General features: G+C 46.2%; 4 protein-coding genes across 7 annotated transcripts; 2 read left to right on the top strand and 2 right to left on the bottom strand.

The window, feature by feature from the left end:
- Positions 1–15377: 15377 nt before the first annotated feature.
- On the top strand, positions 15378–19429 carry LOC104030096 (serine/threonine-protein kinase PDIK1L). Its single transcript, XM_009481689.2, has 3 exons — positions 15378–15923; positions 17026–17242; positions 19194–19429. The coding sequence occupies exons 1-3, from the start codon at positions 15378–15380 to the stop codon at positions 19427–19429; spliced, it is 999 nt and encodes a 332-aa protein (XP_009479964.1).
- Positions 19430–39286: 19857 nt separating this feature from the next.
- On the bottom strand, positions 39287–138317 carry ELP3 (elongator acetyltransferase complex subunit 3). Of its 3 annotated transcripts, none has more exons than XM_075707443.1 (15): positions 138292–138317; positions 135542–135641; positions 134446–134584; positions 131373–131443; positions 128480–128543; positions 126539–126607; positions 124437–124591; positions 101465–101626; positions 97996–98122; positions 81376–81569; positions 75568–75658; positions 72099–72164; positions 66267–66494; positions 63460–63541; positions 39287–39459 (listed from the first exon to the last, which is right to left on the bottom strand). In XM_075707443.1, the coding sequence occupies exons 1-15, from the start codon at positions 138308–138310 to the stop codon at positions 39383–39385; spliced, it is 1644 nt and encodes a 547-aa protein (XP_075563558.1). In that variant the 5' UTR covers positions 138311–138317; the 3' UTR covers positions 39287–39382. The 3 variants fall into 3 exon arrangements, with proteins under 3 accessions (XP_075563558.1, XP_075563559.1, XP_075563560.1); XM_075707444.1 differs by having other exon boundaries at positions 138286–138310; XM_075707445.1 differs by having other exon boundaries at positions 135542–135638; positions 138292–138310.
- A 6904-nt stretch (positions 138318–145221) lies between these two features.
- Positions 145222–177619, bottom strand: FBXO16 (F-box protein 16). The gene is made up of 8 exons (XM_075708226.1): positions 177524–177619; positions 172097–172132; positions 163344–163550; positions 161829–161993; positions 160734–160939; positions 152395–152500; positions 147567–147792; positions 145222–145289 (listed from the first exon to the last, which is right to left on the bottom strand). The coding sequence occupies exons 1-8, from the start codon at positions 177617–177619 to the stop codon at positions 145222–145224; spliced, it is 1110 nt and encodes a 369-aa protein (XP_075564341.1).
- Positions 177620–190960: 13341 nt separating this feature from the next.
- FZD3 (frizzled class receptor 3) lies at positions 190961–245160 on the top strand. 2 transcript variants are annotated; one of them, XM_075707070.1, is made up of 6 exons: positions 190961–191149; positions 215455–215587; positions 218027–218277; positions 241243–241391; positions 244020–244253; positions 244947–245160. In XM_075707070.1, exons 1-6 carry the CDS (start codon positions 190961–190963, stop codon positions 245158–245160), a joined length of 1170 nt encoding a protein of 389 aa, XP_075563185.1. The 2 variants fall into 2 exon arrangements, with proteins under 2 accessions (XP_075563185.1, XP_009481545.2); XM_009483270.2 differs by having other exon boundaries at positions 215455–215651; positions 217260–218277.
- Positions 245161–277271: the final 32111 nt, after the last annotated feature.

The following is a 277271-nucleotide window of genomic DNA, read 5'->3' as shown; positions in this document are numbered from 1 at the left end:
GCTGCCCTCCCAACCCCAAAACAGATCCGGCATGTCCCGGCTTAATTTTTTCCGGGCTATCTCATGGCATGAGTCCCAGCTGGGGCTTATTTTAGCAGGTGGACGTGGCGGGGCAGCACGTCCCTGGCTGTCCCCTGAGCAGGACGCTCCTTATCCGAGCATCACCAGAGCTGGGAGAGGATGTCCTACTCTGGTTTCCCCTCCTGGCCATTTTTGGGGTGCTGCTACCCCTGTCCCTATCTTAGGAGTGTTCAGCCATCACTGCCGACAGGGATTGCCGGGATCTGAGCCCGCACGGTGTGGAGCAGCAAAGCCAATTCCCAAAGAACGCCCCGTTGTCCCATCCGGCTTTGCCGACATGGGTGACAGGCGGCGATGAAGTGACATGACCAAGGCCGTGCGCTTCCCTCCCAATTCCTGGAGATTTAGTCTGATGCATCCCCATGGCCATCAGCAAACAGGAGGCTTGGTCCTCCTGACCCCGCCTTGCCCTCATCCTGCCAGGAAAAGGGATCCGACATCGCCGTGGTCCTTGGGAGCGGGTCCCGGTGCTGCATGGCATCGGGTGAGGGGACAAGCTGGAAGCAACGGAGAGGAGCAGGGTTGGGGCGTGAAGGTTGGTGCTACCCTTGGTGGCACCGAGGTCCCTCCACGCTGGAGCAGCATCCAGAAACCCCCGCACCGGGATGCTCGGAGGCGAGGAAGACCTCGGTGACGGTGGCTTTGCAACTCGTGTGCTGCTCTAGCAGCATTTCAAGCCACTTTTGGGGAGGTTGAGCACCCGGGCATGGGATCCCCGCTTATTTCCCACCCCACCAAGGTGGGGGGACACCCCTGCTCCTTGCAACGGAGGCAGAGCATCCGCAGGGGTCCCCAGCCGGCGTCACGGTCACCTTTCGTCCCCACCAGCTGGGCGGTGACACGGAGCCTGGCAGCTCCCAGTTGTCATTTGCTGGAGGGTAGGAGGGGAAGCTGATAAGGAGCAGGAATTAAGGCTTAATCTTCGTCGAGTCTCATTAAAACTGGCTGGCGGCGTGAGTCACAGGCTTGGCGGAAAGCTCCAGGGAGAGGGCAACCCCCCCCCCCCCCCCCCCCCGAAAAAATCACTCAGCCCCAAAATGGGGTTCGGCGGAGCCGGGGAGGGGGCTGCAACCCACCCCCCAGCCCTGTCCCCATGTCCCCAAGAGACATCAATTCCAACATCCTGGGAAAAGCAGGTCACATCTGGCTGCGGAGGGGGCTCCGAGATTACGGCTCGGCTTTTCTTCCCGGTTAATTGAAAGATGCTATCGGGCGGGCGGGATGCGGTACCCTGCCAGCGTCACCAGCCGGGGCAGGGCTGGGAAAGAGGGAAACAACCCCCCTCTTTGCGCATCAGTGCCCCCCAAAACGTGAAATCAGTTAAAAGGGAAGGACCGAGGGCGGTGGATTTTTGTCTTGCTTCTGCCCTTGGGTGTTTGGGGCGAGGGGGGTGGCAGGGTTGTGGGGTGGTGATGGCACGAAGCCCCTTTCTGAGTTCTGCAGCCACAGACCCATGAGAAAAAGAGGGATGCCTTTTTTCCCTTTTTTTTTCCCCATTTTTTCCTATTTTTCCCATTTTTTTCCTATTTTTCCCATTTTCCCCATTTTTTTTGCTTTTTTCACCATTTCCTTCCCATTTTTTCCATTTTCCCCATTTTTTTCAATAGGAAAATTTTCCCTTTTCTTTTTTTTTCCTTGGTATTTTTCCCCATTTTTTCCTCTGGGAAAACCGAACCTGGGCCCTATTTCCCAATGGATGCACCTCCCGGCCCCGTTGCCCTCGCACCCGGGGATGCCATCGACCCCTGCAAAGGATGTGACAGCTCCAGCGTCGCACCGCAGCCGCCCCCGCGGCTCCTCGGACACCGGGGCTGCTCCTGGGCACAAACCTTCCTCTTCCTTCCCAAAAACTAAACCTATCCATCGCAGCGGGGTGGCAGGATACGGCCACCCCATCCCGCAAAACAGCTTCGGAACCCCTCCCTCCGCTGCTCCGGGCTGCCCCAAGGGCGCATCCTCAGGAGTTTTCAATCCAGTTGAATTACCCTCATTAATATTTGGGTGGGGGGAAAAAAAAAGAGGTTTTTCTAGAAATCCAGCCTGCGGTTCAGATAACGGCGGGATCCGGTTATCCGTCAGGGCAAGCAGCTTTTATTTATTGCTCCGGGTGGGATGATGGGGGAGATGCAGCCGTATAAAAGGGCTGATTCGAGGGGCAGCGGGAAGGATGGAGCTGGGATGTGGGATGTGAATAACCGGAGGAGAAGAGGTGGAAGGGGAAGCAGGTGCTTGCTTAGATGGGTTTTGTTCGCTTGACTTGATGCGATTTGGGTTGGGAGCTCGCGGGCAGCGCTGGGGAGATGCTCCCTGCCTCTCCCCAGGGATGCTCCGTCCCCTCTTCCCCCTGGAGATGCTAAGGGCAGGGATTATCCCGGCAGCGGGATCGCCGGTTTTCCCCAAACACCTTCGCAGGGGTTTAAACGCAGCGATGCTCTCGCTTTCCCGGGTCAGGATCAGCCCCACCACGTGGGGAGCACATTTAGGAGCTCCTCGCTTCCCACACCCGGAGCTCAGCCAGCCCCAATTAATTTTTTTCCCTGCTAATTCCCACACTGCCCAAAGCCGAGGCCTGATCCAGAGGGCAAGAGAGATGCGACCGGGCAGGATCCGGCCCCGCTGGGAGCCAGCATTGAAGGAGTCAAAGCTTTTTCCAGTCGAAAAAGCACAATATTGTCCAACAGTGTCCCCCACTGGCACCGGCTAAAACATTTCCCCGGCTCCCCCAAACCCGGGCGATGCCGCACGGCTTTGTGCCAGCGGCTTTTGGGGAGATTTTAGGGAGAATCAGAGGGATTTGGGGAACGGGGGGGGGGGGGAGGCGGCGGGCTACAGATGCCCGGCGCTCGCCAGAAAAATAAGCGTTTCCTTTTGTCGATCCCCCTCAATCAGGTAATTGGCCATAATTGGCCAAAATTAGACTCCGCGGCGCGACTATAAACACAGATGTGGGCTCGAGAGGCTGAGAAAGGCTGTTCAGAGGTAAAAAAGCTCGGGAGGAACATTTCTCCCCACGTCCCCAGGTCTCAGCCATTCATTCCTGCTTTTTGGGGGCGACTGAAAAAAATCAAAGCAACAAATCCCACGGCCCCCCCCCTCCCCCCCCAACATTTTCCTTCTTTTTGTGCTTTTTCGGAGGAAAAAAAGGGATTGCTCGCAAGCCGGGCATCTCCCGGAGCATCCCACGGTGACCCCGGTGAAGTCCTGGCTAGAAGAAAAAAGGGCAGAAATACTGAATGGGGAAAGTCGTGGCGCGGCGGCTCCCAGAAGAATCTCCTAAAAATTCCTACCCTTCCTGGAGGAACCCACCATCACCCCGTGGGCTTCCCCCTGGCTTCGGGCAGGCGGCCCGCGCTGACTCCTGTTGCATCCCTCTGATTCCACTCCGGTTGATTTTGGGGCTGGATGGTGAAGCTGAAACTTTTCCTCTCTTGGGATAGAGGGGATGGATTTCTCCCCCTGGGAAGATATTTCGTTTAACCCTTAGCAGGGAGGGGAATATCTCTCCGTGAATCAAAGCCGGACAGACCATCCTCGGACTAAAAAACCACCAACCAAACACCCCCCAGGATGGAAAATTAAAGCGGATTTCCTACCTGCGGGTGTGCTGTCGGCTGCCGGCTCCTCTGATCTGTGACTCCTCCGGCGCCTGTGCCACGGTGGTATATATAGACGGTGTACACACGCATCCCCACACCTCCCTCCCCGAACACGTGCGTCGCTGAGCCCACCCCCGGGGGCTGCCGGCGGAGGGATGCGCCAGCCGGCAGCTGGGGACCGGGGCTCTGCATCCTTCCCCGCTCCCGCATCCCTCATCCGTTCCTCCTCCTCTTTCCCTAAATCCGGGGGGGCAGCCCCGAAAGAGGTGAGGGATGCCGGCCTCGTGGTTTGCCAAAGGCGCGGTGTCTCCGAGCGTCCCAGGGTTGGGACGCAGCCCCCGGGGTGTGAAGCCGCTGCTTGGTGGCCCCTGCTCCAAACCTGGGGGGGATGCAAGGACCCAAAGGCACCAGCAGCCCGGTGAGCCCCGAAATCATCCCCACACCCCCGGGGCAGCCCCCAGCCCTTCCCGGGGGGGTCTCCCCCCCGCCTCAGACCCCAGGAGGAGGCGAAGGGGGGGGGACCCCGTTACCAACCCTCTCCGGCACGGCTGCGGCAAAGCCACGCGGCTACCGAGCGCATCGCACATCAATGGCAAGCGTGCGGGTGGGAATAATTGATTTCGGGCTCAGCGGATGTGGCGGGGTGGGGGAGCAGACAATTCCAACTTTACATTTCACGCATGATGGAAAAGCCCGGCGAGCCAGACGCAGCCGCGTGCCGGCACCTGGCGAAGCGGGGAGCCGGATTTGGCCGCTCCGGCATCGGGATAGATGCTGCCTTTGATTTGGAAAGGCCAAATCGGTCTCAGCCTTCAATGGTTTCTCCTGCAAACCAACACCACCTCATTTTTCTCCCCATTTAGGTGACCCGCAACCGTAACACTCATCCGCGCCAGCGCGGAGCCAGGACCCCCCCCAGGCATCCCTCCCTGCCCCACCTCGGCGATTAAATAATAAAATCTGCTGCGGCGCTGCAATCCTAGCTTGGTAATTTCTTGTAGCGACTCCCTAGGAAGGGCCGGAGATCGGAGCGAAACGCCTCGGCACGCTTTTTGGTTTAGCTACGGATGTTAAACAGTTGCCTTTAATGCCCCTGGGCGAGACCTCGGATGCACCGGCGCGTGGACGGGCGTAAAAACCAATCTAGAAATCCATCAAAATGCCAAAAAGTGGTGAAACGGCATCGTAGGAGTGGTTGGAAGGGACCTGCCTGGTGCTGGGGGCAAGATGCGAGCCTGGATTTGGGGTTTTTTTAGGGGAAAATAGGGCTGGTGAGCACCGCTGTGCAGGACCCATGGCAGCCTGGGGTGAAGCGGTTCCCCATCGTGCTCCCAGGCAAGTGCTGGAGATAGAGAAGGCAATTTAAAAAAAAAAAAATTAAAAATTTTGTTTATTATTTAATTTTTTTTAATATTTTTTTTACATACATGTATAGCTTCAGTCTTTCTTTAACCACCTGGTTTTTCATCAAGGACATATTCCCTGGCTCTTAAGCAAAGCCGAGCAGCAGCCGAGCCGGAGCGGGAAGGCTTCGCGCTTCTTTTGTCCTCTCCTGGGGTAATTTTACAAGCTCTGGGGGCTGCCATTCGCCTCACAGCCCCCCAGAATATTCATTTCTCAGCATTTATTGAAGTGCCGGAGCCTTTTCTCCCCTAACCTGGCCAAAGGGGATTGCCTCTGCGGCCCCTTGTTTGAGCCGGTGATGATGATGCTGTTGAGCTGGCAGGAGCAGGAGGCAGCAGATGACATCGGGGTGACGTCGTTTACGGTCTCGCTAATTAACGGAGGGGTGGGGGGGGGGGTTGATTGACAGCTGAGGTGCCCAAAGCCAGCACGCTAGGCAGGAGAAGCACCCATTTTTGCAGCATTTCCAGGTTTTTCCAGGTCTGTGTGGGTACCAGCAGCTAAACCCAGCAGTACTGGGAAGGGAATGGGTTTGGGATCTGGGGGCGATTCACCCCTTTGTAAAATTAGGATAGAAAATGCATATGCTTTTTTTTTTTAAGGTTTTTCGCGCATTTCTGTTTCAAAGTTGGGTCCGACTGAGCGCTCTCGTCCACGGCTCGGGGGGCGGGGGGGGGGGGGAAGAGCATCCCTGGCGAGGTGGAGCAGGAGGCTTCGAAGTGACAGGCAATTAGCAGCAAAAAGCAACGATCCTTTTCAGAAAGAGGACATAAAGCAGACGGGATCTGGCGCGAGGGAAGCATGGAGAGGATTCGAAAGCTGCCTGGAGGACGCAGGAGCTGGAAAACTCGGGAGCTGGGAAGTTGCGCTGTTCCTCTGGTCTCCTGGATCCCTTAAACTCCGCAGTCGGAAGGGGATGAGGACGCACCCAAGCCTGTGCGACGCACCCCGTGTTCGCTTTCCGATGCTGCCTGATTATTTTCCTCGTTAACTCCGGGCACGTATAGGGCAGCCGTCCCCTCCATCAAGAAAAACGTCGCCTCCTCTCCCGGCCCCTGCTCGGGTGCCACCACCCAGGAGGTTTTTCCAGGAACGTTTCAAGAATCAGGCGCTCGATGCCGGGGCCGCATCCTGCTCACGGGTGGCGTCGGTGAGATGCTTTGGTAGGATGAAGCGGCAGTTTAAAGGGCTTCATCGCCCCCAATTTGGGGTTGATAAATGCCAACGGTGGGGTACAGACCCGTGCTGCTGATTTACTCCCATCGGCAATGATGGATGGCTTTGAGCTCTGCCCCAGCGGGGTGAGGATGAGCGTGATGAAGGCCTTTTTGCGTCCCCACAAGCAGCTCGGGGCCGGGCAGGCGAGCGGGGCCGGCACGCTACGTTTCCTCGCCAAGATGGGGCTTGCGTGGCCACTGAACACCGCAGCCGGCCGGGTCCTGCTGGGCAGCAGGCGAGGACTTGCCGGGCACGACGGGAACATTTTTGCATCCTTCACCGTCGATAAACCTTAACCGAGGCGCCTGGCTCCGGGCCACACGTGGCGACCGCCGGAAGCCCTGCCGAGGATGCCGACGGCTGCCTGGAGACTGAGCAGGAGGCAGATGCTCTGAGCAGGGGTGCGGGCAGGCGGCGAACCCCAAATTTAAATGCAAGGGAGGGGAAGCAGCTCTTGGCCAGGCCATGGGGATGAGGCGCAGGGGGTACCCTCCGGCTCCGTCACCGTCGAGGTGATGGGTGTTGGGGGTCATACTGCAACCACACTGGAGCTGATTCAATTCACCGGGTGGGAGAATAAACAGCTTTTCACTCAGGTTAGTTTTCCACCACTTCAGCGAGTTGGGTGAGCTCGGGAAGGGGTCTGATGGGCAGCAGAAGGATGTGGTGGGGCAGAAACCATCCTCCCATGTGGATGTAGCTCTTCACGGGCAAGGCAGCACGTAATCATCTGCCTGGTCTCCACCGTAACGTGGGCAATAATGGCTTCACTGCTGGGTCTCCAGCAGGTCCTGGCTGAAATGAGTCCGAGGTCAAGAATGGACAAGTTGAGGGATTTGGGAGAAATGTTAAGAAAAAAAAACCATGAAAGGGAGGGGAGAGAAATCCCTTCCTGCACTTTCCATCAAGCAGGAAAGAAGAAAAGATGATATTCCTACAAGGGAGGATAGACTAGAGCAATTCAGCTTGAGGCAACATCTGAGAAGATCATAATTTCTCCTTGGTGCCCTTCATCCCTGCTGCCAGGAAGGGCAAATTTGGACATGGAAACTCCATTTTGTGTTGCGAAAGGGAGATTTTTACCTCAAGGCCCAAGGGATGTGGCTGCTCCTCTCTGCACAACCTCAAGGTTTCATCCTTGGAGATGCTGGAACCACGTCTGGATATGCGCTGAGCAGCATGCCCTGCTTTGAGCAGGGTTGGGACCAGAGCCCTCTGGAGATCCCATCCCACCTTCCTGGGACTTTCTGACCCAAGGGGGATGAAAGGTAGCAGGGACCCAAAATGGGCCAGGAGGACCTTTATTAAAAATAATAAGGGAGGGGGGTATTTCACACCCCTGCCTGGAGTGACCCCAGGAGTCACAGGACGTGGCCATCTCCATCCATCACCATCTCCATCTCCATCTCCATCCCTGAGCTGGTCCTGGTGGGGTTGGGGCAGCTCTCAGAGAGCAGCGGTAGCTGGGGAGCATCTCTGGCCCACAGCAAGGTGATGGAGAGCATCCATCTGGGTGTTTTTTAAATTAGTTTGTGGGACCAAACTGCCCTAACCAGATTAGAAACCCTCCACCAGCACTTGCTTTGCTTGCAGATGGACCTGGAGCCCCAACCCTTCCTCCGGTGTTGGTTTTGGGGGTCCTGTCACATCAACCCTATATAAAGAAAGAAGATGAGTGATATCTTTTCTTCAAACATCTCCAAATTTGCCATTCAAGGCAATTTTTGCTCCAAAAGCTCTTTGTGCCATCATGTCAGACCATCCTCCTGGTTACCCCATACTGGGACACACCATCCCCAAATGTCCCCATGGCTCTGCTGTCCTCAGCTCTGTTCTCCCATGGGACACATGGATGTTAGCTGCCACCGCCATCACCACGTACCCACCTCGGTGTGAATCCACGAAGCAGAGCACAGCCGGACAACAGTCTGTGGCCTTCTCCAAGCAGAACCATGAATAGGTTCCTCAAGAAATAAAACCAGCGGGAGATATTGCCAGCGACACAAGAGCTCTGCCGCTTGGTGCTCAGCCTCAGCGAGCGGTGGGGGCTCGACGGGGCCCCGCCAAGTATTTGTGTCATCTCGTTAGAAATTGCAGTTTTATTGAAAGCCCGATTGCGCTCATTTAGCTGTCACTCAAACCCTTCTGCAGCCGCTTATTAGCGCTGGAGCGGGGAGCAATAAGACTTCGCTGAAGATTACCCATCCTTTCACAAATTACCTCTCACTGATGAATTAAGGCCGTCAAGACGATGGCGCTTGAAAAGCTGGAGGGATATCTGAATTTCAGAAGGAGTGCCTGAAGCCATTACCCCTCTCTATTCATCACCCATGGAGCCACATCTGGAGCGTTGCATGGGATGCTCGGCTCCGAGGAGCAGCGCAGGGACTGGGAGGCCACGGGGATGGGCGGAGGCTGGAGGATGGAATGTTGGAGGAGCTGTTAAAAAAGGCTGTGGAGCAGTTTTTTGTTCAAATAGAGGGAGACAATGGTAGAACTGCCCCCAAATATGCTCCAACGTATGGGGCACCACCACTTGTACGTCCCCTCCACGCCAAGGGCGGGTGGTCCAGCAGGAGACGGGCTTGAGCCCAATGTGGACTGGGAAAATCACCTTATTAGCATCATAGGCAGATTTTTGGGGGGAAAAAGTTTGAGTTTAGGCAAATCCCTAAAAATACTTCAGGGCAGAGAAAGAGTTTTGTAGGGGAAAGATTTTAACCCATGGTGTGGGGAGCATGGGCACATCCATATACGAGCATGTGGGTTTGGGGGTCTGAACAGCAGCCAAAAAATTGCTGGCTGAGGCTCTCTGCCCCCCAAAGCATCCGGGAGCGATGATGCCGTGCGCCCATGGTTGTTATATTTATGTACAACCCCTGGGGCCAGCACTTGAAAGATGGGAAGGATGATGTTCAAACCATCTACTCGCTTCTTGCTTTGGGGCCACGGCACCCCCCGTCTCCTCCTTCCCGCGAAAAAAATCTTCCCTGGGGAAAAAAATCTGCTCGGCTCAGCCCCGTCTGATGGATAGCGGCGGGGACGGGCTGGCGAGAAACCAGATTGAAACCGGTGACTCATTTCCCACCGGCGGCTATTTCGGGGGAGAAAAGTGGCCGCCCCCCCCCCCACCCCCCCCCCAAACATCCATCAGGTGGTCGGAAAGTCCCCGCAGCCACCTCTGACACCAGCTGCGCTGCCGCGGGGTGGACAAATGAGTTTTCACCCTAATTGGATCTTTTTCTCTCTTTTCTTGCATCCTCACCCCGTGCCATCCTCTGCCGGACACGGGATGAGGATGCAGCTTTGTGCCCGCCGGTGCCGGGACCCCCCGCGTGTCCCCCCCAGCTGTTGATGGGTGACATTTGGCTGCGACGGAGCAGCTTTCCCTGGGAGGGGAGATAATTAGCAATTAACTTCCCTAGGAGATTGCCGTCGCTTATAGCCATTGCGATGTCTATAGATGCTGAGATGGAGCCGATACCAGCCTGGAATTACCAGTCAGCACAGATGCTCCGGGGGGTGGGTTTGGGGCAGGATTTGCGTTTTGAGGTGCCGACGGTCCCATCCGAGAGCGGAGGATGGCTCTGAGCCCAACGCACCGGCACGCATCCATCCTTGCACAGCCCCAAGCGCTCGTGCTGCCTCCGGCCGGGCTCACACCGGGAAAAAAAAGATCTTGAAGTTTAATGAAACAGGTTCAGCAATCAATAATAAAAAAAAAAAAAAAAAAAAAAGGGATTTCTTTGCTCAGCAGCAACTAAATCTCTCCTGCTGCTCGTCAGTGCTGCCCAGCCGACCAGCCTCGCACCCTCCACTCGCCCCATCGTTCCCAGTGTGGGTCCTGTCATCCTCCCAGCAAGGAGCCTGGGCTGGTACCCGCTAAACCGCGATGCACCAAAAAATAACCCCCAAACCCCCAGCATTTAGTGCTTTGTGAAAGAAAAACTGCTACATCACTGTTGTCTTTAGCACATAAAACCTCTGAGTCACCGGAGGAATGTGCAGCGCTTTCTAATAGAGTCCAAACTGTCCCAGCAGGCCCGTTGGTTAACATTCAAGGCTTTGATGTATTTTATCTTTATTTATTTAGATTGCTCCATTAAAATATTCCCCCCCAACACCCTGAGACGTGGGATGATGTGTTTGCAGGAGCGAAGGGGAGCCGGTGCTGGATGCCCCACAGGTGAGGAAGGACAGACCGACCGCACCACCAGTCCTCTTGATGCTTCATTATTTTTTTAACCTAAATTTAAAACCTAAATTTGAAAATAACAATTATCTCTGATAGCAGGAGTGGGTTTCTGGATGATGCTGGGCGAAGGGTGGGAAGGATGGGGTGGTCCTCCCATGAAGGATGGGGAAAGAGGTAACTTAGGGAGGATGTGCTAGAGGTCGACGCAAGCCTGCCCGGGCAGAAAAGTTAATAAGAAAATTACCATAGATAAGAAAATTACTTTTTTCCAGGATAAAATAGAGAAATGCAATGAGCAGATGGGCGGCTGGAAGGGGAGAGGAGGAGGGATGAGCCACGGGCTCCTTGCTGCAGGACATTGCGGCAGCTGAATGATGCTGCCGTGATAATAACAGAATAAAAATCCAGCGAAGGCAATTAAAACCCTTCCTGCCAGCCGGGCATGGCTGGGAAGGCGATGGGGTGGTACCCAACATCCCACTGGGCTCATCCTCCCCGTAGCATCTCCCTGCAGAGCCAAGATTTGGGGCTGATGTGCCCCCGGGGGTGGTGAAACCACATCCCTGGGCCTGGCTCCTTGTTTTTAAGACACGAGGAAATATTTCAGGTTGATGCTGTGGGTTTTTTTTTTTTCTCTTTTTTTTAGGTTGGAAAAGACCTTTAAGATCATCCAGTACAACCATTAACCTAACACTGCCAAGTCTACTCTAAGCCAATCAAGGGTAGACTAGACTGAACCATGTCCCCAAGTGCCACCTCTGCCCGTTTTTTGAACCCCTCCAGGGATGGGGACTCCCCCACCTCTCTGGGCAGCCTGTTCCAATGCTTGACCACCCTTTCCATGAAGAAATTTTTCCTAATATCCAATCTAAACCTCCCCTGGTGTAGCTGGAGCCCATTTGCTCTTGTCCTATCACTAACTACGTGGGAGGAGAGCCCAACACCCACCTCACTACACCCTCCTTTCAGGTAGTTGTAGAGAGCGATCAGGTCTCCCCTCAGCCTCCTCTTCTCCAGGCTGAACACCCCCAGCTCCCTCAGCCGCTCCCCACCAGCCCTGTGCTCCAGACCCTTCCCCAGCTCCGCTGCCCTTCCCTGGACACGCTCCAGCACCCCAATGTCCTTCTTGTATTGAGGGGCCCAATTATTTCATATCAGGAGCGCTGGGCGTTATTAAAACCAATATGGAGGGCGTGTGATGGCCACGCAGAGGTTGGCCGCAGGGGAAACCTCCCCAGACTCGCTGATTAACGCCGGGGGACCGGGAAGCTCCAGCCCTCGGGGCCTGCGCCCAGCTGCAGCGCTGGGTCCCCATCTCTGGGACGTCCCCGGGTGACGTGTGGGACCGCTGTGGGCTTTTGTCTGGTTGCAATTCCTCGTGCAAGTGCAACCAGGGTGGACACCTCGAGTGCTTTCTCACCAGGGGACCACAACAGGACAAGGAGTAATGGTTTTAAACTAAAGAAGAATAGATTTAGACTGGATATAAGGAAGAAATTGTTTACACTGAGGGTGGTGAGGCAGTGGCACAGGTTGCCCAGAGAGGTGGGAGATGCCCCATCCCTGGCAACATCCCAGGCCAGGTTGGACGGGGCTCTGAGCACCCTGCTCTGGTTGAAGCTGTCCCTGCTCACTGCAGGGGTTGGGCTGGGTGGGCTCTAAAGGTCCCTTCCCACCCAAACCATTCCGTGACTCTATGATCCTATGATTATCGCTGGAATGGAGATGGTCCCAGCTGCCTCTTGCCGGTCCTTCCTGGCTCCATCAGCGCTAAGGGCTTATTTAGGACACAGATATCTCCAGCAGCTCAACTGCAGACCCCAAAGACACCTCGTGAAATTGTATTTTAGTTCGGCAACATGGCTGGGCAGAGTTTAACAGGAGCGGGAACAAAATGTGAGATGGTCTGAAACCCCGCTGCCAAGAAAATTTCAGCAACCAAATCCAGTCAGTTAAACCAACTGAAATATCAACCAACCACCAATTAAAATATCAGCAAATGGCTCCATTTTCTGGTGAAATCGGCTCATTAAAAACTGGTTTTTTTTATTAATTTCTGCAGGTGCGGTGGGGAAACCCCCGTGCCCCCACCTCGCCCGTGCACACCCGGTTTTCTCTCCCGGCCGCGCCGTGGAGGGAAATAAGAAACCAGATTGAAGAGGCACATTTCCACCGCCTGAAAATGCGGCAAATTAAGAGAGCTGAGCTGGAAATCAGCCTGCCCGTGGTGAAGCCCCAGGAGCACGCTGGAACCCCGAGCCGGGGGCAGAATAAGGGGGTGACCCCCAGTTTGGGGTGCCCCCCCCAGCGATGCTCTGGGCTGGGGGCACATCCCTCTGCCGCGCTTTTCCAGGCGTTTGACGCCATCGTGTTTTTGGGGGGGCTGCACCAGGACCCGGGTGGGCTGGTGCGCTCTGGGTACCTGCCCAAAGTTTCCCAAAAATTGTAGTTATTTAATTTTTTTTTTTTTTTTAAACCATCGGGGCCAAGGCAGAGGTAGGAAGCGACGGCAGGGAAGCGGCTGCATTTCTTTGCACAAGTGCCTCGCTAACCACCGCCGGGACAAGGGGACAGACGGACAGACGGACGGACGGACGGACGGGACACAGCCCAGCGCCCCTGGCCACGCCGGCCCGGCGCTGCAGCACAGGCGCCTTTTGCGGAGGTTTGTCCTGAGCGGGCACCTGTCCTCCGCCGCAGAGGCTGCTGGGATTTGCAGTTCCGCCCCCGCCCGCCACCACCGCGCAGGCGCAGAACTTCCCCGCCGGGGCCGCTTTGAGCCGGGGAAGGCCAAGCGTTCTCCGATTGGTCCCAGCGGCGGCCTCACACTTCCCCCTTCGCTGACTTGTGATTGGTTCCGCCGCGCCTCCTTCTTTCTGGTTGGTCGGCTGAGGCCAGTGGGCGGGGACGCGCGGCGGTGGCGGGAATTGTGGTGGCAGTGGCGGCGGTGGGGCCGGGTGCGAGCGGGCGCCGGTGGTGAGGAGAAGCGGGGCCGGGCCCGGGAAGGGGAAGGGGAAGAAGGGGAAGGGGAAGGGGAAGGGGAAGGAGCTGGGGCGAGGGGAAGCGGGAACGAGCCGGGCCTGAGGGGCTGGCGGGGCAGGGGTCTTAGGCCAGGTGCTGGGAAGAGCTGGGCCTGAGGGGTGGCGGAGGTGGGGAAGGGGCTGAGGGGGAGAAGGAGCTGGGGGGCGAGGTGGGGAAGGGGCGTGAGGTGGGGAAGGGAAGGGATCTTAGGCGAGAAGCGGGGAAGAGCTGGTCCTGAGGAGATGGGGGAAGGGGCTGGGGACGGGGAAGGGGGCCGGGGGGGGGCAGGAGCTGGGGCTGAGGTGGCCCAAGGGTTTTTAGTTGAGATGCTGGGAAGAGCTGGGCCTGAGGGGATGGCGGAGGTGGGGAAGGGGGTGGGGGCTGGGGAGGTGGGCACGGGGCCTGAGGTGGGGAAGGGGTCTTAGGCGAGAAGTGGGGAACAGGTGCGAAAGGAGCTGGGGGGGAATGGAGAATGGGGAAAGGGGCTGGGGGGGATGGGGAAAAGGGTTGAGGGGAGATGGGGAATGGGGCTGGGGGGGTGGGGAAGGGGCGGGGCTGGCCCGGGGAGGGGGTGTGGTTATGCCATGGGGCGGGGCTGGGCTACCGTGGGGGTGGGTTTTGGGGGGAGGTCGGGGTTTGGACTGAGGTGGGGGCTGCTTTGGAGGGGAGGGTGCTGAGGGCTGGAGAGGGTTGGGAGGGCTGGGTGAAAAGATGGAAGGTTTGGGAAAGGAGCGCAGCTGGAGGAGGGAGGGGGATTGAGGAGGAAGCTGGGGTGGGCTGGGAAGAGGGGGCTTAGGATGGGGGAGCTGGGCTGAGGGTTTGGGAAGGGAGCAGAATTTGGGGGGGAAGTGGGGGCTCTGAAGGCAGCGGCAGGTGGGGTAGGGAGTAGGGGAGAGGTTTGAAGGGGGAAGAGTTAAGGGGAAGGAACATTTGGGGCACGAAAGCAGAGAAAAATGGAGCTGGGAGAGAGAATTAATGTGTTGATTAAGGAACAAAACGGGCTGGTGTTGAAGAGCACTGGAGTGGGGGGGAAGTGAGATGAGGGGCTAAAACGGGAGCTGGGTTATTAGGGGCTGGGGCTGGGGGGGGGGGGAATTGGATGAGGGACCATGAGAATCGCAGGGGGAGCCTGTGCTAGAGTGTGAAATGAAGAACAACCTGGGGCAGGTGGCCTGGGAGTGGGACAGGGAGCTTGAGGTGGAGGGGAAGCGCAGCGTGAGGCTCGTGAAGGGGTCGGAAGAGGGTGAGCTGGGGAAAGGGGGCGAGTATCAGGGCGTGGGCTGGTAGAAAATCGGTGGTGGAAGTGCAGGGACGTGATGTAGCCACTGATGGATAAGCACAGTTACAAGGGGGGGAAGGTCTAGTGCCAAACTGGCGCGTCTAGCTAACTTTATTTCTTTAAAAGTCAATTCTGGTAACAATAAGTTCAGCTGTTACCCGGGAGGTCTTGTCTTCCCTTTCCTGCCCTGCTTAGGAAACGTGTCTGCATAGTGCTTTTTTCTTTCTCACTAAACTTCGTCCGCGGTGGACAAATCAATGTCACTTCCCAGGTGGCTGTATCCCACTGTGCAGTCAGGATTGTACTTGATAATGTCTCAAAGTTACCATGGATATAGGTTTTCTCTTAAAACCCCTTTTTAGCTGTCGGTCTTCGTGCAGCTGCATCGTACACCGATGCGTATACCGCTAAAATTGATACCGGTTGGAAGTATTTACACTTGATCGTTGGTAAGCTGCTTTCCTTGGGAGAGTTTTAAGCTCTTTATCCCCTTCTCTTCCAGGGTTTTACTGCAGGTGACGACTGATTGCCATGAGTTCAAATATTTTCCTCTGATTTGCCGTTTGCGGGGCCAAAGTGAGGGATGGCTACGGAAGCCAAGTACAGCATCGTTCGAGAAGTGGGCCGAGGGAGCTACGGCGTGGTTTACGAGGCCATCGTTAATCAAACTAGAAGCAAAGTAGCTGTTAAAAGGATGCACTGTAACGTGCCTGAAAACGTAGAACTGGCTCTGCAAGAGTTCTGGGCCCTGCAGAGCATCCAGAGGCAACATGAAAACGTGATCCAGTTGGAGGAGTGTATCCTGCAGAATGGCCAAGTCTTTCAGCCAATTAGTCATCGTTACAGGAAATCAGACAGCCATTTGCTGCTCATTGAGACCTGCCTGAAAGGGCGGAGGTGCATGGATCCCAAATCGGCCTGCTTTCTGTGGTTTGTGATGGAGTTTTGTGACGGTGGCAACATGAATGAATACCTGCTGTCTCGCAGCCCGGATGCTCAGCTGAATAACAGCTTCATGCGGCAGCTCAGCAGCGCCGTGGCTTTCCTGCACAGAAACCAGATAGTGCACAGAGACCTGAAATCTGACAATATTTTGATTTCTCATAGGCGTGGAAGTCCCATAGTAAAGGTAAGGGAATAAAACTTTGCTGTAACGAGCATGCGATCTACATGCTTACGCATCACGTATTTTGGAATGGGCTTTTGGTAAGTCTTGTGATACTTGTAGCTTGTTATAAATGTACTCGGGACATCTGATACCAGTTGTGGGCTTTTTTTTGGTTTTAGGGGTCTTGGAAGTAGAGGTCACGATGGTGTGTTTCTGTAACGTCCTTCATCCGCTGCTTATTCTGTTGAGAGGAGCAGTTCAGGGCTAACTTCTGCACGCTAGATAATGGGGGAGATGACCATCAGTCAAAAATGAAGCAGTATTTTCTGTGCCCTTAAACTTGAAGAACGTCCTGCCCTGTTACAACAGCTAGCGCTTCCAATATCGCTGCCTTGAGCACGTACTGATGTGCAGGGGAGGTGGGGAACGTCTTCGTGCTTCGTGTGGGCTGATGCCCTGACTGAGGTGAAGACCGGCTAGCTGCCTTTCTTGTAGCACTGGACTGAAAGCCTGTACAGCTGCTTTTCAGAGAGCTGGAAAAGCTGGGAGCCATCTTGCTCCTGAACTTTCAAGCCCAAGAGTTCCCGTAGTTAGGCGTAAAATAACAGGTCATAGTTAGGCGTAAAATAACAGGTCGGAGCCTTGCAGATAATTCGTGTCTTGACCATTCAGATCAATAATGGTATTTGTGCTTCGACCTGTAGAGCCGTCAAGGGACATTTAAATCAATGTCATCTTAATCACCGGGGATAATAATGGTAATGCGAGAGATTCAGTGCGCTCGCTGTGGAACAGTAAGAGCCACTTCTACCGTAGGTGTTGTTCAAGGTATGTTTATGCACCATTAGATGTAATCAGAATGAACTTCACAGAAAAATAACGATCAGATACCTGTTTTGCCCATCTTAGGAAGGGGAAAGAACGAATGACAGGAAAGGAGTCGGGGAACGGACAGCTAACAAGAAATAATCGGCTCTTTGTTTCACGGGGGTTGCCACCTGACAAGCGTCGGTGCCGCGCCGTGGTGGATTTCAGAGTGGAATTCCCTGAGCCACTGTTCGTAAACGCACTGGTAAACCTGATGTTTGTGAATAAGTCGTTTTGCTTTTCTTATGCATTGCAGGTAGCGGATTTTGGCCTCAGCAAGGTGTGTCAGGGGAAAGGGAATGTGAACCAGCATCGCTTCTCCTCTGCCTGTGGGTCAAACTTCTACATGGCTCCAGAAGTATGGGAAGGTCACTACACTGCGAAGGCTGACATATTTGCCCTTGGGATCATTTTCTGGGCTATGGTCGAGCGGATCACCTTCCGAGACGGGGATACTGAGAAGGAATTGCTCGGTGAGGATCAGATCAGTGCTGTCCTGTTGTCAGAGGGTGTTCTGGATCTGTAGGGATCCTCGGAGAGGTGTTTCTCCTGGGCATCTATGCTTTGGATGTGGCGTTTTCCAGGAATTTGCAAGCACTTTGCAACCCAAAGAAACCCAAAGCTGGGGGTTTTGGGGTGTTTTGGGTTTTTGTTTTTAAGAGAACTGCAAAGAAAGCTCTTTCTCTTCAGCATGCGTTGCTCCTAATTTGTTTGCTTCTCATGCAGGGTTTCCACGTCTCAAAGACATATTACTAAGGCAGAGGGAATGCTTTTTAAATTTACAAATCATTTTGTTTGGAAGATTGTTCCTTCTGACAGAAAGACTCTGTGGGATTTAAAGGTTAAGGGAAAGATCGCTCCTGGCTTTTCTACTGTCAGGCCTTCCTTACCCTAAGGAACGCTCTTCAAAAATGGATTTGGCCCTTATTGTTGCTAAAGAATTGTAAGAGAAAAAACTCGTAGCTGTTGGTGAGGCATCTGTCTCGCAGCTACCCTCTGCATAGAGGATTTAAAATCTGTATGCTTCCATTTGCTCAGAAATGCTTTTAATGCTCTTCAAAACCAAAACCTTTCTGGAATTGGGCTTATGGGTTCGCTTGTATCCTTGACTTGGCATAACCAAGGGACGGGTCACTTGGAGCACTGAAAGGATGTTCCAAGGAGCCAAATAATAAACTGGGAGAGGATGTTTAGATAAGCTTCGCTGCCATCTGGCTGAGTTTCCTCACAGTTTAGAGATGCAAGATCTCATAGGGATGACTCCTCCGATGGCCTGCTCTCTCCCTCTCTCCCCGCCTCCTCCTTCCTCCAAATCCCTCATATAAATGCACGCTTGAACTACTTTGTACTAAATGATTTCGGAAAAGTATATTGCATTGGAAAAATCCATCTCGAGAGGAGAGAATGCCAGTCGTGCGCATTAGCATAATAACTGAAGACATCAACCCAGGCTCTGAGATCATCGTATACCTGTCTGTCTGTCTTTCAAATGTTTAAATTCTTAAAAGGAATTTCTACAGAGGAACTTTGAGAAGCTATTGTGCTACCTCTTTAATTATTATTATTTTTTTTCATCTTCAAGTAGGCTCAGTTCTAATTCTATTATTTATTTCTTTTTACAGTGCCAAACATTGATAAATGTTTTAGTTCCTGCCTACAGAAACAAGCACATGGCTGCAGCTGAGACCAAAGCATGAACAGATTTCATTAAAATAGCTACCCGCCAACTTGAGATAAGGAGTTTGCAAGGCCAACCTTTTCTATACACAGACAGGCCTTTGAAACATTTATTCTTTGCTTGGTACAGGGGCAGAACAGCTTGAGTGAGCAAAGCTGGTTTTACTGTCTGTTTTGGAAGCCGGTTAATCATTTTCCACAACCGGTGAAATTATTTAGATTACCAGGAGCAAATTTACATTTCCCTTCCTTAATCTTGCCGAGGAGAAGTTGGCTAAGGGTAAATGGCATATGCTGTCGTTTTAATTGAAAATTGTTTGACTAACTGAGCAAATAAGTTTTGTGTTTAACTCTTTTAAGTCACCTCAGCCAAGCACGGTCTCCCTCCCTCTTCCAGAGCTTCCTAGTAGGGTGAAACGGAGTAAAATGGGGGAAGTTCATTTTTGTTTTCTCTGCAGATGGTCCCTATAACTGCTCGACGAGCACGGCGTGCTTAAACTTGCTCCCTCTGTTCTGCCATGGTTATGAACGCAGCCTTGTGCAACACCTTGATTACTCTTTGAAAGTAAAAGCCTCTTCTGATAACAACCTCTCCCAGTATTTGACTTGGCGGTCACCTCTTAATAAGTGATCTTTCTGGTAATCTTTCAGATGTTTTGTTTTCCAGATTCTCTATCCGTAGAGCACATCACAACGTTTTGTGTAGACTTTACCTGTATAACCTGACCCCTTCTAATCTGTGTTCAGGAACTTACATCTGCCAAGGCAAGGAGCTTATTCCCCTCGGAGAAGCGTTGCTGGAGAATCCCAACATGAAATTGCAAATTCCCCTGAAGAACAAGAAGTCCATGCCAGACGATCTCTGCAAGCTCCTGCATGATATGCTGGCTTTTAACCCAAAGGAGCGATTGGATGCCTTCCAACTGGAAGTCCGAATCAGGCAAATCTCCTACGGTAAAAAGCGTCAACGCTCCGTCTCGTAGAGACGAAGGACGTTCAGGTTAGTGGCTCTGCCAGGCTACTCCCTATTTAGGCTCAGCTTACAGGGGATTTTGTGTTGCTGACCTCCAGGCCAAAGCCCTCTAAAGCAAAGGTGACCTGTAGCAGTTCTGAAAATTCAGTGATAGAAAGGTGCAGTCAAACTAGAAGAAGAAAAGGCTTCGATAAACGTTTGGGAAAAGGAATTTGGTTGAAGTACATCTAACAGAGACACTTTGGGCTCCTTAATGGTGTTTGTTCAGGGAATTGGCTGTGCTGTCTGTATTTGGGCCAGCCTGTCCTTTACCCTAAACCTCACCCATTTCCACAAATGAGGGCAGATTTCTGCCATCACTCCAGCATTTACCTGTGCTTGTGGCTTTTATAATATATTTGCGAACTAAATGAAACCTAAAGCGGGCAAAGTTACCGTATATCTGTAGGTGTGCACCTTAATTATGGTATTTAGGTATGACAGTAATTGTCAGATTAAAGACTTTTTTTTTTTTAATTAAAGCACTGTTAATGCTCAGAGCGTATCAGAGCTGGGTGCACCAGATGATAGAGGAGCTTCCTGTCCTGAACTGTTTAACATGGAAAGACCTTGAAGAATATCTTGGAAAAGGCTGGACTGGAAGTCTGGTGGTCTTGCCGAGTCCTGCAGTGAGACTTGGTTTTGTGTGCCCACTTTAAAAAAAAAAAAAAAACAAAAAACTGATCCTAATCCTTGTGAGTTCTTGATGGCCTCTTCAGTATCTGCCTTGATGGAAGTTTGAATGTCCAACATAAAATTCCAGATGGTCTGTCAGATCCCGTGTCTTGCAGCAGAGCAATGAAAATACAGAAGGGAGTTTCCAGGATTTTCAAGTCCTGTCTTCTGCTATCATGGGCTTCATATCCTAGAATTTACTTGATAAATGCATCATAGAAACAAAGGGGTTTGTGCCCGATACTGTTACTGAGACTGAGCATCTGGCTGTCCTTATAGCTAAGGACATTTGTCCTTTGCAACACAAATGCATTTCCGATCAGTTTAATACTCTTGAGCTTGTGACAGACTTGTCCTTTAGCTCAAAATGTTCTTCTCCTTCCTGCGTGTTCGCCCATTCAGAACTATTTTACAGAGAACAACTCTAACCTTAGCAGCATTTCTTCCTGTCCAAGGTTGGTTGGTTGGTTCCATCGAGGTTTGCTCCTCCATCTCCTCCGTACGCAAACAATTCCTACGCTTACTCTAGACGAGTCTCTTCAGGTCCTTGTTAAGCACTAGTGTTTCCTATCTAGTCTGGAAATATTCCTCCTGATTTATTTCACGATTGCATCTCTCACCTTTCATATCTATGTCACTTAATATTCTCCTAATTACTTTGTATCCTAAAGCCCTTTTTGACTTGAGTTGCTTTAAATCAATAACGTTCTGGGTTACAGCGGTAACTTTTGTTCACAGATGCATGACCTTACGTTTTCTATTACAGAGTTTCATCCCCTCCGTTAGAAGAAACGGTGAATGACCCTGAATATTTCCTCATCCTTTTTTATAACCGTAATACCTCCAGCTTTGTGTCATCGGCACACTTCTAACTGTGCCAAGGCTGTTTGTGAAAACATTAATTAAACAAGTCCGTTGCCAGTGCCAATCTTGATAAAACTCTACTCTAGCCTCTTCATTTCCAAATTATCCATTTCAGTTTTCCCTTGGGACAGATTAACTGCCTTACATCTTCCTTTTTACTAATCCCAGCCTTCTCCTGTCTATCTAATACTTTCTTGTGTGGTACTACATCAAATGCTTTCACTGAAATCTCAGTGGACAGGACCACCGCTTCTTTTTATCTAGAAAAATCACTTTTATCGCTGAAAACTACTCGATTAGTCTGGTAGGATCTGCAGTTCTGGGGACTCCCACCTGAACCAGGAGGCCTGGCGTACTGTAATAGCAACAGTACCACTAGTTGGCAGGCCAGCCCTGAAGTGGTTAGGCTGCCGTAGAGGAATTTGCAAGGATAAAGAGGAAAAAAAAAGGCTCTAGCAGCGCAGTCTCAGCCTTTCTACTGTTGACTTTCCTTTTTCATTACGAAACCGTAACGGTAAATAAGTTTGCAGACTAGGTTCAGAAGGAAAAACGCCAGCGCAGCCAGGACGTATCCCTGAAAACCCCTTCTGTCTCAATCCTCTTCGTTTATTTTATTTTCCCGTTCGGTAGGAAGCTGCATGCCTACCATGCTCGCTTTTGGCACGTAATCGGAGTTGATGCAGCAATGACTTGTGGCACGGCGCTCCACGCCACGAGGCGCTGGTCTCACGCTGCTGAAAACGCTGCCGGCTGCCGTGTTAGCGTGGCCTGACGTGAAAACCAACTCGCCTTTCTAAAATGGGGTCGTCTTAAACACGAATTCACGGGCGCTTCGCTCCAGAAAACAGACAGGTTTCATAGCTGGCTCTCCTAATCTAAAATCGGGAGTAGCACAGAAGCTGAAAAGGGTTTCTCGCAATGCTAAATCTAGGTGCTTCGGAAGAAATTCTCCAATAGCAAGTTTGAATCAAACAGGAGATAATTTTTTTTTTTTTCCCCATCATAATGCTTTGTTATCATAGGGCAACAAACTCCCCAGTGTAGGGCAGCCAACCACTAAACCTCCTCAGAACAGCGTGAAAAACATCGAAATGAGTTTTCTTTCATGAATTTAAAGACCAGGATAGGGATATAACCTGTGATTCAGGAAGTCCTTAAGCTAAATATTGCTCAAAACTGGGATTTTTACTGAGGAAAGCCTGCTTGTGTACCTGCCCTGCGCTCTTCCCTAAGCGTGTGTGTGCTGTTGATGTCCCCGAGGCAGAACAGTGGGACCTTCGGTATGGGCAAGAAGTATTTTATTTTGCAACTTTGGCGCTTTTCCTTTGCAGGTATCATGTCCCGCTGTCATCTGGAGGCCTCGGAGATGGCGAACAACTCTGCCTTCCTTTGGAACGAGTAGGTCGATCGGAAGAGCGTTGCCAACTTCTAGTTTTCCCGAATGGTTATATTTAAATGGACAATACCTTTATTTATTTGTACAGTAATTTTAAGAGGAGAACTACCGAAAAAAAAGGAAAAAAAAGTCTATTTTTATTCAAACCTTTGGTGGTTTTATATTTGCATTCTTTTATGCAGGGAGTAGCATAGGTGAAAACTTGGCTGAGGTGACCTTGACTGTTTGGCCACACTTGGCACAGCCGTAGAGGAATTTCTTGAACTTGCTCTTTTCAAAGCAACACTTGTGCATCCTTTTGTTGCCAGCCTGTGACTTGCCCTTTCGAAGGATGGCAAAGAAACATGCAGAAACCATCCGGAGACGGGCTTCTCTGCCCTGTTGCGTGTTGACTGCTTTTCCAGCCCTGGCTGCTCACTGCTAACGCCGTGTCACGTGTCTGTGGCACAGAAGTTGTCTTTACGAGGTTTAATTGGAGCTTTTATGGGTTTTTGGGGGTTTTTTGTGGCGTTCTTCTCTCCGTGTTGCCTGGCCACGTAACTGAGTGATGTCTGCTGAATGAGCTGGCAAAGCGTTCAGTGTCTATTCTGAAAAGTTTGAGCAGAAACAAAAATGTATTTTCTTCACAGTAGCTTTTGAATATTCTTGCTTAGACTAACTAAAACGCTTTCTTAAAATAAATACAAAGAATGTTAAAGATGCCAACTCTTGATTAGAACGTATGCGTCACTAACACTTAAAGTAGTTTAAGGAATCATGCTTCCTGCTGTGTTAGCTGCTTGTGCCAGCTGTTCTTACAAGGGAAATGCTAAGGACTGAACTGGAATCATGGCAGGTAAATGGCGAGTCCAATTTGCACCCTGTTTGAAAAATATTTTAATGTATCTGTAAACTACCGCTGATCTTGGCTTTTCTTAAGGAGCTGGGAGCGCCTGGAAAAGGTTCCTCCTAAACTCTTCTGTTGTGCAGAGGTGAAATAGCGTCCTTCAGGGACAGCTTCCTTTTGTAGGAAAGGAATAAACTGCCAAAAGAAAGATAACGTGGCGAGCCCCTCTGCGCCATGCAGAGGACAGAAATACATATATTTCTGTTAAAAATAGATTCTCTATTTCTTCTCCCCGTCCTACTCTACTAAGATTGTGGCTGCAGTATAGAGGATTATTATAAGCAGCGTGTCGCACGCGAAATTCATGGCGAGGATCTTTCTTCCTGCCATGACTCTATCCAGAGGCTCCGCTGGCCTTCCATGGGGAAGCGTAACGTTTTCTCACCTGCTCCTCCAGGCTGTAAAATACGTTTGTCCTGCGCAAACAAGCATTAATCGACCTCTGTCCCCGTAACAGATAACAAATGGACTACCCGACGGGAGCGGTCCCTGAAAGGAGCTGTTGTGGGAATGTATGAAAAAAAAAAAAGTTAATTCACATCGTTAAATTCAACTTGACTTTTGAATATAGAGAATTCCAGCAGCGCTAGTTGCGTATGACGTGTGTGCAGCAATGATAGACACGGTTGCTTTGAAGCTCATTCAGCTCTTGACACCTCTGTGCGGACAGACCGTGCGGTGACTGGAAAGGGGCGGAAAATGGGGGCTCTGGATCTGCTCTCCCCAGGAGCCACACTCCCCCTGTTCTGGAGAGCACTTCTGTCTTCTGGTCGGAGACGGGTCCGGCTTCGACCGCAGCTCTACACCTGCGGTACGGCCCAGTTTGACCTAATCCTCGTTGTTGCCTTGATTTCCGACTGCTCTTGGCGTGCTGGGCAATCGGGGCCGTGTGCTGGGTTGTCTGTTCCACAGTTTTCGGTTAGGAGTACTCCTCTGCTCTGCAGAGCTGCTGTTCCGAAGGCAGGTTTCTTCATCCTTCTCTTCCTAACCCTATAGCCGCTGCTACTCCACCATCTGCTTTCTGCCGTCTCCGAGCGTGCCGGTGGGTCCTCCAGGGCTGTTTCTAGTGGAGACCAGATCCGTTTTTCTGGAATTACAGCTAGGTTTGCACACCCTTGCAACACATGAGAAAATCACGGGGTGCAAGAATGGCTGTTTACTCGGTTTTTAGCTTGTTTTGCCCTGCTAGGCGAGTATCCTCACAGCTGCTAGATATTTTTAGCTAGTCTGTACATATGCTTTAATCGCTTGAAACTCTGTATTTTATAAATTAATAAAATGCTGTGTTTTTTTTACTGAAGTGTTGGGTTTTTACTAATGTCAGTGTGGTAATACTGAGCATCTCTTTAGAATCACATGATGCTTTTTTTTTTTTTCTTTTAGGTACCACAATAAGTCTTACTCTTATTACCTAGTGAATTGGTAAATGAACATATGCAATGACAGCCTCTAATTTAAGTGACTACTTCTTGGGGAAAGGGGCGGCGGAGAGAATCCCCGTGCTGCATGTAGCTCTCTGAAAACAAGCTCAATATTCAGAAGTGAGCTAAAGGGTAAATGCAACGTCTTTAGCCAGGAAAGGAACAGAAGAATATGGAAGAGTGCATGAATCCATGGTATTCTCTGGTTTCAAATGCTGCGTGCAGCTCATTAATAATAATATAGCTGAGCAAAAACTGCTTCTTCCAAGTAGTTAGCGATAGGACAAGAGGAAATGGCCTCAAGCTGCATCAGGGGAGGTTTAGATTGGATATTAGGACAAATTTCTTCACGGAAAGAGTGGTCAAGCATTGGAACAGGCTGCCCAGAGAGGTGGGGGAGTCCCCAGCCCTGGAAGTGTTCAAAAAATGGGCAGAGGTGGCACTTGGGGACATGCTTTAGTGGGCATGGGGGTGCTGGGCTGATGGTTGGGCTGATGATCTTAGAGGGCCTTTCCAACCTTAATGATTCTTAGTTTTACTTTCATTAAAAAATAATGCAGCCACCAAGCCAGGAAACATGAAATTCTTCCTCTCCCCTTAATTGGTTTAGTGGTGGACTTGGCAGTGTTGGGTTAATGGTTGGACTGGGTGGTCTTAAAGGGCTTTTCCAACCTCAACAATTCGATGATTCTATGAAAAAAAGAAAAATAGAAGTTTGTCAAAGACCTACAAGTTGGGAATGGGAAGTTTGTTAAATTACATATGTTACAGAGAAAACAAACTCCTGTTTGTAGACGGTTTCTCTTCCAGCTCCTGGGAGAGATGGCGATGCTGCACTCCTCCTTTCTCACCGTAAAGCGCTGAACCCCAAATATCATCTCCTGTCACGGTAAAGTAGCTGGGTCTTGGTGGAAAAACCGCTGCTTTGGTGACCAGAGGAAGACATTTGCCAGTGATAGCTGCTTAGGTGACCACATTTTAGGAAGAGAAGGGCGCCGTCAAGCGCGTCACGGGGTGACAGGGCTGCCAGCGGGTGCCTCGGCTCAGCGCCCGGCTCGCGGGGCTTTGACACTGTTCATTTTTCCCTAGGTCAGAGCACAGGCAGTGGTGACTAAGGATGTACCACTCCATTTTTTATTTTTTTTTTTTTTTTTAGTCAGTCACAGTCTTAATCTCTCTTGAAGAAAGAAGAATGGAGAGGAACGTGGAGCTGTCATTCAGCTTTGTATTTCAAGCGAACCAACAGCGAAGGTGAAGCTTTGTTCTGCTTCAGTGGGGAAAAAATGTGTAAAAGTTCTCCATTTTTATTCTCTCCCCTGCAACAAGCCTCACACGCATTGGAGTGGTTTGCTAGAATAGCCTCTCCAAATGCTGGAGTTGGCCGTGGAGGCAGGCACTTTAATTGATTGCTTTGGATTAAGGATGCTTCAGACTAGTGAATTTTTTTCGGTGGGACAAATAACATCACTCACAGAGATGCAAGATAGCTAGGGGCTGAATTTATCCGGGGAAGAATTAAATACTCGCTACCGTCCCCAGTCAGGATCAAGGCAGTCAATGCGATTTTATTTTTCTCTAAAATTAAGCAGTGCCTCCAAATCATTCATTAGCAGAATCCTCCAGTAATCATAAATCCCAGCACATCTCGCCAGACAGCAGAAGGGAGAAGGTCTTTTTCCCAATGGCTGTTAAATAGCTCGTCGTAAGCCGGTAGTCTTACAGCTGCTGGGAAGCGGGTGGGTTTTTTTGGAACTAAATAAATTCACAGGTCTGTTAATCACAAAGACTAACGAAGGCGCTGCGGGCGGCTGCCGCTGAGCAGTTATCTGCCGGGAACCGACGTGCAGACGGGGCGGCCAGAGGCAGAGATCATTCCGAGGGGGAACGCGGGAGCTGGTTGGCTTCAAGCATCTCAGCTCAGCGGGGGCTTGGGACGAGGGAAGGAAAGCGGATTCGCCGACCTCTTCTCCCGGCTTGGGAAGGTGAGGCCCTTGGGTCCTGTGAAAGCCGCAGGCTGTGGCGTCGGTGCTGCTGCGAGCCCGATTCCTCAGCTAGAAACGTTCCCTTTGCGAAGGGGTCAGAGGAGGAATTTAATTTCTCCGCGGCTGGAGAGGTAAGAACGAAGTTCTTGACTTGCGTGGGTGCGGGAGTGAACTGGCGTCGCTCGCGGACTGACTGAATCCAGAGAAATTTTTTTGCAAAATAAGGAAAATGGGGGCAACCTGCAGCTTAAGCCATCGGCGAGGGATACGGACTATTGCCTAATTAAAACCTTCAGCACCGGAGTGCTCGGTTCATGCTCGTTGTTCCTCCTCTCTCACCCTGAACTTTCAACACCTCGCTCTTCTGTTCCATTAAATCGCTGCCGCCTTGCCCCATCAAAGGAGGCTGTTCCCGTAGCGCGTAAAACCCTAACGCCGCATTTGCATTCCGTTCGCAAAGCCTGAGCCGGGTACTCGCGCAGGCGAAGCGTAGAGGCACCTACGTGCCGCGGCTGACGTTGCGCAGGAACATCAGAGAGAGGATTTGAAAAGGTAATGAGCTCATGCAGTTCAACCCGTCAGTCCCTGTTGCTCTTCCGAGATTCTTCGTACGCTCTTAATTGATTTTGCTGAGGCTTTTTGAAGGCGCAAGCGGTGATTTGCTCCCTTTTAAGCTTACTTAGCTTTCCTCTAGTCTCAAAGAGCTGCGGGATCGGAGAAGTTAGATTAAATTGTTTTTAAATGGAAACAATGTGCGGTCTACCGGCATTATTCGCGCCGCCTCGCAGTGCTCCTGCTCGGCGCAGCCTTCTGCTTGCTCCCTGTTCAAAGGGCTGCTTGCGGAATAGCCTGGAGCGCAAAGCGGCCGGCTTTCCTGGGAAGACGGGCAAGGGGGAAGTTGGAAGCCGCCATCCTGCCACATCCCGATGTACACGCAGGGACGTCAACCCCAAAAAGCCGTCAAACTCTTTGCCCTCTTGCAGCTTCCCCGGAAAGTTTGGGGGGTAACGCTTTGAGCAAGCGGTTTTTCAAGTGGCTTCGTGGATGCTGGGGCCAGCCTTGTTTAATACCTTTATTGATCATCTGGATGAGGGGATTGAGTGCACCCTCAGTAAGTTTGCAGATGACACCAAACTGGGTGGGAGTGTCGATCTGCTGGAGGGTAGGATGGCCCTGCAGAGGGACCTGGCCAGGCTGGACCCATGGGCCGAGGCCAACTGTGTGAGGGTCAACAAGGCCAAGTGCCGGGTCCTGCACTTGGGGCACAACAACCCCATGCAGCGCTGCAGGCTTGGGGAAGAGTGGCTGGAAAGCTGCCTGGCCGAAAAGGAGCTGGGGGTGTTGGTCGACAGCGGCTGAACATGAGCCAGCAGTGTGCCCAGGTGGCCAAGGAGGCCAACAGCATCCTGGCTTGTGTCAGGGATAGTGTGGCCAGCAGGAGCAGGGCAGGGATCGTCCCCCTGTGCTTGGCACTGGTGAGGCCGCACCTGGAATGCTGTGTCCAGTTTTGGGCCCCTCACTCCAAGAAGGACATTGGGGTGCTGGGGTGTGTCCAGGGAAGGGCAACGGAGCTGGGGAAGGGTCTGGAGCACAGGGCTGGTGGGGAGCGGCTGAGGGAGCTGGGGGTGTTCAGCCTGGAGAAGAGGAGGCTGAGGGGAGACCTGATCGCTCTGCAGCTCCTGGCAGGAGGGGGCAGGGAGGGGGGTCGGGCTCTTCTCCCAAGTAGTTAGCGATAGGACAAGAGGAAATGGCCTCAAGTTGTGCCAGGGGAGGTTTAGGTTGGATATTGGGAGAAATTTCTTCCTGGAAAGGGTGGTCAAGCATTGGAACAGGCTGCCCAGAGAGGTGGTGGCGTCACCATCCCTGGAAGTGTTCAAAAAACGGGCAGAGGTGGCACTTGGGGACATGGTTCGGTCTAGGCTACCCTTGATTGGTTTAGTGTGGATTTGGTAGTGTAGGTTAATGGTTGGACTGGATGATCTTAAAGGTCTTTTCCAACCTAAACGAGTCTATGATTCTATGTCCTGCAAGCTGCGCTGAGCCGTGATGTGGGTCCCGGCCCCACAGCGAGCGACACGGACACCCACACGCTCTGTGCCCGGATCAAGGCCCTGGTGTCTTTGCCCTGCTCCCTCCAGCTCCCCTAATCCCAGCAAACCTTCGGGGAGAGTTGGCTCCCAACCGCAATAGAGGCATCAAGATTTACTTAAACTCTACTAACGGGAAATACATTTTTAGAACTGCTCTGGTACGTGCAATGATGCAGGAGTTTGAAATCCTAGCGGCAGAGGAGAGGGAAGGGTCTCCTAAGGATGCTCCTGCATGAAGATGTGTGATCCAGGAGCAGTGTCCTGAGCTTGTGTTTCACCACTGCCTTCCCGGGAAGTGAGCCGAAAGGTTTGGGGGATGCATCAAGTCCTCACAGGGATGAAAATATGTACATGTAAGGCTTATATGGTGTACAGGTAGGGCTTGGGCCTAGATCTTGTGCCCAAGAACCGTCGGTGGGTATTTGGGACAGCTGTGGGTAGACATGGCCAGAACAAAGCTTATATTTAATTTTCATTTTTCAGTTTTGACATGCCAGAAGGACGAGATGGCATCCAAAGGGACCTGGACAAGCTGGAGAGGTGGGGCTGTGTGACCCTCATGAGGTTCAACAAGGCCAAGTGCAGGGTCCTGCAGCTGGGACGGGGCAACCCCTGGCATCCATACAGGCTGGGGGACGCAGGGATGGAGAGCAGCCCTGCGGAGAAGGACTTGGGGGTGCTGGGGGATGAAAAGCCGGACACGAGCCGGCAACGTGCGCTGGCAGCCCAGAAAGCCAAGCCCATCCTGGGCTGCATCCCCAGCAGCGTGGCCAGCGGGGCGAGGGAGGGGGCTCTGCCCCTCTGCTCCGCTCTGCTCAGCCCCCCCTGGAGCCCTGCGCCCAGCTCGGGGGCCCTCAGCACCGCACAGACAGGGACCTGTTGGAGCGGGGCCAGAGGAGGCCACAGAAATGGTCCGAGGGCTGGAGCAGCTCTGCTCTGAGGCCAGGCTGGGAGAGCTGGGCTTGTGCAGCCTGGGGAAGAGAAGGCTGCGGGGAGACCTTCCTGCGGCCCTGCACTGCTGGAAGGGGCTGCAGGAAAGGTGGGGACAGGCTTTTTAGCAGGGCCTGCAGCCACAGGACAAGGGGGAATGGTTTTAAACTGAAAGAGGGAAAATTTAGATTAGATATGAGGAAGAAATTCTGTCCTGTGAGGGTGGTGAGGCAGTGGCACAGGTTGCCCAGAGAGGTGGGAGATGCCCCATCCCTGGCAACATCCCAGGCCAGGTTGGACGGGGCTCTGAGCACCCTGCTCTGGTTGAAGCTGTCCCTGCTCACTGCAGGGGTTGGGCTGGGTAGGCTCTAAAGGTCCCTTCCCACCCAAACCATTCCATGATTCATCATGATATCAGCTGGATTTGGACAAAAGCTAGATCTGCATAGATTCTGGGAGGAAGCATCAATGGAAACAGGCCTCTACATAGGAATTTGTACACATTGACTTAAGGTGAAAAAAAGAAGAAAAAAAAAAAAAAACCCACCAAACCACAAAGAACCACCAAACCAACAACTCTTTTGCCTTAACCCAGCACCAGCTTCTGCCAAAGACGTGTGCTGAATGAATTCAGCTGTCAGTTTGTGACTGAGCAGCCTCAGCCTTTTGCTTACGCAAAAGATCGAGGCTAAAACCACCACATTTGGCTTTTTCCCACAATTATAAACAAACTGAAAGAGGGAGGCAGGCGGGGGGGAAAGCAAGTGTAAAGCCAAGCGTGTTGCTGCAGGAGTTTCAAGGCACCGAAGTGGCTCCGTGAGTCAGTGCAGGGGCTGGCGGCCGTCGGAAGGGGACTTCGGGCATGACACCCCGCCGAGCCCGCCGCGCCCCGCGCCAGCCGGCCGAGACGGGCAGGGGACACAAGGGGAAGCAGGCAGCGACATCGATAAATCCATGCCAAACCGCTTCGTCCCCATTGGGAAAAGGACTTGAGATTAGCCCAAAGATTTTGTGCTGCTGTTTACCCGAGGTCTGAGCGGGGCCGTTTTACTTCGACTTTGTTTTCTCCGAACCACCGACTCTTTATTCTTATTAAACAAAGCCGATGAGCACAGCCAGATCGTGACTGCTGTATTTTTTTAAAATCAGGCTCCTTTCTGGCTCCTGCTTCTCTTGATTTAATTTTCTCCTTTTCTTACAGATTCGCCGCAGATTCCCCGAGCCCCTGGTGTGACTGCTTATTGCACTGAAGGCAGGAGGCAGCCCCTGCTGCTGCCGCGCGAAGGATGCAAGCGAAGAAGAAAAACAAAATCCGAGCTGGCAGAAGGGGATCGATCCTTGAGAGCAGGTCAGGTCCCTGCTGCCCTGTGCCGCTGGGAATGCCTGGCTTCACCAGAGAGGCTGCCCAGTGTCATTAGGTACTTCTGGGTTACTTACCTTTTTTTTTCCCCCCCTATATTTCTCTCTGTTTTGTGGGTTTTTTTTTTTCCCAAGTTCACTTCTTTATAAGGAACACAGCTGCTGGGGGTCTCAGCAAGCAACAGAGTTAACTGTGGCTTAGCGTTTGCAGCCGGATGCAGGATGAGCCAAACTAGAATCTGGAAACAGATATTATTTTATCTTCTCCAAACTGAGCAACATCTATTCTGCTAAATTCATCCCTTTCGGATCTAGAAGGATCTGCCGGATGTCAAACTTGCCCTTAACATTAATGACGGCAGAGCAGCTGAGCTGCTCATACTCTACCTCACCATGTTTATCTGGGTGTTGGTGTCCTCTCCTTCTACGGCTCAGTTCCGGCAATGGTGATGCTTCACCTTGGCCATCTTAGGTTTGAACACCTCAAGTTTTGGAGGTACCTCCCAGCTGCTCTTAAAATTCCAGCTTCTTGCTGCCGTTAGGCTGCCGTCACGCATCCTTCTCCCGGAGCCAGCTCTTCTACCTTGTAGGAGTTACTGTCCGGAGTTGTTCAGCACCGCGCTCTGCCAAAAGCCCATCCCGTGGCTCCCAGCAACAGCTTGGTTTTGCCTGAAGAGGTGATTGAATCACCACGGTCACCCAGTTCATCTCGCCTGCTCTGGCTCGCGTGTTCGCTCTCGTAGCTTCAAGGGGCAGGAACCTTCTCTGCCTGCAAAGCCCCAGGCAGCGAGGACGGGCATTGCACCGGGACGATGAACAGGCAGCCGTGGCCGGCCAGGCAACCGGCTGGAGGCATCCACGGGTGCCTTTTTGTTATACGGGACAAGGAGGGTGTGCAGGTGCTGTGGTGGATCTGGATTTTTTTTTTTTTTGTGTGTGCTGTAGAGCTTTACAAGTAGGGTGATGCCCCTCCGGTCCTCCAAGCTCAGACTGAGCACCAAAGCAGAGAGGGCAGAGGAGCCCAGGCGTGCCTGAAAAAACGTAGGCATAGAATCCTTTAGGTTGGAAAAGACCTTTAAGATCATCGAGTCCAACTGTTAACCCAACACTGCCAAGTCCACCACAAAACCATGTCCCTAAGCACCACATCAACGCACCTTTTAAATACCTCCAGGGCTGGGGACTCCCCCACCTCTCTGGGCAGCCTGTTCCACTGCTTGACAACCCTTTCCATGAAGAAATTTCTCCTAATATCCAATCTAAACCTCCCCTGGCGCAACTTGAGGCTGTTTCCTCTCATGCTATCGCTTGTTCCTTGGGAGAAGAGACCGACCCACATCTCGCTACAACCTCACGCCCTTCCTTGCCTGTCTCCATGCCGCTAATTTAGAGTTCACTTGCAGCCAGGGCAAAAGCTGGGGGCAAGAGCATGCCTCGGCAAGGGGCTCACAGTACTCCGTACCCGGGCTTTGCTTTCTTCCCAGGTGGAGCCTGTCCCGGGTGGACCCACCTGGATGCCTGCGCGACCCAGGGCAGCAGCTTTGGTCCCTCCTGCAGCTGCCAACCACCGCTCCGACGCTGCGCTCTGCCGAAAAGCAGGAGGTCACCGCTCCCCAGGGTCCAAGAAGCAGCAGCTCGAGGCAGCCGCACATCCTCAGCAGGGTTCTTCTGCCAGCGGCTCTCCTGGGCAAGGACAGGCTTCTTCCCATGGCCGTGAGGAAGCAAAAAAACCCTGCTTTGCAGCCCTCGTGCTTCCAGCCAGAGAGGTGCACGTAGCAGGCGCTTCACTAATCGCTCCAGCACTACCAAGGCAGGGGCTGAAGATCATTTTTAAAGCGATGAGGGAAAGGCATATAAATAGAAGCAAGAGAACTATTGAAGCCGGCAGAGCTGCTTTCCGCGTCGGCAAGGACAAGGCTCTCAGCAATGCAATCACGGCGTGAGCCCTGCCGCTGCTGCCCCGAGCGGGTTATTGCCGCTTGAGCTGCACCTGAGCTCCCCGCCGCCTGGCACCCGTGCGCCGCAGCTTCGCAGGCAGGCAGAGAGCGTCAGCGTCCCAAAACGGCGGGGCAGGAGAAGTGCAACAGGCTAAAGTTAATGCAGGCATGAGCACGACTCGCCACCTTCTTCAGCGTATTTTTAAGCTGGTCACCACTGCTTGCCCGTGAAAGGAGAGAGCCGCTTCCATGCGCCAGCTCGGGGCCCTCAGCACCGCACAGACAGGGACCTGTTGGAGCGGGGCCAGAGGAGGCCACAGAAATGGTCCGAGGGCTGGAGCAGCTCTGCTCTGAGGCCAGGCTGGGAGAGCTGGGCTTGTGCAGCCTGGGGAAGAGAAGGCTGCGGGGAGACCTTCCTGTGGCCCTGCACTGCTGGAAGGGGCTGCAGGAAAGGTGGGGACAGGCTTTGGAGCAGGGCCTGCAGCCACAGGACAAGGGGGAATGGATTTAAACTGAAAGAGGGGAGATTCGGACTGGATATAAGGAAGAAATTTTTTACGCTGAGGGTGGTGAGGCACTGGCACAGGTTGCCCAGAGAGGTGGGAGATGCCCCATCCCTGGCAACATCCCAGGCCAGGTTGGACGGGGCTCTGAGCACCCTGCTCTGGTTGAAGCTGTCCCTGTCACTGCAGGGGTTGGGCTGGGTGGCCTCTGAAGGTCCCTTCCCACCCAAAGCATTCTGTGATTCCATGATTAATGACTTGCTTGCTTCATGCCCGCTTGCTTATTTTCCGCACTGGAAGGAGCCGGGCCCAGGCCGGGGAGCACAACCCTCGCTGGTGCTCTCCGGCTTGAAAGCGTCGGCCTCAGAACCCCTTTGGCCGACGGAGGCTGCGGCGGGTGACTGAGGAGGCTGCGGTGGGTGACTGAGGAGGCTGCGGTGGGTGACTGAGGAGGCAGCACGAGCAGCCGTGGCCCGAGTCCTCCCTTAGCACCACTTCAACCTGGAGCAAGGAAATATGGGGCCTTCCCAGCCCCAGGTTTCATTTCCACAGGCATGGGATCGGCCAGAGCCCTTCGTCTGTTGGGTTTCACAGGCAAATTGCATTTTCTTGACTTTGCCCATCTTTCAAACAGTTGTGTAAACCCTTGTCTGCTTAATTGTCCTCATTCCCATTGTGAAGGGAGAAGAAGCAGGAGCTGCAGCTTGCCCATACAAATCACCTTGGGCTGTGGGGTTTTTTGGTGGGTTTTTGGGTGGTGTGGGTTTTTGTTGTTTGTTTGTTTTCCATCCAGGAGGCTTCAACACACACTTTCACTGCATCCCGTGTAGAAGATGCCAGGCTTGGCTGCTGAAGGCACCACTACCTGCATTTAGCCGACCTCAGAGCTGCTCTCCCTTTTGCAATTAATTACAGGCTTCTATTAGCTGATTTCCTACGTGATAGCTCTGTAAGAATGATGTACCTGTACTGAAATGGATGCTGTTCTCATGGAGGGGAAAAAAAAAAAAAAAAAAGCCCAAACCCTAATATAATAACACAAACTTTCAGAGTACTGCAAAAAACCCCAGGTCATAGCCAGCTGGAAAAATTCCTTGGCATGGCTGAATGGCTGTGAGGCTCCTGTGAATGATTAGCCTGGCCAGGGGAAAAAAAACCAAACCCAACACACCTCAGCCAAACTAAACTGTAGCTGACAATTTCTCTTACAAAAAAGTTTTTGTTGCTCAGCAATGCTTCCTCTTCCCTGCACAGCCAGGGCGAGTGCTATTCTTCAGCCAGAAGTGTGAACTTTTAAGTGTGTGTAGAGAAACACACACAAAAAAGACCAAAGATTTGTTTGATTTATTTCCCGGTAGGGATTGCAGAAGAGCTTAGCCATGAAGACTGCCGGCACCGGGCCTGCACTTTCCCTAAATGCGAGATGTTTGTTGCAAGCCAGCATTAATGTCACACGGCGTGGGCACTGGCCTGGCGAAGAACATAGACTCAGAATCATTTGGGTTGGGAAAGACCTTTAAGATCATCCAGTCTAACCATTAACCTTCTACCAAGTCCACACTAAACCAATTAAGGGCAGAGGAATAATTAATTTCATGTTTCCTGGCTTAGTGGCTGGATTATTTTTTAATGAAAGTAAAAACCAGGAATCACTAAGGTTGGAAAGGCCCTCTAAGATCATCAGCCCAACCATCAACCCAACACCCCCATGCCCACTAAAGCATGTCCCCAGGTGCCACCTCTGCCCGTTTGTTGAACCCCTCCAGGGCTGGGGACTCCCCCACCTCTCTGGGCAGCCTGTTCCAGTGCTTGACCACTCTTTCTGTGAAGAAATTTGTCCTAATATCCAATCTAAACCTCCCCTGGCGTAGCTTGAGCCCATTTCCTCTCATCCTATCGCTTGGTCCTTGGGAGAAGAGCCCGACCCCCCCTCCCTGCCCCCTCCTGTCAGGAGCTGCAGAGCGATCAGGTCTCCCCTCAGCCTCCTCTTCTCCAGGCTGAACACCCCCAGCTCCCTCAGCCGCTCCCCACCAGCCCTGTGCTCCAGACCCTTCCCCAGCTCCGCTGCCCTTCTCTGGACACGCCCCAGCACCCCAACTTCTTGGAGTGAGGAGCCCAAAACTGGACACAGCATTCCAGGTGCGGCCTCACCAGTGCCGGTGTCCATCCCGTGCAATCCTCTTTGCAAAGAGCTGCTGTCGCAGCGACATCCGCCGTCGGCAGGGCTACCGGTTGGGAGACTTGCTGCGTGTCCCCAGCCGCACCAGGATCCCTCCGGGCTCCCCGATCTGTTATTTGGATACCTGGTGCCACGCTGTCACCCCCTATGAACGAAGCCTAGTTCAAGAGGTGGCCACAAAGCTTCAAGCAGCACCATGGGAAGAACCTGCACAGCCCCTTTTCTCCCATGTTTCCTTTGTGCCTCCCCCTTTTTTTTTTTTGCAGCTAAAGATGTCGGAAATCGTACCAGACTTCGTGGCTTTGTTACTGTTCGTGCCCGGTGTACTTCAAACACCAGAAAGCCTGAAACCCTTCAGAACAGCTTTAGAGGGAAGCGTGGTTTTTGCTTTTCCCTCCCGGCAGCCACGCCGCAGGCAGCGAGTGCACCGCAGGAACCGGTCTTGCCCGAGCTTATGCCCAGGCAACCGCAGACCCCACGAGCCACACTAAAACCCATGGAAAATTCACACCACCACCACCCCCCCGCTAACACATCCCTTCCCCAGCTCTCCGTAGGTGACTGACACATACCAATTTATTTTTTAAACTCGGGCAGATACACAAAGGGTGAGAAGCCGCAGCTCTGGGACCTTTCCTCAAGCCGTCGCGGCTCCTGGGCCATCCCGGGCTGCCGCAGCGAGCCTTGCTCGTGCCCTGGCAGGGGACGCGGCTGCAGGGACCGAGACGCGGCCGCCTGAGACCCTCTGCCCCCGTCCCAAACCCCGGCGGTGCGGGGGACAGGACATACGCCAGGAACACACGTTGGAGGAACTCCCTGTCCCCGGCGGAAGCAATGGCTCAGAGAGAAGTACAAACCAGCTATTCATTTGGCCACATTTATATCAAACGGACAAATCAATACATCACACTTCAAAACAAACCCGAGCCTGTGCAGACAAGCCTGGAGAGTTTTGCAGACGCCGAGCCGGTGGAGCATGAAATCACCCCAGAAAGAACACACAAATGGGAAGCTAAAAATAAGAACACCTCCCCCCCCCCCCCCCCAAAATTGCTTTATTTCTTGATAAAGCTGCTAGTAAACTCAAACCGCATTGCCCTTAAAAAAAATAAACTTATCTGATATTTCCTAGATTTGCCGGAGGGCCGCGCTTTCAGACGCACGGGGTGGTAAGCTTTTCTGGCCAGTACCTGGAAAAAAACTGGGCTGTCAGAGCTGAACGCGTCAGAGTGATTCACAATTATGTCAGTGGTACTGGAACAACAAATTTTGTGGAAAATTTTAAGGATTCTGCACAGAAATTGCATCGCCTCTCAATGTGTCCCTTTCCATCTCCTCTGTTTTTACGGTGTCAGAAGCTTAACGTGCCCCATTTACCAGTGTCTTGGAGGATGAAAAAACAGTTCAACAAATCAAGAAGCAACAGCCTCCACCTCCCTTCTTTAAACCATCAGGGCAGGAGGCTCAAAGACGCTCGGGGTTCAGGTACCGCCAAGCTGGTCTGTGGTTTTTTCACTCCCCAGCCCTTAAAACACAGGACACCAGCGTTTACCTTCAATAATAAAAAAAACTTTATTGCCAGGTATTTGGGTTCTCCAGCAAGGACGCGCTTTTTCCACGCTGCCCGGGCAGCCGCTGTCTTTGCCGCTCAGGCATCAGCAGACGTCAGCGCGGTGCCGGCCACTGACCCCCTGAGTCGCCCTTCGGGAGCAGCAATAGATCACGGTGGCAGAATCGCGTTTACTGCGTGGCACGGCACCGCCGCCCCGAAAGCTTTCCTCCCGGAGCTGCTCCTCCTCCGAGTTAATCACGTGTGTCCGAGCGCTCGTTACTGGCGAAGTTTCCAGAAGGCTCCTGACAGAGTCATTTATTAGAGTAACACCCGAAATGTCAACTTCTCTACAAGCCGTTACGCTGGATTTCAACCCTAGTTTTGATTGAAATACTATAAAAAAGAAGCGGAGGAGGTCAGAGTTCTGGCTGCTCCCTTCTGACTTTGTTAAGTCAAGCGGGCAGCGCCGGGCACGCTGCTTTTGAAAACCCTGATGTCCAAGGACACCCACCTGCCCTGTGTCATCCCCACCGAAAGGCTGGGGAGAGGTGAGGAATCATAGAATAGAATCATAGAATAGAATCATAGAATAGAATCATCGAATCGTTCAGGTTGGAAAAGACCTTTAAGCTCATCCAGTCCAACCATTAACCTAACACTGCCAAGTCCACTGAGGAAGGTGCTGAGCTCTTCACCCAGGGTCACAGCTTGCTCTCACGTCCCTCCTCACTCTGTTTGCAAAAAGAAGCTTTAATTCTATCATTCCTGATAGGATTCCCGAGGCCTGGAAAAGGCAACCGTCACACCCATTCTCCAAGGAGGACCAGGGGGAGGATCTGAGGAGCTACAGGGCAGTCAGCCCCACCTCGGTGCTGGGAGAGAAAGGGACCAAAGCCTGCCCGAAGTCTTTTCCAGCCATGGGGTGGAGAGGGGAAGAGAGAGTTGGGAACAGCCAGGAGGGATCTGCCACGGGCAGCTCGTGCCTGAGCAACCCGACTGCCGGCTGCGATGAGACGATGGCAGCGCGGATCAGGGAGGGCCGTAGGTGTTGTACACCGTGACCTTGCCAAGGGCTCTGACGTTGCTGCTGCCACATGGCATCCTCATGCCCAAACAATGGGTTACGGGCTGGAGAAGTGGCAGATCTGGCGCTAGAAATGCAGACTAACAAGCTGGAGCAGCGGCCACAAGGATGGTTACGGTGTTGGGAGTGTGTGATGTGCAAGGAGAAGCTGGGAGGCCAGAAGCAGACTTGCCCCAGAGCTGCACAGCGACAGGCCAAGAGGCAAGGGGCACAAGTTGAAACACCGTAAACTCCCATCAGGTATTAGGAAAAATGTTTTCAACATATTGGTGGTCAAATAATGGAATGGGGACCTAGACGCTGTGGACTCTCCATCCACATCCATACAATATCTCCATCCTTGGAGATATTCAAGCATCGCCATCCTGATCTAATTGGACCTGCTTTGAGTGGGGTTGGACCAGAGACCTCAGAGGTCCCTTCTGACCTCAGTTACTCCATGGCTGTGTGCCCCTGTAGAGATTCAGTTTAAGTTTTAATCTTAATTCCTACCACTAGCAATGTCATGGCTTCCAATCCTCATTGCCTCCTACCGTAAAAGGATCAAACAGCATTGCTTGGGATGGACAGAAAGCAGCCGAGGCCAGCATGGATAAACAGGCACAGAGAAAGAATTCATTCATGTTGCAGAATAACCCGCGCAATTTCAATGCTGAAACATTAAAAGCCTGCTGACAGCATCACAGAAATAACAGATTTGTAACAGATGTTTCTCCCACTAGGCTGTTCAATAGGGTCCCCAAATTCAGAACTTGCAGTTCACCTGCGCGTCAGTCCTCTACGGCAACGCATCAGAGCCCGTCCCGGAGACACGGCAGGGCTACGCAGGTAACGAGACACATGAAATGTCCCCGGCCTCTCCCGGGGCAATGGGCAGATCTCAGATCCACCCTCACCAGAGGAGATGCCCTATTTGCTGCCGGGGGCTCTGGCATAATAAGCAAGTCCTTCGCAGTTGGCAGGCTTTGGTTTTTAGCTTACATCTGCAATCTTGAGCTTTCTCGCCAGGATGAGCCTTGTCTCCTCTCCTCCCAGCAGCTGGTCGGGGCGAGGACCTCCTGGGCCATCAGTCCAGCCTTTTCACCATGTAAGGCCCTTCCAGCTCGTAGCCGATCTTCCTGTAGTAGTTCCTTGTGCCAACACCTGTGAGAAGAACAACAAAAAGGTTTAATTCAGTGCAATGCCAAATGAGTTGGAGAAGCCAGGGCTGGGCAGGAAAGTCATTTCCATGGAGGGATGGGTGCCAAAAGGAGCTCAGCCTCTCCGAACAGTCTGTGCTGGGCCTCCCCGTCTGCCGTGCTGGAGTGGGGGTGTTTACTCGTTAGCATCTGGACTGATTACGGTGTTTTTAAGGGGGGGAAACGCAGGAACATAGCTGTTCTGTCTGCCCTGAACCCTGCGCCCCATCCTTTGTCCTGAGAAAGGCCGTGAGCTGTGAGGGAGAGAGGAAGCCACACAGGAACAACGAAACGTGAGTCAAGAGTTCAGAGTACCCCAGGTATAACAGAACCCAAAGTCAGGCTCTTGAGAAGCGGCGGCCCAGCTGCAGGCATCGTTATCAGGAACTGAAGGGCTCTAAAACCTGACAAACTCTGTCCAGTCGCTCCTAGAAATGAGCTCAGCTCCACTTCAGATAGAGAAGTGGGCTCCGCAGCCGCAATCCAATTTCCTCGTTGAAAAGGACGGCTCCCAACACCTCAGCTCTCAAACAGCCTCTTCCCTCTCCTTCCTCTCCGAACGAGACCCCGCGGCGTCTGCGCCCAGGGTGAGCCCAGCCCCACCGCCCCAGGCTGCCTTGCACGCGGCGTCCTGCGGCAGGACAGGTCCAGCGCAGCAGCCTTCCCCCTCACCTTATCTAATTACTCACAGATGCAGACATTAGTCATCAGGGGAGGGAGGAGGAATCCGGCACCATGGCATCACTGTCAGCGCAGCTGGCGGGTAGGGACAGAAGGACAGATAGGACACGGCTCTCCATCAAGGCAAGCGGCCTCTCTTTCCTCTAATCTCATCCCTCCAGCCAGTTCCTGGAAACAGCGGTGCTTGCAAATGGCTCTCCAGGAATCTCTGGCTGCATCTCCTATGCAGGGAGTGACCCGGTGCAGCCGGTAACCCCTTCCTGCCCGCACGGCGCTGCAGCAATTTGCTGCGGCAATCTTACCCGCTGCTGCTTTGACAGACTGGTTTCAAATAGCAGTAATGTATTTCCTGAATGCCAATTACAATAGTTACCGAACGGCTTAAGCACCGCAGCTCCAGACAAGCCCCCAGCCAACATCCTAGAGAAGCATTTTATTAATTTAAGGTATGGAAAAGACACCTGAAACCCAGACCTGAGATGTCCTCGTGCCCCTCATTCCAGCTGAAGCTGGGAAGAGCTTGAAAAACCACAAAGAACCCCAAATTGGGGAACACCTGAGCAAATGCACTTCAAAGCAGTGGCAAAGCCCCTGTGGCAACGCAGCAGAGCACCATCCTCAACTAAAAACATCCAGAAGGGACCCAAATTCACTCAGCTTCAGGGTGAACCTGAAGCCAAGTTAAAACCCAAGTCCACTGCAAACACATCCACTCCCCTCTTCCTGATCTCTGCCCGGGAGGGTCGGGATCTCTAACCTGGAGCAAACTATTACCTTTATCATTATCTTGCCTAAAAAAGCATCCTCTGGGTTCATCAGCAGAGATACTAGGGTATGACATACAGATTTTGGCAGTAAAACAGCAGAGCCACCCCACCCGTGGCCCTGAACAACTTGGTTAAAAGGATCAGCGAAATCTAAAGCCGAAGAACAACCCTCTTGAAGCTAAAGGACAACCGAGTAATTCAGCCGATGGTTTTAAAAGCACCTTGCTCGGAGTTATTTAACACTCTCCCCCCTTCTTTTTTTTTCTAAAGCCTTGGGAAATGCGTGGATTTCAAAGGCGGCAGGTTAAGTTGCGTCGGAGCACCGTGCGCTGCCTCCATTAATCTCAGAGCTATTAAGCGGCGCTAGTTAAGCGCCAGCTCTTCCTCGTTTGAGGGCAAGGGGTTCAAGCCATTAACAAGAACGATGATGCAGTTGGCTGGCCCTGGGCCCCAGGGGTCCCACGCTGAGCCGCGTCGCGAAGCGCCTCAGTCGTCATCCCAGCCCCGCTCGTAGCAGTAACTTCTTGCGCGACGTTACCGCCTTTCGACGGGGAAGTCTTCTGCGAAGAGGAGGCAGGAGATGACTCAAGCTGAGGGCTGCGCGTGAACGTACGGCGTGGCTTCCCTGCTGCCCAGCTCTAGCTTGGGATGTCTCGCCAGCTCCAGCGCTGCAGGAACGTTTTCAAGGCAAGAGGCTTTTGACGGGAAAAGCTCTCACCAAGACACCTGTATTGGGTTTGTGTGGCAAGGTTCTGGGAGCAGGCGGGCTTGCAGGGGTGGCTTCTGTGAGAAGCTGCTGGAAGCTTCCCCCATGTCCGACAGAGCCAATGCCAGCCGGCTCCAAGATGGACGCAGCGCTGGCCAAGGCTGAGCCCATCACCAACGGTGGTAACGCCTCTGGGGTAATGTATTTAAGAAGGAAAAAGAAAAACTGCACAACGCCAGCAGCAGTCAGAAGAGAGGAGAGAGAACATGTGAGAGGAAGGGCCCTGCAGCCCCCCAGGTCAGTGCAGGAGGAGGGCAGGAGGGGCTCCAGGCACGGAGCAGAGATTCCCCTGCAGCCCTGGGGCAGCCCATGGCGAGGCAGCTGTGCCCCTGCACCCATGGGGGCCCCCGGGGAGCAGAGATCCCCCTGCACCCGGGGAGGAGCCCACGCCGCAGCAGGGGATGTGCCCGGAGGAGGCTGGGACCCCGGGGGAAGCCCGCGCTGGAGCAGGCTCCTGGCAGGAGCTGTGGCCCCGTGGGGAGAGGAGCCCAGGCTGGAGCAGGGTTGCTGGCAGGAATTGGGACCCCGCGGGGGACCCACGCTGGAGCAGGCTGCTCCTGAGGGGCTGCACCCCGGGGAAGGGACCCACGCTGGGGCAGTGCGTGAAGAGCTGCAGCCCCGGGGAAGGACCCACGCTGGGGCAGCGCGTGGAGGACTGTCTGCCGTGGGAGGGACCCACGCTGGGGCAGGGAGGAGTGTGAGGAGTCCTCCCCTGGGGAGGAAGGAGCGGCAGAGACGACGTGTGATGGACTGACCGCAGCCCCCATCCCCGTCCCCCTGCGCCGCTGGCGGGAGGAGGTGGAGAAATGGGGAGTGAAGTTGAGCCCAGGAAGAAGGGAGGGGTGGGGGGAAGGTTGGCTTTTTTAAGATCTAGGTTTTATTTCTCATTCCCCTACTCTGATTTGACTGGTAATAAATTAAACTGATTTCCCCAAGTCGAGTCCGTTTTGCCCGTGATGGTAATTGCTGAGTGATCTCCCTGCCCTTATCCCGACCCATGAGCCTTTCGTTATATTTTCTCTCCCCTGCCCAGCTGAGGAGGGCAGTGACCGAGCGGCTTTGGTGGGCACCTGGCATCCAGCCAGGGCCAAACCCACCACAACACCCCAAAAAGCAGCCGTTGGGTTTGTGTCCAGAAGTGTGGAAGCCAAGCATCCAGGATTGTGCCCCCGGACCATCAGCCCATAACACCGTGTTGCAGCACAGCGGGACGGTGGCAGGCTGCTTAGGCACTGGGGCAGAATCCGCATCTGGAGGCAGGTGTGGAGGTACACACCAACGGGACAAGGACTTCTTAGAGTCTCATCTGGCCTAACAGGAGTGGATCAGTAGATGGAAGCACTTGGTGCTCCAGCCCACGCCTCTAGACTATATGTGACTGGAGGGGGTGACTTCAGACTGGGTTTTTGTTATTCTGGACTGCGTGTCCCCACCACACGCTTGGTTTGAAGTTGGCCAAAAAGCCATTCGTTCAGACCCCTCTGCCCTCTTCAGAGGGTGGACTATGTTTGATCTGCACCTGGAGCAAAGCTTGAGGTTTCGATTCCTCTGAAATGAACCGTGCTGAAATGCACAAAAATCTCCCCACGAGCCAAACTGATGCACGGCAGGAGAGGATGAGGACAGGATTCACTTCAGCTGCTCTGAACCCAAAGGCTAACAAACCCAGCCTACAATATTCACTAGGATGCCATTAACACAAAGGTATCTCCTCGTAGTCAAAGTATAGCAAGGAAATGACAACCAGCACAGAGGACGGGTGTTCTGAGATCAGCACGGCACAACTGGAAGAGAACCGGGGAGTTGAAGCATGGAATTAAAAGCAGGCTGACAGCCAGAAACCATCCACAGCCTTCCTCATCCATGGGAGAAGTGCAACACAGTAGGCACTGCTAAGTGGAATAAAAGATCTGTGGGACACTAATAACTGCCTGTAAGTCATGCAGAAGGAATCCATCCTCACAGACCTCTCCATTGTGAAATTATCACAACTTGGTATGAATGCAATGTCATAGAATCATAGAGTCGTTTAGATTGGAAAAGACCTTTAAGATCATCAAGTCCAACTGTTAACCTAACACTGCCAGGTCCACCACTAAACCATGTCCCTAAGCACCACATCAACACGTCTTTTAAATACCTCCAGGGATGGGGACTCAACCACCTCTCTGGGCAGCCTGTTCCAATGCTTGACCACCCTTTCCAGGAAGAAATTTCTCCCAATATCCCATCTAAACCTGCCCTGGCACAACTTGAGCCCATTCCCTCTCATCCTGTTGCTTGTTCCTTGGGAGAAGAGCCCGACCCCCCTCCCTGCCCCCTCCTGCCAGGAGCTGCAGAGCGATCAGGTCTCCCCTCAGCCTCCTCTTCTCCAGGCTGAACACCCCCAGCTCCCTCAGCCGCTCCCCACCAGCCCTGTGCTCCAGACCCTTCCCCAGCTCCGTTGCCCTTCTCTGGACACGCTCCAGCACCCCAATGTCCTTCTTGGAGTGAGGGGCCCAAAACTGGGCACAGCATTCCAGGTGCGGCCTCAGCAGTGCCGAGTACAGGGGGACGATCCCTGCCCTGCTCCTGCTGCCCGTGCTATTCCTGACGCAAGCAAAAAGACCAAAGCTGCAGGATTGTGCTGCTCGTTTCTGATCACAAGGAAAGTATCACCATGCAGTCCTAAGAAAACCAGAGCTACAGCTATTAAAGCGTGTCATTTCATCTGCTCACAAGTCATTCTAGGGGTAAGTGCTGGAGAAGCAACTTGCAACGCCCAGCATGCACTCAATGCTTGTACATGAAGCATACCTGAAAGGAAGGTCTTGATGGCACAAGTTCTCTTCCCAAATCTTTGGTGCTCTAATTTACAGCAAATATACCCCAGAGCTGGTGGGACCTGTTCAGGCAGCACTCTTCCCACTGCTCCAAGTCACACCTGTGCTTTCCAGTGAAAAGAAACATCATCCAAGAAATATCACAAAAGAAACATCACGCAGGAGTGGAAGAGTAAGGCCAAAAGCTGGCCCAAGAAGCTTTTTGACTTTCCAAGCCACAACTGGCTGCATTTCTCATTCTGGGTCTTTAAAACAGGGTTTTAAATTTTAAATATTCCATATCAAACTATGCAGGAGAGCTTAGTTTGACCTCAGCAGAGCAGATTTCAACCAACCAACCACTTCCAGATTCACCGCCAGTGATCTGGTTGAAGGGCAGGGGCTGTGATCATGCCTGCCTGAATGGAAACCCGTGGCCAGGGGCCAGCTGCGGCTTTTTGGAAGCGTCCCTCACCGCAATCTTCAAATGACACATCCTCTGGCAACGGCTGCTGGTTAATTTAATCGCCTTTTATTCTCTTCTTTTGGAAGCATCTGAATAATGGTGAAGCCTACTGATAAAACCCCAAACCTGGCTTTTCACTGTAACATTTAAACCTCAAAATTAATTAAATAAATTTAAAAATTCTGCCTGTAGTAGGGGACAGAGAAAAGTGACCACAGCATCAGGGTTAAACACTCTTCTGGCCCAGAAGGACGAGCAGTCGGCACGGGACTGCTACCCAGAGGACGGCAGAAATCAGACTTCATTGCCCATTGCAGCAACCCCTGCCCATGACCTTTTCTGTGCAGAGCCCATAAATACACCCTTCTGACTCAGCCCTGCCACACAGAAATATTGCGATGCAGCATCCGAGGCTGAGTATCCTCAAAGATTCCTTCACCACGGCTCACTAGTCACAGAACTAAGTGAAAATGAGATTGTTTTCAGGATCATTAAAGAGCTACTAATAGTTCATAAAATTTCCATAGCAGAGACCTACCGAGGCACACAAGAGACTTTATGCAGGCCTCCGCATCTTTTGGCAATGACTAAAATCTTTTCTGAAGACGCACAGTCAAGGCATATCATGTCTCGCAGCTTCCTTCACCCTCAAAACATTTCTTAGAAGCAGTTAGCGGGGCCCTGTGTGCAAGGCAGCGAACCTGAGTCAGCTGAACTTTCCCAATTGCCTCAATCCATTAACGTGCCAGCTGCAATTCTGGCGATAGCGAAGCCTCTTCCAGGGTTTTTTGGGGAGTAACTACCTGGCTCGGCGCTTTGCCTGAGGAAGGGAGAGCCCTGGGCTCACTGTGCGGACACCCGGATCGTCTGTAGGATGTCTGGCAAGTAGGATTGTCCTTCAAGGGCGCTGAGAAAAGGGTTCGTGGTTAGTGTAGGCAACAGGGCAGGAAAGGGTGACGCTACGCTCGCCAAAGCGCTACGAATCTCACTCAGAATCAGCAGCGAGTCTCAAGCCAGCCGTGGGGATTTGGGATGGCTGAGGCTTCTTCTCTTGGTATCAGAAAGGACGTTCCTCCTGCGACCGCCAGCGCTGCCGCTGGCACAGCGATGCTCTACGAGGGGAACGCTCTGCCACAGTCGGAATATAATTATTTAGAGAAGGACGCAACAAATGCTTTCGCAGTCACCTACAGTACTTCCATGGACATTGGTAAGACACAGCGACGGCACAGAGCCGGACAGGAGGCTTGGAATCCGCTGCTGCCACGGGACAGACCATAAACATCTGCCTCTTCAACAGGGCTAGAAAAGCGAAGAAAGAAAACAAGAGCTCTGGGAGAGCCTCCTTGGCCTCCAAACACGTCTCCCATGATCAGACCAAGGCTGCCAAAGCATCAGGAGGATTCAAAGGCCGTCATTCAGAGATCACAAAGCTCACATTTTAGAGTTTCTCAAGACTTGGGGTCGGGTGACTTGGAGCCTGACGTCAGCGGTGAGCGAGAAAACACAATCCTCTTTCTACCACGGCTCTTGGTGGAGACTCGGGCTACTAAAAGAGACGTTTTAGGTTTTGCTTTATGCTCCTTGCTTTGACCTCCACCAAGTCCAAGAAGACACTTTGCTAGCTGCCAAACAAATGCCTTGTTGTGAAATCCACTGCTATCCAAAACCTACGCTCTGCACAGGGCTTCAAAGCAAAGCTGACGCTTACCGGCACTTGGAGGCCACTCGGGCAAGCGTCCAGCGCTTGCTTCGGAGCGAGCCCTTGCTCTTCAAGTTGGCAGGACCTGTTTATATGAGGACAGGTCAAAACTAGGGTTTCAAATACATAAGAGTGTTAGGAAAATAAGATGAGGGAACATTTTCTTGTCTATTGTATACCGGACGCTGACCGAAAAACCACACGCCACATTTCTGAACTGATGCATGAGTTAAGAATGCACAGCAGATCCATCCACGGCCTCCGATTAGTTTGCTTTGGCATTTACACTTTTCACAATGCTGGATTTTATCTTCAGGGAGAACACGAGGCTGTTTCATGTGAATCACTACCAACCAACCGCAGCGAACTGTAACAATGGGGAAAAGGGAAAGGATTTGAGATAACCAAAATGCCTTATCAGCACCGGGGAAAGAGAAAAAAACAACATTCTTAACACCACTGAGAAAACCTGGGCACGTCAGAGCAATCAGAAAAAAGTTATTAATTTAAGAAACCAAGGAACAATCCTTACATCAACCCCTGCAGCAAAGATTTTTTCTTTTCTTTTTTTTTTTTTTTTTTTTAAGATTAGGTAATTGGCAACTTATTTCCCAGAAGTTCCTAAAGATGCCGAGAGATAAAAATCCTATGAAAATTAGGAGTTGGGGCTTTTGGAAATGTTACCCAGGATCTTGCAAATACAATACTCTCAATTTTCAAGTTAGCATAGAGAAGAAATGCAAACATGCTCGCTTTTCTTTTAAAACAACAGATTCTGTTGAGAATTACTGAGGACTACTAATGCTTTGGCAGTCATCAGAAAACATAATCCAGGCAATGCGAATGGAAAATAGGAACACGATTTTTTTTTTTTTTAAAGATAACTGAAAATATTTTTATTTCAATAAATCTGCTTTAAAAACGGAGCACTGGAAACTCTTTTTGATATTTTTTTGCACCCATAAGCACATGGCCGCACTGGGGTCTGAAGCATTCTCCCCGCAGAGCGGCTCTCCCCACGTGTTTCAACAGTCTCTAGGGACTAAATCCGGGGATGGGAGAGTTCAGTATTTCATGACCTCCCCCTGCTGCAGCAACCACAAAGAGCTAATTAGCGTCGCAGTTAGGGCTGTGATTTAGACATATCTTTATGTACTTACGTGATTGTTAATATCACTGCGTGCGAAGCATTTCATAATCCTTTCTCTAGTAAGGGCGAAATGATTAGCAGAATCAAACCCACTAGCAGCAACTGTGCCTAACCTGTATTTAGTCTGTGCGTTGCTGTTTGTTGGACCTGGAAGAGAAATCCGCACCTGAAAGCCTCTGGGTTTTTTTTTTTTTTTTTTTGTCAAATGCTAGTTGTGCTTTCTTCCTGCCCGGATTGCTTCCCAGAGATTTTAAATTACTATTTTCACAACACCTCTCTCTAGCAGGGAGGTACTGTCATTGCCACGTCCCAGAAGAAAAGCCAAGATCCCAGGCAGCTGGGTAATTTGTCTGAAATCACAAAGCAAGTCTGCGATAAAAAAGAAGCCCGGGTCTCCCTTCCATCAGCTCAACAACTCACTTCAGTACTGCAAAACACTGATGGCCTTTCAGATTCGAGATTGGATTATTTTTGAAGCCGTGACCCACAAGCAGAAAGCCCTGAATATCCCTAGCATCCCCCGCCAGCCTCCCATGCAAATCCAATCCCTGCTCCATTTAAAACCACTCTGGATTTGATGCAAACGCAAAAAGCTGCAGTCCCTTTCTGATAGAGCTAATCCTTCCTCCAACTCGTGGTCAGCTCTTGAGCTTGATAAATAAAAATGAAGGAAGAAACCACAGTACGTAAACAGCACGGGAGACCCTTACTCTCTCCTTTGCAACTTACTCTTTATACACTACAGATTTAATTTAATTTAACCCGATTTACATCTAGAATGGCTTGGCATGGTCTAGGACCTGGCCAATTTGAAAAACTCTTTTTTTCCTCTCTTGCGTCTCCCACAGGAGAGGCAGCACCCCATTTACCTTCAGTCCTTTCAAACGGAGACCTCTCACCTAGCAAACGAGGTCCCCGTACGCAGTCCCGGTTCAGCCCGTCCTCCCTCTGTCCCCGGCTGCAGAGGGAGCCTCAGCAATTATTTTGGAGGAACCACCTCAACTTTAAAGGTTAACACGAGCTGCGACGAATCGTTCTGTATCAGAGCAGCGACATTGACTCACCGGCAATTTCAAGGTGAAAGAGGGATGTCTGGGGACACCAGCTTCGGAGGCCAGCTCTCCTAATTTGCCGGGGTAGGTTTGCCAAACACCAAAGCACCAAACACAATTTAACGGGGTAAGTTTTTGGAATGACCCTACAGGCTGGGAGCCTGGCGTACCCAAGTGCTTTGCGGGGTACAGACGCGCCAGCCCCGCTCTGCAAAGGTATTTTGGTTGTAAGGATTATAGTACCTTGATAGAGTAATTTAGTGAACTGCTTATGAAGCTTTATTGAAACAAAGCAGATATACCATAGAACCACAGAATCATTTAGGTTGGAAAAGACTTTTAAGATCATCCAAATTTCCTCCTATCCTGTCACACTGCAGAATTTGTGTGTTGGTGAAGGTGCAGAGCTAACAAGGAAAACAAGGATAGCAAAAACAAGATAGAAAAACAAGATAGAAAACAAAGGATAAAGCAAAAGCTGTATCATATTAACAAATGGATTGCTTGGGGATTTTCTGATTTGTTCTTAAGGCCAAATCTCAAAACCAAGACTGTCACCAATGACTTTAAAAAAAAAAAAAAAAGAAAAAGAATTAAATGAATGACAGAATTAAAGAACTGATTTTACAGCATTCAACTTTTGGGGTGCCTCTTCGCACACAGGAGATGCCCTGGCTAGAACTGATTTTTAAATGGCAAGTCTGCAGCTAAGACCCATCCTAGAGCTTCCAGATGGTGAGATTACATCTCATTGATCTCTTTATTATAGAAGCAATATTTCATTAATGACTACACAGGCCTGCCCAAACCCAGCTGCACTGAAAGCATCCGCTGTCAGGAGAGAGAAAGCCACCACGCCAACACCGCCTTTAACCGCGACAGATGAAGCCAGAGATGACGGATCTTCTGACTCTAAACCAAGCAAAATTAAATATTTAAGAGCTAATACCGTAACTTTTCTTACACTTTAACGAAGTGCTGCCACTGGGCATTGAGAGAGACAGGGACAGTGAAATGTGGCTGCTACTCAACCTCAAATTTGTCAAGTTAAATGTTTGTGAGATTTTAGATCTACCGGCTACGTAATGTCTTGAGGCTTCTTCCAGAGATGGTTGCTGAAATATCCAACCCAGCTGGTAAGGTATTACTGAGAGACTGGGGATTCAGGATGACTCACCAAGCATGTGAGGCATTCACAATCGATTTTCTTTCCTATAGGCTATGAGATTTTAAAGACCAATGAAGAAACACTCAGCAATCTTGAGAGTGAGCCTACCAGTCATTAAATCAGCAGCATCCCCATGCATCCACTTCATCATAGAACCACAGAATGGTTTGGGTGGGAAGGGACCTTTAGACCCCACCCAGCCCAACCCCTGCAGTGAGCAGGGACAGCTTCAACCAGCCCAGGGTGCTCAGAGCCCCGTCCAACCTGGCCTGGGATGTTGCCAGGGATGGGGCATCTCCCACCTCTCTGGGCAACCTGTGCCAATGTCTCACCACCCTCAGCGTAAAAACATAGTACACAGCTTCAAGAATTTGTTTCAATACCTGTCCAGTGCAGGAAGGAAGGGGTCAGAAACCAGCTTTTTCTTCTGAACTTCCCCTCTTACTCATCAGAACAAGAAAGATATCATTAGTGTTACAAATATGATGTGTCTGTATTGAAGAACAAGTTAAAAGATGCCTGTAGATCTACAGTTTAATAGTGCAGATTGCTACATCAGATGTTCAGCACTTCTGGTGAGTAAAAGTAGTGTGAGAAAAGAGCAGAAAGACCCCAAATGCCTAGCAGGAATCCCTGCGACGTGTTCCTGTAACCAACAGGCACGCTCAGCAGTTTAGGTGGCTCCACCTGAAGGTTATTACCGCATGTATTTTTTAATAAAAAGCATCAAAGCACTCAAAAAAAATAATGCTACTGATTAAAAAGAAGGGAGAATGACCCCGCAGGGAAAAAATCCTTTACGATCTCTTCTCAGTTTTGCATGTGTTTACTTTATTGTCCGTCTTGCAAGTTGCTGATCGGGCTCCTACAAGTTTGTGTGTTCGTCTGGAGCCAGCAGCAATGCCAGTGGAGAGGATCACTCGAACATCAATTATGTTTGCATCTCTGCAGTGCAAGGAGGCCCTGAAAAGGCTCCGGTGTGGCAAATAATGAATTAATACAGTTAATATAAGTTAATATTAGCTAGGTTCTCGCTTCCAAATTTTGCAGACAACACCCCTTACCTGCTCTGCAGAAACACTGTTCAGCTTAGTTCTGAGCAAAGCACACCAAGATGGGCGGTTAATGAGGACCGTGCACGCTACGGGCGATTTTTCTCCGGCTCTTCCCCAGCTACTCAACTTCTCTGATGATCCGGCTAATGAAACGGGCCGGCGACGCTTGACATCACCTGCTCCTCCACGCCTACCATTCAGAAATCCATCCTGCCTTCCCATCGCCACCTTCAGCCTCAGTGCACTCAGGCGTGAAACATCCCTGGCCTGTGTCCATGTTAATTTTCTACTTGACAGAACACAAATAGAAACCTGGTCTGGGGGAAAGCTGATCATCTTGCCGCATAGTAATTAGCTTATAGCGGGGAGCGGCAGCAGTGCCAGACCTCCACACCACCGTGATAAGGCTGCTACGTCACCGGGATGGAGCGAGGCTACGGTGAAATCTCGCTGCAGGGAGACATTAAACTACCGCTTCAGAAGATGAAGCGTGCTGGTGCGGATTTGGCTGCCGTTCCAGACACCTCTCCAGTCTTGGGAGGAAATTACCGACAAGGTTTGTTTAAAGGCTACTTGGAGACAGCGTAGGCACGGGTGACAAAATGCCTGCACTTTAAAGGAGAAAGGAAAGGGTGCTTATTAATGGACCTCGGCGCATTCGGTGTGAACAGGGCAAGCACCTGTGATAGGGGAATTCAGTCTCATCCCTCCCCCCACCCCCAACAAGCATCTTCTGTACAGAGATAAGGAGACAATCCTGTTGGTACGAGCCAAGCTAGTCTGCTTTTCCGATGCCAGCACAAACAGATAACGCTGACAGACGTCACGGCAGATACTGCAGCCGAAAAAGCTCTTCCGTGCAAGCACACTGTATTTATAGAGCTAGCTTTTAGCATTTGAAAAGTAATTTGCAGTCTTACAGCGCATAAATACTTGGTCTGTGCATTCCTGGTCCCTGCCCTTGCCCAGCAGCCTCACCCACAGCATCTCAGCTTTCAGATTCACTAAACCAAGGAGGCAGCTCACCTGCCGCAACCAGCACGCTCGTCAAGGACAATCAGTAAGACGCCAACCCTTTACGGACAACACGGCTGTATAACGGTGCCGTCCCTCTCCTTTTGGCAGCTGATTTAGGCTAGGTAGACAGGGATGGAGACAGCTACTCAATAGCTGGATACCTTCAATGCCTCCGCCGTGAATAAAGGGAATACTCAGTGGTAGCCCCATCTTAACTTCATAGAAGAAACTCAGGTTATGGAGGGAAAATAAATAAGCCATGTACCGTCACTGTTAAGCACCACTGGTACCGAAACCACCAACCTCTGCTGTGTCCGTAGAAAGTGAAGTTGGAGGCAGCTACCTGTGCTCCGCACGTGCCAGCGGTGTAAAGTTTAGAGGAAAGCGGCTTTCACGTGCTGGAGACGTGTGAAGGGCACAGAGAGGCAGTGGTGGACAGTACAGCTAGGGTTTGGAGCTGGTAACATTGAAAATCCACCTGTAAAGCCAGCGGCTATCCCTGAGGCAGGAGGAGACATATCCTTTAAAAAAACAAACCAAACCAAACCAAACCAACAAGAACGGCGATGTTACACGCCGAGTCAAAGCAAGGTATTTTGGTGCCAGGACAGGATGTCAGCCTGGCACAACCCCAACACTTCTCACAAAGAGGAGCAGGAGATTAAGGACTTGGCAAGGAGCTAGCAAAGCATAACAGCCCGGAGCGCACTCAGAGCCAGGAGGAGCCCAGCGTAAAGCCAGGCTGCCCGGGCGCAGGCGAGCTCTGACGCATGGACGTCTCGCACTCGGTTATTGCTAAGCCGCGTATCGGCACGGGCTGCTCAGAGCTGCGCAGGTATCGGCCAGTTGTGCTCCAAGTCTTCAAGGTAAAGGCGTGAAGGCCACGAAGGGCAGCCAGCATGACAGCAGCACTGAGGAGATCCCTTCACTGGCTCAGCTCCGGGCTGTGGCACTTTCTCCCTCCTTGGATGAGCACCCGGGCTTTGGCCGGCGGTGCTGGGCGCTTCCAGGGGCCATAAGTCCTCCTGAGCGACCTTGAACGTGTGCGTGCCGCTGTCACTCTGTGCGGCTCCGTCCGCTCACTCGCACCCCTCTGTCTCTGTAGTCCTGCTGATTACAGCCTCTCTCCAGATTTCCTAGATTGCTGTAATAGATGGTGCATGCGTTTAAAGAACAGAAATGTTTGGGATGGGCACTTTCCCAGAACTGCACCTGCATACACATCGAGTTCACAAAGATTATTTTAAAAGGAGGTAGGGAAGCATTTCTGCCTCGTGGTTTTCAGTATCATGTGTAACTACAGTACTTTAAAAGAGAAAGGTTTCAGCCTTCTAATTTTGTTGCTCAGGTGCTTCAAGTAATTGTAAAGCACTGACTCAAATCTCTCCGGTCGTCATTACTGCCAAAGGTAACCACCAAAATCAGAGGATGACATCGGAACAATTAAGTTTCTGCTTAGAGGAAACACAAAGGACCCACAATGTCTGAATTTGTTGAAGAACATCCAGTCAGGAGCTTTATGCTTCTGTCATTTAGGAGGGGGAGGACCCAGGACTCCTAATATTTCAGAATTTGTTGTATGTTACATTTCACATACTCCTCACTGGTGGTGTTTTAAAGAAACAGTTTGAAGTACTTGCTACAGGATTAGGGTCAGAAGGGGCTAATTATGGGATGTCGAGCAGCAAAGTCAAACCGATGGCAATAGGAATCCCCAAGGACACAACAGGAAAGGTTTTAACAGAGGACCGTTCTTTATCCATCTTCACCTAGACCGAATGATTACTCCTCCCAATCTCAAGGTACAACGGCGAGGCAGCGCAACCGACCCTAAAAAGCTCATGGGAAGGGGTGGGGAGAGAAGTTTATCCCTTGTTGCAGGCAGACGGAGTGGCAAGGCAGAAAAATCCCTCGAGGGCAATCAGATACAAAGGCACCCTCTCTGACTCTAGAAGTCCTTGGGCAACAAATAGCTGGAGGCCGAGAAGGTGTTTGCATGCTTACTCGATATTCACTCCCTTCCCCAGACATCCAGCATCGGCAGTGTCAGAAACAACGCATTGATCCGACCCGCTGCAGCCTACTCATATTCTTCGGGCAGAGGCAGAGTCTGAAGCAAACACGCTGCAAGTCGGACTAAGAGACAACAGGTACGAGGGCTGCGTTGTACTTATGCCGTGGGAGGAAGGCGGGGAACGAGCGTGTGTTTGTCCTAAATCATCCTCTGGATGCTGTGCAGTTTCTGACAAAAAGCCTGTAGAGCTCGAGTCGCTGCATGCGACTGCTCGCCGCTGACTCCCAAAGGGGACCCCGGCAAGTGCCGACACCTACGGGCTGCGAAACGGGAGATAGAGCCTCAAAACAGATCTCACAAAAATCCCACCCCAAACAGAAACAGATGCAGGTCCGTAAACTGAATGGTAAAAGAGGACAGGAAGGGGAAGCTTCGTTAGGGATTGGAGTAGCATCTTCGTACCAAAAGGAGAGAAAACCATGAATACAGAATTGAAGCGTCGGCTACTGCCAAAAAGGAAGAAGTGATTATAAATTCAGCAAGCTTATGAGCCCACCCACTAGCCTCAAACACCAAGGTTCTTTACATTTTCAGTGCCTAAGGACTTGCGGACATCAGAAAAGTAACACGTTCCAACTTGTTTTAGTGTAATTTAAGTTTTGGGGGGGCTTTTTTTAAAGGGAAAAAAGATGCAAATTCAAAGCAGGTACAACTAAAAGAAAAAAAAAAACCACCACAAACCCAACAAAAGGCAAAGAAAACACACATGCAATTACAAATGCTGGAAAATGGAAAAACAGACATTTTAGATCAGACCTCCCCAGAGCTCTGAATAATGGAGTGATGCCTCCAGGGTCTACCATTCAGCTACCCAAGCCTGCATACTAATATACTACTCGCATCAGAAGAGTAGAAAGGCACCACTCATGCAGAAAATTACCTTAAATGAGCAACGACTTCATGATAAACAAGCCACTCGCTTTTTTACTTCGCTCTTTGCTTTAGGTGGGGGGGAGGCCACCTCTTCCCTATTGCTAAGGAGCAGACAGAGCACGCTTCTGGCTCTGTACGGAAACCTTGCAACAGGCCACAAAACCACCTCCTTATTGTGAATATTTAATTCTGGTTGGTTTGGTCAATCATCAAGATATGAGATTGCATCTTTGGGGGGAAGGACGTACCTTGCAATCACTAACATCCAGGGTCCAAAGCATCCAGGACCACTAGCATCCAAGCTTTAAATAGAGCAGAGAATTCGCACAGTGGCAATACCAGAGGTATAACTACAGTGGCACGCACAATATGAAACCAGAGTATCTATGGCTGATGTCTTTTCCCATCCCATCGCTGCCCTAATTTCCCCATGTGCTGCCAGAATCCAAAATGCCTTTCCTAACCTGGCTTGCAAATGCTCATCTTCCCTTACAAATGCACTCCTAGTGCATTTGTCATTGACTCCAGAGTCGATTAAATGCAGTTCTCCCACCGGTCCTCTTCAAATGAAGTGCTATTTAACTAGACACACCACGAGGCAGCTGCTGTACAGCCTAGCTTGCTTTGTGCATCATTCCCCGGTTCACTGCCTGTGATGACTCCTGGGTGCCTGATGCAGGGGACCTCAGATTTTCCTTTGTTTGAGAGTAACCTTGCGTGGTTTTAGGTACTGTCGTTATAAGCAACGGCAATCCTGTTAAATCCTGCCGCATCTTTTTCTTTACCTGTCTGTAAACTGAGCATCCCTAAGAGCTAAAAGACTTAGATGAGAAGACAGGTTCAGCTGAACCTGTTTACTCCAAGAACAGCAGGGAGAACAAAATGCTTTGGCAAGAGTCCGCTGGGAAACTCTGAATTTCCCCCCCCCCCCCCGCCCCCAGGAGTGCAAACTAATGTGCTCTGAAGAAGCGCAGCAACTGATGGCATTCATTTGTGCAGTCCTGGTTTGAATGTGCTTTTAAAGGAAAATCTGCTCATTGTCTCATGAATACCTCTGCTTGTGACGTAGGGCTTGGTCCTCACCCTCCGCTGGGTATGGTGATGGCAGCTGATGAGGTGCGGAATGCTGCCCAGATCCCAGGGTGAGACTGGTAATCCAGGGAGGAGCGTTAGTCTTTCCGTAACAGCCTTCAGAGACCAACAAAGCACACCGGAGATAAGCCTGCCTTAAGCCAGAAGTAATTCTCGGCTAAAGCAGCAGTTGAAAAGCTGGACTGCAAGCGTGCGTCAAATTTGGGTTGTAAACACAACAAAGATGAAACCCACAACTCAACGAACTCTACACCCAAAGCTTTGATTATGAACAAGCTTTAAGCCCTTAACCCCTGGTGCAGCCTTGAAAAGGAGGATTACCACTTGCAGGCAGTGTAAGAACAGTGCCAGTTAGAGAGGAAGATTCCCATGAAAGAAAACTATATTTATTTTTAAATCCCTGAAAACTGCTATTGCTCACAGTTCTGACTCAACGCTATTTATACTGCTGTGTGTTACAAGTCACTAGGATGGAAATCACCTTCATTTCATCATTAATCCGATTTCTAAATACTTCCTACCCAATCTAATTTCAGAATTTGTGGGGGTTTTAGCTGTTTGGGTTTTAGAAACCTTGGAGATAGTTTGGGTTGAGATTGGGGAAAGGATTGTTGAAAAAGGAAGCAGCACAAAGGAGGTATCCTCATACATTCAACTCCTGCTCACTGAATTTTGTGTCGCGTTTGCCTTACCGGTTCTTGCTCTGCCCACTCGAAGGAAAGCTCCTGCAGATGGAGACCACACAAAAGCCTTAAAAATCAAGATAGGTTCCCACTGTCCAAAACATGCTCAGCTGGGACAGATGCAAGATGGGTGGAAGTCTCTGGTCTGTACTATGCAGAAGTTAAGCCACACCATAAATCTTTGTTTGTAAGGTATATTACGGTGTATTTATAAAAAAGCTTCCTACCAGAACACCCTTGCGGAATGCTGGCTTTTGCAGAAGTGTCCTTGCTTAAGGACAGCAATATTCCTGTTCACGCTTGTGCTGAAATCCCAGTTAATACAGTACCAAGCCTGTTTTCAAAGCTCTTACATTATTAAACCTTCAAAATTGAAGTTCATTAAGAACTAGAGGATTGTATGCAGTAGCTATTGCACAGCACCAATCCCCTAGTATGGGTTTATCCTTGGCTTCTTCCAAATCCCCCTAATTAATTTTTTTTTCAAAGGCCATCAATCTGAAGCAGACAAACATCAGAGAGTCAATTCATTAACATTCCCATATTTCCACTTATCTTGGGCCACTTCTTCTCTTATTAATAGCCAGTAAGATTGGCATTTCTAAAAATAACCAACCAGCGCTGGAAGCAAAACTCCAGGGAGCCCTCCCAAACCCCATCAATCCTCCCAGCAATACTTCGGAGTCTCGTCCTGAGGTCTCCCGAGTACACCCTGGCAGTTGGCAATCTCCGAGGCAGCCCATGAATCAACATCCAGTATGAACTACGAGACGCTGATTACTCAAGTAATTTATTACTTCTAGGGTGACCAAAAGGATGTTTACACGAGGAAATTAGGATACTTTAGAGTACCGTTGAATGTGCCCTGAAAGTTTACCTCTGATTTCTATGCCAGCTCAGTTTCTCTCCCTTTTACGTTCTTCATCGCAGGTGAATTTAACACTGCTATGGTGCATCAGATTTACTTTTAGAAAGTCCTGAACCTCTGTTTTCTCCCTACCTGCAAAAGGCGAAGGCAAGAGCAGCACAGTTGCCTTAAACACATGAGACAGCGTGCTCAAGCAGCACCAACAGACTGGGAGATGAGTCACCGACTATAATGAACGATTTTATCTCTCGTGGAGAGTGCCGAAAACAGGTGGTATTAGTTTAATTTCTACTCACGGCCTTGCGATTGTGGATTCCGGGCTGCTGCGGTATGCTTAGGAGAAAGATGTTGGGATCAGTCACCCCCAACTGATTATTATGGTCCTACTGATCCTAATCAGGAGGCAATCACGAATTACTCACTTGTTTCCCATTTACATGTTTGTATCAAGTGATTTTACAGTACTGCCTGACAGAGAATATAAAAATGCGGACACTTCACAGTGAAATATGCCACTGACTCACCGCTGAGGGGGAAGGAGTTTTAGTCCTCCATGAAGCAAGAAACGGGCAAGTACAAGACACAACACCTGACCTAACGAAAGGGACATCTGCATTTGCAAGGCAGTGAAATAACGTTTAATTAAGAGTATTGACTAGGTTATACGTGGGAAGGAAGCAAGCAGAGGCAGAGGGGCAAAGACTATGCCTGAAGTCCTCCAGGGAGGATGGACAAAAGGAAAATTGGCTCTGGCAGCTAACATGCTCTGCCATGGAGGAAAGAGGTTTCTAATGAGTGAGGCTCTAATGGACACAGCCTGAGATGTCAGCAAATGTTGAGTAGTACCTTGATCAGGATGGGCAGCAAATCAGCTGGACAGGAGAGAGGCGTTTCTAATGTAACCTCACTAAAAGCAGATTAGTCATATGGTGTTTTTTTTCTTTCTTTCCTGTTTTTCATAACCACTTGTGACTGTACTGCCTGCTTTGGATGTTGTACATACATGCTTTCATCTGAATTTACTTTAATCTGGCTTGAGTTAGACGCATTTCCAAACCAACTTCAAGCCACGCTTCAATCCAAGGCTGCGACAAATAATCAGCCAGAGACTTCTGGACCCCTCCAGACTTACCGAGCTCCCCAAATTCATTCCCTTTAGGGTGAGCGGTCCCCCCATCAGCTGCATAAGCTAGAGATGGGTGTCTGGCCTCAGGTCTGGAGAGCCAGAAATGTCTTCAAGTAATCAATAGTGCAAAGAAAATTCTTCAAGAAGGAAATCTTAAAGGTGTGGGAGCAGGCTGTCCCCATGTGCTGAAAGATGAGCCGGCGGGGAAGACGACCAGCCTGGGTGAACTTGTTTCAACAAGAGCAAGAGCTTTGGCTGGAACTCAAGAAAAAAAGGAGAGTTTATGACCTTTGGAAGAAGGGGCAGGCAACTCAGGAGGACTACAAGGATGTCACGAGGCTATGCAGGGAGAAAATTAGAAGGGCCAAAGCCCAGCTAGAACTTAATCTGGCTACTGCCGTAAAAGACAATAAAAAGTGTTTCTATAAATACATTAGCAACAAAAGGAGGGCTAAGCAAAATCTCCATCTTTATTGTATGCGGGGGGAAACACAGTGACAAAGGCTGAGGAAAAGGCTGAGGTACTTAATGCCTTCTTTGGCTCAGTCTAATAGTCACACCAGGTGTTCTTGGGGTACCCAGCCCTCTGAGTTGGAAGACAGGGATGGGAGCAGAATGAAGCCCCCATAATCCAAGGGTAATGGTTAGCGACCTGCTACACCACTTAGACACACACAGGTCTACGGGGCCGGATGGGATCCATCCAAGGGTGCTGAAGGAGCTGGTAAAGTGCTCACCGAGCCACTTTCCATCATTTATCAGCAGTCCTGGCTAACTGGGGAGGTCCCAGTTGACTGGAGGTTGGCAAATGTGATGCCCAACTACAAGCAGGGCCAGATGGAGGATCCAGGGAACTACAGGCCTGTCAGTCTGGCCTTGGTGTTGGGGAAGGTCATGGAGTAGATCATCCTGAGTGCCATCATGTGGCATGTACAGGACAACCAGGCAACCAGGCCCAGTCAGCATGGGTTTATGAAAGGCAGGTCCTGCTGGACTAACCTAATCTCATTCTATGACAAAGTGACACGCTTAGTGGATGAAGGAGAGGCTGTGGGTGTTGTCTGCCTAGACTTTAGTAAAGCCCTTGACAGCGTTTCCCACAGCGTTCTCCTGGTGAAACTGGCTGCTCACGGCTTGGATGGGCATACTCTTTGCTGGGTAAAAAAATGGCTGGATGGCCAGGCCCAAAGAGCTGTGGTGACTGGAGTTAAATCCAGTTGGTGGCCAGTCACAAGTGGTGTTCCCCAGGGCTCAGTATTGGGGCTGGTTCTATTTAATATCTTTATCAATGATCTGGAAGAGGGCATCGAGTGCACGTTCAGTAAGTTTGCAGACAACACCAAGTTGGGCAGGAGTGTCGATCTGCTGGAGGTTGGAAGGCTCTACAGAAGGACCTGGCCAGGCTGGACCCATGGGCCGAGGCCAACTGTGTGAGGTTCAACAAGGCCAAGTGCCGGGTCCTGCACTTGGGGCACAACAACCCCGTGCAGCGCTGCAGGCTTGGGGAAGAGTGGCTGGAAAGCTGCCTGGCCGAAAAGGACCTGGGGGTGTTGGTCGACAGCAGCTGAACATGAGCCAGCAGTGTGCCCAGGTGGCCAAGAAGGCCAACAGCATCCTGGCTTGTGTCAGGAACAGTGTGGCCAGCAGGAGCAGGGAGGTGATCGTCCTCCTGTACTCAGCGCTGGTGAGGCCGCACCTGGAATGCTGTGTCCAGTTTTGGGCTCCTCACTCCAAGAAGGACACTGAGGTGCTGGAGCGTGTCCAGAGAAGGGCAACGGAGCTGGGGAAGGGTCTGGAGCACAGGGCTGGTGGGGAGCGGCTGAGGGAGCTGGGGGTGTTCAGCCTGGAGAAGAGGAGGCTGAGGGGAGACCTGATCGCTCTGCAGCTCCTGACAGGAGGGGGCAGGGAGGGGGGTCGGGCTCTTCTCCCAAGGAACAAGCGATAGCACGAGAGGAAATGGGCTCAAGCTGCGCCAGGGGAGGTTTAGATTGGATATTGGGAGAAATTTCTTCACAGAAAGGGTTGTCAAGCATTGGAACAGGCTGCCCAGAGAGGTGGTTGAGTCACCATGCCTGGAGGTATTTAAAAGATGTGCAGATGTGGTGCTTAGGGACATGGTTTAGTGGTGGACTTGGCAGTGTTAGGTTAACGGTTGGACTTGATGATCTTAAAGGTCTTTTCCAACCTAAACAATTCTACGATTCTAAAGCAAGGCTCTGGCATACAGCAGGATACTGGGGGCACCCAGTTTTTTGGGGTCCCTAGGAAATGGGCTGTCCTAAACCAAAGAGTATGAGATGCCCCTACTCAAAGCCAGGGTAGGGAACAGTCATAGATGACCACAGAATCAGTGAATGGTTTGGGTTGGAAGAAACCTTTAAAGATCATCTAGTTCACCCCCCTGCCACAATGACTGCTGCTAATTTCTAACCAGAGCTGCTAATTGTTCACCAGAGCTGAACTTGAACTCATCTTACTGATCAGCCCTAACCTTTAGCCAACAATGAAAACCTTTCATGCTGTCCTGTCTTAAAAATACATATATTGCTTTTTGAAGAAATCAGAGTTTGCTACTTAGACATAACTTTCCTAAAAATTGTCAGAGTACAGAAATTCAGCCATCCACTCTGTTACTTTGCTAGCAGGAGCCCTGAGAAGGTTTCAGCCCTGATGGACTAGCACTGCCCCACACAGTCCTCCGGCAGAGTGCACGCATCAACATGGATCAGGGTCCATTCCCTGAAGCAGCAGTTTGCACGTTCTGGCACTATTTTGTGCCAGAACTAATACTGATGTACCATTAAGTGCAAGCCTGGAAAATACTGTTGAAGAAAGGACACAAAACACAGCAACAAAGCATTAATAAAAACATGCAGTACTAATGAGAGAGAGTCCTGTGAGACACATCTTCAAAGCAGATCTCCCTTACATGCTCCTCTCTAGAAAGTAGTCGAAATTTTGCAATGTGTTGGAGACTTAACTTTGCAGTGGGTTCCCAGATTAAAAATCTATTTTGAAACCAAAATTAGCAAAACCAAGTTCATCCTCCAATGGAGAAAGAACTTCTGGCTGCATTTTTATTTCAGATAAAACCTACAGGAGAACTGAAATTCAAGTGGTAACATCTCCAAGGAAACAGCTGGAAAACTTGTGGTCTTTGCAGATGCGGTAGCATTCTGTATTCAAAGACAAATTGTACTATATTGTACTTTGCATTCCAGGGAGGGGGGGAAATCACCGACAAGGTCTCAGTATGATGCCACAAACTGTGCATGCAGCAAAACAAGACTTCTTGCACTGGATCTCGATGCAAAGAATATATTCTTCACATCAGTTTGCTAAAATGCAGCTAAAATTAGCAACATGAACGGTTTCACAAATCACTTTTTAGTAATTGCTGCGCATTTTCTGTTCTCGTCAAAAGGAGTGTTCTTTAGCACAAAGGAGTCACGATTTCCTTTCTCCACGCACCCCAAGCCAAGATGATACCAGCAAAACCGAAAGAAATCATTTTCCCTTTCACCTCTCTTCTTACTGATATGGACATTTCTCAACTGTATGAAATTCCCAGTTCAAATCGACACCCATGCAGCAGCAACAGAGAAAGAGGACTGGCATATGTCTTAAGCAAACAAGAAACAGGGAATCCAGAGAATACAGAATTTTCTTTAAGCATCTGGCTACTGCCTGCACGCTGCCCTCGCTCACACTCTGGCCCTCGTCACAAGTATTTGTCGAGACGGTGCACTTTGGCTTCTCAACATCCAGGGACATAGCACACCTGGAAACACACAGGCAAGCTCTTCACTTCAGCACTCAGCAGCCTGGATCAAAATTGTGGTTTTCTGTTTTTTGGGGGGTTTCGGTGGGGCGGCAGAAAATTATTACTTTTTTTGAAAAGGTCTATATTTCAGTATACATTAATCTTATGCCAGCAAGAATTTCTCTTCCCATACAATTTGCCAGCTTCCCCAGTTATATAACCTATATGCCTGTAAAAGCTTTCTACAGCTACCATAACTGCTAATATAAGATAAATTAAGGCACAAAGGTAGTCCCGACCTTGACTTCACACACACGCGATGAACTGATGCCACCGTTCTTAGTCACAATGCCTTGAAAATGAAATAGGAGAAAGGGCTGCAGCTCTTTCTTATATAGCTCCCTTCTTCGTGATAATGCTTAATGTATCCTAAAAGCACATCTGTCCGCCCTAATGACGGTACTTGCAGGAAGACTCTAAAATGGAGGCCGGCAATTTTCTATCCTCATAAGCTCTGGAAAGCAGCCCTCGACAATAACAACCTGCGACGGGGCCAAATCAGCGAAGTGGGAAATAGCAGTGTTTCGAGGAGGAAGACACCCACGGTCACGCAGTCTGTCTCCTTGGGCACTAAGAGCAGGATGGTTCCCCGCAGCGTGTCCTCTGCTACGCTGCTTACAATAACAGTATTGTCTGGCCAAAGCTACGATGGAATTTAACTCCATTACGAAGACGCATCTGCTGATGCTCATTTTCTACCTAATACGATGAATGTTCACAGCAGTGGTGTTGTCTGAAGTGGGTTTATTTTCAGATTAAGATGTATATAAAAAAAAAAAAACCAGGATAAAGCAAAGGTACCTGAAATTACAGCAATTTTCCATGACCCGTGCTCCTCCTTGGCTATTCTTTCTGCCTCCTCCATTAGTAACATACCAAATCCCTATAATGGGAGAAATAACAGGAAGAAAAGGTAAGTTCTGTAAAAATAGAAAGCATAAGCAAGGTCAGAATGTAAGCATTAGTACAGTACCAAGAGAGTCATATTTTTGGCACAGGAATGATCAAAACCTTACTGCAGGAGAGGGCTTGAGAAGCGTACCGCAGGAGAGGTGTACCAACATTAAGCTTTACAGTGGAGCTTTCTCAGGGTTTTTTTTTTTTTTTTTTCTGATCATGAAATTATTCATAGGCAGTTCTAGCATCTGACTGCTTCTCAATGGCAGGAACAGAACGAAATTAAATCCACTGATGGTACACCAACTTGGTACGCATCCCGTAATTCCTGGTGTCGAGCAAGCCTATCCTGCTGAGATAACCGATCCTGAACAACAAGCACCCATCTTAACGTGCCCTTACTAGACCTGGGTTTGTGCTAGCGAATTAAACAAAGCCAGAGCACAAATGCCAGACGCAATTGCCTACGCTGTCGAATTGCAGAAGGGTCCCAGTGCCATTCTGGGCAAAAATTCTAGCGTTCAAAAAACAGGTAGACGTGGCACTCTGGGACATGGTTTAGTCCAGTCTACCCTTGATTGGCTTAGAGTAGACTTGGTAGTGTAGGTTAATGGTTGGACTGGCTGATCTTAAAGGTCTTTTCCAATCTAAATGATTCTATGATTCTATGATTCTGACTGGGGACATCAGTTGAAACAGATGCGGCCAGACACTACAGGTCCAGAGACCCCTGCTGCCGTTCGCTGTTCTGATGTACACGTTGCCATAGCCCCTCGCAATCTTTATTTCCGCAACCCCTCCAGGAGTCAGGAGCTGTTACCGTGCTCATTTCAGGATGAAGAATTGAGGCGTGCAGCGACCGCAGGGCTTGTCGGGGCTACCCACCAAGGCTGCACCAAACCGCTGCGTGACCCTCGCAGAGCCAGGTTAGGCTCAAGCTCTGTGCCGCTCTCCTAGGCTCAGCTCATGACACAGGAGATGCCAAATCACAAAGAACTGCAGAAGAACACGTTAATATTCTGGACCAGATCCATGCCTTTATTTACGTTTGGAAATCTTGCACAGCAGGAGTGCTACTGGAATCACAATAATGCTTCAAAATAAGGGAATAGCCTTTCCATTCTGTGTAATGACTTCATTGTCCTATATATCTGGGAATAATTGATTGGATTAATTCACTCCTAACATTAGGATGCAGGAATTATACTCGGCTCTTTGTTCGTCTGTTTTCCTGACAAGACATATGGAATTGGGCTGTGGCGACACTGAAGCAGATGTGATTTAGTTCTAAAAAACGTTAAACACTTATAGGTGTTTTTAAATAACACACAGAAATCTTCACTCTAAAACGTCCTTCTAATCAGAAATTGCCCCCACAACTGTGAAGAACACTTTCTGATTGACCTCTTGAACACTGACTATTCCGAACAAACATGAGTGCATCATATGCCATGAAATTTCAATTTGCAGCCTATTTTAATGTTTGTAGTTGGCTACTTTCAATTGATTTTCTCTCTCTCTCTCTCTTTTTTGTTTTTTATTTTTTTTCAAATACTTAGGATGACCACTTTTTCTTTCTGAATTTCTAAGTGTTAACTATTTTAAAGGGCAAACATCCACTTCTTTTTTTTTTTCTTCCTTTTTCTTCTCCCCCCCCCCCCCCCCCCCCCCGGCCCCCAGACACTGCCTTGTGGTCACACATCATCAGCATCTAGCAAAACTGCATCTTAATGCATATAGTCAGGGAAAGGTTAATAAATACAAGGAAGTTAATTTAAAACATCAGCCCTGAGCACTTCTGGCAAAGAGGACAAACTGATTGCTTTTTTAAAAGCTCAGTCTGAAGGTTCAGAACCTACCGGGGCAAAATTTAATTCACATTTTTGCTCATTGCAAGCCACAGCATGTTACATGCAGCAGAAGGATAATGTGCCATTTTCATACGAGTCACTGCAAGGAATTACACAGCTTTCCACTCCATTCTTCACATGCTTTAAGACAGATATGAAATGGCCTCACAAGTGTGTCTGAAGCAAAAAAACTGTCAGACCCAACTAAGAGACTTCACTCGGCAGTCTCGTCAAATCACTTAAACTGATACACATCTCGGAACCGAAGTTGGATTTCTTGTTTTGGGAGGAAGAATATATTCAGTAAATGTTCCTTTGAAAGAAAACTGGGTGGTCTTTCCTTATGTAATTATGTCAGATTTCAGAAGTGAAATTCAGCTATTGAACAAGATCAATTTTAGAAGGAAACAAAAAGACACAATGGATGCATCTCCTTTGTTTCGTTTTCAGCCAGCTTGCAGTGAAGTCTGATGTACCATACAGGACATCAAAGGAAACATGCTTCAGAATCAACGATGCTTAGTACTCGAAAGCCAAATTAGCACCAGCATACATGAGCTCGTGTTGTACAGGCATGAAGCCACGCTGATAGCATTCAGGCATGGTTTTTTTTTATCTCAGAGCAGTTGCAATTGCCTAAACATGACCACACTAGCAAAAACTCAGAAGCAGCATGATTTCAGCGGGGGAAATGCAAGAAGAGGCTGAAATTCAATTCTGTTTCTATTGCAGTGGACTACAATTCAAAGTGACTGAATGAATCTCAGATATTAAATAAAATTCTTCTCCAGTTATATTGGGGAGAGGGGAGGAGGGTGCAAGAAAGAGGCACAGATGAAAAATAAGGATGGCTTAGAGTACCTGGTGTTGAAATTTTGAAGGATCCCTACTGCTCACGGGGACCACGCTCCCATACACGTGCAGTTCCCGGACAATGGAAACGCCTCCTTTCAGCTCAGGTCTGAACGACTCCTCCGAACATTTCCGCAGTCGTAGAAGGCCAACGAGAATATCCTGCTCTGGATCTTCATAGGACAGGAAGGTCTCCCAGCCACCATTAGCCACATAATCTCTTCTAACTAATTCAATCTGGTCAAAGAGAAGCAGCGATGATGAATACAAAGAGGAAAAGAGAAAAGGAAAAACTTCTTTAAAAATATTTAAGCAACACGTTGAACACACCAAAACCTATTTCATGGATCCATAAACTATTATGATTCAGAGAAAACATGAAGCGCTTTCTTAAAGGTCAATTTAATTCTAGATGGATTTTAGCAGTACTGGATCAGAACAGCTGTCACTGCAGTCATATTAAAGATAAAACATGCGACTACTTTAATAGAAATGTATTTGCCAATGGGACAGAACTAGTCTTCAAACCTAAAACCTGTGTTTCTTGACTTACTCGAGATGGGGGCAGCAACTCTTGCCACTAACCAAGGCACTTGCTCTAATTGAAATTCAGCTCCAGTTACAAACTTGCTAATGTAGAATGAGTAGTTTCGCATCTGCCTTCACAAAATCTGCATTTTTGTCCCTGTCTCTACTGCTTTGCAAAAGAAATGCCTTGAGATGTCTACAGAACATGGGTCTTCTAAGCAGCAGTCAACTTCATTAATTACCAATTAGTTCTTTCCAGCACCACACAGGACCTACCTACACAAGCAAACAGTGTAGTGCGACAGGAGCGGATCTGAAAGAGTTGGTGTTGAGTGAGTGTTGCATTACGTGTGCTTTACAGAATTGGCAGGAAGTGTTTTCTTACTCCTTCGGATAGTACTGAAGACACCAAAACCATCCGGACAGGTACCCTGAGAAATGACCAGTAACAACATATTACCTGCCTCAAATCCAATTTTTTATAACCATCTAGACAAAGGCAGCTCTGAAGATCACAAGTGGAAGGGAAATTGAAGTGAGAGTTGGCTGACTGTGGAGAATACAACAAAGACCATGCTTGCGTAGAAGCAATTACTTCTGCAGAGCACCTAGAAGCTACAAAGAGTAACTGGTGGATAAGAGAGCAGAAAGAAGAAAAAACTTCTCTTTCAGACAGTCCTGAGCTACCATCATCAAGGCGCAGCCCCAGGACCCAAGGACTCCCTTACGGCAACGTGAGACCTGATCAAATCGCACATAACGGTAGCTGTGCTTGTATGTAGCAGAGGTAGCGCTGAGTTTATTTGATGTAACCTGTAGCCGATGATGATAATGTCACATCTTTGGTGACACAGTGAGTCACTCTACTTGCCTTTTGAATTGATAGGGTATAGCTGAAATAGCTGCCCATCCCTGCTGTAGGGACTCCTGTGCCCACCTGTAACAACCAGCTGCTAAGCAGATCAAAATTATTTCCCAAATTGTCTGGCTCCAGAGAGGAGTGGCAGCAATAGTTCGCAATATTGAGAGCCTGATGACAACAATATATGTTGGGAGGTTTTCAGCAGAGACTAGTCCTGGTCTCATCCCATGAACCAGGCACCCGTTACCAGCTGACGTACCTTAGGTGCGCTCCTGGAAGGTGCTTTCTAAATTAATCTGAAAGAAACCAGGTTTCTGTGCTTGCTGATGCTTTCAAAGTGGGGAACGATCGGAGAGTCTGCTTCACAAGCACGCTCCTGATCTGAAACCGTCATGCACACACACCTGCCACCATTTTGAGAGACTCCTTTAACTTTAGGAATTCAAACATGAATGGCAAAGCATCAGTGGATGCCCTGTGCACCAGCGCTGCACTGGGGTTTCTAACATTTACATCCTGACAGTACAGTATAGGATTGATCCCTATGTATACCTTGCCATGCTCTTCCCAGTACTACTATAAAGACTACAGCAAAGGACTTCAGTATTTTTTCTGCAAATCCTCTAATACCCAGAAATCCATGAATTAAAGATTTGTTTACAGCAAAACCGTAAGGGATTCTGTCGCCTGCCTGCTCTACTCCATGACGAAGCCTGCGTGAACACAGCTCACAATTAAATCCCTTACTGACTACAGAAGCAAGGCTCATTTCAACGCTGACGTACAGCTCACGGGGTAAGTGCCCAAGCAGATGTCTGCCGATGTGCCAAATTCTCCAAGAGCACAACTCCACTCCAGCTTGTGTGTCAGGACGGCTGACACACACTGATCCAGATCTACCGCTAGGTACGTAACACCACTAGTAAAATGGAAATGTACAGGAAAACAGAAGAGTGTGAGACTTTTAAAATACTCAGATTCTGCAGTTAGTTTCATATGTGGAAAAGCAGTTAGGTTAAAGCTTACTGCTAATTGATACAAGAAAGACATTGGGGTGCTGGAGCATGTCCAGAGAAAGGCAACGGAGCTGGGGAAGGGTCTGGAGCACAGGGCTGGTGGGGAGCGGCTGAGGGAGCTGGGGGTGTTCAGCCTGGAGAAGAGGAGGCTGAGGGGAGACCTGATCGCTCTGCAGCTCCTGACAGGAGGGGGCAGGGAGGGGGGTCGGGCTCTTCTCCCAAGGAACAAGCGATAGGATGAGAGGAAATGGGCTCAAGCTGCACCAGGGGAGGTTTAGGCTGGAAATTAGGAGAGATTTCTTCATGGAAAGGGTAGTCAAGCATTGGAACAGGCTGCCCAGAGAGGTGGGGGAGTCACCATCCCTGGAAGTGTTCAAAAAACGGGCAGAGGTGGCACCTGGGGACATGGTTCAGTCTAGTCTACCCTTGATTGGTTTAGTGTGGATTTGGTAGTGCAGGTTAACGGTTGGACTGGATGATCTTAAAGGTCTTTTCCAACCTAAACAATTCTATGATTCTATTCTATGATTCTATAAAAAAAACCAGAAAATATTATTAAACACTGCTATACTAAGAGTTCGAAATGGCAAGACTGGAGAACTCCTGGTTTCTCCCGAGGACAAAACAAGTAGAAAACATGGCTCCATTGCTTGTCCTCCAGTAGGGACTAGACAGAATCATAGATGCCCTGTTATGCCCACATCCAGTCTGAAAGACACTTGTAGACAGAAACAAAGACTACAGGAACCTCTACCAGGAGGCTTCCTATTGTAAATACAGCATGTTATAGCATGTACCAGATAAGCTGACCTGCTCAGGAAAGTCCCTACCGGATCGTGTCTTTTGTTCTCCCCACTTCCCTGGGCACAGAGGTTCCTAGGATACATAAATCCCCTCAAAGGGTTTCCAGGGACTCATGAGATGTACAAAGCCTTTTCCTTCTGGGATACTGGTATAAACGCGGCCAAAGCCAGCCTGCATCGCCTCCGGTCGGTTGGTGCATAGCGATGTGTGCTGCAGTGCCCAGTGTCAGTCCCTCGTCCGTAAACCATCCTGTGTGCTGGGTAAGAACAACTCTCATCAGGGTGGATCACCATTTCAGTATGCAAACCTATTAAATGCCTGGCACCGTCTGTTTTAAATTTACTTTGACAAACAAAGGGAAAACCCAGTTGCAGATTACATTATTGACCTAAACCAGCTACTCCCAGCTTAAAAATTTGCCTTATTCCTACCAAGGCTCTACACTGAGATCATTATCTTGATAGAACCCCCCGCTTTGCAGGAACAGCAGCTTCTATGTCCTACACTTTCTGCTTTAACACTAATGTAGGTTCATACCTGTAACAGAGCTGTCATTGCCCCTCGCCTTTCAAAAACTGTCAGTCCGACGTCTCTTCACAGCAACGACTCACTAGAGCATTTTTAAGGCTATTACGTAGCACTATGCAGCCTTAACCATTCTGAGAGCAAGCAAATACCTTCCGCTGCTATGGAGAAACGCCACTAATTGAAAAGGCAGCTTAGAGACAGCTCTGTAAATAACCAGCTATCGGCAAGTAATCTACCTCAAATTGATGTTTAAAAAAAAATACTTTTAAAAGCAGACACAGCATCGCCATTATAAAAATACATACAGCCTACTGATCCTTAACAGAAAGAAGTTGCATAAAGTGTAACTAATTACAGTTCGCGATTAATTTATTTTAGATCTGACATGATAGCCTCTCTTATCAAAAGGATGCGTTGTTTACTTATGAAGCCAAGAAAAACATCATACCTTGTCATTAGTCTAAAGCGCATGAAAAATTATACCATCTTCAGAATATTTCTCTTGCTTGCTGTCATGATAAATTTTGGTAAGACTACATAATGACATCCTCCTGTCACTCAGACAGATGAGTTTAACAAAGGGAATTTTCAACATAACGTTGCTTTGAAAACCCTGTGATAAGCTATTTGCTAACTACTCAAGAAATTTACAATTTAAATTAGATTACCACCGCTGACAACAGCCGTCTTTGGAAGATATTTCGTGAAATGACCACAGATTAGATAATGGGAGCGGAGCACAAAGGCTGCATGGCCTATGTACAAACGAGTCTGTACAGCCTCAGTTCTTGCAGAAATCTGGTAAGAACAAGATAATTTATTTGGGATCGTTATACATTTCCATCCTGGATTTCTGTTATGCAAGGTGGGAAGTATTGCGCTCCATCTGAATTCACGTACCTGCAGGAGAAAACCAGACTATGGCTCCCAATAATCTCCAATTTGCAAAGTGAGAACATCTTTCAGATGCTAAACTCGGAGAATATTGATGCTACTTAACTTCTGGCACCAAACTCAGAGCCTCTTTGAAGCCTAAATAATCAGTGGAGCTTCCAAAGCACAACTGAGAGGACCTCTGTTAGGAATCTCTTTCTGTGCCGACACATAGAAAGCCAAACCCCAGTTTGGTGGCTCACATTTAGCGGGTCCGTGCCCGTTGCACAGGAGAGGAGAGAGGTATGTAAGTGTCATTCTTACTCAGCTTTCTACCCAGGGGTGGCAGTACCTTCTGCCTGGCACAAAGAATTCTTGTTTGAAAGTAAAGGAGGTATACGATGGACAAACTCTACAATCACTTCAAGTCCCTCCTTAATGTCTCCAAAGGAAGAGGAAGAGAATACTTCCAGTGTATGATTTATTAGCCACAGCATATGCGTATACTAAGATGGATCCGACGCATCTCCTTGGGTGCCATACATGGCCATGGACCTCCTGACAAGTTTTTGGAAGGGTTGATCGCTCCTTGTAACTACAGCAAACTGGAGGATTAACGTCCTAAATTCGATGCTTGGAGTTCAGCAGTGAACATTTTCCTTTCTATAAAATAAGCATAGCAATCTTTTTGTGCGCTATTTTAGGAAGGTAAAAAACAACGTATGTGTCACATACTGATTGGATCTACTCACATACAAATATATACATACACGTTCAGAGGTGTATTTATACATATACTCTTTGCCTATATAAACACGCACATTCACAAAAAAGCCTGTAAATTCACCTTGCTAAACATGCATTCCTGTTCAGCATGCACACACTGTGTTTTTGGTATTTTTCTAAAACCAAATTTGTAATGAGAAGGGAGAAAAGGGAAGGCTGAGAAGCGGTAAGAAAGAGCTGCTCATTTTGTTACAACAGTGCAAATACCAAAATAACTGCTGGCTGTAGTCAGTTTATTGAACATGGTGGTCCATATATTTCAACATGTGACTGTGCTCAAACAAGAGACATCCAAAGCTGCTGCAAAAATAATGGAAAATTGGATCCAGCTACAAAGGGAAAACGCAGGATTGAACGGGCAACAAATGGGTTCCAACGCCTCCACACCAAACACATATAACAATTGTGTCCAAAACAAGCTCCTAGAAAAAAGACAAATTTTACCTGATATGGTCTCACTTTATGGTGAATTTCTTGAATTCCAACCTCTCTTGTCCTTACATCACGACACTAGGAAAAGAAAGGGAGGGGAAAAAAAAAAATTACTTGGGAGAAAAACATTAAGCTCTGAAACATACAGATTTCCAGCCACCTATTGGGTTCAAAACTAAGCTGAAATAGCATGAAGTTGCAAGGATGAATTTCAAATGGGTAGACTTCAAAATAAAAATGCTCACCGATCCATCCCTAATATACCTCGGAAAGAGGTCTTAGTGCTAAATGGGAAGACACGCTGGCAAAAATCAATTCACTAAGCAACCATTATGGCTCATGAGGAAACGTACCCTTTGATTCACAAACAGCAGGGTCTGGAGGCAAAGTCAACATACAGGAAAGAATAACAGAGAAAAAAAGACTTTGGCATAATCCATTTTCACCCTACATTGGGAAGGTCTGACATTGGCAAAATCCACGCTAAGCCACCAGAGGGTCCTTAAATAGCCAGTTTTTGAACCTCAGCAACCCTTTTCTTGCTTTTAAACGATTACAGGAAAACTGTTGCAGAAGCCCTACCCAAATATCAGAAAGTAAAGCTAACGCTGATCTGGCATCCACGGAGCATCGCTGAGGAGAAATGACGGAGAAAAGAGAAGACAGCCAAAAGAAATCTCCCCTCCCTCAGAAGTCAGGCAGAGGAGGAGACGAGGCTCCAAGCTCCGTGCTTGAGAGATGGGTTAGAGCTGGCATCCACTTTTGTGCTTCTCAGCAAAGCCAACGCAAGTTGAGGAATTTGGCACCCGTTCACGTAAGCAAACAGCTGTGACAGTAGAAGCACTCCTACTGCGGGAGACGATGCGCATTCCCGTCTTGGCGGATTCTCGGAAAGTCCAATGCGAAGCTTAACCCAACTTTTGTCAGCAAAGCGCAGCCACAATACTGTTACCCGAAGCAGTAAATGCTCGTTTCATTCCACTGGCGCTGCTGTACTTGGAGGGAAGGAAGGAAGATAACCTCCACCAATGGGCTAAAATTGCTCTAACAGCAACACCTACCTGCCCATGGAATTCCAAAAGCCAGACTTTTGGAAATACATTTACATACAGACTTTTAGACAGGGAATGAATGTATGAAAATCCAATTCACACAGAAACTCAGAGTATCCAGAACAAGCACAGCTCTATCTCATGTCCGGTCCTCCTCTGAATGCTTTTAAATTCAATTATCAGTATAAAGCAACAGTCTCCCAAACAGCAGAAAAAAGTTTTGTTCGTTTTTTAGAGCGGGCTATTGTAAAACCAGGACTCACTGTCGCACCAGGATTCTAGAGTAGATGAACTCTTCTCTGCTTTACAATTTCTCAGCTACTCAAACAGCACAGCAAAAGGCAGAGTATCCACTCTTCATTAAGAACCCCAGAACTGAGGAAGGACAATGTATTCTGGGGTGCTGCTTTAAAATTCTGTGTCCCAACTGCGTGTCTCCACTTGCACTCTGGCTGGCAATCACGAAGGCCAGCAGCCGGTCCCTCCAATAAGGCTCCTCAAGAATAATTTCTTTCCAACAACCACAGGCACAAGTTGCAGTGTTGGTGTGACTGATCCCCAACCCTCAAACGCACTCCTCACCAAACCATTCCCCAAAGAAGGATGCCAGAACTGCCAGAGATGGTGAGCTGGCTGATCTTTACTATTGAGCCTGCAAATATGTAAGATTCCTACAAGTCCCTTCCTTGCCTTGGCCTTTTCCTCTCCTTTTCCAAGCCAAGAGACAAGAGGACAAAAGCATATTTGTAATTTTCTGCTATGACACAAGAAAAACGCAACAGTACCGTACATTTCAAGCTATATTGCAGCAGACTGTTTGGTTCCCGATTCCACCAGCTGCAGTTTCTGCCTCACTAAATTAAACTCTATAATCATCTGCACAGCAGAGATATTTACAGATTTGGTTCTTCTAAAAGCAACGACTGCCAGCCTGACAAGCCCTTGAATGGTTCGGCTCAGCCCTGACTGCCGTGGATCAGCTATCCCTGCTTCTCCAGCTAGTCTTGATCAGGTTCAGATCAAATGATGTGGTTTTAGTATCAAACTCAGGGAAGAATTCACTAGTAGCCTTAAAGAGCTCAATTGAAAAGGCTTAGCTGCACCACGGAGGTTGTCTCCCCTGCCTGGTTTTGAAGTGAAAAGTCAGCAGGAGGGATGGAAGCTCCTGTGGCTGGCAAAGCTGCCTGCCAAATCCTGGCTTGCTACTGGAGAGAGACTGGGAGGAATGATTTAAGGAGAAAGTCCAGGGCATCAGCTTAGGAGAGATTAAGTGGTATGGAAAGCCCAGCTGGAAGGAAGACAGTCTGGAGTTTATTTTCCGATCTTTTGCACTGCAACCGGCAAGATCCGAGTGAGATGGCAAAGGCAGTGAGGAGCTAGATGTAGGCTGGAGAACTCCCCATGTTAAATACCAAGAATATAGGTCTGCAGCGCAAACTGATGTAGGCCTACAGGCACACACGCAGTAGCTGAAGACTCTCCTGTTGCTGGATGCAGTAACGCCTTAAAACCTCTTTAAGAAAAGGTGAGCTAGAAAGAGGGAGCACTAAATCACAATACAGACGCACGGAACAGTTGTGGTGAGGATCTGCCCCTGCCTGAACACCAGGACACCAAAGCAATTAAAGCCCTTTGGAAATAGTCTCAAGGAGCATGAGGTTTATGTGATGTTTTGTCTAGGAAGTTGGACATCCCAAGAAAGGCAGAACTTGGGCATAACTTTACTGGAGGATCTGCAGACTATGGCTGATAACCGGGTTTTGGAGGGAGGTTCAAACAGTGAGCAGAGTCAGAGCAGACCATGAGGGGCACCGTGAATGCCCACTACCACAGCGACCTTCCGAGAAAAACCAAGACTGGGTATACGTACCTCCTTCTGACTTCCGACATAAATGCAATTCCTCCCTTCCCTCCTCCTCTCCACCCCCGCTCATATTTTTATTTGCCCTTAGAAATATCAAGAATATCAAGCCTCATTTGTTTGTGCTGAAATCTCTCTTGCAAGATTTCCCTGGCCTCAGACTAAGAGCTTTTCTTCCAATTGTTCAGTCAAGTAAGTGCATGCGTGGGAAAAAGAAAGGAAGAAGAATTTCTAATAGCATAAATTAAAAAGAAACCTTCCTGACTTCTCTCTGATTTCAGGGTTTCATTGTGTTAAAAAATGGAATATCACAAACTAGTTGCCAAGTACCTTCAGGAAGGAGGCGAAAGTGCTAAACTAAAAATCAACCAAACAAAAAAACCTTTTCAGAAGTATCATCAGGGTGCTTTTTAGTCATTACAATTTTTCTGAAAGACCTCTGCAGACCATTTTAGTTCAGCAGTAAACCTGGCTCCTATCGTGTTTTCTGGTCATTACTTTCCTCTCTGCTACTTTGTGTTAAGTCATCAAGCAGCTCTCCCTCAATACCAATTGACAAATATTTTACCTGTGTCCCAAGATCTTTCATCCTGGCCAAGGCAAGCTCTCTCAGGTTCCCGTGCTCCACTCCAGAGCTGACGAGTGGCATTGGGATATCTCTGCATGTAAGAGGAAAAACAAAAACCTCAAGCAACTGCAGTAGCAGACAATACACCATAAAGCGCCATTACGGTCACCTAAGCCAAGATCCCAAAGAGCAGACCACAGAACTTACCTGAATTACCTTTCTTTCAAGTCTTTGGTTGAACAAGAAATAACACAGGCAAAACACAAGTAAAAGCAGGAGAAAAATCAAGGGAAAAAGCTACAGATTTTCTTTCAGTAAAAAGACTGAAGACAAAAGTAGGCTTTTACAATCCTGAGAAATAGGTTATAATTTTGCTCTCAGTTCTTCACTTGGAAGTCTGGGGGGAAAAAAGGATCATCCAGCCAAGGCTGTGCCTCGCCTAGGACTCCAGGTCAAATGTTCTTCATGGTATCTGCTGCTGGAGACGAGCAATTCCGAACCAGACCGCGTCTTTCTGCAGTCTCTGAATTGAATGTCCATCAGGGAAAATTCATCAGAATTACAACATTTTTATTCTGGGACACTAGCTGTTTAAAAGTGAAAAAGTTCTGTTTAGCAAATGATTTGCAGCAAAAGCCCAGCCAGAAAGTCTAGGGCCTTCCTACAGGAATGTAAATCATGAGTCTGCAAATGGCAGAACTCCTTCCTTCAGTTCTCCAAGGGAAGTACTAAAATGAAATTTGAAAGCAAGACCAGGTTTGGACTCTCCATTGCCTTCCAGGGCAATTTGTCCCTCTAGAGATTAGCAGAGCAGGGTACCATCCCTTAGGGAAAGGAGGATTTATGCATCCAGATCAAGCTGAAACAGAAACATGTGGATTATTGGCATACCCCACTGCACACTCACCTTATATCTAATGCTGTGCTATACGGTGGTCCCAAATGCTTCTCCCTCCCCCTGCTCAAACTCCACCCTGGCACCTCTGATAACACACCACCCAAGTGCATTACTGTGTAATCCAAACCCCCTCAGATCTTTGCAGAGAAATAAGGACCATACAAACATGAAAGATACTCGGAACGCTGTACAACAGGTTGGTCTCGAAACAGGGCTCAAACACTCCTTGGCGAGTATTCCTCCTTTTTCTTTATCTATGCAAGCATTCAACAGACTAAAGAACAGAATATCACAAAAACCATACAGAGAATGGGATGGTTCAGGGAATTGGTAATGTAATTAGCTTAATCCATCTTGGTTCAGTAGTGATTGAAAGTCATCACCATCTAGCAGCTGTCTGATGACCTCCGTAAAATGTATTAATTGATCTATTCAGTTCCGTAAGGACTTGCATTCACATCACGGCCCCCATTAACAATTACTATTTTTGGCAGTAGCTGTATAAAAGATTAAGGTCTTCAAGGGTCCTAAAGACCTGATCCTTGTGCTGCTTCAGCCTTGTAGAAGTCCAAGACACTGGCAGGGAGAGCAAGCAAAGGAGTTTTCCTTTACTGTTAAGAATGAAAACAAGGGCTTCAGGCTCCGAGATTCTCCTCCTATTTCAGCATCGCACTCCCATTTCGGTACAACTTCCTCCAGCATAATGGAGGCCCTGTGTTTTACTTTCCTCCCCTGTTTTCCCTGCTCTTTTTTCTATAAAGGCAAAGGGTCTATGAAAAATTCCTCGCCTCTTACACTCGCATGCCAAGAAGTTGAGGCAAAATACAATTAGCTAACCAGTTCATTTATTCAGTGGATTTCTTTGAGTAAATAAGACACTGCAGAGCCAACACAACATACTTCAAAGAGCTTCAATTAGAGGAAATGAGCACTTCACATTGTGACTAAAGGACACACTAGAGGAGGACGGCATTTTCATCAGGGTATGTTAGATCTACAGTGATAATCTAACTAAACGCCTTTCTTCTAATTATGGAACAACTCCAAAAAGTCAGGCTGTATGTATTTTCCCTACAGGAACACAGATAAAACATCCTGACATCTTCCACTACCAGGTCTTTAGCTAAATCCAGAGTCAGCTATGAAATAGTAAATAAAGTACTACAAATAAAAGACAGATTACAACACACAGTAACTTGAGCCTCTCTCATCTGCCTACTAGGGAGCAAACTAAATTAAAATATGAACGTGAAAAATAAGCTGTTCAAGACAAAGAAAGCAAGAAATAGGTTTTCCATCCCCACTTGAGATTAGGGCAGAGCATTTAAATAAGTACGTTGTGTGCATCATGAGCGTACACACTAACTGCCTATTTTGAGTAGCCACAAGACAGCATTGTACCAGTGATTTCAGGACTTGTTAAAATGCTAAACAAATCCAGGGATACGGTGGATTAAATCCTGACCTTATTAAAGTTAATGTGCAATTTGCCAGAAGCTTCAACAAGACCTATTTAATCTTCTATTTTTCAAACATTTTGCATTACTTAGGACACTTGTGAAGTTGATTGAAGCACACAGTGAAAGTCTAAAGACCTTGAGTCTGCTCACAGCTCTGACTTATTATACGATCTCAGTTGAGTAAGGTATTTTATTTCTTCATACCTACATCTCCCCAGCAGTACAGTGAAAATAACATTCACATAAAACACCGAGATCCACGAAAGGAAAAGTCTCAAGGCGTGCGGCACTACTCCTGTCATTTCACGCCTTCTCACACACCAAGGCACTTCGGTGATAATGAGGTTCACAAACGTTCAGGATAAATACAGTATTAAGCATCTCTGACAGTTACAAAACACCCTGGAAGATATATTCTCCTCCAACCAGCCATTAGCAACAGCATCTTTTTTTTTTTTTTTTTTTTTCCAAAACATATTTAACCTGGTTTCCTGAAGCAGAAAGACTTCTACAGTGTTTTGTCAGTGACACCTCTCCCATACTCACCTGACTCCATAAACTGATTATTCTGAGCATGTGAGGGACTACCAAAACATTGAGTCCCTTATGTTTCCTCAAAACCTGGCGCTAGGGAACAGAGATCCCGAATTATGGTCCTAATAAGGAAGGGCATAGATAGCTCAGCCTTTTTCTGGTGGTGTTTGCTAGAAAACCTGAATGCACAGACCAAACGGGCAGTCAGTCTGCAGAGAGCTCGGGACAAGCTCCCAGCTGGGGTACAAGCTGAATCTGAAAGGAATAGAACCTAAATAGAAAAATAGAAATAGAAAAATGGAAATAGAACCTAAAACGTGGGCTGTGGCAGCAGGCTGGAGGGAGATGGAAAGGGCCTGGGTCAACAATGGAGAACGGGGAAAAAGTCGCTGTCCTCAGCGAAGCAGTGTTGGGAACAGGCCACAAATGTTTTTAGAAAACCGGCTTCGTTCATTATTCTGTTACAGAGTCACACAATGGCCCTGAAAGCAATTTAGATCAAAGTAATAGCTTCTGGACTTTGCACTGGAGGTGTAAAAATCTGTAATCACCACGAACAAGTTTCAGATAACATGAGCCAGTCGGTAAGAAAACAGCTATTCCGCTGGAACATAATAACTGACAACCAGATGACAGCTGGACGGAGGCTGCTGCTGTTAACAGCAGAAATCATAGTCAAGCTCAGGCAAATCGGCACACCAAGCAAAGACTTTTCCAGGCCTGTGTTCCTTAGGAGAAGACCTGCTAGGCTGCAAACTCATGTCATCCTCTTAGAATAAACCTGTTTGGTTTAGGTACGATGCTATGGTGATAGCATCATGAACAAACGGGCCATTGCATCTGTAACAGCGGAATCGATGACAAAGGAGGAGATCTGCAGGGAGAAAAGATAGTTTTGCCTTTAATAATGCTCCTACAAGTGACGTGAAAAGCCTGGGGGAACATCAAGTAGATATTTCCTGTAAGCCATGTTTTGCCTTCTTCATCAGTACCACATCTTTCTTCTCAGAGTTCAGCTACAGCCACCGGTTTCCCACAGTAACAAAGATCTGAAGAAAGGATCTCCCGATGGCTGAACTGTGTCTTGGTTACTACAGACTGCTGGATCACGATCACATTCATAAACCTAATCAAGAATCATAGAATCGTTTAGGTTGGAAAAGACCTTTAAGATCATCCAGTCCAACCATTAACCTACACTACTAAGTCCACCACTAAACCAATTAATGGTAGAGTAAGAATTTCATGTTTCCTGGCTTGGTGGCTGGATTGTTTTTTAATGAAAGTAAAACTAGGAATCATTAAGGTTGGAAAGGATCTCTAAGATCATCAGTCCGACCATCAACCCAACACCAAGCTTCACCATATTTCTGTTTAGCTTCTCTTCCTCTCTGGCAACTTTGGAAAGCTACTCCAGAATCTCAGTCCTGACCAAAAATTCCCAGCTTCCTGCCTTGTTTTATGCAAGGCTACTTCTTATTTTCTTGTTCTCTGCCTAAATCAATGTTCCTATTTCTTAAAATGTTATTTTCCTTCTCTCACAGATTTGCAGAGGTCATTTATGTCTATATCTATCCTCCAAACAAAAGACTGATGCTCCTCTGCACATATTTCCACAGTTTATTTTCCTGAAGATGGGGATTATTCCAGACAAGGTCTTACCAAAGACATGCTGCATTAATGCTTTCATCTCTAAGAAGAGTTATCCTGAAAAAAATGCTTTTCATGGCTGCATTCACCAGTAGCTTATTCATATTACAGACCAAGACATTAAGAACTTTTTCTCCTCTGCTGTTTTCACATGGTGATCTCAAGGTTTGCAGCAAAAACCCCTCCAAGCTTGACCTCAAACTTCCCTGAACTACATCTCACGCCGTCTGTATCGCTCCACCTTCACCACCACCAGATCCTGCTCGTGCATCTTCTCTTTCAGTGACGCTTCCCAGCCCTGCAAGGTTTCCTCAATGCCCTATTACTTTTTGTGTCATTGTAAATAAATATGATTTTGAGCAAGATTAGTTTTTAAATGGATGTTTGAGAAACTCCACTAATAACTCTGAGTCCCTACTTTCTTTGTCAAAGCTCCCCAGCATTTCTTGCCTTCAGCCACTTACTTCTCTGCCGTGTTTCTCTGCTTATCCCTGTTCCATCATATTTCTGATAGGGCACAAAATCAAATGCCTTAGAGAAGTCCAGGCAGGTGAGGTCTAACGCCCAAGGCTTTCTCATTCTGCACGCTCTTGGCGAGCGAGGCATTGGCACTGTTTCCAGCTCACGTAGCTGGAAGCCAGCTGAGTATTGTCCATACATGCAAAAATAGGCAAGTATGCTATAGCCTCCCCTCCTAATATCAGACAGATGTAGGAGATAACAGAAGAAAAATAATCCAAGGAAGACCCCACACTGAAAATACAGTGCTAAATGGAAGTATTATCTATCGTCCTGGGAGGTGAGTGCTGGAAATAATGGCACTACCACAGTACATTTATGAAAACCCTGCAACACCCACAGGGAAAGAAAGGAAGTCTCTATAGCCAAAAAAAATGACACACCTCACAGCTCCTGCAATAAATATAGGAAACTTCACCCACAGCAAAGGGGCAATTATCCACCAAGATCATTAAAGCACTACGTGTGCCACATCCTATGCTCTTGTCTGACTGGCAACGAAAGCCGGGCCTCCAGAAATCTTGAAGTTTCTGGGTTCATTAGAGAGGCAGTTCAATTTAAATAGCTTCTCATTCTACTTGGCCTTTCCCATTCTGAATAGATAGCAAGCAGTTTTAAAAATCTTTAGTGCATTAATGATGAAGGCTGAAAAAATAATAAAAGGCTGAGTTGGACCTTGCTGTAATTAAAGTAAGAATCCCTCCAAGTGCAATAAATCAAGATACAAGGCCCACCACAGATAATTACCTCTGAACACGGTACACACGTGTCCACGGTGGGACAAGGGCCAGGATTCTGGCCACCAGATCCACAAGAGTGCTGGGGGGGTAGCTCTTGTATCTTCCAGTCTTCCACAGCTCGTACAGACCAGTGCCACGGATCACTAGTGTCGGGTAGAGCTTCATGCCGTCTGGGCGAAAAGCAGGATTCTCAAAAAACTCCTGCAAAAGTGGAACAAAAAATGCAAGTCAGGGCAAAACAAACTACATTTCCTGGGGCTTTAGTGCCCCAACAAAACTAATTTCAAGACAGGTTTTGTAAAAAGCAATTGTAAGTACGGTTTAAGTATTAACTGGCTTACATTGAATTTCCAGTATTTATCAGTTTACGACGCTTTTAGAAATAAAAGAGCATGTTCTAGATTTAAAGAGAAGGCCACTAAAGAAAAAAACCCACACGACAATGCTACGAGTCAAATCTGTACATTATTTCTACCTTTCAGCATGAATTCAATAGATATTGCACCATTTATTGTAACAGACTCTGCTCAGAATTAGAACAATAGAAATGAGTGTACTTATCTTCAATCTCAGCAGACCACATTTAGAGATTAATCAATGTGTCTGGGACACATCATTTGAATAGCAATGAAGAAAAACAGATTCATTCTACAATGATGTTCTGAACAATCCTGGAGAACGGGAGGACAAACTGTGTCTCCTGCTAACTTCTATGACTAAATCCCAGTATAGAACTGCTAATTGAACGGCACTAGCTCGCACCACACAAGAATCACATTGTTCATTTGCAGATTAAATTTCAGTAATGACAATTAAAATAAAATCACTTACGGGGGGGGAAAAAAAAATCAAAAACCAGGCAAGGCACCCTGAACCAAGCAACCATTAAATTGACTTAAGCGATGACGTGGCCCTCATTATAATAGCATCTACGGGCCGGATCTAACACTGGATTAGACTGTTGCACACTTGAAATCCACTGCTTGATCCCTCTCCAGCATGGTATTCTCATAGTAATAAAAAAAATACAAGTTTGTTAAGGTAATGGTAGGCTACTGCGGTCCCACCAGTTGCTGCGCTAGCTTTGGTATTCACCAGCACTTCGCTGAAGTGCTTCAACACATTTGCATGGCCCAGACCCACTCAGACATTTTGCTACGTTTCCTACTGCCGCTGTGTGTCAAACCAGCTCCTGGAGTGCTCCAGCAAGCCCCGACGTTGGAATAAAGTGCCATCAGCAGCCTGCTGGGAGCAGGACCTCCCCACCTGGGCAGCACTAAGCAGCTCTGTTGGCTCCTTGTGCTTCACAAAACCACACTTCAACATGATAAAAAGCAGCAAATGGCTTGCTGCTAGCTTAAGCACACCAAAATGGATCTGCACAGACTTGAAGGCATGCTAGATCCAGCACGAGGAGGCGAGCAAGGTCAGAGGAATGGCAGGATCACGTCAGCCCAGGCTGCTTCTGGCAGACTCCCTGCCTAAGCCTGGGGCCAGCTCCAGCAGCCTCCGTCCTGCACGCCCGCACTCCGGTGCCACCCTGCCTGCTGTGCAGCTACAGAGAAAGACAGACCAGAGAGCTAATCCAGCTGAAAAAAGAAAACGGTTCAAAAAATATCTTTTCCGGGCAGCCCAGCCTCCTGAGCCATTTATGCACATCCTCACGAACAGAGAGATGGGGACAACTGAGTCAGTCCAAGAGACAAAACAATATCTGGACCATGGATAAAGTCCACGCTGCTGCTGCAAAATTAGCTGTCAAATCCTGCATCCCTGGTCTGATGAAGCTTCAGCCACCAGCACGCCAGCAGCACTGCTGCCTTAAGGAGCAGTAAGTCCCTGATGGCCCCATAAAGAAAATAACAACACAAGGGGGAGGTACTGGTTGTAAATTTTGCAGGGTTGTTTTAGCTCGGATCCACTCACTGACTTACCTGCAGCGCTGCAAAATGGTTGTGCCAAAAGCTGCTGCTGCTGCTGAGAGAACCCCATCCAGGCACAGCCTCGCTGTGCTCACCTCGTTACAGAATCGCTAAACAATTTGGTTCATGCAGAAAGTGAGACTCACGTTCTCCACCCTCAGCCTCCAGGAGGGATATCTAACGCATTTCTCCTCAAAGAGTATCCAAGACACAAGACCAACCATCCCAGACAGGTAACGCACCTTGTATCCCATTAAGCTGCGCTATCTGTAAAGTAAATGGTTTACAAGAAAGTTGGCCAAAGGCAGATAAAGGCAGATGACTGAACCCCGGTGTCAAGGTGCTCACTCCGGAGTGTGCGTAGATATAAGGTTGGTCTCCTCCTTTCCTCAGGTCTGTTTATGCACTCTGCGAACACTCCTGTTCGTCACGAATCTCACATCGCCACCATGAGATCAAAAAACACACTTATCTTGCCAGCTCTGTGAAATAATAAAATCATCATCACCACCTCTGAGGATAGGACATAAATGACTTACTGGGAGACGCTCTGGGCTGCTTTGTGCTCCACAGGCAGCAGATGTGATAGTTCCCTGCCCTGCCCAGGCTTCCAGCCATGCCATCCTGCTCCCAACCTCGTGCCAGCTCCCATTCCTGATGGACTCTTGACCAGGATGACCCACCTCACTAATGCAGGAGAAGCCAACAGGCATTTTCTTTTGTTTCGGCGTTGGGCTGCGTTATGGAACGATTTATTGAGCAACGCTGATGAATGACAGACTATCTCAAGTTGGAAAGGACCCATAAGGACCATCAACTCCAACTCCCAATAAGTAAGGTCAGAAACAGGATCTGCCCCTATATGACATTGGGGAACCATTATGTCTGCTTAATGCATCTCTTGGAAGCGCGTGTCCTCCCCTCTGCCCCAAGGGTTCAGCTTGACTTTGCAGGCTGGTACTGTCGCTGGTGGCTGTCAGGGAAGGCAGACATGCCCTGCCCTTGGCTGACCACTCTCACCACTTCTTCTGCGCTGGCCCTAGCACGTATCTGATGCTCTAGATGCAAAGAGGGGTGGAAATAGATCACTGGACTCATTTTCAAAGCAGCCCACTGAAGCAGGTGTGTAATCCAAAGTTACATAGCATATGAGGTAGTGTAGGGTCAGAAAATTAATTCAGAATCCTGTTGTCCTGGAACAACCCAAAAGGACAGACTCCTATCTTTTGTGGGTGGTGAGAAGTGCTCTAATGTAAAGCAAAGCAACTGTGAAAGAAGGAATAAGAAAATTGTGTAAGAGATGATTGTTCTAACAAGAGGAGCTCTATGACCAAGTGGCACTGAAGAAGAGGAAGACATTAAGGTAAGAAAGCAATGATGCTTCCACAATGAGATATAGGAAAATAAATAAACCATTCCAGCAAGGAAAAAAGGCTTCCAGTAAGGTTATGTATTAATATTCGCAATGATACTGAACTGAACGCAAAAGCATGTATGATTCACCAGTCAGACTATTTAAACATTCACTGATTTACATTGCAGATTAAAGGCAAAGGCATCAACACAGCACTAAGGTTAAAGCCAGCCAGCAGTCAAAGGCAAGGTCAAAAGTTAAGGTTTCTAATCACATCGTGAATTTTGCCATTTCATACATACTGCATATTTTACCTCAATGTATTAAGCTAGCAATGCTACTTCGTATTTCAGTAATACTGGCATTAACAAAGCAACAGATTTTCATATTTATTTCTTAACATATTTCTCAAAATGTTCCTCAAGTTTAATTATTTCAAAAGTAATTACTTTCAAACAATACAACGAAGCAGTGTCTCCTTTTTTCCTGAACCCCTTTTTCCAGCAGTAAACTTCAAACAGTTTCTGCAAATCCTAGTATTTAAAGGCTTAACCTTTTCCCATTTACAAACAGTTTTGATTAAGTCTCTCATGAAACAAAGGGACTATAAAATGCTATCGCATGCCAAGCTTTAGTAGGAATTGTAGCCTTTTCTTTTTTTAATTAGACACCTTAAAAGGTGTCTTTGACTGATAAAAACGTTCAGAACGGTTTACTGCCAAAACAAATTCAATCCCTAAAACATGCGTTCCAGAGACCACCATCTACGGCATCATTGGAGCCAACGGGAGGCTTTCCATCAGCTCCAGCAACCACTCAATCAGGGCTTAAATCCACGTCTGCTAATGTACTGTGAAGTTAGAGGTTAAAGATGACCTAGAGAGAAAGGATCCTTACGTATTTCCAGTCTTTTTGAATCACTTGAGGATGCGGCGTAGTACTCTCACATGCATGAATATTCCAAATGTTAGCACATACAACTTCAACGATACTGAACCAATTTTCTTTGAAGTTTTCTCCCCTCTAGCTAAAGACCGTAAACCAACTAGCATTTAACACGTCCTGTATAATAAAAATGGATGCGAGAGTAATGTAAAATTTGTGTGTGTGGAGGGTGGACAGGACGTGAGAAGTTATTGTAGCGGTTTAATTGTAATTAAAAAAAAAAGGTCAGTTCAGATCAGTTGAAACTTAAATGATCTGGAGGTTCATAAACATGGACCTTTTCATATCCTAAAATAACGTTTCTCATAACCTTGCCCGATTTATGTGGTATTAGAGAAAAGTTGAGCACCTTCCTCTATTGACATTGAGGTGCTGGGGCGTGTCCAGAGAAGGGCAATGGAGCTGGGGAAGGGTCTGGAGCACAGGGCTGGTGGGGAGCGGCTGAGGGAGCTGGGGGTGTTCAGCCTGGAGAAGAGGAGGCTGAGGGGAGACCTGATCGCTTTCTACAACTACCTGAAAGGAGGGGGCAGGGAGGGGGGTGTTGGGCTCTTCTCCCAAGGAACAAGCGATAGGACAAGAGGAAATGGGCTCAAGCTGCACCAGGGGAGGTTTAGGCTGGAAATTAGGAAAAATTTCTTCATGGAAAGGGTAGTCAAGCATTGGAACAGGCTGCCCAGGGAAGCGGCAGAGTCCCCATCCCTGGAGGTATTTAAAAGATGTGTTGATGTGGCGCTTAGGGACATGGTTTAGTGGTGGACTTGGCAGTGTTAGGTTAACAGTTGGACCTGATGATCTTAAATGTCTTTTCCAACCTAAACGATTCTATGATTCTATTTTTTCACAGCAAATAACCTAATGAGTAACCAGAAAATCTTGGAATACACAATTTTTTTTGCTTCACCTGAGCTCCACTAAACATACTTTACTTGTAGGAACAGCTGCTCTGTGAATTACAAACAATGAAACTTAATAAGATCCCATCAACACACATTCAGTCCACAAGGTTATACAAGTTAGCTGCTAACATGTTTTATGAGAACAGTAATTGATTTTACTAGCATATGCCTTTGTTGTAGAAGTTCCCTGTTATTAAAGCTAATGGCATCTATAGGATCCATTCATCTACTCAGTACATCCATCTCATAAACTCAGTGCCACTATGAATAATCAGGGTCCAATGGGTGTAAAATCAGTCATTTAGATGCCAAGCCGCCACTGATTTTTCCATCAGGGCAGACATATCAAAGCGCGTGATGGAATCCTTTTGTCCAACTCCCATCGATTGCTTTGAGTCTTAAAAATTGCATGACATTGTAATTACTGTCCGAGAAAACAGACATTAATTGAAAACTGAAAGTCAACACAACACTATGTGAATCAAAAAGAGATCATATATAAGAGGAGACGGAATCAGGAGATGAAGTCCTGAACTCAAATATTTCACTTTTATGCGCGTTTGCAATCACCTTTTTAAACAGAAAACGCGTTAGTCACCCATGTATCTGTTCAGAGTTGCAACAGAAAGGTTAAATGATTTGGGATCGCAATGAGACCACACAGCGGTCTGGTCCCATTTTCAAGTTTGGTAATAGCACAGCTCAGCCAATATTAAAAGATTATACCTTGCAGTTTTAATCTGATTTTACTGACCACTTAAGGACAGAACAAATTAGAAACATGTTTTGAAAACACCCAAAAGCTGCAGTTCTCCCCCTCACTCCAAAAAGAAAAAAAAAAAAAAAATTTCATCTTTTTACAGACCAAAGATTCAGTTGCCATCTTTAATCTTCTTGCTCTCAAGATGTTCAACTGTTCGAGGAGATATCAGTTATAGGATAAGTGCTGCGATTTTTTAAAGTGATTTACTAAAATGTCAGAATTTGTTAAAAATAAAGGTCACCAAAATCTATTTTTTAATGACTGTCCACTAGCAATCAAGTGCCACTCAACCTGATTCTTGAATTGGTTCCTTTACTATAGTCCCTGCATTAAGCAGATGATTAAATTCATGTTGATGAACATTATCTTAACTCTCCATATTACATCATTCCTTATCTCCATCAGCTGTATTATTTATAACTATGAATACTGGTAGCACTTGAAAGCTACTGTGCTGAATGACACCTCCAACTCTACAGGGAACGAACAATCACTTAGTAGTTTAATTATATGCATTAATAGAAGCTTGTGGCTCAAAAATGTGGCTCCGTTTTAACTCAAAATTTGCATTTTCCCCTCTTTCTTGTAAATGCTAGTCTAATTAAAATGTAATGATAGGATCTGCATTCACAGACACTGACAATGGCCTACTGACCGAGAAGTATAGACTAAATTGTGCCTTTTTACTTGCCTTTTGGAGCAGCCTGGGAACACACACATCATGAAGCACCCGTTGTCAGCTGGGAAGCAGGGAAATGCGGTGCCAACAGCAAACTGAGAGGTGGTCATTCTGGAGTCATTTAACATCAGTATCTTTCAATTATAGAATCATAGAATCGTTTAGGTTGGAAAAGACCTCTAAGATCATCCAGTCCAACCATTAACCTACACTACCAAGTCCACCACTAAACCAGTTAAGGGGAGAGGAAGAATTAATTTCATGTTTCCTGGCTTGGGGGCTGGATTATTTTTTCATGAAAGTAAAACCTAGGAATCACTAAGGTTGGAAAGGATCTCCAAGATCATCAGTCCAACCACCAACCCAACACCCCCATGCCCACTAAACCATGTCCCCAGGTGCCACCTCTGCCCGTTTTTTGAACACTTCCAGGGCTGGGGACTCCCCCACCTCTCTGGGCAGCCTGTTCCAGTGCTTGACCACTCTTCCCATGAAGAAATGTGACCTTAGACTTCCTGTTAAGTTACCAGAACATAGTAAGATACTACTTGTTAGTTGCTCTGAAGACCATCTGTTTGCAGACTCTGACTCGTGATAAATGAGACAGTTTTAGATCAAGTTTACCACTTGGTAAGAGAAAGGTAATAAATAATATTTACCGTGACGCAGGTTATGAGTGCCTATGTTACATAGTGCGATCGCATACACACTGTGCAAAACCAGCAGAGCACACGTGAACACGAATGCAATGCAGACCATTCAGTGATGATAAGGCAGATAAGCCCTCTATGAAAGGGAGCCAAACTCCAGTATTTCACCTGTGGCAAGCTGGAGCTTGTTGCTCTGCTGACTATGTGCACACCCACTCTTCAAGGCATCTTTACCTGACACTTATTTTAAATACATAGAATTAAAATACAATTGAATTTTTTTTCTAATATAACCTGGGGAATTTCCAAAGTTGCCTTGGATTTATACAGAGACTGTACGTTGAAATTACTTGCGCCAAATATACCACTGTTTCTGAGGTCCATCAGGTGTTATCTGTCCTCAAAGAGTAACACTTTCTGTCCACTCGAAAGTTCTTCGGGGGAGTTACTTCATAGTGCCATTAGTAAATCCTGTTGCTGAATCGGTGATGTGTGATGAAAACACAGTACAACATGGCCACATTTTTAATTAGGCTCCTCTGAAATGCATATGTTACTCTATACATGCTATCATGGAGCTAAAAAACTGATTCCAAGGTGGACTTAAAGCAGAAATAAATCAAGTCATTTCTGCTTAATGTCTGCACTCACAGCAAAATCTCCTATAGATGTGACCATGGGGCAAAAAGTTTCTAAAGCAGATGATCCAAATTTCCAGCTCTCCTGAGAGCAACTGTAAAGCATTCTGCAATCAAGGGAGGAAAGACCATTTTCCAGTTAATTGTTATAACTTTCCTGACTATTGACAGCTACGTAACACAATCCCTTCAGTTCCTGACACATTCAAGCTGTCAAATTTCACCATCTAGTATATAAATGTAATTATGGAAACTACTAAGCCAAGAAAACATTGCCAGAAACACCAACACTTGTGCCATAAGAGGGTCAGTTCTGTGACAATGACCAGCATCTATTTTTAGCCGGTCTGCCTGCAAATTTCTTCGACACTAGCATATATTAGCATATAGAAAAAGAGCACATCAGAGACTGTAGCACAGTAATGCATGAAACAGAAAAGTTTGTTTCATATTGATTTTGCGTATTCATTTTGCTAGTCTTTAAATTCCTAAAGGAAGAGGCTCCAAATACTAAAGAAGTTTATCAGTAGCACATCACTGAAGACCTCGATATGTCTTATTGAACTATTACAATAGCACACATTAACCAAAACATATCGTTTTGGTTGTTACTTAATAGAATAATGTATATGTTGACTTTAGGATGTTCTATCACACTTCATATGTCGACTTTGTCAAATAAGGAAAGTGGATTTGCCTGCTAACGTCCAGAGTGAAGTGTAAAGGACCTTGTAATTCACCCTTCAAGAAAGCTGTTATGCCTCCTCCTTTCCCCGACAGCCTCAAAAACCCCAAATCCACATGCCAAAGGGAACTTTTCCAGAAGTGTCTACCGCAAGTGAATCCTCACAATCTTCTGCTTCACTAAGAACACATTATCCCATTAAAACCAGGAACAACTACTCTCAGGCTGCAAAGCAAGAATTCTGGTGCAGACAAACTAATTTACAGGAACATTTAGCCGACAGATGTGAAGGTGTCTTCAGCGAGTTATTTACCAAGACTATGCACCTCAGCGTCACAAATACCCTAATTCTCTACGCGGTATAGGAAAGCACTGCTGCCAGATGAGGAGGGAACATGCCCGCCTCCCATCCCATCCCTCCCGCGGTCTCTTTCTACCCCTGGACTGTCAGGATCTACAGGTTGCCTCCTGTCTAACACTCTGTTGGATAGTTGCTCTCTCCAAGTTTGCACAGAACTTACCACAAGGAGATCCTAGGCTGTGACAGTCCCCGGCACTGCTACAATACAACTCAATAATACGAAGAGACATTTAACATTTGGAAGAGGCCCTGGGCATCAGCAGCACGACCTTGGAGCGTGGTGTTGACTCCTGAACACAGTATCTATCCGAACACCAAGACAAATCTCTCCAGATTGTGCTCACTGCACCGAGCAGTCCCATCTGCTTAGTCTTGCAGGTGCTCCAAGTGAGTCTCCGTGTATTACGCAGTTTTGGAGAAACCCATGAGAATACCTCCATCAATTTGCTGTGAAGTTTCACCTTCACTTTTACCAAGCACAGAACTCTGGTCTTTATGTTTCTGGAAGGGTCAGCGTTCCCCTAGGGCTAAGTACAGGAAATACAGCATTTTTCATTGTCTTACGTACACAATTTTTGCAACACAGATCCCCGAAAGCATGTCTTCTACCCTAAAAAACATTGCGACCAGCAACTCTATACTGTTTTTGATAATCTCATCCTCCTTCCTCAGACCTCTCCTTTCCATAAGGAGCATCAATACAACCTTGTGCTCTCTCCCACCCACCTCAGCCCTGCAAAAGCTTCTCTTGTTTATGTTCACAGCAAAACCATGATGCTTTTCCAGTATGCTTTTTTAATTAAAAAAACACTAAACAAACAACAACAACAAAAAAACCCCAAAGCCCCAACAACTAAGTCCTCAGAAATTTAATTTGGACATCATGGTTTATCCACTCTGATGACAAGCATTCAGTTGCTGCTGATGGTTTGTGCTAAAATACGTATTTTACTGAATTGTGCTCTCTTTGCCTAAATGCCTGGCAAATTTGCACTCTCCATCCAAGACACATCCCTTTATTCCTGCGCTCCTTTCCATTTGGCTGTATGTTCCCAGCCATATGCTCGTTATTGACTTCAGCAGCAAGGGGCCTTAGTGAAAGAGCCCCAGAAAACAACTTCTGAATGCTGGCGTGAAAAAACGACACTTGAATAGACAGAGCGACTGTATGAGCCTATGCAACCCACAGTTGTCTGAGGACTGGTAAGTGCAGAAACAATCTTTTCGTTTAGGTAGAAAAAGGGTCTCAGCTGTACCTTTATATTTAGCAGAAGCTTCTTCTGAATGGGAGGCTATTTTAAAGGTAGCGTTTGTTATTACCATAACTTCTACGGCTGGCATGCTGGAGGAAAACGCGTGTGCAGACAAAATGCTAATTGAGGAAGACAAAGGAAGCAATCCAAGACCCATAATAAATGCCGTTTTTCCACACAGCCTTGCAATTTATCATCTCCATACTAATGGTATAGAAATATGTACCATTTCTGTGCAGTACAATGCAACGTAGCAAAGATCACGCTGCTACCGAAACCCCCATCCTTTGGATTTGCTGCTTTAAATTGTGACACCCTATCCACATTACGCATGGAGCCCCAATGCTGCAGAAGATAAGGGACCGGTTTTACCTGTACTACTCAACTGATTCAGCGATTCTGTTCCTGCACATTGTCACACCGAGGGCTGCAGCTTGAACTTCTACTTCTTTCCTACGTTACGCATGTCCAGAGAGAAGTCTGACCTGCTTTATAGGAAACATACCCAGAGCCGCAGCAAACACACCCAGCGAGCAAATAAAAAGTTATTTCCACGCAGACGCTGGGGAGAGAGAGAGAGAGACTGAAGCTTTGTCCACACAATTTGACCATCTGCAGGAGTGGGCACACACTGAGGCTTTATCTAGATATTTTATCCGCAGAAATATGAGCGCAATTATCTGTGAAAATAGTTTCTAAAAATAGACTGTTCCTTACTACCACGATTCTCATTAACATAAAAATTACCACAGCGTTGGCCATAGTTCATGAAACTATAATTGTTTCCAAAGCAAAGAGCTTTTTAGCTCTACCATTTACTAAGACTCCAAGAGAAGCTCTAGTAACTGAAGGACTGGTCATTAAGTACTGCCTAATCTATCGCTGTAAATGTGCCCACAAAAAAACCAAAAAAGACAAATTTTCAGAGGTAACGCTGGCTACCTGCCAATAATAGTGTTTCAATGAGACGTTTAGTAGGAATTGAAAGGTAAATCATTTACCCTACTAAACATTTCAGAGCTATATTTAAAAACACAGATAATTGTCTTCCCAAAAGAGTAAAAATCAATGTAGATCAGCAGTTTAACTGTCTTTTATTACAGTTATTAAAAGCTCCTGATCGAGGTGCAATATATTAGTTTCATTATGAATTTCATCTCCTTGATAAAAATAAGGGCCCTCAGGAAAGCTATCTCCTTATTTACAGCTAAAGGTGATAGAACAGTATTTAAAGTTTTACAACAACATCAAACAAATTGCAAAGAGAAAGGACACTCATATTACCCACTGCATTCCTTATTTGACCATTATTTTTCTCTCTCGTGTTCAACACACCCAAGGAGGCTGTAGCCCTCTGCATAACTTACACTTGGATCATAGATGCATCAGGCATTTCACTAAAATTAGTTTATTTCTGGGAAATGCTTATTTTGCAATTCCTTCAGAAAAAAAACCCAGCCTGACACATGACTGTAAGAAGGAGGAAGTTTCACCAGACTAAAATCATTCAGTGATTGCATTTTATTTAAAGAACACAGGAATGGCTCTGCTGAATTGAACCAAAAGTCTCTTCAGCCTGATACTTGTCTCCAGCACTGACCGGGAGATGGTTCCGCCTATGCTTTTACCCTCATCATTTTGTTTCTATGAGATTTTAGATAGACGGAGTGAAGCCACAGGAGTTCCTCATGGATCTCCTCAAGGAAAAAGAGCTTCTCAGCAACTGAAGGCCCATCTGATGTTTCTGGGCAGCATCCACCAGCTCCCACGTGCCTTCAGAGCTGGAGGGTTCCGCCAGCAACTTGCTATCACACTTCCCCCGACACTTCCCGCACTTGAAACTTCTAATCTTCTGGCTCTCCTCCCTGTTTCCTTTCCTTTTTTCTGCTCCCCAGATTTATTGCATCTATGAAGGGTCTTTAAAGTCGTTTGAGATGGGCTTACAGCCATCCCTCCCAGAGGACCAAGAGGAACAGCAACAGTAAATCATGCTTAGGCAAAGACCATAAAAATAAAATAAAATAAAGGCAAACATAGCAGTATCTTCTCCATTAATAAACGTTAGTAGCTTTGTAATATTTCTACTAGAGCAGATACAGTTTGTTGATTATACTATTGCCACTCAGTGGCTCTGCGGGAACAGAATGAGGAATTAGTAACAGTGTCCTGGGAATTCGTTAGCCTCCTAAAGTTTCTGCTTAAATCCTAAGTTCTGCTTGGTGGCCCTGTTGGCAAGTGTGATTCATGAATCCTCCCAACCATTTACCCCTAGAGTCACCTCATCTCTCTCATGCTACAACAGCAAAGCTGAGTGTTTATCACGTTCCGCAGAATGAGGTGTCTCCTCTGGTAACAATTCCATTATTCCCGCTGAGTCCTTGATTTATTCTAGCTATTATTCTAATTATTTTCTCCGACCACCTGCTACGTGAGGCACTGTGAGCCGGTTTTATCTGTTGTGCTTGCATTTGCCAACAGTAAGTAGTAGCGTGCGTGTGTACATGTACGCTACCTGACACTCCTGGCACACCGACACGGGTGGTGGGAGGAAGCAGAGCATACTCCCTCCCTGCAGCGTTTTCTCAGATGTGGAATGGGGTGAAAAGACCTGAAGTCGAAAGGAAATCCTCTGAGGCTATAAAAAGAATCGGTAGTACGGAAAGAAAGGAGGCACGATGGGGGAAGGAGTGCGGAAAGACAGCATAGCTGGGACAGAGGACTAAAAAGTTTAAAAAAAAAAGTAACTGGAATAATCTTCATGATGAAGGCAGGCAAAAAGCCAGTCAGCTGACACTTACTGTAAAAAAGAATATATACATATAACAAAAGATCTATCTAATATACTCACTCCTATCAATAAATTTTAAATTATTAGTTTAAAAATTATTAAATTTTAAATAATTATTAATAAACTCTCTAGGAAAACAGTTGCTATACACACCCACAACTTTGAAAACCTAGATACGCTTGCGAAAGAGGAACTGATGGGCATCCTAGCTGCTGGGTGGAAGTAGCAGGAGACACTTCAAAATCAATAGGTCATGAGGGACAGAAGCAATGTTACTCTTGAAACCATAATTACCTGTTCAATTTGAAGAAGCACCCAGTATTTTTAGTACGCAGTGAGCACAATCAGCAAGTTATTATCTTCCCAGGAGAAGCCCCTGTATTTAATATATCAACTGGTAATGAAGGCAAGGTGCTTAGACCTCCTTTTAAAGTCATTTTGGTTCCTTTTTGTCCTACCTTTCCCTGGTCTGAAAAGCACGTGGCTAGAAAGGAGGCTGGTGTCACAATAAATAAAGTTATTTTCTTGAAGCTTATTTAGAACTACTGCAAAAGCAAAAACCTATAAGGATCCTTGATAAGGCATAGGTGTCTTTGTCCCAAAGAGTCAGAGGTATCTTATAGGAAAATTATACGTTTTTCTGAATCGGGAGAATACTGCATAAAAAAAGCACGACTGCTGCTCATGAACAGCTTAGTACTGTTGCAAGAACGCAACAGATGCTCTCCACTGGGTTCCTTTCTTTGTTCTCACATTATTTTTATGCAGTGCAAGTGTCTAAATATTTACCAGCATGGACTAACATTTATACAGCACAACATATAAATAGGTTGTTTTAATAACTCAAAACCATGATGTAAAATTTTAAGGTAGGAAATAATGTGCTATCTAGCTGAATCCCCAGGAAAGATGGAATTACTGTCTGCTGAATACGTCTATTATGTTCACCAGCGCAGGGCTCTGGAGAAAAAAAAAAAAAGAGGGTTGTTTTTACCCTCTATTCTCTCCTATTTAAGACAAAGGATCTTTTAAAAATGAATGATAAAGCATTTAAGATAGGATGAGAAAGGCAGAGGAGAAGGTAAAAGGAAGAGGATAGCTGTCTCTTGTTTACCATTCCATCTTGGAACATGTCACAGTGATCCACAACCTCTCCACTCTCATTCCCTGCAGCTCCATTTTCCGAAACGCACAGCGATCGCTTAGCCGGGCATCAACTCCGCAGCTGCCTCTGTCGCCCAGGTCTTTCTTCATGCGCTGTCTGATGGTGCTGGGGCCCCTGTGCACCTCTAGCACGGGCATTTTTGAGTCTTCTCTCCTTTCCCATACTCCCTTCTCTTTAAAACAACACAGGTATAGCTCTTCTCCATGTTGACGGGATCTACGCACACCTTCCCCGCCAGCCCGCCTCTCCGACTCCCATTTCTCTTCCTCACGCTGCAGCATTCACATTACTTCTTGAGGGCTTCATCCTCCACACTGATTACTCATCCTCCAACTCCTCATCTGTATGTTCACTGGCATCAAATCTTAATTTGGTCTGTGAGTCCCGCTTCAGGTTTCTGAACTCATTAACAGGGCTGACACTTGAGCTGGTCTTCACCCCATCACCCTCTCTCTATTCTTGAATTCCCCCTCTTAGGGTATCATCCGGATTTCTTTCCCCCCTGCTTAGCATCTCTCTTTCCTGGCCCTCCAACCAGCCTTTTTGCCAACTCCAGTCCTTCAGCAAAAAATTCTGATCCTATCTTAACCCTTCTTTTCCTAAATTGAAAAATTTCTTAATTCTCTTTGGGCCTCATTCTCATCTACTCTCACTTTTCTCATCCTTCCCCATCACAACGTGTGAACTCCCTCCTGCCGTGTCCCAGAGCTGGCCCACCATCAGCGTTGGTTTTCCCAGCTCCTAAAGCCCAGAGACTTCTCTGGCAGAAACAGTCCAACAAGTTGACCTTCTCTGCTCTGTTTTCTCCTTCTCTTGCTTTTCTATGCTCAGCTATTTTCCCAGCTTTCTTTTAATCCCCGCCTCTCACAATTCCAGCCTTTTCACCACATTCTTGTCTCCTCTTTCTGAAAACTTTGCCTTCTGCCCCTTCTGTTTCTGCAAAAATTGTCATTCGTAAATGGACAAAATACAGCGTGGCATTACCCTTCCCCTAACAAGCAAGGGAGCCTCTGCTGGCCTGCAGAAACTGGAGGCAGTTCTGCATCATTTGAAGCTACACCTTTCAAACAGACTCCCTAAATCTCCTGCAGTGAAACAGGAGCAACTCCAGGTCCGACAGCGGAAAAGCCTTAGCCATTTATCATGAATAAGCAGCAAAGCGTAATAATCACTAAATACTTTCAATGGAAGCTTGTAATTCTGCCTTAAGTAATTCCTCCCTCTTCAGTTTTACATCTTGCAAATACCTTAGATTACTGTCTCCTCTTTGCTGGGTCTTACAGAAGGTTAGCTCTTTAAATCTTTTAGTCACTATTGCTATTCTTCCACCACAAATTCTCTCCAGCCTAATATTACTTCAGTAATGACAGGCCCATAAAGAACCCAGAACTACGGCTGCACCTTCAGGAGATACTGAGTAAGGGAGTTGGCTTTTGCCGTACTCTGCATCACAAGTAATTGTATGAAAACACAGCCAATGTCATGTCCTCCCTCTATCTCCTTCAGCACTGTAAGAAAATAATCCAGGAGCAACAGAGTCTGGGGCAGGAATTTTGAGTTAACTTCCAGCTCTGTCACTGACTTTGCCTCTAGTTGTGTGCACATCACTTTGTCCCAGATTCTCACTTCGTCACGTGAACATAATATTTGCTGAGTACTATGACAGCACGGTTACGAAGAGCTCAAGGAATTCTGCACAAAACCCCTTATAAAAAGTACCTACCAGAGTTTTCAAAATTTCCTTTGTGTACCGTACAGCTGCGTTTTCGATTGCTTCTTTCTAGACGTGCCTGTTTGCAGTGTACCAAGAGAAACCACTGCTTTCTGCCTGTACTTCTAGCCCATATATTCCGTCGCATTGATAGCTTTGTAGTGCCAGAAAGCACCTAGTCTGACCTTGCACAGAAACACACCTGTGATTCCTGTATCACGACTGCAATTTCTGCGCTATTTTAAAAAGATGACCAATTTTGACTTTAAAAAAATTTAAATGAAAAAAATCTACCACGCTACCAGATAAAGTGGTTAATTCCCTACACTGTTTACCATTTGCTCTTTTCTCATTTCAATTTCTCTAGAAATAATATTTTCTTCCACATCATTGATAAAGATATTGAACAGCACTGAGCCAAGAACAGAGATGCTATATAATACACCTATACACTCTACTTTGCAATTAATTACCTTTGAGACAGTATGCTTTCAACTTTGAATCACGTACTATTCTAAATCCAAGGAAAGAAAACCACCTTGGAAAAAAGTAAGAGCCCTAGTTAATATCGGAAGAGCTATATTCCACAGAGACCCGAGTGACTCAGTCTTTCATGAGGCAAGGATATAATTTTCTGGATGAAGTAGTTCGACAAATCTTTCTCACCCTCCACCTTCAAAAACGAATTTTAAATTATTTGTCCTTAAGAAACAATTCTGGCCGGGATCGTAACTAGCTGAGCTAAGAAAGAGAAGCAGCACTAGATGAAAAAGCTGGAACACACTAGAAACTCACGGTTATTTTAAGCCATACTCACAACAAACTGGTCCATGTCCCTTTCAAGCCCCATGTTTGGTAGATCGGGCATCATGTGCGCCACCACTTTAAAGCCGGCGTCCTTGGCTAAGTGAAAAGACTCGCATACAGCCTTCACGGTGTGACCTCTGGGAAGAGAGAAAAGAGATTCAGGATCACACAAAAAAAGACGTATTTTGATATGTTTAATGGAGATTATTCTCTGGGAAGTGAGAAGGCTTGAGTTTTATTATCCATTTATCACCACTCAAGTCTTGGAACATGGCTGCTAACGAAGTAAACTACACTAGGGGCTAAAAGTAGTGCAGTTTGCTACTTTGATAGCAGGTGAACCCTACCAAGGCTACAGCCTGAGAAACTTTCAAAAGCTGCTAAAATTCAATTTGTAAAGCAACAAGACAAGTTGACACCACAGCACAAGCTAGGACACGCTGCACTGAAGACTGTGTCTAATCAAAATGAAGCATAACCAGAAACAAAAGCAACAGGAGAGCAAAAGGAGAAGAAGGATGTGGGCTACATAAAACCAGCTAGCTAGAAAATCATCCTGCAACACGCTTGCCGAACTCTCAAGTACTCCCTTTAGAGAAACACAAACTCTTCTCAACTTGTGAGAGGTGCCAAACCTCCGAAACATAGGCTGGACTGGGACTCTTGAAGGACTGCCTCTTCTTCTCCAGTGCCATCAAACCAAACTAACTCAGGCTGGCTCTGCAGGAGCTCGGCGAGAGCGGAAGCATTAACGACTGCAGGAACAAAGGTCGAATCTCACATAACTCACTGGCCTCAAGCAAACTCCTCTCTCCTTCCATCTCCATGGCTCGGGAGCTGCCTTCAGCCTCCACAGTAGCAATCACTATCACTACAGCCAGCTACGAGGAGGTCCCCATCACACGTGAACAGTCTTCCCACAAAATCCTTGCTTTTGCTCTTCCCCATCTGGGAGGGCTCTTCCACTACTGGCTGACATTTCTATCCTCTCAGCATCTACTACCTTCTTCCTTCTTCCCTCTCCAATCCCCATTTTCTTCCCATCACGCTTTCACACCAGTTCAACCCTGTCTTTTGGAATTCCTTGCCAACAGATTAGCTCAGGCAGGTGACTCTTCTTCTCTTTGACAGTCCTTTGGATGAAAAATTAATGCCACCTGGGCATCTCTACAAGTGCCTGCTTTCTGCCAAGACCTAAGGTTAACCAAACCAAACAGCTACTTCCCTTGTTTTAAGGGCCTCTTCCTTCCTCTCCACTGGAAGATTCTGCCTCGGCTAACCCCTACATTAGTTTTATGACTACAGTTTTATTTATGGTTTTTTCACAAGTATTACGGTGTTTTTCTGAGACTGTTCAAGGACAGTATTACTCAAGACCTTGAGTAGCCTGAGGGGAGTAAATGGAGACTTGCTTCATAAATAAAAATTATTTTCTTATTAGAAGTGGAATTTAAGCTGCATCAATAACTTGATTATTTGATGCCTAGATCTGTTCTTGAATATTTTTCTGCCTCACAGCCACCAAAAGCACTCAAAAACCTCACTAATGACTTATGGAACATAATAGAAAGTAATTTCCAAACAGTTAGCCTAATTGGTTGTAATCTGACATTTTGCTACAAGCAAAATATTAAAAGTTTAAAGCCAAAACACATCCCCCACAAAGTAGAAGAAGAACAGAAGCAAAATGAGGTCATTTCAAAAGAAAGAGAAACTTGAATTGCCCTTCTCTAACAGTATATTCCAACTCATTGTTCTAAAAAGTTGGAGGGAGATATTTGAGTGAACAGCCTGTGTTTTCCCTGCTCTGAGACAGCCTGCAGCAAAGCCTTTTAGGAATTCTGCAAGCAGCTTTGAAAAGTGCCAAAACCCTTTAAAAATATGATTCTATACAGGATTACTTCTGAGTGAAATCAAGTCAGTAATATACTACTTCATTCTTCCTCTGATTCATCAGCAGGAAGGCAAGGGTCCATTAGCAAACGTACAAGCCAAAAGTGACATACGGCTTTGAATGATTTATGGTACCAGTTCTGACGTGACAGACAAGGCTGGAGGAAAACTGAAGACGACTGAAGTGATAGCTAAGTGGGGTTTTACAGTTCCACCTCAGGATGGGACACCTTTAAAAGATTTGAGGTTAAAAAAGGATTTTAAAAGCTGAAGAGAAATTAATTGTTCAATTTACAATCTGTGTCAGAATTAACTTAATAAGTACATCTAGTCTAAGAGTGAGATTTAGCTACATTCTTTAGGATGGATCTTTTCTTTTGGAAAGCTCTGACATCTAGAGGAGGAAAGTACCACCTATAAATATTAGCTCCTAACTCTTGGACTACTCAATAAATGGCTCTTCCATTTCTCTCTGCTGAGACCTGGAGCCTGACCATTTCATAGCAGCGACATCCTGCACTTCCGTGCACCAGCAATACTACAGCTAAACCCGCAGGAGGAAATTCACTTTGGATTCTTTCTTTAAGTGTCCAAAAGAAAATCTCTAACATTTTCAGTTTTGCACTACTGCCTTTAAGGTAGGTATTAACAAAAATGTGCTTTGCTTATCGAACCATAATCTCTCTGTCATTACGTATGATTATCGTTCTTAAACATCTTTGGTAGGTGACTGGAATATGCAATAAGAATGAAGGCAAGTTGTATGAGTGTCAGAAGTGAAAACACAAGAGAAAAATAAATTCTTTCAAAATCTCAACAGAATTCTCAGACTTGCAATAAAAAAAAAAAAAAAGATTGGCTTACTTGCCTGTAAGGGATAGGATGAACAATATATTGCATACTCTCCTATGTAGCACAACTGTTCTTTTAGCCATAGGTCCAATATGACAAGGGATAAATCACAGGCCTCTTGCGAATATATTTTGTAATCCCTAGAGATACTGTGTGCCTGGAATGACTGTGGTTCATCTATCAACAGGTGTTGTTTCTGGCTATGTCTCACTCTCTGTACTTGCCAATGTCATCTCTCCTCTCCAATACTCAGCAGAAAAAGGTATCTGGTGCAGAGAGCATGCTGTTTGCTGGTAAAGTACCTCCAATAGATTATACTGCATTGTAGCTACTCAAGCTTGTAGATTATGAATTATGTAGGACAAGAACTATGAGCTCGCTCTGGGCACATGTTCTACTTCACAAAACTGCATTTATTTATGAAGCCATTAAAAAAAAAAGAGATGTACAATGCAGGAAAAGATTTGAAATTATTTGAAAATAAAACATCACAGATAACCCCCCATTTTCTCAAGCTATGGTCTACACAGTATCACAAAGAAATCCATGAAGCTACTGCAGTTTATTAGCTTTTCTTAACAGACATACGCCACACAAGCAAGGAAATGAGCTAAATGTTTCAGCGTTCACTGTTAAATGGGTGTTCAAGCAAACAGGTCAAGACACGCTACTCGAGTATTCCAGAAAGCACACAGCGAGCAGCCACGCTCAGCTTCGCGCTGAAGCTTTCTCACCTGTTGGTGTCCCTGGCCACGTCCTCGTACACGCTCTGCACTCCGATCTCCAGCCTCGTACAGCCGTAGGATAACATGTCACTTAAATGCCGCTTCAGGCAGTAATCTGGTCTGGTCTCTATCGTTATCCCAACGCACTTTGTCAGGCTTCGTTCTGAATATCTGCAAAAAAAACCCATCCTCTATTAAAATTGTGAAGGTGTCACAAATGACTTCAGAAGAGTTTCCAACATCTTCCAGGTGAGAGTTTCTACGTCACTATCAGAATTAAAATCCAGGTTAAAAACCTCAAATATCCCAGCAGCAAGGGAACCCTCAACCTTATTGCAATGCGTGGATGAAACAATACACAAATATGCACACTAATACAAGCCTGGGGTTTGCTTGTATAGAAGAGCACTGGACTGTGGCAGCCTCGCAGGGCTTTTTTGAACAGTACCTGTTAGGAAGATGCTCCCAGACCAGACTGAGCCTTCAGTACTCATCATCTGGAATCTAAGCCTGGGCAAAAGGGAAAGTCGGAGTAGGCAATGAGAAGTGTGTTCAGTTTTGGGGACAAACCAAAGGCAGTCTGAGCACTTGCTCTCGCACAGACACTGACAGTAATACAGGACCTCATGTTAGGGAGAGTTTGGTATAGTCGGTATATTTTCATTTGATTCCCACGGTGTACGGATAAATTGCAGGGATTGGGACAAGATCCAGCTGCGTTCTCACCAGAAAACGTACAAGACTGTCTACGAAAAATTCCACAAATCACCTCCTTTTGTGAGCAAGTGGCACGCTCTCAACTTCATTGAAGTCTAATGCTGAAACAAAATTAATTGTTAACCTTTTTCCCCCTCCTCTCCCATTTATCATCGGATGTCTAACACAAACTAATTATTCCAGCTAGTACAAAAATCCTCTACTGATGACAAATGGTAAGTTACTGACCTACAAGAGAGTAAAAGGAAAGAAAAAAGGAATCCCAAGCAGTCTTGAACCAAAGTTCACAAAAGGAAATCATCAGTCAACATAATCTCCAACACCACCAGCAAGGATAATATTCCTTTCCATGTAGGAATCATTTCACTTGACCATCTTTCCTGCAGAATATGGTGGTTGTATAACAGGGGACTGCGGCACAGGAGAAAAGATTTACAGCAGGAAGAAGGAAACATCTTCTTTTGAAACCATTTGAAACTGCAGAGAATCTGGATAATTCCCAAACCAGGATGTGGGCAGGATTAACAACCACTGTTTGAGAGGAATATCGGTCTCTTTAATGGTCCCAAATGATGAGGAGCTCAGTTTTAATATTAAATGTTGCTGAAAAGAGGACACCTTGAGTAAGAGAGAGATGTTATCCTGATACCTAAAGACTATTGCACACCAAAATCACAAGGATGACTAACTTGAGCTCTTTATTAGGTGTTCTATAAAGATTCATCATCTGATTTCCAGCTCCGGATGGCTGGAAACTTCTGAATCAAAATAAAGCTCCAGAGCCTACCTTAGAGCATGATGGAGGTCCAATTTGACCAAAAAACCCTCCAAAACCAACCACAACAAAAAAACCTGCCCACCCACCGCCCCCCCCCCCCCCCCCCCCGCAAAAAAAAACCAGCAAAAAACCCAAGTGGGCTCAGACTCACAAGCAGAAATATTATCTCCCTTCAAACTGTTAAAACCTAAGATATATAAAGACCAAGATATTTGCGGGATAGACTGTAATGGCTGTCAAAGTAAGCATCTTAAAAAAAAAAAAACAAAACCCCCAACAAAAAAACCACGTAAAACATTTAAAACATTTCCAAGTTTGTGGCTCACTAATCTGACAGATTAACAGAACAATTGTTTATCACGTCAGGGAAAACATTGCCAGTGTGTGATTCATTAACACAGACTGAAAAACGCTCACTTTTGAAGACGTGATTTGCAAGAATTAAAGAAAGAAATTTAGCTAAAGGGGTGGGAATCACCAGATAACTCGCCCATCATGCCAGAGGGTATGTGCTCATATTAAGCACCTGCAATCATGGCCAGAAACACTGAGGGGAGGAAAAAATAATTATATCCCCCTCCTAAGCAAATTTATGGCCAAGATTTAAAATGCTGAATATAACAAACACCAACAGACCCTACCCTAAACTATTACATCTACTAGGGCACCAACGGGATTTCAGTATGGTGTAATGGCTGGTAAAATGGTCTTGCCCAACTCTATGCTCAAAATAGAAGTTGTGTCTTAATGCTAACCAGAAAAGCAACACAGACAAACCCAGAAGAGATAAAGGAACAAAGATGGCATTTCCAAGAAAAGTCACAAGCCTCATCAAATCACCATCTTCTGTAAGACACAGACATTTTCAACCCGAGCCACAAGTCCTCCAGCTCTCCCCAGCAGTCCCGAAGACTTGTAGTGAGTAAAGACAGCGCAGCCTCATACTCTATTTTATTAATGTAAAGTAAAATCTTGAATCGCGTGGTCCCTATTTAATAAAGACTACAGATTCTTTTCAACTAATTGAAAAAGAGAAAGAAGTGTTTGACGGCCACAGAGCCAACAGAGAAGAAAAGACAAACTGATGTATGCTTAAGAGCAACACTTTTTTTTAGCGGAGAAAGCTTTTGGAATTTTTTGGTTTTTATTTTTTAAGAAGTATGTCTTAAAAAGTAGGTCTCAAGTCAGATTTTTTATTATTAATCAGTGATTTATGTAACAATTTATAGAAGATTGGTTATTTCAAGACTGACTTTGCTCATCTCCTACTTTGGGTGCCCAGGTTTCACCGTAACTGCCCACTGGAAACATGGTGGTTTCCCACATTTCTAGCAGGTTGGGTAGGCACATTTTTGCCCTGGCAAATCCGTGCTGAATCTTCCCGGCCACCTTCCTGACCATAGAAGCAGCTTCCACAAAGACAAGCTCCATAATGTTCTTGGGGACCAAGGCGAAGCTTACCAGCCTGTAGTTCTCCTTCACACCCTCCTGGAGACAGACACGACATTTCCAGTCACTGGGGACCTCTCAGCCATCACAATCTCTCCAAGGTGAGATGGAGCTGTCTCACCCATCCCCTTCCACAGACTTGCATGTGTCCAATTTGCCGGTGCTGTCCAATGCACTCTTCTGCTATGGGCACTACCTCTCACCCCAAATCACCACCTAGCAAGAGCAGATCTCGCAAATAAAGACCGAGGCAAAGAAACGCTGCATACCTCAGCCTTTTCCCGTGTCCTTCACCACAGAGTTGCCTGCCTCATCCAGCAGCAGACTCACATTTTCTTTTGTCTTCATTTGCTGACAAACATACCTATGGAAGTCCTTCTTGTTGCCCTATAATCCCTTGGAGTTTCAACTCCAGCTAAACTTCCCTAATGCGCCCTCCGCCTACCCATATCCCTCCTGGGTACCCCATACTTCCTTTCACCTTCTGCACACAGTTCTTTTTTCATGTTTGAGCTCCATCAGGACTTCCCCACTAAGCAGTTAAGCAAAGCTGGTGACCTGTCACACCTGCTCGGTCTCCTGCACATCAGGATGCACTGTCTTTGCAATTTGAGGAGGTTGTCCTGGAAGATCAACTAAGCTCACCTGGCCTTATTCACCCTTCAGGGCATCCTCCCATGGGATCCTGCCTTTCAGTTCCCTGGAAATGTTCAAGTCTGTTGTCCTGAATTCTGACGCCTTTACCCTGCTACTCGCATCCCCCAGGATCTTAAGCTCTAACATCTCAGTCACTGCAGCCAAGACCACATCCCTCCCGCAACCAGCTCTTTGCAAGTAGCAGATCCAGGAAAGCACCTCTCCTAGGCATTGGATGAGCCAACTATTTCAAAATATCATCATAATGCTCTCCAGAAATCTCCTAAATTAGTTGTGTTCCACCATGTTGCCATTCTAGCAGGTATCTAGTGCCAGACTAGATTCAAGGAGTTTTGCATATTGTTCATTAATTGCATATATTCTAATGCTTACATCATTTTCATACCTTTCCATAGCACTATCTCCAGTTTTTAAGCATTCTTCTTGTTGCCTTTGATACCAAAAACAGCCACAGAACTTTGCAGACACACCAGTACTATATCCAGATGGAATATGATTTGCCTATTCCTATCCAATTTTCCACTATTTATACAGTCAAGGGTAATTTGGCTGCTGAATCACACAGAAAGCTCATGATAATGCAACTTAACTCCTAAATATTTTCTAGATATTTCACTGCTTCTCAGAATAGAATCCTGCACCATTCCTAGAAAAACAGCTTTATATTTTCCCATAATAAAGTACACAGCTTGCTCATATACAACGTGCTATGGAATACAGATTTATCCCTTATTTGCCCATCTCCAACACTGATAGCTCCTGCCAACCCTTAGAAACTACTAATTTAACACAAGTATTAAACACAAGGCCCATAAGCAAAACCAACAGACTCCTGTTTAGAAACCATTCAGGTAAATAAAATAATTTTCTGCTACGCCTGTTGTGAAAACCAATGTAATGGGCGACATGTTGTTCTGGTCTCTTTTTTAACGTCAAAATATCTCACTGTACCAAGTCAATTCTCTTGCAGAAGTTTACACATATTACACTTCATTTCTCCAAAACCCCCTGTAAGCTCACTAGCAGGATACAGTGACTTATCAGGATAAGGGACATGATGGATTTGCCTTCACTTAATCTTTAAAAACAACAGACATCTAGCCACATATCCCGCAGGAATGGCATGCTAGCCAAGGCAGATATGAAGAGGGAACAGACTCTATCCAAGTAGGCAGACAGCCTGAGATGCAGACATCTAGAGCTCTGAAGAGAGAGACTTCAGGATACTCAGACACGAGACATTAAGATGACCTTGATGATGACCAGGACAAGCAAAACTATTACTAACTGAAGACCAAGAGGAACAAAATAGAGAAAGCCCTGAGAAATTCGATGAACCCAAGCTGGAAACTCCACCCATGATGGTCTTGTATATGCAAGTTCACCTGATTTCCAGGTTCATTCGGGCATTAATATTTATGATGTGTATTTCTTCTGGAACCTGAGAGTGGAGATGGATTTCACCTTCTCAAGCAGCAACAAACATCCTACAGTATTTCTCCTCCTTCCCTGGAACAGTCTTATTTGTTATTCATAATACAGCAATGCTGAGGAACCCCACATAATCAAAAGATCAATCAAAAATCAAGACAAGTGTATAGCAGAAGATGACAGTGGGGCAATTTTAATAACGGACTGACCGCAGAGGTGAATGACGCAAATAAAATAGATGCTAAGCCATACAAATGAAGGAAATGAGATACAGAGAAACCTTAAGATTTGCACAGACATAGCTATTGTAAAGTCAGTTCTTTTCACCGTGATTACAGAACTGTCTGAAATAGGAAGAAGGAGAGATTATTAATTTTAATCACTAGAGAATATTTGACTGAATTTTCAGAGAAAGCTGGTACATTAAGCAGACCTTCAAATCAGAATCTGCCTCTAAAATAAGCTCTATTTTTTCCAGATCTAAAAGGCACCTACCTCTCCGCCAGACACAGCAGTTTGACATAAGGTCTCAGGCACTTTCTCACTTAGAGAAAAAACAGACAGCACAATTCTGGCATAAAACAACTCATTTAACAAAGCCTCTACTCGCTCTTGATTAAACTTTGGTCTACAGACAAAAGTCTCATCAGCTAAGAGACCTGAACATCAAAGACTTGATTATTTACGACCCATACTACAGCAGCTTCCAAACTCCCTGGTTGGGACCAGAGTGGCAGGATGCCAGACAACACAGAAAGACTTGCCTCATCCCAACAAGCTCAGAAAAGATAAAACTATAAGAATAAAGCCGGTGGGTTAACGCAGCGTGTACACAAGACATTAATCACACGCCTTGAAACCGTTCGTCTGTTTTACACGTTTCGGAGTAGAAGAGTACATAAAGAGGAGGCAAACAGAGAGGCAGAAGAGCAGAAAAAGGCACAAGAAGCAGCAGAAACAGTTCAAAGGCAGCATCAAAGAGAACCAATCACCAAGAGCAAGAAGTGTTTAGGTGTACCCATCTATATGGAAAGAAGGAAGGATCTAGAACAACTCATCCAACCCAACAGTCCCCAAAACCTTGCCTGCAGGACATTCCAGCATTACTTCAAAAGCTAAAGAAAACCTTCTTGAAGGTGAAGATGGAATAAATTATGAAGATGCTCATATTACTTGATCACCATTGCTGCTAGTGGATTATCCAACAGCAGCAATTTCCACAGAATGCGGTGCTCCACACTCATACACATCGCAGTGAGTGGTCACAGCTTAGCTGGGAAGGGGAAGGCACTGCTGCTCATCTACCCTTAGCCTATCCCCAAGAAAAAAAAATAACAAAACCAAACAGTTGCAAACCTGCCTTAGAAGAGGTGCTTAGAGTCTTGTGGAAAGATGGAAGCGTTGGAGGGCTGGGTGGGAAAATCAAGAATTTGAATCAGCAGCCAAAGGAGCCCTCAGCAGAAGGTTCCTGGCCTTAACTTTGTGAAAGATTGTGAACATCCAGCATCTCAAACAAGTCTAACATCTTGAGAGAACCCCTTCTTGTGCCCTTGACTACGAGGAGCATGGTCCTAGGTGTAACACAATTACAGGTGTTCGAGACAGACAATGATGTCTATACATGTGGAATTAAGACAGAGTGACATCATGGGTTTCTGAAGAGGAAACTGCTGATATAATACGCAAGCATCTTACGTACCACATCCTCACCTACTACTTAAATGACCTCCTCCTCCTTGATCTCTAATAGCTCTGCTTTACCACAATGCCAATCTCTGAAACACAGCTAGCAATAATTAATTCAATATCTACAATTTCCTGCTAGTAAACAAGACAGGTGGCATCTTACTCACCCGATATTTTTCAAAAGTTGCATGTTTGATGATTGCCCAGAGCAGATATTTTTGAAAGCTCAAATGCCAGTTATTTGGCTTTATACTGCTCCCTTTTTATTACAGCATTTCAGTGTTTTCTTTATCACCCCTACCAGGAGTACGACAGACTGCTTTGGTTTCTTAGCAGCACCAGTTTCCCAAGGTTCAGTTTTCAAATACTGAAAAAGTTACAGTTACTTAAAACGCAGTCATTTATTGACTAAAATATAATTTTCCTATTTTGATAAAGTAACAGTATTTATACCCGCTAAAAGATAAGTGAGAACAAATAATTTTTTTTGGTGAAATGCCACTAACAGGTAAGTCATATGTAATTATGCTCCCTCCTGCTGCGTCACTTGGTGTTAGAAATCCAGGATAGGATCTGTGTTCAAAATAGTATCTATTCTGAAGAAAAAAAAAAAAAACCTAGAACTTAGCAGCTTTCTCTCTTTCTTAATTTGTTTACCAAGTTGCAACCACAATGAACGGATCTGACATCTGAAAATCTTCCGAAGAAAAAGCACAGCACGAGCACAAGCGGCACAGTTATGTTAACACACTTCAGGCCTAATCAAAATAGGGCTATTTGCATGGACTAATTAAATGCCTGGCTGTAACGACAAGGAGGTAATGATGTCGGCCATCAGAGGGAAAGGCGGGGCGGGGTTGTTTGGTTTATTTTTGTATCGTTCACAGCTTTCATGGAGGAACATCACGTAGGAGACCTCTGGGCACGGAGGCTGCAGCTTTGCTGGAGGGACCGTGCCGCTCGCGGCAGCCAGGACGGAGCCGTGCACGAGAGCCGCTCTGCTCTCACCGCGCTGGGCTAATAAATGCACAATTATTTCCAAAGCCATAATCACTGCCTATTCTCAGAGGACATCTGAGCAGGCCCTGAAAGGCTTGTCTTAGCTCAGGAGGCAAAAAAAGGACACTGAACAGAAAACCCCGACAGGACCTTCTAACACTGCAGGCTTATTTCCTAAGCTCCCATCCATCAAGTTCAAGGCAAGAACAATACAGATAATGGTTTTTTTTTTTCCAGCAACAAATTATTAGCAAGCTGTAACTGAAAACACCAGGATGAATAAGCATATGCTAGAGCGAAATATTTCAAGCAAGACAGTGAAATATTTCAAACGAGAAAAACGCATATGCGTGGCTCTAACAGGAGCCGAGTTGCAAGCTCTTTTTTACCTCACTCTGTCAAAACTAAAGGTTTAAGGGAAAAAAGCTGAAACAAGGCTAATACAGGCAGGAGAGCGCTTATCTCCTCCTCCCTTATGCTAGCTCAAATCCGTCCCAGTGAGCAGAGCCAAAATACAGTCTTGGAGACTGAAGTCTTCACACTTCTCCCAGAACAGAAGCAGCGACGCGAGCTACCAGCTTCCTCGCACCGAGGCTTCGGGAGACCGGAGCCTCTGAACTGCCCTCAGATGGCAATCGGGGTGCCACTAACAAACGGGCCTGGTCTGGAGGTGGAACAAGGGACCTGCACGCTCCAGAAACACACAAACAGTGCCCGGGGCAAGTCCAGAGGTCTGTTTAGCGCAATATCCCATCCACTCATGGCCGTTGCAGGTGCTTAGACTAAAGCAGGGCAAGCTGCAGTGGTATTCTCCTTGAACACTTAGAATCGCAGAGTCATAGAATCGTTTGGGTTGGAAAAGACCTTTAAGATCATCCACTCCAACCATTAACCTACACTGCCAAGTCCACCACTAAACTAATTCAGGGGAGAGTAGCAACCCCACGCCTCCTGGCTTGGTGGCTGGATCATTTATAATTCAAGTAAAAACTAGGAATCATTAAGGTTGGACAGGACCTCTAAGATCATAGAATCATAGAATCGTTTAGGTTGGAAAAGACCTTTAAGATCATCCAGTCCAACCATTAACCTACACTACCAAGTCTACTCTAAGCCGATCAAGGGTAGACTGGACTAAACCATGTCCCCAAGTGCCACATCTGCCCGTTTTTTGAACACTTCCAGGGATGGTGACTCCCCCACCTCTCTGGGCAGCCTGTTCCAATTCTTGACCACCCTTTTCGTAAAGAAATTTTTCCTAATTTCCAACCTAAACCTCCCCTGGCGCAGCTTGAGCCCATTTCTTCTCGTCCTATCACTAACTACTTGGGAGAAGAGACCAACACCCACCTCACTACACCCTCCTTTCAGGTAGTTGTAGAGAGCGATAAGGTCTCCCCTCAGCCTCCTCTTCTCCAGGCTAAACAACCCCAGTTCCCTCAGCCGCTTCTCATAAGGCCTGTGCTCCAGACCCTTCACCACCCTTGTTGCCCTTCTCTGAACACAAAGTCCATCATCAGTCCAATCATCAACCCAACTCCCCCATGCCCACTAAACCATGTCCCAAAGTGCCACGTCTACCCATTTTTTTAACTCTTCCAGGGATGGTGACTTGCACAGTTGCAAATTATTTTCTCTTCTGGGACTCCCTGATCCAGAGGTGATGTCTTTAGTTGTAGTAGGTGTCTTCAGGACTTAGCAGCTCTCAGTGGATATTCTTCCTATGAATGCGTTTGGTCACCCCTCAGCCTAACTATGGACTGCACAAAGCAGCACCTCCTTTGTATTTAATTCCCATTTCATCTGATAGCCCTAGTTCTTGCACTGTAGGAGATAATAAACGTTTATCTTTTTTTTTTTTGGTCTTCTCCATGCCGCTCAGGATTTCATAGACCTCTATTATATCACTCTCAAATATTTTTTCCCTGATTCCACAGCATCATTTTCCTTCTCCCCTCCCTTATTTTCAAAACGAACTGAACATAGGTTCAAGCTGTGAAGGCACTGCTGAATTATGCGGCAGCATAACAATATTTCCCAGTTTTCTCTTTATTCCCTTCATTATAATTCCTCACACTGAGTTGATCTTTTAAATAACACCAAGCATCAAGCCTGTGTTTCTCATGGTTATCTACTATAACTTTAAAATCTTGTTCCTGAGTGGCATTAGTCAACTTGGAGATCGTTGTTCTGTAGTAAAATAAGGAAAAATCTTTCTTATACACATCGCTCTACATCTACACTAATTTTTCACCTGCCCTTTCACCACCCACCCAGCATGGTCAAGACCACATATTCCAGCACAGTTTCCTCTGGGACACCACTAATAACCTTCCTCTGTTGTGTAAATTGATCATTTATTCCCTTTCCCAATATTTTTCAATTATTCATGCATGCGAGGCCTTCACTCTTATTCCCACAATCTTTAGATAGGTTTTGGTTAGGGACCTAATTTTTGGAAATCCAAGTAAAGTTGCACATATTTGTCAAATGCTTCAAAGACAACAACTACAACCTAGAAGTTTAGCTGAAATATTAGCCCATTTCAAGTAGCCAGAGGAAAAGAGTTCATCTGCCATAACATGAAAACGTGGACTATGGAAACAAGAACCTCTCTATACTCATTCTACATAAAGAGGGAGGTGGTTTGGTTTTTTAGCAGCTAAAGAAAACAAAAACTGTCATCCTAATAAAGACAACTGAGGTCCAACACATCAGCAAAACACAACTTTTTACAAGATGTTTGAAAGAAGAAAATAGATAAAGTGCTTGTCAAATGTTTGCTTCCTAAGCCCGTACTCAATCTGCTAGATGAGGAGTGTACACACTTGCCTCCACCATGAGCCAGATGCTTTAAATTTCAGATTAATGTATGAATATCAGTAAAAAGAACCCAACCATCCATCTTATATGTGGAAGATGCAGCTAGTCCAACACACCACGCTGATCATTCCAGCTTGGGTTTTCGGCAGCCATGACGAGCAGATCAATGAGCCACATGTGGATGAAATGACAGGTTGGTTGCCTGTGCGCTCAACCAGCCATTCTAAAACTCCTGCCCTTGCTCCCAGGACGCTTGTACAGGCTTTTCATCTCCTTTGATTACCACTAACGGCATTTGAAAATGACAACTAAAGAAAAGAAGCCATGACTGTCATCCTGAAAGTCCTGATAAAACTGCAAAAAGGACAAAGTGGTTCAGATGACCAGAAGTTGAAGGTGCTATGAAGCTCTGGGCTTGCTACAAAAGAGGGCAAGGTTTCCTGTGCCAAAGAGCAACTCCTCTCCTATTTCAGAAAAGAAAATAGTTTACAAGTAATTACATGCCCTCCCAGCCTACCAAACCCACCAAAATTACTTCTGAAGTGGGAAAAAAGCCCACGCACGAGGGTTATCAACCCCAAACAGTATTATTTTCAAACCTATTTGTCAGTTTATGATGCAGAAGAAAAGCTTGGGAAAATATATGCTCAGCACAATGAGAGAAAATTGGAGACACTTGAAGCTATGAAGTTTTAGAAAGAATCAAATGCATTTCTCAGTAACAATTTGGGAGTTTCTGTCCAGTAGTCGAGGATAAACACTACAGAGTCCCACTCTTTGCTTTAAGCATCAGTTCTGTGCAGCGTAGTGGCCATAACCCACACAGTGTCGCAAGGGGAGAAAAGCAGAAGGCTGTAGGCTGTGTTTGGTTAATATTTCATTTTGGTTAATTTTGCCTTCCTGGTATCTTTTCACCAAGCAATATAAAATCTAAAAAGAAGTATCTCTTAGTCCTATTTCAGCTGTCCCTTATGTGGATTCCAGTACAATTTTATTTGACCTTTAGTTAAATTCCACCTCTACCAGGCAATCAATACCAGCTATTCTCACGGGGCAGGTTTTACTCTACATCCCTCTCTCTTTTTATCCACGCGTACAGAAGCAGATAACACATCCCATGACCAGCAAACCATGTCACCACAGCGAGACCGAAGTGCAAGCAGCTCGTCAGCCTGCTACATACAGTGAAACAAAGACTGTTATAAAACTTGCCTGAGGAGATGCCCAAGGTTTGCCCTTGACATCTTTGCTGTGCAATTTAGTTCAGGGAAACTTGAGAGAGCAACAATTTAAATGTCTGTTGCCAAATCAATATGATCAATGATTAGGTCATAATTATATAGACAGTTTACCACGGAACAGTCAATATATAGTTATAGACTCAGGCTAAAAACAGATTTGGGAGAAAAAAAAATCCTTCTATCTAAAATTATGAAACAACACGACAGTCTCTTTTATTAAATCCAAACTGAAGTTCAAGGTTTTCTTGCTACAGTTGATGAGAGAGACAGCACTAGGTAAGACTTATTAAAAAAAAAAATCTAGTTCCAATTTCAGTTCTGATATTGACTCATGGTGGCCTAGGGAAAGTTGCATATTCTTAGTAACAACCACTTCCTAGCTGTTATTGAGGAAAATAACCACTTCTGCCGCTGCGGTGCTGCTTATAGTTCCGACAACTAAATGCCCTAAAAGCTATTGTTGCATAAAGACAGCGTCCAGTAAAGACCTTGCTTCATAGTTCCTGCATCTACCTATTAAACAGGATTCATCTCGCCCCCATCCGACATTCCGATATAAACATTTAGCTTGAGGAAGGAAAACAGCTTGATTGCCGCTTTGAGGAAACAAAGAAATTGTATCAATAAAATTATAAACAGAGCTAATAAAAAGCAGTCATCAACCAAAACTGCCAGTGAAAAGCTATGGTTTAGCTAATCTTGTTCTCTTGCCAAAGCAAATCCCTCACCTATAAAGCTACAGTATGATCTGTCTCAAAAAAAGCGGTACAAAAACATACACGCGCTTGTTTTCTCTGTGCTTGTGAAACCACACGTTCAGGAAGAGGCTTGCTGCGGCAGACTACAAGAACTGATGGTGCCATTTCCCCGGCTCCATGTGCCGTCCATCGTAGCTCCAACTAAGAAGCCAACAGCTACCTAATTTTTAATGGTGATTGAACTTTGGAAAAGTATTTCAGCTTTTAGCTGCTACAGTAGCTTAGAACTGCGTCCTCCCTAGGCACAGACACCCCTCACAACTCCAGTGAAGATGTGTTGGTCCCAAAGAGCAAGTTCCTGCTAAGGAGTGAAGTCAAACATTTCCTACCATGGCTACAACCCCCTGCGAATGGCACAACCTGGCTTAGGATGAGACAAATACACCAGAGAGGAGAAAGAACAGAAGAAGAAAGTACAACCAAAGGCAAGTGACCACTTGTACCTTCCTAGAGGTGGGGAAAAGCAAAGACCTGGAAAGGAGAATGGGCCCAAGAACCAACACTGGAAGAAATAGGAGTATCTTGCAAATCTCTTCTCCCAGGGAACAAGCGATAGGACAAGAGGAGATGGCCTCAAGCTGTGCCAGGGGAGGTTTAGATTGGATATTAGGAAAAATTTCTTCACAGAAATGGAAAAATTTCTTCACAGAAATAGTGGTCAAGCATTGGAACAGGCTGCCCAGAGAGGTGGGGGAGTCCCCAGCCCTGGAGGGGTTCAACAAATGGGCAGAGGTGGCACTTGGGGACATGGTTTAGTGGGCATGGGGGTGTTGGGTTGATGGTTGGACTGATGATCTTAGAGGGCCTTTCCAACCTCAGTGACTCCTAGTTTTTACTTTCATTAAAAAATAATCCAGCCACCAAGCCAGGAAACATGAAATTCTTCCTCTCCCCTTAATTGGTTTAGTGGTGGACTTGGCAGTGCTGGGTTAATGGTTGGAGTGGATGATCTTAAAGGTCTTTTCCAACCTAAACGATTCTATGATTTTAAGTTGCACCAGGGGAAGTTTAGATTGGATAGTAGGAAACATTTCTTCACAGAAAGGATTCTCAAGCATTGGAACAGGCTGCCCAGGGAAGTGGTGGAGTCCCCATCCCTGGAGGTATTTAAAAGATGTGTAGACATGATGCTTAGGGACATGGTTTAGTGGTGGGCTTGGCAGTGCTAGGTTAACGGTTGGACTCGAGGATCCTAAAGGTCTTTTCCAATCTAAATGATTCGATGATTCAAAAAAGTGACGCTGCATCAAAAACCAGCACAGGCTGAAGGAGTCAGAAGTCAGAGATGAAGAAGAAAACACCTCCTGCCCACGCCCGCAATGGAGCTGAGACTCTTGGTGCAGGATCCAGCTCATGGATGCAAACACCTGCACTGAGCTGGGGCTCTCATCTGCCGTGGCAGTCAGTGGTGCCTGGTCAAGAGAGCCCAGAGAGTGACGCAGACCCAGCACGGGTGCCTGCTTCGGCATGAGCTGGATCCCTCCCTGGGCTCCGCTGACTACATCTCCACTGGCTGCAAGGGGAGATCAGGCACCCGGTTGACACGGAAACATCTGAATTGAGCTGTCTTAACTCACAAGCTGAACCCACATCTCACCTCAGAGCTGTTAGAGAAAAGGTGAATCTTATTTATATTGAAGGAACAAAGGCCCTTCCCACTAATTTTTGAATTTTTAGAGCAGCACACAATCTATCTCTGGAGGCGAACCAGGGAAAGGCCTTGCAGAAAGAGAAAAAAGTAGGTAATTGTATAATCCAAGGCCCAGACAGCGGGTGACCAAATTAAGGCTGTACAAACACCCCCAGTTCTGCCAGTTCCCAGCTTTTGAGTACTTGACTTTGCAAACTGATGGGCCACGAGGCGGCACAGAGCCCCAGAGCGCATTAGCTGCAACACATTGCAGAAAGACGTACCTCAAAAGCAAACAGACTCTGCTCTGCCTAGGACAGCCTTCGCAAAACAGGCACAGGAAAACCACTTCTTGACATCCCTCCATGAAAGTATGGAAATTACACCTGCCTTTTTTTTTTTTTTTTTTGCATGCCTACTGCACCCACCATGTTACCAGAAAATGACTTTTCTTTCAAATTAATTTAGCAGTTTACAATACCAATGAGGCAAGCACAGCACAGCTGAGGGAACTATAAGCCACATCTCACTATTTTACCAGCCCATTTTAATTTGGGCTGGAAAACAATCTCTGCTGAAAGAAGGAAAAAAGGTAGTGCAGGTCCCATGTTAGCTCTCCAGGGCACGGGAGCATCAGCCTAGGATCACTTGCATCCTTACGGAGCTCAAAGCAATCGCTAACGTTTGACCCTCTGCACACTTGGAAAACCAGAATACAGTGGCAACTAAGGCAATACTTCCGTAATACAGGGGATGGTGTAATTCTTTCTGTGTCAGGGAGGAAATTAACCCAGAAAGCTTATTTAGTACATGCCCACACCATCTCCTCGTGACATTACCTTTGGATCACCAGCACCGTTTGAACTAGAACCGAATAATAATCAGGGCAAGTTCATATTCATACAGGCGACCAAGCCATGGGTAAAACTCCATCTCCAGTTACCAATCCCAGCTGACCACTCAGATCCCACCCTAGCATTAACATTTTAGTGCAGGTCACTGGAGAACTTGTTATGCTTGCCAAATTACACACGCACAGCAGTGAAGCAGCAAAAATGAGAAAAGTATTCCCTTTGGCAGGTGTTCAGCAGTAATTTGCTGAAAATGTACAAAAAAAAGGCACCGAAATTCATTATTTAGCTTTGACAATGTCATGACCGCTAAGGTCATCATCCTTTCCACCAACATAGGATAAAATACGCATCAATAGCATTTACAAATACTGCTAAATTCGGTGTAGCTCAAATTTCTGTTATGAATAAACACTACTACGTTGTAAGCCTTTGACAAAGGTATATTTGGCTCCAGCATCCACCTTAGAAAACCTAAAGTCACATAATATCAGATGTACTGTTGCACGTGCACAGAAATAGGTGGGTATGGCTTCCTCACATCTACCTTCCCTAGTCGTCTATGTTCAGTCACAAACCTCGATACTTTACATGCAGGAGAAAATGCTGCGGAAATACTGAACAGGACAGATAACTGGATAGGCAATCACTTTCCATAGCTGCAGGAGGAAAAAAGATGAACAGCTACCCATAACAAGATTAGGATCTGATGAAATGACTTTCGCTTATACATCTTCCAAATAACACGCACTTCAGCAGCTAAAAGTTGGCTCTTGCAGTAGAAAATAAGCAATGCAAAAGTAACAGGATGCCAACAAAGGCCAGCCAGCTTTGGGGTAAATTTCCTCAAATTCTGCAAGCTGGAAAGGCGTTACCCATACTGAAGGCATTTAGGGGGAAACACTCAGAAACAAACAGGTTTTAATGGGAAACATGGCTCCTGCACCACAGAAGAGTCACATCCAAAGCTGGCAAACAAAGAAAATCTGCCCGCTTCTCCAGAACGTTAGGAACTAGTCTCCAAATCTCTGGGAGTAAAAGGAAATTGAGGCAGAATCTCTGCTGCAAATGATCTGGCACTAAAACAATAGCCAGTTATCTGCTGCCTGGCACAGAGGCACAGAAAAATCACTGCCCAGTCAGATGTCCTGAGGGATTTGACAGACAAGCTCTGATGGATAAAGCCACAGCAATTTGCAATGTTGCTGCCTCCTGCTATTCGCTTCCTCCTCTGCCAGAAGCTGCTGCCTGCACAGGAGGGGATGCAGAACCGGAGAAGTACCTACACACCCCGGCTGCCCAAATTACTGCTAGAATAGGAGCTTAAGCCGACAATTACAGCGGTTTGTGCTGGAGCTGCTAGAGCTGCAAGAGCCTACCTGTCACAGTACCTACTCATTACAGCAAGTCGAGAGGTGAGATCTGACTATCAAATTCTGGCAATTTGTAGCAGGGCAATTTAACAGGCCGGGCTCCCCACAGCCAAAGAAGTAGCATATCTTCTTAAATCGCTATCTCTTCCAGATTGCATTAATTTGCGAACTCTGGCAGCTGAAGGGTGGACAAGTATGTTTAGCTGCCTGTTTCCAAAGTGGTAACCTCAAGCAGAGGGTCAAGGTAGATAAAAGGAGAACAGTAACCTCTTAAATCGCCCCAGCATGAATCACTGGAGCTAGTGAGTCAAAGCTCTCGGTTATTTTTGCTAGAGTCACAATTAGTACTCAGAAAGCACAATTAAGATACATTAGTGTAACAAGCAACCCTATGTCAATTGAGCCATCGGAATTGTAGGAGAGCATCTTCTTTACCTATACAGTGCTTTACCTTGTGATTTGAACTGGGTTTGCGTGGCAAGGTTTTGGTAGTAGGGGGGCTGCAAGGGTGGGTTCTGTGAGAAGCTGCTAGAAGCTTCCCCCATGTCTGATAGAGCCAATGCCAGCCGGCTCCAAGATGGACGCAGCGCTGGCCAAGGCTGAGCCCATCACCGACGGTGGTAACGCCTCTGGGATAACGTATTTAAGAAGGGAAAAAAAAACCAAAACAAAACACCAGGACACAAACTGCAGCTGAGGAGCGGAGTGAGAACATGTGAGAGGAAGGGCCCTGCAGCCCCCCAGGTCAGTGCAGGAGGAGGGCAGGAGGGGCTCCAGGCACGGAGCAGAGATTCCCCTGCACCCCTGGGGCAGCCCATGGCGAGGCAGCTGTGCCCCTGCACCCATGGGGGCCCCCGGGGAGCAGAGATCCCCCTGCACCCGGGGAGGAGCCCACGCCGCAGCAGGGGATGTGCCCGGAGGAGGCTGGGACCCCGGGGGAAGCCCGCGCTGGAGCAGGCTCCTGGCAGGAGCTGTGGCCCCGTGGGGAGAGGAGCCCAGGCTGGAGCAGGGTTGCTGGCAGGAATTGGGACCCCGCGGGGGACCCACGCTGGAGCAGGCTGCTCCTGAGGGGCTGCACCCCGGGGAAGGGACCCACGCTGGGGCAGTGCGTGAAGAGCTGCAGCCCCGGGGAAGGACCCACGCTGGGGCAGCGCGTGGAGGACTGTCTGCCGTGGGAGGGACCCACGCTGGGGCAGGGAGGAGTGTGAGGAGTCCTCCCCTGGGGAGGAAGGAGCGGCAGAGACGACGTGTGATGGACTGACCGCAGCCCCCATCCCCGTCCCTTTGCACTGCTGGTGGGAGGAGGTGGAGAAATGGGGAGTGAAGTTGAGCCCGGGAAGAAGGGAGGGGTGGGGGGAAGGGGTTTTAAGATTTGGTTTTATTTCTCATTACCCTGCTCTGATTTGACTGGTAATAAATTAAACTGATTTCCCCAAGTCGAGTCTGTTTGCCCGTGATGGTAACTGGTGAATGATCTCTCCCTGCCCTTATCCCGCCCCACGAGCCTTTCACTATATTTTCTCTCCCCTGGCCAGCTGAGGAGAGCAGTGACAGAGCGGCTTTCGTGGGCACCTGGCATCCAGCCAGGGCCAAACCCACCACAAGCATGTTTGCTTAAATCTTCTTCCTTGAGATTCACAGGACACTCGAATTTCTCACAAGTGGGGCCAGCGAAATACGTACACAAAGCCAGCTGCAACAGCACAGGCGTAACATGCCCACTTGCTACCCTGCGTAACTTCATTCTGTCTGTGCCCTAAAAGTCAAGCAGCCGGGTTAAATCTTGGTAAAATTACAGCAGCGGCAGCAGCAAGACCAGACTTACTGGCAGAAATGTTCATCTTCCAACAAAACTCCTGGAGTCTTATTTGGGGAAATTTAAAACAGACTTACTTCAAAAATAAAGAGCAACCTTTTGAAAGTACGTTTATTCCTCACTATTGAAAAGCAAAATTAGGAGTTGCTTAGCCATCAACCCTCATGATCACTCCATCTCTTGTGGAGAAACTGCAGCTTCTATTAGAAGAATGACTGATACATGAAACCTAATGTGGGTATTTGAGAAAAGAATATAATGATCTTTCCAGAAAACACATCATCTGATAACCCATTTTTCATGGGTTGCTCTGATCTGACATGTTCAAGAAGAGTGATTTCCAGATGGGTTTTAAAATGCGTCAAGAGCTCCACATATCAAACCAACTGCTGCTGAAACTGCCAGTGCTTGGGGTTGGGGTTTTTTTTTTCCTTCCTCGGATGGGCTAAGAGGTCTTAAACTGGACACACAATAATCCAGCTCTAAGCAGTGGTTATTTAAAACCCGAGCCCTTGCTGAAAGAGAAGACACTAAAGTAGCTGGATCTATCTGCTTACCGCTTGCCAAAAGATCAATATGGCTTTTGGGATACGTAAAGGAAATTTCCTCATGTATAACGAGGACATTTGTGGCAGCGGGAAGCGTTGCTGCCTGCTCACCAGCTCAGCGGAAGACACAGCTAATGGTGGAAACACAAAAGGACACCGGGCAAAAGCAATCGATGAGAAGCCTAAGAAAAAGGCAGTCTGATGGTGTCATCTGGTATTAGGAGCTGCAATTTCTCCGCGAGGAATCAAACGCAGCCGACAGTACTCACTTCTGCAAGTTCTGGGCTTCAAAGCATGATGCAAGTAGAAAATAAGCCTTTTAGGAGACCACTGGCTGGTGAGTGGATGTAAAGCCAAACTAGTTTTGGATTACAGACCTATTATGGCAATAGTTATTACATCTGCTGCGCACCTGAACATTGTCACATAAATATCAGGTACACGAGATACCTGAATTGCAGAACATGAGGTTCCAGCAATTTTATCCCCTTCTTACTTTGCCATTAACAACATGGTTTACAACCAGATCGAACATCAGACAACGCACAATACTGTTAAAAGAAAATTAAAAAAAAATAATTTCTCTGCATTTTTAAATACATTGAGAGAAGCCAGGCTTGATGCTGCAGTCCAAGGAGCTGCATGGGCGCGTAGCCTTGGGGGAACTTTCTGACACCTGCCTTTCTCAGCACGGGCAAGTGCTCCTTTGGCCTCATTCGCTAATTAAAAGTCAGATCCTGGCTCAGAGAAGAGGTGCTCAGCCCTTGGAGTTGAGTGGTGAGTCACGGTGGCAGCTAAATGCGCCCAGCACCTCTAATGACTCATGGGTCAGGTGAGAAGAGCAAAATGATGGGGAGCCGCAATCCTCATTTGCATGTGTATTTTACACCTTCTTGGTTCGCTGTCCTCACGAAAGAGCAAAGGCAGTCGCAATCAGCAATCAAGACAACGCTTTGGCTTGATGGGAACAACTCCCAGAGGAAGACGTATTTCTCCAGCGTACAAAAAGAGAATCTGTCTTACAGTGATTCTTCAGCAGTAATTACAAATCTCCTAAAGAAGGGAAGCCTACCACCAAGTCTACAACCTTGCTTGATAGGTGTGCAGAAATGCAGCGAAGTCTCCTAAGTGGTGTTCTCAGCAGATAAAAATTAAAACTTCTCAGTCTCCTTGCACACTCTCTGCAAAACAAAGATCCCCTCCGGCTCTGCAATTCTTTACTCATTCCTTGGCCAACGTATTTCTCAAGCATACCAAAGCACCTCAAGCAAAGACTTCTGTCTGAATAGTCTAAAAAGTGTTTATTACTTCAACAGGGAGGTGCTACAGAAACACTAAACACCAGCAACACTTTCTCAGGGAAGTAATTTCCTTCCTCCACTAGCAACAGAATCGCTATGAAAGCCTAGCAGTTTATCTTTTTAAAAATCACACTTTTGGTTGGCGAGTTCACGTACGTACATACAGTCACCTCTACACTCATCTTCTGTTCATGCATCCATAAAAACCAAAATCTTAATTCACGTCAGGTCCGCTCATGCAAAAAGGATCTCCTACCACTTTATAAATAGCGGTATAAAGGGAGTTCTTCACACCTCCCAAGTCAGCTGCCCAGTTTACCTGGAAACAGTTTAAAGCAGCAACCTAGCTTGCACGCTCTGAGCCATCCCATGAAGATCCTGCTCTCTCCACTGACTACAAGGCCACAATTTCAGACTTATTTATTTGGCTAGAGCAGTGCCCCACTTCCCCAGACAGATGACTCCCAGTCCCACATCATTTCTCTCATATAGGCACTGCTGGGTTTGCAGCTTTGCGATTTGCCGTGGGGACAGATTCACCGCAAGACTCTGAATCTGTAAGAAAGCCAGAAGCCAACTCAGAACGTCAGCTGGAGTCCAAGGACCAGCACAGTTTGAAGACTTACTTCTTTAGTCAGACTTGCAATGCCGGTTTCTGGTGAGGAACAGTATACACCTCCATGGCAGGCTACGGTCATACTGTACTGGTTGAAACTGCACAGTCACACCCCTTTTATCAGATTAACTGGGACCAGAAGCTGCAGTGGGTTGATCAAGACAAAGTATTACATGAAGAAAATTCAAAATTACGCCAAGAGGAGGATGCCAGATTGATGAGCCCTTCAGTGCTGCACAATTCAGACCGTATAGGTCAGCACATCACTAGAAAGACAGCATTGCACATAGAAGCAGAGCTCAAGTTTAGGACAAAGTAAAGACATGACTGGACAAAAGGGGGAAAAATGTGTTCACAGTTAGGTGAACTAAGCCTATATAGATAGATGCTGTGCTGGTTTAATCAAAGGTCATGCTCAGAAAGGCTTTTTAAGAAGTATCCTGGCTGAAGGTCTTTTTCCCCATTAGGGAATCACTGGACAAGATCTAAAATTAACTAATGATTTGCACAAGGAGGAAAAATTTCAAGGCTACCATAATCGCATTCAAAGTAAGGAGTGAGAGAGACCAGATCTCAGGTTACCGCCTAACGCAGTGCCCACAATATAAAACAAATAAAAATATTGTCAGTATTCCCCCCGTAGCATGGCCTCTGTTGATGGAAGTAGTGAGGGAGAAGGGCTGAATCCTCACGTACAAAGAGAAATAAATTCAACCTTGACTATTCCGAGTGTCATTGACCATCTCAAAAGAGTACTGCGGTGACACAGTACAATAACTAAATGCAAGAAAAAAGTAAAAGGTCTGATTCATCTTGAACCCAATTTTCTCACCTCTAGAATATTTAGGAAGTGCAACTTGAATAACTCCCACATACTTCAATTTACTAAGCATTTAACATGAATTTTATGTTAAAAATATAAAGCTCTATTTATCTGCTGGAAAAAACCCACAAATTGTTAGTGCAGGTTTTCTCACATTGCTCGATCTGCGTGCTTGCAAGGCAGTACACCGACTTCAGAGTCACTTCATTTTTGCATGCACTTCAAATTACTTGGTCACACAATCTGTGTCATAAACAGTTTCCTCAATAATCTGCAGAGCAAAGGACAGGTTACTCCAAAAGCAGTTTTGAGTCCAGTAAAATCAGCTAGACACCTGCAGCAGGAAAAAATATGGAATAACCACATCCTGAACCACCTGATGTACATATAAGCACAGCACAAATTTGAATAGACAACCTGCAAACTCCACCCTTCTTCCATAATGAGCTGTGTCCTTCTGTGCTCACAACCAGGGCACGAGAGCAAAAGAAAAGCAAATCTTTTCCCAACGCGTTTGTGATTTTATCTTGCTAAAATCCACTTGGAAAGAGCAGCATAGCACTTTTTGTCTGGTCTTTGAATGACAAGGAAAAAACCCAAAGAAAACCAGCAGAAGTGTTTGCTGCCCTCCAGAGGAAAACCAAATGAAATTACAGCTTTAAAATACGAAGGTAGACATGAAGCTAGACAAGGGCTAGTCCTACCCAGTTTGAAAACGGCTTTCTTTAGTAGATGACAATCGTAACAAGGAAAATCCACTGCACTGAACGACGACAAGGTTGCAAACTAAAACTGTCAGTAGGGATGCTCACCTAGTTTTAACAGCTCCAAGAGGTCAAACCTTTCTCATTTTTCTTCTCAGTCTTCTACCGCAAAATGCACTGCAAAGTTATGTATTTAATGACCCAAAGCACACACAAATAAATCAGCCTCTGATTTTACAGTGCATCAGCTGTAAAATGAGAAGAGGAGCATCTCCCTGTCATACCGAAATACTGCAAGGGTAACTGCATTGGAGACTGCAAGGGGCTCGGAGCTCCGGAGCACTGACGCTCTCGGGGGTGAGTCATCCCTTACCGGAGCTGACGTCTGGCCCCCCTCCAAGCCAGGAGCAGCTCCCCTTCCCAGCTAAAGGAAATAAATCCCATGGCAATGGGATTCGTCACAACTCCAAATCAAGGTGATGAGGCATAAAAGGTAGAAGTCCAGATGGAACGCCAAGAAATTAGAAGCAGCTTAGCATTTCCTACATGAGAAAATAGATAAACCACGGCTTGATCTTCTGCTGGTGCTATGCAGTACATGGAGCGATGCTGCAAGCTGAGCTATAAATATTCTGTGCCTAAACATGTATTTGGATAAACATTGCCTTCCAAAAAAAAAAAAAAAGTGAGGCCTGAATTTTCATCTTCAGTATTTTCCGTTCTTACATCAGTTAAAGAACACTTTCAAGTAATTGCATTAAAGAAAACCAAGATGCTTACCTGACAGCCTCTGCTACGTTATTGGAAGTGTGACCTGATAAGGCATCGTGAAGGTTTCTGATGAAGTAATCTCTGTACTCTTCAGGCAGGGCCATGAATGTTCCACCCATCACAATGAACTCTACTTTATCCACGCTGTGGCCCAACTGCTTCAGCTGTAAAATTAAAAGTACCAGGGAAAAATTACCCATCAGGGACTTATCTAAAAGACTTCTCTGAGAACCCTGACATTCCTACACTGCATTTCCTTCTTTAGTTGTCATATCTTTTATGAATGACAAACCACTAATACTTTTGTACAGATTTCTTATAATCCCCCCCCCAAAAAACCTCAACAATTATTTTTCTACTGCAAGAACACAGTACAGCTATTGAGCCCAGCATAACAGGTTTTACTTGACAAAGCGGAATTATTTGAGCCTAGCATCTTGCTGGTGGGAGTTACACTGGTTCCAGTTTGAGGCTAGCTTAGATATGGCCAGTAGGAAAAGTTTACTCGCATCTGCTTCAATCCATGTAGAACTAACTTGCCTTAAAAACTTGTGGGAGAAAAGGACTACACTGAATCCCTGGAGAATTTTCCAGTGGATGTGGAGATAAACAGGAAACCAGTCAAAGCAGAACAGGGTCAAGAAACTCTTCAGATCTTCTAATTCTCCAGCAGAGACCCCCCCAAAAAATTTTTGGTAGGAAAGCCACTATTTCAGTACTAAATTCTCCATGTAAGTAATTATCAAGAACTAGCAACTGCCACAAAAGTTCAGTACAATTTTGTTGTAATAGGGTCTTCTATCAGCAATCAGGTATCGTTCAGAACAGATGACATCCTGAAAGAGGTTTAAAACTTGTCATTTATCTAATGGAAATGACTGTTGGACAATTAAAAGGTCTAAAAAGAATTATTCTATGGGGATCAAGTCAGGCTAACAGAGAATTATAGAATAACAAAAAAAAAAATTATAGAATCACAAAATGTTGAGGTTGGAAGGGCCCTCTGGAGATCACCTAGTCTGATCTCTCTTCTCAAAGCAGCATCAGCTACAGCAGTTTGTTCGGCCCTGTGTCCAGACAGGCTTTGAGTATCTCACAGGATGGAGACTGCACAACATCTCTGGGCAACCTGGTCCGGTGCTCAGTCACCCTCACAATTAAAAACTGTTTCCTGATGTTCAAATGGAGTTTCTCATGGTTCGATTTGTGCCTGTTGAGTCCTGTCCCGTTCTGTCACTGGGCACCACTGAGAAGAGCCTGGCTCCATCTTCTTAGTGTCTCCCACCAGATATTAATACTCACTGGTAAGATTCCCCCAAGCCTTCTCTTCCCCAGCCTAAAAAGTCTTGGCTCTCTCAGCATCTCCTCAGGTGCTCCAGTGCCTTCTCTTCCCCAGCCTAAACAGTCTTGGCTCTCTCAGCATCTCCTCAGGTGCTCCAGTCCCTTCACCATCTCAGTGGCACTTTGCTAGACTTGCTCCAGTATGCTCATGTCTGTCTTCTTCTGGGGAGCACAGAACCGGACACAGCTCTCCAGATGGGGTCTCACCACTGCTGAGGCCGGAGGAAGGACCCCCTCGCTTGACCTGCTGGCAACACTCATCCTCATGTGGCCCAGGAGGCTGCTGGCCACCTTTGTCTCAAGGCCATAATGCTGCTCACGGTCAGCTTGGTGTCCACCCAGGTCTTTTTCTGTCAAGCTGCTTTCCAGCTGGTCAACCCCCAGCACGTACTGGTGCCTGGGGCTGCTCCTCTCCAGAGGCAGGACTTGGCATTTCCCTTTGTTGAACTTCAAGAGGTTCCTGCCAGCCCATTTCTCCAGCCTTGTCCAGGTCTCTCTGAATGGCAGCACAATCCTCTGGTCTATCATCCACTCCTCCCAATTCTGTATCGTCTACAAACGTGCTGACGGCGCGCTCTGTCCCCACATCCAGGGCATTAACAGAGATGTTAAATACTGTCAGCCCCCAATATTGACAGCTGGGTTATATCACTAGAGACTGGCCTCCAGCTGGACTTAACCCTTTCAGCCCACCGGTTCAGGCCACTAAAAGCAGCATCATTATTTTCATCACAATCACAATGCATTCCCCTTTCACTGGAAAAATTTACCTGTTCCACTCTGTGTCTTGTCTGGAGATAGGGGTCGTATCTAGCCCGAATGGCCCTCATGGATGTTGGCTAAAAAATACAAGGAGATCCATTCTGTAAACTTTTTTTTTTTTAAAAAAAAAACACCACAGTGAAAAAGAACAGAAGACAACTTTTAGCACTGAAATGCTGAAGTCTTCAAATCCTAATGGACCTTTTAGTCTTAAAACTCACAACCAGAGATTCCATCCAACTGTAAATTTGAATTTGGCTCCTTAACACATTTTTTATCCTTAGACAGTAATATGACAAAGAGAATGACACAATTTTTCAAATTTTTAGTGCATTACAGCAGGATGGATAAAGAATCTCTGTAGTGAGTCTCAAAAAATATTGCAAAAAAATCACAAACAAAATGGTTTTCAAAATACACATTCTTCTGTCCTGTTCATTTCAGTTTTTCTTCACTTGCACAAGTTATCCAAGGAGTGTCCTCTAGAACTCAGTCTAAACTTCAAATATTCTTTCATCTAAACATATTCTTCCAATTGAAATCCCTAATAACTTACTTTTTATATTACTAGCCAAGGTAAGCCTATTAGTGATACTCTAAGATAAGGTTTTCAAGTATCTTGTGTATCCTGGATTTGTTTGGTATTTCGTATCTGTTATATTAAAAGCTCTAAAGGATGAGGACTCTTTAAATCACGCATAACTCCCACATGCTGTTAGTATTAAACAACTGAACACAACATATCCAAAACAACATGAATTATAAAGTAACATAAATATACACAGGATTTTCCTACTTTGCACTAATGGGACAAGCTTCAAGCCACTGAAAAATGGCTAACAGCCAAAATCCATACTAAAAGGATGCTGCATTGCTGTTTACCAAATTAATCCAGTTTGTATTTTACCTCATTTTACTACTTTCTATCTGTACAATAGCTACGAGTTGTTTTGTGAAAATCAGTCTCAGTAATTTAGTCACAAGATCTTTTGCTATTAAACTTTCAGCATACAACAGGAGAGTGCTTTTTTGCTTCTATATATTTAGCAAGGTATCACTGGAGATACGTGTAAGGGCACAGATGTAATTTCAGAGGCACTAACAGCTGAATAACGGGCTTTTCTCCAGAGCTTGACTTTTGTTAATCCCCAGGGTCCTGCAGGTTGGACAGGACTGAAAGCAGGTCCAGTCAGGGCAGGATGTTCAAGGCTGTGTCCAGTCAGTGACTATCTTTAAGAATAGTTCCCAAAACCTCTCCAGATCCCTACTCAAGTGTTTGACAACTGTCACGTTAAAACATTCTTTTACTAGGGCACAATTTTTCATGTTCCAACTCATGTTTGTTGCCGCTCATCCTTCCACTGGGCAGCTCGGAGGAGGAGTCTGGCTCTGCCTTTTCTGTACCCTTCCCTTAAACCCATATTGAGCCACAAGGAAAAGCGTATATTCCTGCAGGACTGTTTAGTTAGGAAAATTTTGACGCAGGTTGATAACTGCTGTAGGAATCGCAGCAAGCGTTCCTTTCAACAAACTGCGTGCAGCAGCGTCCCAAGGGAGACGCCAATGTCACCTTCAACTGCTCTTACTCACTCATCGCTTTCCACAGCTGGAGATTTGGATTAACAGCTGTTCCCACACCACAAGGCGTGGGGTACAGCCACGGTGCTGCACTTGCCCTGCTCAGAACCACAGCCTGCTCGCTCCTGCTCTACAGCGTCGGACACGTATAACAGTATGAACAGCAGCAAGGCGAGGAGACAGAAACACCCGCCTCAAGAATTGAGAAGAATTTCCAGTCTTGTAGTTCAGCTGCTTTAGATCTTGAAGTTTATGAAGTCTGCTTTTGTTTTTTATTCTTGCAGCATGGGTGAATTTGTAGAAATAAAGAGCAGCCTAACCCAGGTTTACAGAGAGTGTAGGCAATGCATTGTGGCAGACTGATGTAATACCTCATATCCAGTGTAAGACTGCGTTGAATATTCAAAATCAGAATCGGGTCCACCTGGGCAGTATCTGCAAATATTAAAAGACAGAAAATGGGCATCAAACTCAGACAATTTCAATGACTTCATCTGTCTGAGGTACAGGTATACAGAGGGTGCAGGCTGAGTAGACGCCGCTCTAACTACCCCATCTCTCATCAGAAACGCAGGGGAACGCAAATTCAAGACAGCCTGACCACAGCAACATGCCAACCGCTCTCTGGCATTCGGGAGCTCTCATATAGGCCAAAACAAATGCACAAAAGCAAGGCCTTATTAGCTCAAGCACTACAGTACCTTAACGCTGAAATACAGCTTCTAGACTAAAGCTGGCTCACGACTGGTCAGCTGAGAGCACAGGGTGAATGAACGAATTCCTGCGTTTCTGTGTCACCCGACATAAATATAGGTACAGACCCAAACGCGCATGCTGAAGACTGCAGTTCTGTGATATCCAGTAACACTGAGAGCAACTGAGCCTCTGTATGTTTATAAACGCTAAGTATACAGTGCAAACCAGTTGGTTTCATTTAATTTTAATGAGAATAGGATGTCAAAAAACACTCCAGACCTGTCAAATGACTCCATCCACATGAAACAACTTGATAAGACTCACTAGAAGTAAAATGTACTGTGAACGTATTTCTGGAACACGGCATTATTTTAGGGAGCTGCCATACAGCTTTGGAGTAATAGTTATACACAGAGTATTAGATTTTAAAAAGTAATTTTACAATCATAAACAATTTAAATATTTTCCACCATTCTATCAAAAACATCGTCTCATTTGATGTAAAATGTGATTTTTGTTTGGCATGGAAAGACATAAAATAGAGACATCATCCTGCTATACAATCTGCATTTCTTTTGGAGAAATTTATGGAATTTAAATATCTTGATGGTGAGAAAGCTCATTTACATTTGTTTCCTGAACGTAGGAACATGCTATTTAATGAATACAGCATTCTAAGACTACTTCGAAAGAATACAGTCCACCTACTCCGGATAACTGCATGGCAGTTTGGTAGTACTGAACTATCAACTACCAACTACTGAACTTCTAGAGGCTTGTCTGAAACTCTTATTCTGTGACACAGCAAGACTGACTTGCGGCTATCACACAGAATCATAATCATAGAATCGTTTAGGTTGGAAAAGACCTTTAAGATCATCCACTCCAACCATTAACCTAACACTACCAAGTCCACCACTAAACCAATTCAGGGCAGAGGAAGAATTTTGTGTTTCCTGGCTTGGTGGCTGGATTATTTTTTCATGAAAGTAAAACCAGGAATCACTAAGGTTGGAAAGGACCTCTAAGATCATCAGTCCAACCATCAACCCAACACCCCCATGTCCACTAAACCATGTCCCCAAGTGCCACGTCTACACATTTTTTGAGCCCCTCCAGGGATGGGGATTCCCTAACCTCTCTGGGCAGCCTGTTCCAATACTTGACTATTCTTTCCATGAAGAAATTTCTTCTAATATCCAATCTAAACCTCCCCTGATGCAGCTTGAGGCCATTCCCTCTCATCCTATCACTTGTTACTTAGGAGAAGACATCATGACGGCTAGCCAGGAGAGGAACGGTACACAGCAGATAGTAATTAAAAGGAATATAAATTTATTCTGAAGGGTGCTTAGCTTTCTTTTGAGGATTGTGGGATTAACGACCAATCTACAGTCATTCTGTGCTCAAAGACGACCCGAGCCAGGAGGGCCGACAGCGCCTTCAACGTTAGCTGCAGGCGCTGAGCACCTCCAACAGACAAGGTAAGAGAGCAGTCAGCATATTGTTACTTACCGTGAGCAGATCTCAAACGCACAGACTAAGATAATATCATCTCTATCAAATCAGACACATTTGATTCACAGTATAATTGATTAGTTTCCTCGCTGCCTGCCCTGCAAACTCAACCCAAGTCATCTGTCACCATTATAAAATTAATTACCAAATTACCATGGCCAAATTAATTTGCTGGCAAAAGTTGTGCGATCCAATTGAAGACATTTCATATACATAATTACCTGGAACATCTCAAACAGAATAGCTGCTCATGGAAAAACAAGAATGGAGCCAGCTCACTGTGTTAGGCAGCTGGTAGTGAAACACACTGATGTTTTGGGAGCGACAAGGGAGGAAAGAAAAGCAATGTTTTCAAATAGATGAACTGATATGGTTAGGAAAAAAAAAACCAGATGAGATTTCAGGTGCACAGACTCTTAAGTCAGACAGAGGTAACGTACTTCAGGGTAAACCCAGCTTGGGTTTCTCAATTCAAATAAAACTCAGAAGTTATTCCCTTAACGCCACGAGCTCTTGGCAGCTGGAGGCCTTCCCTTCCATCTGTGCTCTCGTTTCATTCCAGAGCCAGGCAGAGCCAGGCAGAGCCAGGCTGCCGCACTGAGCCAGTCTTTGCAGACAACACCTGCACCTCCTCAGGTGGGTCTCAGTTCAGCAGTTTTCAAACTTTTCAGACTGTGCCCTGTTTTTTTTTCTGTAATAGTCTTCTCCAATCTGCTTACGTACCCAGCCATGTGCACGACACACCTGCGCACCCTGCCGCCGTAACACAATTTACATTTGCTCATTAATATATTCTCCTGGTTACTACATTCATGAAAGTGTCTATCTCCTAAGGTAAGCAGAGTTTGGCCCATGCAAGAAAAAGGTTTCCTCCTTGAAGAAAAAGTGAAAACAAGTAGACTTTTTAGCATAATGTGCAGGTATTGGGAATCTGCAACTTTGCACTTGTGCAGAAAGGAAGCCTGTCCCCAACCCAATGCTACTGCAATACTAGATTGATACAGAAACTAGAAAACAGTCCTTTTACGTCATCTAAGCTGTCATACTTACACACATATATTGCCTGTGAAGTTAATGTGCGGACACCTGTGTGGTTTACACATCACAGCCACGACAGCAATCTGTAAGAAGCAGAGTTACAGAGGAGAGAAATTATAGTAATTTCATCTGAAGTTACTAAAATGAAGTGGATCTTGAAAGGCTATGTATACATGTGCATCTGCGAGAGACTATTTAAAGATGTTTTCTGCTTAGTCTGCCACCTAGAAGATCTGTACATTAACTCCTGAAGGAAATAGCGCTGGATAAACAGATAAGGAGACCACAATACTTTGGGTTGGAAGGGACCTTCAGAGCCCACCCAGCCCAACCCCCTGCAGTGAGCAGGGACAGCTTCAACCAGAGCAGGGTGCTCAGAGCCCCGTCCAACCTGGCCTGGGATGTTGCCAGGGATGAGGCATCTCCCACCTCTCTGGGCAACCTGTGCCAGTGTTCCAGTTAGCCACTCTCCATGATATCTGAAAAGTCCCGGCAGTCAGGTGAAGTCCCTGGGGACTGGAAAAAGGGAGACATTGCACCCATTTTTAAAAAGGGTAGAAAGGAGGACCCTGGGAACTACTGACCTGTCAGCCTCACCTCTGTGCCTGGGAAGATCAGGGAACAGATCCTTCTAGAAGCTGTGCCTAAGGCACACGGAGGACAGGGAGGTGATTTGAGACAGCCAGCATGGATTCACCAAGGACAAGTCCTGCCTGACCAACCTAGTCGCCTTCTATGATGGAGTGACTATGTCAGTGGACAAGGGAAGAGCTACGGACGTTGTCTACCTGGACTTCTGTAAGGCCTTTGACACAGTCCCCCACAATACCCTTCTCTCTAAATTGGGGAGATATGGATTTGATTGGTGGACTGTTCAGTGGATGAGGAATTGGTTGAATGGTTGCATCCAGAGGGTAGCGGTCAATGGCTCAATGTCCACATGGAGACCAGTGACAAGTGGGGTCCCTCAGGGGCCCATACTGGGACCAGTGCTGTTTAATATCTTCATTAGTGACACTGACAGCGGGATCGAGTGCACCCTCAGCAAGTTTGCAGATGACACCAAGCTGAGTGGTGCGGCTGACACGCCAGAAGGACAAGATGTCATCCAAAGGGACCTGGACAAGCTGGAGAGGTGGGCCTGTGTGACCCTCATGAGGTTCAACAAGGCCAAGTGCAAGGTCCTGCAGCTGGGACGGGGCAACCCCCGGTATCCATACAGGCTGGGGGACGCAGGGATGGAGAGCAGCCCTGCGGAGAAGGACTTGGGGTGCTGGGGGATGAAAAGCCGGACACGAGCCGGCAATGTGCTCATGCAGCCCAGAAAGCCAAGCCCATCCTGGGCTGCATCCCCAGCAGCGTGGCCAGCGGGGTGAGGGAGGGGGCTCTGCCCCTCTGCTCCGCTCTGCTCAGCCCCCCCTGGAGCCCTGCGCCCAGCTCGGGGGCCCTCAGCACCGCACAGACAGGGACCTGTTGGAGCGGGGCCAGAGGAGGCCACAGAAATGGTCCGAGGGCTGGAGCAGCTCTGCTCTGAGGCCAGGCTGGGAGAGCTGGGCTTGTGCAGCCTGGGGAAGAGAAGGCTGCGGGGAGACCTTCCTGCGGCCCTGCACTGCTGGAAGGGGCTGCAGGAAAGGTGGGGACAGGCTTTTTAGCAGGGCCTGCAGCGACAGGACAAGGAGTAATGGATTTAAACTAAAGAAGAATAGATTTAGAATGGATATAAGAAAGAAATTTTTTACGCTGAGGGTGGTGAGGCACTGGCACATGTTGCCCAGAGAGGTGGGAGATGCCCCATCCCTGGCAACATCCCAGGCCAGGTTGGACGGGGCTCTGAGCACCCTGCTCTGGTTGAAGCTGTCCCTGCTCACTGCAGGGGTTGGGCTGGGTGGCCTCTGAAGGTCCCTTCCCACCCAAACCATTCTGTGATTCCATGATTCTATGATAACAAATATATCAAGAAATAGGAATCCTATTATTTAATATTTTCATCATTCAGAATAAACTGGCAGTATATTGTAAAGAACCAGGTGCCTTATACCAAATCTGATTAACCAGCTTGCTGAAAAGATGCAGACTGACATTCAGGTATTCCCTAGGTCCATCTAACACACATCTAAACCAGTGCAAGGGTAAGAGTGTGCCACCAAGCACATCAAACGCCACCTGGAAGGTGAAAATGGGGGAGAGATGAAAAGAAACAAACAGATATAAACCAAAGATAATAAAAGTAGCTTCCTCCCTCCATCTAACTGAGCAAAGCCTTTTTTTCCCAGACTGATCTCGGACAGCTTTTCACACATTAAATGCAAGCATAATGTAAGATGCTATCTTCTTTCTTAAAAAAGGACCAGAGTGAAGAAGAGACAGACACACGAAGATTTTCTGGTGTCTACTAATTTGGGGCACCCAACTTGGATTACCACATTTCCAGTTTTCAGAAATCCTGGTTGGAGGAAGAGCTTAATGAAATATTCTATAGCCAGAAAGGAGAAATTAAATAAATTAAGGTTTTTTTTGGAGGTGGGGATTTTTTTGTGGTTTTGTTTGGGTCTTTTTGGTGGCTTTTGGTTTGGGTTTTTTTTTTTAAGCTATAAAAATTGAACACTTTCTGGGATTTTGTTTTCTGGTTTGGGTTTTTTTTTTTTTTTGTTAACTTGAGTTTAGGCATGCTATACATACAGTAGGGAAGCTTAAAAACACACAGCTGAACATTAGCCATACCTCTATTCCTGCTTTCAGCCTGAACTACCTTTCAAAGAAACAGGTTACATGCTAACATTTCACCTTTGTTCACCGAGAGGGCCTGCAGATTAAGCCACACTGTTTCTACAGCAACTACAAAGCAAGACATGCTGCTCTGAAACCAAACCTCCTCTTTCTCTTCTCCCAAACGCTTTGAAAGCAACACTCCTGTGGGCACAGCGTCACAGAAAAGGCAACGTGGAAAGCTGGCAATGCAGTCAGTGCACCTTCATTAAAGCTTCTGGGCAGTCAATATCCCGGTCTTCGAACATAATTAAACACAATTTATTGATGAGAGCAGGGGAGGATGGTGGTGGGCAGAGAGAATGAGGTACGTGCTTACCCCGCTAGCAGTCCTTATAGGCTTGGCCTTCAATTTTGGTACCAGCACCTTGCGGTACTGTGGTGGAACAGCAGCGATGATGTCAACTAAACGTGGCTGCGCTGAAAGCCCATACTTTGCTGACGTCTTGGTTTTCAGCCTGAAAGCAGAAATACCTCTAATTAACAACTCCGTTCTGACTTGTGTACCCATATTCCACAGCAGTGCTACTGTATTCCTGTTCAGTGACATGGAGATCTAGGGAGGTTCTCCCAGTTTGCCTTTCCAGGTAACTTATTTAAAAAGCAGTCAATAATTCCTTGCAACAGCTGCACTGTGTATTAAGATACCGAAAATAAACTCCAAATAAAGTTGATATGCAACAACTGCCAATGTTTTGAGTTTCTGTATATTTTACTTCTAAGTATGATTTTATCAAAACATTGTGAAAACTGCCAACAGACACTGGCTTCCCGTTTTCAGTGATTTAATTCTCTTCATAAGACTTCAGTCTGATTAACCCCTACATACGCAGACTCTAGCTGAGTTAACTTCTAAGACATTCTAAGACTTTCATGTCAGTTATTTCCACCACCAGCAAACATTTGGCAATTGTGTCATGTAAATGAAATAGAAACAGTGGGAGAAATTCAGGTTTTATTATTCCACATATGTAAAGAAGGAAGAACTTTCTGTAAACAACTTCATTTATAATACATTGCTAAGAAAATGGGATTTAAACTTTATCCCTAAATTAATCTCTCCTTTCCCTGACAGAACTGACTTTGGGACTACTGAAGGATCAACACAGGTGGAAACACAAAATGGCACTGACGAGTTTCTTAGAGTTTTTCACCAATACAACCCGTTTTGTTCTCTGAGCGTTGCTAGTGAAGTAGCAAGGCACGATTTCAAATCACCACAGAATTTACAAATCTTGGTGGTATTTTTTAATCAGGTAACAGTAAGAAAAATTACAGTAGCCTGTGAAAATAAAACATTTTCAAATAAAGTCTGAACGTAATGGACTGTAGAGGACACGTGAACATAATGGACTGTAGAGGACACGTTCATCACTGGTGGATCAGCTCTTCAGTGTCACCCCAGAGTGACTTACTTGTTCAGATTCACATCTTTTCCCTGCTCGTGAGCCTCGATTAATTGCTTTATGATGTCAGCTATCGTCATCATCATCAGCTCTGCATGGCTGAGGTCTCCTGAAATGAGAACAAAACAACAAACCACGCGGATAGCCAGCGCTTTGCAACTGCTTGTGACAACCAAGGCGCAGCTGCTCTGCAGTTCATTTTTAAGATTTCCTACAGCTGTTGCCTACAGAGGGAATTTGGATATAACGATTCTATTCTATTTTACTTTCATTGTAAAATAATCCAGCCACCAAGCCAGGAAATAGGAAATTAATTGTTCCTCTACCTTTAACTGGTTTAGTGGTGGACTTGGTAGTGTTATGTTAATGGTTGGACTGGGTGATCTTAAAGGTCTTTTTCAACCTAAACGATTCGATGAATTTTGCCACTGTGCATCACTCTTGATTTGCAGCATTCCTCGAACAACTGACAGTCACCACCTCATATCACTGATTTGCTTTTACTTCTAGGACAAACTTCATCTTCTTACGTCAGAGAATATGGACAACAGCTAGAAATAGGGAGTCACTGGAAGTTAAAGACAATTAGTAGGCTAGTCTGATGCTACCAGTACCCGTAGCAAGGGACAGAACGCATTCATGAGAAGGACGACGGGGCAAGCCAAACGCAGAGGCCAGCTCTCCGAACTCCATCCCAGAGAGTGCACGCTGCAGCAGGTGGTGCTATCAGCACCTTCAAGCTTCCCCACTGCGCCTCACAGACCCAACCCATGCTGCAACAAGTGTTTGCCCCATATAGACTCTATACATTGCTTACGCTTCTTCCATACCAGCTTCAGGAGAAGAGGGGCATTGCTATTAAGACATTTAAGACATTGAGGTGCTGGAGCATGTCCAGAGAAGGGCAGCGGAGCTGGGGAAGGGTCTGGAGCACAGGGCTGGTGGGGAGCGGCTGAGGGAGCTGGGGGTGTTCAGCCTGGAGAAGAGGAGGCTGAGGGGAGACCTGATCGCTCTGCAGCTCCTGGCAGGAGGGGGCAGGGAGGGGGGGGTTGGTCTCTTCTCCCAATGAACAAGCGATAGAACAAGAGGAAATGGGCTCAAGCTGCATCGGGGGAGGTTTAGATTGGACATTAGGAAAAATTTCTTCACGGAAAAGAGTGGTCAAGCACTGGACCAGGCTGCCCAGAGAGGTGGGGGAGTCCCCATCCCTGGAGGGGTTCAAAAAAACAGGTAGATGTGGCTCTTTGGGACATGGTTTAGTTTCCTAATATGATTTGATTGGCAATAAATTAAACTTATTTCCCCAAGTCGAGTCCGTTTTGCCTGTGACGGTAATTGGTCAATGATCTCTCCCTGCCCTTATCTCAGCCCACGAGCCTTTTGTTACATTTTCTCTCCCCTGCCCAGCTGAGGAGGGCAGTGTTCAGCCTGGAGAAGAGGAGGCTGAGGGGAGACCTGATCGCTCTGCAGCTCCTGACAGGAGGGGGCAGGGAGGGGGGGGTTGGTCTCTTCTCGCAAGTAACAAGCAATAGGATGAGAGGAAATGGCCTCAAGCTGCGTCAGGGGAGGTTTAGGTTGGATATTGAGAGAAATTTCTTCACAGAAAGGGTGGTCAAGCACTGGAACAGGCTGCCCAGAGAGGTGGTGGAGTCACCATCCCTGGAAGTGTTAAAAAAATGGGCAGAGGTGGCACTTGGGGACATGGTTTAGTCCAGTCTACCCTTAACTGGTTTAGTGTGGACTTGGTAGTGTAGGTTAATGGTTGGACTGGATGATCTTAAAGGTCTCTTCCAACCTAAACAATTCTATGATTCTAAGAGATCCATCCATGCTTCCTAAGAACAACATGCATTGATTTCTCCTTGTGTGGCTCCATCTACACCAGCAAGTGTCGGGACAGTAAAATACATGCACCAAACTTGTCAGAAAACCCACCAGCAGGGACATAGCTGCGCGTACAACTGCTCCGGCAAGTTTTTGTGAGTGCCAGCTGTTCTGAAATCCGGCAGCATTTACACCCAGCCGGGAGAAGCGCCGCAGTGATGCTCCCATCTGGTCTCTCGCTGACCTGCATCTTCACTGCCCTATATTCTTTCCCGTGGGTTTTTGGTTTGTTTTTGGTTTTTTTTGCTCCCCTTTGCCATGAGGGAAAAACCTGGCAACACCCAGAGTCCCCTGCCCCCAGCACCCCATTCTGCATCTGACAGGGCACCGATCGGGGCAAGGCAAACTCCTGGGTACCCACATGGGTGCCAAGACGCTGCCTCCCAGTGACAGCACCCAATTCAACGGCGGGGAGAGAACACGGGTGGCTCACAGAAGGGTGCTAAACCCCTCCAACCCTCAAGCAAGGGCGGGGCAGGCCCTTCACCCGCCCCCAAAAGAATATGAAGAGGGGAGAGCAAGGTCTTGCCCCGTTTTCCCCCTCCACGCACAGCGCTGGGGGAGGCCCTGCCACCCCACAGCCCCCACTCCCACAGGGCCGGGGGAAGCATGAGGAGCCCCGTCCCACATCCCCCCCCGCCATGCCCAAACACAGGGTCAAGCGTTTCTCCTCAGCCCCCCCCCCTCACACACACAAGGCCGGGGAAGGCGGCAAAGCCCTGCCCCACAGCCCCTCCTCATCCTCCTCCCCCCTCACTCCCAGGGCCGGGGAAGGCGGCAAAGCCCTGCCCCACAGCCCTCCGCTCCTAGGAGCGGGGCAGGGGCCACCGTGCCGCCAGCCCCCGGGCACCGCGATCCCCCCCACACGCCAGTACCTTTCCTTTTCTGCTTCATGCCGGCGGCTCCCCCCCTCCGCTGCTCCCCTCACGGGCCGGGCCAGCTCCTCCTGCCGTGAAGCGGCACCGCCCCGCCACCGGAGACGTCGTGAAAACGTCGCACGTCCGGCCGCGCTGCCGGAAAGCGACGGGAGGAAGCCCACCCCCCACCCCCGGCCTGAGGGCCCTGCGCCTCGTCGGCGCTAGGTGGTAGCAACGGGTCGGCGTGAAGAGACGGAAAGAAGTTGGGTTTTCTCCTGACAAAAGGCTAAAAGTCCCTCCCCGAGAGGTGCCTGGAGACCTGCGGGCTTCCCGGGGAGCAGAATCATAGAGTCACGGAATGCTTTGGGTGGGAAGGGCCCTTCAGAGCCCACCCAGCCCAACCCCTGCAGTGAGCAGGGACAGCTTCAACCAGAGCAGGGTGCTCAGAGCCCCGTCCAACCTGGCCTGGGATGTTGCCAGGGATGGGGCCGCACAGAAGGTGGGGAGCTGGGGGCCAGGGGTGGTGGAAGGGAGCAGGGGAGGGGAACAGGGGTGTTTGGGGGCACCCTGTGGGGAGAGGCTGAGGGAGGGGGCTCGTTCAGCTGGGAAAGGGCTTTGGGGGGCCCTGACAGCAGCCCCCAGTACCCCCAAGGAGGTTTTGCCTTCCCAGTGGTGTCTGGTGGGAGAACGGGAGGTAAGGGGCCTAAGTTTTAAGGAGAGAGGTTCAGACTGGGTGTAAGGAGAAACTTTTTAATCGCCAGGCCAGCCAAGTGTCGGGGTGGGTTGCCCGTAGCGGTTGTGTCATCTTCAGACATTGGGGTGCTGGGGCGTGTCCAGGGAAGGGCAGCGGAGCTGGGGCAGGGTCTGGAGCACAGGGCTGGTGGGGAGCGGCTGAGGGAGCTGGGGGTGTTCAGCCTGGAGAAGAGGAGGCTGAGGGGAGACCTGATCGCTCTGCAGCTCCTGACAGGAGGGGGCAGGGAGGGGGGTCGGGCTCTTCTCCCAAGGAACAAGCGATAGAACAAGAGGAAATGGGCTCAAGCTGCATCGGGGGAGGTTTAGATTGGACATTAGGAAAAATTTCTTCACGGAAAAGAGTGGTCAAGCATTGGAACAGGCTGCCCAGAGAGGTGGGGGAGTCCCCATCCCTGGAGGGGTTCAAAAAAACGGGCAGATATGGCTCTTTGGGACATGGTTTAGTTTCCTAATATGATTTGATTGGCAATAAATTAAACTTATTTCCCCAAGTCGAGTCCGTTTTGCCTGTGACGGTAATTGGTCAATGATCTCTCCCTGCCCTTATCTCAGCCCACGAGCCTTTTGTTACATTTTCTCTCCCCTGCCCAGCTGAGGAGGGCAGTGACAGAGCAGCTTTGGTGGGCACCTGGCATCCAGCCAGGGTCACCCCACCACACTGGATCTTGAAATCATAGAATCATCGAATCATTTAGGTTGGAAAAGACCTTTAAGATCATCCAGTCCAACCATTAACCTAACACTACCAAGTCCACCACTAAACCAATTAAGGGGAGAGTAGCAACCCCACGCCTCCTGGCTTGGTGGCTGGATCATTTATAATTCAAGTAAAAACTAGGAATCACTAAGGTTGGAAAGGCTCTCTAAGATCATCAGTCCAACCATCAACCCAACACCCCCATGCCCACTAAAGCATGTCCCCAAGTGCCACATCTGCCCGTTTTTTGAACCCCTCCAGGGCTGGGGACTCCCCCACCTCTCTGGGCAGCCTGTTCCAGTGCTTGACTACCCTTTCTGTGAAGAAGTTTTTCCTAATATCCAATCTAAACCTCCCCTGATGCAGCTTGAGCCCATTTCCTCTCGTCCTGTCGCTTGTTCCTTTGGAGAAGAGACCAACACCCACCTCACTACACCCTCCTTTCAGGTAGCTGTAGAGAGCGATCAGGTCTCCCCTCAGCCTCCTCTTCTCCAGACTGAACAACACCAGTTCCCTCAGCCGCTCCTCACAGAACCCACCCCTGCAGCCCCCCCGCTACCAAAACCTTGCCACGCAAACCCAATGCACATCAGCCCTGATGATAAAGCCCTGAGCAACCTGGGCTGATCCCAGAGCTGACCCTGCTTGGAGCAGGAGGTTGGGCCAGAGGCATCCTGGGGTCCCTTCCAGCCCTGATTCTCCTGTGGTCCTATGAAATGCGCTCAAGATCCTTCCATGAATCTCCAGTGACTTCTAGAGTCCACATGAGCTTCAACATCTACAACTTCTCCAGGAAGGGAATTCCATGGCTGAATTACATCTCGTGTGGGGAACTACCTGCTTGTGTGCATTTGTTGCTGTTAGTCAGAGCCTCGCTGGTGCCGCCAGCTCCCACTTCTTGCTGGTGGCATCCTGGTCACCCAGTAGATTCTGGTGGATCTCTTTGTGAGTAACGTGAACCTAGCAGGGAGCAAAGGGAGAGGCTGCCTGGATGAGAAAACAGGACTGCGGAGGAGGAGAGAACAGGCAGCAAGGAAAAACAGGCCACCAAAAAGAAAAAAAAAAAACAAACCACCAAAGGACAGAAAAAAATGAAGAGCGATGCTGGCAATGGCCGAGTGACCCATTGTTGTGGATTTGTGGGCTGGTAAAAACCTTTTCTGTGAAAAACTCCTGATCTGGGGGTGGACCTGAAGATTTTTGGCATCGCACTGACGCCCGGTGTGTGCCTGGGGACTGAAGGGTCGGCAGGGTTTGCAGGGAGGGAAGAGGGCATGTGTGGAAGGAGCCGCAGGCCGGCCGTTCCCCCTGCGTGGGTTGGTTTGTAAAGCAACCGGAGCCCGCGCTGGTGCCCGAGGTCAGCACGTGCAGCCTGGCAGCAGCTTGTGCGAGGGTGTACAGGGTGTACTGGGTGGGTTTGGCAGCATCCTGCCTACACAAAGCAAGATCCCAGGATGGAACAGGTTGAAAACACGGTTTGGACCATCTGCTCCCATTGCTACCTCTCTCCTGCCTTCGGGGTTTTTTGGAGAGCTGGATTCAGTTTCCTTCCTACAGGATGTGCTGGGAGTGTCCTGCAATGTCTGGACCTGTCTGTACCCGTGATTTTACCTCCCCGGGGGTCTCCCAAGCATCCTGTGCCAACCAGCAATTTATCAGTGGTTTGGAGAGCGGCTGTGATCAGGATGCGGGCTGTGCAAACAGCTACAAAGCACCTACCCAGGCACGCATCTCCTGCCGTCACCTTTCTCAAACCTACTGCGGCGGCTGCTGTGCAGCAAGGGTCATTTCAGATGCCACCATGTAGCTAGGGGTTGTTTGTGTGCCTAGCTGTGTCCTGCTTTGGGGGAAAGCAATTCCTTCCCCTGAATTATTTGGTGGTGCACCATCCGTCTGGAGAGTGTCTTTGTATGTCGCTGGGGGTGGCACAGAGCACAGGACAGGTGGGACGCCCATGCTAGATGCACGGTAAGGCGGTCGGTCTAAGAGCATGCCAGCAGGGACATGGTGGCTGATTTCAAACCAGTTCCCATACCCCCTTAATCCACACCCCCTAAACACAACCCTACGCACCGTCTCCCTGCCTCCTCATCTCCTCAGCCCTTCGTTAGGTGAGCTGAGCTCTGCTCTCCAGTCGTTATCAGCTTCATCCACCTACTACAGCAACTTTTTATCTTGCGCTTAGCTGCTATCGTGAGCTGCTTTCCCTTTGCCGCAAGGTCTCCACATGTTTCAGTAACCATGCTTTAACCTATTTTACAACCCTAATGCCGCTGCTGAGACTTCGCTCTTACTTCTCTGGCAACAGCTCACATTCACTCATCTTCCATCTCGCCACACAAGTTGGCTGTTCCCAAAAATCCTCAGTTTTAATCCAACTGTGCTCCCACCTGCAATTCCCATCGACTTCAGTTACACGTATTCCTTTTTCCAAGTTTTTGTTTCTTGAGCTCAGAAGAGCAACAATTAGGAAAACTTCATTTTGGCTACAAAGCCAAACTCCAGTACCAAACTCTGCCATTGCTCCCGGCAAGGAACACCGGGTAAATGCAGGTGGAGTTTGGGGCAGAAATGGATGGTAAAGCTCGGATGAGAGGGCGGCTGGCATGTTTGGGTTTGTTCCCCACATCTGAGCAGGGCTGTAGCCTAGGGCTCACATTCTGATCTTGCTTGTACTGGTGGAATTCAGATGCAGCAATGCTGATTCATTGGCCTCTGGGCTTTAAAAGGTACTTTCAGTTCTTTAATCAAAGGCTGTGGCTAATCAGAGTTGTGCAGGATCTGGAAATACCAAGCAGTGCGGGGAAATGCGCATCTACAAGGAAGGGCGAAGGCATAACAACCTTCCTCTGTACTTGTTTAGTAATTTCTTGTCAGCATATCTGGAAGCGCGCTGTAAAAGTGGGTAAATAACCATCTGCCTCTGCAGATCAGCAGCCCGGGGCACAGGCGGCGGTGATCCGGCTTGCCTGAGGCCAGCCAGCACCTCAGTGGCAGAGGCAGGTGACGGAGGCTCTGTCTCTCCGTGTCTTTTCTCTCCTTTTCAGATTCTGACCCATTTTGCGACCTCAGGAACGATTGTAAAGTGTGTTGTAAGTACATACATTTTTATTCCAATAACGTAATTGGTAAGAGTTACATCAAGGCGTTACGTAGGTCTGCTGTTACTTCCAGGATAGACTACTTGGCTTGGTACGTTCCTGGACATTGCTGTTAGTTATTTTACAGCATCATAAATACAAAAACTTTATAAATCAGAGAAGGCCTAAGCCTTAAAATGTATAGTGAGCACTTAAGGTGCGTGATCTGCTGCAGCGAAGGCACGGTGTCTGCAGTAATGCCCGAGCACTCAGCTCCAAGACCAGTCAGACCCTGGGAACTTTACATTTCCGGTGAGTGTGCTCATTGATGAGAAAAGAAAACCATTGCTGCAGGGTTACATCATTTCCTTGCGTAGCCATTTGCTGTTTGTAACACGGACCTAGCGCTGAACTGCTGCCACAAGAAGCTACACACTGCCTAACGGAGACAAAAAAAAAAAAGCTGGAACAACAGTTTGGACTTAAGAAGCCAAGGAAACACCCATGAAGCAATCAGTTTAACTTGGTTTCCTGGGGGAAAAGGCTTGTGAGGAGAGATTTACAATACCAGGGAATGATGCTGATGAATGTTTTGAGTGGGATTTACCCCACCTCACTTTAAATGCTTAAAAGTTAGCTCTCTTAATCCAAATTGGTCAGTCGGGTGTCTTGCATAATCAGCAGATCCTAAGATATATGAGATAACCGCCATCTGCAAGTTCAACTGATCGCTTGAGAGGTGACCAGCTTAGACTTAACTAGCTCTTAGGCCATTGTGTTGGTTGAGATGAACTCCCCCTTCCAAGCATCCAGGGCAACTAGAAAAATGAAAGAACAAAGTCTGGGAGAGGGAGACGCACTGAGTTACCTAATCACTGATGCAGAGCTGGAATTCACATGGCACTCGACCAAGTACCCCAACGGGCAGGGTCTCCTGCTGGATGCTCTCCCTTCGGGTAAGATCTACGGTGTGTTGTGCCCGGTGCCTGGTCTTGACGATGGTCAATGTCTCTCACACCAAAGAACTTGAAACCCTCAAGTGCAGAATAATCTGCTCACGGAGCAGATGTCTTCTCCTAATCCTTGTCGATCAGTAGTTGGCATTTTCTCTGGAACATGATTTCTAGGCTATAAATGTTGAGAATTCATGGGCGTACTGTGACTCTTCCTAACATGTGGAAAGGTTCAGTTTTATCCCAGCTCTCTCATTCTGGGATATGATGAGGCAATGAGTTACAGTTGCTGTGCATTCAGTCCCCTTATGTGTAAAACCTGCTATTCGTTACATTTACTGCATATTTCCTTAATTGCGGAAAAGACAAATTAAAGCCCATGATTTACATTCTCTTAAATAATCAGACTAGTGCCAGCTCCCCACACAGAGCCATGTGCAATGCTGTAATCCAGAGTGCGGGATTTGATTTCCTTCTCACTAACATGATTGAAAAGATGGAGTTGCCTTGTTTAACATGAGAAAGAAATTCTGCCTTCAATACAGTCCTAACTAGGTTTTTCTTGAAGCATTTTCCCTGAGCCTCCCTGAGCCATATTAAAGGCTTTTCCCTTGAACGCTGTTGTGCTTTCTTCACAGTCTAGCTGATTTGGCAGGGGCTGTAGGTTACAGCTGAGGGATCACATTAACACTGTTGGTAAATGACTCACTTTGTAGGGAGGGTACGGTTTCCATCAGTCAGGTGGCTGGTAGTCCTCCCTTGTCTTCCACAATCCCCTCGGTGCCCACAGAGACAGACAACTTCTGTAATTCACTGGCAAAGCATCACAGAGCAGCTCAGGCCATGGGATATGCCCCAAGATGTCCAAGTGACACACAGGCAAGCTCCCATGAGGTCCAGCAGTTCTAGCAAGGATCTACACAAGTGTCTCCATGGTCAAAAGCCTGGGTAAACTCTGCAGAGATGACATATCCAGAAGAAAAAGAGAATATAGCACCAGCTCGAGAGCAGCAGCGACAGGAAACCAGGCTGAGAAGCACAACAGGAAAACAGACTTAGACTGTACTCCTGTTTGGAAATGGGAGATGGCACCTGGAGATCCCAAAGGCCGGCAGGAGTCATTGTACCAAGTACAGTACTTCCAAGAAAAAGCATAAAGCCATTGCTCCAACACCTTTCTATCTAAACTGGCTGCAAGGCAGTTAAGATTTCTTTTGGACAGCCTAAGTGAGAATAGATGCGGGACCTTCATGCCCATTTCTTTGCATTGTGTGGTGAGGTCAACGAAGAAAGTCTTTTCTAGCAGCAGTTGAAAAAAAATTAAGCTGGATCCTTATGTCGGACTCAAAAGCAGCTGTTCTTCACCAAGCACAGCCTGTGACTCGGGTAATATTGCCATTGTTTCCCCAGTGCCAGGTGGATAAGTTTCTGTTCTGCTGGGATGAAAGATACTCTGGATCCTCCCTTACTCTGTGTCAGATCCTTGGGTAGACGGTGGAATGTGCCAGGGCTGAGCCTCAAACAGCGGAGATGCTAGATGAAAGAGAAATAATGTAAGAATCAGACAGATTAATTTAGTCAGAGAATTCCATTTCTAAACATATTTAGGTACTCAGCCAATCCTTGGGATTTTGGTGGCATTTAATACCTCAAATACCTTTACAAATCTGGATTGAATGGAAGGGCTGTTTCCATTCATCATCTCATTATAGAGAAAATAATCATCAATCAAAGCATCTTTACATTTCCTGTCCACCTTTCTGACAATCTGCAAACATGCCCAGGTAAAGCCCAGCTGGAGAACTATCTAAAGCTGGTAAGTTTACCTGCAGAAAAGCCTGGCAGAGATCATAAAGGTCCAGGAGAGGTCACTGAAGGAATTAAGATAGGATTTTTCTCTCTCTGATACAAAAAAAAAAAAAAAAAAAAGTTTTGCCTTGCAAATTGCCTCTAATCCAAATGCAGTCCCTCAGGGATAATTTACCTTGGTAGTTTTTATACTACAGCAGTAGTGTTTGTAGGTAGCTTGCTTCCCTGCTCTCCCTAGCACTTTCCTTGTGCACAGTTTTTAAATTTCTTGCCATGTAGAAGACAGTGAGGGCAGCAGAGCTCAGACAGAACGCTGCACGTCCCTGCGTGCGCCATTATCCTCCACCCGTATGGAATCATTAATGATCACTGGGTGGCCACTTCGCTGCAGGAGCTCCCCCTACTCTACCCCCCACATCCTCTTTGACAACACTAAACCGCACCTCAGCAGCAGTTGCAGATCGGTTCACAGAAGTTAAGAGACTTAAGAAACACCTTCTTGCCATTCCCAGTGCCTCCCAGACGGCAGCAGTCGGAGCTGAGTGCCACATTCCTGGGAGGCCACAACGCTGCTGCCAGACCAGCGGAATTTCCTTGATTGACTGGAACAACCAATAACGCAGCCAAGGCCCAGAGCCTACGCTCAGCTCTTCACGACTTGGCCCCAGTCCAGCGTACAACCTTCCTAAGGCTCTGTCCAGGCAATGGGACTTCAGGATGAGGGTCCTAATTTATAAAAACCTTGTACTGCTTTAGAAATATGCAGCCTATTAGCCTATATAGGCCTCTAGCCTAATCTTGATGCTTTCCTCTCTTGGCTTTTATGACCGGAATGCATTCAGGTACTGCTTCCTACGTGAAGCAGTCTTCATGTGTTTTCCATCTTACTCATTCCAGTGCTTTTTCCTTCACCTGTGTTTGGATTCTTTCTTTCATCTCCCATGGAAGGATTTGTGATCGCTCATTTGCACTGTGGGTCCTCCTCACAGGGGTTAGCCTATGCCCCTGCTAAAAACACTAGATGCTCAGGGGATCCACAGGGATGCTGGAGGTCTCCACATGCTCCATTATCTCCCTTTTAGATGGGATCATCAATAATTACCGGATAGTCGCTGCCCTGTAGGAGCTCCCCTCGCTCTACCCCATTATCTCCCCTAACCTCTACCCCTACCTCTTTGAAAATCCTAACAGTATCACATCAGAAGCCTCTTTTCCTTTGATCATTTCAGGTTCTTTGTCCCCTACCCTTCTTGTGCTATTAAAAATCATCAAGGGTCACAAACTGCAATCCTTATGTGGACAGCCCGCTTGTGAACTAACAGGACTTTCACCCAAGTCTGCACAAACGTTGTGTGCTTCTGAAAGACATCCAATACTTTCCCAGCCAGCTACAGACACTGAGGACCTTCAGGAGGTGCTGGGTATATCAAGAGGTGAGGTCTTTGTCAATAGCTACCCAAGCCAACTCTAGACTGAAATGGCATAAAATTGTTTGTCAGTCTGCATCCTTATTTTTGGAAGGCATTCACAGATCAGCTGCTTTCTCAGCTGCTGTCTCCCTGGAGTTGATTGCTTTCTCCTGTAATTTGCCGAATGCTCTGATTCCAACCATACCAGCACCTCCTGGCATCTATCCAGGACCTGGCAGAGTCCATGGACTTTGGACTGAGCCCACTGTCACTTCTGATCCAAGATTTCTTGCTCTGCCATTGAGTACTAGTGAGTTAAATCCATGTGAAGCCCATGCCAGTGTTCAGTACCAAGATGACAGTCGTGACAGACAGGTGGATCTAGCAAGTGCTAGATGCGACGTCTTCGGCCATATGTTCTCTTTTTATGCAGCAAACCACCGTCGTCTGGATTCCCACCGTCCAGAATGACTGCCTTCTCCTTCACCTACAGAAATATACTGCCAGCACCATCTCCTTCCCTCTGCCCACTAAATTTGGATACTGGCAATCTCTACGATAGCCTCCACATGGGACAGGGTGGCATACTAACATGGAGACCTGGTGTTCATCCTTGTGAAGTCTTTCTTTCCTCTTTCATGTGGTTTTGGCACTGGAGCTCGAACAGGTGCTGGTCGTATCCCGGCGTTCCACTGGGAGCTCTGGGCCAGGGTCTTTGCTGCTGCTTTGGAGGGCAGGTTCCCGGCTGACTGGGGAGTGGCCCAGCTGGGACGAACTGGTGTTTTTGGAACAGACTCAAGATCTGCAGAAAGCGATAGCTAGGAAGAGAAGGCAGTAAGTATCATATCATCCCAACAGCTTCAGAGGGACTGAAAATGTTGAGAAGTTCTATACATTCTCTACATTCTATAGACATTCTATAAATTATATTCCTAAATGATATCCCTAAATGATATTCCTAAGTGATACAAGCATAATCTGCATTATTTGCAGTGACCTGTGCTCTGGTATAAGTTTACCTTAAGGACAAAAGGACTCAATTAGAAATTGATGCTAGTAAAGCCAAACCCACATTAATTGATTCTCCACATCAATTCATATGTTAATGCACAAATTCTCCCCCCCGCCCCGTGCATATGGCTGCAACTGATCCCAGTCTTGCTTGCTGTTTGAAGTCTCACAGTGTAAAGGGTGAAGTTTATTTTAACACACCGCTCAATCAACATTTTACTAAACAGGATAAAAATTAAGCAAAAAAAAAATCTTAGCAACACAGCGATTGTTTATTCCTTGAGAAAGATCCCAAATATTCAAAATGCACAGGTTCTGCAGAGCAACAGAACCGATACAAATTATTTGGTAAAAAAAGTGAACAAACGCTAACAAAACCAAACATTTACATGGCAAGTCATTAAAAAGCAATGTGGGCAGATAGTCTTATGTGAAACTAGTGTCCATGGTAAAACGGTTGTGCAGAAAAGTCAACGCTGTTCTGTAATTCCTGCCCGCCTGTTTCCCCTTTCCATTATCTGAATTGGCAGCAGTGGCAGATATATGGCGCTTCGTGCCTAATTGTCTAGTTATAAATAAGCAACCCAGCCACTGCTGAACATCAACCTAAAGAAAGGCCCGTGATTATACAACTGCCAAAAGCGGGCCAGGTTCTTAGCAGTACTTGATGTGCGACAGAGATGGTGTGACAAAAGCAGCTGCAGGTTTTTTGTCCTAGCGAGAAAAGCACAACGCCATGGAAGCACAGATCTGACCATTCCTTGCTTCTCAGCTCCTGTGTTGGTGGTGGTTCAGTTTTAGAGCTCATAGGGACAGACAGGCGTAGACTATTAGAGCCAGGCTGTACTTTTAAAATTGGGGTGACATGTATAAGCTGAGTTTGATTACGCAAACATTATACTGAGTTATTTTCACTCTTGAGAATGGTTCCATGAAGTTCAACCGACTTTCTTGTATGAATAAATAAAATCCAAAATAAGGTTTGCAGAATATAAATATACACTGGACAGGACCATGTCTCAGTGCTGAGAGCCCTGGATCTTCACATGGGCTATACCCACACAGTACAGAAATGCGATTCGTACTCAAAACATCAATTCTCTGTCAATATGTCCTAGGAAAATTTCTTCAAAAGCATCTTCAAATGCTGCAATCTTACTACCTTAGGATATAGGCAGTGAGGCAAGAATGACTGATCCTGTCAAAAAGACGTTATTGAGCAAGTACTAAAAATAAGTCAGTAATTCAGGAACAGCTGTGAGGGTGGAGCCGTCTCTCAAAGAGAAACGAGCAGACAGCCTGAAAGGCAAAACCAGCCCCTAATTGCTGACATTGCAGTCATTTGCAAAGCTGTCAAGAGCATCAATCAAATTTTGCCTTCCTAATAAAGTGTCTGGGAATTTTGACATTTGGGCATGAGGCTGCCTGTTTTGCTGAGAAGCTGCAGAAGACTCCTCATTGGAAGTCCTCAAGGATTTGTGTGACGGGCACTGATGTGGCAGGCGTGACGCCGGTGAAGGGACCTGTAGGGCCAGAGCTCAGAAATGGGGGCAACGCAGCTCCGTGGCAGAGGGAACCGAAGGGATGATACAGCGTCCCGAACAGAGATCTGATTTCCATGCCCCACCTGGTAAAAGCTTGGAGAAGTCACCGAACTCGTTGCATTCTTCACTTTCCTTTATGTAATGCTGGGACAGTAGCTGCTGAAGGCAATGTGAGCATCAAGGTGGTACAGACAAGCCAGAAAGCCTTGATCCAGCAAAGTGCTTAGAGATGGTTAACACTGAAAGCATACATATCCTTAAAGTAAGCAATTTCCCTGGATAAAGATAGAGCAGGTATTCCTTCCCCACCATAGAGATGTGGGGGTTGCATGCGCATTCGTAAGAAAGAATGTGGCCCTTTATTCAGAGACCTAATTAACTTAATTTATTGTAATTTACTATTTATTGTAATTTAGCTAATTTAATTTATTCTAAATTAAGTGTGAGCCTGGTCACATTTTATGCTACTGTTTCCATGATTACTAATAAACTCCAAAACCTCACAAGTTTACTGGGAGGAGAACTGATTCACCGCATGCAAATGTGGAGCCAGTGGATGTAATTCCAGGACTCGGGTCAACACCTTAATTATGTGTTTATTCTATTTTGGTGTGCTGCTGTTCAGCCTCCTGAGCTCGGAGCTCCATATAATAGCCCTTTTCACATCGTCATCGTTGGCTGTAATATACTTTATTCTCACCTACTTTCTGCACTTGGATCATTGATCTATTAAGAGCTTCATTTTAATTTGACTTGATGTTTGCTTGCTTGGGGCACTTATTCTTTCATCATAGTCTATTCTTCTTCTAAGGATTTACTAAAAGATTTGAGCATTAAGCCTCTTTATTTGGACTTGATTAAATAAGAGTCTTTTCACAGGCCTTCATTTCAACAAGATTTTCCAGTGCTACCTTAATAATAAATGGAAATTAATTTTGGATTCTTTCTAGTGAGTTATATATATATATTCTTTTTCTATGAGTCAGCCTACTGTAACCTAGCCTTTATTGTCATGTAGTGTTGTAGTCATTAATGGCCAGCGTAACAGCAGGCTTATACATCAGAGAATAAGAAACAGCTCTTTTACTGAAATTCGGGCAACTCTAAACTCAAGAGAATGACAATTTCAACGTAAAGGTCTAGGAAGGAGCGACACAGCAACACAGGCTACCCCAGATTTTTAACACAAACAGAAGCCAGTGCTACCAAGATTGCATAGCACAAAGGCACGGAGCTCTGTTCAGGGCTGGTGTCACCAAGGTGTAACCCCGTGGGTTTCGGGCCCCTTACCCCTGGCTTAGGCTGTCCTAACTGCTTAGGAGGGACCAAGGGAGGCTGGTGGACCTCTCAGGCCTTGGCCGCAGGCCGTGGCTTTAAGACTCTTCCCAGGGCTTTTTGTGGGGTGAGAATTCAGTACCCGCTAACTCTGCGTGCTCTCCCAGACATCTATGAGCATTTTGTGTCAGCTAAATGCTTTCTGGTGACTATCTACCATTAACTGGTTTAGTGTGGACTTGGTAATGTTGGGTTAATGGTTGGGCTGGATGATCTTGAAGGCCTTTTCCAGCCTAAACGATTCTATGATTCTATGATTTGCTACGGGAATAGTAGTGTCCCTTTTAAACTGTGAGCAGCCAACAGAAGGTGACACATATATACGCGCTGTTCAACTCTGTACTGCTGCGATTTATAGCAAAAGCTCCCACTGACGTTGTGCAGGAGGGTTTGGACTTCATGGCGGGAGCCAGACTAGGTGCTTGTGCCTTCCTGATGGTGGGTTGCAGGCTAAGTAACTTTGAAGACCACATAATTTTCCTAAAATCTGGGGAAAGAAAATCAAATTCACCTCTTTTTACCCTGAACTAAGATTCTTTCGCTTCTAGACTGACAATAAAACAGCTTTAAATTTGAAACAGGAAGCCGTGGTGGAATGAAACCATGTAAGGGCGCTCTGGTCTAAGGGCTACGGAGGAAGCCATTGGAGAATGGAAATTGTAAGACACAGGCTGAATAACTTTAATTATATTTTCTGTTCTTTAACACTGACTGAATCTATTTCCTTGCAAACAGGCTGTATTTGGGTCAGAAGAATGCCTCCCAATCTCGGGAGACAATGCCTCGCTTTTATGTAAACCTTCTTTAGCGCAACTCACATGTGTTCCCTGGCTTTCATCGCTTAGGCAACACGCTTCCAGGTCTGCAAAAACCCCCGATACGCTTGTGAGCGCGTCCTTCTTCTGGCAGTTATTTGTTGCCTTATCTACAAAAGCTTAGACCCACGATGCTTTCTGGAAGCCTGACTTCCCTCGATTCCTTTCATGTGAGGATGCCCTATTTTACCAGCGATGAGCACAATGAATCCTCAGTATTAAGACCTTGGGGCTGCTTGCTCAGGCTCAGTGCAATGAACAGAGAATAAACTAACATCAAACTGCAGCGATCAAACGTTGCAAGCACAGAAGAGAAGCTTTGTGAAGAGATGCAAGTGTCATAAGAGAATTTGTAAAAGCATGGAAACGGACCGTCGGGATACCATGCGGTAAGCAACGTGAGGGAGGAGCAGAGAACAAGGTCCCTGCCTGCGTGCAGACACTTGCTGTCCTTTTCCCACCGAAGGCAGACGGACCGTGTCTAAGCTGCAGTGAGAGATTGTCCCCGGAGCAGCCAGACGTGGTGTGCTTTGTGTCCTCCTTCTGCCCAGGTATCTCCCTTAGGGATAGGCAGCAAACGTGCCTGGCAGCCTACTTACAGCAGGAGCAAAGCTTCACCATTACCAAAGTTAAGTAAAAGCTCTGAGCTAAAATGTTCCTGGGTGTACCTGACACCGGGCCTCAGTTGATATAATTACAAGCCGGTGATACTTGCCAGCGATTTTGCCTTCTGGAGCTTATTAGATCCACGACCCACTCTCTTTTTTTTCTCAGCTGCCTGCCGGCTAAGGTCTGGGGTCTCCCCTCCTCCTTTCTTTCTCCTGCAGGGTAGAACAGAAAAGTATTAACAAGTGCTACAGAGTTGGTTCCCTGGGGGTCGAGAAACAGAAAATCCCTTATGATATTACCACCCGAAAAGACATGGTTTAAGATAACACATTTTATCTTGCACCTGGGGCAGACCAAGAGCGCACAATCAGATAGCGGGGCTCAGAGGAGGGCGGTGACTTGCTATTTTTTAAGTGACGATAACTTTATAGCACTCAAACACACACCCTTAGCTCGAGACGTACTGATTTAGGCTAAATCCACATAACATGTTACATCAGCTTAGGGGAATTCACAGAAAGGCAAGTTTAGCTGGATCAATTTGAGAGTTTTCAGTGAAGCCTATGTAACTTTTAAGATAAATAAGGCTAAAGGACTGCCCGTCCAAGTTATTTATTCATTGTTTTTATAGCCAAATACTTCTTCTTGTACATGTATATGTATATAAATGTAAACATTTATATGCAGCTATTATTAAAGTCAATACAATTAACTGGCAGAACAGGAATATTCCAGAGTGTGAAAATTAAGTGAAGTACACTGGCATACGGCCAGTTGTCACATTTTACCAATATCAAGAGTAAAATCCATACTGTGAAGAAGTTTTTTTACGAACTCAGGCAGGTTCATAAAAACATTTGCTCTGAAGGTGTTCATGCCCCTTCCACATTCAAATTCTGCAATACAGAATTAGTGAATTTAAAGCAGCACCTCTATGTGCTCTCTTGGGTTGGTCTCCCAGCTCCACGACCAGTGTTTCTGGGGTCTTCGAAGGCATGCTAAAAAGCACATTCTGAATACAAAATCATTAATATAAAGGGCGGAAACAGACTCTAAAACCTCTATCGCTGTACTCTAGGATCACAGAACATTGCACAGGCTGGACCCATGGGCCGAGGCCAACTGTGTGAGGGTCAACAAGGCCAAGTGCCGGGTCCTGCACTTGGGGCACAACAACCCCATGCAGCGCTGCACGCTTGGGGAGGAGTGGCTGGAAAGCTGCCTGGCCGAAAAGGACCTGGGGGTGTTGGTCGACAGCGGCTGAACATGAGCCAGCAGTGTGCCCAGGTGGCCAAGAAGGCCAACAGCATCCTGGCTTGTATCAGGAATAGTGTGGCCAGCAGGAGCAGGGCAGGGATCGTCCCCCTGTGCTCGGCGCTGGTGAGGCCGCACCTGGAATGCTGTGTCCAGTTTTGGGCCCCTCACTCCAAGAAGGACATTGGGGTGCTGGAGCGTGTCCAGAGAAGGGCAACGGAGCTGGGGAAGGGTCTGGAGCACAGGGCTGGTGGGGAGCGGCTGAGGGAGCTGGGGGTGTTCAGCCTGGAGAAGAGGAGGCTGAGGGGAGACCTGATCGCTCTGCAGCTCCTGACAGGAGGGGGCAGGGAGGGGGGTCGGGCTCTTCTCCCAAGGAACAAGTGATAGGACAAGAGGAAATGGGCTCAAGCTGCGCCAGGGGAGGTTTAGGTTGGATATTAGGAGAAATTTCTTCACGGAAAGGGTTGTCAAGCATTGGAACAGGCTGCCCAGAGAGGTGGGGGAGTCCCCATCCCTGGAGGTATTTAAGAGACGTGTAGATGTGGCGCTTAGCGACATAGTTTAATGGTGGACTTGGCAGCGTTAGGTTGGACTGGATGATCTTAAAGGTCTTTTCCAATCTAAATGATTTTATAATTCTATAAAAGCAACATTTATCCTATAAAGAAATAGAGCCATGCCACGTAACTCACACATCCTCAAAAGCAGCCAACACCAGCACATATCTGTTATTCACTCGTCCCAGACCAGCTGCAGGTCAAGAACCATAAAGACAAATTATTTCAAATAGTAAACTGAGGAAAATTGCAGTCTGTTTATCAACACTAACAGCCAAGAGAGAAAATTCAATCCAAAATATTATTATAGGGAATGAACTGGTCATCTTTAGATAGAACGCAGACCTGGCCTTGTGGTCGTAAATTAAGATATTAACTTCTACTGCTGTATGCTAGTGTCCATGCTCATGGTGCCAGAGCATCCCCCTGCAGCAGGTCACCACCATGAGCTCCCTTCAAGGTCAGGGAATTCCCATCCCTAGAAACATCCCAGGCCAGGTTGGACGGGGCTCTGAGCACCCTGCTCTGGTTGAAGCTGTCCCTGCTCATGGCAGGGGTTGGGCTGGGTGGCCTCTAAAGGTCCCTTCCCACCCAAACCATTCTGTGATTCCATGATTCTATGAAAATGTAAGCAGTGAGGATGAGTTTCTCAAGGCTGTAAAGGAAAAGGGCATCAGAGCCGAGATGAGGACAGCAAGTCTCACTCCCAGTGCTGAACTGGGTGTTTCTCACCCCACTTTCCTCCCTTAAGGAACATTTTTAATTCCCACGAGCCTAACAGGCAGAGAGTACCGGGCTGGCTATTCAGAAACATGAAAAGCAAGAGACAAGCGTTAGGACTCAGAAGGACAGCGAAACACCATGCCCTTCTCACGCAAGCCGGCCCCCTTTTTGTCAGAAACTGGGCCTAGGCTGCTGACAGAACAATTACTGAAAGTAATTATTTTCTCGTTGGGTAAACACTCCAGTACAATATGCAACTGTTTTTAGAGCCGGCCTATGTCCATAAATTATCTAACTGAATTAGCGCCGGCTTCCAGAAGCCCGAGCTGGTTAGGGGGTGGGAAGGAACTTGCATTTTGGCTGAGCTGTTGTCATGAGAAGTAGCAGGGCTCTTTCTTGAGGCACGAGGACACAATCTTGGCAGGGGTCCAGCGCTAGGCTAGAATCCGAATTCATTATTCATGATAAAGTGGGAGGGAAATCTTTTGATTTATTGGCAACAAGCAGCACAAACACCAGATGCCTTCCAGCAGAACCGTACATGCATGGACTGAAAGAAACGCCCCTCCTGGTCCTTTTTAGGCAGATCAGAGTCCCAGAGAAAATTTGCTAACTTGGTTCCACGCTTTACAGAAAAATGTTTCACTTCACTTTTGCAATATTGCTTTGTGCCCAAAGAGACAAATCCTTGCTGGTCTGTTTTGTTTGTATATAAACAAAAAGCTACCTGGACAATTCAGGCAAAATAACCCAAACCAGACCTACCAGAAATCATCCTTATGATAAATTGCACGCATACATGCAGCAACACCGAAAGTCACAGCTATAATTCTACCGAGGGATTTTGATAACCCCTTCCAGGCAATTTGTAATTCAACCCCTGTCTGTATCTCTTCTCTATCACCTCACCACTCCCTCGACTATGCATCTGATCATTGCTCGTCTTAATTTCACTGCTCAGTGACTACGAAGCTTTTCCCACACCATCCCGTCTAAAACAAATAACCTCTTTGTGAACAGGGATCTCTCTTCCTTCTCCTCCATGCTGCAGTGATGTTTGTCACTGAGGCTCCTGGGTGCCATTCCGTTTTTATAGTACAAGCTCGTGCCTTTCTGAGCAAGCAGCAAAAAAATACATCAGGAAAAAAAAAACCCCAAACCACCAGTCAAGTCTCAATTATCACCCAGACTGCAAATTAACACCATTCTGCCATTTTTTTGGGCACTACCCAGCTGTGGCACAGTGTTACGGTTCTTCTCCCCAGTAACGTGAAGCACCAGCACTGTCCCGGCCAAACCCTCACCCTTTTCTCTACAGAAATCTACTTGTTTTTCAAAGGTAAATACCCAATTATGGTCTTATAGCCCAAAGTATACGTTTTGCGTTACCTCTTTTAGGACTCCCTTAGTCTCCGCTCCCCTGCATAATTGAGAATTGACTGTAGCTTGTTACGGTCCCCATGTTTCACTTTGCTTGGCTAAGCAAGAGTCAGTTCTCTGCTATGAATTCACAGCAGTGTAGTTTGGATACTGCTGTGGAAGGGAGCATGTAGCTAATGACTCCTCTCAAAAGGCCAACAAAGAAACAGATGACAGCTCTGCCATTTAAATGACAATATTTCAGCTGCAGCGCGGACACCCTGTTATGATGAACAGGGGAGTTCTCACCTCTCTTAGGACCAGAAAACAAGTGTAGAGTGAGGTCCAGCTCAGAGGAGATTTTAACCAGGTCCAAGAGCTAGGAGAAACTTTATTTTTTTGTTACCTCTTAAATTCTGCAAAATTTAACATTAGGCAGATTAACTTTGATTCAAAGAAGTAGCCAGTGACTAGTCTCATGCATTGCTTTGATGATGGCGTCAGGTATTCCTTTGATGTAATCTTGTTTATTCACAAAGAATTTTCTACAAGTCCGTTTTTGTCCACACACCAGAACTCAAATGGAAGGAATGGTTTGTTGGCTCACAGCTTTCCAGTCAACCTGCTGGCCTACAAGTGCTCTCTCTAGTCCCCTCTCAGCCATCGCTTTGGCTTTCTGCTGCTTTTCTGCTGGTTCTGCTGCGTCTTTTCACACGTGCTCATAGAATCATAGACTCATAGAATGCTTTGGGTTGGAAGGGACCTTGAGAGATCATCGAGTCCAACCCCCCCCTGCAGTAAGTAGGGATTGAACCTGTGAACTTGGCGTTATTAGCACCGTGTTCTAACCAACTGAGCTAACCCGGCTGGTCATGACCTCAAGAAAATACTCGTTCCTCTCTATATGCATTCAGACTGCAGCAAAACTCATTTCCTCTCCCAGACTACATTTGCAAAACCCTGTATTTTGGGAGATCACTCCTATTGTTTTAGGAATCTCATTTTACATAGATTTCATTACTTCTGACATTCATTTTACATGAAGAGTCGTTGTTATGCCCTTGAGCTCCAAGAATTCGTCTAATCTGAAGAATAACTATACCTAACACAGCCTGGGGGGTCAGAGATTTTTATCTCGGTTCTCTGTTCTACTTCACAACCCTGTACACTGGTCAGGCAGGGTCTGCCTGAGCCTGTAGGCTGCAGTGAGGTAGAGCGGCTTGCATAGCATTCACATGAGACTCGTAGCTCAACCGACTAGACACTCACAGTTGGCTGAGCACGGCCTCCATCAGCCGTCCAAAACAAAGCTTGGCATCGCAGTGGGCCACTCTGACCACTTTGCCATTGCGCTACCGTTGATAGGCACCCTACACCTGCCCACGCCACCCATTAGCTGCCGCTGCCACCTCCACCGAAAGCCTACCTTGAAGAACACTCAAGCATGAAAGGTGCTCCTACTGTTCCTACTGCAGACAGCTGGGTGAAGTGCTGAAGAGCCAATCCCCAGGGAGCTGCCCAGAAGCAAAGGATGGAGGACGCAATATTTAGACAGGACATTCGGAAGCATTTCTCTACCGAGAGGGTGGTCAAACACTGGTACAGGCTTCCTGGTGAGGTGGTCGATGCCCCAAGCCTGTCAGTATTTAAGAGGCATTTGGACAGTGCCCTTAATAATAGGCTTTAACTTGTTGGCCCCGAATTGGGCAGGTAGTTGGACTAGATATCCTTGTAGGTCCCTTCCAACTGAAATAGTCTATTCTATTCTATTCTATTCTATTCTATTCTATTCTATTCTATTCTATTCTATTCTATTCTATTCTATTCTATTCTATCCTATATAGACCTTTAGCAGGAGGACTTCTGGGAAGGGCTGCAGAGGGGGCTCTGTTGGCAATGTGTCCACAGAAAAGCAGCACCAGAATATCATTACGTGAGTGGGAAGCTGGGTCAGCACCTGAAACGGCACACCTGCCCTGCTGAATAATCATTACAGATGAGACTACACACTAGCAATTACTTTCAGCTTAAGTGATATTAAAGGGAGATCCTTGATAAACAAGCAAATCTCATACAATTCACTTCTCTCCTTGCAATAATCCTCTATAATTATGGATAAATGCCAGATTTGCTAGAACACTAGGCATTAAAATATTCTCCATTGCACAAATGGATAGAGGCTCAAATCTCACTTAGGAGAAGAAAACAGTCAGTGTGTTTACTGTATCATTAGCAACTCAGAATCATTTGCATCTGGTTGTCAGCTGCATCTACAGCTCAATGCTGGAACAAGTGACTTTTAAGCTCTTCAGACAAGGCTTGTCCCACTTTCCACACTGGGTCATGGCCAGCACAGGAACCCTAAATCTCACAGAAACCTTTGGGAGCCGCTACACAGAAACTTTTTAGCATGGCTGAAAAATAATATCGGGACATGCATTTGCAACAAGAGGAATTTTGTCAAAATATTTAGTTAAAAGCCTCAGAGAACTCTACCCAAAATGGTGCTAGAGTTTGGAAACATACCACAGAAAGAGGGTGAGGTGGAGACTGGAAAGCTCTTTGAAGTACTGCAGTATCCTAGGACTAGGGGACGCGGATTAAAAATGATTCATAAAAGTCTTTTGCTCAGACACTGGGAACTTTGTGGAACACCCCGGAGGAGTGGTGGGTCCGACAAAGTTAATCATATTGAGAAAGAGCCTACGCGAGTGCATGACTGCTTAGCCAAATAATCACTCGGCTGGGGTAATTCATGGGTTGATTGTTCCTGTGCACAGGGCTAATCTCAGCTCTATCAGTTATTTATTTAAAGTACAATCTGGATACTTTCATTGTGGCTCAGTTGGTTCCCAAGGTTTTTGTTGGCATAGCGAAGAGGAATCTCCTCCCCTCTGCACATTCGGTTGGGTGAGAGTCTGTGCAGTCCTTTGGACAGGGACGTGCGCAGGAACTAGGCAACGGTCAAGCTAATCCGTTACCTGTTCACCAGGCTCGGATTAATGATAGTATTACCAGTTTCATGAGTTACTGCACATCAGCTGCACTGAGGTAACTGTGAGACAACTGCACCTTTGAGCCCGTGAAAAATGAGAGGTGACATTAACAGAGAAATGTGAGAAATGGGCCAAACACTGCACACAGGTGACTATTGCAGCCTCCTTGCTATTGCTCCTCCTGATGCTCGTTAATGCACAGAAATTTGACCACAGATCGAAGATTCTGAAAATATCTGATGCCAGATGTGCCAAAGGAAAACATCGGGCGGTCCTAACACAAGTCAATGTGCAAAACTATACTTTGGGGTGGAAATGCCTTTTTTTTTTGCCAGTTGCTGACCAGAAAAACCTGGGAGCCCAAGAACTGATGGATCTAGGCAGACTATCCCAGGCAGTATAGCTACAAATACTATTCATTATTTAAATATTCTGTAGTACATATATCCTCTTACACCTGCACCCCCATTCAATCATCTAAATCTCTTTTCAGCCAGAAGATCCTTGAAGTGATAGAATTATCACAACAATGTGCGCTTGCAGCCCAGAAAGCCAACCCCATCCTGGGCTGCATCCCCAGCAGCGTGGCCAGCGGGGCGAGGGAGGGGGCTCTGCCCCTCTGCTCCGCTCTGCTCAGCCCCCCCTGGAGCCCTGCGCCCAGCTCGGGGGCCCTCAGCACCGCACAGACAGGGACCTGTTGGAGCGGGGCCAGAGGAGGCCACAGAAATGGTCCGAGGGCTGGAGCAGCTCTGCTCTGAGGCCAGGCTGGGAGAGCTGGGCTTGTGCAGCCTGGGGAAGAGAAGGCTGCGGGGAGACCTTCCTGCGGCCCTGCACTGCTGGAAGGGGCTGCAGGAAAGGTGGGGACAGGCTTTTTAGCAGGGCCTGCAGCGACAGGACAAGGAGTAATGGATTTAAACTAAAGAAGAATAGATTTAGACTGGATATAAGGAAGAAATTTTTTACGCTGAGGGTGGTGAGGCACTGGCACAGGTTGCCCAGAGAGGTGGGAGATGCCCCATCCCTGGCAACATCCCAGGCCAGGTTGGACGGGGCTCTGAGCACCCTGCTCTGGTTGAAGCTGTCCCTGCTCACTGCAGGGGTTGGGCTGGGTGGCCTCTAAAGGTCCCTTCCCACCCAAACCATTCTATTATTCTACCTCTCATCTTAATTAATTAATTCTTCCTCTTCTGTGCAAAACCCGCAGATTCCTCTCAACCTTGCAGCTTTATTTAAAAACTCTTGAACAAACTCTTGTCCTGACTCTTCCCGTCACAGCTGTGTAACGTCCCCAGGAGCTACAGCTTATTGTGTAGGCAGACACTAACAAGCTGTGCCCACGCTCTGCACTGAAAGGGCACAAAGTAGTGCAGCTGCAACTACCACAGGACCAAGAGCAATCCAAGAAAAGCCAAAAGAGCAGCAAAGTGGGTTCGCAACCAGGTTGCTGAACTATAAGGCTTCCAGGCAACTTGGAGCACAGGCAGAGTGAGCTTGCAAAGGACACAGACATACCCTACGTCACAGAAAAAGCAAAAGGGAAGAGATCAAACTCTTACGCCTGCCTAGCCTGCTCGATGGGATCGTAGTTGTCGAGGTAGTTGAATCGGATGGTGTCTGTAGGATGCCTGTCTGATGAACGCCACGGTGGGAGCTCTTTTTTCTCCTTGTTTGTCCTCCTTCTTAGCACAGAAAGTTTTGCCTCTGGGACGTTGCTTCTTACTGGTTGCACATCATTAACTACAAGCTCATCCTTTGAAGGAGTCTAATAAGAAAGAAGAAAAGAAGAAAGTAAATTTTAGCCAATAATGAAAGTGAGATTTATTTTGCCTAACTTTAGACTTCTAAGAATTGGGTATTAACTCAAAATTAGTCTCTCCAGGCTCCATTATAGTCAGTGGACAGAAATAGGCACCCTGACAGTGCATGTCATCGCCCATGTCCCATAATCTGTATTAAGTTGAGCTGAACTGTTTTTGAGATGCTTTGGCTTCTCTCCATTGACTACAGAGAGAGCCTACAGGGGAGTTTGGTTAGAATTAGAGGTTCAGGGCAGAAGAATGCCACCCTCAGAGCCCCGCAAACCAGGCATGGCATCAATGAATCTCAGGAGAAAGCAATGGCTACTGAGTAATGCTCCACCTCCCCAAAATGGCCCTGCCACCTTTGAAGAAGAGAGAAAGAGACAACAGCAAGGGCTGTAACAGGCATAATGGGTGCTTTTTTCCTTTCCACCAGGTAAACTGACTCTGAAACATCAGCAGGGGTGATGCTGGGTACCCCGCCTCTGCTTATCAGATCAAGGCAAGCTATCATCGGCTCTATAAACTGGGAAAAAGAGAGGAGAACAGCCTTGAGTGCTGGAGAGGGAAATTTAGAGGATTACTGCAGAACACCCTGAAAGGATAGCAGAGTGAGACCTTGGTGATTGCTTCTCCTAACGAGTGAGATTTTCACTTCCTCCCTACCAGGGATGGAGGATGGGAAAGTAGAGCACATGGCAACACGTGAGTTTAGATTCTAATTTAAAATTATGTATCTTCTATTTTACTAGTGGGAGATTACAGAAAGATAACGAGGCAAAGGGGTTAGGCACCTGACCAGCCCAGTTTTCCCACTGGCCGCGAACATCTCTCGAGGTGGTATGTGTGTACCTTTGGTCTCGTGACATGCAGCTCTTTCACCATCTCAATGTAATGTTTCTTCCAGATTCCTTGCTCGAAGGGGGTTGGAGAGAAGTTGATGTACCAGCCAAAACGCAGGCATTTCAGCATCCAGAGCTGATCCAGTTCAGACAGGTACTTCCAGTACCAGCTCACCTGTGAATGCCCAGTAAGTTGAAAACCTTGGGGTTTCAAGCATCCAGGATTGCAGCTAGAGACTTCTGTGCTGTGGATGTAATCCCCCTGTGTCCTTAAAACTAGTAAAATTCTTCAGCACTGTTTATGCCCCATGTAAACCTTTCATTAAACCATTTAAACCATTCAAGGTTTTCATGACATGCTCAGTGCCTAAGTGTTAGCTGATCTCCAGCACAGGGTGAAATGTTCCAAAAATCATGGGCCAAGAGGAAAGATTTCAGCTTGTTTGGGGCAACTTCCTGCACCTCTACTCAATAAGCATACAGTAGTTGGAATAAACCCTTTGTTTCCACTAAGAAAACAGCATCAGGAAACTCCCCAAGTCTGATAGACCCGTTCTGAACGTTTTCTCCCTACTCAGGTTCTGCTGTTAGTCCATCACACAGTCACCTTGCGTGCAATGCTCCTTCCAGCTTAAGGACAAACATCATCTATTGGCACTGCTGTGCTTATAATAGCAGCTATCCAATGATATGACTGTAGCACTGTAAAGACCTTTCTTTCTAAGTAAGTAATTTCCTAACCCATCTTCTCCCTGCCTGTGAATGAAATAGTGTGAGTGCATCCACATAAAACATGAAATGCTGGGAAAGATACTAGAGCAAGCTTTAAACGAGCTGAGATTTTGATATATGCTTAGTATTATATGGAGAACCGTGTTAGTGCAGTAATAATGTCACCAATATCTGAATTTATTCATTCAGAACTACTTTGGCCATCACCTCACAGCACTTTATCTCATACAAACATATTTTTGGAGTCTTAGCACTGTGCTCAAAAAACTGAAGCCCTAGCCACTGTGCTCAAAAGCACATCTGTAACTTCTCTGCTTCTCCACATCCAACACTTTACCCTCAAGCATTTTAAAGGATCTGGTTTTCTTAAAGATCGTGTGCAATTCTTTGCAACTAACACAAGCCAGTACTTTTCAAAGCAATTAATGATTCTGCACACAGCGCAAGGTACTTTAAAAGAACATGATTTTCAGAAAATACCAGGCCTCCTTCTTGGGAAGAATCAGTCTTGTAAAGTGCCACATTTTAAATGCCTTAGAGCTGAGCATCTAAAAGTACTCTTTGCTTTTGTAAATCTTGGCCAATCCAGCTTCATTTAGGATCTGTGGAAGTGTCGCATTCAGTCTCATACAAGCGTCACTAAGCATTTGGCACCAGGCTGCCAAGTCAGAAGACATCCTTGCATTATGAAGAACAGCACTGGTATGTCTTTGCTGAAAACTAGTGCTGTTTCTTTTTTTTAAACTAGCTTGACCTGACTTTCTGAACCTTAGGTATGTGTTGGCTTTTTTACCTGTGCACATCGACAGAGGCTCCGTGGGTCCAGGAAGGAAAAGATGTATAAAGACAGGACTCTAGGAAGCCTTGTGGTAAAATCTAGAGCCTCGGTGGGGACTCGATCCTGTAGCTGCTTGGCACAGAACTTCTGCTGTGACGGGGAGCAACGTTCCAACAGGTCCACCAGGATCCTCCGCCTCTGACCATCTGTCCACTTGTCAAACTGAAAAAAGGAGTTTCAGGTTCTGAGAAACCGGAGATTCAGCTTCTTAAAATAAAGCACACATTTAAGGCAAGGGAAAGTGCATAAGCAGCAGCTTCTGGTGACTCATTCAAGAGCAAAGCACATAGGAACTGGGAACAAATGGAGAGGCTACATTAAAAGAAACTCTGAAGTCACGTAATATATGATTTATAATCCTCAAAGCATCCAGGATGGCCTAGTCCAGGATACACTCATGCTCACAAGACTCTGCTCCTGGGACCAGCTCTGAGACTTGGCTTCACTCATGGAAAGGAGGAGACTCAGATGTGTGTTTACAGGATCAGGTCCCAAATTACAATGAGTTCACTGCTGATTCTTCGTCTATCCTGACACTTCTGCGGCCCCCACTACTGCAATATCTGGGTGCCTCATAATTTGTAAAGTATTTATTTTCACAATCCCACTGCACAGGAGAGAAATCCCCACTGGAGCAAAGAAAAACTATATCAACCATCCATGTCTCACAAGGAAATTCTGCAGCTCAGATCCAGCAGCACAGCAACAAAGATTTTTCACGGCATATCTATGCTTATGACAGGTATCTAAAGAGGAGGATTAAAACGGTTGTGGGAAGAAATGAGCACTTAGGTAACCACACAAGCATGTATCGCTTTGCTACGATGGCAACAACAAGGCTGCATTGTGCGGAGTGGGGCAGAGCTGTGTAAACAGGGTGGGAGCAACGGTGGAGGTAGCTGGTGTTTAACTTGTGTTGATAGCAGAGGATGGAAAGGGCCCTGTCAGCAGGAATCTCCTGGGAGGAGACTGACCTCATCGCCACAATCTGTGCAATCTGTCTCAAAACCTGCAAGAGCAGTCCTGGCTGCAAGGGCAGCGTGGAGTGCCAGGAGGGAGGAAATGTCAGAGGACCACGGCGGCTGCAGGCAGGATCGGCAGGAATCCCCGGTGGGAACTGCAGGCAGCAGAACGGCACAGTTAAAGATGGCTTTCCGGAGGTGAAATACGGATTTCAGAGAAGTCCCACTTCATCCTCCTTCCTAGCACAGCAAGAGCATCCTCGACCCAAAATCACCTTCCTTTCAAAGGGAAAACTGACCTGTTTGGGGAATTCCCCTGTTTGGGGAATGCTGCTTTTCCCCGTTTGTTTCTTTCTCACACGTTGGCCATCCCCAAAACACACACCCTACTTTCACAGGACGGTTTCCTGAAGCCAGCTTTCCACAACGGACAACTTGCTGTCCACAGGTCAAATCACAGAACATTCATTTTTGCATTAAACCTCAAGGGGCATTTGAAGACCTTATTTAAATGTGACCTCCACAAATTAAAAAAAAATAAGAAAAATCATGCATTCCTTTATTATTCTTTATTATATTTCTTTATTATTATTGTAGGAAAATGGTTTAATGTCCAATGTCCCTTCCTTTCCCTTTCAGAACAAAACAGACTAGAAATTCAGACTTTTTTTTTTTTTTTCTCTGCTTCCCCCCCAAAAAATCTATGGTCAAGTGGAGGACTGGCAGAATAATAGTTTAAAATATACTGTGTAGATGAAAGGTAATTGGGAAGTAATTTATTTCCAGATAATTTTAACGAACTCTTTATTTATTTTTACTTGGCTGAATTTAATTCCAGTACTGGAGAATGAACTCTAAGAAGTAAATAGCTCTTCTCCTTCTTGCAAACACCTCTGCAAGAGCTTCAAGAAGGTCAGCAAGAAGAAAGGGTGGAATTGGCATTCCTGAGATCCCAGAGACAAAAAGCCAAATAGAAGAAAGCTCCCAAATGTCCATGCCTTTTCAGACACAGACAATGAATTAAGGAATACACCCTTTCCCTCCCATCCCTGTTTTGCATATAACTTTCACTCTAATGAGGAAAAACTGAAGCAGGACCTTTGGATTTGGGGCTTAGAAACAAGAATAAAATCAGACAAGGGTGTACCAGAGGGGGACAGAGGAGGTTCTGCCTGTCCCCTTCTCACCCTCAGCTCGATATGAAAGGCTTTCTCTGTTGCCTGGCGAAGGGGGAAAGCTTCTGCTGCACAGATTCCCCATTCATGATCACAGCTACATCCTCTTCTCATTAAAACAACCCGCAATCGCCCATTTGCAAAGATAAATTTCTCCCATCTAAGTTCCAGAGACAAGGGGGTAACTGGCTTACTCTCTTCCACACCAAGAGATTAAGTGCACTAATCAAAGCAAATCTAGCTCCTCTTTAGAGAAGACAGAATATTCGCTCCTGTTTAACTCTTCCCATTCTGCCACAGGTTTGGCAATAAAGCAATTCCTTCCAGCATCACGCAGCCTGTCCTTACTCTGCAAGGGAAACTCCATTTAAATTAGCACCACAACAGTCAGGAGCATGGGAACACAGGGCTGCTTCTCCACTGCATTCAGCAGCAGCCAAGTGGTTAAGTAGGCATAATTTGTCTCTTTTCCAGTATTAACAAGCATGTCCCCATCCTACATTTGGCTGCCTTTCTCCACAGTTCCTCCCCTTGCATCTGATTACAGCAACCCAACCAGTTGGACCGGATTCCCCTTTTCAAGGTGCTGCACCTTCTCTATCCGAAGCTAGGAACATTTTTTTCCCTTTTCTGTGCCTTTCCCGGAGCCCTGGTGAACAATGTCTCCCCAGGGACTGTATGACATAAGGCTATGCTGGCAATGCAGAGCGCTCAGTCCCCGCTTCTGCGATCAGTTTACAATTAATCCATGAGTGCACACACACAAATAACGCAGCCTGACACTAAGGGGAGAGCCCAGGACCTCAGCGCCAAAGCACAGGGGCTCTGCCGCTTAACCCAGAGGCCCCTCTCTGCTGTAAGAGAGAGGTTGTTTTACTGACTTGAACTAGCCACTGAAACGGGACATAATCCTCATCTCCAAACCAGCATATCGACACGAGTTCACAGGGTTACAATCACACGCAGGCATCCCTGTGCCCTGCAAATGTAGGACCAAATCGCTAGTCAACGAGGCTCCTTTGCAGAATGGCTTGCAAGTAGATGGAGATGATTCACCTAGAAAGAAGTAATTTTCCCCTCCCTCCTCAGCCATCTTCTCCCGGTCCCAATGAAGGGATTTGTTGGAGACCCGGGAGCTGGGTGAGAAGAGGAGGGATGAAGCAGACAGGCACCTGGTACCCATAAGATACACTAGTCCACCCCACAAAATCCTGCACATCTCTGCTGCCAAGCTGCTCCTTGTCAGCAATTAGCAACTAGCCCCTAGGATCAGTTCCTTTTGGCTTTCACCACTGTACTTAAACAATTAAACCTGAAATTTTGCAAGAGGAGACTCCAGAAGACTGCTGAGGAAGGCCAGCCGGCAGCCTGGTGACAAGAAGCACACCTGAGCAGAAGCCATTGCTCCTGCACCTTGGCACCTAGCATGGGGTCAGCTCCTGGGTACAGAGGTGGCTATGGGTGGGGGTCTGCGGTGCGTAGGGAGGGGGTTCAGCTGCCCAAACACCAGTGTCCTGTGTTGTGGGGTATCGTGCAAAGCCTAGAGCTGCCACTCCAAGGGTGACGGTTATCTGCAAGTCCTGTGTCGTATCTGCTGTGATATAGAGTCAGAGAATCATAGAATCATGGAATCATTTAGGTTGGAAAAGACCTTTAAGATCATCCACTCCAACAATTAGCCTAAGACTATCAAGCCCACCACTAAACCAATTCAGGGGAGAGGAATAATTTCATGTTTCCTGACTTGGTGGCTGGATTTTTTTTTAATGAAAGTAAAAACTAGGAATCATTAAGATTGGAAGGGACCTCTAAGATCATCAGTCCAACCGTTAACCCAACACCCCCATGCCCACCAAACCATGTCCCCAAGTGCCACCTCTGCCTGTTTTTTGAACACTTCCAGGGATGGGGACTCCCCCACCTCTCTGGGCAGCCTGTTCCAATGCTTGACCACTCTTTCCGTGAAGAAATTCCTCCTAATATCCAGTCTAAAACTCCCCTGATGCAGCTTGAGCCCATTTCCTCTCATCCTATCGCTTGTTCATTGGGAGAAGAGCCCGACCTCCCCCTCCCTGCCCCCTCCTGCCAGGAGCTGCAGAGCGATCAGGTCTCCCCTCAGCCTCCTCTTCTCCAGGCTGAACACCCCCAGCTCCCTCAGCCGCTCCCCACCAGCCCTGTGCTCCAGACCCTTCCCCAGCTCCACTGCCCTTCCCTGGACACGCCCCAGCACCTCAATGTCCTTCTTGGAGTGAGGGGCCCAAAACTGGGCACGGCATTCCAGGTGCGGCCTCACCAGTGCCGAGCACAGGGGGACAATCCCTGCCCTGCTCCTGCTGGCCACACTATTCCTGACACAAGCCAGGATGCTGTTGGCCTCCTTGGCCACCTGGGCACACTGCTGGCTCATGTTCAGCCGCTGTCGACCAACACCCCCAGGTCCTTTTCGGCCAGGCAGCTTTCCAGCCACTCTTCCCCAAGCCTGTACATGAGAGGTAGATAATGAGATCGAGACGTAGATAATGCATATGTCCACACTATCATCCTCTTACCCTTCAAAACAAGGTGGCTGGATCCAAAATGTGTATTTGGCATGGTTCCTGGCCCAGGCTAATGTCCAAATTGTGTCTGAATAACGTCTGGAACAGTGCTACTGGCCTAGGCCAAAATCATGCCGGGGAGCGTGCTAACAATTTCATAGTGTGGATGAGCAAGTTCCAGTACCTGGGACTGCTCAGATGTGCCCTATAAATTACTAGCAGAAGATGTAGCCCACAGGGTGAGCTGAGTCACTGCCTGGGCTCCCCTGACTTGTCTACATCTCATTTGGCTATAACGGAAGCTGAGACGCTCAGATCACCTGGAGACACTGAAGCTTAGGTGTCTTAATCTGCAAGTTCAACCTCAGCTTCATTGTCAACTTATTAACCTGGGTGTCAGCACGATAGCACTGAGCATTAAGGTAGAGCAAAATGCTTTTATGTTTTTTAAATTAATGGGAGGAATTTTTGGCTTGCAGAACACAGCGGAAAGGGAAGCTGAGAGGCAGCACGTCAAGGCATCTGCCCGGGGTGCAATACAGAATAAAAGCAACTAGAATAAAACAGAAAAATTAACGGAGAGATGTTAACCCTTTTACAGTTTAACCATCAAAAGGGTTTCAACTGCAAGACAGCCGCACAATTTCTCTTTTGTGTGTATCTGGATAGCATTTGGGTAAAGGAGTTGGTGTGAAAGAAATACATCGCAAATGTCTCCAGCAGCATCAAAGCCTGGAAATATTCATGCATGGGAACAGCCATGTGAGACAGGCAGTCTGCTGCCACTACACACCACCACTGCTTCCACTCCGTGCAGCAATAATACTTTGCGGAGCTGAGCGCAACCTGAGACAGCCAAAAAATTGTAGAGGATCCCATCGCACGTCTTGGGTACTGCAGGTGATGGCACAGCCAGTCCCATGCCCTTTGGGGCTGCCCAGCAGCACAGAAACAGAGAAATGAAATCCCTTCAGGTCAGCTAGTTCATTGTTTCTCAACCTGTGTTTTATGGAGCACAACAGCCGGGGAGACATCAAAGATGTTCTGTGGTACAACTGGAAGAATATAACTAAATGAAAATGCAGGTACATAGTCCCTGCAGGCATGCAAATAAAATCAGAAGAATAAAATAAACAATGAGCATCCAAAGTTCAATCTAATCTTTATTTGGCTGTAAAGGAAAAGCGCCGTGGCAATGCTGCACAAGGCAACCTATTCTGCTTTCCCAGAAGGTTGGATGGTCCTTCGGAGTGCAAAGGTTGAGAAACACTGAGCTAGTTCATCTCCTGCCGCAAAGCAGGACCTGCTCTACCTAAACCATTCCTGACAAGCGTTTGTCTAAGCTGCTCTCAAAAGACTCCAGAGATGGCGATTCCACCCCTAACCCCTAGGCAAGCTATTCCAGCAGTGAATTAGCTGGAGCACTGGACTTTGCTAGTGTCTAAATTCTGTCTCCATCATTGCAATTCAAGCCCATGATTTCTTGTCCTAGCCGATGTGAACACAGAGATCAGAGCATTGCCTTCCTCTTTTCAGACATCTTTTGTGTGTCATTGGAAAGACGTTATTCTGTCTTTTCTCCATCTTCCCTACAGTAAAGGGACTGGTTTTGTATTTTCTGGACCTGGGAATGTTCTCATATATGACTTGTTCTCAGAAGTATCTCCAGTTGGTCCTCAGCTTTCTCAAAATGCAGGGACAAGAACTGGGAATGGCTCTGCCTTTCAGACAGCCCTTTGGGATATATCCCTTTATTACAATTACAAGAGGCTGTTAGCTTATATTCAATTTGTGATCCACCATAATTCCCAGCATTTTTTTATGCAGAACTGCTGCATACTTGGGTTTTCTCAGATCTGCAGTTTTTGTAAATGCCATTCTTACATGCAGCACTTTTCACTTGTCCTTGTCAAACTGAAGATCATTTCATTCTGATTTCTAATCTCCAACGTTCATGAAATCCCTCCAAGCCTGGTATCATCTGCAGATGAGTACGTACTTTCCAGTCCATCATCCAGATATTACTGAAAACGCTTAACAGTTCTGGACTTAGGACAGACTTCAGCCTTCCAGTTTCATAATAAAGCATTTACAACTACATTGAATATGGGTTCCCAGCCACACAAACCACCCTTCAGCAGTGTCATCTAGTCCATACTTCCTGAGAGCACTTTGAGAAGGTCATGTGAATCAATGTAAAAACGCCTGCCCAGAGCCCTGTGATTTCTTGACATGGCTTCTCTCAAACTCAGAGTGCTCTAGGCTTTGCATACCAGATATTATAATGCCACAGGCTTTGAAGAGAGTTAAGAGCAGCTTTTGTGCTTTCTGCACCCTTTTCATTGGTATGATGGATGACAGAAGCACAAGGAGAATTAGCTCTGAAGGAGCGTGATGAGAGCTGCTGATCTAGTGTCATATGAAGGGTCAGAAATTTAACCTTTCAGAAGATGATTCAGCACTCGTATGTGTGTTTGGAGGAAGGTTGTTTCCAGATTTTTGCTCTTTCAGTGGGGGTTCGAATGAAAACACTTTTGCCCTTCTGCTGGTATATCCCATGGGCATTTTAAAATATCCAGAAATTTTCAAGAGACAGGTTTTAGGTCTGTCAGTTACTGACTATCATGCTAAAAGGTGTTTTTTGAACAATAATCATTCAATTATTTTGTTTTCTCGGTGTCCATGAAATTCCTTATTATCAAAATGCATGCATGTCAACAAGTTATGGAAAGCGTATTTCCTATAAAGATGAATAATCCTTATGAGCTTAGAATCAAAATACTTGTCCGTAAGGACCAGTTCATATGCAAAAAAATTTCCATGAGTGGCCTATTAGGCATAAAGAATAAGCATCATAGTTCAAATAAAGTTACTGTGCAAATACTCTTTATCAGAGTGCTGATAAGGAGCATCATTTCTATATTTCTATTTAGCTTGTGTTTCGAATGAGACCACGTAACTGGTTCTTTGGTTCCATTCATAAAGACGTGTACAGGGCTCAACCATACACTTACTACCGAGCCACATTAATACATTCAGCTGAATTCACTCATTTATTGCAATAAAGTCCCTAAGTCTGTATGCCTGTTTGCATAGGAGACTGAGCAGATTATGGCTGCTTTCCCATAACGGCCTGTAAATGGATTTTGCCATATAAAAGAGAAAGCACAGTGTGATATTTAAGGGCTGAGCTTAGGACTAGGGCATATCTTGTGCCATTGCATGCTCTGCCATCAGCTTCCTACAATTAGAGTTGTATTCCTTTCAAGCAGCCAGCTATGACTCCCTTCATAGGCTACGGAAAGAAATTGGCATCTCTAGAGGGCTGATCTTTCATCCTACATTAAGTGAGACGAATTACCCTCTGGAAGTACCGCTTTCTCTCTGTTGACTCTACAAGGAGCCTGTGATGACCAGACCGGCCAAGCTTAAATACTATGTTTCAGACATACACACCCGGCCAGAGAAACCCCATCCCAAATGCCTAACTTGCAGTCAGTTGTGGCTGGGGCGGACAAATCCTATCTCATGTCTTTCTGTGCCTCATTTTTTCATCTGCAAAACAGGGTGACAGCACTTTCCTGTCTCATGTTGGAGCTGTGAAAATAATGACAGTAAGAAACTGTGAGGTGCTCAATGCTTACAGCATTAGGAGCCATATGTGTGCACTTGGTAGATAACAGGTTTCATTTATTACAGGTTTCAAAGACCTGCTAGCAGGCAATAGCAATACCTAAACATCCAGTATCTTCTTTGAAGACTTCACAGACTTTGCCCTGGGTTTCTTATCCCATTTCAGATCATTTTGATGATGGAATATGATTTCCCAAGTTCAGAACTTACAGAATGTGGGTGCTGAGGGAATTTATCCCTTTACCTTCCTCAAAAGTAGAGCAGTTACAGCTCACTTTCACATCAGGAAAATGAACCCCTTTTTCAAAACAGGATAGGTTTTACATTCTCATTATAGTAATCCCTTGATCAGTTCAGAAATCTAGCTGTATTTAAATACATATTTAAAGAGAAAAGTTTACCCATTTTCCAAGCAGGGCTCTTCTTTCTTCAAATACCTATAAAACACACACACACAAATACTGCTGAATATTTAAAGGGGATTCAGTAAGTCCTAAGAAAAATACAGCTTGAAAAACAATCTAGAAAATATAAACAGAATCACTGAATGGAAGAAACCTGTGGAGATCCTTTAGTCCAAACTTCCTGCTAGGGTCAACTAAAGCAGGTTGCTCAGAGCCACGTTCAGATGGGTTTTGAACATCTTCTTGGATGGAGACTCCACAACCTCTGTGGCAACTTGTTACACTGTGTGACCACCCTCGCAGTAAGAACATTTTTTCTTATGCTTAAATGGAATTTCCTGTATTTCAATTTGTGGCTATCGCCTCTTGTCTTTTCACTGAATGCCACCAAGAGTCTGGCTGGTTCCTGTGGAAGGTTCCTTTCATTGAAGAAGACTCCCTAAAGTTCAAGGGCTATGTGTGCACGACTGTGAAGGACGTCTCTGCAGACTGACTGCAATGTGCTACCTCTCATCTCCGGCTCCCTTCTTTGCAGCTGCTGCACACATGATGTGCCAACATAGCGCTCTACTCTCTTGGGCGTACAGTGATGTGTGGTGTCTCATGTGCTTTGCTGAAACCAGAAGCTGGGCTTCCCACCTCTTAATTTTAGAAATTTCAGTTCTCCTGAGCTGGAGCCATTGGGTGCCTGAAATCTCCTAGAATGGATACAACGTGGGTAGCTATCACACAGCCCTGGTGATGGCTTCAATCTTAATGCAGCAAGACTGTTAGGAGTAAGATACTGAGCCCAGGCTTTGCTCCCTGGCTGCTTTACAGTGACAACTAACAAGAAGGATGATCAGTATCAAACTACAGTGGAGGATTTATGATGTTGACCTTTATCCATAGGGAGCTAGACCTGAAAGCACTAGCACGTGGCTTCCCACTACCACAAAACTGCCTTCTCTACTCAGGATTGTGACCTGGGAAGTGAGGAAATGCTGTAGATGATTTTTCCGGAAGGCAGATCAAAGAGGAAAAAGCCCAGCTTATAACTGCACATAAAACCAGCTATTAACCACAACTAGGAAAACATGCTTGATCATTATAAACTCCAAACATGTTATTGCTATGACAGCCTGCAAAGAAGGTTCCTGCGGAGACAGACATTATCAGTGCTGATGTCTGGTACAGCAGTTGACAGCGTCAGCTCTGTCTCTCTCAGCAGGAGTGTCTCTTGCGAGGGGTGGAAAATGACTTTTCTTTTATTTGTATGTTGACAGTTATTATTTGCTTTATTTGCATGTGGGACACTTGGCAAAGTAAAAAAACCCCAAACCTAACAAGCTGAACTTGGTAAAGGATTTGCCACAAGCAAGTGATGAATAGTCAAAGATCTAAGTTTTGGGTTGGATAATTCAAGTGAAGCAGGGAGCTGTTTATATAACTGAAAGCAATGTTAATGGTCTTTGATCAAAGTAAGTCACATATTTGCTTTCAGCATTCTTGGAGATGCATCTGAGCCAACTCTGTCAGAAGGTTCTGCCTACTCCAGGCACTTGGAAGCATTAATTAGCAACAGAATGGCCCAAAATTGGTATAATCATCCGCCGCCTTAATCAAGCCCGTGTTTACTGTCCTATCCTCCAAGGCCTTGGAGTTATACCTATAGTGTGCCTAAGCTGGCTGGCCTTGGACGCAGCCTGAGGCCTAGGTTGCTCCTGAGATCTGCCATCTCACATCCATGTCTTCAGGTGGTTTTAAATAAGCTCAAGTTCAAGGCTGTCTGGCAAATCCCTCCACCCTTTGCTGCAAATGCCACTGGGGGCTCTTCCACCCCACACCGGAATTACTGCCCAGCAGAAGGCAAATCATCTCCTGACTTCCAGTCCTTCCTTAAAGGCAGCGCAGCCCTGCACTCAGCAGGACTGATGCTGAAGTCTGTCCGGTTTTGCTGCGGGTGAGCAGGCTGCCCCGTCTCCTACCTTTACTTCATCCTTAACTGTAGCACAGCCTTGGCATATCTAAGACTCCACCTCTGGTTTTCTGACCATGAATGCTGCATAATTTGAGGTTTCCTAATTCTGGCTTCTTGACCTTGGTGTGTCCCAAGGTCACCATCCCCTGATGGTGATCCTGGCTTTAAAACAATCACGACTGCCTATGTCCCAGTAGTAACACCCTGGATAGTCTTTTCTGTTCTAGCAGCTGCTATAAGCTGCTATAAACCATAGATGGAGGCAGCAGGACTCGGGATGTACAATAGGCAGGAGAGGGCTGGGTCTTACCAACAACGCAGACAAGTGTACTCTTGAGCATGTTTGAAAATCCAGGGAAATCTACAGGAACTACTAATGGAGTATCCCCAGGATTACCCCAAATTAGACAGGTAGCAAATTTATGCTACTAACTGTTCTTGGGTCTGCTCCTAACAGTGGTTTAGACAGAGCTTAAATGCTTCTGCCTTGGATCAGCTCTGAATTCCCACCACTCCTGCCCCTCATTGCCTATTCTACTAACAAGTGCATTTCTTACGCGCCTCTTCTCTCTATGCTTTCATCTTCTCACTGCTTTTCACATACCTTCTATCTGTAAATCCTTTTCTCTCTTCATGCTTTCTCTTAACTCAAGAGTGCAGAAATGCACAGAGATGCATTTTCTATGCATGATTGTATGAAAATTGTGCCTTTTCAACCACTAGCTCCCTATATATATCAATTGGATTATCTCCTGATTTCAGCTGTCAGCAATATTTTTGTTGCAACTAATTTTTTTTTCTGCTAACATTGCAGAGCAGTATAGTGATATACGAAAAGGAGTTTCAGGTAGGTCAATGCTTTAAAACCTGGATCAGAAACAAGCAAACACTTTTTATCATGAATTTCATCACTGAGCACAGGTCTGGGAGCTTATGGTATGTCTTTTCTACCTGGAACATCATTAAGCGTTGGAGTGTAAAACAATCCAATATGAGCTCCAATGCCTAAGGAGCAGAGGAGTAAGAAGGTGGGAAAGGCTGGTTTTACCCACAACCTTATTTCTAGTTAGATCATACTTTATTGCACAGTGATGTGCATCTGTAAAAATACGTTTTAAAGGGTGTAGGAAAGAGACATTAAAATGATTCAAAGGCTGGAGAATATGCCAGATTGAAAGGACTTCAAAGAGCTCAATCTGTTCAGTTTATCAAAAAAAGTTCAAGCGTTGGCTTGAAGCAGTGTATAAGTCCTTCCACAAGGAAAAAATACTGGTTACAGAAGAGTTTAATGAGCTAGCAGGGGAAGAATTAAATGATGGAAACTAATGCTAGTGGTATTCAGACAGGAGACAAGGTTTCATCTTTCCATGGTATATAGGGGATTAATCGTGAGAAAATTATTAGGGAAGTGATGGAATTTTCCTTTCGTAAAGAATGAAGGTCCTTATCCCAAAGGAAGTCTGGATACCTTTGTGGACGATATATTTTAGCCAAATTCTAGTTACGGAGCTCAAGACTGGGAGAACTGTGAGAAACAAGAGGGCCCAAGAAATCCAGGAAGCCAGACTATGTGATGTAATGGCCTTCTCTGGATTAAATTCTATGAATCATCAACAGAAATTTAAACTGAATTCTGAGGGAGGAATATGCTCCTGGTGATATACGAGCCAAAAACCCCTCAGTTACATTAGCAGATCCCAGATATATTATGCGGAGTGGGAGGTTAGGAAATGCATCTTGTTATTTATAAATTGAGTGCATCACAGCAGTTTCCAAAATATCAAGCTAGCCTCCTCACTGCCAGGCTTAGCAGGGAAGTCAGAGCATGGGTACCAAGGTCTCTCCTACAAGCTGAGATCATAGAATCATAGAATCGTTTAGGTTGGAAAAGACCTTTAAGATCATCCAGTCCAACCATTAACCTACACTACCAAGTCCACACTAAACCAATCAAGGGTAGACTAGACTAAACCATGTCCCCAAGTGCCACCTCTGCCCGTTTTTTGAACGCTTCCAGGGATGGGGACTCCACCACCTCTCTGGGCAGCCTGTTCCAATGCTTGACCACCCTTTCCGTGAAGAAATTTCTCCCAATATCCAGTCTAAAACTCCCCTGACGCAGCTTGAGGACATTTCCTCTCGTCCTATCGCTAACTACGTGGGAGAAGAGCCCAACACCCACCTCACTACAACCTCCTTTCAGGTAGTTGTAGAGAGCGATCAGGTCTCCCCTCAGCCTCCTCTTCTCCAGGCTGAACACCCCCAGCTCCCTCAGCCGCTCCCCACCAGCCCTGTGCTCCAGACCCTTCCCCAGCTCCGTTGCCCTTCCCTGGACACGCCCCAGCACCCCAATGTCCTTCTTGGAGTGAGGGGCCCAAAACTGGACACAGCATTCCAGGTGCGGCCTCACCAGCGCCGAGTACAGGGGAACAATCACCTCCCTGCTCCTGCTGGCCACACTATTCCTGACACAAGCCAGGATGCTGTTGGCCTTCTTGGCCACCTGGGCACACTGCTGGCTCATGTTCAGCCGCTGTTGACCAACATCCCCTGGTCCTTTTCGGCCAGGCAGCTTTCCAGCCACTCTTCCCCAAGCCTGCAGCGCTGCATGGGGTTGTTGTGACCCAAGTGCAGGACCCGGCACTTGGCCTTGTTGAACCTCACACAGTTGGCCTCGGCCCATGGGTCCAGCCTGGCCAGGTCCCTCTGCAGGGCCATCCTACCCTCCAGCAGATCGACACTCCCACCCAGTTTGGTGTCATCTGCAAACTTACTGAGGGCGTACTCAATCCCCTCATCCAGATGATTGATAAAGATATTAAACAAGGCTGGCCCTAAAACAGAGCCCTGGGGAACACCACTCGTGACCGGCCGCCAACTGGACTTAACTCGATTCACCAGATGGAGCACATTGGCCACTCAGCAACCTACACTGACACTCAGTTTGCTCTGGAGTTAAACTAAAGCCTTCTGCAGCAAAAAAAAGAATAATTTGGCAACTTTCACTAACAACTGAATACACTTTGTTTTTGTTTAAAAACAACAAATTTGGCAAAATAACAGTACTTGAACTAAATACTGTATGCTTTAAACAACGTACATTAGAACTTTCAATTTTACATAACATACTGTTTTTATATATATGTATACATCATAAAGACTGTATGTGTTTGATATATACATACTTCTAATAGTAAACAAAACCTTTAAGTTCTTATTCCATTACTCATGACCTACACAGGCAAAAACACAAGTTAAATTTTTCTAGGACTTGAGAATTTGTGAAGTGAACCTGAGAATTTGTCTTGGGATTTGAGAATATACAAAACCGACTGGACCAGATCCTGAACAAATGCTCTAGCTGACTTTGCCTTGAGGGATTGGACTCGATGATCTCCAGAAGTCCCTTCCAATGCCAATAATTCTGTGGTTCTATGAATATCACCCATTTGCACAGAACTTGCCTTGTCATTCATGAGTTGATGGTTCAGTGGAGTCCATGTGCTCATCTTGGTCTGCAGCTTGGGGCCATCCATGTTTCTATGAGGTGCAAATGCCATAGATACAAGAGATGGCGGGTCCTCTGATGTCTTGTCAGCACCAATGTCTATAACAATTGAACAGAAGAAAGACCAACATTATCTCTGTGCTACTCCACTACGGTATGTTAGTGAAAAGCAAGTAATTTTAAGAAGGAATCCAATGATTTCATAGCATAGCAATGATACAAGGAAAATTATTTGAAAGTCAGTTTAGAGTAAGGCCTTTTATTTTAAGTACCCACAGTAACAGTGACAGTGAAGGCCAGATTTCCTGATGGAAGCTCTGTGCACTAATGTCATATAAATAATTAATAATTAAGCAGGTCTTCCCCATCACAATTGTTATTGAATATGCCTTTGATTTTTGCTGCATGAATGATCACAACAGGGTATTTGAAACGAGCTAGAAAGTACATGAAATTTCTCTTTCCAGTTGTTGGCACTGAAAATTGGAGATAACTTATGGATCTACTTAAGTGACAGTAGCTAAGTTTTTACTGATTTTGATGGGCTTATAATGCCAAGTCTCAAAGGGCCAACTGGTTTCTGTAAGACGTAACTGAAAGAATGAAATCCAGAGTGGTTCAGAATTGACTGAAATCTCTCAGGCTCCTGTGTTCAGGCAGATTGGTTTTGTCAGTTTGGACTGACTGTGTTGCTCTTTTAAATAAAAATTTCCACGTGAAGTAAATTGGACACTTAACAAAATTTTCCCTTCCCTTTTGTGACACCAAATAACTGGACTTTGTTCAGACAAAGTAATTTCTTCCTAAATTCTTGCCCAAACATAGGAAAAGCCTTTTTTCCCTTCATCTTCTATCCTGCAGCTGGAATCAGCGGGATAATGTCATTGCTAACCTCAGGCATCCAATTTCCAGACTGGAAGCTTAAGCTGCAGCAGCCTGAAAACCAAGCCATTTCTTTACCACATTAAAAAATATCTCAGTTCTCTGCATATAGTTATTAAGCAATTTTTCCGTAAACACTTCAGAACGCTTTAAAGCTTCACAGTGGCAAGGAGAATAATAGGACTTTTGGAACAAAAGAAAAGGCAAATCCACTAAATAACTCCAATATTGTGTTGTCAGCCTACCCTGAACCCAAGCACCTCAAAACCCACCCAGCAAAAGGACCTTTCTAGCTGATACAGCTCTGCGGCTCACAAGACACATCTTCATGAAAGCCCAGTCCCCCATTCCTTACCCAGACAAAATTCCTGTCTATATCAATGGAAGATTAATCTTCAAAACCCACTGCAGGATCTGTCTGGGCACATCACCTTTTTGATTAGTTTTTCCTCCCTTTCTTTCCTAAGTTATTATGGAATCAAAGAAATACAAAGAAAAAAATGAAATATCTGTTATATCTTTTGCTCTGCATCTGGTGATGTAATATGGACTGTGGTTAGGAAATAAGTTCATTACAAGAGTCTGAGTTCTTTCTCTCTTTTCTTTTTTTTTGCTAGAGATGCTTAAATAATTATTGTCTGCACACTGCAATTTTAACTTCCCACAGACAAGCCACTGAAAGCTAAAAGACTTACTAAGGTTTCAAAGCCTCACATTCCGTAGTTGGCCAATGTTAGAGGCTTCTTGTGCAACTGAGTAGGTGCATTTAGGATACGCATTACGATGGGATCACTTACTGCGTTGGTTTTGTTTTGTTTTGTTTTTCTGCAAGGCCCCTGTCCTTTTCAATGCACAGAAATACAACATTACAAGCTAGAGAAACAGCTCCACCACCAAAAAAACAGGTTCAGGCAACCATGTCCTGTTTTTCAGGGACAACCTTCTACATTAGTCACAAAAACATCAGTTGTGACTGCAGCACACTCCCAACCCTGGATTCATATCCCAGTTTCCCTCCACAGACACGCTTTCTTGGTGCTGGAGCAGCTGTGAACGTACCGATCCGGCGCGTTAGCAGCTCATAGCCCAAAGAGACAGTCGTGCCTCTGGAGCCTCTTGTGCACCTTCTGTGCCAAAAATGTGGCTCAGAACATACCTGGCAGAAGTCATATTCCCAGCTGCACGTGCAATAAAACTGCCTGAATTGCACTTGATTTTTGAGTACGATATGTAAAACAGGGCTGCAAAGGCAGGTACCATCAGGCAAAAAGGTGAGTGTAGCCAAACATTTTAACTTTGTACACGATGTGCCAGCCTGCCATCCCTCCCTCGCTACCCCTTTGCTAGCACAGTCACACAACCACCATCCGCTCTGCTCCTCAACTCCCCAGCTATGCTCAAAATGACGATGAGGAGAGGGAGGCAACCCCAAGTCCAACCTCAGCAGTGTGTGTTTACAGGATGAATTCTTTGGTGAAGTCAGGGCTGTGCAGTGTCACTTTAGAGCCCGTGCTTTCCTGGGGTTCCTCAAAGGCACGCTGTACATGCTGGGACTCAGCGCGCTTACTTATTAGGTGGCCTTGAATTTCATGGGATGCATCAGAGGAGCCAGCAGCATTAGAAAATCTAGAAGCACCTTTCCTCTAACATGCAGCTAGCCTAAACATTGGACTGCAAGTTCTTTATAGGCCTTCTAAGAAAAGACTTGGTTTACCAACTACAGTTTAGCTGCCTGTTCCCAAAAGGAAAACCTGCGCTTCTTCTCTTAGAATCATAGAATCGTTTAGGTTGGAAAAGACCTTTAAGATGATCAACTCCAACCATTAACCTAACACTGCCAAGTCCACCACTAAACCAATTAAGGGGAGAGGAATAATTAATTTCATGTTTCCTGGCTTGGTGGCTGGATTATTTTTTCATTAAAGTAAAACTAGGAATCACTAAGGTTGGAAAGGCCCTCTAAGATCATCAGTCCAACCATCAACCCAACACCCCCATGCCCACCAAACCATGTCCCCAAGTGCCACCTCTGCCTGTTTTTTGAACACTTCCAGGGATGGGGACTCCCCCACCTCTCTGGGCAGCCTGTTCCAGTGCTTGAACACTCTTTCAGTAAAGAATTTTTTCCTAATATCCAATCTAAACCTCCCCTGACACAACTTGAGGCCATTTCCTCTCATCCTATCGCTTGTTACTTGCGAGAAGAGACCAACCCCCCCCCCCCCCGCCCCCTCCTGTCAGGAGCTGCAGAGCGATCAGGTCTCCCCTCAGCCTCCTCTTCTCCAGGCTGAACACCCCCAGCTCCCTCAGCCGCTTTTCACCCTGAACTCCCTGTCCCTGGCAGGAGTAACAGCTAATCTGGCTTCTTCAAGAGCCTGGAGTAACTCTGATCAGAGTTAATCAATGACATGATGCTGAGATGGCTGCAGCAGCTTGCTCAGTATGCTTTAAAAAGCAGCTGTACTGTGTACACCAGTACTGTGCAGACCAGCAATTGTCAAGCTGTTTAGCCAGGGCCCCACTTTTCTGCAATAGTCGTTATCTTTAGACTGGCTGCCCGAAATAACATTCCAGAGATTGCTCCAGCTTGTTCTTCACAGATCCTGGGATGAAATTCATCAAGCTCAGCTGATCTGAAAACATTCAACCAGCAAGAGACGTGAGATGAGGTTAACAAGAAATCAAGCTTTAAATATAGGTAAGGAAAATGTTGGTTCACTACCCAAAGAGGAAAAGCTATTGACACATGACGCCAAAAAAATTATCTATTATCCTTCTCCTAGGAAAAATAAAAAGGCAGTGTAGGAGCAGGTGGCAGGCATAGTAAATACCAGTGCAAAAGAGATTTGGGGGAAAAGCCTGGGGAAAGACCAAGTTTTGTCAGTATATACAGTGTTTTCAAGCTGGTTGTGTTTGATTAACTTCACACCAAGTTGGTCAGAGATCTCCAGCTGTTTCAAAGCAGCTATCTTACACAGTTTGCAGAGAGCAGGTGAGCCTGGCAGAGCGCAAATATTAAAAAGGAGCAAAACTGCCTGGGTTACTACAGCCAGAGAGTGCCTAGGAATGGTTCAGAGTTCGAATGAAAGGGTATACTGAGTGGGGACCCAAGAGATTTGTGCTTTTTGAGATGTATGAAGACATACATTAATTTTACAGGGCAGGAAAGACGAATGGCCTTGTCTAACAGCGAGACAACTTCAAGACTGATTGAAATCCTGCTGAAGCCACTGGAAATACTTTCACTGATTTCAGTACAAGTTGGGTCAAGCCCTTGGTTCAAAAAAATGTGATTGCATTTAAGAAAGATTAGCAATACGTAATGATCATATCGTATTAACTAAGGGCATTGGAATAATTTCCTTTAGCTGGGTTAATCTCTGCTTAACCCTCTGGAATGGCATTCCAGAGGTTTGTGCAAACCATACTCAAAACAAGTCCTTCAGAAGCAGACCCGCTTTATTAATGTTTTTGACCACATCTCTATAGCAGTAAACCTTTGTGGTTTAACAGAACCTGGTGCACTCAGAGGTTTAAGGATGCATTTTGTAGAGAAAAAGCCTAATCGCATTTTAATCCATGTGATGGCTACGGCACAGTTGAGGAGTTCAGTTATGAGTAAACAAAATTTGACTGAATGAATCTCAAGCTCAGACAGGAAAGTAATTTTTATTGCAAATTATTATATCAACAACAAACAGTGCGATGACTGATGCTATGGAAGAAATGCTGTAAATGGTAGCAACAGAAAAAAAATCTAGAATGTAGGACAAACTATAAGGCATTCAAAATGGAAAAATTCAAGAGGATAGCTCTGGGTGGCAAAGATAATGTGAAACAGATCCTCATCTGTAGGGAGACACCTCAAAAGATGGCAAGAGGAGAAGGGCAGGAGGCTAAGGGCACATTTGCAATGATCTCCAACAAGGAGGCCAATGCTGTGCTCCTCCTTTCCCTCTAGCCCTTAACCCAGAAGCCGCAAAGCACTGATATCATCCAGCCTTCCGCATTTGTCACCAGCACCTCCCACGGTGACGGCCTGTCCTCGGTTAACGCATCCGCTCTGACTGCGTGATATTGCCAGTGTTCCCCACTACCGCACCAGTCTTCTCGTGGTTGTCCCCAGTCCCGTGGAAGGCTCTGCGCCCCTGACACTGATGTTTGCCCGGCTGGCTTCAAGGATCTCTGCGATACCAATGCTACAGCATCAATAAACCCCAGAGCACAGCATCACCACGGTACTGATAGACCTGAACGCCTGCAGCACCTTGTGCCACTGATATTTCTGCCTCTCCCCATGCACCCTGCACTGCACGAGACCAACACCCTTACCCCTGCCAGGGCGTGCTAGAAATATCACTAAGCACAAGAACCCGAGGTATGAGTACCCCTACGACCCCCCTTATCCCAGGCAGTGAATAACTAATTCTGTGTTTCTCCCTGGTCCATGATGCCCACCAAGGCACCGGTACCTCCATCCCAGAGGCGACACTCTCCACTGACCCACAGACCCAAAATCCTGTGTGCTCCTCCATACCATTGCCCCCTACCAATGCCCTTGCTGTGCTGCTTTAACTTCCATACACATTCTTTTCAGAACCATGGCTCAAAGCTGGGTCAGAGGAGGTTCAGACTAGATATTAGGAAATATTTCTTTACCGAGAGGGTGGTCAAACATTGAAACAGGCTTCCAAGAGAGGTGGTCGATGCCCCAAGCCTGTCAGTGTTTAAAAGCCATTTGGACAATCACCTTAACAACATGCTTTGACTTCTGGTCAGCCCAGAAGTGGTCAGGCAGTTGGACTAGATGATCGTTGTACGTCCCTTCCAACTGGAACTATCCTATCCTATCCTATCCTATCCTATCCTATCCTATCCTATCCTATCCTATCCTATCCTATCCTATCCTATCCTATCCTATTCCCTTTACCCCACAGCGTCACTCAGCTCCAAAGGACCGGTACCCTCTGTGATCTCCAATAAACCCAGTGATCTCCCCTCCCTGGTGGTGCTGATACCTGGCTGCTCTCCTCTGTGTCCACGTTACAGATGTTCTCCAGGATCTGCTCCGAGCCCAGAAGCACCGATGCCCACTCCTGCTCCACATCAGTCTCCTTGTATCCTGCAGGGCCAAAGTCCTCCCAGGAGCTGTCACAGCACTGCATAGTCCCAATGACATTACACCCAGGGCAATTAATCAGTATTGATCCCTAACACCATTCCTCCCCTAAATAAGACAACAGCAAGGTCCCTTTTATCCCTAGAGAATAAAGCATTTCCCTTTCTACCCCAAACCTCGCTGGATTTAGATTCTGTTACGCAGTTGGATGATCCATGATGTTCTTACCTCAAAGTCCACCAGAGCTTCCCTAGTCCTGCAGCACATACAGTTACGCTGCCCCGCATCCCCACATCCTGTGATGTCCCGATAGCTTTCCCCATCCCACTTTAAAAGGTGGTAGCAAACCCCAGCTGCTCAGTACTCAGTACTACATAGGATCATAGAATTGTTTAGGCTGGAAAAGACCTTTAAGATCATCCAGTCCAACTGTTAACCTAACACTACCAAGTCCACCACTAAACCAATTCAGGGCAGAGGAAGAATTTCATGTTTCCTGGCTTGGTGGCTGGATCATTTATAATGAAAGTAAAAACTAGGAATCATTAAGATTGGAAAGGACCTTTAAGATCATCAGTCCAACCATCAACCCAACACCCCCATGCCCACTAAACCATGTCCCAAAGTGCCACATCTACCCGTTTTTTGAACACTTCCAGGGATGGGGACTCCATCACCTCTCTGGGCAGCCTGTTCCAATGTTTGACTACCCTTTTGATGAAGAAATTTTTCCTAATATCCAATCTAAACCTCCCCTGGCGCAGCTTGAGGACATTTCCTCTCATCCTATTGCTTGTTCCTTGGGAGAAGAGACCAACACCCACCTCATTACAACCTCCTGTCAGGAGCTGCAGAGCGATCAGGTCTCCCCTCAGCCTCCTCTTCTCCAGGCTGAACACCCCCAGCTCCCTCAGCCGCTCCCCACCAGCCCTGTGCTCCAGACCCTTCCCCAGCTCCGCTGCCCTTCTCTGGACACGCCCCAGCACCCCAATGTCTTTCTTGTACTGTCCATAGATACCAGTGCTTTTTCCACCCATTTACTGAGTTTATACTCTTTGCATGATGTCTTTATGCCCTGTCCCTTTCAGCATCCATATTTCTCTTCCACTCACACACTGAAATCTCTCCTGGGACCCAAAGGCAACAACAGGCCCCTGGGGGCCCGGGCCTGACGGTGCTGCGGACGGGCAGACCCCAGGCCCTTTGTGCCTCAGAGTGCCCCCCCCGTGGCGTTCACACCCGCTCCGCTGGGTGCATGGCAGACCCCTTCCCCACAGCACGGGCCGTGCTTGGTGCGCGCTGGGGTCTTCCATCTTCCCGTCAGACTCCCTCCCTGCATCCTATTGAATGGGGTACCCCCTCCACATACCCTCCGGACTTTCACTCCCCTCTCTTTCCACTGCCCCTCTGTGTCCCACTGCGCTTGTATCCCCCTCCCCATGCCCCGCTGCCCTTGTGTCCCCCTCCACGATGTCCCACAGCCTTTGTCCCACTGCGGTTCTCCCCGCTCCCCACGCACCCCCTGCCCGACCCCTCTGCCCCGCGCTCTCCCAGGGGATCCCCCCCGCCCCGTGTCCCCTCAGACCTCGCTCGGCCCCGGCCCGGGCCGCCCCTCACCTTCCTCCTCCCCGCCCGCGGGCGGCGCGGCCTACTCCTCCCGCAAGGCCGCTTCCCGTCGCCAAGGCAACCGCGCCCCCCCCCTTCGGGAGGTGCGCCAGCCAATCAGCTCCTACCAGCGGAGGGCGGGAAGGCAGCACGGCCGAAGGTGCCGATCTACCTAGCAACCTGCCCCGGCCCCTTCTGATTGGCTCGTTCGCTTCGGCAGGGAGCGGGGCGGGGCGCGGGGCGGGGCGCGCGCTGCGGCGGGGCCGGGCGGGGGGAGGCGCGGCCGCTGCCTCTGCCGCCGCCACCTGAGGGGAGAAGCGGGGCCGCGGCGGGACCCCGCGCTGAGGTAACGGCGGGGACCTGGGGCCGCGGGCGGCGCGGAGCGGGGCGGGGGGCGCGGACGGGCAGGGGGTTTCCCTCAGGGATGCCGTTCTTTCGGCCCCGCGGCGGCCGCCCCGCTCGCCGGCGGCAGGGACACTCGCTCCGGGAGACGGCGCCGTGGGGGGCGGCCGTGAAGCGTCCTCTGGGCGGGGGAGCGAGCGGGGCGGGGGGTTCAGCCCCCCCCGCTGCGATGCGGCGGGCGCCCGGAGGACGGGGGGTGCTGGTCGTGTCGCCCGCTGAAGGAGGTGGAGGTGCGGGATCCCCCCGCGCTCCCTCGGCAGCGCCGCGGGGCCGGGGGATGCCGGCTCCGTGCGTGGCCGGTCCCCGCCGGGGCGCGGGAGGGGTCCCCCGCAGAAGGGGATGCTCGTCCCGTCCTTTTCCCCTCCCTTTCCCTTCCAGCGCATCGGGGACCCAGGGGGACGGGGATGCGAGTCCCGGGTACTCTTCGCCCTTCCCCTCGCAACCCTGGGAGCCTTAGAGAGGGGCCTTAGTCCGTGGGCAGCCTCCCCGCTTTTCCCTTTGCAGCGTCGGATCCGAAGGGAAGGGGACGAACCGCCTGCCTCTCCTCTCCCAGCAGCGCCCTGGGGACCCGGGGAGGAGGGGATGCCATTCCTCCCTCCACGCACACGCACCTTCTCTTCTGCAGTGCGCTGGGGACCCGAGAGGTTGCTCGTCCCACGCTTCCCTCCTCTCTCCTTGCCGTGCGGTCGCAGTGACCCGGGAGGAGAGGGATGCTGGCCCCACGCACGCCTCCCTCGCCCTTTTCCCTTTGCAGCGCAGCAGGGACCCAAGGGGATGCTAGCTCTATCCACGCGCTCTCCTTTTCCTTTTGCAGTGCAGCGGGGAGCTGGGAGGAAGGGGTGCTAGTCTTACGTACGTATATATCCTTCCTTTTCCTTGGCGATGCAGCAGGAATCCAAGAGGATGCTAGTCCCGTGTGCGCTCGTTCCTTTTGCCTTTAAAGCACAGTGAGGATTCAAGGGGAAAGGGGATGCTAGTTCAGTCTGCACCCTACCTCCTCTTCCAGTCTAAGGGGTGATAGCTAGCTCCCTCTCCAGTTCCTTCAGCCTGCCATGCAGCGTGAATCGAAATGGAGAGAGATGCTAGACCTGTCCCTCCATATACATGGAGAACCTAAGCAAGAAAGGGTTTCTGCCTTTCCATCATCTCTGCTGGGAGTGGAACAGGGACTGTCGTGGTGTCACTGTGCACAGGGAGCGGGGAAGAGGAGATGGTCTGCGTCTTTCTTCATTCTGCCCTGTAGTACAGTGAGGAGGAGCATGGAAGAGTGGAAGAGTGGGAGAGTTTAGCGTGTGCCCTCTTTTCTCCGTGGTCTCCTAATTGAAATAGAGGATGTGGGGGATTATAGTGTGGTTCTCCCGTAATATGCAACAGAAGTGGAACAGGGCAGTACAGCACTGGAGTTTCTTTCCCGCTGACTAATTAAAATGGAGTTGGGAGAATAATGTATTCTCCTTTTGTGCCTTCATGTGGGTGGGAATGGGTTGGGGAAACGCTGCCAGTGCTTGTGTGCAATGAATGAGTTCCTTTCCTTTCTCCGTGATCAGAATCGGGTGGGGAATGACTAAGGTGACATCCTCCTCTTGTCTCCTCACTTGTACAGGAGGAGTCTAGCTTGTTGTTTTATCACCTCATTTCTCTGGGACAGGTAGCTGTGAGATAATCCACCTACATACTTTCTAAAGTATGATGACTTTTTTTCCCATTGCCCCCTTCTCATTGCTCCCTTAGTAACTTTGAAATTTATTTGGGGGGGAAAAAAAATTCACTCGTGGGAGTCAACCCTTTCATTTCATGATTTTCACTCTTTGTAATAGTCATCTATGCATGTCTTAATTTATCCTTTACAGCAGGAATTGGATGGGCTTCTTACGATTATAAATAACGTATAAATCCATAACCACACTAACAAAACCTAGCTGTTTCCTACCCGTTTTGCCCACAGTTTTTTGTTGGTTTTTTTTTTCAGTGCCTTGGGGTAGATGGGTAGGTATCCCCTCCTCCTCTTTTATTCCCAGTGTCGTCAAAAGTGTTTTGTTTTGTTTTTATATACATATAAAAATAACCACAAAATTTCATATGTAGAGGCTTAACAAAGAGTAGACAGAACTGGATCTGTGGTAAGAAACTATCTTGACACTAAAGATTGCTCATTACAGCATTCATCTGTCTACACCAATTAATAGGTCATCTATATGCTTGTTTGCAAAACTTTGTCTCCTTTCGCAACGATATGGTTGTCTTTTTTTTCTTAATTTCCCCTAGATTTTTTTTTCCCCCCATGAAAGGGCACTGGATGTGGAGGCTATATAATTTGGTGTTCTTTTCTGGCTCTAGTAAATACATTCTTCATTTCCTTCATGATACTATATAGTATAAGACCTTGAGCATAAACTGGAAAAGTCCTGAAAGGACACGAATTTTTTTTCTGCTTTTTGCACAGTTTAAACTTTTTGTGACTTATTGAGTCTAGGTTTTTGCATGTTTTTTTCAGTTTGAGGCTCTGGGGAGGTCAGAAGATGGGTGGATTTGTTTGGAGTCTCTACTTTGAATGTCATTAATATGATGATTTGTGTGACGTGTTCTTGGAGTTCTTCCCAAGACTCTAGATCCTGACCTGGATTTGCCCAATATTTGTGCTTCCAACTTTAACACAATACCTGGTGTGAGTACGGTTCATCTTACATTGCTTCTGGACCTCTCTTATGAAGCATTATCTCCTGATCACGGCTGGAATGGCACCTGAATTACTGGGAGCACGCTAAAAAGTCAGTTGCTAATCCGCACTGCAAGCGGACTTCACTGAAGTTGTCGAATCAAGTCTTTTGGAGTTGGTGGCCAAAGTGTTTGGGAAAACAAAAAAAAGTTACTTGAAGCCAGTGTTCTGGAGAAGACAACAAACTGAAAAGGCTTCTTTTCCTGAGTTTGGGGAACTATTATTAAAATGTTAAAATTGAAGGACTAGATTCAAGGGGGTTAGGCACCTTGTGCAAAACTAAGTAGGAATTGGTTTTGTCTGTCTATAACTTGTAATCTTCTGGTTGGGATGTGAGAATATGCAGAAACCTTTAGGGTTAAGTAATGCTGCCTGGGAGATGGGATAGTTCAGGTCTTCGTTTTTTTTGAGAGGTGCCAAATTCTTAAAAATTAAGTCTGAGAAATGGCTTCCTTAGATTCAAAGGACATAGCTTTCCAAGGCCATATGAACTTGAAATTGGATTAAAATCAGGTGTGATTAGATGTAGCATATCTTAAATATTGTGGCTAATTTCGATCTTCTAAATTCAGTGTGTTGACTGCTCTTCACAGCAATGCTTGCTTTAGAATATAAGCAAGACACTGTGATTTGAGCTGTGTTTGTTGGTTCTACCACCTAACTTAAGGTGTAGATAGTTCTCTTTTTTGCTTTTTTTTGGTCATGTTTTATTTTTTCCTACGTTTGGAACAGTTTTACTATTTATATTCTTTCTGTACTTCAGTGCTGCTTCAAACATGGATTCCCTGTCAATAGCTGTGCCGAGAGTAAGCAGCCTGTGAAAGCAAGTTGTCAATGAACTTAATTTAACATGGTTATGTTTAGCATCTTGGTCTTTTTCCTATTTGCATGTTTGTTTTTGCCAGTCTGTCTTGCACAGCTACAGCCAAAAACGTTGCCTCACATGATCTTAAAGAGAAGCACAGAATTGTTTAGGTTGGAAGGAACCTCTCAAGATTATCTAGTCCAACCCGCAAAGCACATGAGGGTTTAAAGAGGTATATGGTATTTAATTTTTCTGACCATAAGATGAGCCTGTGTAAACAAAAGCGTGCGTGCATCGGCTGATACAGGCAGAAGTCTGGTAATTAACTCTTTCGTATCTCTCACTAAGTTTGTGTTAGTGAGAAAGGAAAAATTTTTTCCATCTCTGACATGTAGAATTTATTTCCCTGAATATCTAAGGAAACACATTACTCTCTCAAGACTGGAAGGCTGTTCAAATTTGTGGTTGCCTACTCTCGGGAATATTGATGGAGGACTTGGGGTTTTCTGGTTCAAACAGAATTTCTGAATTTCTGTTACCTTTTTTAACCATTTTTTTTTTAAAGCAATTGGTTAGAGACTGAACTTTGCAAATTTCATTGCTGTAAGACAAAATTGTTCTACAAAAAGGGCCTCTTTGTACTCTTACGGCTCTGTCAACTTTTTCCGTGCTTCAGCCTCTGATCTCAGAGTTTGTTTCTCCAGTCGATGAGCACGACAGGCTGAGTCCCCATTCTGCTTGTTCCACTCCAGCCCCTTAGCGCTGAGAAAGTGCAGATCCAGCCCTGGGGAACGACTGCTGTTTAAATTGGCTCTATAGGTAGAGTGGAACTGGCAGAACAACCATACGCAGCTACCTTTGCAGTTTCCATCTTCGAGAGCGCGTGGAGAAAGGGGTGGTCAAAGAATGCTGTTTTCTGGCTTATCCTTAGCTGTTATGACGGTTTCTGGAGAGCAAGATAGGAGATGTGTGCAAGTAAAATGGCTTAGAGACAACAAAAAAGCTGTTTACAACTGGACTAAAATTACATATTTGAGCACAGGTAGCCAAACCATGACTGTAGCTTGTTGGGCAGAACAGTAGTCTTCAGTACTGCAAGTTGGGACTTGTGTATTGGTGGTGGTGACTGTTTTGTTTTTGTTTTATAATTATTCAGCAGAAGTTACGAGGCCATGCAACTAAAGAGATGCTATCGCTGTGAATGTACCAGTGGAGATGCTGAGTCATAAATAGCTTGGTTTCAGTGTGGTCAACAATTGTAATGCTCACATGGTTAAATTTAAAATATGGGGTTTTCTAAAAATATTTTCTTCATAGTAAATACATTCCCCTTTTTCACCATCCTGAGCTTTACAGCGTACCAGCTTTTTTCCACCAGAAACAGTCTGAAACCAGGAATAAAACTTGTCAAGGGACCCTCTAGTCTCGCACATGAGAACTTGAAGGAATTTGTCTGCCAGGCCTTTTAGAGCTAAGATGTTAATCAATTACAGGGCTTTTTACTGTATTGTTTGTTGTGTTTTTTATTCTAGGTTACCTAACAAAGGAAGAACGTAACTCGACTGCTCTTCTGTCACGATGGGGTCAGTTGTGTGGGAATGTGGTTAAACATTTTAATACCTTAACCTAATACCTGCTATATAATACTGAGAAAAGAAAAGGTGAGATTTCTCACACGTCTGTCTCAAATACATCATCTTCTGGACTGAGCTGAGAATGTTGTATACAAAGCGTATTCCAGTTTTGAAGAACCTCAAACAAGGACTGAAAATATTGCCCTTGAAGTGAAGTCTGAGGGTACATGAGGAGTTGGAAGAGCTTTCTGACCGGGCTCAGTAACTGGCCCCATTCCCAGCGTGGAAGGATGGCTAATAGCTGGATGTTCGGTTACCTTTGGCTTTTGGATGTTTTGGTGGGGCACACAAGAGGGCACAGTTTATTTTCTTGTGAGCCCATCATCTTGCGGATGTGCCAGGATCTGCCTTACAATACCACCTTCATGCCTAATCTTCTGAATCATTACGATCAGCAAACAGCGGCATTGGCAATGGAGGTAAGACTATTTTTTTCAGCAATACGTATGGTTTTGGCCTTTAGTGGACAAATAATTGGTAACAGAATCCAGGAAGATATTTATATTAGAAATCAAAATGAAAAAAATCAAGATAATTAATAATTTAAACATAAAACCAAATACTACTTGCATAAGATGTATTGTAATATATACTAAAATATTCTATGACTACAAAATTTGCCTAATTTAGTATAACTGAGCGTGAAACACTGGATGTGTTTGTATGTTAGCCTGTTACTTTAAATATTTAGACAGATCAAGAATGCGTATTTTGAATGGTCTGTCACTTAACTAAATGCCAGAAGAATAGCATACTGAACAACGAATAGAAGATTTTTAGTTCTGAAGACTATGTTCTTTGGTGGCTTTGTAATACTTGGCCTTTTCTTACTCGCCTAAAATTTGGTGTGAAGAAAATGAGAATAATAAGACATACTATGAAAATAATGGAGATTGCTCATTTATTAGTACTGCTTTTCTCAGCTGCAGGACAGTCTGTTGTCTTGCAGACAATTTAGTTAAGCTGGTTCTGTTCCATATCCGGGCAGACAAGCTTTTAGACTTGCACTGTCTTTGTTATAATGGTACCTTATTACTGTTACCATTATCCCCCAAAACCTTCTTTGGACTTGTGTATAATAATCATCTTCTTTTAAAAAAACCCAGCACGTTTCCACTGGTATTTGCCTAAGCTTTCTTTGGAGAACTTTCCTGATGGGGCTTCAACCACACACTTTGTCTCTTTTTATCTATAGCCTAGTTTATACAAGACTTTTAATTTTCCTTCAGTCTGTTCTCTATCCTGCCACCCAGCCTAAGGAGTTTCCTTACTCAGTGTTCTGTGATATGACTAAAATTGATGGAAATTCAGAATATTAGGCAAGTCTCACCATCCACCTGTTCAAATTTTCATGAGAGATTTGTGCAGATTAGGCTTATTTGTATTTTTGAAGTGCTTGGGAATCCTCACGGGTAGATACACTGTGCTGTGTACTGAGAATAGAAAGAGTCATCATGCGTTTTCATCTCTGAATGCTCTTCCTGACAACACAGAAACTTAATTTAATTGTTCTTGTTAAATAATATAAAACCAAGGCTTTACATAGTCTTTCTACGGAAGAGTTGTGAACCAGACTTGACAGGCATTTTACTGTAAGAAGAAAATAAAGACTCTTACCCTTAAATGTGCTTTCTTTGAAAGAACATGGACTTGCATTTCAATGGCTCATTTGGATGTGGCTAGGGATTCCAATTATACTAAATACATAGCAACAGGAATGAATTTTATTTTAGAATTGGTTCTGGTAAGTTCTGAGGACCTTTGAAGATCTAACTGTTAAGGAGTAAAAATGAAGCCAAAGCAAGTAAGCAAGTTGAATAGGATAATCTGTGAACAACCAGGTGAGATAAGCTGCTTATTTCATTGTTGAAAGGTGGAACTTAGGATATTAAAGGAATCGATGAAACCAACTGGATTGAAGACTTCTGGGACTTGGCTTGTGGAGGTGTGGAGATAGTGGCATTTGGTTTTGTTGGGTGGTTGGCGGTCACCCCTTGGAGTGGAAGTAGATTATCAGTGGAAGGCTTTCGGGATCTGCGCAGCTCAGTATTTTCTTACATGATCTAGAAGAGAAGACTAGCAGTAAGATGAGAAAGCCTGTTGATACTGTTGCGAGTAACTTAGAACTAAGGTCAAACCAGAATGAAGAATTGTAAGGATCTTGAGATTACGTTTGAGATACATCGAGCCATAAAATTGTTGAGGAAATTGAAACTGATAAATATGTGTGTGTTGGGGGGAATAATATTCTTCACATCAGTGGTGGTGGTCAGCTTATTTCATTGGACTTATGATGGTTTGTTCTATTGAACTATGATTTGAAAGCTTGACTGAGCAGTAAGAAAGCCAGAAGGCCAATCAGATGTGGAATAATTAGGAAAGGAATAAAGACCAGACTTTACAGTGGTGGTGTACAGTCCCATGGCTCACAAATAGCTGGAGTGTTCTGAAGTTCTGAGCTCTCTCAAAAAACAAGTTTGGACTGAAAGAGGTCCAGAGATGAACAGGAAGAATGACCACAGGCTTATGGAACGTGTCCAGTATGAGGAGTGTTAGACTATGGCAGGGTGCCTTAGCCTACTTTTAAAACAGAAAAAAAAAAAACCCAACAGCAACAACTACCATCATAAGTGGCATGCAGAGGGTTGTAGGGATTGACTGTACACTGTCTCTTCCAGCGCAGGAACTAGGCTCCACCAAATGAAGTTGCTGGAAGCCAAGTCAGAACAAAGGTGAAGGTTCTTCAAATAGCTGGCAGTAGAGCCGTGAAACTCTGACAGTACTGTGGATGCAAAAAGTTTGAGGAGACTGGACCAGAACTTGGAAGATAATGCCAGTGAGGGTGACTAGGCAGAGAAAAACCACTTCAGGCTCTTCCCCTCGGCAGAAAATTGTCACAGGCTGGGAGAGCATTTAGGAATCTAAGAAATGTCCTGCTAATGGTCTGTTTTGCCAAGCGTCCTGTGCCTGCTAATGGCAAGAAGAGGTACTATTTAGGGAAGGGATGGAAGCCTCTTGTCTGTGGGGTGTTTCTCCAGTGCTCCCTCCGTATCCACAGTCCCTGAATTATGGATGTTGAGGCAACCTCCCTGCCTGTTCCCTTTAGTATCATTGAATGGATCTGTTATCAATGAATTTCTCTTAATTATTTTATGAATCCTGTCAACCAGTTCACTAGCCACCATATGAAGAAGTACTTATTCTCTAACCTGTTTTAAACCAGTTTCCTGCTAGTTTCATTGAACGGCCTTTTGTTTCAGTATTGGGCAATATTGTGCTGCAGTTAAATCCTCTGTTACACTTCTGATTCTGGAAACCTCAGTTTTATCCCCCAGGCTTTTTCTCTCCAAATTGAAGTGTTCCAGCTGTTCGGGCTTTCTTCTTGCAATTCAGCTGCTTCATTCCTGTAATAATTTTAGTTACCTTTCTCTGTCCCTTTTTCTAGCCTTGTCCTTGCTGAGGGATGGAGATGAGAATGGCACACCACTCCAGATGTGGGCACGTTGGGGATTTACTTATAAATAAAATCACGCTTTTTGCTGCTAATAGCTTCCTAGCAATGGCCAACATACTGTTCATTTTGCTGGCTTTTGTTACATGTTAAACCAATGATTTCGGAGAACTGTCAAAAATACCACTTTCACTAACAGTCTGTTTATGGCCACTGTTGGAAGCAGAGCAATAATTACATGGACCCTCAGTCTGAGCCAGAATAACTGGTGTAATTGTTCTTATCTTCAGAAAATAGCTTTCTGCTACAGAGAGAGAAACCGTCGAGAAGCAAACGTTACTTCTCTGCACTCTGTGGTATAAAGCTCAACTTAATAGCGTAAATTAGCTTGCACGAAACACTGTGGTGCTGCAATTCATACACTAGCTCGATGCCAAAGCCATTCTTAAACTTAGCATGGGTGCGTTGGTGTTGTGGGTGTACGTAGTACTCCCTTCTGCCAATATAATTAGCATATAGGCCGGTGGTTTCGGTCTGGGGATGGACTGTGGGCTACTTCTCAATGCTTCATGAAAAATGGTGAAGGCTGTGCAAAGAGACAAAGCTATTATCCAGCTTAAATTCACTACGCAGGGGCCTGTGCCTCCATTGCAGAGTTTTTTTAGGGGTTTGAGCAGGAAAAAAAGAATGAAAACCTGTGGCTTTTCCTAAGTGTATTTCCACTCATTATGTCAGCCTGGATTGCCCCTTAAATCTGTACTTAGCAAGAAGGAAGTTTTTATTATTTGGCTTTTTAGACATCATTTAATGTTGCAGTCAAATGGATGGAGCACTCAAATTTTGAACTGAATAAAGTCTATTAAAACTTGAATTGTGACTTTTTCTGGTAAACACCTCTCATCTCCAAGCCCTTCCTAATTGCTGCGAGCATAAACTAATATAGCAGCAGAACCAGTGACTCATCTTGTGTACTTGGGGGGGGAAGGCCTTGTACTTCTCACAGTTTTTCCATAACGCTTTTTCACCACAGTTCCTAATAAACTCCATAAGAGAAATGCAGCTTGCTTGTACTGAGAGAGTACAATACAAGAAAGAGTGAATGCGATGCAAAAAAGAGAACTACTACAGCTGTTGTCTTACTGTCAATAAATTCAGTGTACTTCACTTACCATACCACTGATTGCTTCATTGAAGGAACTGTTTAAAAACTTCTTTATTGTTACTTCTTGAAAACTCAAAAAATCAGTAAGTTGCCTTTTTGAGCCTTTATGCTAATACGATTGCTTCATAATTATAAGAAAGGCTAACAAGTCACGTCATCAGTGTTGCCTTGTTATGTTGCAGCAATATTGGTATTAATCACCTTGATTAAACAAAGAAAAATAGAATATTACATCAGGAGTCCCTCTTAGTGTATACTGGTCCATGCCGTAACCGGTTCCTATGCCTTTATTTACTCCTAGGAAAGATGATGCCTTAAGCTTTCTGCTGCGCTACATCAGCAAGGCCTGCTTTAATCCGGGAAGACTGCAGGGAGGGCTTTCTGCACGCAAGGGCCTGGAGCATTATTTTATCCCCAAGCGTCTCTAAAGGGGCTTACTCCTTTCGGTAGAGGAGAAACACCAGTCGCACCAGTCCCACCTCTGTTAAACATCTGCTTGGCTACGGCGGAGACTAAAACGAGGGTCATTTTACATCTGCTTCTTTCTAAAAGGAGTAACGCTAGTTAATACAGACTAACAGACTCATCGTGATAGAGTATGGAGATATGAGATGGTAGGTGTAAAGGACACGCATTTTTCGGAGCTGCCTGCCCAGGCCTGCGGCCAGGCTGAGCTGTGCAGGCCGGAGCGGAGCTGGGAGCTGTCCTGCCCTGCAGTACTGCACAGCGGCGGCCGCTGCGCGCGTCGGGGGCCTCTCCTTTCCTGACTCGGTGGGGTCATTCCTGTTCTCTGCTCCGTCCTGTCGCGTAGAACATATTGTAAGGTATTTTTAAAATTTTCTGTAAGCTGCTAACAGGTTGTTTTATTACAATAACCATCTAGCGTCGTCTGTCTCAGCTATGCTGTTAAAACTTCCCTCTAAATACGTTCGTGTCGATAGTGTGACATTGAGATGATGTTGCATTGTGCTGCTGCTGCAATTCTGCCGTGTTACATAGATCATGTGCTGAATGAGGCAGTGACAATGGAGAAGTTAAATTACCACTATCCCCCCCGAGGGATCTGACCTTGTTTACCCATCTCTTGGATTATTATTCCTACAAAGAATTATCTTCTGTCCCTTTTTCACTTAATATTCCTTTGGCCTTGAAGGATTTGCTTATGCGTAAGACTAGTAAGCAGTGTTTTTTATCTGCCTTAATGCAATTTTTGCAGACAAATATTTTTATCAGAGAACATGTAACTTGGTCGCCTGTTGGAGCCTGAGAGCGTGCTACTAAAGCTTTTGTCACTGAGGAAGAGAAGTGGTTTAATATGATGATTGCCAGCCTTGTTGCAATTAAATATACTGCCAGTACTTCCTTCTCCTTACCCTGATTTTTATGGGACCTCACAAATGATACCAGGGGTCAAAGAGGCTTTAAAGGACAGGAACCAGACACAGCTGAGGGCTAAATGGGTCCCTCTGGGTGAACGCAGAAGCGTTGTCTTTTGGGATTATACCGGAGGTCAAACGTCCCAGAAATGAGATGATCCAGTCACCATACGGGCAGAGGAGATAACATGCTATTCCTCTGCGCTCTCTCACAACTTCCATTCCCATTTTGCTTATCAAGAAAGAGCAGCAGTAGGGACTTAGGGATGCGCCATAGCTAGGTTGGCTAGTGTGTAGGTGGGAGATGCAAAGGGGGAAATGGAGAAATAATGTTATCCTGCAGTTGATTTGTTTTTTGCAGTGTGAGGGAGGTAGCTGGAAGGGGAGAGGAGTCATACCGACTCGTATGCTCCTACTCCATCAGCATGGTAGAGTTCACCAGCTGGGAATCATTGGATTAATATAAACTAACTAGCCAGTCATGGAGTTTTGAGTATTTAGAAGCAGAGCGAGTGAATAGTTAATGGACTTTGTCACAGAATATGCAACGACAGCTGTGAAGACACCTCATTTTTCATACCCTATTTCAAATTTAGTGGCTTCTTGCTTGTACTGATTCTTGCAGAGGATCATGCCGTTGACCTGCCGCAGAGCAGAGCGCGTGCTGCAAGATTTGCATACCCTTGCTGACGATATTTCTGTGTTTATAGCACAGTTCCTTTTTTGTGGCAATATATTTTTTTCTTTTTCTCCTCCCAGCAGTGATCTTTGGAGTCTAGTGGGTTTTTTTGTTTTTGTTTTTGGGTTTTTTTTTGTCTTTTTTAAGTAGAAAACAACTGGAGTATGCTTAAAAATGACATCAACAGAAGACATAGCTATATTTATTCCTATCCTGGTCTCAGCATGTGGGATAGGAGTTAGGTATTTTTCCAGTATAGGTATGTCAAGTATTAAGTGGCTCATTTTAATGGTCTTTCTCAAATAGCTTTTCTATCAGGCATATATTACTACTGATTTCATATAATCAGTTTGGACTCAACATGGAGTGTTGTCCCTTAATTCTTGATTTGCATGAGGGCCAGGGAAAAGTGTGCAAAATTTACTGCTCTTGGTTGATGTGATTGTGATTCCTGCCTTCCCTGGAGCTGGGAGGTGGTACTGCCCCATTCCTCCTCCTATTTCTGAGTGATTTGTTTTGGGTTTGGTTTTTTTTTTTGGATACAAGTGGGAAGTGTCTGTCTGTCTTTCCCACTGATCAGCAAGGATGGGGAGAATGTAGGGTGGAAAATCCTGATCAACTTCCCCCCTTAATTCCATCTTTATTCCTTTCTATCCCTCATCTTCTTTTGCCTGTGCACTATACTCTCCTAAATCTCAGCATTTCCTTGGCTTTCTGTATTCTTCAGTTCTGCATCCAAAACTCGTAGAAGTATAAGAATATAAAGCTAATGGAAAAGTAGGTTTTAATCAGCTGGTGTTTTGTAAGCACCCTAATCTTAGACACTAATTTGCAGTAAGGATTAATTTTCTCTTTAGTGTGTAAGATTGTGATGCCTACAGAACAATGGAACTGTACATGATCATAAGAATGCAAGCTGTACACCAGCTGATTAAAGCCTACTCTTTCATTAATTTTATGTTCTCTTATTCCGACTCTGAAGTTTTGCCTTAGAATTAGCCACGTAAAGATATAGATTGTTCTATTGTTAAACCAGAATGTCTCAAAGCTAGAGCTGCAGAGATGATTCTGCAGAGTACAGGCAGAGCAAAGGAGTTCCGCGTAACGTACTGCTTACGAATTCTTGCTTTAGGAATACCTGAGGCTTGTCTGTTTGAAACGTGTCAGCTTGTGGTTTCAATCTTGACCTGTAAAGGCCATGAGTGTTGTGCAAAGGTGAAATCCTGAGCGGGTAAGAACCATTTGGGAAGAACTAGAGCTGTTACATCCCCAAGTAGATCCGTACAAAAATTAGTATGAGCTGACAGTTTCGTAAAATGAGGCCTCTGAGGAAGCTGTTTCTTGAACGTAGCCTTAGATGGTCTCATATTAGGGCCATCAGTCTGATCCTTTTCACATGAAGGTCCAGTGAACTTCAAGATAATCTGAATGAATAATATTCAGTGAATACTGAAGCATTTAGACTCTTCAGACAGGAAGAGCAGCCACGTGAGATAATAATTTGCGTTCAGATAAAGCTCAGAGCTATGCGTATGTGCCTACTTTGAAGTTGGTAAAGGCTTAAATAAGGAAGAAAGGGAAAGAATCTTGTCTTTGCCTAGAAATCTTCTGAAGCAGTAAACCCGAACAGAGCGATGTCCAGGAGCAGATGCACAAAAATTGGATTTTTCGGCTGCTGTTGCATGCAGTGTTTTGTGTTTGGGAGGGCATTGCAATTCTGACAATCAGACTGTCAAATAGGGACTTACTGAGGAAGGTATTTGTCAACGCGGCGGTACCCACATCCACAACAGCAAACTGAGTGGATTTGTGGCTCTTGATCATACCTGAGCATGCGGTCCATCCTAGTACGACAATCAAAGGGCATATAAATGATAACTGGCATTTTAAGGTGGAATGGATGCTTGCTTCATGTGAGCAATCACAACAGTGAGTCTCTGATTTTTTTTTTTTTTTTTCCTCCGGGAGCCATACCATTGCACTTTAGGAAACCAGATAAAAGTATTACAGTGCTATGCTGTACAGAGCAGCATGAAAGAACAGAGTACTAAAGAGATGCTTCTTTTTAAAACAAATACAAAGAACACAGGGGATAAACTTCTGCATGCAGATCATCAGTGCTCAAATAGTAGAGCTAGATAGCAGGTGTTAGAAACGCTTACTTTCTTTTGCCTGGCTAACAGATGTTCTCCAGAGAATAATTTCAGAAATACTGCTTTCTAGTCTTCTGTGTTTGTTAATGAGAACAAGATGCTATGTGAATATTCTCAAAATGCAGACTAGTAGTGAGAGAGAAAATGAAGAGAAGTAGGGTTTGGGGTTTTTTTTTTTTTTTGTTAAATTGATAAACTACTGCTTGCACGTTGAAGATGAACTCTGTCACCATGTACATATTTTCTTGAATAAAAGATTAATTCTGAATGACGATTCAAGTGGAAATATGGAAACGAAGTTTAGCCTTAATAGTTCAGTGCAAGCATATGAAAAAACCATCAGTTTTATGTAATGATTCAGTTCAAAGTGAATGATCTACATCTTAATCAACGTCTATTCACAGAGGGCTTGTTTTCAGGGTCATGAAGGCAGATGGCTCTGCATTGTGGCTAATTCTGTAGCATCTGGTAGAGGCTTAAAGAGGAATTATTAGGAAAGGTGGAACACACATGAATTTATTTTGAATAGTTAAATGAATTTATTTTGAATAGTTAAATGACAATGTAGTGTATAGTCAGTTGTAGCTTTATATCTGCAAGTGTAAACTCAGAAGCAAAAGAATGTTGTGCCGGAGCATTAAGGGAATATTGGTCCTACCGTTTACCATTCCTCTTACCTACCACAAGCGTACAGACATTCGCTCCTATGTGTGTATGTTTTTTCTCTACCTTAATCAAAATCAGCCAGTTGATTCTGGAGCACAGGGCTGATGGGGAGCGGCTGAGGGAACTGGGGGTGTTCAGCCTGGAGAAGAGGAGGCTGAGGGGAGACCTGATCGCTCTGCAGCTCCTGGCAGGAGGGGGCAGGGAGGGGGGTCGGGCTCTTCTCCCAAGGAACAAGCGATAGGATGAGAGGAAATGGGCTCAAGCTGCGCCAGGGGAGGTTTAGGTTGGAAATTAGGAAAAATTTCTTTACGGAAAGGGTGGTCAAGCATTGGAACAGGCTGCCCAGAGAGGTGGGGGAGTCTCCATCCCTGGAATTATTTAAAAAACGGGCAGACGTGGCACTCTGGGACATGGTTTAGTCTAGTCTACCCTTGATTGGCTTAGAGTAGACTTGGTAGTGTAGGTTAATGGTTGGAGTGGATGATCTTAAAGGTCTTTTCCAACCTAAACGATTCTGTTTGGTGTGAGAGGCAGGCTAGTAGAAATGAAGTTGGGGAGGAGATGGGTAAATGTAAGAACCTAAGAAGGGCGATACAAAGTGAGACCAGGGATTTTCTTTAGGCTGGTAGTCTGTCACCCGATGGTGGCCCACAGTGGGTGCTGTATAGAGAAGATAAGAACACATCAGGTATGTAACGTGCATCTGCCCAGGCTGTTCTTCCATGTTCAGCAATTTGTGGCTTGGAAACGATGTCTTGCATTAGCAAAGCAACCTCTGATGTATTGTTCTATAAATTTATCAGCTTTCTTCCTGAACTCGTACACTCTTCTAGCATCGACACAAATCGGTGGCAAAGAGTTACAAAAGTGAAAGGTGTTGTGTGAAGAATTTGCTGCTGTTGTTTTTTCTCTTCAAACGAACCACCTGCTGTTTTTATGTTCCCTATGTTTTGTGCTGAAGATGAACAATTGGACCGTATTTTTCCTTTATGTATCATTTGTGATTTTATAGAGCTGTTTCATGCCTCATCCTCCTGCTGTCTCTTTTACAAGGTACAAGAATAAAAGTATGCCGTATCTATATTTTTATGTACTATATGAATGCGATGCCATGTTCATATACTGTATGTAAATCTGCTCTGTCTGATTGCTCTTGCAGTAACAATAATGACTACACTATCTTCTGTATTTCGCAGAACTGTTAGTGTAAACTGTCTCTGCATGTTTGAAGCCATAGCTCAATAGCAATCTTCCGGAAGCTGTGTTGTTTCCAGGTATGTGTGAGGCATTTAGAAAATGTCTTCAGAGCCCGTCAAAGTCAGAGGGGAGTATTCAGCATTTTTTCATTAAGTATTTGCGTGGAATTTGAGAATCAGATCTGCCCAGTTTCTCTGTGGTCTCATATAAATTAACGTGATGCTCTTATGTGGACTTAAAACAAGCACAAAGCTGGATGCTCGGTCCTTAAATTAAAAAAAAAATTGACTTCTTTTCATTTGTAAGACTTTTTTTTCATGGTAGGTTCTAGCATTGCATTTTTAACGACACCTTTCCCATTTTGTTTCCCATCTTGTGAATTTGGCCATGATACTCGCCCTCTCCGCCCCGGTCCCGCAGAGTGAGTTCCTATGGTTACCCCCCCCTTTGTGGGGTGACAAAGGTTGGCATCTTGATTCTCCCGAGCCAAATTCTGCCCTTTGACTCTCTCCCCTTTTCACACCCCTCGCTAAGCTTGGCCTCTCGCTCTGCTCGGAGCCTTGTCAGCGAGGGGGTTCCCATGGAAACGAGGAAGGAAATTTGAAAAGAGAAGAGGAGAGAACAGAAGCACAAAGGGCTGGTTAATTTGAATTTGAACAAGGAAGGCAAGCTCCTTGTAGTTCATCTTTGTGTGTTGTAGAAACCTGAAATTTATCTTTTAAAAGTTGCTTTCAATTTGTAAACTTGTTTATATTCCCTGTTTCTTGATTCGTAGAACAAAAGTTGTCATGTTTGTGGCACTGAGCAAGGAGAAACATCGTTCTTTTTAAATTCAGTGAGAGAATTCTGGTCAGCCGTTCATTTAGCTTTTCTCCCCTGACAGGTCCAAAAGCATCATTCATGTTTTTAATATTTTTCTCTGAAAACTTAGACGCATTACATATTTTCCCTTCATAATGATTTAGTCATACTGTCAATTATCTAACATCTGTGCATCCTTTTTTGTGGAGGAGTGGATGAATATATGCCGTTCAGAATCAGCAGAGCCATTAGTCGAATCCCTGCTCATGAGTATTCCTTCTGCTTTCTCATTGTGCATTTTTAGCATCGTCGTCCGATCTGGGCAGGTGCAATATGGAAATGTAACTGCGGAGAAGAATATGGTAACAAAGTTTGGTCTTGGATTTCAGGTTTGATGCTTACTGTCGATAATAAAGAAGACATTTCAAGAAAGCAAAAATGTGTATCATGTGACTGTAAGTGCCTTTGAGACACTTTATCTGCATATTTTACAAATGTGTTAAATAATTAGTTTGATATTAATTTCTTAAAGAACAATGAAGATACTTTGTCTTCAGATTTTCCACGGTAGCTTTTTGAATGACAAATTGTCTGTCTGGTTCTTACAGAAAAATAGTCTTTACCTTATGTAGAAGAAATTTCATTTAAATGGTTTGATTTGAAAATTTGTCCTCCAGCTGCACTTTTACAAAATCTTGTGGCTAAAATACTGAAAAATCTCAGACCCTGAAGGGTACACAGACATTTTCCTTAGTCTTACTTTGCAACTACAGGAAAATTATACCTGTTATTCAGAATAACCTTAATTAAGTGGCATCACAAAAAGGCGACATAATTCTTCAGATCCATCAGCTACTTTTTTTCTGACACAACAGGAGGCAGTTGCTTTTGTCTGAAAATAGTAAGCTTCCAGGCTTTTAAATTTCAGCTTTGGTTCCCCTCCCACTTTGTACGAGTTGCTATTAGTAGCCAGGGTCACGGAGGGGACTCAAGAAAGGGGCACTGAATTGGAAGCCAGGACTGTAAAATATCTGCAGCTTGCGGTTCTACTGCAGCAGTAGCAGATTCCTCTGACATAACCTGTCGTACCCATCAGAGAGGAGCCGGTGCGACAGATTAAAGGACGCGTTTTTGATCTCTGGGTGTTAGTCCTCATCCGTGAGGTGGGAAGCAGTGGGAGCTGAAATCAGCAAAGGGCTCTTGAGCAGAACTCACCATGAAACATTAACAAATGCAATGTACATACACTCCTATCCACTGTCCTCTCCCCATCCTGCTCCTTCTGAGGTTTAAGAGACAAAGGGAGGAGGAAAGCCAGCTCTGCTGTACGAACTTCCCATGGCTCTTCAGAGCAGAAACGCCCTCCGCCTGGTCTTCCGTGCTCTGCCAGGTGAGCCCTGCTGTGGCTAGCCAAAGGGGGCTGATCACAGCAGGCTTCCCCCTCGTTTCGCCTTCCCTACCTTATAGCCCCACACCTGGTCTTTGCTCAATTGCGTTTTCCAGCCTTTTAGACGCAGGTACATATAAAAGGGATTTAGCAGCGTTGGGCAATTATTCAAAGAGGCAATCAATGGGAAAACCCACTTACCCCCTCTTGTCTCTTGCATCACCCTCAGATGTATCTCCAAGCACTTTAATGCAGTCTTGCCTATTTATCTGACCTGCTCTTTTATAGTTTGATCCCACTGATTCCCTTCTCTGTAAGATTCCCTCATTGCAAACACCCCTGCAGTGTATTCCATGCAGAACCTGGCACGCAGAGTACATTTACAGTGCTTGTGAATGTCACTGATTGAGCTACCTTTTGAAGAGGTACTTCTTCCGCAGCACCCATAGATAGTTGCTTCTCTTTATTCTATTTATTTAACTGGAAAAGAATTTGGGTCCATCTTCCTATGTAGGGCTTCACATAGTAGTTGCATAATTTTAAGTCTTCCCTTGTTTCCTGCCATCCGTGTCCCCTCCCTCCTCCCACTGTTTTGTTAATCCCGTTACTGTGTTCAGTCTTGTCCTGTTTGTCTAGAGTGTTTCAGAGACACGCAGGATACACTGGGGGAGCAATTTTTCCCAAAACTGTGTTAGTGATACAGAAGAGAGCTAGGCACAAACTTCGGTCCTCAACAGGGAGAAACTTCTGGACCTTTGAGGACAAAACATTATTTATTTTGAGAGAAGCAAGCATGCTTTTAGGCTGCCGCAGAAACAAATAAGTGGAGGCACTGTGGGAATTCCTGTCAAATATTTATCTGGTAAATTATTAACTGTAGGGAAGAAAAATCAACTTCAGGAGCCTGGTTTTATTCTTAATTTGTTAGTTTTGGTGAGGCTTTCAGAATTGGTCATTCAGATGCTTGTGAGGTGGATAACAGCTTTCTGTCCAGTGGAAAAGTGTTGCACAATTGCAATTATTTTTTTAATTCCCTTTCCCTATCCTCCCCTATAGAGTTCATCTGTGACCTCATTAACTTGGCACTGAATGGGAGGGATAGTATTCCCTGATGAATCTTAAATTTTAATTTACAGCTGCTGTGTTCAGACATGTTTTTTAAAAACAGTTAATTCTTAAAATTGAAGTCACCAACTAATTATCTTAAAGCATCTATCTTGAGCAGAAATGTATTTTTCATTTGGAGTAAATTGAGATTTTTTTAGTCCTAACTTTTCTGTTCTCTATTACTGTCTGACGAAGTAGAGAGGCCCAACTAGTGACCCTCTTGTAATTCTGTAATGAGGTAAAAGAAATATATATTATTGGGATGGACAATCTCTTTTAAAAGTTAAAAAAGCCATCCTAGTCGATGGAGCCAACGTTTGGTCAGAATGTCACTGTAGAATTATATTAATGAAAGAAAAATCTCTTTCCAGAGACTGAAAGCTTCCCGAAAAGCTGCCTCATATTGCCATTGTTTGTGTCCAGCTGTACATGCTGTACAGATAGCGCATGGGAAGAATTTCATGCGTAATACCAAAATATAGAAAGTTTATCCCGAGATTCAATTAGCCGGCTCACCTTTTATTTTTGTAATCCCTTTATTGTACTTGCTCACAGTAATAGCAACAGTACAGGATAATTTTGCACAGAGCCCCTGGTAACACTGAGAGATACAGTGTTGGTTTTTTCTCAAACTTCCAGGTAAATATACAAGTTTTCCTGAATAAAATCTGGATTATATCATCATCTGCCCATGTCTACCCAATTAATGCGTGTGAAGAGTACAAAGTACTGCACCTTTACTTTTCTTGTGTTAGAAATTGGCTAAAAGAATCACAAAACCAGATACAATCCCCTGAGAATCCTTACAATCAAAATAGTCTGAAAACTGTAGTTGGTATATGAGAAAGAAGAGAAACGCTAACAACTATAGTAGAGTGACTGTAAAATGAAGTGGAAGGTGCTGTTGAATTCTGACTTGGAGACAGTGCAGCTTGATTTGGATCGGATCCTACTCCAGCAAATGCATATAGGGGACAGCAGGGCTGCAGAGTTCTAGAGTGAGTGTAGACCACACATCCAGGAAAACCATCCCGCATTATTTATGCATGTGAAACAACCTGCTAATTTTTAGAATTAACTATATCAAAAAAACAGCTTAGTGTACTAGACTAATAGTGTAGCCTTCCCGGAAATTAAGCGTGAGGGAAAGAAAATAAATAGTTGTCAAGCCAGCAGATATGTTTTAAATATTGCCCTGTGAAATATCCTTAATTTTGAGGCCCGAAGATGCAAATCTTCCCTCCTATCCAACTGTTGACAAGTGTGTGTATGTCTGTGTGCGTGTATGTGTTTTTGCTGGTATGTAGCTAGAACAGATGGTTTGTAACGTTAGATTAAGACACAGCTGTTAAAGTATTAGCATTCGTTTTGCAGATAGGTTTTGTTTGCTATTCAGAATAATTTTCACAGTATTAATCCAACAGATTATGTTGGTACTTCACTTTGTGTCATATTGTTTATGTACATAGCTGTATTGGATCAGTGTCATGCTCTGATTCTTTCCAAGCCATATATACCAACCTCCCTGACCTTTTCCGTTGTTAAGAAAGGCATTATTGTATTACCTGCGTATTCCCTTTGATTTTCAATTTAAACAATAAATATTGGGCAGAGTCAAGAAAAGTTTCAATACGTAGCCAAACACATCTGTAAATTCATTTGGCACAGCTGGTTTTGTTTTTCTATATACGTAACGAAGGAACGGTCCTAGTGGATATTGCGAGATCATTCCCTGAAGAGTTTAGATAGATTCTTTATGGGCTTCCATAGGAGCAAAATTAAGTCATTTAACATATGCCCAAGGAGATGTTGATCCTAATGTAACCAGGAAAGACAGGAGGGTTTTTGAATGATAATGCCTGCTTTGAGAACACTGTCTGATGTTCAAAGCTCAAACAGTACATTTATTTATGATGATGACTGAATCTGCCATTGAATTCTCATATATGAAACCAGGTGTTTTGGCTAGTAAGAGAATTTTGTGAGAGAATTTTGACAGCAGACCGGCTGCCAAGGGAGTAGCAAATAGAGCTTCCTGAATTCATTTAGTGTGTTTTTTCTCCTGCAGTCTTCTGTCTCCAAAAGGTTATGCTCTTGGGTTTTAACAGCATCAACGCCCGTTCTCTGCCATAGCACAAAGTCTTTGTCTTCTGTGTTGTGGAGCTAATGCTATAAAAGTCAAGGGTTTACCCTAAACATATCCTTGTCATGTTTTCTGGGTCTGGCTGTGTCCAGGGCAGTTGAACTCTATTTTAGATGGTTATGAACACACCAGATATCCTGAGCAGCACAGCTTAGGGTTCAAGGTTAACTAACTGTAAGGTTGGCTTAGCTGTGCCCCGTTCTTCGTCCTCCAGTAACATGTCCCTTTTGCACCTCTTGCACTGGCGCCAGAGCTTGCCCAAACCTATTGTAAGGTCGTTAAGGAGCTAAACCGGTAAAAAATTAAGCTTAGAAAAAAGTGAATTGATCAACCTAGGTGTGTTATGAAGGAAAGATACTTAGATGCTAACACTTAAGGTCTCAGCATTCAGGATCTTACCCTGACTTTTTACACTACTACTGGTCCAACTAGAGCATGTGTGGCTTTGAGGTTGGTTTCATGGACAGTTTAAATCAATCTTCAGCCCGAGTCAGTGCAAAGGAGGCTGGTGTCAGGGGAGAGGGCAGGGCTCGATAAACTTATGCCCGTTGTGAAACAGCAGCCTGAGGTGCATTAGATGACAACTGTAATTTGTCCTCATTTCACAGCTGCATAGGAGGATGATGATGCCAAGTGTACAGTTCACATTTACTTTCAAGGGAGTCAGCATACTGTAGATTCCCTTGGTTAGTCTGGCAAGAAGCACTTTGGCTTGAATGTCAGAATTCAGAAGACAGAAGCCTTCTTCCATCCTCATCCCAGTGGAAAACATGGAGCTTCATGTAGTCCGTGTTGGCTTGTAATGTTAAGCTCTCTTAGATATTCTGCTACGTCAGCTGTGTAAAAAAACTAGTTAGCGAAGTCGCACATGAAATAGGAGAAGTCATCAAGCCTTTGAGAAATAAATTCTCTTCGATGGGAGTACTCAGTGTTGCTTTCATTGTATTTTAGAAATCCAACTTGTCTAATTTTATTCTGCAGGGTATTAATGGTGTGTATTATGTGGCAGACACTGTCATTCCTTATGTTGATGGCAGTAAAAATGAAAAGACGAAGCGAATCTGATTGGTGATTTTGAATCTTGGCTATGTCCTTATCTGTATTTTCCCTCGTGTTTCCAATTTTTATAAATTCCCTTTTTATGAGCTCTGAAGAATTTGATCTGGCTACCGACTCCATTGCGTGCTCTCAAGTTAGTGTCAAGCCTTCTAACAAATCTTCATACCAAGTGCTTTTCGTCCTTCACTCAGCAAGATACATTTTTGAGCACCGCACCAACAGTGAATTGTTTATACTCTTCACTCCTGTTATTCTTCAAGGAGACAGACCTCCCTTGAGTTGGCAGAAATAGTCCATGAGTCCCTGACATGCAGATCAGTCTGCAGTGGCACAGCTGAGGGAAAGAAAAGGTTGTTATCGCTAATGCTCCTCTTCTTGTAATGGGTATCTTTCTTCTTCCCACAGTGACAACAGCACCGGAGCATTTTTTCAGCAGGCATCAAAGCAGTGATCGCACTCAGTTTGTACTTGGAAGGTTGTCTTTGCAACTGCAGGAGATAGAAATGTGTTGTTTAAATGAAAAATATTTTGAAAAATAATTGTCAAGACTTACAGCTCCTGCCCAATAGTCTCTTGCTTGTCCAGGCAAGTGTGCTTTATAATGTCTTAACTTAATAGTATCTAAAATACGGTCCAGAGGACTATGTATTTATTTCTCTGTGATACTTTGGAATTCTCCCAAGCCCATCACAGGAGGCATATGGAGAGGAAGGAAGAAGTCCAAGCAGTCTCAGCTGTCTTATAAAAACTAACACTTCTTGCAAATGGAAATTGTTACCAGGACCACCCATCTGCATTCATCGGTTCCTCAAACATAAAGATCACATTTAGGAAAAGTGCAAATTGACAGATGGATGCCATCTTTTCAGTGTCTTCCAAAGGAACTTCAGAATTTAAAATGAAGCAGGAGACCTCTTTAAAGAACAAGAGCAGATGGCTCTGCTTTTTAGTCATATAGACAGAGATTAATGGCATTTGCTGTCTTTTAACTGCTTTCATCTTTATCCTACTTCTTTTTTCTGCAGTTGAGAAATTAACCTCAGCTGTCTGTTTACAGACCGGAAAGCTTAGGACGGTTCGCATGATTGCTGCCCTTTCACAAGTAAGGCAGGTAAAATAATTGGTCTTAGGTTTTGAAGTGAATAACAGGGTTGTTGTCTGGTTCAGCCTATAGCATGAGAAAAATATCATTTAAAACCATACTAATTACTTGACATTTTTATTGTTGGAATGACTTAATAGCTATTTAAATGTGGACATATATTTTTAGTACTAAGGTAAAACAATCTGAAAGTTTTTACTTCCCAGTCCCTAAAGTAGTACAGTGTCAATGTGATCCTCATTGCAGCCATAATTTTTCCAGCTGACATTGAATTATGAGACGTGGGCTATCGGAAGGCAGTGGGTTATGTGGTTCACAGAGGCTCATACAGATAACGTGAGAACAGCTTTTTTCCATGCTCAACAGGAGAGCTTAACAGGCGACCAGAATTGTGAGCCCATTTGGCTTTTCGTACCTGCATCACTGTGCAAAGCTCAAAATAATTCCCCCAAAAAAGTATAACTCAGTTTCTCCAGACAAGGAAGTTAATGGTGAGGCAAACTTTGAATGTACATTATGCTAAGTATTCTACACTAAATTTGTCTTGGCACTGTGCATTAAAAGCAGGCTTGGGCAAATTAGCCTATTGCCTTCTAAAAACAGAATAAAGTGTCTGTGCAATAAAGCTGCACTTCCATAGTCACATTAAGTTGAGCAAGTGTGGATTGATTCCAAAAGAAATGGACTTACTCTTACAAACCTGACTCTGTGTTTCTGGCCCCTTCTGCAACCATTATTTACATGGCCACGTGGCACTATCTACCTCAGGGCCAAACTGAGTGGAAAAAACGTAGCTTTCTGTTAGCTCCGGCTATGGTTTTTTGAAGACGTTAGTGCCCCGGATCACTGCTCTTTGCAAACCACCAGCTCTGCTGTGCCTGTGTGAGCGCTCCCTCATCCTCTTTAGGAAACACCAGCTAGGCTAAGGCAGGACTCTCAAGTACAGCCTCATTTGAAGGTAGCATCAGCAGTTTAAATACTACTGCAGTTGTTCAGCTCAGGATATTAACTTACAGAAAATATTTTCAGATTAGGTTTGCGTACCAGCATGACTGTGGGCTATAGGCTCCAGCAAACCTAGCAGGATTCAGAGGAGCGTGCAGGTCAGAGCCATCAGAGAACAAATTTCCACTGTCTCAAGAAAACCAGTTCTGGGAACAGTCTCTAGAGAGCATTCACAGGAACTACTCTGCTGTCAGAGCTGTGAGAGCAGTTCAGTCGGACAAGACGTGTAGTCATCAAAAGCAGGAGGCGGCAACATGTTCGGTCTAACTAGCAGTTGTCTGAAGAGTTAAATCTAGCTGCAGCTTCTGCGATTCTCCTCGGGAGGTAGCCTGGAAAGCATTACTGCCCCTGGGCTTTGAGATACAATTCAAGACTTCATAGAATCATAGAATCGTTTAGGTTGGAAAAGACCTTTAAGATCATCCAGTCCAACCATTAACCTAACATTACCAAGTCCACCACTAAACCAATTAAGGGGAGAGTAGCAAGTTCATGTTTCCTGGCTTCGTGGCTGGGTTATTTATAATGAAAGTAAAAACTAGGAATCATTAAGATTGGAGAGGACCTCTAAGATCATCAGTCCAACCATCAACCCAACACCACTTTTTCCTGATGAATAGCAAGCTATATTCAAACACAGGGCAACGCAGGACAGAAAGAGCAGATCATGTGCCTGGCCTGAGACAGGATACGCCCTGAGGCAGTTGCTTCCACCGGGGAACTGCAGCAGCAATGGATAGTCATAGCATCGCTCTTTTCCCGTGAGCCCGAGGGAAGAAGACTTCCCTCCTTCCATCTATGAGCGTAGGAGAATGCTTCCTGCTCAGTTGTCTCTTAAAAGAAAGGACTACATAAACAAACAGAATAGTGAAAGATCACCAAAATAATTTCGTTTAAATCTCGCAATAATGTCACTTCCCAAATAACAGGCAGCTAAATGGCTACCGCTGTGTAAAATAAAAGGTAGAATTTGGTTTATTATCTCTCGGTAATATGAGAAGTCCGAAACTGTAACACAGTGTATTTATAGGTAGAGTTATTGCTCTTGCTTTGTAACCAAAAGTGTGAATTTGTTCAAAAAATTATTTTGAGGGAAAAAATCTACACGTGCCATTCCAGCTCTCCTTTGTCTTTCATCCCCTCCTGAAAAAAAAACCCAAAAGAAAACCAAAGGCAAGCAGGATATTTCTACTTTCTGTTAGAGCATGGCCATTAAAGCATTTTTCAGCAGATAGGAATTGTAGGGAGGGAAGGAGCTGGGCCCACACTGCTGGGAATCGGGAATTTTCTTAAAGCAACTTTGCTGCCAGCAAAGAAAATTCTGGGGAAGAGGGAAAGAAAAGATGGGTAAGGTTGTACTGCAAGTTGGATTGCTCTGAGGCAAGCAGCGATGCGTGACTGTGGCCTGTTAGTTGATGCACAACGCCTGCATGGCAAAGCAAAGGAGCGATGAGAGTGTTCTGACTCAGCCTGAAAAAAAGTAGAGTTCATAATGCTGCTGTTATCACTGGGTTTGAAGGAATCTGCGTGGTCATAAAGACTGTTCTCAGAGGTAGAAGGAGCAGTGCGTGTACAACTGTGGATATATTATACAGTTATGTGGTCTGGCATATTTTCAATACTTCAGTACCATCAGGAGCGAAGACATGTTTATCGCTTCTTAAACATTTCTCTCTACCCTTTCTTGGATTTCCCAGGACTTGGCCTGAATTATTGAAACCAGTTTGGCTACCGTGTCTTTTCTTGTCCTTGTCCTCTTCCTTTTTCCTCTGTATGTCGAGTTGTTCAGCAGGCGTTCTTCAAAAGCACGTCCCATTTAAACAGAGCGCCTTTTGTTAGGCACCAAAGTGGAATAGGGCAAAGTGTCGTAACTTGCTCTGCGTCCCTGGCCAAGAGCTTAAAAAAAGTCTCTTCATCTCTCTGGCTTTATTTTTAACAGTGAACAACATAATCAGGAGGTGGAAGTGACTTTTCATCTTAGGAGCTGCAACAGGGTAAGATAATTTTAGAGATAGGGTGCTTACAGACCGAGCTGCTTACAGGCACAAATGCTGCTGGTACTGGTTGAAAGCAAGTCAGTCTTTTTTTCTGCATCACGAGGAGTGGTTGTAGGGTTTTTTCTTCTTCTGTTGTCTAGCTTAGCCTCTTCATGATTTTAAAATAAACTGATTTGATATAATTCGTAAGAGAGTTTTTGTCTGCCTGCAGTTGCTATTTTGAGAGACAGAATGGTGTGAGAGGCCTGGAGTTGCTGAGAAACAGAACAGCCAGCACTAGGGGAACAGTCCTATTAAATTACCCCTACTTAATTTCTTCAGCGTCGTTGGGGTTGAGTGGGGTTCAGTATATCTGTACTGTGTTTTGAGGACTATGCTGAGGCCATGCTCCAAACCAGACTTGTTTTCTGCAGCTCTAAAGACCCCTAAGTGCAGCTAACGTGCCCTCTGGGGGACTTCGTCAGGGAAGATTCAGTTACATGGGCGTTACTTCAGATGTTTCAGCGTCTTCAACCCAGCCTCCAGCTGCCATGCCAGAAGGGAGCAGGTCTCTGCACAGACCCCGCGTCCTATCTGTCAGGCCCAAGAGAGCACAGATCTTGTGCCTGATCGCCCAGGCCCATGTGGATGTCTTGGAAAATAAATAGCGTCTTAGATAGCAGGAGAAGCCGGTGTTTAGGCAGCTGTCTCGCATCCTGCGTGTTTGAGCACCCTGTAACTTAGCCCTCGGGCTGCTGAAGGGGGCAGCCAGGGAACGCGCTGCTCTCACTGAGAGTGCTCTTTCAGACCCTGGAGCCATTACCAAAGAGCACCATCTGCATCCCCATTTTTGGACATTTCCTATCTCGGTTCCAGTATTCCCTCGGACACCATTGCCCAGTGTCCTTTGGAGTTGGCTGAGAGCCATTACAACGGCCACCTGCCCGTAGTAGGATCAACGGGATACAAGGAAACACTGGTACCTTTCTGTACCCTTGAACTTGCTGCACTGCTTTTCCTTTGCTTTGCAATAGCCATGATCAGGAGCTCTGTTGGCACAGTTTTCTTACGTGCACACCTTGAGATAGTCTGGGATCTTCCTAAATGGTACAGCTGTCTGCAAATCAACCAAACCCAAACAGATCTTTTAATGAAGGTGAGGTAGCAGGAAAAGCAAAATTTCTGAAACATCTTTTCTTGATGGAAGGCGTATCAGAGGAGAGTAGTAGAGCTTTTGTCAGAAGAACTTGAAATGTAGGTATGAGTACATGCAAAACTGCAGTGGCAGGAGGCAAGACTTTGGCGGGGGGGAGCAGGCATTAAGCCAGTAGCTGTTTTTCATAAAGATATAACTTCATTTTCTTCTTTTCAAGCTTCTTTGAACAGACAGAAAGTTAAACACTTTCCAAGCATTGGAACTGGCTGCCCAGAGAGGTGGTGGAGTCCCCATCCCTGGAAGTGTTCAAAAAGCGGGCAGAGGTGGCACCTGGGGACATGGTTTAGTGGGCATGGGGGTGTTGGGTTGATGGTTGGACTGATGATCTTAGAGGGCCTTTCCAACCTTAATGATGCCTTAAATGTGAAACTTTTCCTCATTGTTTCTAGTAATTGTCATTTATATTGCCACAGAAGGTGGCCTATTTTTTGTTGTTGGGTCTGTTCTGTTCTCTAGTTTGGAAAAAGAAAATGTTGAATTGGTTTAAAATACTTCTCAGTAAATTGCTGTTTGAAAATGTAATCTTTCTACAGGCTACTCTTCAGCTTCAGTTATAATAAGATTTAGGGTTTTTTAAATAAATATATATATATATATATACACACACACACACACAGAGCAGGTTCTTTTGTGCTTCTGCTATTGCACCACAAATTCTGAGGATTAGACCTCTTGCTCTATAATCCTGCTAGGCTGTGGAGAAGAGGAAATTCTGGTATCAAGATAATGGACGAAAAAAAATATCTATCTAGAACAGAGCTCACGGTCGCATTGCTGTTGATCAAGCAACTGTCACCTTTTCCTGTCAAGCTATGATTTGAAATATAAGTCAAGGAAAAGAAGTGGCTTACTAAAATGTCACTGCTGTTTCTGCAGTCTGGAAGTAGCACAGTGATTCAACATTCACATGCTGTTTTGCTTTATTCTAGAGTTTTAAATCCTAATGTATTTTGATGTTCTGTAGTTCCAGTCCTAAGAGAATATAATTGATCTTGTACTACTATCCGAAGAGACGGTGAAGCTTTATATAGTGGTAGGTGCCACACAAACTCAGAAGAAAATATTGATTGACTCCTGGAGAGTTTTAAAGACAAGCCGTAACAAGCAAGAGCAAAATGAACCCACGCTGGATAGTAAGAAGACAACATGGATTATCAACGCGCACCAGTTTTTATTAAGACATAAATCCCTGCCCTACTTTTTTTTCCTTCTTCTTCATCTTCAGAAATACTTGAGAACAGCTGTATATAGGCTAATTGTGATGGATTTTCTTTCGGTGCTTCCAAGGAGTGTTGCTGTCACCATTACTTACACCTGCTATAAGGCAATGCAGTAGCACAAGACACGTTATTTTTTCTGGCTAATTTTTTTCAGGCTTTGATTTTGCAGTGCTTTCTGATGGTTAGTCAAGAAATGACTGACTTACTGTGACTTCACTGTGATTACAGCCCTGTTCTGGAAGCTAGAAAGTTCCATGTCTGTATGAGAATTTATATAACGACGATAGCATGCACATTGGACTGTTTTCTGTCCACAGATATACTCTGACAATAGAATAGAGATTTTACTAGATGGGTTCTCCTCAGATGGACAAGATGCTGTGGGAAGAACACAATGGAAAATGTCCTGTGTTTGTGTTTTGTAGAAAGATATGAAGAACACTGCCCTGCTGAAGTAATTCAAGAAATAGAGAGATTATTTACAAATATTATGTTGTGATCTGAAAATAATATTTGAAAGATGATAGTATGCTATATTTCTATACTGTCTAGGAATCTTGCATTATCTAACATTCCTCAGATTGTAATCTCATCAACCGAATGGAAGTTTTTCGTATTATCCTACTAAATGAGCAGCTAGCAATTCGTGATGTGTCTGTCAGCTACACAAGCACTAAAGGGAATCAAGTTTATATGGCTGTTATTGGAGAGTGCAAAGCTAAGCCTGAATCCTCAAAGGTGTTTAGCTGTCTAATTCCCATTGATTTTAATGCAAATCGAGTACATAAATGCCCCTTGTGAGTCTTTGTCATTGTCCCCAAGCTTCTTGATCGCCTGTCTTCCTAAAATATTTAAGTGCTGTATTATGATGATCACTTCTTCCAGCAGACAAAGTTCAGAAAAATAAGGTCGTGGTTGTGGTTGTGAAAGCCCTAACATCTCATGAGACAAATTATAGCTTACTGCTGAAGTGTTCTACAAAACTGCTGTTTGTAGCTGTTGAATTCTCCTTTGTCTTTTCTAGCCATTTCATCCGATGGTGAATTTGGAATGCTCCAGAGATTTTCGACCGTTTCTGTGTGCCCTCTATGCTCCTGTGTGCATGGAGTACGGCCGTGTCACTCTCCCTTGTCGCAGACTCTGTCAAAGAGCATACAGTGAGTGTTCCAAACTCATGGAGATGTTTGGGGTCTCTTGGCCTGAGGATATGGAGTGCACCAGGTAAGCAAATCTGTTTTTTCCCAGAATCCCAGGATAAAATTTTAATATGATCTAGGATGTTTTATGATCTGAAACAGACGTTTTAAATATGTTCCATTACAAGTGCCCTTATTTTCCCTTCCATTTGTATAACAGCCTGCTTCCTGGGGTGGAAACGAAGTTCATATTTCTATCATCATATCTATGATTCTGTGATTCTGTGATCATCTGCCCAAGAGATAAGTTGAAAATTTCTGTGGGCAGTTACCATAAACTGCACATGCATATTCTTAAATTAATGAATATGCCTGTCTATTTTTCTTCTTTGTCATTTACGCTGACCTGCTTTTGTCTGCTATACCGAAGCTTAATAGGTGATACTGTGATAAATTTCTCTGAGAGTTAGGCAAAATTACATATGCTAGAGATTAATAGTCTTTTTCTGAAGGGGGAGCTGGCTGGTTTTGATGAGTGTATAAAATCTCAAAGCTCTGTTTTCAGAGCATCTACCTCTTGTTGAGCTTGCATGCAAACAGATGTTTTCAGGTTTACATTACACAAATAACTTTCTAGAAAAGTATTCGATGGTGTTCCAATCTATTTGAAACAGAACATACGTGAAATTGAAAACAGTATCTTTATGCTTTATTTTTTTATAAGTGACTCCAACAGCTAATAAAGTACAGGAGCACAAACAGGAAGAAACAGTCTGTCTTACAGTTGGATTGGAGAGAATGAAAAACAATTAAAACTTCTTTTAGCAAAAGAATAAGTCAGAGGATGGTTCGAGGTCCTGATAATCTGGATCAAAGATCGCTCTAACTCCATACTCCGAACAGATGCCTGGGCCCATTAGGTCCTCCCATCTCCTCAGTAAGGCCCAGGCAGTGAAATTTCAAAACCAGAGCTAAAACTACTAAAACTTTGCTGGCGCTGTGTTAGTGCCATTGTGCCAGAACATGAACTGTGGCATAGGAACAGGCATACTTAGCTTACGCTGAGCTTGCTGAGGTGATAACATCTAGCAGAGGGAAGAACCGGACAGCTATGCGTGGAATCCCTCCAGTCTCTCCTTCAAAACTTCAGACCGCGTCTCCAGCATCCCTTAGCCTCCAGTCAGAGCTTTGCTTAATTACAAATACCTTCATCATAATTTCAATTTATTAATGCTAGTAGCAGTGCTAGGTTGGATATTTGGTCTAACTAGCTCACCGTCCTGTTTGATAGCAGCTGGTACAGCTGCTTAGGGAAAGGTTTTAAACTGTTCTATAAAATCATGCTTCCTTGGGCACATAGTCTCAGTTTACAGTAAGCCTAAATTTATAGACTTCCTGAGATGGATTTTGTATCCTCACCTTTATGCTTAAAGCCCCAATGGGCCTCTTGTCCATTTATTTCTCTGGTGTGTTTTTAAACATATTTTATAGTTTCAACATCCACTGCATTCTGGGACAATGAGTTCTAGAGTTTGTTTAAACATAGTGTAGTGTTTCATGGATTACCCATTATTTGGATTGTCTTTCTTTTTGCTCCAGTTAGTGTGTCTAAAGTCAGGCATATAAATAAGTTTACTAGTCTTTGCAATGTACATGTGTATTTCTTGTAAATAATTCTTTTCTTACTTTTTAGATTCCCAGATTGTGATGAGCCATATCCTCGTCTTGTTGACCTCAATTTAGCTGGGGAGCCCACAGAAGAGGCCCCAATGGCAGTACAGAGGGATTATGGTTTTTGGTGTCCTCGGGAGTTGAAAATAGACCCTGATCTGGGTTACTCTTTCCTGAGCGTACGGGACTGTTCCCCTCCTTGCCCGAATATGTACTTTCGGCGTGAAGAGCTCTCCTTTGCTCGCTACTTCATCGGAGTGATCTCCATCATCTGCCTTTCTGCTACCTTGTTTACTTTTTTAACTTTCCTGATCGATGTCACAAGATTTCGCTATCCAGAAAGACCGATAATATTTTATGCTGTCTGTTACATGATGGTGTCCTTAATTTTCTTCATTGGCTTTCTGCTTGAAGACCGAGTAGCGTGTAACGCATCTAGCCCTGCCCAGTACAAGGCTTCCACAGTGACACAGGGCTCTCACAACAAAGCTTGCACCATGCTTTTCATGGTGCTCTACTTTTTTACCATGGCTGGCAGTGTTTGGTGGGTCATTCTTACCATCACGTGGTTCTTGGCAGCTGTGCCAAAATGGGGCAGTGAAGCAATCGAGAAGAAAGCATTGCTCTTCCACGCCAGTGCCTGGGGCATTCCAGGAACTCTAACCATCATCCTCTTAGCAATGAATAAAATTGAAGGTGACAATATTAGCGGCGTATGTTTTGTTGGCCTCTATGATGTGGATGCATTAAGATACTTTGTACTTGCACCTCTCTGCCTGTATGTTGTTGTCGGAGTTTCCCTTCTGCTAGCTGGCATTATCTCTCTCAATCGGGTTCGCATTGAAATCCCGTTAGAAAAAGAGAACCAGGACAAACTGGTGAAGTTCATGATCCGGATTGGCGTGTTCAGTGTTCTGTACCTCGTGCCACTGTTGGTTGTAATTGGCTGCTATTTCTATGAGCAGGCTTATCGAGGTGTGTGGGAGACGACGTGGATTCAAGAACGCTGCAGAGAATATCACATCCCGTGTCCCTATCAGGTGAGGAAACCAATATGACGCATTCAGGAGCGCAGAAAATGGATAATGAGGGGATATGTTAAGACTTACTTGTCATCCCTAACTGAAAGTGCTGCTATTCCTACAAAGGAGGGTTCTTGCCATAACCAAATTATTTGGGTAATGCATTAGGCCTTCTGGAAGACTAGGTATTATTGGAAAATTGGAGGCTTGCATCAGCTGCGTGGTGGGTTTTTTTGTGGAGTTTCTGGGCTGTATGGGACCTAAGCAGGATATAAAAAGATGCTATTTTAAACCAGCTTCAAGAACAGGACTTAATGAGTTTATTTTTGGTCATTGGAGATGTGTTAGAAGTTTTGCTCCGAAGGAATTTTGGCATTTAAACTGAGTTGTCATCAGCCTGATTACTGCTTTTTCTAGTTTTTGTTGTTCATCTGTAACAGTTTTGTTGCCCTGATTAGCCTAGAGGTTCTGTGCTCATTTTAGAGCAGCCTGTGCATGTGTCAGAAACGTCTATATAAAATCTTACTTGAAGTGCCTTCTGAAGCAAAACAGACCGTACAGCTCATCAGTTTTGTTATTTCAAGGAAGTTACGCTTACCTGCTCAATTTGTTTAATTGAGCTATCACAGGAACAGGAGCCTCTGAGAGCCCTAGATATCAAACTGTCCTGTTTACTTCAGTATTATGCTGGTGCAGTTGCAAAGGAAGTATTCTAAGTGTTGATTACTTGAAGCCTAGTTTCCTTTTTAAGCCAAAGTGGCAAACTGGTTTTGGAATGACATTGCATAGATATTTTCCGCAACTTATTTGAAGGCAACTTTATTTCAAGAAGGTTGAACAGCAAGCGTCTGTTATATAGCTGCACGCACAGGGGTATAAAAAGAAGTTAGTATTTTGGCTCTAAAGCAGTTAAAACACCAGCTGGAGCATCAAAGCTCACATTTTAATGCAATAAAATATCACTTGAAGGTTTGGTTTAGTCTATACAGCTTGATAATAATCCTTTTATTACCTTTTAACCCTTTTTATTGTTTTCTCTGTTAGATTTTATTAGGGTGTGACTCTTCCCTCCCATCCAATGTGTGAGCATTTTTATGGCAGGAAATATCTGTCAGTGGGTGTGTTCAGTTTCATTTGCTTGATTGAGTCTTCACTGCTGCAGGTTTTAATACATTAAACTGACTGATGCTTAAAAAGAGAGAAAAAGAGGGACGTGCAGTTTTCTCTCAGTTAATTTCAAATACCCACCGTACGCCAATCTAAAATTTCTCTCAGAATCTATAAAGCTAAAAGGATATTGCTTTCTCAGAATCTTGGAACAAAAACTATTTTAAACCTTGAAACTTCTGATGTCTAAGGGCTAAAATCCTGGCTAGTGGAATAACGAAAACATGTAGTAAAATGCTACTCAAATCTCTAGAAAACCGTTAACATAATGGCTCAGCGGGAGTCAAAAGAACAATAATGGTTTCATTCAAATCAAATTGGGTTGAAGGACCCGTAGACCCTAGGGAGTATTAGAAGGGTTTTTCTTCTAACCCATCCAATTTTTTTTCTTAAACTAAACATGCTTCCCTAATTAAACTGTCCAGACTTATAATTGAAACAGATTTCCAAAGCTGTGAGGAGAAATAATTTTATCCTTAGATCATGCTAGTAAAATTTATTATTAAATTAGGGGGAAAACGTAAAGCTTTTTGGAGAGTACCACTCACTTGCAAAATAAGACCATATTTTTTCTAAGCCTTAATGTTATTTAACTTAACTTCAAATACTTGAATATCAATGTCTGAGATTAAACTGTTAAATTGAGAACTGCAGTTGATTCCGCAGTGGACACAGGTTTTACGTGCAAAACGTACACAGGGTTGTGGTAGTTGGAATGCGCTGCTCGGAATTTGCACACTTTTTCCAACTCCAGCAAATCTGAGGTTAAAAATTCATTAGTCCCTTCGACCGTTACATCATCTTTGCCATCAGAGGACGATGCCACGGTATCTCATTCGGGAAAATTGCTAATGGGGGAGTTTGAGTACGCAGCTGCTACAGGCATGCCTCCCCGCCTCCCTCCTGTGTGACTGCTTCATGCGGGAGGTACCGCGGGGTTAATAAAGTGCTGCAGATTCTCCTGGCTGCTGCTAAACCAAAGGAGCGCCTGGGCAGCTGGTGTTCAAATGAAAAATAGCTGTCATGTTTCTTTGACTACCTAAAGGGCTAAACACTCCCAAAATGGAGGAAGCAACAAGATGCCTTCGTGCTTCCATCTTGTTTTCTGGCTACCTGGATGTTTCCTGGGTTGGCCTGGCTACGTATTATTAGGGCCGTTTGTCGGATCTGGGAGGCATCTGTTGCTTTCCTTATGAAATAAAAACTTTTTTGCTACGAAGACAGGAAATCAATATCCCAGTATTCCCACTCTTTGAGGAGTCAGTGCAGGGCAAAAAGGAGCTCACGTTACCTTACCTTGCCCTCAGTGTCCTCGGCGCTCCAGTCTCTGGGAGAGACTGGGAAGGAGGGGAAGGGTTTGTAAAAGCTGGCAGCAGCTCTCTCCCCACGAGCACATCCCGGTCCTCGGTTTTCTGTAGCATCGTGGGCTGCCGCAGTTCAGGCGGGAGCTGTCATCTGTAGCCTGGGCAGCGACAGCAGGTAAACCAGGCAGCGGTTGCGCCTCTCGTGCCGTGGCTCTGAGGGCTCCGAGATGAGCCGTCAAAAATTGAGTGCAGTGAATATGGTTTCCTTGAGACTCCTTTAGTCTCCTTTAGTAAGGAAAAAACAACTACTACCTTGTGAGGTGAGGTTTATTTACCGTATACACAGTGTAGCTGTCGTGGTTTAACCCCAGTCAGCAACTCAGCACCACGCAGCCGCTCGCTCGCTGCCCCTGCCCCGATGGGATGGGGGAGAGAATCGGAGGAGTGAGAGTGAGAAACACTCCTGGGGTGAGATAAGAACAGTTTAATGATTGAAATAAAGTAAAATAGTAATGATAATAATAACAATATAATAATGATAATAATAATATACAAAGCAAGTGATGCACGATGCAATTGCTCACCACCTGCCGACCGATACCCAGCCAGTTCCTGAGCAGCAATCGCTGCTCCCTGGCCAACCCCCCCCCAGTTTCTATACTGCCCATGACGCCGTATGGTATGGAACAGCCCTTGGGGCAGTTTGGATCAACTGTTCTGGCTGTGCCCCCTCCCAGCTTCTTGTGCACGTGGCAGAGCATGGGAAGCTGAAAAGTCCTTGACTGGCATAAGCAGTACTCAGCAACAACTAAAAACATCAGCGTGTTATCAACATTCTTCTCCTACTAAATCCAAAACACAGCACTGTGCCTGCTACTAGGAAGAAAATTAACTCTATCCCAGCCGAAACCAGGACAGTAGCTAATATGATTCAGAAATTGAGTTGCACTTTGCCCACCGTAGGGGAAATGCTTTGTTTTCGTGGATGTCAACTTAAACAGGCAACTCAGGGAGCTGCGTTTTGTATCAACCTGGACAAATCTCTTAATTTAGTCAAGAATATCAAGGTTGCTACATCAGAGCACCCTTCTTTCAATATGAATAATGGCGAATTGACTAAGGTGTTACCACAAATTATTATTGTTTCTGATGCTAGGACTATTCACAGTAATTGCAGTGATGTAATCTTTCCAGCCAGTATTACTTCTCTGTGAAATATCTGCTCACGGCGGCCTAAAAACATCTTAACCCATCCACCTCCATTTTCACGGGGAGGTTGGGACATTTTTCTTTTTCTGGAAGGGGGAACAGTGCCTTTGTAATCTACTTTCAGCACAGTAATATCCAAATGAGGAGCTGAATTTTTTCTTGGTATCCCACTTTTCACTCATTGCCTTCAAAAATTAATTCATGCTTGGCCTCAAAAAAATGGATTAATGTTTTTGTGCAAGAGGAGTTCATGCAGTGGAAAATGAAATTAATTTTCACTAGCTATAGAACCTGGTACCCCCATCATAAACGTCGCATAGGAACTGGGCTGTGTGCATTACATGTTCTTGAAGTCAGACTTTTATCTCATATATAATCTCTTTTATGAGAGTGTAGTGCAATTTCACATCAAGGTAAAATGCAGAAATGAAGGGGGAAAAAGCAGGGGAGCGTGACACAATCCAATCATAAAATAGTCACATCTAGTCGTCTCTTTTGCTACGGTTGAAAATACGTGCTTTGCTGCTCCTCCTGCTGCTTCTGTTTGTAACAGTGGTGGTTCTCCCAATATCATACCGTCGTTCTGAGGGCAGAGCCTTGGAACAGAGAGTTGGATTTTCGTAATGTTGGGCTCAAGGAAAGACATTTGGGGAAATAAGATTCTGTATGCTCTATTTGCTGTTCGCTGTGGCTATCCTCATCATCATCTGTCTAATAATTTCACCATTCTTAACAAGTTCTTGGTACTGGCTTGGCTTTTTAGTCTGCAGTCCTGACCCGATGGTTAGCTTTCAAAGTTTGTCTCTTTCCTCTCTTTGCAATTTCTACCTTGTATGTTGATGGAGCATGCCATGCTATGGGAACTAATTCAGATGAAGTGGTGGACTGGGATAAAATTTTGGCTTTTACAGAAGCACAGAATCGCTCAGGTTGAAGGGAGCTCTGAAAATCATCTAGTCCAACCCCCTGCGCAAGCGGGGTCAGCCCAGGACCGTGTCCAGTCAGGTTTTGAATTCCTGTTGCCATAAAAGCTGTAAGTTCCTTTCTGTCGGACATCTAACCTCAGATATATCTGATGTAGGGTAAAAAGTAGGGTAAAAAGGAAAAAAAAAAAGTTTGAAGTGCTTTTAGTTGCTGTTACGTATTCTTGTCCTCTAGGCACCACGGTGTTTTGTTCTTTACAAGGAGCGTGTCAGAGTTTTGTTCCTCTTGGAAATTACAAAGGCAATGAAACTGGGACACAGTGACCTGCCCCAATCTATGAAAATGTGTCTCAAAACTGGGATGAATTTGGCTACACAGTGAAATAGATACTCAGCAAAGTCTGTCTCCAAAGCTGGTTGTTATGTACGTTTCTCTCATGAAAAGTAGGAGTTCAAATGGTCAACACAGCTTTTCTAGCCCAGAGAAAAGGAAAGGGCTGCATCAAGCCAGAAACATTCAAAGGTGGAAAAAAGTGGTAATTGTCGTCTTCCCAAGATAAGGAAATGTGTCTGCGTTCTTGGGATGGCAGAGTATGGTGTTAAAAGCTTTTTACCTCTTTTTTTAGTCCCAAAATTGAACTGTGAAAGGTAGTTAAGGCCTGGAAAGGTTTATTGGGCTGAACCACAAACTCAGATTTCCTGCAAAGTACAGAAGGTCCTGAGTTAAGATTAATTTCTCTTAAATCCAAACGTAAGTACACTCTCCACAGTTTTCATGAATGCTTCAGGGCTAGGCTAGGCGCTGTGCTGATGGGAGAGACATCTAATTTAGATATTAAAGAGAATAAAAAGAAAAACTATTTCAAAGACATTTGCTACCCTACTGGGAGTCCTTGAGAAATGATCTAAGCGCTGTGAAAATATCTTTGCTTGTGATCTGATATTCATCATTTCCCCACTCATGTGGCTTCACCGGATTAAAAGACCTCAGTGCTAACTTGCTAAGAATGAAGGTGGTGCTCCCCGCTTATCTTTTTGAGATTATTTAGAGGACTGGAAGCAGATGTGGATAGCGCGTTTGATTTTCTGTTGATGGGGAAGCCTTGATAGCCAGGGGAGTTTAGAACAAATTGCAAACTCTGGTTTTGTATTGGAAACTGTCTTTTATTTTTCATGAGGAACTTGGTTTTGTGCTGGATGCTGAATATCCGTCCAGTCTTGCTCAGTCATTGTTGTAATGTACTCCAGGTAGATTCCTAAGCCCAGAACCAGAAGTAAAAATAGCGATGAGTACATTCAGATGTGGAAGGCATTGGAACGTATAGATCCAGCCACGGAGTCTGTTTGCAGCCGACTTAACCAACAAACGGCACCGGGCCTGTGCAGTGTCTGCTTCCCGATATCATCTATTTCTTTAGCTTTGGGGCCTGACCTCCTGTAAACCAGTGGAATTTCAGAGATAAAATAGTGTCCATATGAATGAAAACAATGTGAAAATCAAGAACAGCTACTGACAGCAGCATTCATTTATCTCATTTCGGATGTCTCCATCTGAGCCAGGCATCTGAGCTTCCTTTTCTAGCTGAAGCAGTGAAATGGGCCTTGTTATAGCGATTCACTGGACATTCAGATGAATCGTACCCTGACTTAATTTATTGTCTGTTTGAAGGGGTCACATTTGCTCTTATTGGATATATTTATGTTAGGATTTTTGCTGCAAAATTCTGGGGAAGTTTTTTGGGTGAAAGGGGGAGAAGAGGTTGGGGTTTTTTTGCTGTCTCTCCCCTTCAATATCAGGATATGCCTCAACACCCTTCAAGCTTTCTATATCCTGGCCAGTCTTGATCTGAATAACAGTCATTCCAGAAAGAAAACTTGGTCACATATTTTTTGCTCATTTTCGAAGAAAGGACATAAATAAGCACCGAAGACCGCAGTACCTGGAAGGACGTAGGCTTGCATTTGGGCATCCCATGGACAGATAATTTTGCTTTGCTAAGCATCGTATAAGCGCACTTCAACTACTGATGGAGAAGACTTTTTCTGCAAGAACAATAAGCGCGACAACTATTTTTGCAAGTGTCATTTTAACCAACTGAGTTCTTGAAGCAGTTACTATGCCTGTCTCTTTAAATCTTTTCTATTTTCTTTCTGGTCTTCACTTTAAAAAATTAAAACCGCCTTGGTATTTTTAAAGACTTAACTATTAAGAGCGATGCTGTAAGATGGTGTAATACCAAATGGCATTTCTGTCAGCAACAAAAATAGACGGTCAATCCAGCCAATTTTTTTTTTCCTCTCCGCTCTACCTATTTCACTGCAAGACGAGGCCCCACTACTGCTGTGTAATAATGTCGGATGGGTTTTTACTGAAGATGGGAGTTCTCACCCACTCACTTCTGTTCATTGCTGGTGTCAGATAGAGAAGAGAGGATTAATTGTGGTTGCCTAAGATACCAGAAGCGTAAATGGAAAGAATGTTTTGTTAATAGTACCTCTTGTCTGTCAATGGCAGTTATGTGTATCTAGTACAGGCACAAAGAAAAACAAAGTACAAGCTTGCTAATATATTTCTGTTACTATTGAAATTATATCACGTTACAGATGATTTTAATGCATTATTTGACAACTAACATTGGAGAAATGGATTTTAACATGAGGATTAATCTCCATCACCTGCTGATCATTTTGGCTCAAGAATTTGTCCGTTTTCTTGTTTCCCATTTTCACAAATGTACTTTTTGATTTAATCACAGCTAATTTTTTTTTTTTTTTTTACCCTCGAGTTTTCAAGATCATTTTAGATGTCTCAAAATGAACACTGTCGCGATAAAAATCATTTCAGACTGGTTTGGATCACTAACAGCTATAAATGGCTTTGGTTGGTTTGCATCCTTTTTAAAGGTTGCCCACGTAACAGGGGTAGGGCTAATGTTTTCACATGCGTTTCATTCCCACTTGGTATGGCTTTGTCCTGCCTTTACTTTATGCCTGGTGCCCTGAACAACCACCACAGGAACGTTACCCAAAGCAGAGACTACGCGCAGCCGTCTTGCAGAACCATTTCAACACAGGGCAGCTTCCTTACCAACAAGTGCCAAGTGAAAAGCGACCGTGGTGGTAAAGTAATGGCAGGCTGAGAGCCAAGAGAATGGGAGTGTTTAGTCATCTGCTCGGCTGTTACTTCACTCTGCTGAATGTCGTATCTCATGGTGCCTACTTTTAAATAAAATTGGCCAGAAGCAAAAGAGATGCTGAGACAAACTGCTCTAAGTTCCAGCTCAGGTTTTGCAGCTACATCTCTTCATTTCTCCCCCCTCCCACCCAAAAAAAGAAGAACAACAAAGAAAAAAGCCTTACTTTATAAATCATATTTGTATTCAGTTTTGATAGTACTTCCTCCCCCTGCAAATTCTTGATAGACATTTGAATTTGCTGTAGATTTTAGATTTCGTGATGGCAAAGTTGACTGACTCGCATGCACTTAAGAAATGCTCTTGTAGCAGACTGTCTTTTCCCATGGCTGCGTTATGGATGAAGTGTAACCCCTGTTGACACAGGCTTTATTTTCATGCACAAGTGCTTTAGAACAATTGCACACGCGGGCCAAAGAGAAGAAAAGATGGGGCTTGCAAACATCTTGCCGAAAACAGTGGCAAGAAGTAATTGTTGAGACGTAGAGTCTGTGGTTTTGGGGTGCTGATTAAGTTGGGATGGAGTTTCCCCGGTTTTTTTGGCTGCAATATGTGGCATTCTCCAGTTTTTGCCATTTTCTCCACTAGCCAGGGGTGTTGCCACTGTCTTTTTAAATACAAAATGTCTCAGCTGTTTTACCATCTGTGTTACAGTGGGTCTTCAGAAGCATGCGGGGGAGTGCACTAAGCTGGATACAGAAAAGAGGCTTTGTTAAGAAATGTCTTAGCACCGTTTGCGTGTGGCACAGGCATAAAGAGAATATATTTAGAGATGTCTATAAATCTAGATTTCTCCTCCTCCCTCTTTTTCATTAATTATTGTTTAGAATTCCTCTTAGAAGAGGTAATGGATTTGCTTAAATCTGCCCTAAGGAATTGCTTCTTGTCGAATGTAATTATTCTGTCCTAAAAAAAAAAAGGAGGTTGAGATAAAAACATATTTTCCATATTGCTGTTTACTCAGAAGAGACTGAGCAAATCTGAATTATGAGTTAGGCTTCTTTCAAAAACAAAAGTAATGTCAGCTCCGAACAATGCCATTAATCACACTATGACACTGTTTCCTAGCAGTGATTCAGTTAATTTCTCCTGGTTTAGATGCTTAGGAAAAAGAATATATTCAAGGAAAAGAATATACTCAAGTTAATTTCTCAGAATTCTCCTTTTCAGCATTAGTAGTATCAGGCCCGTCTCCTCCTTGCACATCCATGACTTTGATAAATCCTACGTAGGATGCAATGTATTCTCTTATCTCACCCTGGCATGCATGCAATTTCCAGTCAATTAACATAGGGAGTGAAAGCAATCGTTTCATTCACATGACTCATTTCTGGCTGTTTTTTTAATTGGATTGACTGAGCTAGAGGCAAAGGGAAATGTTGATTTCTCAACCATTATCTTCAGATGAGTTGATTTGTACTTGTACCCAAGTATGACTCCTCAAGGTCATCTTTTTCTTTTTTTTCCCTGTCTTTTTATTCAGTATTTTGCTGAGGGTGACTTGCCAAAGGAGGTCAGATCTTGTTATTTCTGAGTTCTCAGTTTCATTCCGTTCTCATTTTAATAAGCATGCTTTATATCTAGAACAGCCTTTAATTCTGATTATTAAGGAAGCTCTCTTTTTCCACTGATTCATTTAATTGCTATTAAAATGGCAACAAAAACTAAGTTAGGAGGTCTGATTTCTCTGGTTTTGAAGCACCAGACACTCTTAACTGTCAGAATTGAACGTTGCGGTACTTGTGTTAGGAAATCAGTCACCTAAAAAAAGATTTAACTTTTAATTTTAATAAATTAAAGGAAATTGCCTGTAATTTGCATTTGAGAATTCTGAATAGCAATGCATTCATTAATGACTACGACTCTTTCACTTGGTTTCAGAGTTGCTTTGAGATGTTGGATAGTCACGTCAAAATAGCTGTAGACCAGCTTGCAAAGAGAAAATCTTTAATGGGGTGTTAACTGTAGATCTCTGCCAAAATCTCAGCAAATGCTGAACCTCGATGTTTGTAAGTGCGAATATTCTGCATCCGAGTGAATTTCAGTACGATGGCTTTTGTTGTGCTCTCTGTAGCGTTCCTTGACTATTGAATGACTTCTCCTGTCAGGACCGAAACACAAGGTACAATAAATTTTGGGGATGCTGCACTGTTGTGCATTTATTCCTAGTGATTCAAGAGTATCATCATGATTTTCAATAAATTTTTAAAACTTCAGTCCTGGAAGGGTACTTGTATTTGAACCTCATTGGTCTGAGGACTAAGTAGCTCAGACAGTTATACTGCCGACAATAGATTTTCTTCTGAAAACTTCAGCATTTCAGGAAATCGGGATTGCAGTCACCATATCTATAATGCCACGGGGCGTAACATGGGCAACCAGCTCCTGCGGTGAGTGTTTTGAGAGGTTTGCGTGGTGGTGCAACATAAAGCAGTTCAGAATACAGTCTGTAAATACGCAAATATGGAAAGACGTTTACTCTCTCCGTTAAAACAATTTGTTTCTAGACCTGAAATTATTAGTATTATTAAGTAAAGATTATACTTAAAAACAATAGATCTACTCTAGTGATGGAATACAGTGAGATGTATGAACTAAATTCATATAAGACTGGTCCAGATCTCTGGGACGTGTTCTGTGTGTGCCTTGATCGTGGTAAACAGCCGCTTAGCTTAGACATGGCTGGGCTGTATAGCATGAAAATGTAACAGATACTTGCACATTTCAAGTTTGATTTTTCTTTTATGTTATTCGTATGAACAAACAATGCTCCCTGGCGTCATCCTTCTATCAGTTATTTTTTCTTAACGCAGAATTATTCTGTTTCCTAGAAAACTAAATGCAGACAAAGAGTACAGTATCTCTTTTCAACGAGTATGAAGGTTTGCTTTCCACATGAGCTGAGCCCACTCAAGAATCAGGTGCAGCTTCAAAATTCAATTGAGGAACATAAAAATACTTTTTTTTTTGGTATAAATAAGAATCTTCTTATACAAAAAAGACTATATTTGAGTTATCTAAAGAGCTGGGTTATTCACATGTTTTCCATTAGTAGTCTTTATTCTTAGTCATATGGATATATATTTACTTGTGTTTTGTTTATGGTTTTTTTCGTATTAATAGAGTTTCTGAAGTCGTTCTATATGACCTGGAGCACAGGTCTTATCTGGAGCACAGGTCTTATGAGGAGTGGCTGAGGGAACTGGGGTTGTCTAGTCTGGAGAAGAGGAGGCTGAGGGGAGACCTGATCGCTCTGCAGCTGCCTGACAGGAGGGGGCAGGGAGGTGGGGGTTGGTCTCTTCTCCCATGTAGTTAGTGATAGGATGAGAGGGAATGGGCTCAAGCTGCACCAGGGGATGTTTACACTGGATATTAGGAAAAACTTCTTCACAGAAAGGGCAGTCAAGCATTGGAACAGGCTGCCCAGAGAGGTGGGGGAGTCCCCATCCCTGGAGGTGTTAAAAAAATGGGTAGATGTGGCACTTGGGGACATGGTTTAGTGGGCATGGTGGTGTTGGGTTGATGATTGGAATGATGATCTTAGAGGTCCTTTCCAATCTTGATGATTCCTAGTTTTTACTTTCATTATAAATAATCCAGCCGCCAAGCCAGGAAACATGAAATGGCTACTCTCCGCTGAACTGGTTTAGTGGTGGACTTGATAATGTTAGGTTAATGGTTGGAGTGGATGATCTTAAAGGTCTTTTCCAACCTAAACGATTCGATGATTCTATGATTCTATGATCTTTAATGCTGAATTATGTTAAAATATCTGTTATGCTCAAAAAAACTAAGCCCAGTGCCTATTTCTTGTTTTCACCATGAAAGAGTCAAAGTATGCACACAAAACTGAGAAGTAGTATCATAAACTGATGAGTATCAAAACTGATAAGCAATATCAAAACTGATAAGCTGTGTCATCTTCCAGGAGGTAGAACATTCACAGATCAGAGTTACAATGCTTTGACCAGACTATGTTACTCCTCGTGTTTGAAGTTTGGGACTTGTCTTTCTAAAAATGTATTATTGTATAGGTTTAAGAGCTCAACTTTAATATGTGAAAATACTTTCATCTCTAGCCCTGAAGCTGTTCTTTCAGAGAGAACTGAGAGGAGTTTAAGTAGAAATAGGGCATTAATAACTCTTGTTATTATATTTAAGTATGTTATACTCTTGTATTTATCTGAGAATAGCTGAGGGTGGAAGGGGCCTGTGGAGATCATCTAGGCAAGCCCCTGCTCAAAGTGGGGTCACCTAGAGCAGATGGCTCACAGCCGTGTCCCGCCGAATTTTGAGTATCTCCATGGATGGGAACTTCACAACCTCTCTTGGCAAGCTGTTCCACTGTTCAATCACCCTTACAGTATTACAGTATTCAGTATTATGTTGTAAAATGTTCTCAATTGATGTAATAACCCTGACACTAAATTATTTTTCAAAGATTCAGTTGAACTGATTGTTTAAAATCAAATAATGTAAATGATCATTAATATTATTCCATTCACACTATAACTTGAAAAAGAAGGCCTTTAGACTACTGAATGTAGTATTTCTGTCTGTGGAGAACAAGAAATATTTTATAAATACCGTGTTTGCTAAAATAGCTATTTGTTTCTTCTCCCCCAAGTTCTGTACTTTTGCTTTAAGCTATGGTTTGACTATTATTTGCATCTTTACAAAATTACACTAATCTGTTTCTTATGACTTCATCTCCAGCAATTTCACAGTGTGGCAATTACTCATTCTGAACCATTATTGGAACAAATATAGTCTCATGTGCAACTGTTTTTTTCTGTATGGCATTATGTGACTGACTGCATTGTGTTGGATCAAAAAAGCCTGTAAGAAGAAAACAAAAATAAATGAAATGTAATGAAAAGGTGCCAGGAAGAAGGTTCTGTTAGAGCTTGTCTTTGGAGGAGGAGGGTGTAAGAGTGTACGTAGCCTTGCCGAAGAAGAAGGGATGCAGTTGCCATTTTAGAAATTCATAAAGGACATTGAAAAAGAGCTGTTGAAGTCAAATGCCGTGCTGGCAGAGTGATAACGTGGCCGTGAATAAACTTCAATTGGAAATTAGAGAATTACTTGATGAATTGAGGGGGGGAGCTCATGATTTCAAGATAAAGCTTGTGTGAATAGGCTTGTGTGCCATCGCTGGCTGCAACAGTGGAAGACTTGACCTGACCAAGGATGTTTCTTTTGTTCTGTGTTCTTAATGCCAAGTGTCTTCATTCAAGTAGTGGGAGTTTATTAATGGAGATATATTCGAAGCCTGGGTCGTAGTAAGCTTGCTAAATTTTGCCTTGCAAGAATTTAATAAATTCAAGAAAGAATATCTATTGCCAAAACAGATATTAAGGCTGCAAAGATTTTAGGCCAAGTATATTTTAGCAGCAGGGTTGACAGAAATCAGGTTTTCTGATTCATTAGCATATTTTTTTCCCCTGACTTATTGTTTAATTCCCAATGAAGTGCTAATATCTGAAGAAAAAAAAGTGCTATTTTTACTGAATGGCAGCAGGGAGCTTCCAGCCTCTCTGGCCATAGAACAAACCTGCCAAATGCAACCTACTGCAGCGACCCCTCAGTATCCCTAATTTGACTGATTTGCCAGTAATTCAGGTAGGTGTCTCTTCAATCTTGTCTTAATCTCTGTGAAAGATAGGTATATCAAGCAGTGTGTTGTGGGTGCCAGTAAAGAAGCATTCGGTGATAAAAGTTGGTTTCAGCTGTAAGTTTATTGACCCATTTTAGCCCATGCCAACCGCAATCCCTACTTGCTCGAAGCGAGACTACTGCAGTAACGCCATCTGGTTCCATTATGGGGGTAAGGACAACCACATGACTTTTTTTTGGGTGAGCATTGGGATTGAAGTATGAGAAATCATAGGTGGGGTTTGTTTCATCTTTTGTGTTAGACACCTTTGGGTGAGTCATGCCTTGACTTGAAATAGTACTTTGTCATTTTAATCCATGTGTTAGCCACAGGTCTGTAAGGGAGAAAAGAGTTTCTGGGTCCTTGGACCTGTTATGTCAGACAGCTACAGCTCATCCAAAAGGGAGTATCCAGGAGAGGGCTGAACTGGCCCAAAGTGAGGAATACGTTCAAGAATTGTGATGTGATGCTTTTATTCCAGTGACGAGAGGAAAGATAAGCTGTGCTGGGGAAAAAAACTGTGTGGCGGGTGGGGACTTTGCTCTTTTGCCTCTGCAGAGGACACCCCACTTCAGCTTGTACATGTCCGTGGGAAAAGGAAAGAGAGGTCCAAGTCTTTCATGGGTAGTACCCTCAAGTAGATTTGCTTTTCCCATGCTTAATGCCCGGCATTAGTGCTAAGAGACTCATGATACCAGTTCCTCCTAATGGTAAAAGAGAAGGCAGGTGCTTGGGCAATCTCTCTAATTACAAACCACGGCTAGCACTTAAAGAATTAGTTGCCGTGATTGAATGCTGTCTTCCATTTCAAGATAAAGCCGCAAGCTACCAGAGATCCTGACAGCTTCACTGAGATTCAGCTTTCCCTTGATAAACAGGGCGTTCTCCCAGAAGTAGTCTCCTGAAGCTGCAGAATCAACCTGCCCCAAGATTGTTGCGAGATCCCTGCAAGATGATCACTGAAGCTGTAGTCTTCCGCGTGCCCGTCCTGTGAACGCAAGAGCAGTTAGCATCAAACTTCTTGATGATTGCTGGTTCCTGACACCGTGACTAACTGCAGGGCCCGCAGGGAAAAAGCGTTGGAGGCGAGTTATTAGACTCCAGTCACGAGTCAGGATGCTTTTAGTTGTCCTCTGGGATCCCTTTTCAAGAAGGAGATAGATGAGGAAAACCCTGCAGCGTTACCTTGTGAGAGGCCACTCTCTGCTCTGTTATTCTTTATTCCGGCTATTTTTCCAGTAGATGATTAGACTCCAGTGTGTTCCCCTGGCACAATGCAGACAAGGGATGACTTCTGGTGAAAACCTGTGCAGTTCTTCCATGAACTGAATCATTTCTTTCCCCTGTATTTCTTTCCCATAGCATGCCAGAGAAACTCCAGAGAAATTCTTCTAAAATATAGTTCGTTGCATTTTAAATGTTCTGTAGAGGCAGTTTTTGGAAGGATGTATTTTTTAGGCACTTATACAGATTAAATTCTTGCAAAAAATGTATCGCAGATGAGTTTGCCATGTTGAGATGGATCTGCAGTGCCTGGGCTAACACTTAGCTTCTGTGGTGAATAAGTTGTCTCCAGAATACCCCGTGTCCCATTAAGATGGTAATTTTATAAGCTTTTATTATGGTGTCTTATTTATTTCTTTTTAGCTTGGGTTAGGTTTCGAAGCTATCTGTTACTGGCCCAAGTCTTGCATAGGCTGATCACTTTGCTTTAATTTCCACTCTGGGTGGTTATTAAGTAAGTCTGGAGAATAGTTAGTAATGCTTTTTCATAATTGTTCTAACAATTTAATTGTTTTAATGTGAGCCAATGGGCAAAGTTAATGCACGGTGCTTTCATGCTCCTGCAGCTGAGGGGAGTGCAACTGAGAGCAAGAAACAAAGAGCATCCGTGTTCTCACATGATAGCGCAGGGCTGCGCCTTCAGAAATCCCCCGGTCTGAATGATCCGATTTATTCTGCTTGGAATAGTCTGGATATCTTGTGAGCCATGTGGCTTTTGGTATTTACAGCCAGAAAAGTTTCCTTTTGTTCCCTTTGGATGCAGGGAAGTCTCCTGATCCTGTTGAGACTGTTTCAGACAGACTTGAGCTATTCCAAAGCTCCTGAAGTATGTATTGGCTTTGTCATTAGCTCTTAAATGAGGGCTAAATCAAGGCAGTCGTTACCTTTTTTTCAGGTGCTTTTAGTTCCTCAAGTCTTCAGCTTGTGCTGCCTACTAGCCAGAATGGTGGCATGGATTTGCTTGTTGGATAACAGTAAAACAGGCAAGTTGCAAGAATTTAGTAACTTGGAAAAATAATTTTATTTTACAGTGACAAGCACTACTACATTTTACCGGGAAATGAGCAGTGTGAATATAATATTCTAAGTCTCAAAGCAATGACAGTGATGGAAATGGTTATGAAAGCGAGACTCTTGGATCAGATTCCCTTTGGTCTTTTCCCCACTTCTCCCATTTTCAACAAAAGGATGGGTTAATTTGAATTTCATTGCTTTTTATCCTTAGGGAAATATCAAATGATCAGCGTTATTGTGGAACTGTGCCCCAAAGGAGGGGGACAGGTGTTGTGTTTGTGCTTTCACTTCACATATGCAGCAAGCTCATTAATTTGCGATTTCATACATTTTAGTGGAAGAGGCCACCGGTCTCTGTCACTAAAAAGCAACCGTGATTGATCGTTGAGGGGCAGAAGGGGAAAATATTCAGAAATTAGTTATATACGCATCTTAAATTAACAATGTGCCTACAAAGAAGCGTTGGGTTTTCCCTGGAGGAATGCTGAAATTGATGTTTTTAACCTCCTTTCTGAACACCTGCCACTGTGCGTTTCAGCAGGGGAACAATGCATTCAAACGAACGTCTTTCTGTATTCATCGAGGAAAGTACATTTCTGTTTGCTGATCTGCACCGACCCAGCTGCTACGCCAACCCAGCAGATGGGAGGAAACAAATGGGTTGCAGAAATCTCGCTATCGCATATGGAATCTTTGTATCTGACGGAACTTGTTTGTTGGTCTTCGCGAGGTGAAACATCAGTGCCCGTGCTGCTTGCGAGACGTGTCTGAACAGAGTAGAGTGGAGTGTAGAGCACACAACCCAAACCTCTGCATCTACATCTTGTTGGCTATTTTTTTGTGTTAGCTGAATGCCTCTGAAGGCCTAGAGCTGCACAGCAAGACAAATTCAGTTCAGGGACTTAGATCCGTGCAAGGTAGTGTTCACACGGGTGCCTGTATGAAGCCTGTCAAAGCTTTCCAATCACATCTTGATAGGTGGCCGCCTTTGCAGCGGGTCCAACTCAATGTGCAGTGAACAGGCTGTCACTCAAGAGCGATGCTAACTGATTCGCGCCAACTTTGCTAAATTGCCGAGTTCTCATGTTGCGAGAGTGCACGAGCCCCTCTAGCATCTCCAGGAAAGCGATCGGGTGTGAAGGAAAATGGAGAATCACCACCAGTATTACCTTTCCTCTAGGAGAGGTTCTCATCTTGAAGGACATCGCCACTTGGCTGCCTTCTGGTCTCCGTTTCCTTGACACCGTCTGCCCTCATGGAAAGGCAGCTCCTGATGTTCAGAGCAGACCAGCGTGCTTGTAAGACAGGCTTTTATCTAGGAAGAAAGGTATTTTCACAGTTTTTTAAGGCCCAGAGGAGATCTGCAGTGTCTCGAGATTTGAGTCGGTGGCTCGCCGATATATAAGAGGTCTTTTGAAAGCCTTTGATATGTGATAATGAGGGGAACGCTGAGGTTAACAGACGTAAAGAAGGGTATGGCAACGGTGCCAAGTGGGAAACAGAAGAAATGGCTGAATTAAATTACTTGGTAGATGTTCACAGTTATCGCTAAGAACGTGAGTGTAGCAGGCCTAAACTGTAGTATTAGTTTTAAGAGGTTTTTTTTCCTCGTTGGCTGCATCTGCAGTGGAACTCGATCTCTAATATTAAAGGGATCGCTCTTCTAATGGGATTCATGCTTCTCCATCTGTGCCAAAAAAGTAATAGCATTTGAGAGCTGTTATTTTGTAGCTGAAACAGTGTTCGCCCTCTGTTATGCCAGTAGTTTAGCTGTCAGGGATGTTTCTTAAATAAACTTCGATATTTGTAGCAAACAGTATCAATGGTGTAAGTTTACCTATTTTGTTGTTGCTCTAGTAAAAGAGCTGCCACATTTTCATTCAAACTTCTTACTGGAGAGAGATTTTCTCCAAGAATACAATTTTAAAAGAAAAACTTGTCTTCGTGTTCCTACCATCTATCAATTTCCAAATTGTATATTCCACCACACTTCAGTTTTAGTGCTTTTAAAATTGCCACCGTTTTTCACTTGAAGTTGAAATATTTCTGTTAAAAAGAACAATAAATACGTACTGTTTCTTCAGAGATTTCCCAATGCCCTCGCTTTTAAGGATGTGCATAGACCCAATTAGTGCTTTGAAGAAGTTTGCACTTGTTTAAGCTCAATCATATTTGCTTATATTCTGAATTTTTAAAAACACAGATGGAAGGTGCATCAAGTGACCTTATTACATAAGTATGGATGGCATCAGAGACCCGAGTGTCTCATTTGTCGATTAATCAGTCGTCTGCCCATTTTTCTTCATTTCTATTATACCCCAAATTTAGGTGACACTTCTCTTGCCTCAAATTTGCAAAAGGCTTTCTGCAAAGAATCAATCAAAGCTGAGCTAATGGGCTGGAGAAGAGGAGAAAATTATAATCTCTGCAGGCATGGGAGGAGGGTCTTCTACAGCATCTAGGACCGCATTATACATTCCCTGCATCATCATCTTTCTCCAAGAAGATAAAGAGAAATTGGGGATCTTGTCCAGTTTTCACTGTTGTCTTCACAGGTGGTTACACATGCAGAAGTCACAGGGTTTTACGGAAGTCTGGAATCTAGTGAAGCGTTGTCTCCTCTTTTAGTCATTCAACTGAGACAAATTGTAAAAATTAAGATGCTGATTATTTTAGAAGTGTGGACAGCTTTGCAGCTGCAGCTTTTTATCTAAGTAATCCCTCAGAAAATTGTTGAGGTTTCGTGTGTTAGAGTTGGATACTTCTGGAAGAGTTTGGATCCTGCACAACAAATTCATCGAGAAAAAGAAGAGCAAGTGATTTCGTAGTGCTGGAATTGCTGGCATTGATGCTTCGGCCGATCCATACTTCCTCAGTCTCAGTTACCTGGATTTTCTCAGCAGCAGGCATAAATATTAATAGGCAAGCTGAGCTTTGGAAGCTGAGGGTATATAAAAAAAGTTTTAAAATAGCAGAAGTGCTACTGAAACAGTTTCGCCATTATACTCGCTGTCAGTGGGGATTTGCTATAAATAAGGACCCTTATTTCTAGAACTATCAATGTTGTGGTTGTGTAGCCAAGCAGATCGCATTAGCAGATGCTTTTGGAAAATGTTTTGCATTTGAGTAAAGTGGTGTGTGAAGTTTGGATATTCCAGGTCAAATTATAATTTCGTATTCATATTGTGAATATATCTACCCATGTTAAAGTCTGCAGTACTTCGCTGTTCCAAGTTGTATTTTTTACTCTTCCTACATAGCTGTGCAGCATAGCAAAAGTGAAAATCTCCTGGATTTAAGTTCTGAGGGTGAACACGAGTGAACTTTTGCATAGTTTTACTGCTTTGAAAAACTGTGCAACCTGGTCTCTGTCCTAATGAAAGAAAATGGCAGCGTTTTGGGCTTGGAGTTACGAGTGCCATGCTTCTGGGAAATGGGCTCAGAGGCTTTGGGTTTAAACACCTGGTATTTTTAGTTTTATAAGCCTGGCATAATAATTTCAAGTTTTATTTTTCCTGTGTTAATTATTATAAACGTCTTATAATCCATGGATACATGTTGTTTAAAACAGGTGCAGTCACTTCAGTATTAATGATCAGTGAGTCTCATATGTGTTACTACTTGAATTGCTTGCTTTGTGCGAAGAAGCTTATTTTCAAGAAATGCATGTAGTGGTGTTTAATAACTTGCTTTGCCAAAGAGCAGGATGTTCTTCCTTTCACCTGAAAGTATTTGTTGTTTAAATTTATTTTAATATTTGCTTGGAATTATTTATAGCACCCAGCATGAATATGTTGAGCCAGAAGTTTTGGTATCGAGTGATTTACTATAATATCTTCATGGAAGTACTATAATTTACTTAGTGCAACAGGGATTTGTAATATATTCAGTGTGGGAAATAGTACACATCACAGCACCTGATTTCTATTGCCTCTAACATAAAGCAGTATGGCTCAGTTAATAAAATAAAGATGTCTTGTCGTACAGCGAGCAACTGAGGGTTTTAGCACTAGAAAGAGCTTTAGCGCTAGAAGTGTTGTTTTATTTTCAATGCAAGAATCAAAATTAAATTCCCTTCAGGCCAGTAGTTATGCCAGGGGAGACTTGGCCCAGCGGACAAGCATTATATGTAAATATAAAAATTTACCTATTACCTTCATTAAGAAACAATGAATTTCACCATTTATTCCACTTAATGCCACATTTGCACATTATGAAATGGGATAATAAGGTTAATTTTTGAGAGCTTAATTCTGCTGGATCATTTTTTATTGGGTAATTGTTACTGGGGTTTTTTTTGGTTTTTTTTTTCCTTGAGTGGAATCTCACAAGTTGACTACAAAACCACCTAGAAAGCCTTCAGACTCGTCTTGCATGGTTAAATGGATGCAAGCCTAGGAAGGCCCATAGTGTCGTCAAAGACCTTCAAGATCAGTGTTTTTCCTGGGGCATAGATTGATGAAAAGCATACTAAGCAGGGCTGAGGAGAGAACTGACATGGGGAAAGCCTTGATCCGACTTCATATGAAGCGGAACTCTGAGAAACATCTTATAATAATGCTCATTATGTTTCTACATGTAATTGAAAAATGGGCGCGTAGTTCCTGAAGACAAAAATCAATGGTCCTGAATTCTGGTCATGTTCTAGTCTGCCACAGTTGTGCTGTGTGATTTTGTGCAAGACGCTTAAATTCTCCTCGTTTTCCACCTACAACAGTGATATTATTCAAAAATGTGTAATAATACAAAGTATTAAAACTATGATTGCTGTATTTGCACACTGGTCCATATAGAAGCTGTGCTGCCTGTCGGCGTTATATGGTTGGAAAGTCATGGGGCGTGAGCCTGCTTCTGGCAAATCATCTTGACGCAGTGACTACGCTGCATTCAGATTTTCAGTTTGGGGGAAAAAAAATAGTTCTTGATGTTGGTTTAGGAGATTGTATACATGTTTCTACATTAATATAGGCTCGTAGGATCAGAGGGAAGCTCTGACTGTCAGTGTCAACGATAAAGTCTTTTGTAAACTGATAACCTTAAAAGATAACACTCCACCTTAGCAGATGCTCGTCCCCACCATTCCTGTTTGAAAGCTATTCCAAAATCTTGCTCCTGTAAGGACGGCATTTCTTCGTGGCTGATGCAGCCGTACTTTTTTCCTATTGCTTAGCTTAAATATTGCTAGGTGGGGTTTTTACCATTTCGGTGTTTAGATATTTCATATTCTGTAGCGATTATTTTTCTCTCATTTTGAGTCTTTATAGGCCAGACAAACTTCTTGCAAGGTAGGCTGGCTGTTCCCTGTCATCCTACTAGCCCTTCCCTGTACCCCTCTGCTTTCCAGAAGGATGAACTCCAACTGAATTCCCAGAACTGTCCCAAGTATTTCAGTCTCACTCTTACCTTACAGAGCAATGTTCCCCTGACTTGAAACAGCTTTTTTTGATATTTTTCTTCTGTTTCCAACAGGCAGGTAGATACCCAGATCGCTTTCTTAAGTATAGCGGTTTTTATCAGCTGCATCACCATCAGTCTCAAAGCTGTCGCTGCAAGTACTCCTTGTTGGAAAGAGACCTAATTTCAGGAGCAGCTCCCCATGATTAAACAGCCCCGAACCTTCCTGCCATGCTAATCCCTGAGCCATCTGTGGATCTTTGTTATCCTGTTAGGTGCCTGTTTTATTTCTGTCGGGATCAGGAGAATTTAACAGATCAATTGAATTTCCACTTGTTTAAACATCTTTCCCAGCCTTAGCGTTGCACATCCTGAAGCCATTGTAGTGGGAACATTGTACTGTCACATGTCACAATATGAGACAGGCACTGACGTCTTCCCCTCACCTGTCAAGTTCCTTTCCTGCCTCACGTCTGCTGTTTTTAGCTGTGCTCCTCTCAGGCAGAAGACCCTTCTGCTCTGGTTAAAGGCCTGTCCATCCTTACCACGGAGTCCCCCGCTCCGGGATCTCCTTCCCTCCCTTCTGCTCTGCCTTCTGCTCTTGCCTTTGCATCTCCCGTCCTTTCACATCATCTGCTTATCATGCGCATCCTCTCTCGGTCCCTGGCTGCCTTCATTTTCTTTCTCTGCTTACAGGACTACCTGCTCTTCTCCACTATTGTGCCGTGTCTGTTCATAGTCCTCATCCCCTGTTATAATAAAATTTTTCAAGGTGTTTTGCAGACCCATTCCTTCGGACTCAGCCTTGCTGCGGGCAGTTTTGTTGTCTTCCTTGGTTGCTGACTATGTTGAGTCTTTTGACCGATCCCTCATTTAGGTTTTCTGACCAACTCTCCCCCAGTTGTGACAAAAAGCAGGGAACCTCTGCCTATGCCCCAAGTCATTTAACGGCCAATGGATGTTTGAGATCTAGAGCACCTTCCATGGTCGCAGTGTAAGTGACAGTGTCACACAAATGCTTACAGAGGACCTAATTACATCAGAATAACTTAGTTCTTTTCCTCTACAGCCGTTTTGTAAGACGATGGTGGTATCTTTCAGGCTTCCACATGAAGTTCTCTGTCCTTGAAGGTTCAGTGTTGGGTTATTGAATCAAAAGACTCCCTGGATACCTATTTGTTTTAAAACGACCCTACAGACCTTCCTGGAAATAATATCTTCTTGCATCTTCTCTGCACCTTTTCCAAACAAACCCTTTGCATATCAAAATGTTTGCAAAAATAGATATGGTGAGCTTTTTCAAGTTCACTTCATCCCGTTGAATAACTGGGGAGAGGCAGGAGTTTTGCCGGGTCAGTAAGAATCAAGTAGTCATACCTTGCCGATGCCTTGAGTTCTTGAGGGAGGGAAACGATGGGTACAGCCCTCCACCGAAGGCTAAGGAAAAAAGCACAGCATTGAACATCCCATGAAGTATTTCATTGGGGTTTTTCCCAACAGCAAATGTAGCACCTGGTTTTATATAGGTTAATCCCATCAAAGGAACAAGTCTTTATAATTTGTAGACTAGAAAATATTTCACAGTTATTCAGGGCACAGACAAAAGACCAGAAATACAAATAAAGGCCAGGACCTCACAGCAGTTGAATCTTTTGTTTTACTCAACAGTGGGCTGTACAACACACCCGGTCGTGCTCTCTAGAGTCACGAAACAAAGGAACCCTGTTGATGTTTACTTTGGCTCCGGGCAGAGGCAGTTATTTTAAATGAGTTAATAAATGGAGTAGTGAACTATGCTGGTTTGTATAATCTTCTTTTCTCTTTTTTTCTCTCTCTAGGTCACTCAGATGAGTCGTCCAGATTTGATTCTCTTTCTCATGAAATATCTCATGGCTTTGGTCGTTGGGATACCCTCTGTCTTCTGGGTTGGAAGCAAAAAGACCTGTTTTGAGTGGGCTAGCTTTTTCCACGGCCGCAGGAAAAAAGAGTGCGTATTGATATCTCACAGATAAACTGGCTGAGTACTGGCAAATCATCTCCCCTTCCCTTGTAGTCCTGGAAGAGTATTTGGTTCGTTTTTCATGGAGGCAAAGACAGGAACAGACAGGGACAGCTTGCTTAGAAATCTCTCGCTGTCCAAAATGGAGCGAGGAAGGACAAGACAAGTAACAGCTAAAAAAAAACCTGAGGAATTGTCACTTATTTTTCCATGATTATTCTTTGGTCCTAGAATCAAGTCTACATTGCTCCATCTGTTTTCAAAATATTTTTTAACAAGAATTAGGTTTCAGGTGAATATTACAACTTCTTTGCCGTTTACTGAGAGGTGGAATTGAAAGTTTTTATTTGTAAAGGTGCTTATCTAGTGAACTGAATCAGACCTTGAAATGAAATGGAAGTTCTGTTCACCATGATTGTGGTTAGAGGCAACTGTCTCTGCTTTTAATCTTCCCTTACGCATTAGTGCCAAAGCACAGTTCGATAAGATGGCAACAAGAATGTCTTACAGCTTCTGTGAGATTGAAATTAATTTTGAGTACGGTATGGCAGAAATTTAAGAGACAATCTCTATGATTATGGAATAGCTATGAACAGCTATTTCCAGAATCATAAATACTGTCTTGTAAGTAGATGTCCTGAAGCAGATGCACAACTATAGCAAGCCTTTAAGTGACTACTCCATGACGTTGACTGGTACGTCCTTAACAGAACTGGCCTTCTGCTGAGGTTAAGGTAAAATTACCTTCTGCAGAGTTGGAGTTAAATTTTTCTTTATTTGAAAGATAACCTACTGAGATCTGCACGGGGTTAACAACAACTTGCTATGATTTTAATACACGGACGCACATTTTGATAGGATTTACATAGAGGTGACATACTAGTTTGGTGGGTAGAGGGCAGGAATAGTGTTAATGAAGGCAGAGGAAGCTGTTTTACAGGACTGTCTTATCTTGGACGTGCTATCTCTGGGAGAGCTGGGTGGCTCCGGCAGTGCCATCCTCTCTCCCGGTGCAGCCGGGCAGCAGAGCAGCTCCCACGCACAGCGGCGTCTGGCTGGAGCCAGGTTCCTGTGCTGGCCCCGTTCACTGAGCAGTAAAGGGGCAGAGCCGATACAAACCTCCCTCCTTAGGCAGCCTGTGATCCTCTGTGAGCACAAAAAATGAGAGGAGGAGCTAGCCAGGCAGAGGAAACGGGACATGGATGAATAATATAGAGAATCGGGGGGGAGGGAAAGGCCTCCCCACAAAAAAAGAGATTAAAAAGAAAAAAGGAATGTCGAGGATGTGATAGCACCTCCTTTCATCGTGCTATGGTAGAGCGGCCAAGTGTGTGCCCCTCTGCCAGCCCTTCCCAGCAAGGGATTTCAGCAAACAGAGAAGCCGTGGGACCGTAACCACAGATCTGAGGGCTGCAGGCCAGTTGCTTGTGCATTATTAGAGATGTTGTATTTCATCTGGTGTTCGCCTCCTGCTGCCAGTTTTAATCCAGATTTTAAATGCTCATTTGAGTGAGGAAGCAGCTTCCCATGCTCCCTGAGAGGCAGTTCCCCAGCTGATCCGAACGTGCCGAGTCACAGCGCTATCCCAAGGATTTTCTTGTAGCAATATTCGTGAACTAAGGCCATAAGCAAATACACGGCCGTTATTCCACGTGTCCAGGCTAGAGGATCAGATACAGGGAGTATGCAGGATTCAAGAGTATGAACTTTGCTAAAATATCCAAATGTAGAGGTGCTTCAAAATTAGGCAAATAGAGGTATTATAACGTAAATAAATCATAGAATCACAGAATGCTTTGGGTTGGAAGGGACCTTCAGAGCCCACCCAGCCCAACCCCCTGCAGTGAGCAGGGACAGCTTCAACCAGAGCAGGGTGCTCAGAGCCCCGTCCAACCTGGCCTGGGATGTTGCCAGGGATGGGGCATCTCCCACCGCTCTGGGCAACCTGTGCCACTGCCTCACCACCCTCAGCGTAAAAAACTTCTTTCTAATGTCTAGTCTAAATCTGTTCTTCTTTAGTTTAAATCCGTTATTCCTTGTCCTGTCACAACAGGCCTTGCTAAAAAGATTCTCCCCATCTTTCCTGTAGGCTCCCTTTAAGTATTGGAAGGTCGCGATAAGGTCTCCCCGCAGCCTTCTCTTCTCCAGGCTGAACAACCCCAACTCCCCCAGCCTGGCCTCATAGGAGAGGTGCTCCAGCCCTCGGATCATTTTGGTGGCCCTCTTCTGGACCCGCTCCAGCAGGTCCATGTCCTTCTTGTGCTGAGGGCCCCAGAGCTGGATGCAGTGCTCCAGATGAGGTCTTACCAGAGCAGAGTAGAGGGGCAGAACCCCCTCCCTCGCCCCGCTGGCCACGCTTCTTTTGATGCAGCCCAGGATGGGGTTGGCTTTCTGGGCTGCAAGCGCACATTGCCGGCTCATGTCCAGCTTTTCATCCCCCAGCACCCCCAAGTCCTTCTCCGCAGGGCTGCTCTCATTTGCCAAGGTTGCTCTCATTTGCCAAGGTGTAGTATTCGTCTGTTCCATTTGTAAAAAAATAGTTATAGAGCCGTTACTGCGATCGCTTTTGTATTGCGGTCATCAACGTTAACTATTCAAATTGCATGTCTTGTTCAGAGTTGTCAATGAGAGTCGTCAAGTGCTGCAAGAGCCGGACTTTGCTCAGTCTCTTCTGAGAGATCCCAATACCCCCATCATCCGAAAGTCAAGAGGCACTTCTACCCAGGGCACCTCCACTCACGCCTCCTCTACCCAGCTGGCGATGATGGACGACCAAAGGAGCAAGGCAGGCAGCGTCCACAGCAAAGTGAGCAGCTACCACGGCAGCCTGCACCGATCGCGTGACGGCCGGTAGGTTTCAGCTCTTTAAAATCTTGTAGAACGTCGGACAAGCCTCTGCTAGCCGGACGTTTGGCCATCGCGTCGCTAAAACTGGAAGTTCCGCTAATATTTCCTTTCTCCGATTGTGCCTCCTCTCCCTGTTCGTTAGTGTCTGGGTCGGAAAGAGAAAAAAAATCATGGTATTTTCAGAGCCTGCGCTGGTCTTCATGAATGCCATGGCGTGAATGTGTTCAGCGCTGGTTTTCCTGCAAAGGCAGCGATCTGCGTTACGTTGTCTAAGTGCATGGGAAACCAGCTCTCTTCCAAAGTCAGCTTAATATTTTTGTAGCTGCTTTTGTCTGTGTGTAAATTGATTTTGTTTCCGTAAATAGCCCTAGCCCGGCTGAAGTAAACAGTAAAAGTTACCCACTCTAACTTGAGGTGTAGTTAAGTTTTAGAACGTAATTTATCATCAAGTATTTTACTCACCTATTTATCAATACCATACATAGCGCTGCAGTAAGAACCAAGCTGCGTAAGGAGTTGAAACAATTTGCCTGGGGCTGCGTGAGCTAAATGACTGCGCTGAACAGAGAACGACTTTCTTCACAAAAGCAGAGGGTTTGTGTGCGTGTGCGTGCACATGCACCGGGATTTATTTACATTCTTCCGTGACGGCGGCGGTAACAATAGTAATAATTGTCCTCTCTTTTTATAAACTAGGTACACTCCCTGCAGCTACAGAGGCGTAGAAGAAAGACTACCTCACGGCAGCATGTCACGACTGACTGATCATTCCAGGCATAGCAGTTCTCATCGGCTTAACGAACAGTCACGTCACAGCAGCATCAGGGATCTCAGCAGCAACCCAATGACACACATCACGCACGGGACCAGCATGAACCGTGTTATCGAAGAGGACGGCACCAGCGCTTGAGCCGCTTGGCGCAGAAAGGAGCAGCTGATGCGGTTGCACGGCTCGCGGTCCCTTCCTCGGTGATGTGAGAACGCTCAGTATTACCATGCCTCTCATCAGGTGCTGATTTTGCGCATCAGGAAGCCGGAACTGGCTTCTTCGTGTCGAAGCCAACGTTCTTGTACTCGCCTCAGAGCTTGAGTGTTCAGCGATCTTGAATTATTGAGTAAAAAGCCGGTTGCCTCATTTGAAGCTATCTGTAGGTAATTATTTATTCGATAACTGTTCCTCATCAGACACCATTGCTGAACTTCTTATTCTTTGCTGAAAAAAATCTCCCCCTCCCGCCGACGGCTCTGCGTGCGGGTAGGTGTTACCCTTGAAAACTCGCTGGCGGGGTCGCGCCGAGATTTTTGCTTCTAATGCATGAGGGAACTCTTGAATATTGAAGGAATTCCTCCGCGCACCTCTCTGGTTAGATGACAAACTGCTCCTTGTTTCCATCAAGCCCAGGGGGAGGGGACGCGTGTTAAATGCTGTATAAAGGACATCCATGCGAATCGGCCGGCGTTTTTAACCGTGACACTGGAAATGCAACACAGGAATGAGCGTTTTGGAGAAGGAAAGGAAACTGCGCTGATGTTCACCAGCTCTTACCAGAGCTGTTCAGGCTCAGTTGTTGGGATGGGGCGGGAGGGTGGGGGGAAGAGAGAGGCAGGGAAGAGTGATTTTTGTATAACTTGTATTGTCCTTGCTTTTTTACAAAATACTATTTAAATTTTCTACTTGTTTACAATTTAGGTAGGAAGAGATCAATTTTAAAACCAGTTACCTAGATAATATTCAGCCGCTTATTTTTTAGATTGATGTACAAAAGCTGAGATTGCCTGTTCCTGATCTATTTAAAAAATAATAATAATAATAATAATAGAAAAGCTGAATTTGTCGCCCAAACCGGAATGTGCAGCCTTTTCCTTACAAACAGAACAAACCCTGTTTACAAGCCCCATGGCCTGGGTGAGGAAGGCTGAGGCTAAAACAGACAGGAGGAGTTTAATCAGGGATGGCCCGCCTTCCTCGCAGCATCATGGCTATTTTTGGGGAGGGTTCTCTTTGCGCTGAGCAAGCGGGGAGCAGGAATTTAGACGTGTTTGGGAGAAATCGAGGCCCGCAGGTGGGGAAAGAGCGGGATGCAGCAGCCAGAATCCCGCCGCGTTGCTGTCTTGAGGAGGAGGAGACAGGTATCCACCGTAACTTGTTGGCTCCTTCCCAGCCGGGGAGCTTGCGTTACTGCTCGACCTCCGCTGTAGGTTATTTTCTTTTCATTCCCTGCTATGGGTTCACAGTAGAGGATTCTCAGTTTGGGCTTTTTTGCGTGTAAATAATCTGTTGGGGTACAGCGAGTCTTCGTTGACGCTGCAGGCAAAAGTCAAGGCATGTCTTGGATGGTGCTGTGGATCTTCTGAAGCATCTGCTGTCAGGTTCATTCAGCACGAGGAAACACTGACTGCATTTAAACCTACCTCAGTAATTACTACAGATCATTGCTGGGAAATTAATACCTTTTTTTTTTTTTTCATTGTCCTTACATAATTCCCTTTTTGACCTGTTTGAGGCACGTTGGAAAGCCTTTGTACACACTTAGATGGCACAACCTCAAGGGCAGGAACAGGGCACCAACCCCGTGGCGCGTACTTCAGAGGCTTTCGCGAACAGCAGAAGCGGAGCTGCGCTGCAGTGACTCATTTTAATCGCAGCCGATGACACAACAGCGAAGCACGTAACTCTGCGCTCTTTCAAATCAAAGGTTGCCCCGGGAGTCACCGTGTCTTAGAAATATGTGTGCCGTAAATTGTCTTTCTTGCTTCCAGCAGGCTTTTGCTCCAAAGGAGAAGCGCAAACCAAACCCAAGGTGGAATAACAAAGCGTAGCAACAACTCCGCACTCTCTTTATTGTAAATCCAGGGAGGGAGGCTGCCGCACCGACCGCCCCGGGGCAGAGCAGACTCTGCTTTGCCGTTTGCTCAGCAAACAGCCCCGGGCGACGGCCGCAGGGACAACTGTCCAGCTCCGCTGGGTCACCTCTTTCAAAGCAGATGGGTATGAAAAAGCTTTTGAGTGACTTAAACTGGCAAAACTGCAATTCTCCGTAAGCCGCAAAGGTGGAACCGTGTTTTATTTTCAAATTCAGCTTCTACTAAATAACTTGCTGCTTCAAAGGGGTGATAGTTTTAGGAATCTGGATCTGCAAAAGGAGGCGGGTAGCTGAGTTTTCCTAAACACTGTAACTGAACTAAATAAGCTCAAGTGTTTATGTTCTTCTTGGCTCAATTTCCAGTACTTTTTTTTTTTTTTTTTTTAATTGTAGCAATGCTTTGACTTGTTTAGAGTCAGGGAGGGGAATGATGATGGAGGTTTGAAATATGTCCTGCTTGAAATTTTGTTAATTTGTGAGGTTTAGTCCCCGTATTGTTTCCAGATGGGAATATCTAAGCTGCTCCTTGCTCACGTGTCCTGTACGCAAGGGACGGATGCCTGTCACCCCGGAGAGGTGATTAAAATGTAAAACTCGAGTTCTGGCTGGGTTTTATGCCCCCCCCTTGCCCCTGTAACCCCAAACCCTCCCTTTTATCTTCAACACCTGAAGTAGCATGCCGCTCTATTTCTGCAAAGCGTTCCTTCCCGGGATTTCAAAGCCCTTCACCAATGGCTGTTTCAGGTTTCACATGTAAGATTCCCTGGCTGGGACACTGGCATGGCTTCAGCTCCCAAACCATGGCACTCGGGGACCCTGAAGGGTGTCCGGGTTTGAGTGCAGCCCAGCCGCTGTCTCTGGCAGGGGTACCTAGGCACGTTTTTGGGGTGCTTTCCTATCTGGCACCCCCTGCTAGCCGGCGAGAGCTCTGGCGCCTTGTTTCTGGGACCGGTGCCAATCTTTAAATTCCCTCGGAGCTTAAACCCCCGCCCAGGACGGCAGTTCTGCAGTTGCTGAAGCACTGGGGTTGCTTTGGGCTTGGCTGACCGCACGTACCTGTAGCTGAACACACGTTCCTCGGGATTTAAGAGCGGCGCTGTGTCCCCCTCCGGCAGACGCATGCCGCAGCTCTCGGAGCAAAAGCCCGACCCTCTCTCCTTTGAAGCAGGCAGAGAAGTTGTACATAGCCCAGTTTCTCCAGCTCGTCTCAACGGCAGGTTAACGTCTCTCCATCCTATGCGTCCCATGACTGAAGCCCCAAAATACTGCTTTGCAAGATGGCCGTATCAAAGCTTCCCGTCAAATCCACGCCTTCCTATTCCCAGTGCTCCCGGGGAACTGAATCTCCATTTTATTTGCAAACGCACCGCTCCCTCGGCAGCTGCACGTCCTCGAGGAGCGACGGTGGCGGCGGTTCACCCCTGTTCTTCCCTGCAGGCCGGCACGGCGTGATTTGCTCCGGGACCTTTGCCGTCCTGTCCGGGCAAAGCAGGAGGCGGCTGGGGGCAGGTGAGCGCTCGGCCGTGGCCAGTGAACGCGGACATTGGCCCGATCGCCACTGACAACAGCTTTCCCCGAGTCTGTGATGTTCCTTCCTTCGTAATCCCTTCGTAGCGCTCGTTGTTGACGGAAATATCGTGAATCGGAGATGCGGTCGTGTCGCATGGAAGAGGCTGTCTCAGGACCACATGCAGCGCCTTCCTGTTGGGTTGGTAGCGCTCGTCTTTTTAAAGCATAAAAAAAAATCCAATGGCAGCAAAAAGCCACATTTTTGTAAATTTGTTTGTCCGCTCTCAAGTGCTCTCTGTTTTCTTAGCGCTTAGACCTAAATTTTGCTACAGAAGCTTTAGATACAAGCCGAAATCCAGCCGCAGCCAAATGCTTCCAGCAAGGAGGGGAGGGAAAACCCCTCGGGAAGGGCCCGGGAGACCATGAGAAGAGCCGGGCGCGCAGGGGCAGCCCTCAGAGCGATGCCCGCCCTTCCAGGGGAGCCGACCCCGCAGCCTAGCGCCGGGGGGCTGAGGAACCCCAAAAAATCATGGGGGTGGGGGGGAGCGGGCAGCCCCGGCTGTACCGTGAGACTGGGGCGCAGAGCGGAGCAGCCCGAGGTTCAGCTTGAGCGGCAGAATAGCGATTTGAATGTGAAATTTCCCTCCTATCCCAATGTACTTCGTTTAGAACCGGGTGGGGATTTGCTTTCGCCCGAGGCGGGATGTTTTACGCGGTTTTTGCCCGTGGCGAACGGCCGTCGGGTCCGTGCGCCGGGGAACTCGGTGCCTGCGCCGGCGCTGCCGCCTCTTCCAGCGCTTTCCCTCGACACGCTCGCGTTCGCGTTGGGATTCCGTCCGCTGCTGAAGGAGGGAGGAGGAAGCTTTCGTGTTGGTGAGACCTGTACGCAGAGGCTGCACGCGGCCGGTAGCGCGGGGCGGTACCTGCCCGGAGCTGACTTGACTTGCACTCAGCCCTTGGTAGACTTGTTTACAGTAGTCCAGTGTCGGTTTTGTAACGTTTTAATTTTTTAGCACTTTAACTGTGAGTGTACAAACTGATTATGTTGTAGTAGGTGTACATTTTCATTTTAAACCTTTAAAAGTTTTTAATAAAACGATGGAAAAATCTTAGTCTCTGCGTCAACGGGCTTTCAAACCCTCTCCGATGTGCATAACTACACCACCCCCCCCCCTTAAAAAACCCAGTTCGGAGGCAGCCAAGATTTAAATATTAAATTTTACTCTGGCTAGTGGCGCTCTGAATTTGAAGAACGGCTTCCTAGACTTAATCTTCCCCTAACATCTGTACTCATGGACGCTGGGCACCCTTCCAGCAAACACAAAGCTCTCCACAGATTTGGGGCTCTCCGCAGATTTGGGGCTCTGGTTTGTCCCACGCTTTTATGAGCAGCAGACCGCTCAAACCACCGGCATCTCGCGAGCAAGGAGACGAGCGAGCTAACCAACGGCGGCCGGGTTCGGGAGTGGGGATACCGGGGGCGTTTGGGGGTTTGGGCTGGGTTTTTTATTGCCGGATCAAACCAGAGAACGGGATGACTTGGGGTTTGGGTTTTTTTAAGTAGCTGTCTAGCTACTAGTTGGATACGTGGTTATTTCAGTCTGGGAGGCCGTGCGCTCTGAGTCTCGCATGGCTGGTGATAAAATAACTAGTTTTAACAATCACAGATGGTGCTGGTTTAACACACGGTGCTGTTTGGGGTCTCGTTAAGATAAATAACTCCGTTCAGGGATGAAACTTCAGGAGCTGCTGGTTTAGACACAGGGGCGTGCGGAGATGTGAAATCGGCCCCTGCACAGCACCCTCGGCAGAGCGGCTCTGGCCCGAAGCATCAGCAGCACCCAAAGAGCCCCTTGGAGTGGTGGCAGCGGCTACGGAAAACTCTTCCTAGGGAAAAACCAAGGTAGGGCTGCGGCTACCGAGCGCTGGGGGACTCGCGGAGCTGGTTGGGGACACTTCGAAGGCAGCCGCTGTCCTGCCGTAAGGGCCTGCACCACGGCAGGACGGACAATATCCCTTCTCCTCCGTCCTCCCTGAATTGAAACTGTCGCTGTTCTGTCTGTGAGCGTGCCAGCTCTGAAGTCGAGCAGCTGAAGCAATGATCTGCCTCGGCCTCTCAGGGCAGCCGGGGGGGGATTTGTCACCACAGCTAAAACCATCAGGGATGAGGAATCAGAGCTCACCTCATTTATCTTCTTGCTTTTGCGCTTGCAGTAGCAGGTCCCAAAGGGGTTAATGGAGGGGGGCGAGGGGTTGGGGAGGAGATCGGAGCCATCTGGAGCGCGCTTGGCCCTCAGGATGCGCAGAAAGCAAAGTTTGAAGATGGTTTGGAACGACCTGCAGGCGAGGCAGACCGACCGAGCATGAAATAAAGAGCAGCCAGGAGAGGGGACGCGGCCGGAGCTGGAGGCAGAGGGCAGCCCAGAGCCCCCGTCCCGCTCAAGGGCAGCGAATTTGAGTTGCTGTCGCGTTCCTGATGCACCTGAACACCCTGCTCGCTGCTCTGGGTCCGGATTTGCCCATCAGCCCTGCCGACTTGTGCCCTCATTGCGACTTCCTCACCAGTTTGAAGGGAGAAGAGCATCTGGCCGTTTAATTAAAAAATTAAAATCTCCAGGGAGTCCTTGATAGCGAAAGACTGAAACAAAATGGGTGGAAATAGAAAGATCTTTTAAAAAAAAGTAATTTTCTTCAGGCGTTATCGCCAGCTCAGGGCTGCTCCCGCGCAGCGGGACAAAGCCGCCGACCCTTCGGCGTGACCGTGTGCTGGGATCCACGTTTCAAACGTGCTTTGCTACCGGTCCAACTGGTTTTTATGATAATACTCCAAGCGCGTTTGATTGATATTCAGTCTCCAGTTTCGGTGCCCGCACACCTTCGCCGCCTGTTCCCAGCACCCACATCCCACTGCCGCGGTCCCGCCGGCATCTCCTGCTCCCCCTCCGTCCCACGGGGACGTCTCCGAGGGCTTCAGCTTGGCACGGGGAAAGCCGCTTTCTCCTCGCCCATCTCTCTGCTTTTCTGTTTTATTAACCCCCCCCCCTTCCACCGAGGCCCTTTGCTTCACGCCCCCGTTTATCGCGTCGCCTTTGCAACTCCCCCAGCAGCGCTCTGACGCGTTTCGAAGTGACGGCCTCGGCATCGCTGCTGGCTTTAAAAAACTTCCTGGGCGGCTGGAATGTCTCCCAAGGGAGAGCTGCATGGATGCTCGGCAAGTTGGAGCTATCACGACACCTGAAATGGTGGGGAAGGTGAAGAAGGATGGATCTGCAGGGCCAAATGGTTGCCAGCCTCGTCCCAAGCTGCTGTAATAGAATATTTCTGATGTTTTAAATGTTTAAAATATTTTAAGTATTTTAAATATTTATAATAGTCATAATAGTCATAATATTTCTAATGTAATGTAATATAATGTAATGTAGTATAACGTAATAGAATATGTAAGTATATAAAATACATAAAACATACTAAAAATATAAAATATAATAAATATGGCCCCAAAATAATCACGTCGCACGGACCTATATGCCAATATATCCATATATCCAACACATATAACAATGGCACAGTGACCAAAGCCAGCACCCAGCTGGGACTCGCATCCTCGGAGCTAAGCCGCCGTGCCTGCCCTGTGCAAGGCAAAGCAACCGGTTACGTTTCGGTGCTTTAATTCTGCATTTCTAGCTGCCAGGATTAGGCTTCTTCCCCCCCCCCCCCCCCCCAATCACCTTTCTCCCCGGTTTCTGATTTTTTAGGGTTACTGTATTGTCTTCTGGGGGTTATGTTGGTTTAATCAGAAAAATGAGGATGGTTTCACGCTCCTCAGCCGTCAGCTCCCAGGGCAGGGGCCGCAGGCAAGCAGCTGATGTATTTTTTTTATTTCACATCGATCTGCATGAGCAACACACAGAGGAGGAGGGTGCGGGCGTCCCGTCCAGTGCCCATCAGTCTGCTTGCAAAAAAAAATCAGTCTGCTTGCAGCTTTGCAGCCCTGCCGAAAACAAGGGGATTTGAATACTTTTTTGGCCCTCAGAGCTTCAGATATTGACTTTATTTCTCACTGTTTTTGTCCTGGGATCTGCAAAACATCCTTAGTTTTCTTTCTTTTAAATCCATCTTGTTTGGCGCAGACGTATCCTCCGCTGCTTCTCGTGTTTGCTGGCCCAGCGCTGGTGCGGAGGGTTCCTGCCTTTGGGAGACCGTGGTGAAAAAAAAATCCCTTAAGGCCCTAAATTGCAACATAATCCAGCTACAAATCCCACCTGGAATCTGTCAGAAGCGACGAGCCCCGACATACCTCCGCCGAGCTCCCGCGACGCCTTCAAAGCCCTCTGATCTCCGCCGTGGAAACGCCGCCGTCAGATAAGGCTCGGCCCCAGCCAAAAGACGCGAAACATCTGCTTGGCTGCAGAAAGTGGGACTAGACAAAAGCTAACCTTGCTCCTAATTTTTAAATTTTTGAGGGGAACCGGCTCCTCATGCAGGTCCTCCCTTGCACGGGGGCTTGGACGCAGTCCCCGAGCCCCCAGGACGGGGTGCTGCCAAGCCCCTGGGGACGGCGGCACCGAAGCACGGAGGGAGCGGGGCTGGTGATGCGCCAGCGGGTGGAAAAGCAAAAAAATCTGGGACTGAGCATTTGGAGCTCATTGAAAACAAGAATCTTTATATTTCAAATTTTTTTTTTTTCCCCACTTGAAAAGTTTCTCCCTAAATGCAATTCTGAAACACCCGGTTGTCCAGAAAAGCTCCTGGAGCTCCGGACCTTGGCGGCAGCCCAACAAAACATGAGCCCCCCAGCGCTGCTTGGGCCCGGCTCGGCAGACGAAGGGTTAACGCTGGTCTTTGGGTGCCTTTAACTGTGAGCAAAATCCCCGAATCCTGCCGAATCCTGCCAAACCTCGTTAGCCCCTGAGCAGGGTGAAGGGCCACGACGCTAATCGGAGTGACGGCCTCGCCGCGGCGGCCTCCGGAGCTGCGATAAATTAGCAGCGGCGTAACGAGGAGGTGCTGAGCTCTGCTGCCGTTAACAGGTGCTGGGTCACCCCCAGCCCCCCCAAAACCCCCGGCACCCCTGTCACTCGGGGTGCGTGACCCTCTCGACCCGTCGGGGGGGGATTTCTCCCTCCAGCTGCCGGGGAGGCATCTTTTGCTCCGGCTTTGTGCAGCGTCAGCAGCACCGGGAAGCGCAGCGGCAGCCTGTGTCCCCAGGGCCCTGATGGGGTATGGGGACCCCCAATCCCGCATCCCAGGGATGCTCAGCAGGGATGGGAGGTGCTGCAGACTGCGGGATTGGGGGCACTGGGATAACGGGGGTGGGAAAACGCGGAGCAGCTGCTGCTGGAAAAGCCGTGACCGGCAGGACTGAAACTTTTGTATTTTTGCTTAAAGCGCAGGAGAGAGGAGCCCTGCGGCCGCAGCACCGGTGGTGATCAGGGCCCCGTCTCCGTTCCCCGCCTCCAGCAGCAGTGAATCAAACGCCCTAATGCTGCCCCAGAGCCTCGGGGGCTTTGCATTAATCAAATGAGTCGGATCGGGACAGCACGGGAGCAGGCAAAGAGCCTCACCATCCCGCCAGCTTGCGTGAGCGACGCTGGGGCTGGGCTCGACGCGGCTCCCGGCATCAGGCGAGCCCCGCTCCTCGCCCTCCTCTGCTCCCACTGTAAGCAGAGCTCGCTGTAAAACATTTGCCTGCCCCTTCGCCCTCTTTCCCCAAGGATAAACCATCCTTAAAGGCCTTTCCTCCCTCCTGGGACAGCGGGGAGCCTGGTAAAAGAGCTCTTGGAACAACCTGGGTGCAGGGAGGGTGCTTCGCACTGCGGGGACAGAGGGATATGATTCTATATTAGATATTAGGAAAAATTTCTTCATGGAAAGAGTAGTCAAGCACTGGAACAGGCTGCCCAGAGAGGTGGGGGAGTCCCCAGCCCTGGAGGGGTTCAAAAAACAGGCAGAGGTGGCACTTGGGGACATGGTTTAGTGGGCATGGGGGTGTTGGGTTGATGGTTGGACTGATGATCTTAGAGATCCTTTCCAACCTTAGTGATTCCTAGTTTTTACTTTCATTTAAAAACAATCCAGCCCCCAAGCCAGGAAACATGAAATTGCTACTCTCCCCTTAATTGGTTTAGTGGTGGCCTTGGCAGTGTTGGGTTAATGGTTGGACTGGATGATCTTAAAGGTCTTTTCCAACCTCAACGATTCAATGATTCTGTGATTCTATGATTCTGTATTGGACACTGGTGGGGATGGGTGCTCCTGGGGAGGGAGGGATCCTCACAGGTATGGAGGGATCCTTCTGGAATGGAGGGATCCTCCTGGGGAGGGAGGGATGCTCCTGGAATGGAAGGATGCTCACAGGGATGGATGCTCATGAGGAGGGATGCTTGTGGGGAGGGAGGGATGCTCACAGGGAGGGAGGGAAGCTCATGAGGAGGGAGGGGGGCTCATGAGGAAGGTCGGATGCTCACGGGGATGGAGGGATACTCGCAGGGAAGGAGGGATGCTTGTGAGGATGGAGGGATGCTTGTGGGGAGGAACTGATGCTCATGGCAATAGAAGGACGCTCACAGGGAGGCAGAGATGCTCACGGGGATGGAACGATTCTCCCAAGGAGAGAAGGATGTTTGTGGGAATGAACGGACGCTCCCAGGGACGGAGGGACGCTCCCAAGGATCGAGGGATGCTCCTGGGGATGGCTGCTCGTGGCAAGGAGAGTGGGACCTTGAGAGAGCTCGGGCTCTTGCCTGCTTGGAGCGCAGACAGTGAGCCCGGGCTTGCAGAGCTCTTGAGTGGTCTAAGAACCTTTGTAGGACCAAACCGGGCAGGTTCTGGGAGGATGTTACGGGAGAAGCTGCGATGTTAATCCTGCGCAAGGTCCTGACCGCAGGCGATGTCCCTCGGGTGGCTGCTGCTCCGGGCAGTTTGGCCAGACCTGCTGCAGCTTTTCCACCCAAAGCCCAGGGCAGAAACCCTTCTGTCACCCCCGCAAAGGAAAAGTCCCGGGGAAATGCAAGCTCTCATCCTGGCGAGGCTGAGCACCAGGCCGGGCACTGTTGGCCCGGGCTTCGCCACTGGGTTTGGGAAGCCCATGGGGAAACCCTTGGGGCCAGGAGGTCTGTGGGGAATCATCCTAAAAAAAAAAGCAGCATTCCCAGAGGCCAGCTGAGATTTTTAACGCAATAGTGCCACCCCGTGCGAGGCCTGGGCTCCCAGATGCAATGACAAGCAATAGGATGAGAGGAAATGGCCTCAAGCTGCACCAGGGGAGGTTTAGATTGGATATTAGGAGAAATTTCTTCATGGAAAGAGTGGTCAAGCATTGGAACAGGCTGCCCAGAGAGGTGGGGGAGTCACCATTCCTGGAGGGGTTCAAAAAACGGGCAGAGGTGGCACTTTGGGACATGGTTTAGTGGACATGGGGGTGTTGGGTTGATAGAATCATAGAATCGTCTAGGTTGGAAAAGACCTTTAAGATCATCCAGTCCAACCATTAACCTACACTACCAAGCCCACCTAAACCAATCAAAGGTAGACTAGACTAAACCATATCCCGAAGTGCCACATCTACCTGTTTTTTGAACACTTCCAGGGATGGTGACTCCCCACCTCTCTGGGCAGCCTGTTCCAATGCTTGACCACCCTTTCCGGAAAGAAATTTTTCCTAATTTCCAGCCTAAACCTCCCCTGGCGCAGCTTGAGCCCATTTCCTCTTGTCCTATCGCTAGCTACTTGGGAGAAGAGACCAACACCCACCTCACTACTACCTCCTTTCAGGTAGTTGTAGAGAGCGATAAGGTCTCCCCTCAGCCTCCTCTTTTCCAGGCTAAACAACCCCAGTTCCCTCAGCCACTCCTCATAAGACTTGTTCTCCAGACCCTTCCCCAGCCTTGTTGCCCGTCTCTGAACACGCTCCAGCACCCCAATGTCTTTCTTGTAGTGAGGGGCCCAAAACTGGGCACAGTATTCCAGGTGCGGCCTCACCAGCGCCGAGCACAGGGGGACAATCACCTCCCTGCTCCTGCTGGCCACAGCATTCCTGATACAAGCCAGGATGCTGTTGGCCTTCTTGGCCACCTGGGCACACTGCTGGCTCATGTTCAGCCGGCTATCTACCAACACCCCCAGATCCTTTTCGGCCAGGCAGCTTTCCAGCCACTCTTCCCAAGCCTGTAGCGCTGCATGGGGTTGTTGTGACCCAAGTGCAGGACCCGGCACTTGGCCTTGTTGAACCTCATACAGTTGGCCACGGCCCATCGGTCCAGCCTGTCCAGGTCCCTCTGCAGGGCCATCCTACCCTCGAGCAGATCGACACTCCCACCCAGTTTGGTGTCGTCTGCAAACTTACTGAGGGCACACTCGATCCCCTCATCCAGATCATTGATAAAGATATTGAACAAGACTGGCCCTAAAACAGAGCCCTGGGGAACACCGCTCGTGACCAGCTGCCAACTGGACTTAACACCATTTACCACAACTCTCTGGGCTCAGCCACCCAACCAGTTCTTTACCCAGCGAAGAGTATGCTTGTCCAAGCCGTGAGCTGCCAGCTTCCCGAGGAGGATATTATGCGAGACGGTGTCAAAAGCTTTGCTAAAGTCCAGGTAGATGACATCCACAGCCTTTCCATCATCTACCAGGCGGGTCACCAGGTCATAGAAGGAGATCAGGTTGGTCAAGCAGGACCTGCCTTTCGTGAACCCATGCTGGCTGGGTCTGATCCCCTGGTTGACCTGTACTTGCCTGTGGAGTTCGCTCAAGATGAACCTCTCCATAATCTTCCCCGGCACCGAGGTCAGGCTGACAGGCCTGTAGTTCCCCGGGTCCTCCTTCCGGCCCTTCTTGTAGATGGGCGTCACATTGGCAAGCCTCCAGTCATCAGGGACCTCCCCTGTTAACCAGGACTGCTGATAGATGATGGAGAGTGGCTTGGCGAGCTCCTCTGCCAGCTCCCTCAGTACTCTCGGGTGGATCCCATCCGGCCCCATAGACTTGTGAGCGTCCAGGTGGCGTAGCGGGTCATTAACTGCTTCCTCCTGGACTATGTGGGCTCCATTCTGGTCCCCATCCCTATCCCTATCTAGCTCAGGGGCCTGAGTACCCTGGGGATGACCGGTCTGGCTGTTGAACACAGAGGCAAAGAAGGCGTTAAGTACTTCAGCCTTGTCCTTGTCCTTGGTGACAATGTTCCTCCCCCCATCCAGCAAAGAATGGAGATCCTCCTTGGCTCTCCTTTTATTGCTGATGTACTTATAAAAGCATTTTTTTATTGTCTTTTACAGCACTGGCCAGATTGAGTTCTAGCTGGGCTTTTGCTTTTCTAATTTCCTCCCTGCAGGACCTAAAAAGATCCCTGTACACCTCCTGAGTTGCCCGCCCCTTCTTCCTTCCCTTGATGGTTGGGCTGATGATCTTAGAGGGCCTTTCCAACCTTAATGATTCCTGGTTTTACTTTCATTAAAAACTAATCCAGCCCCCAAGCCAGGAAACATGAAATTACTATTCTCCCCTTAATTGGTTTAGTGTGGAGTTGGCAGTGTAGGTTAATGGTTGGACTGGATGATCTTAAAGGTCTTTTCCAACCCAAACAATTCGATGATTCTATGATTCTAAGTGGCCTTGGCTAGGGCAGAGATGGGTGACAGGCAGGACGGGGTCCCCGCCACCGTGGGGTGGTGGCACTGGGGATCAAAACACCCAGGGGTGGGAGACATGGCCACGGCAGCGGCAGCGGTGGGGAAGGGGTGACGGCCGCGTCCCCACGGGAATCACTCCATCCCGTTGCAGTTGGGATCCTGCAGATGCCACAAATGTCTGTGGTTTGTAGGGACACCACGAAAGCTGGAGAAACACGAAATATGCAGAAATCGCATCAAACTTGGTGCTTTCTCAAGCTGCAAAAGGGAGTTTTATGCTGGTTTATGCTCTTTGCTGCGCCAGTGAGCAGCTCCCAGACCATGCGGTCCCCTCCTCTGCTCCGTGTGCTGCCCTGGAAGGGAGAGTGGGAGTGGGAACACGGAAATATCCCATCTCTGACCCTGCAAGGGGCATCCCGCTTCCCCAGTCCTTCCCTGAGCCCCAAGAAGGGCCAGCATCACCCAGGAGAAACCCGACATGGGCTGTTTGGGATTATTTAGCTGCCATACTATACCTGCGTGGTCTATAGGAGGGTCGGGGGAGGGGGGGTAAGCAGTTATTTTGTGCACGTATAGAGCGATGTTTAACGTAGTGGCAATGCATCCTGAAATCCCACTGCCTGGCAAGCTACTGCAGAGGATGGATGGGTGATGGGTGTCTCCCCGTCACCCCAGGCACCCGAGGGTGCCTCCAGGTGCAGCTCAGCTGGTGCGAGATGAGCACCCAGGAGGAGGGAGCGGAGCCATGCTCCCCGTTTCAGCTCCTCCTTGCCACAGGGGATTTCAACCCACCATCACGACCCAACTCCCTCCGTGCCCACAGATCCCTGAGGCTGTTTCAGGGCATCAAATGTGGACGAGAAGCTTTTGGGACAGGGCCTCTCTGCCCCTGGGTGTTTTTAGGGTCAGGCTCTGCTATTTTGGCACGTCCCAAAGGTGCACATGTGTAAGGGTACATGTGCGGACGTGAGCATGGCCACACACCCTGCACGGTCCCGTTGAGGCTGTTGAGAGGGTGAGGCCAGCCCCTCTGGGCACCCCCCACCATACAGGATCCATACGGGATCGCTGTGCCCCTAACACTGGTGGAGGGATTTGTGGGACGTATGGCTGGAAGGAAGGAGAAAGCTCTCCGGGCTGTGCAAACAAACACAGAGCTGCATTTGCACGCTGCCGAGTAATGCGGGGGGGGAGACGGTTCTGCGGCCGATCGCTGGTACGACAGCACGCCCCCCGCGAGGCTTGAGACGCAGCCACCTCCCTCCGCTCGGATCAGAAAGGCTAATCCTCCGGGAATAATAGACGTAAGCCTCTTAGCCGGCCGCGCTGTCAATGCCCGTCGCTGATGAGCTGATTAAAATGGAATGGAAAAGATTAAACTCACCCCCGCTGGGTACCCTGGAGCTGCCCCGGAGGCAGGCAATGGAGGGGAGATGCTCCTCGGTGGGCTCTGTGGCTTTGCTCTGTCCTGTCCGTCTGTCCATCATGGGTCTGTCCAGACCTGGGTGCTCTGTAGCCAGGAGGGATGTTTCAAGCCTTCGTAATCTCCACAAATCCCCTCTCTGCGCTGCACCAGGAGGTCCTGGCAGCAACCAGCCCCTTTGAAGACGATGGATTATCCGTGTCCAAGCTGCCACCTGGAGCTGAAGGAAATGGGTGGTGCCAGAAAAATTGATTATGGGCAAAATTTCCCAAAAGGGAGCCCTGGCCCCGTCCTCCATCAGCCCCAGGAGACGTCCCCAACACCTTCCTGTATTTAAACAGTTGTACGAAACAGCCATCAACGCTTTGGGCATGAGACTTGACAAACACATCATGACATAGCAGAAAACCATGGGATTCCCTTGGGTTTGAGAAATTTCTGCAGCCTCACCCCCCAACATTTGGCCAAGTTCTGCTTGGGAAAGGGACCCCGATCTCCCCAGAGTCAAATCCCTGCTCCTGGGAAGCAACAAGAGCGTGTGGAAAGGCATTACGTGAACAGAGCCGATGGGACGGGGAATTTGGTTAAAAAAGAGGCTTTTTGAGTTGGAGCGAGTGACCGGCAGATGCAGGATGGCATCAGAAATCCTGGTCCTACCTGCGAGGCTGCCCACGGTCACTTGGCTGCTCTTGCCCTGCTAAAAACAGACAAAGCTGGAGCTCAAGCTGTGTGCACACCTGCTTGCTTGTGCCTCTGGTTTTCCACTGATTCCTTCAGTAATTCTCTTCTGTTGTCGCTGGTGGCTCTTTTCCAGGTCTTGTCCGTGACAGGCAGTTGCTTCTGCTGTCAGAAAAAAACCAGGAATTATATTAGAGGAGGCCGCTGCAAACTGGAAATGTGGATCAAAGCATGTGGGGTCTCCTGTTGACCCCCCTTCAGAGCGGTATTTGGGATTTAACCCCATTTTTGGGGTGAACCCACCCTGGGTGGGTGTAGGGTCCCACTCTGCCGCAGTCATCGCCCCTTTGGGATCACTTTTCTTCAGGGTTTTACCGAATTATCGGTTGGCCTTTGAGTAGGACCCCACTGCTGGGCTCAGCAGAGCAAAGCTCCTCCAGTGGTGACCCAGGGGGGTGACATCTCCTGCAGGCCACAAAGTCTCATTAATATTTAGTCGATCCTTTGACAGAGCTGCATTAATTACCCACCCGAGTGGCATTAATTACCCATCTGAGCAGCCTGGGTGGAGAGGAGATGCCTGCGGGGAAAAGCAGGGCAGAAGGAGTCGGGGCTGGGACAGGGGCTGCGACCCAGAGACCCCACATCCACCCTGGCCCCACATCCCTCCTGCAGCACCCACGGGGGATATATAGTAGAACTACTTACACATTTCTATAGCTATATATTACTCGATACACATGTCTAATACATAAGCTCTCATGGGCAAATACTCTGAATCTCCCACCACCAGCCACACCCCAAAAGCTGATGTACCCCAACATCTGCCCCTTCCTCTCCAAACCGGTGCATCCCACCTCACTTATTTTCTCAGAGGTGTTTTAAGGCCTCTTTTTGGGGTGTTTTTGGGGTGCTGCCTGGGAACAGGCAGAGATTTGGGGTGCTGCCTGGGGCCGGGCAGAGATTTGGGGTGCTGCATTGGCACAGTGGAGAGAAGTGGCAGCTTTGTGCGAGTCCCTGCTGCTCCCTGGCACCCCACTTTTGAGAATCATCGGATCCTTTAGGCTGGAAAAGCCCTTTAAGATCATCCAGTCCAACCATTAACCCAACACTGCCAAGGCCACCACTAAACCAATTAAGGGGAGAGGAGCAATTTCATGTTTCCTGGCTTGGGGGCTGGATTGTTTTTAAATGAAAGTAAAAACTAGGAATCACTAAGGTTGGAAAGGATCTCTAAGATCATCAGTCCAACCATCAACCCAACACCCCCATGCCCACTAAACCATGGCCCAAAGTGCCACCTCTGCCCGTTTTTTGAACCCCTCCAGGGCTGGGGACTCCACCACCTCTCTGGGCAGCCTGTTCCAGTGCTTGACTACTCTTTCCGTGAAGAAATTTTTCCTAATATCCAATCTAAAGCCCCCCCCAAATTCCTTGTAGGGGGTCAGAGCCTGTCAGGGGTGTCGGACGCAGATGGCGATTATTGGGGGGTGTATAGGTTAATATACATACATGCCTATATAGATATATACACATTTACACCCCCAAGCCACCCCCCCGGTCCCAGTGACCCCCCCTCCCCTTCCCACCCGAGGGGACCCCCACGGAGGACCTGCCACCAGAGGGCACCGCGCTCCCATTTTTGGGTGCCGCTTCCCACAATGCAGCGAGCCGGGCCGGGGGCTCCGCGCCGCTCCGCACGCCGGGCTGCGGCCGCAGGGCCAGCGCCGAGCTCCGCGCAGCCCCGCCGCCAGGTAAGCGCTGCCCCTGCCTCCTTTGGGTGCTCCAGTCCAGTCCATTCCATTTCATTCCATTTCATTCCATTCCATTCCATTCATTTCATTTCATTTCATTTCATTATTTATTTTATTTTAAATTTTTTTCCTAGTTTTATCTTCTAAATTTTTTAAAATTTTTTTCCTCATTCTTTAAATTATTTGAATATTCTATTTTAATTAATTGTATTTTAATTTTCTTTCTTTCTTCCTTTATTTTATTTTATTTTACTTTCTACTCCCTCCCCCCCAGCCCAGGTTGGGGGGCCCCGGGCTCCACCGGGGACCAGCACCTTTCCCTCCCAGGCTGGGTCCCGGCTGGAGGGAACCCATCACCCCCCCCACCCCTTCCCCTCTCCATCCCGGGGCTGGGGGAATTTTGGTGCTTGTGGAGAGGCGGCATCGGCAGCGGGGTGAGCCCTGGCTGGGCTGGCGACTGCCTCCTTGGAAGCAGAGGGGGGGGATTGGGTTTTCACCCAGACCCCCAAAGTTAGGGGAAACTTGTGCCGGTGGCTGTGGGGTGGCATTGGTTCGTCTCCGGCTCCTCCGGGATGGTGCAACATAAATCAGGCTTAACGTGAAGCAGCTATTTAAATAGCAGGCGACGGATCCTCTGTCCCTGGTGAAAGTTGCTTTCGAGTTTGGCAATTTGGGCCGTGGGGGATGCCAGGAAAATTGGCTGTTTTGAAAGGGCTTTTGAGCTGCAAGGAGAAATCCTAGCCGGGAGGGAGAGCCCGGGATGGCCGGAGAGGAGGTGAGTGGCCCCTGAAAGTGGAGGAATGGCTTTGGCTTCCCCTCAGAGCGTGATCACGGGAGCCCCGGCGTGCCGGTCGCTGCTGGTTTAGTGGTACCTCACCATCGTTTGTCTGTGGCTGTGTTAACTCCTCATCCCAGGATGTGAACCAGGAGAGCGCGGGGAGAGCAGAAGGGCTTGGAGAAGTCAGGATGCCCCGGTCTCGCTTCCTTGCCCGGTTCCCCCTTCATGTGACAGATCTGGAGGTGCTCGGGACACACCAGGTGCCTCAAATTGTGTTTTGGGTCGGTTGGTCGTTTAAAAACCTCAGTTTTGCACAAAAGTCCCCAGCCAGAGCAGCATTAAAGACATTTTTTTGTGCCAGGGAGGGAAGTTGGACACAGGCTAAAGCAAATAAACTTGTATTTCATCATGCTGGGGTTGGGTTTCTTTGTTTTCCACCCTGCTCTGGGCAGTCTGGGCTCCCTACAGCCACAAACGTTTCCACGTCCAACCTTCACCTTCGCACACATCTCCGTGACCGGGCAAAAAAAACTTCTGCTCCTTTCTGCAAACCTCGCTCCCTACGGAGGCTGCTCTGTCCTCTGCCTCCCCTGTGCTCTTCGTTGGGCGTTTCTCCTCTCGGTCAACGTGGGGAGGGGCTTTGTGGGGTTTCTCCTCCAGCCCCATCCCCACGAAGCAGCTCAGGACCAGGCTGAGAGATGCTGCAGACGTGGAAAGTGCGAGCACGGCTGACCTGACAGCGGCTGTACGTCAGCTGGGGCTGCGCGCTCTGCCGAAGGATGCGTGCTGGCTTCGTGGCTTGTGCTGCTCGGCTCGGGAGGTAAAGGATGCTGTAAACGAGGGAAGCTGGTGTTATTTTTGTCCCTGGAAGGGGTGTTAGGAAAAAAAAACCCCTGAGATATTTCTCTACTCATCCCCAGTGCTGCAGACCTGGCTGGGTCCGGGAGCTGGAGCCCAGATGCATCCCAGTGAGCGTGGGAATGCGCCTCTCCAACGCAGGAACTGAGGGGCGAGGGGGCTGCAGGGTTGGAAGTACATATCATTTATGCAGGGCTCTAAATTATCCTGATTGCATGCACAGAAAACTCGAGCAAGAGCTTTCTCCTTGCTGGAAGAGCCTGTGCTGTCCCAGCAACACAGGATGGGCACCGTTTATGTGCAGGAGCGGCAGGGTCAAGGTGTGGGATGTGTGAGGAGATGTGGTCCTGTGCCATCCAGGGTGGGTAGCAAAGACCAGGGGTGCTGGGGAAAGCGGGGTATTAGTGGGAAAAATAAAGAAAATGAGGTGCCATGCCCTGATGTGCAAAGTAAACGGGATGGGATGTGAGCCCGCTGACCCCATAGCGATGGGCCTGGGGGAGCCTGTGGTTTCTTTGCTGCAACAATGCCAGCGTAGAATCTATGGCTGAGACTTAAAATCAGTGTAATTCATTAAAATGTATTCCAAGAAAGCAGATGAAACGTAGGTGCCAATGTCTAAAGTGCATGCAAAATGCTATTACATCAGGAGAGAGGGAAGATTTTTACACACTGCGCAGGTTCCCATACATTAGTCATAATATTCCAGCATGCAGACTTTTTTTTTTTCCCACGTGTGTACTCGCATTTCCGTGTAAATGGATGCATGGGAAGCAAAATTGGACATGACACGAGGGAATGGAGAAGCCCAGGTGGGTTTTTCTCCAGCAGGATCCCTTGCTCTCCAAGAGGGACCTCCAACTGATCAGGGCTGATTTCCCAGCTTTTGTGGCCAGGGTAGGTGATGCTTTCTTTTCTCCAACATGTTTTTGACTTCTTTATACCAGTCTTCAAGCTTTGCAGGGAGGGAAGAGATGGAAATGTAATCATCCCTGTAGAAATGTTTGGCATTTTGTAGCAGATCAAGCCAAATGTAGACAGTTCCTCTGGTTTGGCTCCTTTTTGCTGAGTTTAAGGGGAGACAGGAGGGGATTTAGGCTGGAGATGGAGAAGGGAGGTGGCACGTGCGCCCCTCATGTCACAGTGACATCCAACTCCGGGTTTTTTTAGGAGAAATACATCTCTGGGAACAGGCTTTTTCCAACTTTACTCCTGCCCAGAAACTTGAGTCAATTGTATCCAGCCAAAATCTGAAGTTGAGGGAACCTCTGTTCCTGTGTCACCAACATCAATTTTTGTGGCAGCTGTGATTTGATCACAGCGGATCAAAAAACAGGTTTTGTGGTTATTGGGTGAGTCGGAATTGAAGGTTCATGGTTGATTCCTTCATCTCTTCTATTTCTCTGGTCTCCCTTGGGAAGGAGAAAAGGGTTTCCAGTCCTGTGTCAGTATTTGTCTTCATTACATCTATAGACATTCTCTGGTGCGCACCGGGAGCAGCTGGAAATGATCAAACAGGTTTTCTGATGTGTGCTACCTTGTAGCAGGACCAGGACAGGGTCCTGGTGGCCTTTTGGATGGGAGAGGAGAGGTGGGCACTGGGGGCTGTCACACGGGGTTGACACAGCTGCTGACTGCTCCTTACCCAGGGATGGCTCTTTCTGGATGTGCCATTTCTTTGATTTCTTTCCCAAACATCTGCTGGCTTTTCCCAGAGATGAGGTACTGGGATGTCCAGTTATGACTGGGGCAGAAGGAGGTGGTGGCATCTTGCCCGGCTGCTCTGTGGGCCACATGCTGCCTCCCTGCCCTTTCCATATTCCCCTGCAGAAACCAGAGGGTTTGCCATGGAACATGGCCTGGGGATGCTTTTTCAGCCAAAATGGGTCTGAACCAGTCCAGTTCTGCTGCAAAATCTTCGGCTGCTTGCCTGGGCCATTCTTTAAAATTAAAGGCACCTAAAAACATGCTTTTTCCCCCCAAAAAATAGTGTTGGTATTTGGGACTCTCGCTGTGTTGTGTTCCTGACAGTCAGGGGATGGCTCTCTTCTTTTTAGTTAATAAGGCAATGTTTATGGTAGGAAATGAATAGGAAATGCTTAAATTAATTAATTAAATTAGTAGGAAATGTTAAGGACAGTTTGCCCTTCCTTGGGGCTGCTGAGAGGTGATCTCTGCACGAGCCTTGGCTGGAGGTCAGAGCCTGCAGTAGCCCAGACGTGGGAGGGGCTCACCGGGGAGCTGGGAGCCCCGATTTGGGCATCCCGGTTTCACCCAGGGATCGTTCGCTTGCCAGCCAAACGGCCAGCACGGCGAGGGGCGCATCCAGCTCTCAGTGGGAGCTGGCAGCAAAGCGATGCTCGCTTTTGGTCTGATCTGGCTGGGAGGTGGAAGCGCGTCCTGGTGCCAAATGATGAGAAACTCCTTATTTCTGCAGAATGGAGAAGTCGCTTCCAGCGATGTAAAGGGGCCGGAAGGAGGCAAAAGGGGTGGTGAAGAAGCACAAGGTGGGTGCAGGTTGTTCAGGACTCCCAACAACCCTGACCCACCTCCATCGTGGCCTTAGGAACAAACTGATCCACCTTCAGAGCATGCTACAGATAGCGTCGGACTTGTCTCCTGCCTCTTGGTGGGAATTCCTTCAGTGAGGCTCCCCTGGATCAACGTTAAGCCATCTGCTGGCATTGACCCCGGTAAAGTGGCTGCAGAGAGCAAAGAACCCACCTGGGAATTGCTTTGCTTCTTGGACTGGCTTTGCTAGCTTGAAACCAAATCTGTCCCCATGAGCTGGGGCAGGGGAGGTCACGCACTGGGTTGCAGGGCAGACATAAACGCTGTTATTTAGCAATGTGTGAGGCTAAAGTAATGAAATAATGAGAAAGCTATTGAAAAGCATCCTAAAGGGAAGGTGGCGGGCGCTAAATGCTGCTGCGCCTTTGCAGTGCTCTCTCTACCCGGCTGCGTGCTACGGATTTGCGTAAACTCCTTGCAGAGATCGTGTTTTGCTACAGTCCCGTCAAACCTTTTGAAGATGTTGTATAAAAACAGTAAAAAAAAAAGATGTTCCTGAATGCTTTGAGTGCCGCTGGCTTCCTGCTCTGCGGTCCTGTCCCGGACTTTCACTAGGTCCTGGCTCTGGCATCAGTTTGCAAATCTGAGTGCGAGGCTTCGTGGCACACAAACACCGTTCCCTGAGCCTGGGGATTTGCTAGAGAATTACTAACGCTGGTAAAAGGGTGAGGAAACGTCAACACATTTGTATTTGAAAAGCAGCTCCGTGGAGGAATCCCGTGGGGACACACGTGCTGGCCTCAGTCGGAGGGTTGGGCCACGTATGTCAGTGGTGGGATCGGGGCCAATACTTTGCATTTCCATCACTTTCAGCATATTTTCTTTTACTCAGCTGGCATTGTAGAGATTTCTTATAGCTGAAAATGAGAAAACTCTGAAAAAAAAAAAAAGCCCAAGCAATTCTTTCTCCCCCAGCTTTCATTTCACAGTTCACCTTTCTTTCTGGCTGTAATTTCTGGTGGGGCTTCTGGCTTCCTAGAGAAGGGGAAAAAAAAACCGAAAAGAAAAAAGAAAAGCAGGCATTTAATAATAGATCAAAAATGAGATTAAGCAGTAAGTCAACCCTCCCCTACATTCTCCCTTCCCAAAAAGCAGCCAAAGAAATTGCAAATCGCCTTGAAAAAGGGGAGTGAAAACAGTGAAGATCAAACCTGATGTTAAGTATAGATGAGATGTTTATATTTTATTTAATGACTGTATACTGCCACCCTCCTAGAAAAAGCTGCCCTCCCCTGAGTTTCTGTGTGTGATTAATAAAACAGGAGAGATGAACTGGAACGGGGAAAATTCAGCAAGTATTGAGCTCCAAAGGTGAATGCAACAGGCATCATTAGCAGGCACGGGCAGGATTTGCTGCTTGGGACACCTGAAGGTCTGTGCACACCCGGTGCCATCGGTGACGCTGTAGTCAGAGGTAGCTCCCAGAACCCAGGAGGCTTAATGAGATGCTGTTTGTTGTCCATTCCCAATGACTCCTTGAATGAATTTTGACCACGTTTGGTAGAGCTGTAGGGTCTCAGAGAGAAGGGAACCCAACGGGCTGTGTGCAAGATACACGGGTGTTGGCAAAAATGCCATGATGGAGGGAAGAGGTGAGCTCATGTGTTATTACCGGCCAAGCTGCACCAGGAAGAGCCTTTCGGCATGCCTCAGCCAGTTCAGTCAAGGCTTGTGCTTGACGAGACACGACTTCCCTGGAAAGGAGGCTTAGCCCTGGCACTGGGCATTGAGGCTGTCAGCCCCAGGCCTGTTCTTGTTTGCTACAAATCCTCTGGCTCCTTTGGGTCTTGGTTTCGGTGGGGCCATTGCTGCAGACGAGGTGGAAGGTGGGAGCTGGGATGGCCTCAGCTTCCTCGCCAGATACTTTGAAAATCCGGTTCGTATAGAGCTGCTCTCCTCCTGGCTCTCCCAAAGGCCTCCAGAGCCAGCATGGACATTGTGTATGTCAGCTACGTGGGCTCAATCGAACCAGGTTGGGAGGGTGTGCAAGGGGGAAGCACCGTGTCTCTGCCAGAGACAGGACAGCAGAGGAGAGAACCTTTAGTCTGACCCAACCTGTGGTCCTGTTTGCACCCTCAGTGAATAAAATACCAAGAGGGACACGAGGCATAGCCAGTCCTCTCCAGTATCATCTTTGTCCAACATGAGATAACTCAACCTGGGTCATGCCATGGGGATGAAGACCCACACGTGCAGCTTCAGATTTTTTTTCCTGCTAAATCGCCCACTTTTAAGTGCAGAAAGTGTCACAGCCCCTCTCGCTCTACGACTGCGGCGGGGAAGAGGCTGAGGAGCTACATCCATCGCAGCTGTGGGTGGTGAAGGCACGGCAAGGAAGAGACCGCGAGCAGCAATCCCTTGCGTGGGTCCGGCATGTGGGGCTGTGAACGTTCGCCGAGGGCTGCCAGAGCACGAGATGAGGCAAAAACTGCCTGCCTGCTGGAAAGCACCGCTCCCGCGTGTGATTAGCATCCTCTAAGGTGTTAATTTATCTTCTTTGTCTCCTCCTTGGTCTCAACTCTGTACTTTTAGAGTTGAAGGAGAATCTGTTTCCTTACCTGCTGGGCTGCTGCTCTTCTTGTTTATTCCCCAAAAGGAAGAAAATTAGACGTGCTAGAGCTTAAACTTAAAAAAAAAAAAAAAAATTCAGACTTTGGAAACAACCACTTGGAGGTAAAATGAGCCTCAACAAGAAAATGTTTGTCTTCCACCTTTTTCTGAGGCTGGCTGGGAGTAAAGCACGGGGAGAAGACAGGGCAAGGTTTGCTTTCTTTTAATTTCAAAAATACTCCAAAAGCGGAGCAGGTGGGATTTCTCCTTTTTAAAGTTGTTTTGCCAAGTTTGGGTGGAGAAAACCAGCTGAAAACCTTGCCTTGGTGGATGTGGGATGGAGGCAGGAATGCATTTATTTTATTTATTTACCTATTTTTACCGGTGAGGCCCTGAGGCAAAACAGCAAAGCCATGGCCGCGTTGCCTGCTGCATGCAAGAAGAGCGCTCTCTCCCCCGATCCTTTTTCCCGGCACCAACAAGATGAGCACCGAAGATACGCGATTGAGTCAGCAATGCAGATGCCATCAAATGTCTGCTTTATTCCAGTGTATGAATCAGAGTAGAGAAGTGTCACAGCCTCATATCCTGCATCTCCTGATAAGAGTGCAGTTACCTCCGAGGAAACAAAACACGGTGAAATTCCATTATCCTGACTGTTATGAGCACCTATAACTCACTGGCACCGGCAGTGCTATTTTATTGCAACTCTTGCAATAGCACGTGTTTTTTGGTTTTTTTAATCCTACATCCTGGAGCCAAAAGATGGGGGGTTTTTTGCAGCAAAAGTGATCCAGCATGTCTATATGCACGCACACATCTATATGAATATATAAATATGACTGTTTTCTGGAGCACAAGCCGCTTGTGTTAACCCCTGTTAGACCAGTAGGAGCAGCATGTGCCACTGGTCTGGTTGCTTACTCTATAGGTTTTTCCAGTGTATTGTATTCTTGAGGAGGAAGTGCGGATTTGCTTCTTTTGACTTGCCAGCCATGCATTTACCTCCAAAATCAGTTTAATTTCCAGACTTAAAATTTTTCCCTTTCGGTTTGCTGTGAAAATTATATGCAGAAGTGAAACCCTTTATCCCCAGAAGTTTTCTGCTTCTCCCCTGCAAGACTTTTCCATCCCCAACTACTGGTTTTGAAGGCACAGACCACAGCCAGCTCACTGACAGCGTTTCCTTCTATTGTTTGATGGGGGCAGCTTCTGGGTTGCTCTGCAAGAGTTACACGTAGCCGCTGGCTTTTGTACCAGCTGCCTCCCTTCTCCTGATCCCAGGGGACCATCTGTGTCCTGTTCCTGCTGCAGTCCCGCTTCTGGACCCGGTCTGGGAAGCGTTGGTGGGAGGGAAGGAGACTTGCAATGGTGCGGTTTGTATTCCCTAAACCCAGATGCAAGAGTGAGATTTTGCAAAGATCTGGCTGTATTGTTCCCAAGGGACAGTGTGGAGTTGTTTAAAAGACAGTTACGCTACTGTGGAGGCAGAGAAGGATAATTTTCACCCAGATTCCTTTTTTGAGGGGCTTGTTTGTTCCTTGGGGTTTTTCTGCACCGGAGACTACAGAAGTTGAGGGGATAAAAAACATTTCTGTGGTTCCCCATCTGCAGATTTGAGGGAAAGCTAGTTCAAATCCACCACCCTAAGCTACATGGTAGATCTCGCTGCAGAAATATGGAGCCTAGACATTAATAATTAGGAGCTTGCACAATAAAGCGCTGGAATATTTCATGCATGACACAACATCTTTCAATCCAGCTGATGCTGTGCAGAGATCTGTGTGAAAGTTCTGTGCAGCCAAGTTGGAGAAGTTTTTGCTCCCATTTGTGCCTTTTGAAGGAGAAGAAAATGGGAAGGAAAAATCAGGCTGCATCCCAAAAGTGTTCGCTAAGGCTCAAGCATGGGAGTTTCAAGGTGCCCCCCATTATAAAGTGTTTGTATGTGCCGAAAGAAAACGATGCAAATTCATAGTTATCCTTTCCCTGCTTCCCACGTCTTCAACTCACTCCCATTCAGGCAGGCTGCCTCCTATCAAACTTCTAACACGAAAAAGAAAAAATCTTCTGGACTGTGACCAAACATGAGAAATGTTTGTCCCCAGGGGTCCGTGCCCCTGAGGTTTGAGGGCTGGATGATAAGAGCTTTGGGCCGTGAGATGACAAATGTAACTTCACGGTTGCTCGTTCATGCTCCAGCAAAGGTGTGTTTTGGGTGTAGGTATTTCCCAGCAACAAAGCTGAGATCTTACCAGCTCTTACATGAATATTATTCACTTTTTTTTTTAATGCAGTTAAAAGTAATTGGAGGGCTGGTGGTATTTTCAACAGCTGTATCCACCTAGGAAATTATGACCTTGGAATTATTCAGTCAAATAATATCAAGATCAAGAGTGAAAATAGCTGAGTTTGTCAGTCACAAGGAATTGTGTTGCAGCCTGGGCTCAAATCCATCACCTGAAATCAGGAGGATCTGGCAGGGTATTCTTCATTCATCAGCAAGAAGCATCAGAGTGAGATCATTTAATTGTAATTCATCAATTTACCAGGCTACTCAATTAAATGGGGGCTGGAGAGATGATAAAGGGAATGGTTCTGCCTGTTGTAATGAATCTTTGGCCACCTGAGGACTTTTTTTGCTTGTTGCTCTGTTGTGTTTCATGTTGCCTTGAAGGCCCACCAGGAGGAGAGCCCAGAGCGGCGATGCACTACTGTTAGCGGCCCTAGTTTTTTGTGTTGTATCTGCACGCTTTGTGCATGGACAGACTTGCACCATGCATTGAGCCATGCTGATTGCAGGAGAGGAGGGTGGGGATGCTTTCCAGTAGCTGTGTACACGCAACCGTTGCGTGCGCAAATGCAAGTTCTCACCCTGTGACTGTTAATGAGGAAATATGCATCATATTAATTTTTGAGTGCAAAGTAGGTTGTTACCTGAGTACAAGCTGTTGAATTTACGTAAATCTCTCAACTCCTTGCGTCTTGGCACTAGCTTGAAGTAGGAGTGCTGGTTTCTGCGCTCTTTCCTTGACGTCCAGGTCAACCTTGTGACTATGCAAACTGCATGGCAATCTCATGACTGCAGGGCTTTCTGCATCTTGATGCCAAAGCAAGCCTTCAAGTGGTACATCTCTTATCACTGTTCCAAGCCTTGTTAAAAGGAAAACATGATCACAACAGTGGTGAAAAGAGAGGGCTTAAAGAATTAAAGGGATTAATGAGTTAGAGCTTATCCTCTATGTGGTTTGTCACTGACCTGAGCCTGACTTAACCATAGTCCGAAGAGAACCTGGAGAACCTTGGGTGGACATTGCAAAAAAATGATTTAAGTAAAACTTTGTGCAGCCTGGACTAAAGGGTTTTTCAGGCCCACCTCAGCTCTGTTCTTCCCGTGTTTCTGCGGTCTGACCCCAGACACATTGGTGAAGCAGTTTGGGAGCTTGGTGCAACCTCTGATTCTGCTATGGGTGGTCCTGTCTGGCATCAGCTGCCCTGAGACCTTGGCAGTATCATTCTAGTGCTGGCTGATGCAGCCCTTCATCAGTCTTGAAGAAAGAAGCTGGGCTAGAGGTTTCTTTATGAATGTGGTATTTTAGACATTTGCCTATTCCTGAGTACATCCAAATACTGATTTTTCTGGGTGGCTACAGCTAAATCTTTAGGTTGCATCATTGCGGATAGCTCACTGCTTGGGATCTCTGCTCGGATCCATGACGACGCTCCCTTGTTTTGCCCTTACGATCAACATCCGTGTTGATTTTCTTACAAAATGAGACTCAGTCCCATCCAGGTTTTTTGTCACCCCATACGTATGTTTGCGCCACCCCAATAACTTCTGAACCTGTCAACCTGTTTCAGTCAAGCCTGACAAAGAGATACGAGTCTGCAAGGGTAATTAAGGTTGCATAAGTTCATGAAAAACAGGCAGTCAGGCACGAGGGATAGCACAGGTACTTACTGAGCCTCGGGGAGAGGTGCAGCTCCAGCTTGCGTGAGCGCATACCAGACAGTATCCACTGTCACAGTATGAGGGAGAGATCTTCCAACTGTTTCGGTCATGAGATCTATCAACTGGAGCTAGAGCGTGACCCCTCTGTTGCCCTGGTAGACCCCAGGCCCATGGATGGCAGTCTCTATTTGCAGTAAAATGTCTTTCTAGTTTAAATGCAGTGGTGGTTCGGGCGAAACTAGCCCTAGTAGAGGCTGGCTGGTGCCGGGGAAACCTTTGGCTCAGTGGGAGGTGTAGCTGCTTGCCTGCTTTCTGCAGAAACACAGCAAAGGACTTCAGCAGGTCTGAGGACTCCAGATCACAAACATTCCCTCCTAGCTGGGTTTCTCACAAGTCCTATTGTTTTCTTTCAACAAAGGCAAGAGAAAAGGAGAATTAATTTGATTTTAATAATAAAATACCTCCAAGGAGATGAAGCAAAAGGAACTGTTAGCGAGAGGAATAGGTGGAGTCTAAAAACACATTCTTTCTCTCGCTGTTCCTTACACACACACATTACACGTATATGTAGCTAGCCCCCTTCTTGTGTAACATGGGAAAACTAAATTGAAAAGGAGACTATACAAATCAGGATGAAAGGAAAAAGAAGAGGATGAGTCAGCTCTGTTCCTGTCTATCTGAACCAAGGGGAAGCCTGCCTGGTGCTCATGACCGATTTTTTGCAAAAAAAGATAATGCATCAGATTGATGACAGCCTATAAGATACACTGCGAGTGGTATGAAAATTGCTGGTAGGTACTTGAATGTCACTGACTGCACAGAATGAATTGTAGGTTGAGTCACAACAATTTCCCTAAAGCTGTGTATATTAACATACAAATACCAAGGAAGTCCAATCTTTGAATTTTTATCTGCTTCAGCTTGAGAGTCAAATAGGCACATTACAGAAGTGTCATCCATTTGAGTCAATTGTCGCGGCTGCATTTGTGGAAAGGATGCATCTGGGTTTATTGATAACGTTATTGAGGTGCTTAGAAACACAAGTGTGTTGGGTTTATTCTCCCTTTAGTAACTTATTCCTGTTTCTGGCATTTTGTTAAAATATTTTTTTAGTTCTAGTCTGCTCTGGAGATCTCTGCTGAGCAGAGCATTAGTAATGGAGATGCTCTGTATGTCCCTATCACCTTTCCTCCATGAGTTTGTTATAAACCTGACTTTTTTCATAGCTTTTTTGTAAATTTTAAGGTAATTTTATTTGCTGGAGGAAAAACTGAGATGGAGAAGAGAACCTAGGAATCGTGATTTACTGACCTTCTAGTGAGTAGGCTCAGCTGCTTTTTTTTTCTTGGTTAAACCACATCAGCTGAAATGCAAGTTAGTGGCCAAAACTTCCTGTTGATCTCCATCGTACCATCACTTCACCCATTTTACTTCCTCTGCTGCTCTGCCGATCCTTGCCTGTGCAGAGAAGATACAAAATCAGTCTTACACCCACTTGAGAAGTAACTTTATGTAGGAGGTTTCAGGTTTCGGGGTGAATATTTTAGGTTTAGGTGTCTCCTGCTGTCAACGAAACGCAAGAGAAATTCTGCCTAGTGAAGGGGCTGTGTGACTGGAAGCGCCAAATTTCTGCCTTGTGCTCAGCTGGTTTTAAAAATTGCTTTTTGGGAGCTGTGGCCAACAACTTCACCATTTTGCCTTTGTTCCCAACTTTAAACAGTTCCTGCACCTAAGGAGGTGGTTGTGAGGATTAGTCATTGGTTTTAAAGCTCTTTGAAGATGGCAAGTGGTGTATAACAGCTCAATGTTTATTAATGGCATGGCTTAATGTGATGAGAATTTTTTACAGCTGAGTTCAGATACACCAGGACGGAGCCTCAGCAAGTTGAAATTGGCATTGCTTCATTGATCTCATCCCAGCTGCGCCAGCTGAAGACACGTGATGATCTGGCCCATCATACCTGATCTGTGGGCTGCAGCAGGGAGCCCTCCCTCTCGTTACTCCTCTAACAAGTTCTCCTTCCACTGGCCTCCTGCCACAGCATACGCCAAGTTTAAATCTGGTTCTGTGTTTTTGGCTTCGTTCCTTCTAAATTATTTCAATTTTGTTGGCTTTAACTGATCCCAGTGGCATCTTTTTATGATGCACTTTATTCAGCTTCTTCTACTGCTTCAAGTGCAATAACAGTCCTAAAGTTCAACCTATTTTTTAATTACAAAAAAAAAAAAGAAGACAAAGTGTAGTATTGTTTCGTCACTGGTGGGAGAAAGGGAGGATTTTTCTTGGTCTTTAAATTTGACCGAATTTAAAACTCAACATACATAGAAGTTTTAGTGGAACATTGTTGTAATTGGAAGGGCAAATTATTGTTTGCTCTTGCTCTCTTGGGAGCCAATACTAGTATTGAGTAAACACAAGTATTGCCATCTGTTGGATGATCTCAAAGCACTTTGGGGCTGGTAAATGAAGAAGACCTGGAGAATGTCATTACGTCCTCTACCGATAATGAAGCTGAAGCAACTTTCCAGGGCTCAGGTTGAGGTAACGACTACTGGGGACAAGAACTCCTGATCCATAGCAGCATATTTATTGCACTAGATCAAATCCCTCCTCACACCAGCTGGAGTGATTTCCATGTTTATTCTCCGGTTTGCCCCTCTCATTGACCTCTGCTTTTCTGCACTTAACACTGTAAAAAGCTTCATTGCCTGGGTCTGTAGCTGATGAGATTTCAAACTGATGTGGTGCTGTCAGCCTGTGTGTTTCTGCAGCGTTCCTGTGAGTAGACATGAATTTACAGAGAGGGAGAGAAGGGATGGGAGGAGGACAGTGTGTGTGCTTGGGGTTGTGTGAGCACACGGTCCTCTCTTCCACTAGGTCCAAGCAGCTGGCGTCCATCTCTGCTGAGAACCACAGCCTTACTGACTTGGTTGTTGTCAATCTGCTGCTAAGGAGATCTACGAGTAATAATCAAATTAAAGGCAGCAGCATTTGCACACCCATCACCCAGCACTGAACACGTGGGCTTGCATTTAGGAAAAACCAGAAAAGAAATGGCTTTGCTTGGCAGACTTAGCTTTTGATTAGCTCCTTGAACTGTCTTGCTCTGCAATCTTGCCATCACCAGTGCCAACGTTAAGACACTGCAAATGCAACTGCCCACTGAAGTTCACAGTGAATATATATGTACATATATACACCCGTGAATATACTTTCACAAATGTTTTAGGCAGGATTACAATTAGCAGAAGTGGTCCTGCCCCCCCCTGCCCACCTTTGCTTGCTGATGTTGCTCTTCCTTCGTCCTGCTAACAAAAGCCTTGCTAACAACACGGGCATGGCTGCATGGGCAACTGAACTGCAGAAGTGATCTGGGTTAAAAGAAAATGTTTAATGAAGTAGATTTTGCCACATTCTTTTTACTTGAGCATCAGCTCTTCCTTTGCATGAGAAAAGAAATTAATTTTGTTTCAAGTTCTGAAAACCTGAAGACATGCTGAATAGATAGAAATTGGTTCTATTTATAGGCTGCAGAATTCCTTTGTACATTAAACCAGTTTGTTTTAATTTAAGCTACGTATTCAGCACATTTAGCTTAATTTTATTTAACTACAAGTTTTACATGTCGTTTTCCTGCATTCTAATTGTTTTTTAAATTTGTGGCATAAATCCTAAGTACAATTAAAAAGTCAGACTAGTCATTAAGAAACTTAATTTACCATTTTTAACATAAAATGTGTTGACTTGCATAGTTTATTAATTTTTACAAATGCCCAGCTGTAAAAATAGGACAAGCCAAAGGCCTGTTTACGGAGAAATATGCCTTTGTTGTTCTCCACCAGCGAAAGTCACCCTTTTGTTAAAAAACCAAAAAATGCAAAGCAAGACAATTTAAGTCAATCAGAATTGAAGTGTTTTGCTCTGTTTTGCACCAATAAATCCTGTAGTCACAGGAGAAAAGGTAGGATGGTTGAAAAAGGGTATCGCAAGTTAGCGATAGTGTTCCTCAAGGACTGGTCTCAAGACCAGTGTTAATCAATGTATTGACTAATGATATAGCAGAAATTTAATGGGATTTGGAGATGTCATCAAAAGAGGGAAAATAGGACATCCCATCAGAAGAATGAATGACTTCAGGACTATTTGCCTGTAAGCAAATGCAAGCTCTTGTAATGCAAGCTCTGATAGAAAGTTGGGGTTTCCATATGGGAATTGGAATGTATTAATCAATCACAGGATAATTCTGATGTCTCAATGACAAAGATACATGCCAGGATCACATTTGTCAACTGAGTTATTTCCACTAGCGACAAGGAAATGCGACTGCTACTGCAACAGGTTGTAGTGAGGCATTGTTTAAAATGTACTCTGCGTTCCTTGTCCATGTAGGAGAAAGATTGATTTCCACTGTAAAAGGTGCAGGGGAGGGTGTCTGCTAGAAATGATCTGGAGAA

This window comes from Pelecanus crispus, chromosome 3 (assembly GCF_030463565.1).
Source record: "Pelecanus crispus isolate bPelCri1 chromosome 3, bPelCri1.pri, whole genome shotgun sequence".
NCBI classification, from domain to species: Eukaryota; Metazoa; Chordata; class Aves; order Pelecaniformes; family Pelecanidae; genus Pelecanus; species Pelecanus crispus.
Note: the sequence above shows the minus strand (reverse complement) of the source record. Positions and strands in the feature narration are given on the sequence as shown.

Coding starts and splice junctions, on each gene's coding strand:
- FBXO16 (XM_075708226.1), bottom strand. CDS start 177,619: ATGGCATTTGCACCTCATAGAAACATGGATGGCCCCAAGCTGCAGACC. Junction 172,133..177,523: donor ATCAACTCATGAATGACAAG/GCAAGTTCTGTG, acceptor TGTGTTTTATAG/GTATTTGAAGAAAGAAGAGC. Junction 160,940..161,828: donor TGCATGTCACGAGACCAAAG/GTACACACATAC, acceptor CTTTCTTATTAG/ACTCCTTCAAAGGATGAGCT.
- LOC104030096 (XM_009481689.2), top strand. CDS start 15,378: ATGGCTACGGAAGCCAAGTACAGCATCGTTCGAGAAGTGGGCCGAGGG. Junction 15,924..17,025: donor GTGGAAGTCCCATAGTAAAG/GTAAGGGAATAA, acceptor TATGCATTGCAG/GTAGCGGATTTTGGCCTCAG. Junction 17,243..19,193: donor TACTGAGAAGGAATTGCTCG/GTGAGGATCAGA, acceptor ATCTGTGTTCAG/GAACTTACATCTGCCAAGGC.
- FZD3 (XM_009483270.2), top strand. CDS start 190,961: ATGGCTAATAGCTGGATGTTCGGTTACCTTTGGCTTTTGGATGTTTTG. Junction 191,150..215,454: donor CAGCGGCATTGGCAATGGAG/GTAAGACTATTT, acceptor TGTCTTTTCTAG/CCATTTCATCCGATGGTGAA. Junction 215,652..217,259: donor GAGGATATGGAGTGCACCAG/GTAAGCAAATCT, acceptor CTTACTTTTTAG/ATTCCCAGATTGTGATGAGC.
- ELP3 (XM_075707444.1), bottom strand. CDS start 138,310: ATGAAGCAGAAAAGGAAAGGTACTG. Junction 72,165..75,567: donor TGAAAGATCTTGGGACACAG/GTAAAATATTTG, acceptor TTCTTTTCCTAG/TGTCGTGATGTAAGGACAAG. Junction 39,460..63,459: donor GAAAATTGCTGTAATTTCAG/GTACCTTTGCTT, acceptor TTCTTCTCACAG/GTGTTGGCACAAGGAACTAC.